The sequence below is a fragment of the Oenanthe melanoleuca genome, chromosome 9 (assembly GCF_029582105.1).
Source record: "Oenanthe melanoleuca isolate GR-GAL-2019-014 chromosome 9, OMel1.0, whole genome shotgun sequence".
In the NCBI taxonomy this organism is placed as follows: domain Eukaryota; kingdom Metazoa; phylum Chordata; class Aves; order Passeriformes; family Muscicapidae; genus Oenanthe; species Oenanthe melanoleuca.
The window spans coordinates 18973068-19261425 of NC_079343.1; the positions used below are offsets into that span (position 1 = coordinate 18973068).

Consider the following 288358-nt stretch of genomic DNA (forward strand, 5'->3'; position numbering starts at 1 on the left):
GGGGACCTCATTGCTCTCCACAACTCCCTGACAAGAAGGTGCAGCCGGGCGGGGCCGGGCTCTGCTCCCAGGGAACAGCCACAGGACGAGGGGACAGTCTCAAGCCATGAGATGTTTAGGTTGGACATTCCTTTCATTAGAAGGAATTTTTTCAAAGAAAGGGATTGAAGGTGGTGGTGGGGCCACCGCCTCTGGAGGTGTTTAAGGAAAGACTGGTCATGGCACTCAATGCTATGGTCTGGTTGACACTGGTCACAGGCTGAACTTTATGATCTCAGAGGTCTTTCCCAACCTAATTGATTCTGTGATCAGTTAAAGTCCCATCTCCCCCTCAGCACGCGGGTGTGGTGTTTCTCTTTGGTTAATAGCAAGGACTGAGTCCACTGAACTTCACAGATCAGTAATGTGGGGGGGAGAAAGTGTAGAATGGGTACTCAAATCCTGTGTGTTCCTCACAAAGCTGCAATCCCACATCCCATAATGATGCTGCCCTCCTCACAGCAGCATGTGGAAGATCAGACAGATCATCGGGGCTGACCGACAGGGGTTTGTCACTCGTGTTGTGGGTCTGTCTGACTATTCCACCCACGTCTGATGCTCCTATTGCAATCAAATTGCCAAACTACAATTACAGCCAGCCAGAGCCCTGGAAAGATATGGAATAGCTGATTTGTGGGATGCTCTGGCCACACCTCTGAGTCTCTCCTGCTCCACTGTCCCTGATGCCAGGGGGACGCCTGAGCAGAAGTCAGAGCCTCAGCACAGCCAGCGTAAGGCAGCCCTGCTCAGCCCTCCAGCACCAAACATGGCACACTTGCACCATCCATCTTCTCAGCACGGGTCTGCCACACCCTCAGCAACACAAAATGACAAATTTCTGCAAAATATTTTACTGAGCACCAAAACTTCTGTGAGTAAAGCAATCTTTAAGCTATTACTATGTTACTGATATACGGCTCAGTATTAAAGACAGCACGTGCTGGAACATACAGTACATACTGTAATGAAACAGCTCACTGCTTACCCTAAATCAGTCTTAAAAAACATGCACATTCCCTGACTCAGGCCTATGATTTTAATAGCTCTGTCCTGGTTGCAAAGTCTGTGTTGTGCTTCCCTGCACTGCAATACATCTGTCTTCGTTTATCCAAAGGACAGATGCCATTCAGCAATGTGTTTACTTTGCATTTAATGAGTGATCACACAGCAAAAATCAACAAGGAATGGGTTTGATTTTGTTGGACCATACTTGAGGAAAATACACTTGTCTCAGAGTCACTGTATCACCATATAAGTAACTTAAGTTTTTATAAAGGGGAGAAACTGGCTCAAGGATAGTTTTCCCTTAAAATATGCTTCTTCCCTTACATATTTCCTAATACAATCTTCAGAACCCTGAGGAGTGATTACTGACAAGATACCATTCCAAAATGAGCACATCATTTCTCATCTTCTGTTTTCAAACAACTCTGGAAAATAACAGGCAGCTAGGAAAGCCCTAGAAAAGTTCAGATGGAATTTGGGTAGTTACATATTATTCAATTATCAGGTTTTGTCCTTCCAGTGCTAAGTAAAACATTTACAATTACATAATTTATCCTTATGACTCATTTGGGAGACGGGGAAGATTCTTCAGTTGCAGGCAGTGAAAATGAAGCACACAGGACAGGGCACTCCACAGGAGAACTCATCCTGCAGGGGTGGCATTGGTGTGGCTGTGGTGGTCCAAGGCAAACAGGAATATCTTACATTGGACCAACCAATACAAACAACAGCAACTACCTCTCCTTATAAAACTCATCTCACCCACTGGGTAGTCAGTTTAGTAATTTATTCCATGCAGTTACAAACTCCTAATGGAATAGAAATCCCCAGTTCTCCTGCTGGCAGTGTTTTGCCACCAGCTTTTATCCATTTCAGCTTCTGATCACTGGTTTCACATGCCAAACCCCACTCTGCAATATCAGAGCTACCCCTGATGGAGCCATTCTTATGCCAGTTCTGCAATATGCTTTGTATTATTTTAGAATTTATATGAGGCGTCAATTTGTTCTGCAGTGAAAGAGAAATCTTGGGACACAGTGCCAGATTAGTTTTTAAAATCAATATCCAGATCAGTTTCTCTAACATTTGAATTATGAGCTACTACAGCCAACACAGCAACTTTGGTTTCTGATAGATTAAATGCTACTGGAGCTTGGATTCCTGCCCGGTGAGTCTGAAACACCTCTGAAGGGAAGGCAGAGGAAAGGAACCTGTTTGGAGATTGTGCTGATTCAGCTGTAACTGAAAATCTCAGCCAGGACAGCTCCAGCAGCACCCTAAACACCCTTTTGATGGAAATTTGTGAAACAACATGTGAGATCAGTCAGTGGGGATGAGGAAGCAATGAGATATTTTCTAAAAAACCTCCCAGTCTCGGCAAGGCTGAGGCCAAAAGGCACAAAGATGGACAGGGACATGTATAATCTAAATGACTAAAAATACCACCAGAGCCTCTGCATGTCTTTTCTTGGTTCCAGAGAAACGCAGGGTTCAGTGTCAGCCTGGTACTTTGCCTGTACCAGAAAGCCCCCACATTTCATTAGTCCATTATCTGATTGCTTCCCAAAACACTTCAGGATACACAAGAAGGTGTGGTGTTTGCTCAGGAGACAAGTCAGAGGAGAAAAAAAACCCAGCCCATAGCTAAGAGACATAGATCCAGAGGGAATCCCCTGCAATGGTGATTGTGTGACTGAATCACACAACCGCTTTGACTGACTTCAGGAAAACAAATTCAGACTTCAGAATTCATTTACCAAAGGGGCAGTCCTCTTCCTTGACACCTCTGCAGTGGCAAGGCTGGTTTCCTTTCAGGGTTGTTTGTGTTACTGTCCTCCCCACAGCTGCACTACGGCCTTTGCTTTATCCTCTTTCTTTGTTAATGTCTGACAGCTCTTCTGCCACTGCAATCTGCAGCTCTGCAGGTGAGATGTGCTAATCTACATCTCTTCTCCCTCACTTTACATCTTTCTTTCCAGATCTAGGAACTAAAATGGCACTTAACCCCTTATTAATCAGTGAGCAATCACACTTCATTTTAGTCAAACCTTTTTGGGGAGCACTAGACTTAAAAGTTCACTTAATTTACTGATTTAATTACTCTGTTAAGAAGGATTACACATATTATCTTTATATTCTATATACATGATGGAAAACATATTCTTCTTCAGATATCCCTTTGTCAGCTCATTCCTAAATATAACAGCAAAGATTTTCCTGCTTTACCTTCAGTCTGCTGGTTTTACTCTCACTGGAGTCTAACATTCACTCCTTTCTTCCAGACCCTAATTTTCTAATATTTAATTCAAATTAAAAATTAAGGAAAAATAATACAAGCACAAACCAAAATAATGACAGATGTCACTGTATTTACTTTTTGAGGTCCAGTAAAATACTTTATCAAGTTACACAGCTAGATCATTGTGCAGCTGCAGGTGACTCACCCTTTCAAGAGAACTGAACAATCACTGCACACTATTTAAACAGAAGAAAAGGGAGTGGGGATATATGGATAGATGCTTTACGTACAGCCTATATATATGCGTGTATTTCTTTCAGATAAAATGATGAAGGATACGCGTGGAACCGCTGAAAGTGTTCATTGTAAAAGAACAGTGGCAGGTATCAAAGGGGCTGAAAAAGCCATTTCATGTGTAGTGCTCCCTTCTAAGATCAGTTTGACGCTGGGATCAGTCGCTGGGTTTCACGTGCTCGCTGTAATTTGCAGGGTATTTCACCGCTGTCTGAGATGACTCGGTGAGGCAAAGCTCATCTCACTCCCGGTGCTTCTGCACGTTCTCTGCTGCTGCAGCCCAGCCCATCCCCAGGCAAGGACGGCACGTGAGGGCTGAGAAAACTCAACAGTGTGTTTTACAAATCCTCCGATTCCTTCTGGAGGGGGAGAGGAGTAAGCAAGCAGAGGAAGGGGAATCTTATTTAAAACCCACACAGAAAAATGTAAGAGTCTGCCTACAAATGCCAGACTCGGGGAAAGAGCCTCGCATCAGCTGTAACTCTGGAAGCACTTTTGCTTGCCTTGTCCAGGGAGCAGGCTCCTTCCTACCATGGGTGTGGGTGTGGAATCGTAATAGACACTTCCATAAAGTGCTGTCTGCTCAAATGTCACGATGTTGGCTTTCTGCCCCATTTTCAGCTGCAGAGAACAGCAGATGGGAGGGGCAGAAACAACGAAGATCCCTTTTTAACTCTCAGTTTGAAAAATCTCCCAGTCCTTTTCAGCCAAGTAGGTCTTCTCCCACCTATTCTGAGCATGGCATTTTCTACATCCTGCTTTGGAAATTACACTTACTTTACCATATACCAAACCTAATCCTAGTCCCCAGAATTTGACACTCTGTGCAGTAGGGAGCAAACAAGAACTAATGTGCTGCAAAGGGAACAGCAAGTGATCACTTTTTGTGAGTTTTCAGTTACTTCCTTCGACAAATGAAAGGTATAACATACATTAAAGTTGTATGCCAGGTATAAAGTGTAATGAGTGGAGACAAAAAAGAAAATGAATAGTCATGAAAGGAGCTTAACAAAGCATTCAGTAACCTGGCATGGATAGTAAAAGCATGGAATTAGGAAGAAAGGAGTATTAAAGAAGTATTATTTTGTTCAGTCTGTGCAGAAATTGTTTGGCCTTTTCATGGAACAAGTTAGCGAGCCAACTGAATAAGCATGATCAGGTACATTAATTACCTTTAGAAATGCTTACAAATATAAGCTATTTTCTCATCACAACAAAACCAAACTGCTTTTCACATTTTTAATGAGATTCTTGCATTCCACTGCTACCTAATCTTAGAAAACCACAGGTGTAATATTTTTTAGTATGTGTATCCACACAGTGCCCCCCACAAACACATTCACATCCAAAATCCTGCTGCACATAACCTCAACACTGTCCCCTTGAGCACAGTTCATGGCAGCTTCCTGCAGGCTGCAGAACACCAAGCTCCCAGGGGCCACACTGGCAAATGCTTCGGTGAAGATCAGTAAAATGAACCAAGAATTTAACTCTGTGAGTTGCAGCTGCTTTACAGTGAAGTTCACAAATTCATTTTTGGAATCTAAGCTAACCCTCGAGTGCAGTGCAGCAAGAAATACTCACTGCAGTCAAGGGCTGCATTCAGAATAATTACAGATGTAGTTCATCTTCCCCTGGACTTTGAGGCTGAGCTTACACCAAGCTGTCAGCAGTGGTACTCAGGCTTGTAGTTTTGAAGTTTTGCCATGTAACTTACAAAACTTTTGGTACCTGAAGAGTTTTATGGTCATGAATCAGGAAATCTGATATGAGAGGCTGGGTTTCCAGGTCAGCAAGGAGACAGAGACCATTTTTAGGAAGCTTTTCAGCATAATGCTGCTGCTGGCTCTTTACCTCCATCAGCATAAGCAGTGCTGCTCTGACCCCAGCCATTCCTGAGGGAAAAGGGATTCAGTTGTGAATTAATGATTTCAGAATGGCACCGTGGAGGAACAAGGTAGAGGAATGATACTGTCTCTGCTGTTATCTGCCACACTTTTATAGGACTGTAAGTAATATAAAGTTATGTAATAACTGTACCCTTAACAAACTGCTGTGCCCTGCTGGTGAACACTTAATCCAAATTAAACTGGGGAGGGAGGGAATAGAGAGAGCATTAAAGTTTAAGGAGAGAGCAGTTCATGCCCTCTGCAGTGCCTGTGCAGATCTGTAGTGTAGCTGTGTCTCAGTAGTTACCAGGATTTGCTACTTGTATATCACACCTGTTAAATGGGCTGAAGAATCCAGAACATTTGGGATTTTTTGCAGGTTGAAGGCTAAGATGTCTGTGGTGGTTTGGATGTGTGCATCAATGATGATGACTCAACATTTAGAACTAATTCAGAAAGGAAAATGAAGAACAGAGGCTTAGTGGGTTTAACTGATAGACATTTTAAGGAGTACATGGAATAAATTCCTGGTTTTATGTGTGTTTTCCTTCAGTAAATAGCACTAAGTAGTTGCACAGTTCTTTTTTGTCAAAAATTTTTAACTGTTCTTCAACTATGAATCTCTTTCTCTGGGAAAGTAAGGCACAGAGTGGTGTAAATAGCTTGCCAAGCAACCAGTGGCAGAGCCAAAATCAGAATTCAGATTGCTTGCCCACCTGTTTCCTTCTATCCTTGCTGCTGAGTAAGTTACCCAACATGTGAGGTTTTCAGATGGAAGAACAAGCGAGCAAACAGAGAAGTGAAATTAAATAGAAGCAGAGTGAAAATGCCCAGTATGAGAGACTAAACAAGCAAACTACAAAAAAGAAATAGTAAAAACATTATAAAATAAAATTAGAGATTACAGTAAGGAAGTAATTTCCATTTTAATGCATGAGAGCTAATGATGTGCTAATGATTTCCCTCATATACAGAGGGCTTTGGTCCAAAACTCTGAATGAAACCATTCATGCTCTTGTGTGTATTTTTTACCAGAAGATATCAGTGCTCCTAACCCAAGATGCTCCTGATTTCTGTTCCTGTTGCCAGCCTGTTTTCACTGCGTGTCATCCCAGTGCTGGGGAAGGCATCAGCCTGACAGCTCCACAGGCTGGAGTTCCCCCTCGCAGTGCAGGGGAGGATGCGAGGCAGGAGGAGCTGCTTCCCCAGAGCCTCGGCTCTGTCCTGCCCCAAAACAGCCCTGGCTTGCCAAGAGTCACTTGGGGACAAGGGCAGTGCTGGCTTTTGTGATGCTCCTGCTGGAACTGGACTGAGGCACAGCTCACATCATCCATCAGGCTGTGCTCCTGGTCACTCCTGGCCTGGGCTGGGCTGCACTGGGCAGCAGGCCATGAACAAAAAGCCTCTGTGAGCCATTCCCAGCTCCTCTGAGCCATTCAAGGCCCTGTAAGGCAGCAAAAGAAGAGGCACTTTTTAAAATGAGGTTTCTCACAAATGACGGAAGCAGTCACCCCCGCACACACCTTATTCACTCACAGCTCTGAACTGGCGTTCCTTCAAGAGCTGGGATGGGCCCAGAGCTGCTGATTCAAAGATGTTTGGAAAAAGAACTCAAGATTGAAAGGTTTTTGTTCCTTCCTGGCTTGTTGCTTCTTTCCTTGGCCTGCTCTGCTTGCCCATGCTGAATGTCAACCAGTAGAGCTGTAGCACCTTTGCAAAGTAGCCTCAAGCATCTTGGTAAATACATGAACAAGCAAGTGGAAAAACACCAAGGCTTCCACTGCTCCAAAGAAGAAAAGGCTGGAGTAGAGTGTAGAGCTGAATGCTGGACAGGGACAAAGGGTCAGGAATTGATAAAGCTGTACATTCTTGTTTAAACTATAGCAGACACAGAGGTGTCTTTTCCAGAAAAGATTTCTAAACTATCCTCATAGTGCATCCACAGCTGATTCTCAGAGACATTTGCATCAAATATCCCTGGAAAAATTCCCATAAGGAAACTGCCAGAATGAGTTGCTAATTGCACATGCAGAGAATCTTACGTCAAAGTGGCTGTGATCAACCCAAAGTATTTCTCAAAAAAGGCAGTTGCATTTTTATTCAAGTCTCTGCCACCTTATAATTGACAGCTATTTGATGTTCTTGGAATGAGTAACAGCTCAGTTTATTACGAATTTCTTAACTCCTGCAGTTAGGACCAGCCTAAGTGAGCAAACAGAGAAAACTGATTTGAATTCAACAAATTCAAGTCTTCCTCTTTGATGGTCTGATGAAACTGGATCATCTTGATCTTTTGTTACTACTGAATAGCTGGGAATAGGTTTCTTTCGCAACCTGTCAGTTTGACAGCTCCATTTAGAACAGGAGCTGTTTTCCTGATGATTTCCATGTGAAGCTCTAAGTGACTGAGCATTTTATCTTTTCATTTTAGGAAGCAAATTTTTTGTATTTACTATGTTTATCAGCATTTTCAAGGTCAATATAACAGGATATTACCTACAATTGTTTAAATTATTAACATAATATTTTGAATCTTAGAAATAAATGCAATGGTTTTAAGATGGCTGGTTAAATTCTGAAGCTCCATTGATTAAAATACTAAATAATTCCATTCATTACATTAAATTCATTGCAGTTTCAAGCCCTTCCCTGTAACAGGGAAGAAGCACTCAGTAGTGCTAATATGGACCCTAGCATTGTCTCCATTGGGATCTTTTAAGGATAAATCATGTTTATCAGCATCTATTACACAGGCAGGGTAGGCTTCTCAGAGCAAGTATGAGGAGAGGTTTGGCTGTTCTTTGGATTTCTTCAAATTTCCTACAAGATCCCACCACAACAGAGAAGTGGAGAGTTGAGCAATAGACCTGGCACAGTAGCTTCATTGATCCCTCAATTACTTCTGCTAAAAGGAAGACAAATACATATAGCAAGAGGAATTTGAGAAGTCAGGCCATGCTGGCTTGTGTGTTCATTGAAGAATTGAGTAGCTAAGGCAGAAATGGTATAATGTCCCTTCATGATTATCTTCAGACTACCCTGATTAGTGGCAAATAGTAGAGAGCTGGAGATCTATACAAATGTCATTAGACCAAGGGCTGTAATGTGATTCAGTGATGTGGCTGCAGTGGCAGCTGGTTCCCTTGACACAGCAAAACAGATGGTGTTTTAGCAGTGTTGGTTCACCACTGTGCTAAAGAGCAAGAATCCAGCAGAATGTGTGTCTGTGAGAGGAGGGAAGTATGAGCTTGGTGCTCATTGGTATCACTGTGTATCAAACTGGTGACTTAAACAGGCTTGGGGAGAGTTCAGGGCCTAAGACAAAACATCCTTCAAAACACTGCACCAGTGCAATGTGGTTTGATCTTCCCAGCATACAAGGTGAAGAATATTTCCTTTTCCCACTGTTCCCCTGCTTTTTTTTTTCTTTCATTCCTGTTCACTTTGCTTCATCTTGGACTCCCACAGGCCAGGCTGTCTCAGGCTTCTCCAAGGGGCACTTGCCAAGGAAGCTCTGCAGCAGCTTCTGCTGCGGTTTTGTTTCAGGGGCTCGCCAGTCCCAGTCCCACTGCTCCAGCTGGCCCTGCCCATGCTCAGATTGCCTTTTCTGGGGATTTTTTGGGCAGCTGTCTTCCCATAAAAGGGCAATTTAAACTCTTCTCTCAAGGGAACTGGCAAGAAATAAACTTTCTTTGGGATAATAAGAGAATGATGTTTGCAACTCCATAAAACTTTTGGGGTTGTTTTTATAATATTAATTTAACCTGGTGGTCTCTGTAATACAGCAGCATCATCTACTCCAAGGCAGCACAACAGGAGAGGCAGAAGAAAGTCTGTAGGAAATTTTCTACCCTTTCTACCCACTCTTTTTCTACCCTTCAGCCAATTAAGAATGACTGAGCCCCTCTCTGATGATTGGCACAGTCTGGATATGCCCAGTCCAGCAACCTCAATGCATTCATAAGCAAATGGATTTTTGCCATTAAATTATAAAGTCTTAGGAATAACTGAATCTTAGTATATCTATTTCCAAACAGCTTCCATCCATAAAAAAACCAAAACTGCAAACAAAAAACCAAACCACACAACACAAAAAGACAGTGAGCATATAGGACAGAAGAAGATTAACTATTTGAAATCTTAGTTGTCAATTTTATATTGGTGAATAGGTTCTTTGAAGATTAACTGCAGATGATCTCTTTTTTAGCATTTTATGCTGTCTGTCATCAATCTATAAAGCACATGAAATATGGTTTTCTGGTTTACAATTTTAATTTAATTCTGTTTGTAAACACTAGGAAACAAATGCACAATGGCATGCTACTGATGAGCAAGGCCCTGAAACAGCTCACTAAACCATATTCCCTCTCACTTCCATCCATCTTCTGAAGGAAATAATGCAGTTACTGTTCATCTTCCTTCATGTTGTTCATACCAGTGGGAGGATGCTCCCTCCTGACATATGACTGGGCAAAACATTACTGTGCATTGGAAACACCCCCTACCACAGTGCTCAGGCACTGTGTCCAGCCAGAGATGGATGGAATGAAAATATTCTGAGATGGGAAAGAGGGGAGATGGTTCATGGGCTTTGGCACTTCCTTGGAGCCTGGGAGAGGTAAATAGTGAATGATGTCACAGATAAGTCTGAACTCCCCTGACAGAGCAGGGAACCAAGTCCTCAGGGCTGAGGGATCTTCTAACCCAGCTATTTTTGTGATCATTCTGTTTTTCTACAGTATTTGTAAATTCACAGGGGAAGGAGGGGGATTATGCACAGAAGACAGTGCTGTGCTTTCTGTTTATTATCCCAGAATAATACCCCAAGCTTCCTCTGAAAGCCTGCAGAGGACATGGGCTAAAAGAAAGTCTCTGAGAGGAAGTGCTGAAAAGTAAATAGGCAGCACAGGCAATGCTGCTGAGACACTCCAAAGTCAGGCAGTGCATCAGAGTTTCGGTCTGTACCCTGAAAGTAAGCCTGGGAGACAGAAATTGCCACATAATTCTTTCTGCGATGTATAATTACATTCTTAACCTCTTTGCCTTTTTTTTTTCCTTTTTTGATAAAGAGGAAATAATTCAGTTCCAGGAATATAAGTGGCTTTAATTCACTTAGATCAAGCCTTTTTTGCCTCTTTCTTTTACTCTCTTTTTTTTTTTTTTTTTTTTTTTTTCTGATTCAGTGCCTGACTCAGAACCATCATTCTTACTGCTTCTGTCAGACTATCCCACATTTCCCAGTGGTCTTTACTACTGCAGTTTGGAAGCACTCTTTGTTCTTATAGTCCCAGTGCCTACCAAGGCTTTTCTTTTCATGTTCTTTGACGTTTATTCCCTAGGAGCCGGATCCTTGTGTCCTTACATGTGAGCCAAATCTCCCAATGAATTTGCAAACATGCAGGATCAGCAACTTAAACAGTTTATTTGTTCTTCAGGGTTTTCTGTGTTTGCAGGAAAAAGGACGCCTATAGGCAAACACTGCATCACCAGGTTTCATCTACACAAAAGGGAAGCTTAGAGAGGAAGGAAGGCACAGCAGTGCGGGGTTAACGATTAAAAAACAAAAACAGCCTTCTCTGGGTTTTTTTCTGAGAGGATGATGGTGACAGATGCACTTACAGGACACTAAACATGTTTCTTGAAATACATCAAAAGACTCCTTCGCTGGGTTTGGCTCAGTGTCAGCTGTAAAAGCTGATTCCAGTGTGTTGTCAGAATAATATAAATCTTTGCTATATTTTTGAGATACCTTTCAGCTTGGATATTATACTACATTTACATTTAGGAACCTGGAATTTCTAATGGCCTGGCACCTCAGGCTGAGAACTGCCTGCTTCCACTTACTTCAGCTTTGGTGTTTGCGTCAGAGAATTCTTGCTGGGCACGTTAGAAAATGTAATGTATTCAGTTTATGTCCTACATATAAGTTGAGATCAGCATCAACAACCAGATCCAATCTGCAGCATTAATTCAAACAAACAGCACTGCTGACAACGTGATTGCTGTGGATAAGGACTCCATCTCACAAACTTATATATTAGAGAATCTTCAAATTTCACTTTAATACAGGTGTTGCTCTTCTGATGTCAGAAATTTTATGGCAAGTAGCCTTGGTGATGAGCCAAGGTTTGACACAATCTAAATATCTAATTTTGTGAAAATCTGTGGTGAGACAGGACCATTAATATTTTATTCTGCAGTAGAACTAAAACCTTTTTTTGCTCTCTGTCTACTGTGCACATAGAGAACAGAGCTATTGCTACAGATCAGTGGATTTTCCAGCCAGAGAGATTATTCTGATCTCTCAGTCTGGCATTTTACAGCAACAATCAACTGCATTCTCTGAGAAGTTTGTGCACCAGATCCCTTAGCTCACCAATATTCATTCGGATTACACGTGTAGTTTTACAGGGACAAACCCTGAGCTGTGCATGTGAATCACGTTTCTCCTCCAGATATTCCAGTGGCCCACACTAATGGACACATGCCTCATTTCCAGTCTGACTCCATCTGGACTCAGCTTCCTGCTCTTGGATCTAAGTACATTCCAGGAATATATTTTGTTGAATTGTTCATCATTTCAATGTGATAGAGTTTGGGACACGTAAAACTGATTAATATGTACTTCCTCAGGTGTTTTATAAATACTTTTACCCTAATTCTGTTGATTATTTAGGTCCACCATTCTTATATTTTCTATAAAAATCAAGTAGATCCATTCACAGACATTTATCCAGTTTTGTTTTCTACACTGCTTCAATTTCAGCTGAGATAATTTCCATATATGGCTGGTCCGTTTGCACACTGAAAAGCAAAGGGCAGGGGTCTGACTGCTCAGCTGAAGTCAGAGGGCACAAGGCTCAGACACTTTTTACCTCTTTCCTGGGAGTGTTTTGTACACCTCTGTATTTATCCTTGAAAACAGAACAAGAGAGTGCCACCACCTATAGAAGTACTAGAAGAAGTATTTTGCCAGCATTCCAACAGAAAATCACTTTCTGGAAAGGCTATTTTACCCTACTGACATTATAATTGGTGTCAAGGCCATCAGGGAAAGCATCAAGCAGACATGAAGTCTGCCACAAGATCTACTGCATGTGCCTTTATCCCTGATGGCATCCCCCAGACCAGAGAGAATCATCTTTTCATGAGAAAATTCAGATAAATCCATGCTAGAACAATGCAATGCTCTGGAACACTGAAACAGCTTGTGAATGTAAAAATCATTCCCCAGTACAAAACCAGGGCGTTGCTGCATTGTCTGCAGGAGATAGCGACGTTCAGCCCTCGGGGGATACAGCAAGGAAAAATGAATGCAGCAGGAAATCTTTCTAAAGAAGAACTTGGCCACATGCTAAGAGCCATATGCACTTTATTTCATAAAAGCTTCCCTGTATTTCTATTTCATAATTATCTTTAAAGATGCTGCTCCTTCAGGTAAGAGTCACCTATGCATATTCCTTTTCCTAAAAAAAATAAAACTCACCAACCCTTGGAATGAGGAAAAATTCTTCAGTTTGTTGTTTTTTTTAAAAATTATATTATATTTTCCCCCTCTGGACACTAACACTGTATATAGAGTTTCTTACATCTTATTTTTTCCTTTTTTTTTTTTGGTGCCTGTTTCACAGATGGGAGAAAATGACTGTATATCAGTTTGCATTCAAAACACTACACTTGCACCTAAAAGAACAGGATATTACACCATTAAAAATAAGATTCAGTATAATAGAAAAATTTTCTGACTGACAGCATAGCACCTTTTGAGTCATAAATTATAATTTTTAAAGGACAAAAGGGACTATCAAAATCACTGTCTGAATTCCTACATAATAGAGACAATGTAATTTTAGACAGTAATTCCTACGTCAGTCCTGCCTTCTGATCTGCAAGAAAAACTTCTACTTTATATGTCACACCCTGCAAGCAGAATAGCCAGGGATTCTTAATCTGTATCCAGAACAATTATCAAACAGATTTACAAAAAATTGATAAGCAATAGGGCAGAATCAAATCCTAGTTCCAAATAAATTTGAATAGAGATGAATCAGAACATGAAAAGAATTACAGGATGGGAGTATCTTTTAGAGACCTCATCTTTTACAGGCTAAGCACAGGGTAAAATCCAACTATTTTATACTTCACAAAGTTCCTGTCATTGGGTCTTGCAAAATGGCAAAACACTGTAATGGATCTTTGCTTGATTAGCACACTCTGACATGCTGCTGCAGCACATCCATCAAGCTCCTCATTCCCCTGGGAAGGCTCCTGCAAGGGGCTGGCACAGACGTGAGTCAGGCTCTGCAGGACCAGCAGACTTGGGGGTTTTGCTGTGCTCTGGCTGCAAACCAGAGAGACCAGGGCCAGGGTGCCAAATTTGGAGGGAGAACAGGTTGTTCTCCCTGCTAAGGGGACAAGTGATAGTTACAAGTGATTTCTGATGGTTTTGAATCACCGTCAAGCTGGTGTGGGCGAGTACAAAGGGGTGACACAAAGATTATACTTTGGCCAAGGGAGCTTCAGGCCCATTTGTAACTTGTAATAAGACTCTCTGATGTTTGTCTGGGAGAGTCACAGCTTCATATTTCTACCCCTGCCTGCCTTTATACAGTGATTTAAGAAGTTTAAAATAGTTAGGAGCAGCTCAGATTAGAAGATCTCCTAAGAGCACTGATAAACCTTGAACAGTTGAACATTTCTGTCCATGGCCTAATTAATATAAAAAAGCCAAAATGAGATTTTCAAAGGCTATGAGACACCCAGTCCTCTGTATTCTTAACTTTCATTTTATATTGCTTTTGTATTTATATGTGCTTTCTTTTAATTCTATCAACTTTAATTTGGAACAGTTCAATACCTGAAACACCTCATTAATACCACAGAAGCATTAAACAGAAGTTTGCATTACAAAACTGGAAGTAAGTTAAAACCTGAAAATGTGACCTCTTAGCTCATAAATCTGTAACCAAGGCCTAAAGGTAGTAACATTTATGCCAAATAGCCAAAAACACAGGATGAGCAGGATACTTTCCTGAACTTGGAGACAGGAGGCACAATCTATGCCCACATGTAGTTTTTACTGTACATTATTTCTTAACCTTGAACACTTCATTTTGCAAAATTGGTATTGTTTTGTGTTTTATCTTTTAAATGAACTGTGCTTATACCAGCAGTAACACCGATGTCACTCTCATGAATCCCATAGTTACATTAAGGACTGCAAAACACAGATCACTCAGATCAGATAACCTAAACAGTGGGAAATAAACATAAAAAGCTCACTTACCATGACAGTTCTGGAATTGCACCAGGGATGAATTTGTCTCTGTGGGCTCTCCCAGCTCACGAACCCTAAAGCATCACCTGTACCGGGGTGATGCCCAATGTTGTTTGCCTTGCATTTAAACAGAAAGCCCCTCAGCTGAGCTCCAGCTCTCTGCCTCCCATCCACTGGTGGTTTAAGCAGACATTTGGTTTTTCTGTTCTGTGTTTGCCTGTAACTATTCTTAGCAGCTAATAACTGCCACCCTCGGGACCATGATGTCAGCACACTCCGCACTTACGGAGCTCTCCCAAGTCAAACCCAGAGCTCAGCACAGTGAGCTGGCTCCTTCGGCAGGGCTAAGGGTCTGACAGCACCACAGCCCAGCTCAAACACACAAACAGGAGGAAGGTCATCTCAATTAAAGAAATCTTTCTCTTGTAAGTAATCTGCAGTCAAGATTTGGAAATGTTTTGCGTTTTTCTGAGGCTGCCAAGTAATTTTCGCAGTACGAATAAAAGCACAGCCTTACTGGCCACCTGCTTGTCAGTGTCACACGAAAAATTTTGTGCATTTTTGGAATTAACACCAGTCCACTATCCACATCACAAAGAAAGCTACTGAACAGGCAACAAATGGCAGCTTTGTTAGCAGAGAGGCTACAGTGATCATGGACACTGAACCTTTCCACTCACCAGTATTTGCTCCCAGTGTATTTAATGATTTATCACCCTAGAAATCTCCATTTGGTTGGGTACATGAGGCATTTCTAATTTCCCTTCAAAAGATGAAGCTCCATTCCCTTGCTCATCCCATAGCTCTTCTTTACACCTCTCACAGTTCAAGTTAATTTTTCTGAGAACAGCTACACCCAATTATAGAACTACTCTAGAGAAGTTAACATTCCTTGTAAGATGGTATCAGTGTTTACTTCAAATTGCCAAAAACATCTCACCTTCCAGGACTGCATTATGTTTTCTACCTCAATTAAATTCCAATGTTTTATCACATTCATCCTTCCACTAATCAGTGCACTAGTCAGTTTCCACCTCTATTACTTCCAGTTCACAAAGCCCCAGGTTACAGGTGAGGTCATATTGAACCCAGAGCATCTGGTTTGTACAGTATGAGACTTATTTATATAATCTCACCTGCAAGCTGGTAAAAAAGTTAGCCTAATCCTTTTTGAACATCTGCTCAGTCTTTCTCAACAATGGCAATGCCTCCCAATGTGTCTTACCCAGGAATTTCACCTCACCACACTGGTAAATGTATTAAATAGAACAGCTCCCAAGACTAACCCCAGAGAAACACTTTCTCAACATTTCATAGCAACATTTCTCCAGCCTTGCCACTTTCTTTGGAATAGAACTTTAGCCAGCTCACAGGTCTTGTGCTCACCACCTTCACTTCCAAATTCAAGAACTACTTCCTAAGGGGTATCAGCTGCTGGATAAGTAGAGGAAGCTCACCCTGGATTATTTTCTCCCAGGTGCAAGAGTGTTCATTTGTCCTAGTTGAACTTTATAAGGAAGGAACAGAGGTTTCAGCTGTGGGGTGAGTGCCCACCACTGTGTGAGACCAGAGCAGTCCCTGGGCTGTGGCCCTACGAGCAGTGCCCTGCTCTGCAAAGTGTCCCCTCCATCCCTGCCCACAGCTTTCCTGGTCACTCGCGCTCCCAGCACAGCTGCTCTGTCCCAAGGCTGCTCTCCAGAGCTGCCAGAGCTCTCTGTTCTTCTTTGGATTTCCCTGGTTCCAGGATTCCCCCTCACACCTGACTCTGCCCAGCCACAGGAGGTGCCCCTGCCACAGCTGCCTCAAGGACTGAGTATTTACACTGTCAACCGGATTGTAAATATTGCACACACTTCCTGGTGACATTATCAGCTGAATTTCATCTCCTCTGTATAAAGGGCCACTTAATAGGAGGAGGAAGTTTCTTCTTACTGCTTTATTTAGGGATGGTGAATGCTGATGCAAGATCTGGTGATGAATGTCAGCCAATGTCAGCTTTCTTGTACCATGAAACATATTATTGTCATTGTTCCCCTGCTTCATTTGGTCTAAAATAGCTTCCTATTACTATTATGTTGCACCAGATCAGGCTTTTTTATGGACATATATAAAGGAGAAAAGCACGTGCTTATATTTTAAATTCCTGGTTGCAGCACTAAGTAAAACATACAGTGAATATCAGGATCAAATCATAGCATCTGTCTGTCAGGATTTGTTGGTATAGAGCTGTCACCCACATGGCTCCTTGTCTGGTATTAAACAAGACAAGTGCAACAGAGAAACATGAGAAGTGTTAATAGTGCTGCAAGTCAGCTGCAAAGAACTTCCAAAGCTAGGCCCTGGATGCAAAATTTTCAGAAATTAAATTGAAAACTGTATATTTAACAATAAATTTTTAAAAATTATTTTTTGAGTTTAAAAAGTATCTGTTTTAATAAAAAGCCAAATTTTACATATCTTCCTTTTCAAGTAAATACTGCTTTCTCATTAAATCAGATATGGCACAAAAACTATCACTCTTGGCTTAGTTATGAACCTTGCTCTGTTTTTCAGAGATGCTATTGAACTAAACAACACAAGTTATGCTTTTACAAGGGGCTTTTATGAATGTTAACCCTGATTAGAGAAATAACCTCCTATATCTAGGTAGGAGGCTCTGACTTGGTTAAAAGTGCAATGCACAGACCTAAGATCAGCTCTGTCCTTCAGACAAATGATTGAGCCTCCACACAAAAGATCTGTGTGTCATATAAAAAGCAGAAAGAGAAGCCTGAGGGGAAAAGGAAGTTTCCCAAGGGAAAAAAATTATCAGTTTGGGTACAACGTTGCCTTAGCAGTGGCCCTGCATGGGCTGTGTTTAACACCACAGCCTTAGGACAGGCACTTTACCCAAGTTTCCCACAAAATCACTGAAGGGTGTCTGGCTCCTCCAGAAGTGCTTCAGAGCAGAAGCCATACTTGTGGACTCCGAATTACTTTCTGAAATAAATCCTCAGTATTTAATCTTTCAATAGTCCAAGAAAAATTGCCTTCCTCATTTAGGAACCTGTGTTAGGCATGCAAGATTACAGAATAGGAATTGCCTTACACATACCTTCCCCTGTGCCTCTGCACCCCATTTCTGTTTCTATCACAAATTTAGCTGAAGCTAAAGTAGCAGGTTTTATCAGAGCAGTAACTGGTTCAACCACACTCTTCCTGCTCTGATACTTCTGGTTGTTTGCATGCCTGATCAGCATCTGAGTCTTTGATCCCCTCTCGAGAGCATGCGCTCTTAAATTTGACTATTTTTAGTTCCTCGTCTGTGACCATCTCTTCCAAGATGAAAGAGCATGGGATGATGATGCCTACGTATGTTTGTGGATTGCTTTCATCCTGATTTGTGGAAATCCTTATACAGGAATAGCACACTGCATTTTTGTAGACACACAGTGACTGTTAGTCTCCTGTACTTCACCTGAATATCAATTTATTTACTTCTTGTAATTTGTCACACTTTGATAAAATCATTTTCTATTTCTGAGAAGACTGCACACTGATTAATAAAAACTCCTGTCTACTGCTTGTCCTTCCTACTGTGATTTGTGGGCATAGAACACATTGATACATTTTCCTCTAACAAGTGACACAGAAGAGTGGCTTAAACTTTTTGAACAGGAAAATTATAATAAAATTCTTATGAAAGAGTCAGTACATTATGCATGTGTTTGACCTTCATTATAAAACATATTGATATCTGTGGATGAAAACTACTAAATAAAAACCAATTATTTTCATTTAGGTCAGAAAAACATCTAAGATCATTGAGTCCAACATTAAACTTACCACAGCCAAGCCCACCACTAGCCCATGTCCTCAGGTGCCACCTCTACACATCTTTTAAATACTCCAGGGGTAGTGACTCATCCATTGCCCTGAGCACCTGTGCCAGGACTTGACAATCCTTTCCATGAAGAAACTCTTCCTAATATCCAGTTTAAACTTCCCCTGGGGCAAATTGAGGCCATTTCCTCTTTTATGATCACTTATTTGGGAGAAGAGACCAACACCCACCTCGCTACAACCTCCTTTTATGTCACTGACTACTTTAGTGCTGCCCTGTGACAAATCAGAGCTATACTTGAAACACCTCATCATCTGTGTGTTACCATATTTCTTCAAAGAAATTTGCTATTTAAGAGTCTGAATGTTTGAAAGTAGAATTACCATTTGCTCTCACACCAGCTTTTTTCCTCTGTACTACAAACTGAATGAAAACAAAGCAGATACAAATGGACAGTTTTATTGTCAAGCTGATTAGATCTTATAAAAGTATTCAGAAATTTGAGTATAACCTGTATTTCTGTAAGACCAAAAATATTGCTCTCAATTCTTTAAAATTTCATCTTTTTCTTGACAACCTCCCTGCTCCTTTTGGATGGTTTTTAGTCTTTTTTTAAACTTCTTTAACAGGCAAACTGAATCCTGCCTCTTGACAGCATACCAACATACCTAAAACAAGAAAGTGTATGTGCTGAATGCTTCTTTTGCTACAAGCTTCAGATCAAGTCTTTGATGAGAAAAACACATTCTCTTTTGAAAGCTGAAACACGTCAGCAAATACTGCTGCAATATATCTGCTTTACTATAAAGAAAAGCCTCTTTAAGAAAGGGCTGTGAATTCACATTCCTTATCCAAACTGTGCGTCACAGTCTGAATTTCCTGGTCTGATAGCACCACTAAAATGCCTCCCAGAGACTAAATTCAGCCTTAATTCAGGTTTGTGTGGCCAGCAGAGAATTAAGGAAACCCCACAGTAGGGTCTAATGGCTCTAACAGCTTCTGTGCTAACTCCCATATTCCCTCCACATAGACTGTAGCCAGGGAAAGGAGCAACAAAAGCTTCAGAGGCAGATGAAAGAATTCCTGTCCAAAGTAGGCAATTCAGAAGAAGTCCAGCCTCTAAATATTTCCTTTTAGCCTCCACTGAACATTAATGATTATAACTCTACATCTAACCTGTTTTACGATGTTCTTTCTACATTACATCACACTACCCAGTGTATAAAAACAATGGAATGAAAGCCTCTAATTTTAGCTGTCATAAGTTAAAGAATAAATGGCAGCAGAAGCTTTCACATATAATTGCAGGATTTTAGGTGACTACGGAAAAAGTTCACTTTTCTGTATGTGCACAAATGCTCAACCCTTCAAGCAAAATTTCAGGAACTGTACGAAGCTGTGTGTGCTCATGAGTTAATGGTGAAGGTGTCACTATGCTCAGAAACAGAGCCAACTTTCCCATGTCACATTCAGCTTATTAATAACCCCATTATTCCTGTCGCAATGGCACATGTCTCTCCACTCCTTGTTATTGTTATGCAACTGGAAGAGCTTTCAGAATCTCTTCTAGCTGAGCTTGAACAGGTAACTATAAAATCCAGCTTGAATTGAGCTTTATGCTGAAATGCTATTGCAATTCACTCGATGAATGCTGAGTGACACAGAGTATGCAATTATGCAAGAAGAGTGTTTGCAACAAGCCATCTTGGAAGTACTTCCATTTGCAAGAGGATTTTTTCATATTCTGAATCTGAATACATTAAAAAGCCTGTAATCACTTAATAGAGTCAAATCTGCAATTCTTAATTCTGAATATCTTCTATAACGAAATGAGCTTCTCAATTCTTGTGATTAACTTGCAAACAAAGCCAAATACAAGAAGCTGGCTCAGAAAAATCAATGCAGGAAATCACTGCCAGATTTCTCATAAATATTTCTGCCTTAGAAACCACTGGAATTTACACTCTCTTTATCACACATTCTATAGGACTATATGCAATTACAGCACTTCCTACACAAAATAATACAGATCTGGGTAAGATCTTGCATAAATGGATATGAAAATTCTATGCAACCTCCTGGAAAATTGCCAAAGTGGCCCTTATGCTTAGAAAACAGTGCATCGATCTCATCTGGTCTCTGTGTTTACACGTGTATGCCAATATTGCCACAAAGCTGCTTTGTTTAAATGTGCATTTTCATGACCTTGAAGCTCAGGATAATGTATTTCTTATTCTATTCAGCATCAGCACACAAGGGTATCTACCATCATTATAAAAAATCTCCAGTCGGAGAAGTAGGAAAAAAAAAAAAGGGACTTGGACTGTTCAGTTTCTAAATTAAGCTACATCTGAAGTTAAAAATAGCACTTCTGACTGAAGATGCTATGCTGCCTGAATTTAAATAGCCTGCTTCTTTCCCTGACAGATAACATTTATTGTGTTCTTTCTAAAAAAAAAAAAAAGAAGCCTTCTATAAGGAGGCTACCTTTATTTTCATGTCCAATTTCATTTCACCTATGACGACAGAATTAAAGAAAGTCAGTGTTCTACCTGGGAATTATATAAATTTTGCCACAGACACATTTCTCCAGTTTTTCTAAAACTATGCATGTTATATATGTGTGACTTTTCCTAGCTCTTCCTGCAGATCTTTCTGGGAAGATCTGTAGTAAGAATATTGTCTGAAATGCAATCAGATTTCTATCACAAGCCCTAAAACTGCTTGTGCCATCTTTCGTTTTCATTTACTTATACACACACACACACACACACACACACAAAAATATGTTTGTATATATACATACATATATATACATACATATACATATATATATATATATATGTTTCATTGCTGTTTCTGGATAAAAAGAAGCATGAAATGCAACTGCACAGAGTATATGTGAAATAGTTTACTCACCACTTTTCCCCAAAGCACTGAATGAAAAGGAGGAGAAGCTGTATCCCTGTTCTCTCCAGGCCTAACACAGAGTCAGCATAAGGATTTCTGTATTATGCATATTCCTACTGCAGTCAGAGGCTGAGAGGTCATAATTAAGCTACACAGGACCTGCTATGTGCTACTCACATAGTGACTCCAACACTGGTTTAGAGCACATGCAGATCAGAAAGGTAAAAATTTTTTCAAACCACCCTGATCCTTCTCACCAGTTTGAGTTAGTCCTTTTTCTCAGAATTTCTGCTGCTCCAATCTGCATAGTTTCAAATTGCAGTCCCTGTATTCATGCTCACCTTTGGGAAACTGTTAATTTTCCTCAATATTCATTCTAAATTGACAGTGCCTTAATTTTGTCATTTTATGAGATTAAAATTAATCAGATTCACTTTTACCTTTTAGGCAAGAAAATAAGAAAGGTGCACTTTTAATGTTCAAAGTGAAACTTGAATCTTGCTGTACTGAGAAAATTCTGCTTTCCCCCTCTTTGTTAAATTGCAGATTTTACATGAGCATTCCCAAAGGAACAGCACAGAGAGACTCAGGAATAAGAAAATGAAAGATGAGATGGATATAAATACTCCTCTTACCCCCGAGCAAGACTTTCACATTAGTCACTTTGTGGACTAAAAGCCTGAAAGATCCCCAAAAGCTTTACAAGCATCAATAATATTTGCACTGATAGAAGCCAGAGGCAATGATGTAAATTCTGCAGTCCCTAATTGAATAAAACAGCCATTGAAGTCAATAGGAATTTCAGTCAATTAAGCTGTAAATATTTCAGGTCCTGAGCTTTTTACATAATGTTTCTGCATGGCATCTAAGAGTATTTCCATCTGTCCAGGGCAATGTCTGCTCAGAAACCTCTGTGAAAGCAGAGAGGGTTGGAGCAGGCACATGAAAATCGGGTGTGGAATGTCAGACACCAACTCCCAGCAGGTTCTGCCAGGGTGCCTGATCATTTATCCTGCTGAAAATATGAGATTCTGTCACTTGAAGGCCTCAAGCAGCAAGGGCAGTTGTAGGGATGGGGGCTGAATTTGGCTCAAATTTTAGGTAAAACAGTAAATGAAATTAAATTCCCATGAAATTTGATGTGTGTGTCCAGAGCCCACTGGAGGAATGTAATTTCTCTGAACAAGTGAAGCCAAGCTGTACTCAGAGCTGTTCATTGCTTACCAGTAAATGGGGAGGTGTGTGGCAGAGTACAGAAAAATTTATATTGCCCTTTGCTGTCACACCCTAACTCTGCTTTATCCCAGCTGACAGAAATGAGAGCCACACGTGCTGCCCCTGAGGAAAGGCAGAGGAAGGAGGGTTTGTGTGAATGGCAAAGGAAGGAGGGTTTGTGTGCAGCCCTGGCACTGAGGATGCTTTAGGATCACTCCTGCTGCTGGAAGACAGGGCCGTGGCTGTCAGAAACCCTTCGCATTGCGCTGTGTCAGGAGCTTCACAAAAGCACACAATAATGCATGTAATGAGTCTCCAGAATCACATTTGTGAGGCCTGCAGAATGTTTCTCTTTCCCAATGTGAATTACTGAGTCATCCTGTTCATGTGAGACAGACTGAATTCTCTTCCCAAAGAGCTCCTTTGAATCACTGTTACCAACAGATAACAGATGTTGCTCTCCAGGAAAGTTTTTCATACAAGCTCTCATAATCATGGGGATTATTTCAGCTTGACCTTGTAACTACAACAGAAAAACAGGATGAACTGGGGGGTCTTGGAGGGCTGTGTGCTGCAGTACTTTGCATATCTAAGTAACTAGGCCTTGAACAACATGGCTACTCAAAACACTGCACAAAGAATCACAGGAACACCCACAGTCTTATAAGGTAAATACTACTAATCCCCATTTTATATAGGGGTAGAAACAAGCCCTGAAGTGTTGAATGGACTTGTCTGGCATCACACAGCAACTATGTAACAATGAAGCAATTAGTGATGTAATGTCCAAAAGCATCTCTCTTTGAAACTTGGAGCCTATGGATGTGCAATGAAACTCAAGTTAAATACTTTGAAAATAGGACTAAAATTATTAATTGGAAGCTTTTAGTAAAGTGCTCTAAAATGCTCATCCATTTATCAACCACTTCTGTTTTAAACCACAAGACACTTTCTCTCTAATTACTTGCTCAAAGTGAACCTCACCACACACTTTAAAAGAGACATTGGAAATGCTGTAACACTTTCCAAATTTCAACCTTTCCTAACTATGCATACTGCTGGTTGAGAAGCAGTAACTTTCCCTCTGCATGCCTTTGTTGTGCTCCTGAATTGCAGCTTTGGATGATAAAGCACATTTTCACCACTCTTTTTTTTCAAAAATGCCAGTAAATGACAGTTTAAAACCAGACATTTATGTTGCAACTATTCTGTGCCTTCTGGGGCCACTTCAACTAAGTTCATGCAATTAAATTATTCTCTATTGCTCTGAATACACATGTACCATGATTTCACACCAGAGTTTTGGAGTTATATCACCAGATCTCAGAAGTAACAGAACTATGTTTACTCATAGTGGACAGTCAGGCCCAGGTAATGAAAGAACAGCCTGGATTCCAAACAGTGATAATAAAATACAAAATCATATGGCTTTGGTTCAATAAAAATGAAGTAGTAGATTTTTCATCTGATGGTCTCATTAACAACTACAGTCACAAATTAAAACTCACAGTATTCCTGTGAGAGATAGATCCAGAGAGATACTGTTCATTAAAAAAACCAACAAACCAACCAACCAAAAAGGTAATCTATGTGAGATCATGGAGAGATGACATCTACCAGATAAAATAATCCATCAGGTCAGGAGAACTGACCTCCAGCAGCAAAAGCCACAGTTCAGGCTGAGCTGTGCAGTGCAGAGATAGCACTAATCCTGTTATCAATAGTGATTTGCTTTGTCATACACTATGTTTAGAAACTATTGTTTACTCGATGATTATTCACCTTCATTTATTTTTTGCCTTCTGTTTCTCAAGGGATGAGGAGTTTGGGCTACTCAATGTTTTTAGACATTCTTGAATTTATCCAGCCTTTATCTCCTCTCCTGGAGAGACTGATCCTTTTGGCTTCTCTTTTGCCATCCTGACATGTTCTCCCTTTCATGAGCATCTCCTTGTTTTTCAGCCTGTGCCATACTTTCCCATCCTGGTCTGAAGCCTGACTTTTTGTGGATCAGTTTGTGCTGTTAATTATTCCTCTCTTCAGGGCCACAGATACCTTGCCCTAATTACTGGCAGTTATACTGTGAACAATTCACAGTGCAGCCTCGTTCCCTTTTCCTCCTTGCAGCTTCCCTCCCTCTGTCCCAGTATCTGGAAGTAAATGCTGTTCTCTGCACAATACAGCTACGGAGCATTTTCAAGTTGGAAAGAGAGATGGTGAAGCAGACAGGGAAAAGGTGGACAGAAAGATAAAGACTGAGGCTTGTTACCCACCATCTTCTCCAGGAAGGTTTACCTCTGAATCTCTCATTTGAAAACCTACATTCCTAACTGCCTGCCTTATCTAAATGTCATCATGTGGTTTCTCTGTCAAAAGACATAACCTAGAATAATACAAAACCATCAGTTTGAGGTTCTGCTTCCCAGATTGCTATAAATAGTGGAATCATATGGAATGCTGATAAACATTAGAAAACAATAAATTTTCTTTGAGCTTACTGATTTTTTTCCTCTACAGTGCAAGCATTTAATATTATTCATATCCTAAACTTCTTAAAAGTGATACCCAGCACAAAGATGTCGAAAAACAGTAACAATTTTTAGAAAGGGGAAACTTTCTGAACAAGCATATTTTCTCAACAGCCTGATGAAAAGATAATTTTCATCTCAGACTTTTAAAATTGTCAATCTGAATTCTCTCTCACATATACACATCCAGACTCACTGCTGCACTCCAGTTGTTTTGATAATGCAAAACTATCATAAACACATCTGAACACAGTAACATCGAAAATTTAGCAATATACCACACTAAATTAAATGCCCCAACATATTTTTCTACTGGGGAAAAGTGTGAGCCAAAATTACACTCTGTATGTATTTGCAGTAAGCAGAAAATAGAGTACAATAAATATGTATGCTTTATTCTGGTTTATATATACTGTGCCCATCAGGACAGGTGAGATTGCCAGGATGTGAAACACATGTGTAGGTGCATAAATATTAAGCAGCAAATAGTAATTCTGATGAGACAGTTACTAATTTGAACTTTGATATACTGGCAATTTTACAGAAAAACAATACAACCACTTCTTCAATTGTCCCTCCCTCCCAAGAAGCAATCACACAAACAAGGAACCAGGCCAGAGTAATTCTAAGGGGGGGGGTAATTTAAAACAACAACAAAACCCAAATGAAACCATCTCAAAGCAACCACTTCAGTGATATCTGTCATAACCCAGATTACACATAAATACTTCATAAAAACTTCTGAGATCACTAGGAACATCTGAATAGATTTTTTTCTGCCTCTTTTCTCATGTATTGTTTAGGTGCCCTTTCATGCAAAAGAAAAAAAATCTGGGCCCATTCTGTGAGGCAATGGCCACCACTAGCTTACACTACTGATCCCAGTGCCAGAAAAAAGGTTTGCAGCCTGAAGACTCAATTTTCTCATTGTCCATAGGTGAGCAAAGAGTCACCTGTGAGCCTGCAAGTGGCTATTCAACAGACAACACTTAAAAATAACAGGAATTCAACATCTTCAGCATCCTATGGGACAGGACTCCTTTCTGGATATTCAGTTCCCAGCTGATGTGGCCTAATGTGTACATACAGCATAATGAGGGGTATTCAGAACTTCCCATTTGCCTGAGAGGCAACCACACCTCATGCTCTGAAATCTGCATTACAACACTCTGTGGGTTTCTTATTTTTAATTAATTCTTACGAAAATATTTTGGGGATGAGTGGATGTATAGGGTGATTGTAGTGCTTAGAGAGGCTGTGGGTTCATAATTACAAAGAGAATAAAATCCTGCCCTCCTGTACATGCAGCACTACTAAGATTTCATTGCTCACATTAGGCAAAACCTCTCTAATTTCAAGGTCAGCAACATGTATAACAACAACAACAACAACAACAAAATAAAGTAATGATGCTCAGTGCTTTGAATAAATCCAGACAGGACAGTTAATAAAACAGAAAAATCCTCACTTACCTCAATAGTTGTAAGCTGTTATTTCATACTCTGTAAACTTTCCCTCCCTGCTAACTAAACAAAAGTTCTGCAATCTGGATGCTAGAATAGCTCTCAAATACATACTGCAGAATACCAAAAAAGAGAGAGCCTATGTTGTCCTTACTAGCAGGCATCTCTCCAGGGATGATTGGTCATTACCCTGGCAACCCTCACAAATGGCAAATGACGTAAAGAGAGTGGGAAAAAAAAGCCACTGAGAGCAGAAAGCACTATATGCATTATAGATAGTTCTGGGAATCCATGCTCACATATGCATTAAATGGCTTCAGAGGAGCACAGGGACCTTCCATTTTGCAGAGCTGCCTGCTGAGGTGAATAAGAAACTTTCTAATTTTTTTCTTAATCAAAATATTGGGAGCATCTCTAAGTATTTAATTGAAGCAAATTGGGGGTAGATTGTTTTAATAATTCAGACACTGGGTTTATTATCTTTTTTTTTTCCAATTCTGTTAAAATTTCCCATTAAAATAGCACTCAGTCATATTCAGACAAGGGTGAATGTATTTTTTTATAATTCCTTTTCACCTTATTTGTTGCTACATAAAGTTACCTATTATTATATTTATTCCCCTTATGTCTCATACCCTCACTTTTCCCTAACAATTAATTTGTACAAATTGTACAAGATTTCCCATGTTTATACCATTAAAAGCATTAGCAGTTTTATTTAGTGTTACTGATAATTATGCCTAAAGAAGATGTAGCTTTAGCCAAACACCAAGGGACAAAATAAAAAGCATTCTCCTATTTTTGCACAGAATGATCACAGTGGATTTGATCATACTATGATCTGTCTGTCACAGAGCAAGATGAATTTAGGTGTGGTTACTTTTCCACATTAGATTCTAAAAAGCACAAGTAAGATAAAAAGGAAATCTGCTTTTGAGATTGTTTAGCATCTGCACCACTCTACAATTCAGTAAAACTGAAGGAATTCTGGGTACAAAACCCAAGGAAAGCATCTTCCACCCCTGCTTGCATGTGTTACCAATTACAGTCCAGGGTCAGGCATCCTTCTCCTTGCTTGTCTTTAGACCTCAGGATTCCTGGATTCCTAAATGCACAAAAAAACAACTTTCCAAGAGCATACTGGAGAGCATTAGCATTCAGATCATTTTATAACCTGAAGGAAAGGGCACAATTCTCTGAAATGAGAACTGAAGAAGCGAGTGAGGTGAGATGGCTGCTCTAAGCACTTAGCTATTATGTAAAAGTTGGATGGAAATGGCTCTACCATGACAACTGAGTTTCCTGTTGAACTGATGAAAACACATGAGATATATTTGAACTCTGCCCCACTCCAAATCTGAATTGAAATGGAAGTAACCAGTAGCTTCCACAAGGATATTTCTGTCCCTGGCTGCCTAAATTCAATTAGTTACAGCTTTATGGAGTAAAGGTTAGCACTCACTGAAATTCAGATTTTTATTATTTTCCAGATCTACTACTGCATTGCAATCAGGTGGAAGGTGTTACACTTGTATCATGACAATTTTCCAAAAAGCCTGAATGAGCCATTAGAAATGACTGAGTTTTACGACCAAAGAAGTAATGAACATCAAGGATATTCCATAATGCTCCATTAGGTGTACTTTATTTATTTGCTGAAGACAACTAAATTTTAATTATTTAAACTCTGGCAATATCATTCTAGCAAATGTTCTGCTGGGTTGTAATTGACAAATATCTTGGTCTGAGCTAACTGAAATCTCAGTATAACATTACCTCTGATATTACATCTTTTTTCCTGACAGGAGGACAAGGATTACTTTGTGTTTAGAAACCACAGAAAGCAAAGTTTAGCCATTTGTGTATGGCCAATTAAAGCTCTATGTTCCCATAAATCTTCTCCCTGATGGCCCAAATCTAAGCTTCCCATTTTTTTTTACAATTACTCTTTGCAGAAATTTAGATCCAACTACAAACTTTCCACTAATCTTCCACTCATTACCAAAACTAAACAAAACCCCTATCTCTGGTGTTCCCAAAGCTGCTTTTGTAAGAACAAATGTGGTCTGTCATGGAAATATCTTGTATGAAATGTTAGTAGATGTAAGACCAGAAGTACTGAAATATACAAACACTTAGTGTGTTTTTGCAACACAGATTTCACAGAGATTTCTGTGTTTTGTGGTCTTTAAAAAACCTTCATATTTTCAGATCATATCCAGACCTGTCAACTTGTCTTTATCTAAGCATGTGAGATTGACTCGTGATTGTTCTGGGCAGCACAACAGGGACAAATCCAGTCAATGAGTGGGGAGATGGGGAAGACACTGGTGCCAAGCTGCAGTCAGGAAACAAAGTTTTTAACAGAGTCTTAGGAAGATGCACAAAGGAAAATAGGGTTGCCAGTCCTTAAAGGACCCTTTCTATACACAGGTATAATTTGCCAACACATTAGCAAATTAAATTAAAAATTCATCAGTATGTTAAAAAAGACTGGAGATGGGACTCACTCAATATGTAAATTATTACTGATTTTAAGTGATTCATCACAGAAAAGGATCAGCTCTCTCCAGTGAGTGGGAATTAAAAGTTTTCAGCATTTTTTTGGCTCAACCATTTAAATGCTTGTGAAATGCATCCTGTTGCAGAATCCATTCACTTAACTATGCCTGCAGTGACCTGGTGTAAAGGACAATCACACCTTCTCCATACTTTCCAATTCTGTCTTTTCTCTTACGTGTGTCTACTCCAATATGGTTTTTAGCTGGAAAAAAATGAGCTCAGGTTGGAGCAGGCCTGAGCCACAAAGTTACTGAAAAAATTCCAACCAGACATATTATCTCTCCAAAAGCCCTTACACTGTCACCTCATGTAAACATCAAAGGAGAGAATGATGATTTTTGTTTCCCAGGCTATGGATATGATTCTGAACAATACCCTGTTGAGTAAGGACAATATATTCTTTTTCCTTCTCTGTCCTTCTGGAGGAAGGACAGACGTGTGCCTCGCCAGATGATGCCAAACCCATTATTAGTGTCCTTGCACTTCTCCATTAGCAATATTGCAGCAAGACCAGCTGATGTCAAGGGTGCTCATGCTGAAAGATAACAACATTCCTTAGGAGGAGAAATTACAGCCTTTCAGCATTCTCTGGCTTTCCCACAATTTAGCTTTTTCTGGGAACATTATCACAGTGAAATTCAGTGAGATAAACTAAGGAATAGAAAGTACTAACTTTCAGAAAATGCAAACATCTGAACAGGAACACAGTGCTGTAAAGCAGTATCCTTTACTACCCCATTTTAATCAAATCCATAGACATGGTCTGCATTTTAACACAGATGCATCCAAACACAGGAATTACTTCTCTGACAGTGTATTTTTCTCAGTTCCTGCATTTGTCATCCAGCACCTTAGCGACCCAGACCTGCCTCTGCTGGCCCTATAAACCCTGTGCCAAAATACTCCTGGGGGTGACAATCACTATAATGGGGAATGCTGGGGCAGGAACACTGGAGCAGGTCTGACCAGAGGGAACAACAAATCCAATCATTCCAACACACGACAGGGGGCAAGGCCACATGTGCAGGTGACACTGGCAGAGTCTTTGCTGACTCACTCTTAGGCTGCTGGTTCAGACTGACCATCAGCTACCCAGCCAACCAAAGCACAGCCCTGAGAGGAGCTGCAGCCTTGGGATGCTCACAGCCTGGATTACAACCCATAGTATGAAGCAGATCTGAGGGGCCCAGGACTGGCTCTCCCTGTGCTGGCACTGGTGAGCCTGAAAGCGCTCGTACACATGTAGACAAACTGTGTCTGCAGCTTTGATTAAGGCAGATCTAAACAAGCCATCAAAAATAAGCAGCTTCTGGGAAATACAGCTTAAAAGGCCTGGCTTCCTCCAGTTGTTTTTCATGTTTAGATTCTTTTGTGTGTCTCAAAAAAGCAAAAATTTCAAAGCTTTTACTAGGATAAAGATACTCATGCAGTCTGTGTTCTACATGGATGATCTGTTGCCAGCTAATATAATACAGCTTATGCTGAAACTTTATCATCTGTGGAAGCAATCAAAAAGGTAGCATGAGCCCAGTTTCCTAAAAACACTGGCTTAAAAATACCCAAGACTTGCTTACATCAGTTCTTCCTACTGTAAGCATTTGCTATCAGTTTTCTATCTCTATTTTTCCAGATTGCTCAAAGAAATCAAGCAATTAATAAATACAATATACCAAGATTTTCATGGAGTGGTGCTCTTACATGCTGTTTATGCCCTGTGAGAAAGAACATTCCCGACCACCCTCCTAGCCAGGATTCTCTAATTCTCATATATAGGAGCAAATAATGAAGACTACCTACACGTGTAAGCTGACATATCAAGACTCAAGGAAAATCCATCATCATCAGATCTGATCAGGGTCTCAACTGTACCACATCTTTTTCTGATTACACTTGGAAACATTTATTCCTCTCCTCTTCACTTGCAAGGAAGATGTCTTGGGCCTGATGCACACAATTTTGCTGTACTGAAATAAAAGACACGGTGTCAGTGTGGTGAGAGAGAAGAATCAGTCTCCAAGAAAACCACACAGTCAGAAGAAAAAGGGATTTCAAATTTGCATGTGATATTAAAGTCAGAATTCTTACATTAGTTATAAAAAATGGCATGAATGTATCTGTTAAAGCAATTTCAAATAATCATCAAACAATAAACATCAGCAAATGCAAAGATCATATATATACCATCCCAATACCTTTTTAAAATGGAGCACAATAATACAGATATGTTCTGATACTGTATTTCAGCAGCTGACACTTTTGAACAGCTGTTGCATGACTGCCCTACAATACAGATCTTATGTGAACAAATATTCAGATAAAGAACTGCAATTTGAAGTTTCTGTCTATAAATTGGTAGTTCTTAATAGAAACAAACCCTTTTCTTATCAGACTTCTTGCTGCAATGCAATTGCATTGCTCTACATGCTCATTTTGGATGACAGAGTACCTACTTGTCACACTAATGACCTGAATGAATTCAAGAAAGAAGCAACAATCACTTTGCAAACATGCCCATCCAGCAAATACACTGTTGCTTTTCCTCACTACTGTTTAATAATTTAGTTTACAACTATATATATATATATTTTTGGTGATACAGTAATACAAAAAATCTAAAACCCCCAAGCCAATACTCTGGTTTTTGAAGCCCAGAAGAAATAATGCTGCTCTCCTACAAGGTGTAGAGCAATGCTGCTCTACAATACAAGGTTTTGTACTCCAAACCTTGCAGCACTATGTGGACTGTCAGTATCTCTGCCCCTGCCTTGCCTGTGCCGTCTCCAGGTGGCAGAGCACACAGGACAGATGTGGCTATACCAAAACCTCCCTTGCACAACAAACATCTCCTGATGCCAAGTGCAAAGAGCTTTCTAAAGTAAATCAGACAGATTCCACCACCAAGATGATGTTCCAAAAAGGTGACACAAAAGGTGTCACTAGGTGAGTAAGAGCAGTGGTGAGCACACCCTTACAGCTCTGCTCCCCACACTGCCTCATTTCACCCACAGAGCCTGCCAGAACAGGCCTTGGGCTCTTTTCTCTCAGGAGGAGGCTCCCTTTGGATTCCTCACCTCCGAACAGAGCCATGGTTCTGAGCTGCACAGCATCAGTTTGCTTCTGAGGCATTTGGAAAATGCATCCCAGAACCTCCAGGAAAGCTGGGAATAGGGATATGAACCTTGCCATGCTGCATCTGGCCAGGAGTAGATCAGTGCTCCATGCTACCTGCTCAGCTCTTACAACCAGATTCCCATGGCACAGTGGGAAGCGCAGGAGATCAATGCCCTCACTAATGGCAGGGCTCAGCTGACACAAAATCTGCTGTTTGTCAGGCTAAGCTGGTTCCCAGCCATAAGGAGCTTTGTTTCTGCAGATGAGAGGTACTGAGCCAGGTCAGGGTTGGCCTAGCTGCCATGCAAATAAGCCCTGCAAGAATCCAAAGCAACTACAGACCAAGCACTAAGCCAGAAACAGTGAGTTCTGCCAGATCTGAGCCAAGTGAGACATATGTGCACAAGAGACTCATTTGAGAAGGGCAATACAGGCACACTTCAGCTCTGGCCAGGGCCAGCTCAGCCCAGAAGACAAATTACCTCAGAACCAGTTCCAGGGAAGTATTGCTGTACATTGCTGATCAAATCTGGCTCTGTGATTCCTTGCTCTGCCTGATCTAAACAATGAAAAGGTCTGGAGGCCTCTAATTTGGTTTCCCAGGAACCATTTACAGTACAGAACTATAAAGTAGCTCTGTTATTACATGGTTTTTCCCCTATTCTCCAGCATATCCTAGTCACTATTATTCCAGTCAGTCAGATGCAATCTCAGCATGCTCTCTGAAATATAGTCAGGCGTCCACTGGTGAGGGAAAGTTGACTGTGTATTAATGGCAAGCACCATCTTCCCTCAGTCATGTTCTACAATAAGAATGAGTCATGGGTCTTTTGCAGACACCAGCTCCAAAAGAAGATTCTGGAACATACAGCCTTAGCACTGACCTGCTGGAGTCACAGAGAGATTGCAGATACATCTCCTACCCTCAGAATTTTCAATTGCCAGACCAAACAGCCTCTACAGTGGTTATCCAGGTTTAAGGTGTGTCTGTCTTTAGTATATTTTTTATGAAACAGAAGTCAGTGCTTGGACTTCAGTATGAGATAAGAACCTAAAAGTCATTGTGCCAATGTTAAGGCTCCTTAGTGAGGCTCATCATTAAATTTCTGCTCTTGCTCATTTTCTGCAGAAGGAGAATGATAGCAGATTAATACTCAGCATCCCTTTGAGGAAGGGAAGTATTTAAATTGACAAAGCACCCAAGTACTTTAGCAAAGAAAGTGGAAAGCTGAGAGGTCATTCAAAGTCCTTGAGTGAATAAGTACTAATGATTATTTCACTTTTTCATCTACAGATGCTTTTCTAGTTCACATTAACATTTAAACATCATCTGAAGATAGGAAAAATAAAACCTTTAACATGCATTTTGCAATCAAGAAACAAGGAGGAACCCAGACATGATGAATAAGCCATTGTCACAGCCAGTCTGCTGGCACTGCACTCTGGGAGACTGGCTGGCAGTTGTATGGCACAGCTCAAAAAGCAAGAGGCCATCAACCACCCCATGGGGAAGTGCAGCTTGTTGAGAAACAAAAAATCATTCTGTTCAGTTTTGGCTTGACATGTACATTACTTTCTACATTGCTTTATGTTACCAAAAAGGTGAATGCACTTGCTTGAAACAATGAAGTCTTAAAAATCTCAAAGCATTAATCAGAAAACTTCTGTTTCTCCAGATTATCACTGATGGAATTAATTTTTGCTTATGAGTTAGCACCGTCATTTGATGTCTTGGTTCATGCCTCACTTTTAAATTATTCTTCTCTTTATTCCTATGGACAATTTATGCCAGTGTCTGGCTCTATAGTTACTATACAGTAAATCAGTACATGATATTCCCATGAAAAGCACATGGTTTGTGCTACACCTGCATCCACAACTCCTGCCAAGATATTATGGCCATTTGTACCAATATGGGGACCTAGATAAAATACAGTTACTATTTCTATCTACCTTGATTTTATATGAAACTAAGCAAAATTATAAAAATACCCCCAAATATTTGGGTTCATTATGGAAAGTGGTAGCAAAATTACAGATTCACCTGCTCTTATGCAGGAGTTCTCTGAAATAATCTGAAACTTGCAACCTGTGAGTCAGGCTGGACTCTGCTGAAAACACATGCCTCAAGTCTGTTTCTCTTGTGCATGGAACAGTGTAGGATTATCCACCTGCTGCAAAGCAGAGCCACTGCAGAACCCTGTCAAACCACAGTGATGATGCTCTGCACACTCTCCGCTGATGTAAATGCCCGGAACAGTACAAGGAAGACAAAAGTAGGACCTAGAGAGTTGTCAGTCTATATTTCCTTCCCCTTACACTCCAGACTTCTTGTGAATTGCATGGGTTTGGCTTTGTTCCTTATGGCTATCAAATCCTGAGGCTTCTAGATACCAACATGATTTCCAAGGCATGTTCTTGTGTGGAAGAAATATTGAAGGAAACTAAAGCAGCAGAATGCTGTGTTGGTTTCTGGCTTGCAGATCAGTCACAAGCAGCTGCTGTGCAGAGAGCAGGATCTGGCTCGAAGTGTCACTTATCACATGAATACAAAGAATCATCACTGCAAAATAAAGTAAAAGAAGGAGCAAAATGAAGAACCTCTGGCATGGTAGCTCCAAATTTTCTGAACTGCTTTTCTCTTCTGCAATTAATTCCTCCTCCTGAAAGAACTCTGCCTTGAGTATTAGTGCCACATACTGGAAATCATGGAAATGTACTGACTTGAAAATATTTCATAACACAAAATGAAGGTGCACTTTATAGTCAAACGTAAATGTAATAAGTAAAATATTCTATTAAGCAGGCTAAATCTAATCACTTGAAGATCCTTGCTACAGTATTACAAAAATGAGCTGCCTATCTTATGCAAACTTTAAAAGAACACACAGCTTCTCACCTCCTCCAAGAAGTCCACCTCACATAAAAATTCAAAAACATGCACACCAGGAACACTTGCCCTTTAAGCCAATTCCCCTGTTCTCCAGTTAAAATTTTAGTCTTCTCTTGTGCTAACTGCTGGATATGCCTGAGGTCTTTCTTTTGTTTTCTTTAATTCCTACAGCTTTAGTTACCCATCTCTGGCTGTTCTGGCTGAACACCAGGTTTGGCTGAGTGCTCTGACACCAAACAAGGCGATGTGCAATCCTAACTAGAAGTTCAGCTGTAAAACTGGCAGCTGAACTGCCCAGCTCTGCAGGCACACCAGCCCTGGGGACCATGGGCTCTGCCCCAAGCGAGAAAGGAACCACATGAGGTGGGGTTGTCAAAACAGGCTTCAAAAGCTTTCTATTCTCAGTAAAAGAGCCCAACAGAGTGGTGACAGCAGCAGTGGAATCACAGAATCAGTTAGGTTGGAAAAGATATCTGAGATCATCGAGTCCAACCTGTGCCTTGTCCTGTTGCTGGCTGCCCAGGAGAGGAGCCTGATCCCACCTGGGCACAGCCTCCTGTCAGGTAGGACATGGGGAGGAGAGGAGCAGCAGCTCCTTCCCACAGGCCCCATGCTCTGGAGTCATCTCACTCCTCATGTGGCAGCAAGTTCACCCTGGCCACCTCTCCCCACTCCAGCAAACCCGGCAGCCTTCCCCATGTCCAGTTCTGGGCCCCTCAGCACAGGACATGGAGCTCCTGGAGCCGGTCCAGCAGAGGGCAAGAGGGTGATTAAAGGCCTGGAGTGGAAAAGCTGAGGGAGCAGAGCCTCTTCAGCCTCGGGGAGAGGTGACCTCAATAATGTCTGCAAGGAGGTGTCAGAGGATGGATCAGGCCCTTCTCGGGCAATAGAACAACGGGCAGAAACTGATGTACAGGAAGTTCCTGTTTCAGCAAGAAAGAACTTTCCTCTGCAATGACCGCTCACTAGAATGGATTGCCTATAGAAGATGTGGAGTCGCCCTTACTGGAAATACCCCAGAACCCTCTGGACGTAATCCTGTGCCACGTGCTCTGGGACGATCCTGCTAGCGCTGGGAATTGCGACCAGAGGATCCACTGTGGTCCTTTCCCTCCTGAACCAATCTGTAATTCCTCTCACAGTCCCCACCTCACCTGCCCCGCTCCCCTCACCGCCCGCGTCCTCTGCCCTCAACCCGTCCCGTCCCCTCACACCGCCCCCCCGCCCCGCAGTCCCCCGCCTGCCCGCCCTCCGCGTCCCGCTCCAGGATTGGCTGTCCGCAGCAAGGCCCCGCCTCCCGCCGGACGCCATTGGCCGGTTCTGCCCGCGCGGCGCTGCCATTGGCGGGCGGGCATCGGAGCTGCGGGTCGGGCCGCGCCGCGGGCGGGGAGCGTGGCCGGGCCGCTTTTGTTGCTGGTTCGGCGGCGAGAGGAGCGGGCGGGGAGCGCGGGGCCCGCGGACACCGGAGCCGGCGGGGAGCGGGGCCGGGCGGCGCGGCGCGGGCACGGCGGACGGCGGGGCCGGGCCCAGCGGCAGCCATGAGCGGCGGCGTGTACGGGGGAGGTGAGTCCGGCGCCGCCCTCCCCTCCCCCGCCCCGCGAGGCGGCGCGTGCGGCCCCGGCGGGCGCTTCCCGCCTCCCTCAGCCCGGCCCGGCGCTGCCGCGGCCCCTCCGCGTCCCGCTCGTGAGGGGGGCTTGGCCGCGGGCCTTGTTTGTGCCCTTCGCGGCCCCGAGGTGCCTCCCCGGGGAGCGCTCGCACCGCGGCCTTGGGCAGGACCCGCGGTGCCGAGGTCCGGGGAAGGTCCCCGCGCTTTGGGAACCGGGTGTAGTTCCCCCGAGCCCCTCCGCGCACCCCCTGTGACCACCGCTCGTTTCCGACACGCTCCCTTTAGGATGTGCACAGATCAGCGGAGATCGGGCCCCTAGGGGTGGGCGTTTCATGCTCTGACCCCTTCCCTCAAACACTCGATGTTTTCAGTCCCACCTTCCTCATCCTCATCACCCCCGGGGACTCTGGGCTCGTCTGCCTTCGTGTGTCTGTTAAATTAGAACTTTTTGAAAGTTTTATCTTGCGATCCGTTTACCTTCTACTACGTTTTCCCTCTTCTGCTAAAGTTCTCTTTCTTACACCAAACGGAGGGATTGCAATGCCCCGTTTAAAGCCTGTCTGCAGTTTTCCAGTAGCTCTCTGGTAGCAGGAGTTCTGAGTAGGGAAGTTTCTCCTTGCTTCGCAAAAGATCCCTTGATTTGCTTGTCTTCCTTTGCCAGTAAAGCAGGCAGTGGGCAGGGAAAGGTCAGGGCTGCAGAAAAGCTTAATAACCATTCTTTATTGACAATCTTTTCAGATGAAGTTGGGGCTCTGGTTTTTGACATTGGCTCGTACACAGTGAGAGCAGGCTATGCAGGCGAGGACTGCCCAAAGGTGAGAGAATCTGTGCCTCGATGGAAATTCAACATGAATTTAGGCCTTAGATCTCCTTTGCGAGTTTCAACCCTTCCTAATACGTTGGGGTTTGTTCTGACTTTGTTGTATAAAGAAACTTCTGAATTTATGAGAAAAACAACTTCCAAAACACTACTAATCCTTATGTACTGCTTGCCTCTTGCCTTGCAGGTTGATTTTCCAACAGCTATTGGTGTGGTGCTAGAAAGGGACAATGGCAGCACTCTGATGGAGATAGATGGTGACAAAGGCAAACAAGGCGGCCCAACTTACTACATAGACACTAATGCCCTGAGAGTTCCAAGGGAGAATATGGAAGCCATTTCACCTTTAAAAAATGGAATGAGTATGGTGCTCTGTCTTTTTCTACCTGATTTTAAAATAGCATTGCCAGGATGCAGGAAGTCATAGTCGTGTTGACAGATGCTGTGTACAGCAACAGGCTGTAAGAACAGATTCCTGGTTTGCAGATTGCATGGAGATGTGCTTGGTTTTCACTGTTAGTGGACTTTCAGCATAATTGTTGAAGTCATGGTGGTTGTGGAGGAAGAGAAGTCTGTAGAGCTGTTAGAGGAGGTGTGTGTCTGCTGAGGACAGTTTTTGACTGAAGAGCTCTATGCAAAAAAAATAAATTGGAAAGCCTTTATGTGTTTATGAAATGAAACAAAATTTAGAAGTAATTAATCTGTTTGTCTCAATGTTGTTACAGTTGAAGATTGGGATAGTTTCCAGGCAATTTTGGATCACACTTACAAGATGCATATTAAATCTGAAGCCAGTTTGCATCCTGTCCTTATGTCTGAAGCACCAGTGAGTAAAAATGTGCATTTTGATAAGTTTTTTTGCTGACTCTGCAAACATTAGTCCTGGATAAGTATGACAATTGCTTGTAGGTGACAAGTGCTAAAACTTAGCTTCAGAAATGACAACTTTAAAATACTTGGACAGGTTCTGGAAAATGTCTAAAAAAAATCTCATTTTTAAATAGTTTGTATGAGTTGTATTAGAAAGTATTTACAATATGCTATTGTTTCTCACTTACTGAAAAGAAGCCAAAAGTTAAAAAAAGAAATTTTACTGCCTAGAATAAAAAGAAAAAGATGTTTGGATGTCTTATATATTAAGTTACACTAAATAAAATTGCATCAAAAATCTTGCTTCATTTAGCCTTGCAAGTGATATTGTGTGACACAGAATAATATTTATAATAGAGAAGTTTTAATTTTTCTGTCTTTGTTTCTGTAAGGCAGCTGAAGTGGAATACAAATTTCTGGGAAAATCTGGACAAAGTTTCTGTAATTTTAAAATACTCAGCATTTGAAGGGCATATCTTGAAGTCAGAGTAGAAAAGGCAGACATGCTATACACAAGTGCCTGTCTTTAATAAAACCTTATGAAAAGGATTTTCTTGAATTTCATTATTTCCTTGTGTTGAATCACAGCTTGTGGAGTGTGGCTGTTGTGCAGTGGCTGTTTGATGTTTGATGGCTCAGTGGGTGTCTAAATAGACATTCCCATTGACATTCTCCTTCTAAACCTTATAAACCTTAGTTTCTTGTATTTGCTTGGAAAAAAATCACATTTTCAGTAATGTGTTGAGTATTTGACATATATCCTGGCTTAATCACAAGTACAGTAGAACTGTAGAAAGATACTTTGGGAACTGGAAAGTCTGGATTTATTTTTCTTCCCACTGGACAAGTTCCTTCATGTATCTTTCCCCTTGTAAAAGGCAGGGTGCTTGTTTTAGAGAGTTCTTTGGGAACCTGACACTGGAAGAGCTGTAGAAGTGTAAAGAAATCTATTGTAACATGAAAGATGTGTAGCACTTCTGTGTGATAGATAAACATTGATGTATTGTAGTATAAATGGAATGAAAAATGTTCTAAAGAAGTAAATTGCTAGAAATCCATTTCTGTAGAATTTTGGTATTATTTGAAACTGTGGCTGCAATTTTTGTAATCACTTCTTTATTGTGTTAGCAATCTATTAGTGTGCAAGCACAGCTTCCTTTTGGTCACTTAACTTGTGGTTTGGATTTATTGTTTTTTAGTGGAATACCAGGGCAAAGCGTGAAAAACTGACAGAACTGATGTTTGAACACTACAACATCCCAGCTTTCTTCTTGTGTAAAACTGCCGTTCTGACAGCGTATCCTTCAAAATGTTTCACTGCTTGGTTTTATTTTCCCCCCCTCCAGGAAATGATGGTAAACTTTTTCCAGACAATTCCAAGTATAACAGCATGCCTAACTTATTTCAAATTGATTTTTTCCATAAATGTCCAGGGAGGAAATAAACAAATTCAGTTTCTGAACTTTAAGGCATTAGAGCTCATTTTTGAAATTCTCTCAATCTGACTCTGTCCTTGGGTTCCAAGTATTTTTTTAATTAGGGTTTTTTTCCATTAAATGCTATGGATAAGAATATTACAGACCTGAAACGTTGGTGTCCACACCATGAAATACAGTCATTAGAGCCTGAAGTTTTCATAGCCTTAAGAAGAATATTTGTAATTACTTTAAACTAATAATATGTTTCCAGCTTTGAGTCTAACGAGTTGGATGTACTTAGAGCTTGCTGCATAGTAATGGCATGAAGTCTCACCCTTGTACATCCAAAGCTTGAGTTAGTTCATAGATGAAAATTAAATATTGCTCTCTATAAGGTTGTGCACTTCACAGAAGGATGGTACACACTGGAAAATGGCAAATCCCTTTGTAGAGGGAAGGAATAATATGTTGGAGTCCTCATTCCTAGTTGTGATCTAATTGCATGGCAGCACTTTTTTTTCTAAAGTGAAAATTGCAATGTTTTCCTTAATCATTTTGACTAGTTTTGCTAATGGGAGATCTACAGGTCTCATCTTGGATAGTGGAGCAACACACACCACTGCTATTCCAGTGCATGATGGATATGTACTTCAGCAAGGTATAAACTTTCATGGATGACAGCACTGCAGTATCAAGGTTGAGTTAGTGTGATTCCTGCTTGTGCAGTTACTGCTTTTACATCTGTGTGCCCCCTTAAAAAGGAAAAAAGCCCTAATAGTGTTCACTGGCAAATAGTTGGGAGAGTCTGTTCATGATTTGGATACTTCGAAGGTTAGTTGTTTAGGTTTTTATTTTGGATCCCCTCTTTGTCTTCTAGGTATTGTAAAATCACCACTTGCAGGAGACTTTATCACTATGCAGTGCCGGGAGCTGTTTCAGGAAATGAACATAGAGATAATTCCTCCATATATGATTGCTTCAAAGGTGGGAAAGAAGCTTTATTTAGTAAGTGTTGTCTTGGGGAGAGGCTTCAGAGTTTACCTGATGACTTTGTACCCTAAAATCTCAGGAGGCAGTTCGTGAGGGGTCACCAGCAAACTGGAAGAGAAAAGAGAAATTGCCCCAGGTCACCAGGTCTTGGCACAACTACATGTGTAATGTAAGTAGATCATTCCTCCTGCTCTCATTTCCCCTGAGTGTTCCATAAATAAGTTTTGTTTGCAAGTATATCAGTGTTTCCTCTTGAAGAATGAGAAAATCTTTGAAAAATTAGTACCAATTCTATAAGTTTTATAAAATTCAAGACTAAAATTCATATAAATTCATGTTATTTTTAACTCTACAGTGTGTCATTCAGGACTTCCAGGCTTCTGTCCTCCAAGTATCAGATTCAACCTATGATGAACAGTATGTTAATTTCTTCTTTCTTGTAAAATCAGTTTCCAGTTGTGCATGTGGTGCTCAGCCTTTTCATTACTGTTGGCTGTTTTTGTTATGGAAGGTTTTATCTAAAAATTGATAATTGATGAAAGTAGGAGTACTGCATATACCGAGGTGATAGTTTTTTGTTTAATATTCCAGGATGAGATCATAATAAATATTATTGAGGGTGTAAGTCTTATGAGTCACAGTATTCCCATTGGGACTGTAGTTTATAACAGGGCTTAGACAACTTGACATCCTGTTTAGAGAGCACTGTAATGTGTTGCTTTCTGTCTAATGCTCCAGGGTGGCAGCACAGATGCCAACAGTTCATTATGAATTCCCCAATGGCTACAACTGTGACTTCGGTGCTGAGCGTCTGAAAATTCCTGAGGGATTGTTTGACCCTTCCAATGTAAAGGTAAAACCACTATGATAGCTGTGGCTCTGCATGATTAGGCTATCACATGACTTTCTTTTGTATAACATTTTTAATTTAGTGATTTGGATGTATTTGCACTGTGGGGTTTTCCTGGGGGTAAAATTTGCCTGTCTTGAATTAAGGCTGGGGAAGGGAAGGATAAAATGTTCAAATTGGGTGCTGATGAGCTGACTGGAAAAACAGAGATATTTTTGTTCATTCCCTAACAAAGTGCTTAGCTCTATCTCCAGTAATACTTGTAAAATTCAACTCATTCAAGGCTTTTCTATGCCTTGCTCTCTTGAAGCAATGATGTGTAGATTCCTGATTTTCCTTGCAGGGTTTATCTGGTAACACAATGTTGGGTGTGAGCCACGTTGTCACAACAAGCGTTGGAATGTGTGATATAGATATCAGGCCGGTAAGTGTTAGTCAGCCAGGCAGTATTTTAAGGCATAGATATTTTTGTGCTGATACGTGTTTTTGGGACTAGAACAGCAACAGTGAAAAAATTTTCTAGGATTTCCTAGAATATTGATAAATATGTTAGATAATTCTGTAAGTATTATGCATTTGTATATAGGGATATGTACCATCAGTGTTTATCTTACAAAATGCTAAATCAGGACCTTTTACTTAGTATTTCTACCCATATTTAAAGATCTGATGTACAGATTTTGTGGCTGGCACTGCATAATTTGGATTGGACTGGCTTCAGATAAGCATTTATATTCGTAACTTTGAGTGTTATCTTAGGATTTTTAGGCATCATTATGTTTAAAGCATACATGGAATTTATAAAGAGTAGAAAGAAGAGAAGAGGTTCTAAAGAAAAACATTATTTTTGAAATTAATGTGCCATTATTTTTAAAATAAATGGGCTGTCTTTCTCAGTTGTCAATTTGATACAGATAGCATGAAATTTCTTTCAAATTTTTTTTCTCTTAACCACAGTGTGAGGAGGGCTTAGTGGGCTGAGCCCCCTGGTGTGTGTTCACCAATTGCTGCAATAGTGGTATAGAAAGGTGCTGCAGTTTTCTGCAGTGCTGTGGGCTTTTCTTTTGAGGTTGCATTCTGCTGTAAAAACCCAACAATTTGGATACAGGGGAGATCTGCAGCTTGAGGGTTCTCCATAGCAGAAATTGTTAGTGGAATTATATAGAACATATGGCTTCTGTCTTCCTTTTATAGTTTAATATTAAGCTGCCTTGCAATATTTTTAAGTGATTAAATAATTAATTGAATTGGGAGAGGTAATACTGTTGGCATCAAATGATGTATTATTGCTGTTGACTATACATACTTGTGCCACCCCTCTATTGTGAGAAAGAGCTGTTTTCAGAATGATTTTTGAGGTAAAGCTCTGGTTTTTTTTCTCTCTTTTTAGGGTCTCTATGGCAGTGTGATTGTAGCAGGAGGAAACACTTTAATACAGAGTTTCACAGACAGATTGAACAGGGAGCTGTCTCAGAAAACCCCACCGGTAAAGCAACTCTTTCCATTAGTGCATTGAGTATTTAACATTTTGCTTTTCTGCCATATAAGTACAGAAGGATATTGTGTGTACTGTGCTTTCACTTTTGTAGGAACCTGACAGCTGAATAGATTTCTGCAGGGTTAAGAAACCTCCCTCTCTAACAAAAAGAAAGAATTCTTGAAGAGTTTTATACAGAATAAATTCCAATATTCCTTGAGTATTTTACAGCTCCACTCTTGCTTTCAGATTGTGATCCTAAATTCTGTAATTGTCCCCAAGCCAGTATTTCTCTTGATGGTCTCTCTTTTGAAGTGTTGCTGACTAACTTGAGGTACATTCTGCCTGAGGTCACTTAATTGTGGAAATTGTTTTTCCTTGATTCTACAGACAACCTAAATCACCAGGTTTTGCCTATGAATAACATATTTTTAATCACTTGATGTCGAAGGAAGTATTGATACCTTGCATCTGAGAGTAGATGCAGATTATATTTCTTGAATTTTAGTATTTAAGCAAAAATGTGACAACTCTGAAATGATGAATGTTAGGAGAAACTGAGAAATGTATTTACTGCTTATAATAGCTGAGGAGGAGCCCATTGAAATTCAAAGATTTTATTGCTATAAGGCATTTTGAAAGCAAAAGGAATGAATGGGTACAAAAAAGACTAGATGACTTAAGTCTAGCAACATAAGAAATTTTAGTCCCAGTGCAGTGTTGGAGATGACACTACTCACTGTGGTAATACTGTTCTCCACCTGCCCCATTCCTTGCCTTAACCATTTGCTGTTGGGAGACAAGGCAAAAACCACACTTCCTGCTCCTGTGGTTGTTTTGAATTGTAAATGCAGGCAGATGAGCAGTATTGCAGATGTACTAAAATGGACCTTTTTCAAGCTGCATATTGATATAGACACGAGGTTCCTTGTGCTGCTTGTCCCTAATGGTCACCAGTTTAGAGTTTGTGTGACGTTTGGTTTTGGCTCCTTTTCTGTGCAGAGCATGCGCCTGAAGTTGATAGCTAACAACACCACTGTGGAGCGGAGGTTCAGCTCGTGGATCGGGGGCTCCATTTTGGCTTCTTTGGTTAGTAAACTTGTGCTACTGTGCTGAACAGCACTGCCACCCAGAAATATGATTCCCCAGAAGTGTGCATTGCAGAGTCTGTTCTACATAATCATAATCTTGGCTATGCTCACTGTAAGGGGAAGAGAATCTGTTTTAGAAAGAGGTGTGAGCATTTCCAGTGACAGCATATCCTGCCATGTTATCCTATTTTTAATGGCAAGGTGCAACCTTGAAATACATGCACTTTCTCTAGACTCTGTCTAGTAGACCATGAAAATAGCAAACCTGTTTCTGCATCATATTCCTGAGGTTAATTCTACAAGTTACTGAGCACTGAAATGGTTTGTGGGGGTTAATTCATCATCATGGCAAAGGGAGACTGGAATCAGCATTTGGTGCTGCACTTCCTGTCTTGAGTTTAATCCCTAAGCAATAGACCTCAATGAAGAGACAGCTGAGCAGGTCAAGTCCTAATACTTCATTTAATGTAAGGACTTCCTTGTCTCCCCTCCTAGTAAAAGCTAATCATGTTTCAATTAACCATAATTTGTGTTCTGATATTTTTTCATTGTGTGTTGCTTTTGTTTCTTTATTTTTGTAGGGTACTTTCCAGCAGATGTGGATTTCTAAACAAGAATATGAAGAAGGAGGGAAACAGTGTGTAGAAAGAAAATGCCCTTAGACCTCTTTACTGTGAAAACTGCTGCCTGCTCGGTGCTCCTTCTGTTTTATAGCTTTAGCATACTCAGGAATGGGATGGACTCTTTTTTGTAGAAGGTTTATATTGGGTTTTTTGCATAATTCAAGCTCCATTTTAACAAACTTTAGACATTTTGAGATACCTAATTGGTACTATAATAGAAAAAGGATGTTTACGTCCCTTGTAAAGCAATAATTCATGTAACAAGCATTTTATAATTTTGTATAAATGTCTATTTTCTCTAGTATCTTTTCCTGGGAACAGCTTTACAGGTTAGCTAATAGATAGAGGCATAACCTTGCAAAAGCCTGTGCTTATTTATTAATTATTTCTTGTCTAATTTCTTGTCTACTTTCACATACTAGTCTTCCTTGCTGGTACTTTGGCCTTAAATTGCTCTTATTTTTCTCTTAAAATAATAAAATTTGGTCTTTTATATCTGAGCAAGCTTGTGAGTACTTGCAGAGAAAGTTACTCTGCTGTTTTAAAAGTTGAAAGTCTGTATTCAGTGATCTATTTTAGTGTAAACTTTTACTGTCTCACAGAAGTGTTACATTCCATGGAGTGAATGTTATATTAAGCACTGGTTTGCTAATTTTTTTAATACGGAGCAGTTTCATTTCAGTAAGCAAGCAATGCTTTCCACCTGATATCTAAGAATGTATTTAATGCCTTTGTGATGTTGGTGAGAAGCAAAACCTGTTGGAATCAGGGAAATTGAGACAAAGAATTGCCTCTCCAAGACTGGGAGCAGAGTCAGAAGCTCTCGGTGTGTGGCTTGACCCTGCTGCAGGGAGCTGTAAGTGCTGTGTGCTCATGGCTGGTGTGGCTCCCCCTGTGCCTCCCAGTGGGGTCTGTAAGTGCCTGTGTTTGCAGGGGGAAGGTGCACTCAGGGTCACAGGGATAGGGATGACTTTTTTTTTTTTCAGCAGGAATTGGCTGTCAAGATGCAGCTTGATGTTGCTTTTAAGCTTAATTTACAATGGTGTGATGGTCTGTTTTGGGACACAATGAAGTTTTGCTCCTTATCTCAAAAGCTGTGGAAAACCAAATAGCGTTTAACTGATCTAAAAAAAAATATACAGTACTGCTACATTTTTGTATCCTAAAAGATCTTGTGGGTAAATAATTATGAGGCCTCTATTTGAAAAGTTTCACATTACCTCCAAATAATAAAGTAATTTATCAAACCAATTCGCTTTTGTCTTATCATGAGAATCTTGAGTTGCTCTTTAGACAAAGTTGCTTGATCAGATTTTCAAAGCTATTGACAAACCATGTTTCTCTTGCAAAATGAAGCAAACTGCAAAGCTATACCAAGTGTGCCAAGTCACCAGGTCTTTTCATTGTGGAAGAAAAGGACTCAGTCCAGTTTCCACTCAAGTGGAACATAACTGAACTGCTACCTCACTGTACTGCAGTGGGTGATGTTTTTAAGCTTTCCTTCTGTGACATGCATTTCATTATGCTGAATCAGCTTCTGTTTCTCTTTAAAGAATTGCAGTACAGTAGTAATATCTGTTAATATTCCGGCAGCATGGGGAGCAAAACACTGCTGGAAGTTTTCTCAGCACTGTAAAGATTCTGAGTTTAAACACTGGGAATTTTGTGTGAGGCAGAGGAGGAAGTGAAGGTCCAAATGATGGAGATACTCACAGAAAACAGTACTGGTTCCCTTGCAGTGTTTGACCAGATTGTACTGCTGAGCAGATTGGTATTTCTGACTTTAATCTAGATTTCTAGAACACCACATGTAGAGGTTAAAAGCTTTCATGAAGTGAAAGGTGAAGGTGTTTCCATCAGCTGAGAGCAATAGCCTACTTCAATTTCATAGAAGACTACTGCAGTCTTCTTTCAAACATTTGCACTCTGCAAAAAAACATTGTTCAAGTGTTTGAATTTGTAATAGAAATCAAGGTAGGACAACCGTATTAGAAGTTCCTATGCTGAGTATTTCATACTTTCTAAGAAGCCAGACTAAAAGCAGTGGAAAAATTTCCTCATAGCAGACCAAAGAGCCCATTTACCAGTGCATTGATGCAGAAAGTAAATATACCTTGAGTAGCTTACTTGTAAGTCAGGGAAAATATTCAGAAAAATAGAAAAACAGCAGGAAAAATATGATCAGGGAAAAGGCTCATATGTAAGCTTCAGATGGTTCCATGTTTAAACCAGGTAAATACTGTAAACTTGTTATTATCAGCTGGCACGCTGTGGCTGCTTTTCACTGTTCCTAATGCATGTCTCACTCTTGTTACAGCTGGCTAGCAAAATATTTAGTCCTGGAAACGTGAGAAATTATATAATTAGAGTTAGGCACCCAAGCTGCTTTTTAATTCCAGATCACAAGTTTAATTAAAGTCAAATGTGGTATTAAAAACAAACAAAAACAAAAGATGGAGACTCTGGAATGCTCAGTGGAGTTGTTTGTGGTTCCAGAACATGATTCATGTTCCACAGACCTTGCAGTGTTCGTCCTGCATGTTACTGGCTCTGGGATTTCACAGCAACGTCAGGGAACTTCCTTTCCAAGACCTTCTGCTTTGTCCTCTCCAGGCTTTGCTGCCTTGCCCTTTTCCTTAAGGATTTTTCAAGTCTGAGTCTGAAACAGAGAAGTTGGTGTGGTTCATTTCCAGACAGTTTGTGACCACTCTAATGAGCTCGCCCCCCCAATCAGATAGAGGCTCTCAGTGACTAACAACTTCAGTGTTCATTTGCTTTTGATAAGTAAAAAAGCCTGCAATGTACTGTTTTTACTCTGCTTCTGAATTCTACAGAACTTCAGCCTCTAGGAGGATTTTTGATAGTCTGTATTTGAAATTACTTTCACAGTGCCACTGCATAACCACATACCTTAGTAACTAAGGTGGGAGCAGAAAAAAAGAAACACAGCAAGCTGTAATTTTAGAAAGCCTAATTTTCAGTTTAGTAGCTGAGAAACAAAAGATTACAGCTATTTTTTCCTTTTAAAGTGGAATGAGGACACAAACAGAAAATAATTTTCAATGTCAATCTTTTTACCTGATGAAGTGATTCACAAGAGGTAGGTAGTAGAATCTCTTCTTTTTGTGTTTTTTGTTCAAGTGCCATGGTATTGGCCATTCCTTGTAACTGTACCTGTTGGAGACAGATAAAAATGGTTACAGAATGTCGTTAATTCTAGGATTTTACCAATTTCTCTTTGTTTCAAGTACAGTGATAAGTGATCTGGGAGATGGCAGAATTTGTATGTGAGTATTTATTTTCCAGCTCTCACTGGCTTGGTTTGTAACTGTGTTCTGTACAGTCTGTGCATCCTTCCTTGATTAGATAAGGATTTTCTGGGAGAGAGACATACCACAAGAAAAATGCACACATTAAAAAAGGAGATTTTCCATACCAGAAGGTGCGTCCCAAGAAGTCATGTCTCCACTCGCCAGGGACTGGCTTTTCATGGCCTGTCTGTAAAAGCCTCAAAGCAATTTCTCTCTCTCTGACAACCAAGTCTATATTTTTCATAGACGTTTCTACCTGGAAATGGTAAAAGTTTCAGGATTCACCAACAAAAACAATGCTGAAAATTTAAAAGCTCTCAAAGACTTAAGACAAAATGTAAAGGGCTGATCATGAGTTTGATCATGAATTCTCTATCAGCAGGCCCTGTGTACTAGAGCAGTAAAGAATGGGTGCTTCACAAACCTAATTTGAGAGCAGGACAGATATGAACTGACAGTCTGATATCTGATTAAAGACCAGCTGGGTAATACATAAAGCCAGGAATAGGAAGCTCTGAGGCAGGGGTCAGAAGGAAGCTGGAGAAGCAAACAGAAGATCTGCATATGGTTTATAGTGGCTGTTGGTTACTTTAGTTTTCACTGGAGTCTGGTCACAGCCTCAGTAATGCCCACTGGACAATGAGAAAGCTGCCTTGACCAAATTATGTCTTGAGCAGTTATTGCATACACTAAAATCAGGGAAATAATTTTTTAAAAAAGGTCTTTAACCAGTACAAACACTTGATCTTTCAGCAATCTTAGCTAAGAGTTTTATTTTTATGTAGTATGAAAAAGTTACCTTTTCTAAGCGTTCTGGACTTGGCATGGGCTTGCGCTGTCGTTTGGATTCTTGCTCTAACGTTAAGAGCATGTTCTTTTCTTTCAGTAAGACATACCTAGAGCAGAAAGCACAGTAATTCAAAAATAACTTCAGGATAGTTAAGCAGTTATTCACTTACTACCTGTAATCCCAAATCCTGCTGGCTTCCTATAAAGAAACAGGTGAATGAGGGAGACAGGTTTACTTAGTCTGGAGTAAAGAGGGCTTAGGAGAGAAGGATTTAACACTTTCTTCCACTACCTGGACAGAGGCAGATTCTTATATGTACGCAGGAAAAAGACAAGACAGAGCAAAGAAACAAGCTCTTTCACAGTAATGACTAAGTTCAGCCTGAAGTGGCAATGCAACCTCCAGCATAAGAAACGTCAAAAATCAGAATAAATGCAGACCTGAGCACCCTGATAGTGCCCATCCCACCAGAAGGCACTGACAAGTAAGTCTGTCCAACTCAAACAACCTCCAGAGGTTTGTACCAAACCTAAGCCCTCTGAACAAGACACAAGTGTCCCACAGCCACCTGCAATGCAGCTCCTGTGCTCTGAGCATGGGCAGGACAGGGGCTGCTCCAAGCCCAAAGCTGGCTGGAGCCTGCAGAGCTCTGTGCCAGACTAAGGTTACTGGATCATAAGTTCACCAGCAACATTTCATTAAAAAGTGCAGAGCTGCTCTGAAAGAAGAGAAGCTTCTTCACTAAAACTTACTTACCAAAGTTTGTGCAAGTCTTCACTACTCTTGCCCCTTAGCTGCTTTATATTCCATGAATCCCCTGTAAAAGATAAAAAAACACTATGTAATGGAACAAAGTTCTCTTATTCTGGAAAAAACCAAAGAGCTTCTACTAGGCTCAGTTGACACAACAGTATAAAGACCACTTTTAAAATACCACTGCTTGGACAGCCATCCTTCAAGATACTCAGCTTCTACTTTTAAAACACAATACAGAAAGGCAATTACACACAGTGTAATTGTTTGTGTTTGTAAAAGGTTGGGTATACAGAAAGCTGTTAGATTAATCTTTACACTGAACTAGTTTTCTTCCATAATACTTATATTTCATCAAAGCACATCTCTTCTGTGATACACTCTCACTTCAAAGCAAAGCAGAGGATTTACAGCATTTTGCTGCACAAACTGCTATTTGCTTCCATAAACACTGAATATACACAGTAAAAATTAACACACAAATACACACAAGTGGATGTATGTACATATACACAGAAAAATAAGTTTTATGTAGCTATGAATGCTCCCTATGATGTAAAAAAACAAATCCAGGTCAGATTTCTGCTCAAAGATCACTATCAGAAATGCTAACTATAACTCACCAGACTTTACACTTTTTTCCCCCCAGTTTCCTGGATCATCAAAAAACTCCTCCAGACCTCTCTGAGATACAGTTGTGTGCAGAAACTTCACCTGATGGAGGGTCTCAATTTTTGGTAGGTTCTTGTGGTACAGATTCAGTGCCGTCCTGCATAGAAATTAGAAAGAAAACTATGTGTGGTAAGAAAAATAATATTCTGCTAAATGAGAATGCTTGTTTCATTCACAAACACACAGGTCCTACAGATGGACCATGGCCTGGGGGGGAAAAGCAGGGGTTTCATCGTAACAAAAATGTCATCTTGGTGTTTTTTCCTCCCCCTCATCTCATCTATTTATCAATATTCTATACTTAGAGATAATAGCAAGTAAAGGATTAAATTTGAGCTATGCTGTACAAGAATACAGAATCACATTATTTTTAGCATTGGAAAGGATCTTTGGAGATCACCCCTGCCAAGCAGGGTCACCTGGAGAAGGTGCCGCAGGAACGCATCCAGGTGGGTTTGGGGGGTCCAGGAGAATGCACGGCCTCTCCCGTGGCCTGGGGCAAAAGCTGTGGGCACAAACCCACCCGCGCTGGAAGCACCAGCACAGTGACCGCAGGATTCTGCAGGCGCAGGGAACCGCTCCGGGCTGCCCTTGCACGATGCCCGCAGCACCTGCAGCCCTCAGGCTGGCGGAGCCGGGACACACGGACACCGGGACGCACGGACACGCGCCTCCCGCCAAAGGCTCTCCTTCCTCCCGGGAACCGCGCCCGCCCCTCCGTGCCTGAGCCCGAGTTCCCCCGGCGCAGTGCGTACCCGGGCGGTCCCGGCCGAGCCCGCGGCAGCCGCAGCGCGGCCATGAGGCTCCGGCCCAGCGCGGCCATGGCCGCGGCCGCCGCCATGGCCCCGCGCCCTCCACAGCGCCGGGGGCACGGGGCGGGACCTGCCCTTTTCCAAGATGGCGCCTGCCCGGCCTCACCCAGCGCTCTACCGTAGTACATGGAGCACAGGAAAGGCTCTGCCCTTTTCCAAGATGGCGCCCCCGTGGCTTCACCTCCATGCCGTCCCTTTGCATTGGGGGCACTGGGAAGACTTTGCCCTTTCCCAAGATGGCGGCCGCCGGCTTCACCCCGCGGCGGGAAGCGGCGCCGCCGGCCCCGCCCCGTGCCAGTCCCAGCCATGGCGGCCATGAGCCGGGTGCTGCGGGCGGCCGCGGCCTGGGCGGCGCGGCGGGCGGGCGGCGCCGGGACCACCGCGATCACCGGCCCCACCGGGATCACCGGGATCGCCCCCCGCCTCCCCGGCACCCTCGGTACGGCCGCGGCGGGGGGGAGCGGCGCGGCGGGGGCGGCGGGGACGAGGTGACCTTGCGGAGCGGGGCAGCGGTGCCCTCCCGGAGGCCGCGGGAGGGCCGGGGGCTCATGCAGCGTTGTGTCCCCGTTCCTGTGAAAAACTACCGGCTTTGGGTAAAAAGTGGTTGGAAACTGGCGGGAGGTCGACCCTCCTGGCGTTCTAATTGTCCATTTACCTGGCCCTGTATGGTGACATTCACTCATTCACGTGTTGGTGCTTACAGGTAGACATAGATCTCTGTCTGTAGTTAGAAGAAAAATAGGTTCATGCTAACAAAGTAGGAAATTACTTCAGGCGAACTGCAGAAAACTCGGCCGCTGTTGTACACTCTTCTGTTTTTTCCTACCCTACGGATGTTCGACCTTGTCCTGGCAATAAGCGCCAATGAGGTACAAATCCATAATACTCTGGTTCAATTTTCAGTTCCTGTACGACACAGTGGTGACCATGGGAAGCGAATGTTTATCATCAAGGCGACAAGTTTTTATGATTATCGATTTCTGAGCTTGTTGGTGAGTTAAAAATCAAATATATTGCATTCAGTGTAACACATCACTTGCAAATAGTGTAAGAATGTCTAAAATACAATTTCCTCTGTTGTTTATGCATTAGCATCTAAAATGTGGCTGGCACTATTTACAAATTAACAAGAATTTCAGGTCCTCTTTAAGAATTTTTTGGTCATATGCTGTCAAATCAGGGCCAGATGAAGTTCAAAGACTGGCTATATAGCAAAGGTTGTGAGAGATGTTTAAATTACTGCTGTAGCAGCATTCTTAAATTACACGTCTGTGTTCATATATGCATGACCCACAAATGCTTTTTACTCCATCCTCCTTTTTGAAACTTAACAGTTACTCTTCTGCAGGGTTTGCCTTCACTTACCTCTACCACTAACAGCAGAGATGAGATTTAGGAAGCCTGACCTGAATTTGACCCCTCCAGAGTCAGGTTTTGGATAAATCCTATTATAAGGAGCAACAGCCAATTTGATACAACTCATTTCATGTGATCAGGACTGCTTTATCTGCCTTCCACATCTACAGAGCCCACAGCATTGGTGTCGGATTATTGCTTTGCTGTCAGTGCCTCATTGCAGCTAAGTGCTGGAGCCAGTCATGCCAAGATGCCAAGGCAGATTTCAGGAAGGTGTTTGCTGCTGCACATTCTGACCTCGCTGGGAACTGACCTGAACAGGCTCATGGGCTGACACAGGATCACTTTTGTGTGTTCTGTTAATTAATTCATTAATTAACTCATTGCAATCAGCAGTGTTTATATACACCATTCCTTTCCAACTTAGGAATGCAAATCTAAGAGTTATTGGCTGTTCCACTATTTTCAGACATTTTCAGATCTCATGTAAATTTTGTCAGGGTTCTGAGTTTCTCACACTGACTGTTCTTATTCCCCCTACAGAGGTTCTATCTATTCCTGACAGGAATACCAGTGGCTGTGATTTTAACATATATCAATGTCTTTATTGGTGAGTGTTCTGTCAGGGTTAAGCAATGTACAGTCAGAGTTATTAAATGGGAATTAAGCATGCTGGATAGAGAAAAAGGACTCTTCTAAGGCTCTCTCTTTGGAAGACCATGGAACAGGCCTAACAAATACAGTGATATTGTATTATTACATAGAAAATGTTCCCAGTATATTTACTTTAGTTCTTGCTTTCTTAAAAAAAGTTTCTCACATTTAGAAAAAAATACATTCCTTCTTTTGGCAGTTTTTCAAACATCAGTGAAGTTTAGTAACTTGCTTTAACAAGACTGCAACTCTGGCTTTTTAGCTAGCAAAGATAAAATTGCCAAAATATTGCCAAAATTCTGCTTGGCAATACATGTGTTAAATCTATTGCTGTAATGATACATAATTAATTTAATAGAGAAATCAGTAAAAGTCCCTGCTTTCAGCACCTATACTTTAAAGGGCATTTCTGTGGACTTGATCCAAGTTGTTTCTTCTGTATAGCTGCTAATTTTACCCTTTTGGTGTGTCACCTAAAATATGTGAATAGATACTTGTAGTCTGATGTGTCTGCAAAAATTGCAAGTTCAATTTTTCTGAATAGAGCTCACACTGAGCTCTATTATTCCACTGTGTGGAATAATGGTCTTTTCCTTACCTGAAAGGCAGAATATAAGGTAGCTTTGGAAAATAATCACAGAGTTAAATATTCCTCCCCTCCTTTCCTTTTTAGGTGAAGCTGAACTTGCAGAGATTCCTGAAGGTTATGTTCCAGAGCACTGGGAATACTACAAAGTGAGTGTAACATGTAAAAGGGTGGGGGTGTTATGAACAGCCTTTCTCTTGATGATACTATTGGGAATAAAATGTATGGAGTATGGTGATGTCTGTCAGTGTAGTGAAACTCAAATAGTGCAGTTCTGATTTTGGTAAACTTTTTTGTGGCTTTATGTAACATGTAAAAGGCTGTAGGAAATCTGTTTATTGACACAAGCAGATGTTAATGCACTATATGCAGTAAACTGCTGAATTCTTACTGTATACCAAGAATTTTTCTATAATGTTCCTAAATAGTAAGAAAAGTCCTCTGTATTTATAGCATGCAGGTTTTGGGTTTTTTTTCTACAATGTCTTCAGAAACTGGAGTTTTAAGTGACATTTCTTTATTTTGTGTTGTTTGCCAGTATTGTTTTAAAGTCCAATATCACACACACTTTTGGATCTAGAATTGAAGACTTTTATAGTCACAAACTCAAGGTTGTATGGTTTCAATTTAATTGTATTTTCTTAAAATTAGTCAGTGGCTTCTTGCTGCAAGCCCTGTTTTGTTTCTGATAGGAAGTAATTGAATTCAGCAATATTACTGTAACTGTTTCAACTCATTTAGACTTTTGTTCCTAGTGAAATGCCCCCTATGTGGAAGCAAAATTTGAAAATGTTGCTGATTGCAGTAAGGTTTGGAGTACACTTCTGTGATTACTGTGGCAGTTTAAGGAACTTAACTTTAACAGAAAGAAAATAAATTATATCTTCTGTTAAATTTTAATTTTGCTACAGAACAGTCATCTGCAGGTTATCTTGGCATTAAGAATTGAAAAGAAATATGACTTCTTAGGGTTCTGATCTCACAATTAGTTGTGCATGTTTGTAACTTTACTGTCATGATCTGAATGGCAGCATTCATGGTGTGTTTTCAGGACTGTGGATATACAAAGTGATTCAGTTATGATGCCATTTCTACTTGGAAGTTGCACAAATAATGCTCAAATAATGCTGTTTGGTTTTCCAGCACCCCATAAGCCGCTGGCTAGCTCGTTACGTACTTGACCCCCCTGAGAAGAACTATGAGAAGGACATGGCCCTGATTGCTGTGGAAGCCAAGAAATCTGAACTGAGGTATGTTCTGTAGTTGGGGGGTTAAAATCCTGATCCATACTGTAGCTGACTCTTTGATTTTGCATGACATACTGAGCTGGATGCTGACATAAAGTGCTTTCATGCATCCCCTGAGTGCTGCCTGCACTGGCTGCTGCCAGATTGGGTCACAGTATCTGTTGTCACTGCCCTGTCAGGATTCAGATTACCAGAACAATCCAAGGGCAGAGGGTCTTCAAAACACTTGGTATTTATAAAGGTGGAGCTCTGTTGTCCTGAGTCAGCAAATGGAGCTCTTTTTGCCCCTGCTAATGCTCACAGCTTAGAGAAGAGCCTGTGATAAAACTGTCAGTATTTTTGTTACTCCTTTGTGGAATGACTTGCTGAAAAAAAAATGCAAAATAGAAAAATTTAATAGCTCATGTCTTAGTTGAGTCCTTCATATTTTGGTCCTGCCTATGTTTCAGCAGTATTTATAAACCACTGATGCTAAAGTCATTGCTTTGTCAGTAATGCTCAACATCAACAAACTTCATGTTGAGGGTGTCTGTTACTTTTTTTTTAGGTTGCTGGAGTTGGAGGCACGCAGACTGATGAGACACCGGGGAGATGGACCTTGGTACCATTATGAAACACCTGACAAAAATCTTGTTGACAATTCTATGAAATCCACACCTGACAATTAAACAATTTTTGGGCAGTGTGCAAGGTCTTAAATGCATACTGACAAATTATGACTGTGCTGTGGAACAGACATCTTGCTGTTTGCTGATGGAAATGAATAAAGTGTTTGTGTTGATTCCAGTATCTTGGAAGAAACTGTGTGGCAGTTAAGCTCATGCAGCTATTAAAGATGTTAATCAGTGAAAATGCTTTATGTCAATTGCCAACAGTCACTCATTTGTGTCACAACATATGTGTGTGAAACAAGTTGGTAATATTAGTTTTCATTTTGCAATTTCTAATATTTATAGTTTTAAGAGAAAGATACAAGAGACTGAGGATTTTTTCTTTATCAGTGCTTTGTGTCAGGTAATTGGTGGGAGATGAACTAAGTAAGAAAAGTACTTCCCACATACCTGCTATGCATTTTTGCAACTGTTCAGCTGTTCTTCTGCACCACTTTTAGCAACTCTTTAGGGAACACGAAGAATTCTCTCATCACCTGGCAGGTTTTTGCCACTAGAGGGATGTGTTTCCTCAGGTTCCTCAGGCCATGGTACTCTTCCTTTAAAATTTCTGGAGTGATGGAAAGTGCCTCTTACAGTTATGACTCTAAATTATCTGTCCATATTCAAAATCCTCACTTTTTAATGGAAATAAGCCCAAACCCTTTACTAAACCCATATAATTTAGTGATTTGAAACTGAAAACTTTTTTTTTTTTTTTAACAGTAGGCAACACTCCATGGACTATTTTAAGCAAAAACTGCCTTGCTTGCTGTTTCCTGGCCACTACCAAACATTAGAAAGATATTGATTTTCTATCAGTGCTTTGCTTGTCCTTTTTCTTAGAATCAATCTTTCAAGTTAGATGGCTCATATGTCTTATTATGGCTCTCATTGTTTATAAATGCTGAGTTATTCATAAGAGAAGACATTAAAAAAGCACTAAGTCTCCTCAGGTAAAAGAAATCTGTCTGACCCTGTATTAGTGTTTTTTATCCAGCATCTAATGATGCTCACAAGTCTGATGTAATGTCTGTTTTTCAGTAAGTCTAAAACCACTCCATGGACATTACATTCTGCCCTCAGTGTTTCACATTGTTCCCAACACTTGATTTTTCAGTAGTAAAAATTGTTGAGAACAGACTATGCTACTCTGCTCACCCTCACAGCCTGGTCATAGCTGGGTACAAACATTTTTCAATTCTGTTTTTGAGATTTTCCTAGAACCACCTTTAGAAACTTCTAATTTTGAGGTAAAAGGTGGTTCTAGCAGAGGTCACATCACCTCCTTGGAGGTGGTCAGTGAATCCTTGGGTATATTGTGGATGATGGGTGAAAGGCAATTCATCTGCTCTATGCATCTTAATTGGTCATTTCTTTAATGCTGTTGGTGCCAGGTGTATGTAGTAGTTATTTGATACTGCTTGAAAAGAATAGCAGCATTTTTTTCCTGCAAAGTTTACTCTTATTTCTCCTTCCTCTAAAATTATTCTTTCAAAGTGAAGAGCAGAGAGAGAAACACAGCAAAGGCCAAAAAAGGGGCATTTTAAAGTAAAGAAGATATGAAATTGGGGGTTGGCTCCTGGCACTGCCACAGGCTTCTGGGGCATCCCAGGCTGGGTATTCCTGCCCTGTATCCACCCACACTGACGGCTCCTCTTGAGAGGTGGGGACATCCCACCCATCAGCAACAGAGCCACGTGAGACACCTGTCCTGCAGCGCTGGGCAATGGGGCTGAGAATGGAAACACAGAGATTTTTTACTGTGTGTACTTCAGACATATATTATACATATACATATAAAGTGATATAGATATATATACATATATATACATGTACTTACATACATATACACACACACACACACATATATATACACACATACATACATATATCTATACACAAAAATGTATATCTATATGTCTATATCTAATATCTATATCTATATATCTATATAATCTATATCTATATCTATGTACATACACACACATATATGTATATATATATATATATGTAGTCTTTAAAAGCTTAAGAATAAATAACAGAGCGTATGAAGGAGTATTACCGGTCAGGGGGAGACCTGCCCCGGGCTGCCGGGGGCACCAAGAGCGCAGTGTCCGCTCTCCCCCGCCGGGCACGGAGGGCTCGGGTGAAACGCGGGGCTCGGCGGGAATCCCGCCCCGCCGCCCGGCCCCTCGCCCGCCCCCGCCGGGACCCCCGAGTGCCGCCGCCGCAGCTGGTGCCGCTGCCGCTGCCATTGGATTAAAAATAGCATCTTCCCTCCCCCTGCCCTCCCTCGGGCCCGGCTCCCGCCGCCGCCCTGCCCCGGGCCCGGCTGCCCGCCGCCTCCATCGCCCGCGCAGAGCGGCTCGGCAGGGAGGGCGGGCGGCCGGGAGCGAGCGAGGGCGGGCGAGCAGGGAGGGAAGGAGGATGCAGCGGGCCGCGCTCTTCCGCGGCGGCGATGCGCAGATGGCCGCCGGGGACCTGGGCGAGCTGCTCGTCCCCTACATGCCCACGATCCGGGTGCCCAAGTCAGGGGACCGGGTCTACAAGACGGAGTGTGCCTTCTCCTACGACTCGCCCGTGAGTGCAGCGAACCCACCCCCGGCTGCCTCCGCGCCCCCGCCCGCCGCGGCCCCTTCCCCTCCCGCCGCAGCCCGCACGCTGCGGGCCGCGGGCTCCCCTCAGGCTGCGGATCCCCCTGCCCGCCTCCACCTGCCGCGGCCCTGCCCTGCCGCTCGCCCCGCTCCCCTCACACCGCTGCGGCTCCTTCCTGCGCTCGCTTGTTTGTTTTCCTCCTTCGAGGCGCTCTGAAGTGGTTGCTTGGACACAGGGATTTTGTGGTTTTGGGGGAACTTCCCTGCTTGCTCTGGTTGTCGGGGTCTGTGTGCCGCGCTCGGAGCCCTGCTTTCACGCCGAGGTAGTAAAAACGGGGCAGTAATGGCCTTCTCCTTGGTATATTTCGGCGAGAAGATGTCAATTACTTGCTTTCCGACTGCCTCGTGCTCATTCTATTCAAAATCTTTAGAGAAGGCTTCCAAGGTAAAGGCTTATCCTGAAAATTAGCGTGAAAGTTCCTCTGAAACAATTTCTAACCCAGGGTTACATCACTGAACTTCAATGAACTTGTAGTATTTCCCCACGAGCTTGGTTCGTTTTCTGTTAGGTGAGTGTTTCACGTGCAGTAAACTTTCTGTGGTGTTATTTCTATGGTGTCTTACAAAACATCCATCAGCTCCACAGATTGCATGTGTTCCACGGCAGATTTGGGGCCTGACTCAATCACTGCTAATCCTGGAAGCCTTCGTAAATGGGCAGTGCTTAGTAAGAAACAGGTGCTTAGAAATTAGATTTTTTCAAAAGAGGTTGAAATTTTTATTAGAAGTTACTTCTCTGCAGGAAACTGAGGTTTCCCAAAGGTAACTGAGCACTACATGCTGACATTAGTCAGTGGCAGCAATCTAAGGAAGCTCATTACATTACAGAATATTCATTGAAAGATACATTTCAGACACGCTTTTGGAATCCTTTATCCCCTTCTACTTGATAATTCCCCCTCTCTTCGATAATTCCTTTTAATGCAGAAAATCAGAGTCTGGTTTTAAAGGTGACTCAGCTGCCTGGTGTTCGTCATGTCTTGTTGAACAGAGGTTATTTTTACCCACACTCTTCAGATCTCAAGTGTCACCCAGCAGCCCTGACTGTACTGGGAGCTGGGCTGATTAGAGCTGCCAAATCGGACTCCACCACACAGGCGATAATTGCATTATACACTTAAGAAGGTTTTGGCGGGGGAAAATCAATATACCACATTCTTTCCTTCAGATTTCTGCTTGAGTGAACACATGGTTGATGTTTTTAGTAACACTTTCAGGCTTCTTTGATATTATGGTTTATAAAAAGTTTCTGCTAACAAGTAGGGAGGAATATAAAATACTGCTGCGGATTTAAAAACAATCAATCACCACCCCCTGCAACAAGCCTCAACTAAACACAGCAAAAGCTGTATTTAGCTAAACAATATGCTTGAACAAAACATAAAACATTGGAGCCAAACTTAATAGACATTATGGATAAAAGTAGGAAAAGGAGTGGGAAGAAGCATATATGATACTTTTTTTTTTTAGCTAAATTTTTTTTCATCCTTTTGACATTGTGGGGAAGAGATTTCAGATTTAGGAAAGTGTTGCTCTCCAATGTTAAAACTTCTTGTTTAAATTGTGTTACAGGCATTCTGTGGGCAAAAGGCTTGGCTGAACTTATGCAGTACCACTGAAAATAAAAGCAGTCTCAGTTTCTATTGTTTCCCACAGCTTTTCAACCCATACCACTCCTCTGCTTAGCTGGGTGAAAAATTTGCTTCAGATTTTATTTTAAATTCCTGTATAATCTAATAGATCCTTGGATATTGTTTGTAGGATGGAGATTCTAAGGTGCATGTGTAATGTGTGCTGTCTAGGGTGAAACACTGTCATTTACAAATGGAAAATATCAAAGGTGTGGGTTTTTTTCGTCCAGAAGGAAAGTGAAAGGATACAGACAGGTTATTTCTTGGCTAAAGGGAGATGTTTATGTTTTGTAGTAAGTCGATTTTGTGACTTATTTTCTTAGGTTATCGATGTATTACGTAAGTGAGCCTCTTCCTGTTGAGGTACCTGCCTCTTTTTGAAAAAAGATACACTGTTGGCCCTGTTATAATGTTCAAGAATTAAAACACACTCTTGGTTTTGTTAGCCATGCTAAAATTCCAGATTGCTTTTTTTGCTGGAGGAGGTTTTATTCTTTTGTAAGAATATTTCTCAGTATTTCCTCACATCTTCTCATTTTGCCATTTTAAAATATGCTCCTTGCTACAGTTTAACTTCAGCATATCATGTCATATCTGCTCATGCAGCAGCTCTACAGTCAAGTGTCTTTAGCTATATTAATTATATATTAATCCTTTTCCTGTAAGAATGTGCTGTGATCTTTAAAATACACTGATGGTTATCAGACCTGCGAGTGCTAGGGTACAGAGTAATGTTATTATTTTAGAGAAAGATGCTGCAGCAAATTTGCAAGGACAATCAGAGTGGAATGGTCAAAATCAGAGCTTTTCCTGTCAGGGGGTGCCAAAGAAATTGAGGTGCTGGGAGTGAGTAGCTCCCTCTTGTACTTCCAGCTGTGCAAAGCTGAACGTGGCAGTGAGACATGGCTTTTGCAGCCCCGCTTGTCCCTCTGTCAATTGTGTCATCTTGTCTGGGTTGGGTAGTGCATGTTCCAGTGGGTATAGGCAGCTTCACTGATTGTTCTTAAAACTTCCTTGGATGAAGATCTGAGAACAATGTCACCTTTGTGCTACTGTGAGAGTCATTAGCTGAGACTTCAGAAGTGAGAGCTAGAAGTACAATTGGCTGTTTAGTGTATTTTTTCCATATGGATTAACTGTATCATGGTGATCTTGTCAGAAAGATGGGATTGTGAGAAATATAAACAGATGAGAAATTCATGTCCTTAGATTTGGGCCTACTTCCAACAAAACATACTAGAGTTGGTGTCTGGAAAGTTGGCAAGAACAGGAGGCAAATTTCTTTGCATTTAGGAGACCTAGTGACACTTTTTAGTTTGCTTGGCTCATAGGATGAGAAAATATGCCGTTTATGATTTACATTTGGTTTACTTTTTCAAGATTTTGTTTAGGTCTTTTAGAAAAACTGTGTTTCTCTGACGAGGGCTCCTACTCCAGTTAGCCATTCCTTTGTGCAGGAATTGAGGAAGGAAGGCAGGCTGCCTACAAAACACAAGCCTGGCCTAGTGTTGAGTATTTCTTCCTCCAAGGTCTGACCCAGCAACTATGGAAGCCAACCACTTCCCTGCAACTTGGCTGACAAAGTCCTGCACCTCTCATTATTCAGATCTGAGGTCATGTCCTACCTCCTCGTGACTTTTTCCACATCTCCAACACTGTGCTGTAGGTTTCTTCTCTCCTATTTTGTCCACTGGGACTTTTTTGTGTTCAGTAGAATGCAGAAGATATGAAGATTGTGTTAAATAATCTTTTGTTGTACTATTATTTGTTTAGAAGGATAAACTCAGCTTTGGAAATTCCACCTTGTAATGTTATCCTGGTCTCAAAAACCTCTGATCATTTCTCACAGAACTGTAGATTTATACAATGTGCTGAGTTGGAAGAGACCCATATGGATGGATCATTGGGTTCAGCTCCTGGCCCTGCACAGGACACCCCAACAACCCCACCGTGTGCCTGAGAGTGTTGTTCAAACACTTCTTCAGCTCTGTCAGGCTTGGGCCTGTGACCACTTCCCTGGGGAGCTGTCCCAGTGTCCAACCACCCTCTGGGTGAAAAACCTTTCCCTAATATCCAACCTAAACCTCCCCTGACACAGCTCCATGCCATTCTCTCAGGTCATGAGAGTGACACATCTGGAGGAGAGACAACAGCTGGAAAGGGGATATAAAACTGGAGTGTAAAAAGGGCTTTTATGTGAGCTGTGGATGCTGCACATGGATGTGCTCTGAAACCATCCCTGTGAAGGGCATTGGTGACAACCCCAGCACAGCTCATGAGCCCAACACAGTGACAGGACCAGGCAGGCTGGCTCTGGAGAGTGTAGGACTGTGTTTGTTTGAGCAGCTGGAAGTTTGGCTTTGCTCTGCTGGAAAACCTCGCTGCTGACAACAGCTTCCTTTGAGAATCTTGCTGACCTCATTTTTGTGGCTTGGGAACTCTGTAATGGTTATGTTGGGACAATTCCCAAAGTCTGAGCTGAGCTGAGCTGATGATCTGCTGTTTGTTGTGCAGTTGAGACTGAAATCCTTGAGAGTCTAGAGTGTGTAATGGATATTGGTGATTGTGTTGCATAAAACATTCTAGACCTCCTGTCTGGTGGTTCCTTTGGTCAATATTCCTTGAGGAAAATCAGAAAGTCACTGAGGCCCGTGTCTGTGAAGGGTAGACTTGGATCTTGTTTCTACTCATGGAGTGAGAGCAGCAGAGAAGAAACAAGAGGACTGAATGCACCAAGACAAAGGGTATACTCCAGATGCAAAATGCCCTCCAGTTAGTGAGGCAGTAAACTGCCTGGTGGTGGGTGGTCACCTGGGAAGTCAGAGCAGTGTGGTACCCTTGCTTGACAGGGACATGCCCAAGCTGTCATATGGGCAGGTGTTTTGCTGGCTAGAAGTGCACCAGGACACTCAACTAGTTCACATCAGTTAACTCACAGATCTTCTGAAGTTGGAGAATGGTAACATCAGCAGAAGATGTGCCTGCAATGGTTGACACCTGAGAAATAAGATTGGTGCTTGGGAAAACAACTAGTGTGCAGGAGCACTCTGCATTTCCTTGGGGTTGATTTAAATTTGGATCTTACTAGCCTTTTCCTCCTTATGTGTCACTGACCATCCTGTTTTCCAGAGTGGTGATGGACTGGAATATTTTGAGTAACAGAAAGACCTGAATTCTGAGGTACCCAGAGTGTCAGAGGATAAACACAGAGATGCAGATAAATGGACAATGCTGGAGCTCCATCTCAACTCTTCTCCCCAGCTTTTCTGTTCTGGAAGCACAGCACTGTTTTTGTGAGCAGCAGAGCTGTACAGCCAGAGCTCTGCACAAAGCAGACTCCCCACATCTGAGGTGCTGTGGAAGCAGTGCAGGTGACTCTGCTGGGCTGCAGTACTGGGCTGGAGCTTGGCAAAGCCCTGGTGGATCTCAGAGACCTCTGCCAGCAGCTCACACAGTCTGCACCTGGATTAACTGACCCCAAACAGTGGTGATGGATGGGTGGAAGTTCTCTGTTCCTGGTTGCAGGTTAGCAGGACTCCTGACCCAGCATTAGTTTTGCCATTGTATTTGCTCACTAACTGTGAAACCTTGATCCTGCCTGTGTGTGTGACTTGTCCAAGACACTGCTTTGGAATTCATGTGCTGCTCTGGAGTCCACCTGTGATTTATAGGTGGGAGTGAGCAGTCAGTCCACCTCTTGGAGTGGAGGTTTGGTTTTGGTTTAGTGGCTCACTGGCCCACACAGCTTTTTTTCCCCCAGGAAATGTTCTAAGTGCTGTACTGGATTGGCCTTGTTTATGTGCCCATTTAGGAGCTACAGCAGAGGTTCCAGGAATCTTTGTTAAGCAATTGTGAATTAATTTGCTTGTAGGGAAATATCCAGTGCTATATAGTGCTTTTGTAAAGGAAGAGCAGGGGAAGGATTTTTTGCACTTCAAGTTAACAGTGGAATTCCTCTAATTCTTTTTTTCTTTCCTTTAGTCACCATTACTTTCTTGTCACCTTTGGGTGACAGAGTGCACTTGTCTAGAAGGCAGACTTACACACTGTTCATAGCCCATGTTTCTGTTGACTGTGACTAGATATATTCTTGGCCTTAGCACACATTCTTCATGTTGGGTCCCCCACACAACCCCAGAAGTAACTACATTTACTGAGCTGAAAACTTAAAAATGAACTTTTTGTTTGCTGGAGCCATCTCTATGTCCTGTTGTTCACCTGGTTGTCTGTGGTTTGCTGTGTTTTTTTCTGCTTGTTTCAGTGTAGGTAGTACTGGTACATGACAGAAAGACAGACTTTCTTTTTGTTCCTCATTGCTAATTATTATGTGTTGTTGAGATGAATATTAAGAGCCAAAACATCTATTGTTCTTTTTAAGCCTGTTTTGAAATAAAAGATGTCATTTAGTTAGACTATTGTTGGATTCAAGTGCAATGTGTGTATATTAGGGATGGTCCTGTAACTTTTCCAAATATAGTAAAGATTGGATTATAGTTATACAGCAAGACTCTTGTGACCACAGCCAGATTAATTAATGGTGATTCCTGATGAATAGACACCTGTAGCAGCTCTGTGTGGGCATGGATTTTGTAGGGAAACACTCTCATGGAAACCGTGACAGAATGCACAAAGACAGTGACCCCATGTCATAACTGGTATATTTTATTTTCTATATGACAGGATGGATGAGCTTCTCATTCTTCATGTTTGGGCGTGGAGACTCAAGTGCCATTTTACTCTCTTCTGTGAATCTGTTTTAGCAAATTTTGCCATTGTTCCAGCGAATCTAAGGCAAACACCTCTGCTTGAGACACTGTCCGTGGGTCTGCAACTGTGCCATGTTAGGAATCACCACAGCCCTTGTGTCTGTGCACAGTCACTGTTGTCTGAGCTGCCTCAGGAGCTGGGATTGCTGAACCCTGGATTTCCCTGAGGGATCTAAATGGTTCGTGAGGGTTGGTAATGGGATGGAGGTCATTAGTTCAGATGCTGATCAGGTTAGTGAAAGCTGTTGGTGTCTGGTGCCATGAGCAGTGTGGAATGGGGGGTGATCTCTCTGTCCTCATGTCCTGGTGCTTGTGTTTGCCAGACATCTCACCCACCAGCTCCTTGCTGCAACTGTGCATTTTACCTCTCTTTCCCTGTGGATTCTCTGCCTCTTTCCTTCCTCCAAACATGAATTGGTGACTAAATAAGTAAGAGAAGCTTTTATTTCTTTTTTTAATATCTCTCTCCTTGGTCTGGACTGTGTGTTTCTCTCTCTGAATTAAGCACCTAGCATACAATTATCACTTTAGCAGCAAAGAACAGGCAGAAATACAGTGAGGAGCAATCCCTTTTCCTTCTGCTTAGAAGGTGAGAAGGCTGATCTGCTCTTGGGCAGTGATGGAGCCTGAGCATGTGCAAGCTTCAGCCCCAGCAGTGTCTTTAGATTGGAGTGATAAGGGAAAACAATGTTTATACATTACTTTATCCTAAACTTCACACTACATGTCTGCTGCATCCTCAAACAAGTGTGAGGGGGAAAAATACCCAGCTAAAGTTCCTGGTTTTGTCTGTCAGGACGAGTTTTGCATTTCTGGTATAGAATAGTGTCTCCAATACTTTAGATAAGCTGCTTTCCTCTAGCATAAACTTTCACACATATCTAAAATGAATGTCAAATACAAAGATTTACATGCCACATACAATGTAAAATTTCATTCCTTCAAGAACTGTTTGTGTGCTCAGTGAGGTTAAATTAACCAGCATAAAGTTTGTCTTAGATCACAGTCAAGTGTTTTTTGAGCACCAAACAGGGGTCTAATTTTTTACTCAGCTGTCTCCAAAGGTGTCTTTTTCACACTCTGTTTTAGTGTGACCTTTTGGACTTTTGAACAGTGTGTCCACTTCTTTCCAAGCTGTGGGAGAGAACACTCTGCATGTGTTCTCTTGGAGAAACAACTGTTTTGTTAGTAACCACAACCAACTTACTCAGACTCTACATTTAGCTCCTATACTGGAAGTGTCAGGTTGTTGTCATAGGCTGCCTCAGAAATGGTTCAGTGGTCTCTTGGATTCCCTCCAGAAAAAGAGAGAATGATCTCCAAGAAAACAAAACTTTAAACAAAGTTCCTGAGACCGTAGAGTGACAACACTGTGTATTTTTATTTAGACTGGATACCTCTAGGATCCTCTTGTGGAGGACACATCCATGACTTTCTCACAGAAAGAGGCAACACAGAAGGATTTGGAATGTAGGATAAAGGAGCAGGCAGCATGTATGTAGCTAATATGACTTGTTTCTGGAGATAGTGATCCTTACTTTCATATATATAATTATAATTTACTTCTGAGGTGCCTATGAATGAGTGTAGTTCATGTTCTTTGGGGAATTCAACACAAGGTGTTCTGTGCTATCCAATAGCACAAACATGCTCACAATAGAAGGAAGGTCACAGAGCTTCTGAAAGGCTCAATCTTTGTTATGCACCACCTACTCAAAACAATACATATTAGAGGGCTTGGAAGAATTGATCCAACACCAAGGAGCAGATGACTGAAAGTCCTCCTGGCAGTGTGATGTAGGAGAGATCTTAGAGTGGTGCTAAAATTGAACAAGACCCTGCTAACAGCCAGCATCAACAGTTTAGGGAGAGCAAAAAGTGATGCCAGGTTATGTTACTGAAATGTCAGCATTTGTGATCAGCACCAGGAGTATATATCTTTATATTCCCTTTGCAATGCCCTTGTCTCCAGGTTCTGGAGTTGAATGAACGGTGAGGGTCCGTAGATACTGAAGGATGCACACAAAACACTTGCCAAGTTTTTGTTAGCCGGTTTTAAGGGCTGTAAGGTCACTTCAGATCTTCTTTTTCTCCAACAAGATTGTGATCTATTGTAGAAGTTGTGGCAGAGTCCCTAGACCATCAGCTCTGCTGTGCTTCTGGTTTGGAATGATGCTTTTGCAATCAAGTGCCCACAAGAAATTCTGCTATTTCAAATAAATTCTCATGCTTATTTCTATGCTTTACAAATTTTTGTGCCTATGAACCTTTGTGTGTTGAGCACTCAAGTGGAATTTTTCAAGACTTAACTTCTAGACTTCCAATTTTGACACTTGCTAATATGTAGTTGCAAGGTAACTAATTTCAAAGAGTTTCTATAGACTGTGGGATGATGTCTTATGATATGTGATATGATGGGGAAGTTTCTTAGAGGACTGATAGTGTAAACACCATAAGATGCTATGAGAGCCATACTTTAAGTGCATGCCTGATAACAGAAAGAGTCTGCAATTCTTGGGGGTTTTTTCTGTGTGCTTAGTCCTTCCTGTCCTGTTCAGTTCCTTCCGTGCTGTAACTGTTTGTGTCATTGCTTGTAGGATTCAGAAGGAGGTCTCTATGTGTGCATGAACACGTTTCTGGGATTTGGAAGGGAGCACATCGAGAGGCATTACCGGAAAACAGGACAGTGTGTCTACCTGCACCTGAAACGACACGTGATAGAGGTGAGACTTGTGGCTGCCCAAAGAACTACCCCAGCAGTTCTGTGTCTCTTGTGCCCATTTGGGTAATGCATTTCAGACACAGAACCAGTCCTGAGTGACTGAAATGCACACATTCACATTTGGAGCTGGATTATCAAATCCAGGTGCTTGGATCCCAACCAGTCCTATAGCTTCAGTTCTGAGATGAATCAAAAGCCCTCACAAGTCAGACCTTAAAGGCAGCTCCTTCCTGACTTTCACTGATGTTTTTCAGTTCTCACTTCTGTGTATCACATACATATTGTCTGCATGTTATGTGCATACTGCACAAAGCTAAATACTTGTCTGAAATCTGCCTTTCAAGTGTACAGTTGCTGAGTTTGGCTCAGATTTGGCTGGAAGCTGCTGAGATCTATTTTTTATATGAGGTTCCATCTCAGGACTACTTCTCATCCTGAGATTCCTGTATAGTTAAACCCTGACCTGGCCTGAGATCTTAAGCATAGCTTAAATTGATGCTGGATTCTAGAGTCACACTCTGCCCGTCATTTAACCTTTCCCCACACATTGGTGCACATAAAACCTCATGTTCACTGCTCTTCCATACCATCACTACAATCAGCAGTCACTTATAACCTGTGCTTTATAGCCTCTCTTTGTTTGTGCTTTGTCTGGCATCTTTGAAAGACTCTTAATTACTTTTGACTTGAGCTGTATGGAAAGCACTGGGTTTGCTTATAGCTTACTCTCCCATAAGCTCTGTCTTTATTGACAAGTTAGAAGCCTTAAAATAGCTGCTTGGAGTGGGTTAGAATCCTTGTTTCTCCTTCTACAGCAATGCTTCCCCTGGGTAATGTAGGCCTTGAGTTATGTAAAGTGCCCTGACCACTTACCTTATTTTCAGTAGAGGAGTGTTCATATTTTATCAGAATTACAGTAAGGTGGATTACATGTCTTCCAGGATAAGATGATAAATTTTGTTTGTTATACTTCAGAATTGTCTTTCCTTCTAAGGGCAATACCAGCATTTTCCTTCTGTTAACTGAGGTTTTGCATAGTCTACTCTGGTTCTAGCAGTGGTTCTTCTAACTGAATTAAACACCTGGAAGATGCTACCTAGAGACAGGTGGGCAGAAATCCTGTCAGCTTTCCTTGTATATGACTTTCTTCCATTAAGGCAGACTGGGGTTAAAAGGAGAGAAATTCCTTTTCTGATAAAGATTAGCCTGAAGAACTCCAAAATGGAGGAACAAAAATTCCAACTGTTGTTTGGTGTTGCAAACCCCTTTGATTAAGAAGTTCAGTGGTTCCTGTTTTTCTCTGGATGACTCATGATGTAGCAGAGGGGCTGGCTCTGTGCTGGAAGGTGGCAACGCTCTGCTTCTCTGGGTCATGTGGCAGGAAACAGGGTTTGACTACACAGTGCAGGTGAATATTGCATCATCTACTAGGGCTCATAGCCAGGATTCCTCATATATTAGCTGTGGATTTCTTTTTTGTGCCATGACTGTTTACTTCTGAAGTGCTATCCATGCTTTCCTTTGAGCAATGTGAAACATCAAGTGTTTTATGAAGTGTCTGGCACATGCTCCATTGTGGTTTTGGTTTTGGAAGCCAAGCTTTTAATGGTGTAGGATACAGTAAAGCCAAAGGCATTGGATATGCTATCTTAAGATTCTTACAGTGAGGCTGCTATTCCTGCCCGCGGTTCCCTTGGCATCATCCTTGCAGAATGCACTGCATTGCTGCAGAAATCCAGGTTGCTTCCCAAGATGTTTGGAATAAATGTCAGTTGTGTATCTTGTCACAATTCAATTAGAAAATAAGGGTCACATCTTCAGCCTGCTGGCTGAAGCAGAGCTGAAGCATCTCCCTGTGGCAGCTCAGCACCAGAGGATCTGCTGAATCATCAGAGATGGGCACAAGTGCAAGTTATGCAGCACCCTCTGGTAAAATTCATAGCTAAATAAAGGAAATTGATCTTTATTTTTCCTTTTCCACAGAGTTACATTCTTCAGAATTTTTAAATCAGCCTCCTTCCTGTAGTGTATGACTTTTATACATCTGCCTGGGTGCTGTTCACTTCCAGGCAGAGCTTTAGCTTGGTGCTGTAGTGATACCTCAGCCCTGTTGGAAACACTGGGCAGAGAAGCACAAAGAATTCCTACAGGGATAGGTTTCTGGATGGCATCCAGGGATGATGGTGTTATAAAAAGTGAGAGACAGCAGAACAAGCTGCACTGTCTCCTTGTCCATGGAGCATCACAAGTGGAATTTAATGCCACTGCTGATGCCTCCTGTCACTCCCATTTGTTGGGTGTGTCATGTCTGTTAGAAACAAAAATGTTTCTAACATTTGTGAATGTGAGAATGTTTTCAGTGATTTCTGACAAGGTAAAAAAAGACTGTCAAGTTGTGGGTGTTTCAGGAATATTGAGCATCTTCAGTTCTGATGTATTTGCAAAAATCAATTGCCAGCCTGAGATAGAATTCACATAAGGTGTTTATATTTTTCTCCTTGAAATCTCTAGTCTTAATGACTTTCACAATTGATGTCACATTGGTGACATCAGAATTCTATTGGAACTTCCTAGTATTAGAAAAAACATTTTTTTTTTTTCTGGAAATATAGTCCTTGGAGATAGTGTTATTTATTCATAATGTATTTGCAATTGGGTTATGTTGTTTCTTGCTACTGCTTTTTAAAAAAAAGATTTAAAATACATTTAAAATAGATTCCTGGCTACTTCCTTCCCACTTGTTAAATTCCAGTAGCATTAAAGAAAGAAATGTTCTACATGTTATTTTCAGTTCGTTGAGGAATTTTTATTTTTATTTTTATTTTTATTTTTATTTTTATTTTTATTTTTATTTTTATTTTTATTTTTATTTTTATTTTTATTTTTATTTTTATTTTTATTTTTATTTTTATTTTTATTTTTATTGTAAGTGCTGGAGTTGCAACCCTGACTTTTCCCAAGGGCTTTTCTCCGTGGATAATGGATTCTGGTCTTAAAGGCAGCCAAGGGGTGTTTGTCAGCATCTGCTCTTTCTAAGAATGGAAAATTTTCCTATGATGTATAAGACCTCACTGATGATTACAGCAGTTTGCTTAGGCCAAAGCTTTATTTACATGGTGAAGGGAACCACCCAAAATATGTGACCCTTTTGCCTGCGAAGGGGCAGAGGGGAACATGAACTTTCCCTGTAAGCTGACAGGTTCTTGGCTGGTTTCTCTCCACCTGTTGTATCCCAATATTATTATTAAAAAAAAAAAAAATGTTGCCTAACAACCTTGCCAGTTACACTAACATTACACACTACATCATGCATCATGTTGGCACCAAATAGCCACAGAGGCTTTTTTGATTTAATTAGATGTAATGGTGCCATTTAATAAACAGCTTGAGTAAGTGCATTGACTTTGACATTTCCTCAGTTAGTCGTGTTTTCCCTTACAGTCTGAGGTATTCTAGATTGGAAAAGTAGTGAAACCTAAACTCATTTAGAAGTTACTGGTTTCTGCTATGGTCCTTAAATTAAAACATACAATAAAATGCCTCTGTAAACAATAGCTTGGGTGTTGTCAAGTTTCCTGCATTCTTTCTAATATTTGGAAAACACATGGTGTTAATTTGGATTAATGGATACAGGTGTAGATCCTGATGGAAAGGGCATTTTTTTCTGGATAGAGGAAAATGCACAAAACTAACAGAACAAAGCAAAGTGGTCCTACTGGAATAGTTATGAAGGGTTGAATCCTTTGTGCATATAATAGCCTTTTTTTCTCTCTAATTCAGCTTTTAGTCATGAAGAAATACTGTTGGGGATCTAGTGGAGAGAGTTTTGAGAGGTGCTGGGTGTCTGTGTCATGGTGACAGAGCAGCTGAGCCCCATAGTGGCTGTGGGACACCCTCTGGTCAATTGCTAGCAAGCCAAGAGGGAGGGACTCAGGTGGAGGCTCCCTCTCTCCATGGGGGTGGGCAGGGATGAGCCCCAGTGTCAGAGGTGAACAAGGAGCATTCACATTCTTGCTCATCAAGCACTCTGATTTGATAGGAGGGGTTAATGCAGATTTACTGTTGTCTCACTTGATGAATTTTTAATTGTTTCTTTCTCTCTTTCCAGAAGGTACCAGGAGCATCTGGTGGAGCTTTACCAAAAAGGAGGAATGCTAAGCTATTTTTAGGTATTGTGAGCAGCTGCTTTCACACAGTCCTTTTCTGACCCTGTCTGTGTGTGGACTTGGGTTCTGCCCACCATTGTGTCTGGCTTTGGGGCTCCTTTTGGGTTTTCTTTTCCTGCTGTTTGTTTTGGTTTGCTTTTTAACTTTCAGTTATAGATTTTAAAGTTTTTCCAGGCAAATAAGTAATTCTTAATCATTTTGGTGTATATTGAGAGATGCGTGTATATATACATGAAACATTTTAATGTAAAGTAGATCTTCGACTCCTCTGAAACAGCCTAAGCTTTGAAAGGCACTTTTTTACTAATTCTGTCCATTATCTCTCTGTAATTTCCACAAAGCACTCTTTTATTAGAATGTTTAGATATACTAGGGCCTCAGGTGGCTCTGTTCTGCTCAGCAGCTGGTCATACGAAGGGCTGTTACCATTTTAAAGTAGTTACACAGGTAAATGTTCTTCAGTGATGTTGTGGTCTCTCCTGTAATGAATGCAACTGCACATAGATCATAAGCATCTCTAATTCTGTTATGTCCACAGTTCTATTCCCTTGCTTCATGGAAAGCAGTTTTCTTACCATGCCCATATCATCCAAAATCCATTTATTCAGATTACCCAGAAAACCTGAGGGACTCATAAATATGGATGAGGAGAATGTGATGAAAAGCCTGTAATCTCTCTTCTCCCACAGCTTGTGGTATTTCTCCAATTCATCTATTATTTATTGTCTCTGTATTAATAGTGAATAGTGAATTTTTCTTCAGGTAACAAAAAGGTGAAATATTTTCTTTACAATTGCCAGCTCTTATGACTAAAGAGAAACAATAGAATGACCTTCTGTTGGAATTCCTTTGATCTGTGTAATGTATCCCTAAGATTGCAGGTTGTGATTGATTAAATTGTTGTAAGTCTTGCAAGGAGGGCTGAGAAAGAAAAAAGACTAAATTTAAGTCATATAAAAGTTAAACTTGTAGGAGGAGACTGATCACAGATACTGCTCTAAATGCCATTTACTGCCAGTTTACATTGAAAATCATGGTTGTCACTGGATGCTTATAAAATAGTTGATTCAGAAACAAAGCTGGCTGCAGTGCAGCTGTGCTTGTACAGCATTAGCAATGTGAGTGTAAATACAAAGTACAAGAGCACATTCGAATTTTGTTCTTGCTGGTCTTCTGCATACACCTGAAGGCTCCTGTCACTGAGGTGTGCCAGCATGCAGGGTGCTGGCAGAGTGTCTCTGATGTGCCACGTTGAAATGCTCAAATTCCACCCTTGTGCACGAGTGTTTTGTTCCCTCTGAGTAGGTCTTGAGCAGCAGTTCCAAGGGAACTCCTGTGGGCAGTGCAGTTTCACTGGGGTGAGTTTAGGACATGGATCTATCACCATTTAATCCAGCACTTCTGGAATCTAGTGCTCTTTTGAAAATGTGTCTCATCTGGTCTATTGTTCTACTACAGTCTTCATTGCAGCCCCTGCTGGCTGGGAGTAAACTGCTATCAAGTCCGCTTTGTTCCTGGGAGTAGTACTTCTATGCTTCCAAATGCTTTGTGTCCACTTCTTTGGATCAGCAGGTGTTACTGGTTTTGGCCATGCTTAAAGCAGAGAATAAAGAATTATTCCTGTCCTTGTTCATAGCTGAGGAAATGAAAGCACAGAGAGGTAGCTGATTTGATAATTTTGCATGTGATAGCAACAAAGGTGGTTAGCAAAATCTTGTGTCTTATCTCTTAATCCAACATATTTTTCATTGGTTCAGAACTGCTGATCTCATCTAAACAGGTTTTAATTCTGTCTTCCTTGTTGTGACCTTGGGCACCTATCACAGAATGGCTGGGGTTGGAAGGGACCTCTGGAGATCATTCAGTCCAATCTCCTGCTATAGCAGGTTCATATATTACAGGCTGCACATGATCCTATCCAGGCATATTTTTAATATCTCCAGAGAAGGATACTCCACAAGTGCTCCTGGCAGCCTGTTCCAGTGCTCTGTCACCCTCAAAGAAAGGAAGCTTTTCCTCATACTTAGATGTAACTTTCTGTGTTTCCGTTTGTGCCTGCTGTGCCTTTTCCTGTGACTGGCCACTGCAGGATAGAATCTGGCCCCATCCTCTTGACACCTACCCTTAAGATATTTGTGTGCATTGATAAGATCCCCTCTCAATCTCTTTTCCAGGCTGAACAGGCCCAGCTCATCCCCATAAGAGAGATGCTTCAGTTCCCTAATTATCTTTGTAGCCTTCAGTGGACTCTCTCCATCAGTTCCTTGTCTTTCTTGGACTGGGGAGCCCAGAAGTGTATGCAATACTCCAGGTGCAGCCCCACCAGGGCAGAGTAGAGGAGGAGGATGATCTCCCTTGATCTGCTGGCCACACTATTCTTAATGCCCCCAGGACACCACTGGCCTTCTTAGAGGACACAGGGGCACATTGCTGGCTCATGGTTAATTTATCCTGGCTGATACAGCCCAGGTGTGTGACCTGCCAGGTAGGGCTTGCAGACAAACCCAGACAAGGATCAGTGGCTGTCTCCAGCATCCCTGTGTTTCTCTGTGTCCATCAATAATTCCCTGAAGGCCCAGAGATTTAAGCTTTGTGTACAAAGTCAATCCAGTTTAGGCATTTGTTACATCGCTTGTTATAATCCTCTTTGATGTAAAACTATTAAAGATACTAAACCCTTTTCAATCTCCTTAGTGTTAGGAAAACATCTTGCAGATGCTCACTGATTACTTTCTAGCACTGCTGCTGTCTAGTAAATGCAATAGAAACATGAGCTGCTTAAGCCACTCAACTGCAATATTTATCTTTCACTAAACATGGAAAGATTCACAGCAAAGTATGTGTGCATGTGCACATGTGCATCAGGTTCTGGGCGCGTTTTGGTTTGGTTTTCTTTGGAGAAGGATGGATGGTGTTGGCTATGAGTGTTCTGTGTACTCAGGAAGCATAATAGCATTGTTTATTGAAATGTATGAACTACCTTTAATCTGGCTGGTTTAGTGTTGCTAGACAGTGTGGACATGACAACTTCAGCTCAGGGTGTGCAATGTTTCAGGGAATTTGGGGTGATATTTAAAGCAGACTGTCTGTCTTATTCAGTGCCTTATGTGTGAATAAGAAAAACTCAGTTAGTGGGGTGTGCTGTGATCATCCTTATGAGCTTCTGGTCAAAAGGGGTAGCAGAATTAGGGAGAAGATGCTTGTGCTGAAGGGTTTGGAGGTCCTGTTTTTACCATAGTTACTAGCAGAGTCCCCCTGAACATGTTATCCCAAGAGTTATCAGCAGAGTCTGTCAGAATGTTCTAATTATGAAGAGTTAATGTGATGTAAGTGGTCTGGAAAGAGATTGAAATCTGAAGAAACAGAGTGCTGGTTGATTTAAAATTACCTAAGAGATTAAATCTAAGAGTGATTTTTAAGGTGTTACTGAGTAACTAAACAGCAGATGAAGTAGTTGAAAGATGCAAAGAGCGCAAGAGAGGTGCATGGACTGTGCATGCACAGGGATGTGGTCCAAGTTACCTGTTCCTGCTCAGAGAGGTGGTTCTGAGAGAGGGATGGGGTGAATGTTTCTCTGAAATGTCAGCTCAGTTGTCAGCAGCAGTGGGAGATTTAAGTGGAACACCAGTAAAGCAACACTTTATATTTTGCTCTCTGTCATTTTGCTTTATAAATAGGAAACTAACCTCTCTTTTGAGTAGCAAAACTGCATCTACACACAGTATCTCCCCCTATTCCTTTCTTCAAAACCAACCCTTCACCCCCAGCAAACAAAACACCTCAGGCAGATATTTGAGCTCTGCATTGAGGGAGGAATCACCCCATTTTTGCCTGGTTCTGGTGCCCTCTTCCTGAGCATCTGTTGATCCATGCCAGAGCCTGGACTCTTGGCTATACAGAGCTGGCAGAGTGAGTGTAATAAAACTTGTCCCTAGACAGATGTCCTGTCTCATACTGGTTACCAGAGCATCATCTGCCAGTGCAGCAAGCTGTGGCAGCTCTGTTTTGAGCAAAGTCAGGGCTAACTCAGACCATCAGTTAAAAGTGTTTTAAAGTCCTCAGATGAGCAACTCTGTCAGCAGATCTGTGGCTGCTGCTGAGAAAAGTATCTGTGACACACAGGAGATCTTGGAAAGGAAAACTTCCACTTGGAGAGTCTGGAAGAACTTGTAAACTTGCTGAGCTTTTCCTGGATGTCACCTCCCTGCTGATGACAGTGGATGGATTCATGGCTACTGTTTTAAGTGTAAAGACCACTCCTAAAAGGGGCTGTACTGTATTTGACCACAGCCTCACTTTCTTCTCCCAGTCTCGTAGGAGCAGAGCCCTGTTTGCAGTAAGGATGTTTTTGTTTGGAAAGCTTCTGAAGAGGGCTTTTAACCATGAGTGCTTAAAGTTTATATTTATGTGAGTAAGCAGAAATAGAGTATCTGTATCTATGAATGAAAAGTTGTCATGTAGGAGAATTGAAGCACTTCCTGACAATATATTTGCAATTTAGCCCAGTAAAACAGTGCATATTCCCCAGCAGCAGCAGTAGAACTGATTAGCTGTTGCTTTAGCTTTGCCATGTATACTTGAATTGAGTATAGGATGGTGAGCAGACACCTTACACTAATAGAGTCTTAATAGTTTGCTGGTTTGGGTAGAACTCTGAAAATTAGACTAGGTTAATGCAGGCTAATGCTGCTGTCAAAACAGTTCTGAATTTGAATTTTCTTGGTTTAGTTTTGCTTCCTTAACATGTGACTGTGCCAGAACTGCAAGGGATGAGGTCTTACCTACCAATAGGAACAACATAAAAATGCTTTGGAGATGTAGCAAGCAATTTGAATGTTCTTTTACTAGTATGAATCAGCCAAATGATCCTTATAGGAAGTTTTGCTTTTAATTTTTCTGCAAAGGAAAATGTTGTGACTGGAAAGTAATTTTTTAAAAAAATAATTCTGTTGTTTTATAATTCATCTGATGAAGTTAGTATTTTGTATGTTCCTGAAAACAAATTAACTGAGTAGCTTATAGTTTTCAAAGTGCTGCTGCTGCAATTCACTATTATTTAGAGGCTTCAGGAAGAAATAATTTGATTTAACGACCCAGGTCTCCACTTCCAAGTCAATGCAAATTTGTCCACTGCTTTCAGCGAGAGCAGGATCAAGCCCAGATTCCTGAGATGTCTTTCTAGGGTTTCAAAATTAGTTGTAGACTTGCTAGTCAACATCCTCATTCAATTTTCATGTTTGTATTCCCTTTCACACACACAGACACGTCCATATGTGCAGGAAATCCTGTTTGGGGGTCCTGTCTGGAGTCTTTTATGTCCCTATTATTAGTGCAGTCAGTTGGTAACTTGTCTAAATCTGATCTGGACACATCCACTCCTTCTCTTCCCCTCTGCTGGGTTGGTTTCATTACAGTAGTGTCTCTCCCAGCTGCTGTTTTCAGTCAGTCCAGCAGCAGTGCAATCTCACCCTCACTCAGTGAGGTGCAGTAAATTTACTCTACTGACCACTCTCCCAAAATAACAGTGCCAGTTGAGCCTCTGCTTTGAGGTGTCTGCTGCTTTGCTCTGCCTGGCCTCCCAACACAGCACTTACAACCTGTGGATTCTGTTTTGGTGGCTGAGCTGAGGCTCTCAGGAAGCACCAGAAAGGTGTTGTTACTCCACTGGAAGGGAAACAATGTCTTTTAGAGGTTGACCATCAAGCTGTCACTCCTTGGAAGGATTACAAACTGGCTGGTTGTCTTGTGGCTCACTCTCAGAACTGAGTAAAGCTGTTTTTTTTTTTTTTTTGCCTTCTACTCACAGTGCATCTTGGAAGAACATCCTTGGTCAAAAAACAACTTTGAATGAAGTATAGTGCTTGAAGGTTCACACTTTTTGGTGTCTTTAGTGGTACAGTAATTTTTAATAAAATAAGCTCCTTTTGTATGTAGATTTCACCCTTCTCCTCTTTCCTGTAGTTACTTTTAGTCCTCCCCAAAATTCTGCACTAGAAACTACCTGCAGACTACACATGATGCCCTGCAGCTTCAAGGTCAGATTCTGTCCACATCTAGTGTGGGCTCCATTGCCTTCTAAAGTCAAGTCATCTGGTTTTATTAATTTCTCTCCTCATTATTTCTCAGCCTTGCTGGCCCTTGCACAGGCACAGAAAATAAAATGCAGATACAATTTCTACTAAACTTAATAGCTATGTCTCTCAGTACACACAAGCCAAGGTTTAAAAATATGGGTGGTGGTCTGGGTGTTTTCAGCTGATATCATTGAGGGGCTCCTCTGAGTGTCCCTAGAAGGGATTAGTTATATGGTCACCTACTCTGTATGGAGGGATTTCAGTCTGTGACCTTAGAAGTGCATTCCACTCTTATGTACTGGGCCTGGACCCTGAGAAACTGTCTTCAGAGTGATAAAGCAGTGCCTTTTAATTCCAGTCAGAGGGAGTAGGTGTTGGGTGGAAGTGTACCAGTTTTAGGTGGTCACCTTCAAAAAGGAAATTTTAAATCCTTGTGGTGTTTCCCAGGGAATTTTAAATCCTTGTGGTGTTTCCCAGGACTGTTATGAAGCATCCTTCTTGTTGTGCATCCTTCTTTTAAATAACAGGTGGGATGCTGCCATATTGGTGTGTCAGACAGAAAAAGTCCCATGCTGATGGGGCACTCTTTTCTGCTTTTCTGCTGATATGAATGGCATGAAGCCTGAGGAGGTAAGAAGGAAATTCCCTTCCCTGCCCATTGCACACAGGAACTGGTGCTCCTAAGCCTGTGAAGTCCTTAGATGACAGCAGTTTATTACTAATAGGATACTCTGTCTTTCATCCCTGGATCACTGGTTCAGATGCAGGTCAGGCCAGCAGCACTAAAGTGTCTACAGTTTGCCTGCTGTCTGGCTTGGGAGGTGAGCTGCAGTGTGTGTCTGAATTTTGAACACAGATAGCCATGTCATTGCTATTTCTCTGAGGAGGTTGCAGGTGTTAAGTTGATGTCCATAGCACAGGGCAGTGAAGATCAGCAGGTCTCACACATGTCCCCAGCTCCTGGTGCTGCTGTGAGCTGGTGCCAGGTTCCCTCTGGTGGCTGAGGGACTGTGTGACCACAGGCCTGCAAGAGCTTTCACTGACTCCAAACCTGCCTGTGCATGCACTGAGCTTTCATCCTCTCTGAGGAACCTCTCTCCTGTTTAGGAGGTGGTCAGTACTTTTGGTTTTTTTCTGCTGGCCCCCATCATATTTCTGGCATTAGGTGAAAATTCCCTGTGTTGCCATATGCACCATCAGCTTGGAGATACTCAGTTTCCTTGATCCATAGAGCAGAAGAGTTGTTTAAAACTGCATCTGTGGAGATTCATTCCTGTATCAAACACAGGACTGTAATACAAACTGAGAAAGAAGCCTGGAGTCAAGTGAGGGATCATTATGAAAATTATGTGATTTGGGGAATTAGCAATTAATTAATATCTCTAAAAATATCATGCTTTCAGTATCAGAAAATGTTCTTGCTTTTGTGTCTGTGTTGAGCTGATGAGAAAGGGATTTTTTTGGTTGCTGGTGAGAGAAGGTTCATGTTGCTGGAAGTTACTGACAGTGGGTGTTGTCACCTCAGGGCTGCCTGGTGCAGCAGGTTAGCCAAGAGTTGATGTTCCTCTCAAGAGCTGTTCTCTCCAGGTCAGGTTAAAATATATTTTGATACTTGTTTTATCATTTGGGTTGCTCAGTCTGTTACTTCTCACTGGGTAAATAGAGAGCTCAGTTTTCTGAATCTGGCTTCTGTCATCCTCACCTCTCTCCCAAACATGCATTGGAGATTTTAGGCATTCTCAGGGTGCAGTGGTTGCTGCCAATGCTCGTTTAGGATCAAGTGACTCATTAAAAATCTGCTCGACCTAGGGGGGAAATTAAGAGCCAACTTTGGCTACTGCTAACACATCTCTTTTTTTTGGTTGAACCTTATTCTGTCGGTGACTGGTACATCAGAACACAGTGGATCCTACAGGTCCAGATGGGAGAAGAATCCAGAAAATCCCGTTGTTGCCTGGGCAGTTCTTGCACTTGAAACTTGTAAAATTTCTGACATGTGCATGTTTGGTCTTACCTTTTTCATTTGTCCTAGGAAGAAGAAACAAGATTTTAACTCAGTCTTGTCACTATGTGATAATTAATTAGTAATGACACTTTTTCATGGAGCTAGAGATACAAACACTAGCTATTTAATTTCCAGTATACCCTCTTGCTTCTCTCTGGGTCCACATATTTCTGAGCAAACATTTTAGCTGATGTTGCTTGGTTAAGGCTCATAATTAAGAAAAGAAGGAATTCATACACTGGAAGAAAAATGTACACAAACACTGTGGAAGGCTTGACCTTCAAAGGAAAGCTTTAGTAGCTAACGAGTGCTTTTTAAACAGAGAAAGATCCACTCTGGTTAAAGAGTGGAGTTAGCAAGAGAGGGATATTGTTGATGTTACTGTAGTTGCTATAGCTATTTGAGACTGTGGATGAGACACAGGAATACTTCCAGCCATGGACATCTTTATGGGAGGAAAGGCCACAGGTTCAAGATGGATGGGAGCCACAGCACGTTTCAGCCAGGTCTGTGATCTGGAAAATATGGGGTGCTCTTTTTATTTGTCTTCTGCAATTTGGGCATGTGCAGTGTGACCTGATCTCCATGCTTTATAGCATTTCAAGATTCTGAGTAAAAGCCACAGACTACTGCATCCTGGTTTTGTCCAAAAGGAGCAGAATTTTGTTTGCTGCTTTGCAGAATGTGATCTCTGCAACAGTGCACTGCTTGCAGAGAGGCCAAACCAACTGTGTCTGTGATTGGGGATGGCACTAAGTGGAGATTTTGGTCCTCAGAACATTCTCTAGCATGATGGTGAGATTTCAGTTTAGATCAGGTTTTCACAAATACTTCTAGCCAGAGAAACCACCAGCTGATGCCAGACAAGCAATGTTTATAGTGGTACCCCTGTCACAGTGGTGGAACCTTGGTCTCCTAACATTCCTCATCTTGTTTTCCAGATCTGGAGATAAGCAGTGATCTCAACAGCGATGACTTTGAGTATGAGGATGAAGCAAAACTTGTTATCTTTCCTGATCACTATGAAATCTCATTACCCAACATAGAAGAGCTACCAGCACTGGTCAGTGAGTGTATGGAACTGGTCATAGGAATTGTCTTCTGTTTCTGTTTTTATCAAGATGGTGTCTTGTTTTCTTATGTGCAGTCCTTGTTTGGACATCAAGATCATTCTTTACCAGGTGTAATAGAGTGTCAGTCATTTTTAAAAGTGATCTTTGTTTCTTGTATTTCCTTCTATCTCCTGTATTCCTTTCCTTATTATGGTGCCAGCTTGTCCTAGGAAAGCTCACATAGTGCACATGCTTACTCTCCTGCTAAAATAATGACGACAGTCTAAAAGATTAGATGCATATTTGAGTATATAAATAGTCACACTGATAAGCAGTTCTGTATGTGGTTAGCAATAGGCTGAATGCCAGGTTCTGTCCAGTCACTGAGTCCTGTAAGGCTTTGACTGACATCCATTTGTCTTGCAGGTGACGATAGCTTGTGATGCACTCCTCAGTGCAAAATCACCCTACAGGAAGCAGGAATCTGACTCCTGGGAAGAAGAGCTGCAGGCATCTAAACATGCTAAAACACTTGTACAGTTAGACAATGGTGTTAGAATTCCCCCCAGGTGAGGGCAATAAGGTTTGTTCATTGTAGGCTCTCTAATGCAGTGCAGGGTAACTGAAGTAAGGGCAGGAGTTCAGCCCACGATTCCCTGGTGTGACTGTGGGCTGGGTGTGTGGGTTGGTTTGACCTGTCAGAATGGGAAGCACAGAAAATAGAAATATGGCTCCTGCCTTACACGTTCCTGCTGTTTGTCCTGCTTTGTCTCACAGTGGGTGGAAGTGCTCCAAGTGTGACCTGCGGGAGAACCTGTGGCTGAACCTGACCGACGGCTCTGTGCTCTGTGGGAAGTGGTTCTTCGATGGCAGTGGGGGCAATGGGCACGCCATGGAGCACTACAAGGAGACAGGTTATCCCCTGGCAGTGAAGCTGGGAACCATCACTCCTGATGGAGCAGGTCAGCCACGGGGCATGTTCTGAGATGAGGTACCTTCTGTGTGTGACTGGCAGAGTGTATCTATTACCAGCTGGGTTTGTGCTTCTAGTACAAGTGTTTGAGAGCGTGAAAGGAAACTCTGTGAGAATGTTGATCAGGGTTGAGAGGAATGAAACACACTCCATTCTGAGAAAGCCCATACCTGTTTTATTTTATATTTTCTATAAATATTTTTGGAGTGTTTGCATAATACTAGGCTTATAACATTAGAATGATATTAGTCCGAAATAACAGATTCTGGAGAAATAGTATTTTTTAGTTCTGCTACATTTCCTAAGACAAATGGTTCAACTTTCTGTAACAAAGAAACAACAGGGTAATGAGCTTTTTAAATTTAAAAGTCTGTTTGTACCAGCATGCATGGGTTGTTTAATCATAGTAGAAACTCCTCTCTTTTCCTTGTTGAACAAAATGTTGCTAAAACAGTCTAATGAGCACTCATCTTCATGGGGCTGCTGTGATGCTCATTTGTAAAATGTGTGATGATCTTGAGAAGGGAAAAAAGCTGTAGCTGTATCCTTGTTTGCATATTCTCCAAGTGTGATGTTCTGTGGTGTTGCTGCTGAGGGGATTATAGTGTGTGAAGATTAGATGGAATAAAAACATGAGAATCTGAAAAAGTCATTAGCAAAGAGGTCTTTTTGTTGCAGCTGCAAGTAAAGTAAAAATGGAGCATATAGAATCATTATATTGTGGCTTTAGTGGTTGTGACTAAGAGATGAAAAATTGCTGTTTAGAGCAGCCCCTTTTTTAACAAGCATCAGTTGAGAGCTTTTCTAAGTCCTATTCAGTGTTGAGGAAAGGCAACTGTAGTCAGATTCAACCAGCTGTGCCACAGAAACACTGAGCAAAAAACATTTTTTTCTCTCCCAGATGGAATGTTATTTCCTTACATAAGCCCGGTCTTAGATGATTTCTATCCAAATCTCTCAGTTATTGAAGGTGTTTAGGATTTGCCCACCTGTAGGTTTCAACTGCATCTACAAAACAAACAGGATATTCTCTACTAGTTTTTTTTAAATATTTTTTTTCTTTTCTTTCCCATCTTTAGCAGCAATACTTGTTTCCTTATGGCTTCTGTCCTTGTGCCTCCCACTGATCAGCTGCATCCTCTCTTATGTGGCCTTTGGGATAACAAAGGACAGGCTGTCATCCTTCCCTCTGAAAGAGAGGCACCAGCTGTTCTCCACAGACCTTTGTTCTTATGGATGATGTTTACTTGGTTTCCCTATAGAAAAGTATTCCCTCCCCCAGTCTTCCTTGTTCCTTTTCAGTAATTATTCTGTCTCTGATCTATATTTCTGTGGTACTTATAACCCCTTGATGGGGCTGGGTGATAGATGAGCATCAGGAAAGGCTCTGTGGCTGATGGTGACACAAAATCTGTCTGTTTTCTGCTTTCATGGGTTAAAGGTGAAGAGGTGATGGTACAGGAGTAATAATTTATTCCTTCTTTCACACCAGTAGGAAGGACAAGAGTCAGTATTCCACTGACACTCACCCTATGTGTACACAGAGGAGAGCTCTTTGTCTTGCCCTGAGATATCTGTGCTGTGTGCACTATAAGAGGTTTCTGAGGCATTAGCCCCATTTTGTGGCATCCTATCAGCAGGCACATCTGGGGTCAGGGCAGAAATTGAACCAAGCTTCTCTTCCACTTTATACCTTGGACAGGATGCACCACGGAGTCAGAAAAGTTGTTTGCCTCAGTAGGCTGAGCACTGGGCAGACTGTGCTACCTGCTGCCTCTCTTGACAGTGCCACTAGATTTTATTTCCAGTCACTGGAATGCTTGTTTGGAATAGATTGAGGCATGGAATTGGGCACAGGCAGTGGGAAACTCCTTGTGATTGGTGCTTGAAGGAGTTGCTTTGTGGATGCTAATCTTAGCAGTTGTAAGATACTTTTGGGGGGATCCTGAGCCACTTACTTCTTTAGGGACAGTGTTACCATTACCTGCTACTTTCTAAGTGGGAAGGAGAGATGTCTGCACAGCCAGAACAGGTGTATATCTTGAGCTGTGGAAGAAAACAAAGTCAAGTAGCATGACATTTTTATTTTCTTAAAATAATATGAATCATAGTGACTATTATCAGGAAAAGGTTTTCTGCCCAGGGGATGATTTGGCACTGGAAAAATATCCCCAGGGAAGTGGTCACAGCACCAAGCCTGAGTTCAAAATGTCTTTGGGCAACACTCTCAGGCTCATGGTGGGATTCTTTGTGTGTCCTGCTCAGGGCCAGGAGTTGGACTGGATCTTACTGATGTGTCCCTTGATTTTTTTCTCTGTTTAATAATATGTATGACTACACAGCAGATTTGTGTTCGACAGCTCTTATCTTCTGTCTTTGATTTTTGGAAACAAATGAATTCTGTTTTTCTCCCATGAACTTAAGCTTCACAGCAGGAAGTACTGAAGTATGGCATGAGCTGGGTTTGAGCAGAACACTAGTCTTGTGTTTCATTTCTGCTGCTCTGGCCCAGTATCCTGGATGATTTGCTCTCTGCAGTTGTCAGAGCAGAGGGAAAACAACATCAAAAGCTTCCACACTGAAAGCAGTCACCCAAGCTCAGTTGCTGTGTAATCTCACTCCATCAGGTGTTTGAACTTCTCGGGATCTTCTGGCTGTGCTATGACCTCACCAGAATACTATGGGAATGCTGTGATGCCATGTGTGTGGATGAGCAGTCATGTCTTCTGGGTGCATTTGCTACCACACAGTGGAATTCCAGCAGATGGGCAGCTACAGCCACACACATGCCAGAAAGGTCACGGGCACCAATCTTCATGGGCATCTGATGGCAGATCAGCAGCTGGCAGCACAGCTCAAAGCACAGATCCCTGCTCAGAGAGGTTTTCCACAGGGCTGGTCAATGCTGAAAGTTTGAGTCAACGTTAAGTGTGTGAGTTCTTGGCTAACCTTCAGTCTATCATTTCAGTGTGGGTTTGGTACTAGCAGACCTGAGGGAGAATGCCCTTTGTTAAAGCTGAGTCAGAGCCAGGGTCTGCAGCTGCCAGGAGGGGCTGGGGTAAGGATCTTCCAGAAGTGATACTTGTGCTGTGAACAGCCTTTATCTGTGCTTCTGCTATCTCCTCCTGAGGTTGTTTCTCTTCCTTTCTCCTGGCTAAGCTTTCTCTGTCAGTCTGGGTCTGGTCTTATGGAGCAAGGTCACTGTGAGAAACTGCTGGGATGAAGGAAGCAGGGACATGGCACAGGGGTTCTGGGTTTTGGCATGAGGAGACACCAAAGCAGTCATTGACTACAAAGGTGGAGACTTGATCAGAGAAAAGATGGAAGGCCTGTTCAAGTGCTACAAATGCATATCTTATCACTTCTAGCCTTCTATGATGCCTGCAGCTTTATTGTTATTTGTTGAAGTAGGTGAAACCTCCTTTGAATTCAGTGTCATTATAGGACTTGCTAGGTATACTCTAAAAATAATGTTTTTACTCTCAATTTTTTTGTCCTTCTTTTGAGTTTATTAAACTTGGTTTCGTATTGAAAATACCATCATTAGACGTACTGCTTCCCTTCACAGTCTGAACTTTGCCCTGCCAGAATGTTTATGGGCTTTTACTTAAGGGTATAAAGGCCTATCTTAGAGAACTGAAATATAAATCTCCCATACAATAAAGCAAGACACCTCACTCAGAGAATGAGCCTTTCTCCCTAACCACGAGGTTAGATTAATCTTGGAAGTCCTATTCAGTGGTGCGTAATGTAAAAAACCCCTCTTTATTCTAATAAAGAATTTCTCTGCTCTTCCTGCATCTGTGTGAAAAGGGCAAAAGTAGATTTCTTAAACTGTACTAAAGATTAAAATATTCTTGTAAATAGTGAGTTGGTGTGATATACTCACAGCTTTACTGAGTCTGTATCTAGTAACTCTGCAAAAATTCATAATCTCTTGTTGGCATGTTCAAGATGTGGGCTGGCTACATATCTGAGAACTTTGCATGACCTGTTCCTTGTTTTCCCTACAAATTTCTTATTTTGGGGAGAGGAAATACTATGATCCCTATAAATGTTTTTAGGTTTTAATACCGTGGAGGCATATAATTTCTTTTGAGGAGAGTGCTTGAGGTGATTGTGTTAAGATATTTACTGAGCTATGTGGGTGTCTGTGCACTTCTCTGCTGGACAGAACCAAACTTGGAGAACATGAACAGGGCATTTTGTATAGGCAGCCCTGTGCTGAGAATGCAGTGTTTGTAAACAAAGAGCAAGGATAACATTTGATACTGGGGCTCACTGGTTTCTCTCTGCTTTTGCAGATGTCTATTCCTTTGATGAAGAGGAGCCGGTTTTAGATCCACATATAGCAAAACATTTGGCACACTTTGGAATTGATATGCTGCAGATGCAAGTGGTAGGAAATCCATCTTTTATTTAGCTTCTTTTCGCTTGGGGGTGGGAGAGAAATGGGAGAAGAAAGACACCTGTAGCTTATTTGTGATTCCTTCAGACTGTTGTGACAGTATTCTGTTTTGTAAAGTTCAGCCAGCTAATTTAGGGGTTATTGTCTGAGTTCTGAGTAAATCATTGCTCTCAAATCCAGAAGTTGCCTTCTGAAAAGATGGTCTTTAGTTTACATTTTTCACTTTTCCTGTGTGATGCACCCTTTGTCTTCAAGATGTGGAACCTCATTCATTTAGACAAGAATGTCTGGAATATTAAATTACAAGTGAAGGAAAGCCTATTGCATGTGTAAACAGATACAATTCATAAGCAAAAAGAAGCTAAGCAATGGATAAGATAAATGTGGCTGAAAGTTCTTTGTGTAAATTTTAGTTTAGGTTTTGTCAATAAATACATTAGAAAATGAGAAAAATTAATTCTCTCAAGTCTAGAAAACAGCATAGTCGAAGGTGTGGCATGCGAGAAAGGGACTGGGGGAAAAAGGATTCTCTGTGTGTGTCTGTATTAGTAAAGAAGTACTTTTAGTAACTTATTTCTTACTGGATGCTGATTCCAGTTCTCTTCAAATGATGTAAGAAATCAGAATAGAATATCCTTATAAAGGCAGGCATGGTTTTTGTGGTTGTGTTGGTGTTTGGTTTGGTTTGCTGTTTTTTGGGTTTATTTTTTTAACCCAAGCAGATAATGTAGTGTGATTACCTGGAGAACATGAAAATGTTAAAAAGGAACAAACCTGCTACTGATTAAGTGTATTTCATTGTCCAAGTGATGAGAAAATGATAATAATTGAAATTATAGATAAGAGTTAGATTGTGTTTTCAGAAGTCTTCATAATAGTAATAATATTTTTGGTATACTAATGTCCTTGCCAGAATCACAAATAAAAAGTTTCTTCAGATCATTCTGGAAAGCCTGTTTTACTCAGAAACCTTGAAAACCTAGTCTTAAGTTTGCAAAGGTTTCACCTCTGGTCTTTGGTGTGTACAATTCTTTGAGAAGTGGCAGAGTAGTGCCAGCAGTAAATGACACTGTAGTGACCTGCACCTACAGGCTGAAGGCTGAGTGTAAAGGGGAGAAACTTTAGTGTCACAAATTATTGGCTTTTACCATTTGAAAGAAGGGAAGAGTTCTTGGATCTGCAGCTTTTCATGTGACTTGTTTGTTATGAGCAGCTTCTACAGCAGCAGCTATTCCTGGCCATTACAAACCTGAAAAAATGCAGTGTTTGATGCTGAGGCTTGAGGTCACAGGCCTGAGAGAAGTGAAGCTCCCAGCTGGGACTGAGGTCATGACTGGGAGCACTCAAAGAGCCAGTGGCTGTGCTAAAGAGCTAAAGGTGTATTGGAGGAACAAATTGCTGCCTTTCTGACCCTCATCTTCCCCTACATGCAGGATTTACTTCCCCTTGCCCAATGATTTGGCTCCTCATTTCTTGGAGTATACCTCACAAAATTGGTGGTGATGGTGGCAGCATCATAATTATGGCAGAAGTTAAAGAGACTAAGATGAAAATCTTGTTGCTTTCAGACAGAGAATGGGCTGAGAGATAACGACATAAAGCCAAGAGTCTCAGAATGGGAAGTGATTCAGGAAGCTGGTGTGAAGCTCAAGCCCATGTATGGCCCAGGATACACTGGCATGAAGAACCTGGGAAATAGCTGCTACCTCAATGCTGTCATGCAAGCCATTTTCAGCATCCCAGAGTTCCAGCGAGCGTAAGTAGCTCCAAACTACTCCTTGTCACTAGCTGCTGCTTTCATCAATTCATGTTATTTCTAAGAAAAATGTTATTTTAATTTTTTATCTAATCTGCAAAGGTCTCTTTCAGTCATTTCAGTGGCTGCTTGGAGAATTTAGTGATTATTTTGGTCTGTTCTGGAAACACAAAATCCAATCTGTCCTCAAAATAAAAACTTACTGTCTGAACTTCAGTGCTGGGAAATCATATGCCACCTTGTAAATTTGATGCCTCTTTGGTTTTCATGTTAGAAATTACATTCTGGAGAAGAAGAGAGAGAAAACTTGTGTTTATTTTCTTTGTTAGCCATATGGAGTACAGTCTGTAGATTCATTAAGTGCCAGCTTTTCTGCCTCCACTTTCGAAAAATATCAAAATGGACTTTATTAAGGAAGATAATTTTCCACAGCATGGTCCTGGGAGTTACCTGGAGGTAACCTGAAGTGTCATCAAAATAGTGGAGGTCTTTGATGAGAGAGGGACCTGCACCATGGCCATACCTAGCCAGCCTGTTGTTTCCTGTGCTTAAGGGCAGCAATACTCAGAGTGCTGCTGAACGCTTCACTTTCCAACAGGCTGGCTAGAACAATATTTCCTTCAGTATTATCAGAATTGCTTCTCTTGTGAAACTCAATAGAAATGTTCTTTTTACATATTTGGATCCTGATATAAACTTAAATTTACTTGCTAACATTGATTGGGTGTAGAAGGTAAACTGGTTCTGAACTCAGCTCTGAGGTTTTGACCAACAGCATCCTGCAGCTTTTGCAAGATTAAGGAATAGAATGTAAATTCCAGATGAACAACACAGCCATATTCTTTATAGCTAGAAGCTTCAAGTAAAACCTCAATGTCCATTTCTTAATTTTTTACTATTATTTTTGCATGACAGAAGCACTCATTGGGGTCGATTGAATCATTAAGCTGCAATATTTGAATGTTTCTTCTTTGTTCCTGCTGCCCAGGTATGTGGGAAACCTTCCACGAATATTTGACTACTCCCCTCTTGATCCAACACAAGATTTCAACACTCAGATGTAAGTGACATTTCTCAGTTATTTACTTGGTCAGGTTACATAGAATCTAAATGGCTTAATGGCAAAGCAAAAGACCATGTTTCCATGAGCTCAGAAGTGAGATATGGCACAGGGAGAATGAGAAGATTTGACCACTTAGTTGCAGATAATGGTGGTTCATCAAGGAGTTAAAAGCAGTAAACTTCTTTTTTTGTTGCTTGAAATAAGTCTTCTTTTCTGTTTTTCTCACATTTGTTTCCACTTTCTTCCTTACAGGGCTAAACTGGGGCACGGCCTCCTTTCAGGCCAATATTCTAAGCCACCCATGAAATCTGAGCTCATTGAGCAAGTGATGAAAGAAGAACACAAGGTATTTGCCTGAGTCTGTACAGCCTGGTAACTAGGTAAAAGTGATATCCTGAGAAAAGGGAACAGGTGCTGGGCATTGGGGATCCAGCGTGGACGGGATGCTTAGCAAGGTGGAATGTGCAGATTACTAAGTCAGGGATAAATTAGTCAGGCACTATTTGTGCAGTGCATCAAAGCAAGCACTGGTTCTGCTGATAAAGAGCTCTGAAGCTCCAGTGATGACTGCAAATGTTCACAGAGCTTGCAAACAATGTTTATCTTCTCTGAGGAACGACAGCAATGTTATGCAGAGAGTCCTGGAAGCAAACTTCTAAACTCTTTTTAAATTTTTAAAGAATGAAGAATTGTTTCCAGGAAGTGTCTGACAATACTCCACTTGATTTCAGGAGAAGCTGTCTAGGTAATGCTAGATTAGGTGGTGCTGGAGGCTTTCATGGAGATGGAGGGGCCATGCAAAGCCACAGGAGGAGTAATGCACGCTTCTGCCACAGAGGGATGGTGATTGCCATGGAAATAGATATTTGCCTCTACCTTCATCTGTCAATTATTGACATAGGAATTTCTCCTGACATCAGAATGCCAATAAGATTTGGACAGACAGAGCTTCTGGTACAGAGTAGTTTGCAGGATCTGGAAATCATGTGTCCCCCAAGTAACTGCTTTGCACAGTGGCAATTCACTGTTTTGGAACAGCAAGTGAATCCTGCTTGTTCCCATTAAATAAAGTTCAGGACTAATCAGCACTCCACTGGGACAAAGGAATAGTGGGACAGATTACAGACAATGCCATACATTAAATTATGTGTACTGACTGACCTGCTTTCCTAAATACACACAGGATGTGACTGGAAAGTACTATGCTGGAAGCTCAGGGATCTGAATCCTTGGAATAAAACTACACCTCCATGTTTAGCTCAACTGCCACTATTAGATGAGATATTGAGAAGTCTTTAATGACAGTATAAAACTCTGTCAGGCTGTAGTAGGAATCTACTGACATTTAAAGTACTTGTGTTCATTAGTTCAGTTTAATAAAGCTGAAGTTACATGCACGAATTTGCTTCCTTTTCAAGCAATTCATAGCATATATTAGGACTTGAAAGAGCTTTTACAGCTTTTGTTGCTTGTTGTATTGATGATTTATTTACAGAAAAAGTCAGGTGTAGGTATTTTCTCTATTCCTTCACTCTTGGAATACAAATCTATGATTTTTTCAGGTTGAGGATGCTTTTTTGTTGTTGTTGTTTGTGTAGCATTTTAGGCCTTAAATGTTTTAAAGTGCTTCTGCTTTGTGTCTATAATAACAATTATTCATTTTACTTTTATTCCTTTACTTTTTTTTCCCCTTCTACATGCAAAGTTCTCAATCTTTCTGAGCCTTTGGAATTCATCCAAAGTTTTAGGGAGTGTTGCCTGTAAAAGCATTCATATGAGATCTGCAGTGGTCCAGCACACTCTATATTTAGCTAAACTGTTTTGCAACTGTTGATGGGGAAAGTATGCCAGGTATTCTGTAAATATTCATGGTGCTGTGGAGTTGAAATTTTTCAACACAGAAGTTTAGCCTGGAAATGGCAGCATTTTTCTTGGGCGCACTTTAGGATTAAAAAGAAGTTGAATGCCTAAAGGGTCATCAGCGAGGGCTTGATTTTCTGCTTAGAGCTTTAACATTTCTTCTGATTTGTTGTTGATTTTTCCCCCCCTTTTATTCTGCTTGAGGTGACATTGCAAGGTTCAATCCTTTTTTTGCACACTGTCACACATGGTTTGTTTCTATTCTTCCTGCTCAAGTGGCTGAGTACAAAGTATATAGGTGGAAACAAGGCTTTATTCCAAACTCACTGCATTATACAGCAGGGCAAGTGTGCCATGTTTTTGCTTCTGGCATAGGAAGAAGCCTGGGATGCTGTAATGTGAGCTGCTTTATGCACTTCTCTCCCCAGCCCTGGTTTTGATGGAAGGCAGTGGAGGATACTGATGAACACATAACGTAGGATGCAGAAATCCCTGGAACATCTCTGTCCAAGCAATACTGAGACTCTGTCTCTTGATGGGAGCCTTTAAGGATCATGTTAGCCTGATGTGGTTGGTTGTGTACTGCCAAAAATTGAAAAAGCTTTTAAAAATGAGAATCTGCTTCTGATTGCAGTGGGTCAAAGAATAGTGCACCCTGGTAAAACAAAGAAAAATATTTACTCTTCTAGCATGTATTTTATATGGCCTCCATTTCATGCTGCTTTTTCTATTTTTATATTCATATGACATTGCAAGTGTAGTAAGGAATGAGATTGGCTGAGGTTTTAACAGCCTCTTAGAGCTCCTAAAGTTTATACTTTTGCTTGGATTGTCCAAAAAATTATTTGGTTTCATGGATGGTGAGGGTAAATCTGAGAAACAGATTCTGACCCTTTCAAAAATGTTATTTAAAAGGCATAATAGCTAGTGTTGTCTTGAGGATCTGGAATGGCTAGAGAGGTTCTTAGAGTGGTATAAAGGATTAGAAAGTCAAAACCAGGACTATCTTGGAAGGCAGAGATTTTCTAATTTAGGGCAGTTTCCTCCTGACGTAACTGAATGGCTAAAGCAGTAAGTTACGATTTTTCAACATAACCAACACCTGCAAATTGCAAATTCATGTCTGCTCTTAACAGCCCACCTGGGACTGCATGCTGCACACATTAGTTGTTCTCTGCTTGATTCTGCACAGGTCTCTTGAAAGGTTTTTGTCCTGAGGAAAGCTGCCAGCTGATATACCAAAGTGCTTCAGTGCTCTGGCACAGGGTTCTGAAAGCAATATCAAATGTTATATAACCATGTAGGCTCTCAGACTTTCTGAAAACTACCAACTTTTAAAAACCTCCAGTAATCTCTTTAAAATGCAATTGCCAAAAGACAGGTAGAGTGAGTGCTGTAGGAACTAAGCCATAAAACATATTATAACCCACCCCCCACCAAAAATCCTGTTTCAGGACCCTTCCCGTTTTTATTAAAATGGAAAAATAGGTGAAATAGAAACTATCATTCATCCAGTGCCAGAAATGGGCCATAGATAGATTTAGTGGAGTAACTTTGAGATACTTGGTCCATGATTGAACAAAAATCACTTTAAAAAAGGTTTTTCTCTCTTTTATTTAGCCTCAACACAATGGAATATCTCCTCGAATGTTCAAGGCTTTTATAAGTAAAGGCCACCCAGAATTTTCATCTAACAGACAACAGGACGCACAAGAATTTTTCCTACATCTTATAAATCTAGTAGAGGTGAGAAAATCTTAATTGCTGCTTCTTTTTCTGGTTATATTAGACTAAATAAAACGTATTTTGTTGTAGAAACATTTGCTTCCTTAATTCTTCTTCTTCTTTACTTCAGACTCTTGCATGACCATGAACAGGGCCAGTCATGCTGCTAACAAATATAAAGAGGTCAAGCATCATTGTACAGGCAATAAGATTCATAAACATATGTGACCTTTTAAATTGCTGTTCCTGTTTATCATATTGAAGTGTGTCATGGAATATTAATGAATCGGGTATTGTGATTATTATTGTTATTGTTTCAAATTCATATAATTGTTGGGAGCAAATTAATTACCCTGTCCAGCTGTTTTACAAACCCCAGCTGTATGTTATTGAATCATGGGAGGAAGGATTCCCCTGCTGAAAGCAGAGTGGCTGTTTGTCAGTTGAATATTTCTGAATAAAGCTTTAGTTCCACCAAGCTCCAGCTCAGTGCTGTGTGTGAAGGAATCATAGTGTGAATTTTAATGCTATTTTTCTGAAAAGGAATTTACAAATACATGCAGTTTTGATGTAAAGCATTTCTTGTTTACCCTTCCTCCCTCGTTTTCCCATTTTCCCCAAGAATTGAGGCTATTTATTCATGTGTTCAGTCTCCAGATGAAGTTACTCACATTTGTATGCATAATGTTCCACATCCCTAAATGCATGTACTGATTATAGGGTGGTTAGAAGAGACTTTTCTGTTTCTTGCCTGATAACAGACATTAACATGAGCAACAAAGAGGAGGTATATTATTTGCATGACATTCCCATCTGGATAATGAGCTACAAGTTGCTTGTTCTGTTTCAGTACATATTCAGAGTGGTCAGAGCAATTCTATTTGCTGAGAGGATGCTCCATGTTATTTATCTGAGCTTTCTGTCTACTGTCACTTGCCAGCTTCCTACCTTCTGTCCTTGACTCAGTCAGGTTCTGGGGTGCATACCCTGCAAGTTCCTGTGTGTAGAAAGATGCTGCTGTGAGTGCAGCAATTTTGGTCTTCAGTGGTTTTCTCTGTAGCTGCTAGAGCTCTGTACGCAATCCATTGTGAGCTGTGCTGCCAGATCAGTGTCTTTGTGCTTGCCTGAAAACAACCAGCAGCCTTTGGGTTTTCTGGTGATTTTAATGATGGCCACAGAAGTGATTTGGTGTAATATTCCTTTTAGAGGAACCCTGTGGGTTCAGAAAACCCCAGTGATGTGTTCCGGTTCCTGGTGGAGGAGCGCACGCAGTGCTGCCAGTCCAGGAAGGTGCGCTACACGGAGAGGGTGGACTACATCATGCAGCTACCTGTGGCCATGGAGGCAGCAACAAACAAAGGTAAAGGAGCAAACTGCTCTGCTTGACCCAGGCATGTGCCACTTTGTGCCCAGAGATCCCCACCAACACTGAATTTCCCTTGTCCTGGACAGTGAAACAGTTTGCGGAAACTTCTTTATTATAAAAAAGGAACTGAACATACTAATGAATATCTTTTAAAAACACACACTCACAAAGAAACCCCAAACCAAAACAACCAAAAACCCAAATCTGCTTTCTGTTCTTTAGCAGCAGATTATAAGATCTAATATGGCATAGAGAATAGGGATGGGTATAAGGTAATTTGTCATCTATAAATCTAAAATACACAATTTGGATGTTCTGGGCTTCAGGGGAGGAGGGAAGGAGGATGAAGTGTTGGATGTTGATTTAATAAGTAGGAGTGTTTTTTCCCTTGCCTGTGAAAAGCACCCTTGCTTTTAAAGGAGAAAATGGACAAGGAGGCTTGAAGACCTGGGAGCAGGAGAGAGGCACTGACAGGTTGTGGTTGCACCTGCAGTCAGTGGTGAAGAGCCTTGCAAAATAACATAATAAATGTATTTTTTGAGGTAGAAGTGAAGGGGACATCACAGGAACATGAAGTGAGATGTGCCTCTGATTTCCTACATAATCTGAACATTTAAAATATTTTAAAACCAGAGAATTCTATTTTGATTGTTTGATGAGGTCCTCTGAAATACCATAAAGGCAGAGTGTTCTATGTACTTTTTACCTAGCCTATAACTTCTTGCACTGGACAAGAAGTTTAAGAGAACTTTGCGTTCTTTGTTCATCAGTTTCAGTGATGACTCCGTTGCTTATAAAAGAACATGTTATTTCCAGGTGATGACTCAGGAGACAGATTAGTTTGTAAATTTACCATATGGCACTGCTCAGCTTGCCAGTGTCAAGACTTTTTCTAGATCATACATAATCCTGGCCTATCTAAGAAATCAGATGACACAGATAGACAGCAATAACTTTCCAACTCAGATTGAACTCTGATAAAGTGGGTGTGTGGCATTACTGTTCACACAGGATTTTGGCTGTCGTGGCAGAGTTTTCATTGCCTTGTGTCTTGGTATTTCCAGTTCTGTGTTGTCACCATGAACAGAAACCTTAGAGATGTGGCTGTAAGTGTAGCTCCTGACCCCAATGCAGACAAAAAGATTTGATATCTAGTTAAAAACATGTAAAAGTTTTATTGCTAAGTAGATTTTTGCATTTCTAAAACTTGCAGAAATAAGCCTGATGAGGAACACATAGCTATGACAATGTTCATTAGCTTCTAGTGTTGTGTGTATTTCTCAGATGAATTAATTGCCTATGAATTGAAGAGGAGAGAAGCAGAAGCTGCAAGGAGACCTCTGCCAGAGCTGGTCCGTGCCAAGATCCCATTTAGAGCATGTCTGCAGGCCTTTTCTGAACCAAGCAATGTAGAGGATTTCTGGAGCAGTGCCCTTCAAGCAAAATCTGCAGGAGTTAAGTAAGTGTGTGTCTGGCTGCCTGTTAAAAACTGTGCTCTGTGCTTATCTTGCTGCCTGGACATGGTGTAGAGAGAAACAAAAACAAGCACAGTGAGCTCTGGCATCACATTAGTGTAGGGGCTCATCAATGTGATGTGCAGATCAAGCCTTGCAAGAGTTGTAATGATGAACTGAGCAGGAAATTAATTGTTCTCAATGGTCAGACTCCAAGAGGTGATACAGTCTGGTTGTTGAGAGCTTGAACTTTAAATGCTTGTAGGGTTGGATCCTTTGTATCAACACGTGGTAGCTCATCTCTGTGTGAGGACCTGAGATCTGTGCTGCTGAGGATTCTGTTGTCTAATGTCAATGATTTATGTTTCTTGTCCTTCCCAGGACTTCCCGTTTTGCTTCCTTTCCTGAGTACTTAGTGGTGCAGATAAAGAAATTCACCTTTGGCCTTGACTGGATACCCAAAAAGCTTGGTATGTGCTTGTTTTACTTACCTTTCTATCTGAGATAATTAATAAGATGTGCACACTATAGTGAGGACCTGACTCAAGTCTTAAGTTTGTACTGTGAAGATCCTAATTGAATCTTCTTCCCTTTTAAAACAAATTTAACCAATCCATCAGGTCTGTGCAGTAAAAACACAGTTTCATGTAATCTGAGCTAGTTAAATTGTTCTTTGAAGTTCCAAATTTCTCGAAAAACTCTTTTCAGAAGGAAAATCCTGGATGTTCCTGTATCTTGAGTACCAGAGTCCCCTCTCTGAAGGGGTAGGTTGCACCACAAGGTTGTTTTGCTGGCTACAGAAGCTTAGCCCAGTTCTCTGCTTTTGTAGATGTTTCTATAGACATGCCAGATTTCCTGGATATCAGTCACCTTCGGGCCAGGGGGCTCCAGCCAGGAGAAGAGGAGCTCCCAGACATTGCTCCTCCCATTGTCATTCCTGATGACCCAAAAGGTATTTACTGACATATTCTCTCCTGTATTCCCCTTTCCTTCTAGCACACAGGGATTCTCTTTAATCTTCACTGTTTGGAACTATGAACAAGAACCCAGCTCTGTACTTCTGTGATTAAAGACTGTTACAACACCCCACAGCCTTTATTCCTTCCTACTGGACAACCCTAGTTCTTCCAGCTTTTCTGTTTTGGGGATTTATTATAGAATCACAGTGTTTTGGGTTGGAAGGAATCTTAAAGATCATCAAGTTCCAGGTCCCTTGCCATGGGTTGAGAGACCTTTCTCTAGAAGGTTTGATAATTGTTGCTGTCCTTGACTCTCTCCAGAGAACCTTCAATGCATGTCCATGGGATAAAGTCATGTGACTTTATCCTTGTCATCCATCCTTGGAGTAATATCACTGTGCACTTCCCAGGTCCAGCACAGAAAACAATACTTAATACACAAAGGACTACAGTTTAAGAGAACAGCTTTCCAGGCATAGACTAAGACTCTAAATTTTATTCATTTTTAAAACACAAGAATTGTTAGACCCTAGCAGCTGTGCCTGCATGCACAGTCCTCTTCTCTGGATGTACGTGGGCTGCACAGCCCACTAAAAAAAGCTCTGTCTCAAGGAGGAGATGGCAAACAGCTGACTATAATGTTTGTGGAGCAGAAGGAGGAGTGATTAAAATGCTGTGCTGGTTTTTTTTTTTTTCCTTAAATACTGTTTCTTTTATGGTAAAGTTCAGAAACAAGAATATTAAATATCCTTCTCCTTTATTCCCTGGGTTTCCCTGGAGAATAAAATAGTTTATGGCAAGTAAAATCATGTTTTTATGGTGTGACCTTAGACCCAGGTGATTGCACTTTCCCCCACATGACTGAAGTTTGAGTGCCTCAGTATTTAACACAAAACAGTAATACAGCTGCTCTCATGACATGAGTGCCCCTCTTTGCTTGGATATTTATAATAATATTTATAATAATATTTGCTCTATGTATGTGAAAGAAAGCTAGTACCTGGAATTGTGTGCAGAGCAAGAATATGACAAAATTCAATTCTCTGAAGGTTTTAATTCCATCCCTTATCTATGTAAGTTCCTCACAAAGGCCTGTACCTTCTTATCCTCTTGCTGAATGGACTGACCTAGTTTTAGTGTAAATACATGGATGATGGTACTTTATTTTTAAGATTCTTGCTTAGCCCAGCTTTATTTCCTATTGGTTTATAGTATCAGTTACTCTTTGCTCTGAACTGAGTTAGAGAAATAGCCCTGCTCTAATTCATGGCAAAAACATCAGGTAAGAAAGGATGAAACTTCCCTGTCTCCATGAGGTCAAATATTTCTGTGTGTTTAAAAATATGGAATTGTTTTACCCATATGGATCTACTTAGCCTTCATATAAGTCCTTTTCCTTGTTTTTTCCCCCATTGTTGATTTTTCAGATCACATGGCGAACCATTTCGTGGAGTGTACGTATCTCATTTTAATACTGCTTAAAAAATTATGGTTTTGCTCAGCTTCTCTCTCCTCATAGAGATGCATGGAGCCTTTCCCTGCATGCTTCCAAATAAAAGCTTGTTCAGTGTTTACTTCATGTGTGCAGGACTCTCTTAGAGAGTTAGTATAGCCAGAATATGAGCTGCTCCTCTGCCTGCTGCTCCTCAGGAGGATCTTGTAATTCTGGGGGTCACAGCCACTTGATCCTGGCTCCCTCTGCACTCTGATCTCACATAAAGCTATCTGACCTTGTCATCCAGAGACTGCCAGATCTAGCAGCTGTTATTTCTCTAACCTGCAAGACCCTGCCTTTGAGAGGTGCTTGGTTTTGGCTGCCATCTCTAGCTGAGCTCAGCACCTGACTTCCTCACCCCTTGAAATCCAGTGCTGAGGTATTTTAAAATAAATAAAGTCCTATGGGAATTCATCAAGATTTAATGATCTGTATGGGGATCTGTGTCCCTACTGAGACCAAAGATTATCAGTAAGTCCATAACAACTACTGTAATGCTTTGTACAAGGCTGTTTTCTGCTGGCTGTGTGTTCATTGAAGTACTAAATCAGATCCAAGCAATATATACTGTAATATATGGCACCGTGAGTAACAATAAGAAATATTATACAACAGATGAAATTAGACTTTTATATTTTAGAAGGTCCTTTCTTGTAGCCCTAGATATTGATGAGTCCTCAGTTATGCAGCTGGCAGAGATGGGCTTTCCTTTGGAAGCATGTCGGAAAGCTGTGTACTATACAGGCAACCTGGGTGCTGAAGTTGCTTTCAACTGGATCATTGCACACATGGAAGAGCCAGGTCAGTGACTTGAGGGTGTAAGTTAAACTCAGTTCCTGGTTGTGGATTTTGGCAGTCAGTAGAAATTTTATGATGTGTGACAGAGAAACAACGGTCCCCCTTCCCCACTTGGGAAACCTGGAGGTGTGAGTGAATTTTCCTAAGCTGCTCCTGGGATGTGCAGATCTTGACCATTATGTGGTATCCTCTGCCTAGAAGAAGACAACAAACTAAGCTACACCAGAAGTCCTGTCCTCACCACTGGTGTGGGCCAGCTCTGTTTCCACCCTTTGGCTAGGTCCGTGCTGCTAAGGGGGAAGCTGACTTGTGACCAAGTGTAAGTACAAAGAATCCTGTGGTCTGAATGCTTTTCTTCCATATCAGCCTTCTCTAGCTCAGGCTGGAGCATTCATGCCATACTTGGGCTGTCTAGTAATGGATAGGGCTGCTAGATGTTCTCCACTTCCTGTGTTTCATCCATGCAAAGTTTGGACTCATGATTCAGCACTGAGTGCATCTGAGTACTCCCTTGCCAGGAAACTCCAGATTTGGTTGAGTTCACGCTTCACCATTAGCTTTTGTGTTGCTTGTGTAAATGGGGAATAAGTTTCACTTGGGCTTAGCAGACATTTTCAGATATGGAATCAGTTCATTTTACATCTATGCACTGGATTGTCTATTATCCTGATGCCATCATTGCTTCCATACCAATCTTTGCTGCTTTCCTGCAGTTGTTTCACTTCTGCAATGTGCCAGATTATTCCAGTCTGCTCAGTATGAGCATGTGCACCTAGATAGATATTTTGTAATGTGCACATTCACTTTGTTGTTTTTGAGGCTTTCCACACATCTAAGTCTGAATTTAGTTGCCAGTGAAATGAACTTAAATTGATTTCAGGACTGCTTTTGAGGTCCTGTGTGTTGTTTGTTTGTGTTTGTTGTTGACTTTCCAGTTAAGTGAGGCAGAAGAAGGAACTGATGAATGTTTGTTTTGTTCCAGACTTCGCTGAGCCATTGGTCACACCTGCATTTGGAGAAGTTGCTTCCAGTGGGGCAGCTGCTTTAGGAGCTGTAGGGCTAGATAACCAGCCTCCTGAAGAGATGGTTGCAATTATCATTTCCATGGGATTCCAAAGGAATCTGGCGATTCAGGCGCTGAAGGCAGCAGTGAGTTAATGGGGTATTGGTGGCACTGGGGTTTGGTTTCATGTTCTGTGCTTTGTGCATGTGTGTGCTCAGATGCCTTTGAAACGTGTACAGAAATCTAGTTAGTGGATGATGAGCCTGGAACTATCCTGGCAAAGTGTGGGATGCCTGACTTCTCTGGAGTGGGGAAGGGATTTGTGTGTTTCACTGGAATGGTAAAGTGTGGAAGGCAGTGAGGAAAGCTTACCTGTTGAAAAATAATCTGGATGCCTGCAGACTGTGTGTCTGCAAGATAAGAACCTGGGGGTCTTAGTTGTGGGATTATTTCTTTTCCATATGTCAAGCTTTTGCAGAGTGCTTGCTGAATACTATTTTCCAGGGAGATAATGGTATCTTACAATTTTTAAGTGCTATAAACATGATCCTTACTCTGCTCAAAGGCTGATGAGTGGCACTGTGATGTTGGAGAGTGTATTAAAGGCTGCTCTTTTGATTTATTGACTGGCAGAACAATAACTTGGAGCGTGCACTGGACTGGATCTTCAGCCACCCTGACCCTGAGGAAGAAAGTGACCCTGCTTTGGACATGATGGATATGGAGAACAATGCTAATGCCAATATCCTTGCAGACACAGGGTCTGAGGGACCCAGGATCAAAGATGGCCCTGGAAGTAAGTTCTGCTTCACTTAGACCTGGCTGTCATTTTGTTGTGTCACACCCACGCTGTTCATAGAGCTCCTTCCTGTTCTGAAAGTAGTTATTGTGGGTTTTTTTGGGCATGATCCAGACAATTTACTTCAGTCTTGTTTCTGGGGCTGAATCCAGCTCAGTGGGCTGCTGAGTTCTGTGGGCTGTGTTTGCTCAGAAAACTCTCTCCTTGTGCTCACTGAATAGCCCGAGCCCAAAGTTTCTTGCTACCAGAGCACACAAGTCTCTCCTGGCCTAGGTTTACTTTTTGTTCTGTTGCTGTAAGATAAAAAGTCAAAGAAAAGCTAGAATGCTTAAACCTTCAGAGGCTGAGCATCCTAAAGACAACACTGCTGTTACAGACCACCTGAGTTTCTGTCCTCCTGTGGTCTGCTGGGCCATTTGATAATCCCTTCAACCAAGTTCCTTATTCACAATACCACAGGTATAGTTGCACCTGCATGTTTTGTTGTCTTTTGGTTGAGATTCTCTGTCATACTGCTGCTAAATAAACCACAAGATGGGGCTAATGTACTGCAGGCAAAGTTGAGAAGAACCTCCTGGAGATGTCACTGCACTGGAGTACAAAAGCTCAGTGGCTGTGCTAAGGATGTCACAGAAAGTTTTTTGAAGGGTCTTTAGGGACCAGTTATAATACCTGTAGTATGTTTTAAACTTCTACCTCTGGTCTTGAAAGTAAAGATCTTTGGAAAAAAACAAAAACAGACAATTTGATTTTTGTGTCTGTGGTTGCATATTAATTTTATAAATATCAATCTTAAGTCTTTTGGAGGCATGGGAAACAATGATTATCATTAGGTTAAAAAAAAAAATCCCAAACTTGGAATAATTATTTTTTGTGGTACTTAGCCTTTATAGACTGAGACCCTTTTCTGAGTGCCTGAAATCCTGATAACCGATTCTGTAAAATGGCTCCAGAAAGCCCTCTCCAGCAAAATCCAGGTCCATGTCTTTATGTAATATCCTGAAAGAGGGTACCCTTTTACTTTTAGTGGTAATTCAGGTGAATAGTGTGAATGGGTGGGAATCAAGAATCAGTGCAGAGTTCTCCAGAGACTTTAAGCATAAAAATTGTCCTTTTGTTAAAGGAGGAGCTTTCTTTCCTGTCCTTTCTTCTATGGGCTGCTGAAATACAAACTTCTGTGTTTTTGTATTTATAGGAGATCTATGATCACATGTACAGATATATCTAGTTTGTGTGCAGAATGAACTCCTTGTATGGCATTTTCTATGGGACTCTTGTCAGCTGGGAATGAATCTGCTGGTTTTTTTCCTAGTAGGGGCTGTGATCACAACCCTGCAGTATATGCACAGGTCTCTGTGGGTTTGACTTGGATTGGTCTGATGTTTGACAGTGAATCTGAGCCACTAGTTAAGTTTGGAACATGCTGCAGTGTTAACAGAAACTGAGTTTAGGGATGCAGAGTCTGAGTTGGGACTGCTTAGCTGCTTCTCCAGTATTAGAAATAACATTTTCCCTGGGGTCATGTTGCAGTGGTAGCAGTGAAAGGCTTAGGGTGCCACTTATTTTTCTTTAAACAGGGTATGAGCTGTTTGGGTTCATCAGCCACATGGGAACATCCACGATGAGTGGCCACTACGTTTGTCACCTCAGAAAGGAAGGAAGGTGAGTGCAGCTGGGGGAGACACTTGGGATGAGCAAATGTTTGATTTGAAGCATCTGTGCAGAGCAGGGCATGCTCATGGCAGACAACATGGGCTGTTATCATCTGTAGGTTTCTCAACAAAAAAATGAAATTTATCACAGAGTCAGTTCTGATCCCACTGAAGTCTTTAGGGAAATGTACCTTTGGCTCTCCTGTGCTTGCCATTCCAAATCTCTATTCATTTTGGGGCATTGGTTCTGCATCTGGCTTAGTTTATCTGAGTTCCTCCCAACTTCCTTTTGTTGCCCATCAATAGAAACCCATGTAACTATGGGCTGATACTGGTGTGGTGCTGGTTTTGGCTGTGGTTTTGATATGCTCCCATTATTTGACATTGGGAATCCCTGATTTCCCTTCATTTGAGCTGTAACTACACATGCCTCTGCACATCCCTCCTCCTTTTCAATTCCTGACTTTGCCAGCTGGTTCTGCTGTTTCTCTGATCCTTTGTTCCCGTTGCAATGCCTACTTTTAGATTTTAAATTCTTTGAGGCTTGGGTCTGAGAAGTCCCTGATAAACCTGTGGTGATTTTTATACTCATGCAATGTCATCAATCTTGTTTTCCTTTCAGATGGGTTATCTACAACGACCTTAGAGTCTGTGCCTCAGAACGACCTCCCAAAGACCTGGGCTACATTTATTTTTACCACAGGATACCAAGTTAGGCCTCTAATCTACCACCTGGCCTTAAGAAGCCATAAGCCTTTTTAACCTGCCCAAAAAAAGCATACAATAAAAATGTAAAACCAACAAAAGACCCCTTAACCCTTGGACTGCCAAAAAGCAAAGGAAAACGTGGGGTGTTTATAGTGTATTTATAAACAATCATTTGATGCCGCCTTAAGTGTTAGACGGAAGATTTTATTAGGTGCTGTATAGGACATTGTTTTAAATTTATACACCTTACAGGCCATGTGGATTTCTGGTGGAGTTTGCAGCTAGTGTGTGGAGAATATGGAAGCTTCAGTGTTGAGCAAAAACAGTTCAGCCCAGCTCCTGCCTGCCCTGTCTGTGCATCCTTTGAAGACCACAAACAAATATTTATGTCTTTGGTGACTGGGAGCCCGAGTTTTCATGCAGAATCCAGATCATGTAGAGAAATCATTTGAAGGGAGGGGGTTTGTCGCTGTTCTTCAATGCAGAATGTTTTATTTCAGATATTTCAGTGCAGTGAGAAAAGTCAGCTGAAGTTAAGTAATTCAGTGGTACAGTATCTTGATTTGACTTTTCCAGGCATAAGCCTGAGACTAATGGAGACAGGAGCAATCTCCTGTCAGCGCCCTCTACATTTTTTACCAAAGAGAAATTTTATTTTAGCAGACATAGGTTTCTTCATCTTCACTTGAATGTTCATCTTGTAAGTTCTACCAACAGTTTCAGGATTACAGATGGCTAAACACAGAAGACTTTCTGACTGCAAAATTAAATGCACACCCTGAGGAGAGGCAAGGCTGTATTTAAATTTTGTTTTCTTATGGAGGAGGGGAAGAAGGGTCTAATGTCCCATTATATTTATGTCAGGGAAATTTGTATCTAGACTACTCATATTCCATCTGAAACCAATCCACTGACAGAGTATTCGCAGTGCAATCCTGCTTTCTGCTAAAGATTGCTTAAATATTGACTTTCATTGAGTGGGGGAAATTGCTTAGCAAGTTTTCTGATTTATTGATTTACCCCTCTCTTCCTCCCTTAAAAAAAAACCAAAACAACAAGAACCAACAAGAACAAAAACCAAACAATAAAACCCCCCTTGAATTGATATTTTTGCTTTCTTTAAACTTACCAATGCTTTCTTTAAACTTACCAATGCATCTGATCTCTTCAAGGGATACCTTCTAAAAGGGGTTTGATATCTCTGGCAGGGATGATGGGGTGGGTAGGCAGGGGCTGGCCTTTCCTGTCCTTGTGATTTTTTTTTTTGTTTCGGTGTGTGCTATTTAAGTGTTTTTCACAGGTAAGAATACATACGTGGGTTTAAAAATTATGTTTGAAAACACTCATTCTAGAAAAATTACAATGGTGAGTGCAAAACCTTTAATGATTCCAAAATAAAGAAGAAACCCAACGGTTCACAATGTTGGACACTGCTTAGAGACTGGAGTTGCCTTGTACAATGTTAGCAACCCCTCAAAATAAATTGCAGCAGTCAAATTTTTTTTTTTTTTTTTTTTCAGTGTGCAAGAGACCCAGAGAGGTGTTGTTACATTTTCTCTGCAGTTACTGCCTGCAAGTTTTAATAGCAAAATTCAGGCAGCTACACATTACGGAAGAGAACCCAAATTAAACATCTGGTTATGAGAAGGGCATTTTAGTTTTTGCAGCATCTGGGGAAAAGTAATTCTTCAGCTGGTCATAAAGCCTTGCAGAGAGCCAAAAAAACACTGTTGGTATTTTAATCAGGTTTTTATCTTAAAAGATTGTGAGAGAAATTCCAGTGCAATAGTTCTGTAGAGTGTAAAGGTATCTAATTGCTGGGAAAGCTGCTTGCACTTAGAGCTCTTGTGGACACATTAGTGCAGTGTCCTGGCACATTAATGAGTGGCCCCTGTGAGATTCACCTGCCTTGTGCATATTGAGCCACCAGTTCTGGATGAAATAAAAGCTGCCAGTAATTTCTCTCCTTCTTCCAGATTTTGGATATTTGAAGGCTTTACCAGAAAGTGACAGGTTTGAAAATGGGATCAGCAAATTATGCAGTGATACATCTTCTATTTAAAGTGAAAGAGTAAAACTTCTGTATATCTGTGTGTTTTTTCATTCTGGCAGTAGAAGAAGGAGAAAAGGCCTTTTTTCCCACCCTTTCTTTAAGTTTTATTTTTTTAAATTCTCATGTATATTCCAAGGAAGTCCAACGCAACAGCTTCCCTCTTGCCTCATGAACTTAAAGGGCTCTTTAGAAACTACCAAGATCTAGTGGCTGCTGCCTTTTTATTTAGAAATGTGGAGTAAATAAAAAGAGAGGGCTCTTGGCTGGCTGTGGTAAGTGAATTGGAGCAGCTCAGATCCTGAAGTTCTTCTCAGTTCGTAATTTTCATCTTTTACCTGCCCAAACCAAAGTTAGTCAGGAGTGAGGGAGCATTTTAGGGGAAAGGATTGCAGGTTTTCTAAAATAAAACAGTTAAAAATATGTTAGAAGTTCTTCAGTCAGGTGCTTGAGGAATTACTTTATTCTTTCCCAAAACAGTGGCCTCCCTTCTTTTTTCAAGGGATGATTCAGTTGTCTCGCTTTTGTGATGGGTTTTGTGTGAAGAGCATCATGACCCTGGAGGAGCAGAATATAAACTCCTGACTCCTCAGCCTAAAGGGGGAGAGGAGTTTTGTTGGGTTTGGGGTTTTTTTAAACTCCAGCACTGCAGAAGCCCAACTCAAACAGGCTGTACTGAAGAGATGACTGATCTGCCAGGCTGTGCCTGCTGCAATCTGATTGTGCTAAAGCAGGGGCACAGCCTGGGCTCTGCCTGTCTGGGTGCTGGAGGAGCTGCTGGGGGCTCTGTGAGTTGGGAGCTTCTTGACAAAAAAGAATGGAGAAAGAAAAATCACTGTGAGCTGTTTGAGACAATCTGACCCAAGAATCATGGCAAGCCAGGACCTGGCAGTAAATAATGCTCTTGTTCCTCAGACTTATTTTTACATTTTTGTATGGCACATTTAGGTTAGGAGATAGAAAGGAAGAAAAACTCAGTAACTTTTCCTTGATTTCCTCTTCTCCTCTCATTCCTAGCAGCATGCTGGATCCAGTAATCTCCTCATTCTAAGTCACAATCTCCAGTCTCCAAAACACATGTAGACACAATTTAATCTTCCTAGCTAAAATATAATTAGGATAAAAATTAATTTATTCAGAGCTGTGGTTTTAAAACAAGTGTAGATATTTCTGAACTCCAATTACTTGTAACTCTACTGGGTTCAGTGCCATTACCTCTGACTGACTTAGGTGTAAGTGAAACCAACATTAGCCCAGGTCTTTGATTCAGGCAGCCTCCACCAGGTCCCAACACACATTCAGAATGTGGATGCATCCAGAGCTCATTTGATTTCTTTAGAAACCTCTCCAACTGATTCCTTTTGTTCTCCATCCTGGCATTTTTTACCCTCTTTGCTGTTTTCATGCATTGGAAGTCTATGCAAAATATGTAACTGGACATTTTATTGTTTTCCCTGTCGCCCTTCCTATCTTAATGGCTGAGACTGGTGTCTGATTTCTGCTCACTCTTCAGTGGTTTTACTGTTGTATCCTGGAAGTGTCTGTCCTGGTTTACTTTGCACCATTAAGAGTTGTTTGCTTGAAGCACTGTTAAATTTCTGGAGAGTATTTGTCTGAGATGAGAAAGGCTGTGAATGACATTGTTGCAACTGTTTTAAATTAAAAAGAAATATTCTCACATCTGGTGACTGTGTAGATTCTTGCTTCTTTATTCCTGCCTGAACTGAAGAGGAACAGACAGGATGTGTTTTGATGCTGCCTCTCACTCTTTATGGTCACATTTGGAGTTTTACTTAAAAAAACTTGTGCACAGGAAACAGACATGTTTGTGAGAGTCTTGATTTCTTGTGACTCCTGGCATTTCTGTGGATTTAAAAAAAAATCAAAAGTAAAATCCCCAAGCCCTCATAGCAAAAAATAGAAAACAGGTTTTGAGTTATATTGGTTTGTTTGTTTGTTTTTAACTTCTAAGCCTGTTGATGTTCTTTGATCACTAGAGTTGGCAATGTTTGTGTGGAATAGTAATGTCATTTTACCCCACATTTCTGCTTTATCATGGTCTTCAATTTTTCATACTCAGAAATTTCCTCTGCTGCTCAGTAAAGGAGACATCTGTTTTCCTCACATGTAAGGACTTCACATAGAAATGTGACTTTTGGGACTCTGCTAGATGCAGTAAGCTAAAAAGAAAACTGAGGGGTGACAACTTTTATAGGATCACAGGACAAGCAGCTGGAGGAGAGGTGAGAGGCAAATTTGCTGGGCTCAGTGACACTTCTTGACATAGAAGTAGAGGACATGAGAAATGATGAGTGGTAAGGAATGTAGAGATGGTTCAGCTTCTGAAGTCTAAACTGAATTATCTGTTTTAGTTTCTCTTCTATCACAGATGTCCTTTGTGACCATGGCAACTCAAGCCATGCTGTTCACACCACTTGTGACAACTGGAAAAGGTGGGAGAGTGGCTCCCTGTACAAGCTTAAGAGCTCTGTTCAGAATTTCCAGGAATTTCCTGTATAAGATTTGTGCCTTCTAGCTTTTGCAGACTGTTTGTGGGAGGCAGGATTGGATCAGTGACAAATTACCACCCTCTGCTCCCCCTCACTGAAGTGGGAAGCAGCACCTTTGTGTCCCTCAGGTGTACTGCAAGCTTAACCTGAATAAGGGCAGCACTGACAGCCATGGTGGGAAAAATGCTATAAAATTATTGAGAACAGTTACTGCATGACTGGCAGCTGTTTGGAGTGGGAGATTATGTTTTCAGATCTCTTTACCAGTGATTTTTGAGCAGTTTTCTATGTGGATTTGGTACTGATGCATTTCTCCCACTGTGTTCCTGTGTCAGTGCTGTCTTCCTGGTCTGGGTTCCCTATGGAGCACATAACCAAAGGATTTTCCTGCTGCTGCTTTGTCAGTGCATTTGAGCAAAAAGAACTGAACTAGCCTTAACATCTCCCAGCAAAACACATCAGTGTCAAGAGCCCACACTCAATTTTGTCCTAACCTAAGGGTTAGTGTGATTTTAGTGTCTGCTCCCTTTGTTTCTCGGTGGAAGGTTCTGGTTAAAGGAAGGTTAAAGCCATAGGTTTTGGCCAGTTGTTTTTTCTGACAGAGCTTTACTTCTACAGGCAAAACATGGCTGTGTCTTCTGTTTGTTTGGGAGCAGCCCACATGTCCATGGAGAGAGTCCTGCTTTTCCCATAGCCCTGTGCTGTCACTGTCACAGCCCCTTGCTGGCTGTCAGCTTTTCTGTCCACGGCAGCTCAGGATAAAAATTCCCTGATGTCTGTGCTTATGTTGGTGTCTCACAGCAAAAGCAGAGTAGGAATGACATCATCCTTGTCAGCATTTTCACCTCATCCCATGAAAGACAACTGAAAAATGCTGAGAGCCCGTTCCTATGGTGGTGTATGGGAAATTGCTTGACCAGTGATTTCAGTCACTGCATGTCGGCTTTGCTTTTCACAAAGGTTGGTTTGTGATTTTGTTACTTCTGTTTTAATTTTTGCATGGTCTTCAGGAAAAATTCTTACCTGCTTTTTCCCCATTTTCCTCATATGGGCTGTGTGTGCAGAACCCTTTGGGGCAGCTTCAGCTGGTATAAATTCCAGTTGTAATTGATCAACTTGTCGAAATAAAAATCAATTCTAAAAATAACTCTGCCTCAGAGAAACAATGAATTTAGGAAAAATGAGAACAAAAGCATCTTCTGGAGTTGATTTTTAGGTAGAGAAGCATGTTCACATGGTAAAAAATAGGATAGAAGACTTCATTGAAAAAATCCTTTCAGTTGGAGACTTTGATTCCTCCTTTCAGTTTAAATAATTGAAGTCAAGACCCTTTTCAGGTCGAAAAGAGATTTTGAAATATTTGAAGCCACAGACAAAGTTTATTTTTAAAACATATTTAAAAATTGCACAGTTATAAATACAGGTAAATAAATACAATTTAATATGTGGAAAAGAACCCAAGGAAGGCATGCTTCCATTACAGTACAAAAATACTACATTAAGTGTGGTGCTCTGCAAATAGTCATCTATGACCTTAATAAATTTAACACATCCAGTATTTTGAGGAAATAGATTATTTTAAACAGCAGTGCAGGGAAACACCAAATTAAAGCATCAGTAAACTATGGGTCTGTGTTTAATATTATACACAGCTGATAATGCACTAAGCATACAGAGGCAGAGTTACCTGGAGTAAGAAACTGACCTTTTACCCCGTATGTTCTTACATTCAGATTCTGATCTGGGTCAATATGAGCCTTTGTAAGGGAATGTAAACATTCAGGTGTCGGGCTGGGCTCCCACCTTGCCAAGCCCTGCCCCTGCACTTCCCCACGGCCACCAGGAGTTCAGGAGCACTGGAGGTGTGTGCAGCAGCAGGGCTCTTCACCTGGCCCAGGTGAAAGGATCTGCCAACCCTGTAATCACTTCTTTCCTCTATGTTGGCTTAAAAATAAAGCCAAAAGAACTGATGCAAGATTGCAAAGGTTTTCAAACAGTTTACAGCATATAGAAGAAGCCACACAGAATGCCTCTCAAAACTATATAGTTCTATTTTACTCTAGGTAGGTTATACTCTGATATATAAAATATATTTATAAATTTTTTTTTTATTTTTCTGAATTTACAATAGCTTACTGATATTAAAAAGGCTGTTTAAATTAAAGTTTAGCCAATGTTGATGGCATTCTGTAAATGTAGAAGGGGAAAAGAGATCAAAGCACATCAAGTCTTGACCATGCAAGCTTACTCAATGGGCTGTCACATTGCAAGCATTTGTAAAGTTACAGCATATTTTAGGAAAATTTAGATTCCTTCTGTTTCTTTACCTTGCCTGATGCCTGTTACTTTGTGGGCTGAGGCTCTGAAACTTCCCATGGATTCTCTGACACGCCTGGTTTTCATTTTACCTACGTTTGTTCAGTGTCAGTGATGTCTTCATGCATAGCACTCCTGTTCTCTGATTTACCTACCAGTCCAAAAATCAGTAGAACCATAATGAAGGAATCTGATTCTAGCCTAGGTAAGGTTTGAATAGTAGATAATACTGTATTGCATATCCACCATTTTTTTTTTCACAACGTGCAGTGCATTTGGTCTTACCATTTTTGTGAATACTTGGTATATTATTAACATTTATTACATAAATTCACTGTACAGACTGCTAAGCTGACAACACTGGTGACCAGAAATCACATTTTTTCAACTGTGCAGGTAATTCATGCGAAAATAATGAATAATGTCTTGTTTTGCAGATGCATGTTTGGGCAAAAGAGACCTACAACCAATTTATGCTTTGCTCCATTTCTCACTGGCTCCAACAGACAATGATTTAGGCCTCGGGCTCTGGCTGTGCCAGAAAGGACAGCAGTTGTTATTTCTGCCATGAGGCCCTTGCTCTGGGATACCTGGCTGTTCTGTGGTTCAGACTAGAGATGAGAATGTGAAAATCCAAACAACCCAGCTTCACTGAGAAAGCTGTGCAGATTTAGCTTGTTTGTTCTTGAGAGGGTACTAAAACATGTCTGCAAAAGCTGTTATACAGATGTCTGTTATTAATCAAGCACTTGGAGCAAACATGAAACCCACAACACAAGGTGAATTCTAAGGATGGGATTTTAAAAGGACTCTGCATTTGGTCTAGCCTGTTCCAGATAATATGAACAACTCAAATTTGAGTCTGGCAGATGCAAAGGAGTTGTAAAATGTTCCACAGATGATACTAATCAATAGTTTAAGAATACCCTATGTGTGAGCCTTCTGCATGCATTCTCTAAACACATGCTCAGGTAGTTGCTGCATGCTCAGGGTTAATATTGCATAGTGGTTACTGGTTAATGTAGTTGCATGCAATATTGTCATATGAGGTTTTGAGTCATTTGAAACACCCCCTCAATATTTTTACAGGTGCTGTGATTTATCAGATCATAAGAAAATGCCAGTAGATACAGATATGTTTATGTGTGTGCCTAAAAGTCAAATCAGTTCTTCAAGCTGACATAAACCAGTCTGTGGCCACAAGGCTCCTGTGGTCATTCCAGTTTAAAGAGGTCAGACAGAAATGAGCCTTTTGCCTTCATGGTAAAGCCTCACTCCCTAAACTGGGATTCCAGTGCCTGTTCAGCACGTGCAGTGGTACCAGAGCCATCCCTCTCCTGGAAATACCTGCATGTGAACTGGTCATGCAAAGTGCTAGGCACTCTTGTGAGACTCCAGGCTTACAGGGCTCAGCATCTTGATGGATCAGGCTTCTAGGTCATAACTATTCCTAAAGCTTTGCAGAAGACATGGAGAGTCCCAAGCTGGGGCTAAAAAATGTTTTTTTTCTTTAAATTGCGTGAAATATAAAAAAAATGATTCAAAAACTTGGAATCAATTACCTGGCAGTGATAAATCACCTCTGGAAAAAGAGAGGAGTAACAAGAAACAGAGGTGGGACATGGTGATACACCATTACAGCTCTCTGGGCCTCACCTCATAGGTGCTCTACTGCATCCTGAAATGTCTGAGTCTCTCCTCTGCTGAAATCAGTAGTCTGTATGTGAAATTGCTTTCCTAGACCTGAGCAACTTTGTGTTTGTGTTACCTGCCACCCCAGAGAGATGTGACCTCACCCCTGCACCCCTGCAGCATGAGGCAGTGATACTCTCCTGCTCCCAGGTGGTACAAGGAATGCTGCTTCCCATCTTCCTTCCCTGCACACCTGGGCAAGTCAGGGATGGCAGGAGACTTTGGCTTGGTCGAGCTTCCAGAGAGTGCTGAGAACAGGACCCAGATTTGCTGTCTCTCACTCTCAGGCTCAATCTGCTTCTGTTCAGCACCCGCCTTATTTATCCCACCTCATGCTTGGTTAGAAGCACAAGTAGATGAATTTTCTGTTCAGGTTGTTAATATGCTGCAGCCTTCTCACATGTTTCCTCTTGCTGCTTCAGGCAAATATACAAACTTGTCCTGGATATTTAAGGAATGCCAAGAGGAGGTCAGCTCAAAGCTGTATCTAATCCTGTCTGCTGCACTGACAGTGCTTGGCAGAGGGGGCTAAAGGAGGATGATAAAGCTCAGGAACCTAAGGAAGTGCCCAGAAGTCCTAAGAATTGCTGGGCCTGACCTGTTAGAGTGAGTGAGCTCAGTCTCCAGCCACTCTCCCACACTGGCCAGTCCAGAGCTGTGTGAGATGTGCCACTGTCCCCTGTCACCTGCCCTGCTTTAGCCTTTCCCAGTGCCTCTGTTAGTGGCACAAGGCTGACTGGCCACAGGCTACTTACAACAGGAGAGGACAGCTGGGATAATCTCCAAGGCTGTGCACCTCTTGGAACAGGCTTTGTAGCCCATGTCCTGTACAGCAGAGCTGAGATGGGCTGGGGCTGAGCCTCCCCTGGGAAGGCAGAGCTCAGCCCTGGTGAATTCTCTCAAGGTTATGCACACAGCTCATGCCAGTCCCATGGGTGTGGACATAGATCAGCACATAAACGAAGTTTTGAGCAGTGCATCCCAGGATAAATCAGCTACCTCTTTAGTCTGTTCTTTTTGGAGAGGTTTGGACTTGCATAAGGTTTTCCTAATGATTTCTGTGTTACTCATCCACAGGCTGGAGGAGATGTTTAGTGAACTGCCATGAGAATCAAATACCCCTTGTCATTCTGACTCTGAGAAGTACTTTTTTTTTTTTTTTTTGTTAATTTCAAAGATACAAAAATAAAGTCCCTGAACAGCTAATTCCTCTGGGTAAGCACTGGTTATCCTACACAACAGCACAAAGGATATTCTAGAAGAACTTGTGTGATGGCAGGGCATCAAGCAAAATCTAAGCACATATGCCTTTGCTTTACAGCCTCTTCTCAAAGCTGCCTCCCTTCTCTCTTATCACTTCCCAGATTCAATTGCACTGCACCTTCTGCTCTGCCTTATCAATAAAGAGCTGTCATCACACATCACTGTCAAAGCAAAAGAGCAAACTGTTGTCAGCAGATATGCATACAGCAGCCCACTTAGCTACAGTGACATTCCCAGGCTGGCCCATCCTTAGAGAAAGCTGCAGGAATCAGTTATGAAACACCTGATAGATAAACAGGAATATATGTGTAAACAATGAATTAATAAAGCACTCTTAAAAAATTTCTGTAGCTGTTTTGGCATCTCTATTCAGTGGGAGAAAGTGAGGAGTGTAAGCCTTTTATTTTTCTAATGACAATTATTTTTATTTAACAACCTATATATGGTGATTAGATGCAGTGATTACACTGTCTTGCATGGAATTTTCCTTTAAGTGGTGGCTCAAAATAACAGACAGCTGCAAGAAACTTTAGGTTTGTACTGGTGAAACTGTCCAACTCCCACAGAGCATCTTTCTCTGTGATCTGTGCAGTTGGATTTCTTTTTTTATCCCTCTGAGCTGGATTTTTCTTCTAATGTTGTTTATGGGAAATGTGATATTTGCCCCACTTTAATATATTCCAGTATCTGCTCTGCACATTGAATTCCTGACCACAGATCAACACATCTAATTAAAACTCCTTATCTTTCACTATTCAAGAAAAATATTTAAAATATCAGAAACTGAAAATCACCTCCTAAAAATTTCTCTTCCTTCTTTGATTGACGCATTCACCCTGAGCTAAATGTGTTTGGTTGTAGCTGAATCAATCCATTCATCAGGGACTGGTTCTGCCCCAACCCTGCTCCCCATTCATCCAGCCAGGGAAAATGAAGACAGTGTGTTTATATACACGTTTCTAAGCAGCTACCCATAGTGTTGTTATCTAAGGATCTTCTCTGTTATCATTTTCTCTGGAGGTCGTGGAGACTTTGCTGCTGTTTGCCATAACAGCAGGATCAAGCCTTGGTCTCAATCCTACAAGCAATTTATAGACCAGTTTCTTTAGGGAAAGTTTTCCCTTGAGCATGGTCTGCAGGCAGCAACTCCTACAAATATTTTTCTTCATTTGCAATGAAATCTGTAGCTCGTTATGTTCTGAAATGACATCATTTGCATACAACATGTGTGTGCATGCACATGCATGTATATGTGTAGTACCTGATGGATGCATATAATAATCTTTCTAGTTAATGCAGTTTATACTGTATTTGCATTTTTAAACATATGAATATTGAAAACCCTCTCATTACATTTCAGGAAATTACATTTGGTCCTCTCTGCCAACAAGGCCATCCTGTACATTCCATTGTTGATGACTGAAATAAAAGCATAGCACTATTTTACAAAAAGAGAGATTAAAGTGCATAAGTACACAGAAAGGTGCAGACCCTGCCACAAGCTCCTTCAGACTGTCCCAGATCAAGGACAGCTGGTTTGAACAGTAACAATTCCAGTGCAAATTGCCTCTTCTGCTGGCAACACTTGGCTTCAACAAATGTACCTGGCCTCATCCCATAGCCCTCCATGGACTGTGGTCTCTTGACATTGCACAACGAGCCTGCACAACTGGGCCCAAATTAATCCAGGTACCTTTGGAAGCAAAAAATTGATTGCCAGCTAATAAATATATTAAAAACAAAACACATCCTTTTTACATGCATCTATTTTCAGAGCTGTGTTAAAAATGGACCTTGAGAAGATTTTCCATCAAAGAAACCAAAGGATAAGGAATCCCCACTGTGGGGCAAAGTGGTATCAGCATAGTGCAATGAGCTACTAAGCAGATTCCTTGGATGCACTGCTTGCCATTCTAATGTGCAATAACTTGCAATAACCATTATCTAGGTTTCTTCTTAAGATACTTTTCTTTTTACAGCGGTATGTATATAGAGAGATATAGCTTGCATGGGATGAAAATTCTTCAGAAATTGCTATTTCATCTAGTTCAGGGCTTTGTCCGATTAGCCACAGCTCATTTCAACCCTTTGAGTTTGAATTTATTCACACTATTTTTGTGCTTTTGAACTTTTCCTTTATGAATAATGTCTGAAGGAATTCCCCTACTGATCTACAGTTATGATCTTTTGGAAAATGTGGTCATTTGGGAATGAGTAATAAAAAAAGTTCTCTGTTTCCTATTACACTTTAATCAATTTTTGAATCCTTTTTATTACGGCTCTAGATTAAAAGCTCTTAAGAGAATGTCTAGATCACCCACGTTGGCAGCTTGAAATAGTTCTGGCTGGTCCATCATAGACAGAGCAATCCGAAGTGCTGCCCAAATATTGCCTGATAGAGCAGGGTGGGGAACCTGCTGTTGATTTCTGCTTTTTCTTTGCAAACTGAGAGCAGTGAGGAAATTGCTGACAGCCTCTCTGTAGGGAAAAGAAAAAAAAAGAAACAAGCAACATAATTTGCTTAACAACTACAGGCAAACTTTCTGAAGTTCCATGCCAGGCTTAAATAGATGATTTTACAATTTAGTTCATCAGCCCCTTTGTGTTGTTCTTGCTGGATTTTCATCAAGCAGGAGGGTGTGGCTGGGGGTAACACAAAACTCAGTTCACCCAAACATTTGAGGGTTCTGTCTTCGTTGCAGGAAAACTCCCCTTCATCTTCCCTGATAGCTAATCTGACAGTTGGGACCCTGGAATATCACCTTCATTCCTGAAGGATGTTTTTGATGGCATGAACTACTCAAAGCAGTTTAACTTGAATTTCCCTTTTAAAGACAGGCTCTTACATTTTCTTTTACAAAAGCTCTTAAGAGCAGAACCATTTTAAGTGCAAGAACAATCCCACTGATTATGAGAGTACTTGCACTTAGAGCTACAAAAATGCTTTTTAGTCCATTGTAAAAAGTTATGATCACATTTCACAATAGCTGAGATTATATAGCAATATTCTGATTATTTTTTTCTTAGATACCTCCAGCTTGAAAATGTATCTTCGCTTGGCAGTTGTGATGCCTGACTTTTTGTTCACACATTTTTCATGCTCACCTGTATGCCCCTAGGTTGATGCAGCTTATCCCCAGGTTGTATCTGGACCTGATGAAGCCAGGCTGTATTTCCAAAGCTCGTGTGTAAGCCTCCACAGCCTCTTCACTGCGATCCCCGTTGGCCAAGGTCGCCCCAAGGCGGTTCCATAACGTGTAGTCCTGGTGAGAAAAGGAGTTTTCTACTGCAGGTGTCAAAAACCAGACATAATCTCCCATCTTTGCTTGCAAAGGAAAGGAGACTGCTGAAAATAATAGTATTGTATCTTAATTGATAAGGAATGTGAGGTTCTAATCAAAGGCAACTTTGTATATCTAATACCATTAATCAGCACACAGGTAGGAATTGGACATGCATAAATCTGCTTCTAAACAGGGATGTCTTGTAATTAACATTTCTATTCTGGGTCTTAAAATTTTAATGGCAGAAGTGACATGTCATTAATAATAGCCTGATCCAGACAGGGAAAAAGAATTGGCCCGTAAAGCTAAATTTTTAAAAATGTGAAAGTATAAAATGTACCTCTGGTCGAACAGTTAAAGCAGCACTAAATGCATCTATTGCTCTGTTGAATTCTCCATTCAGGTGAAAAAGGACCCCAAGTCCTGTCTGCAGATCAGGGTCTATCATATCACCATTCTGGTGAGCAGCCTCCAGGTACAAATCCTTTACTTCTTCAAGTAATGAGCTAGACAAAGGAGAAAAGTAACTTAAAGATCCATCATACAGTTATTTACCAATATTTCAATGTTGATTGCATAGCCTGAAATGAAAGTATTTGTAGTGGATTTATCAGGAGTGTTACATTCCTCAAATTTGTAAATGAGCTTCTTCATCGTGGCAAAAGTTTACTTCAGGGTGATGTTGTAAACTTTGAAAATAAAATAATAAAATAAAATAAAATAAAATAAAATAAAATAAAATAAAATAAAATAAAATAAAATAAAATAAAATAAAATAAAATAAAATAAAATAAAATAAAATAAAACTTCTTGAAATAAAAAAGTTAATCTATGAAATGAGGTCGAAGGACAGCCGTGAACTCAAGTGGAATGACATGAAGGTTTATTGAAACTATTCAAATTAGATGAGTTTCTTAGACATAAACCAGTTCTTTAGTGGCAAAAATAATATTTTTAAGAGGAATAGGTAAGGGACCTGCCAAGATCCTTGAAGAAAGATGCCAAAACATGACTTCTGTGCCCACTGGAGCTTCTTAAATCCTTTGCACTAACAGCACCAGATGTCAGCAGGATGAAGCCAAAGTAGAATAACACACTTAGCAATTAAGCAGAACTTGCATATTTTATTTTTGCTCATATGAAATTATCTTGTCAACCAGGACTTGTAAGTGATGAGGGTAAAACATAAGGCCTGTCTTCAAAATGACAAGCAGTGAGATAGCTTGAGTGGTTTGGTTCTCTAAATCATGTTTATGCCTTTAATGACTTTATTATGCATCTCACAGTCCAGAGGTACTTGTTTATTGTCCTCATGCAATCACGATGAAGGGCTGCCAAAGCATGACTTTTATGTCATTTAAGAAAGCTGAAGGTAAATCAAATGGCTTCCAGGGATGGTGTAAAATATAAAGCCTTTAGTCATTAAATTAAATGTTCTTTGTTGGTTTCCCTCTCCTGCTATTAGAGACATGTTCTTCCATCATAGGGAGCAGGCTGGACTTCTACAGAACAAGGGGACACATCAGCTCTAGGGATATCATTAGTATTTCCACCAAGAGGGTTTCCACTGCATTTACCTTTCATCTGCTGTCTTAGACATCCTCCTGGTAAGTGCTGGGGACCCTTTTTTGCTTCTCACTATATACTTGTATTTTGGATTTTGCTTTATCCAGTTTCTCAGGGATTGATAGGCTTCCTGTTGATGGCCAGTGTTGGTGTAACTCACAGCCAGGGCCATCAGAGCTTTCAAGTTGTTTGGCTGCAGTTCCAAGCACCTAGGCAGAAAATAAAAAATATCTGCAGCCAAGCATAATGCTTGAATTGTCCAAAATAATCCATGTGAAGAAAATCACAATCATCACTGTTGCTCTTTTGAAAGCTGGGGATGAGCAAGCTCCTACATCAGGCAGCCCCTTGTATTTCTATCCAGGTAAACTAATAAGGGACATATAAATAAGTTTGAGTATCATTAGGTGAAATAACTTCATGGTTATCAGTACTGATGTAATTGAATATTGCTTCAAATGGAGACATAAAATCCCATTACAGAAAGATAATAACAACAATAATGCTGATATTTTTGAGCTCACATTTTATGTACAAGAATTCTGTGATCTTCACTACTCCACCAACCTAAAAATGTTGGCAACTTAGCATTCAGCAACTGAAAGGAGCTCACTCCAATTAAGAAAACCTCTTAATTAAAGGACAGACTACAGAAAATATACCAAGTGGCTGGAATGTAAAAATGCACTTCATTTGCCTCATGCCTAACTCATATTTATTAGGCCATGTAACTTCTCTTTTGCACATGTACTTAAATTGTACCAAATGCATTCCATAAAATACTGCACTTAGTAATAAAACAGAAATATTAATCATTAGTTATCCCTCTGAAGTCACTGGGAGTTTCTATATCTGTGTCAATGCTCTACTCTGTAAAATAAATCACATTCCAAGATAGGAATGACATTAAACATCCCCAGGTCTCCATAACCCAACACCCATCAGACCCCAGATTTCAGACTGGTCTCCCTCTACCTTTGGAGGGCCACGATGGCTGCCTGCTCATTTTCATTTTCTGCCTGTGTTATACCCAGGAACTGCCAGGCCTGCAAAAATAATAATTTACTTTGTTAAATACATCCAACTGCAAACAGAGTTACAACCAATATCCCTGTTAAACACAGGGGTGAGGAAAAGCAGCAGATATGTCCAGCACTAACCACAGATTTCTCTCCAGTGTGCACACCAACAGTCCCAATAAATGCACTTCTGAATATCTTCGGGCTTAATAAACATTTACAGTCAATGAATGCATGGGTATTCTGTCAGCTTATAATAGCATGCTAATTTCTTAAATTTGAATTACTGTGCATTTTAAATTTTGCTACAATTTTATGGAAAATAGAGAAGAATAATTATTTGATTGTGTATTATATATGTTAGGGGTTTATAAGGAGCTTGGGATTCTCTGCTTTTTTGAAGTAAGCTGTTTAATTTAATGTAGCAGTAGATTTAAAGAGCCCTAGATACAGTATAAATATTTTTAACATTTCACACAAAACAGACTTTAAATATAAACTAGTTGAAAACAGAAACATTGAAGAAATTTATATAACTTTAAAAAATTTTTCAACAGTCTTGTTAAATCAAAAATATTCATCTTTTTGAATAGCAGTGTTTACAAGATAGTTTGAAATCATCATGATACAAAGGGACTGTTTGAAATATTTCAAACAACAATATTTCAAAACCAGTTTCTCATCCTATGAAGAACTCATTGATATCTATTTAAAAGCACACACTAATTCCTAACCCTTAGAATCCAATGTTTCAGTCAATGATGACTGGAAGGTTTGAGCCCAGAAATCATTCCATCACTCCATGCAGAAGGGAGCTCCCTTCTCCTTTGCCAGGAGAAGGCACAGCAGTGAATACCTCGGCATCGTTGGGCTCCTGGAGAATTGCAGCCTCCAGGTACAAGATTGTAACAGGCAGGTCACCTTCTTTCATTTTCTTCAGTCCTTCCTCAAAAGCACCAGGCCAGTCTTTGAAGGGATTGTCGGTGTGGAAATAATAACCCTGGAGAAGAGAGATAATGGACCCGCGATGAATGACAACTTGCAGGGAATGACGAGTCTAAAAAAATGCAATGACTCACCATTTTCCTACTGGGTGTAAACAACCTTTGTTATGTGGAAATGGCACCCACGGAATTCAATGACAAAAAGTGTGAAAAGTCACATCACCGGGCATTTATGTTTCTGCTCTCTTTATTTTGACTCTAGCTCTGAAGTTCTACTGACAGGTGCTTATGCTGGGCTCTCCATCAAAGATAATGTCAACAACTCAGTGCCTCAGTAGGAGCAGAGCTGAACTTCTGAGCCCAGGACATCCAAGGTCATGGTAAAGAACACACACCAAGCAGCTGAACTCCCTGCAGTGCTCATAACATCCTGACTGCTCAGTTAAAATCCTGAAATCTTCAATTAACCTTCCTGATACAGAGCAGTGCAGCAAGCCCCTGAGTTTATGTTAGTATGCCTTTATGTTTTGCCTTTTTCTCTTCTCACTGCAGTGCAAAGGGTGTGTGGTAATATCAGCTACATAACAGAAATCAAAATAAAATATTGAATGGAAGGAAGGAAGAAAAGAGCTGAAATGTCCACAATTTCTATCCTCAACAGTGTTTGAATGCTGAGCATAGAAATTATGGAGATTCAGCCCAGATATTTTTATTTGTTGCTTTTCCTTAAGTGCCTGTCTTCAAAAGTGCCCGTAAATCCAGCAATTGCTTTGTGATCCTTTCAGCTGAATTTAGGCTATGTGCAAATCTAAACATATTCTCACTTGTGGCAAGGTTCTTCCAAATCTGCCCCACCCACAGACAATTAAAGAGGTTGAGCTCTTTGGGGTAAAATTAACTTCCATGTCCAAAGAGTTTCCCTAGGTTTCCTGGAAGAGCTGAGGCTCATCTCAAATTTGCTCAGGGGGATGTACAGCAATAAAAATCTTGATGTTACCTTCTCAATGGTTGAGATGGTTACTTGCCCTGGTGCTTCCTGGTTGTCTGAAATCCAGTTTCTGCGAGCCATTTCTTCCCATTCTGCTTGCATTTTATCCCAAAACTCTGTGTCAGACTAGAAGAAAAGGAGGAAAAGAGAAAAGGAAAAACAGAACTTTAAAATAAAGGTGTTTTTTTTTTTTTTTTAAACTTTTGAATTTCTTTCTACCAGTGTTCTGAGTGTCAGTTTTGCTGAGCAGTATTAGTTCTATTAATAATCACATGGACTGAAATTCTACAGCTCCTGTTTGGAATTCCATATAATTAAATTTCATCTCTTTTATTGGAATGCATTTTGTCAACAGAAAACAGAAAACTCTTTATCTCAGAGGCAGCGTATGTCCTGTTTGAAGCAGGATTTGCAGCAGCTTACACTGCATCTTATTGATGCTAACAGCAAATTGTTACATAAAATTTGAAGGCAATTAATGCTCCAAGTCCCTGGACAAAGAAAATAAAGGAAAAAAAGAAAGAAAAATCAACTAAATATATATGCAAAAGAATAATAGATAAAACATTCTGAAAGAGAGCAAGCATTGCTTACTTTGGTATATTCAGCATAATTTCCAGCTATGAGAAAGAAATGCCAAAGCTTAGACAGAGGGTGTTTGAATAAGGGATGTAATACAAACTGAAGAAATCTCAATACTGCATTATATACTCTGTTGGTGAGAGGAATCTACAAGAGATTATAAAATCATCCAGCAAAATTAATATTCAGCTCAAAGAGGAGGGAAAAATGCACATACAAGGGAAAGAGAAATTATGAAAAACAGATGAGATTTAGGACGACGAATGAGATTAGCAACGACCAGAAGGAGGGAACAACTGTGGCTACTAGAAAATGATGCCAAGAAATAGAAACAGAATTAGAGAAGGGGAGAATCCAAATTAAGGTGCTACTTTTTCAGCCTCCACACATTACTCATGGGTCTCCAAAAAGGAGATCCATAGCAGAATATTTGCAGAGTCCTAAAACCTTTCCAAATATCTCCAGTTCCTACAAGGAAGTGGCCAGTGTTTCAGTGAACTGACATCACTGGGGGCACAGTTTTTCACCCTATTTATGTCAAAGACAACAGCACAAATAAATCTATTGAGATTTAGACAGAACCATTTGAGAACAAGGTGCTAATCAAAATTAATTGAAGGTTTTATGAACTGGTCTGGATAGTTTTGTGTGAATCTTTGTTACAAGGCTGACGACTTTGGTACAGCTGCACAGCCAGGCATGATTGGAAAAATAGAGCTTAGACTGTGATTGCATGGCTTGCTGCAATCCTCCTAGGTGCTGGGGAAAAGGAAAGCATCCTGTCTTCCACTCAGGAAGAAATTCAGGATTGTCTGAATTCAGTCTTCAATACAGGATTGTCTGAGTCATGCAATTACTGGATCTGTGAAGGAATCTGCTATGTTCCTCTGTGGTAAAGGAAATAAATTGGGAATCATTCACTCTTGAAGAGGAGGTTTCACTCCAGGTAATGGAAGTGAACTGCCCCTGACCACTCTGTTACACCACTTCAGAATTCGCTCTCATTCCAGACTTGAAGAAAATAAATTCATATAAAGAGTTGTGAGATTGTATTGAAATATCCATTTAGGAGTTGAAAAGACTGGGATAATGAATCAGATCACTCCCTCTTTAACTCTTATCAACCATGACCAGAGGCAATTGAATCCCTAAAAAGATCCTGTTCAACAGATGCCTCCATCAACCACTTCTCATTCAGCACAAATCTGCAATGCCCTGGAATAAAAAATATGTGATCATGTTTTAACTAGCAGTAATTTTGAGATTCAGCATGAGGTAAAAAAAATGGAAATTTCCCTTTTCTTCAGATTAAAATTAATAAAACTACTGAAAACTATTTATTAATGGCCTTATTTAGCCAGATTAATTTATAGAAATAATTATATATATATACGATATTTCTATTAGAATTTTTGCTTGCATTTTTGCACAAAAATTCCTTATGAATCAATGGTATGGAAATATCAAATAGTATTTCTGCAGATAGTAAGCAAACATATAAGTGGATTTAGGTATTAAATTCAAATTCTGCTGTTTAATGATATATTTATAGTTCTTGCAGAAGTTCACTGTGTTTACACTGCACATAAAAAGCCAGTGAATTACTGTGCAGCCACACTGATTTCCATCTACAGTGTCAAAGGAGGAGGGAAAATGCAATGAGGACAAGACCAGCTTTGCTGTAACTTCTCTCAGCTCATCCTACACTGCTTGGACACAGGACCAGCAGTCATTTTGCAATGATAAGGAAAGATTTGCTGGTTTGGGCCAGGCTGCAGCATTCTGAGGACATTCAGCAGGAGGGGCTCTGAAACTGCTACAGCTGCTCTGAGCACCTGGGCCAGGCACTGACCAATGTCAACTGCAGAGCAGCTCAGTGTCCTGGAGGAAGAGAATTGTAAATATCACACACATTTCAATATTGTAAATATTGCAGCCTTTGCTGAAGACCTAAGTCTATTTCAGCTGCCATTAGCAGCAATTTTTTTTCATTGACTTCAGTGGCAGGAGGGTTAAATTAATATTGAGCCTTTCTAAAACCTTGGCTTTGGATCAAGGCTCCTAGATCTAATTTTAGCTCTATTTGCTACACCACCAGCGACAATTAACCTCATTTCAATGTTTTTGCCACCTTAAGGTTGGTGAAATACTTTGCACCAACCAAAAGTTTTCAGACCAGTTGAACACATTTAACACATTCTCAGATCAGCTGCAGTTAAGAGGAATGACAACCAGGAAAAATGTTCGTACCATCTGACTGCTTCCAAGCAGAAAATTCTGCATTTTGTCAAAGAGGCTATTTTTACTCTCAGTATTTAAAAATATGTTGAATCAGTTAAACAAACGAGAGGCATAATATTTCCAGGCTCTTTATTCTTGTGATCCAATGAAAGGGGGCAGGGGATATATTTATAAATTTACCTGTTGTCAAACTTCCAGAATTTTGCATGTCCTCTATTGCCAAAAATTAATTTGCAATATTCCTAATTGACCAATGCATAAGAAAGGTTCTGTCATTGTTCTCTGAATTACTGCATTACCATACTCTTTGATATGAAAGACACAGTAAGTTAAATTGTGTGCTTAACTAGGTAAGATTTCCTTAGCTGATATCTTCTTGAAACAAAATCTGCAAATTTTGCTAAGGTTTAGACATAAAAATCTTTATCAAGTCAAAGATTCCCACTGTGTTTTGCAAGAGTATCAAATAAAATGCATGTGAATGACTCAAGTTCCTAGTTTCTAATTTATAATATGGTTTGGCCAGTTTTAGGCCCATCCAAAGAAATATCTAAATAGTGAGACAGGAATATTGGAGGAACAGAAAGGATTCCAATCAGTACTCATGGGAACTACAAAACCAATGGTCCTGGAATATGTTTTCCTAGGCTAGAACAAATTAATCCCATCTTTTTCCTCCTATTGTCACATAATTTAGCTGTAATGTGCTCTGATGCTTCAAAGCAGTACATTATACAGCAGATGGTTCATGTGACATTGTGTTGTAAATAAAATGATGCTGGGAAGGACAGCTCAAAATTTCTTATGCATAAGCTCACAAAACAGTGTGGCATCTGCAGTTTAATCAGAGAAAAGTGGAATAAGAAAATAACAGCTTTTTTTTTCCATCTCTGAGTCTTCTCAGATGGAAGTTTTTGCACCTTCTTGCTTTTATTTTTATTTATTCTAACTCATCACCAGTAGGATGGTGGTTGATAAAACAATTACCTTAATGGAATAGAAGTACAGAATGGATCTGAATCCCCATCAAGTTCCTATGGAACTTGGAAATTATGGAGACAAAGACTCATGGGACAAAAAATCAAATCCAATTTCAAGGATAATATAAAAGGTAGCGAGGTCTGCAAGCACCCAAACGCTGCAAGGGGATCTGGACCCTCTCTAGTAAAAAAGCTATTTTACTCACCACTGTATTCCTAAAAGATTCCCCAATGGCATAGACATCTTTAAACCTTCTTAAGAAAGAATTACCTCACAAATCTTCATTAATCTCAAAGTTTGACATCTTAAAACCATTCCCAAAGCTCTGAAGTGAATACTGGGTGGAGAATAAAGTTTGGTGTCTTCATTTACTGAACTGTTAATTAATTCCTTTCAAACTAGGCCACAAAGAACCTGAGATTTACTTCCTTTTCTTGATCAGTTTTCTGGCTAATCTTTTCACTTGGAGCTTTCCCAATTGAAGAATATTACAGAAACATCCAAAGCCTAAAAAATGAATTTTTGACCTGTATCTGTTCTCTGCTTAAGAAAGCACTAATCTTTCAGAGATGGGTTCCAATTTATTTCAATCACTCCAGCTTTCTTACCACTTCATTTTAGCTAGGATGAAAATTCAGCTCTTTTCATATGCAAATGGAAACAACTGCTCTATAAGGTCTTGAAGAATCCTTTCCTTTACATTTTAAGTACCTGGCCCAAGGTTCTATTTTAAGCAGAAAGAATAACTTTAAGGCTGCCAGCTACAGCTGGGGAAACATTTAATTTGATTCTTTTTAATAGCTATTTTTGAGACTACTTTAAAGAATTTTAACAACCTGTCTTTGTTGCCTCAGAATGACCTCTTAGTCTGCAAGGTAGTTTTTTTAAAAAAAATTTTAACAATACATTCTCTTCCTTACTTTACTCTGCAAAGACGTTCAATAATGTCTTGTAATCTGTTGTTGGACTCAACTCATTTTTCTTCCTGCTGAGTGTCTGGAAACTCCCAATCACACAAGTTCCTGGCAATTGCAGGAGTACTGACATCATTTGCTTAACCACTCGTACAGAGATGTTCAGCATCAGATTCCCTGTGCTGCCTTCACAGGTCACAGCACAGCACGTCCCACCCCGAGGATCAGCCTCAGTGCAAGCAGGAACATCTAAAGCATCTTAAGCAGTGGCAATTTGAAAGCAAGTTCCCTCCTTTCCTGCCAGGAGTGAATGTGTACGATGTGGGACATCAAAAACCTCTCCTGTGCCTCACCAGCAGATGTTGATGAAGAATTTATTTGATCTGGAAAGAAAAAATGCCTTCTGTGCTTAGTTTATGAAAGAGCTAATTTACTGATTGTGTCCATTTCAGCCTTGTATGCTGAGACCAGATTTTTTTGTGTATTCAATAAAATCCTAAGAAACCATATTAGGAACTCTGAATCTTGCCATAGCATATCATGATCAGCTTAATTAATTCAAAAAGAAATTCTCTTTTTAGTTAGAAGCCAGTATCAGATTTAGGTATAGTTTCCTTTCTCATCAGCCAATATTAAGCTAGAATAGTTCAATTGTCAACACTGGAATTAGAATGGTATGAAACTTGAATTAGAAGAGTATTAAAATACATGACTAAAATTTAAATCTAAACTCAAACATCCCTAAAGTGTTCTAGATGGTTTGAAGACTAATGAGCCTACAGTCCATGCTAAAAATAACCAGTTGTGAGGAACTGGTTTCACAGCTTCATCTTCTGTACCCTAAGAACTCATTTCAGAGGCTGTTACATAATTTAGCCTGAAATTCTGTCCTTGCTGGAATGGAGCTGTCTTGGCTCTTTGTGGCAATGGGATATTGAAGGGTTGCCCATGGAACCCCTGAGAAGATAATGATGCTCCAGGCCAATACTTACATTTAATTTTTTGTTGAGTTCTGCTAAAAACCTGTATTCAACTTTGTGTCTAGGCAGGATCAGTTTGGACTAGTGGTATAGGATAACACTCAAGAGATGTTTTAGATGTTGGAAATGTAGAAGTTAGTGAAAAAACCCCAGAAATACAAATCAGAACTATCCAAATACATTTATCTTCTCAACCCAAACAGATTCACCAGGAAACAAGAATACTCCTGTGTTTAGCATTCTGCCACTAGTTGTAAAAATGTGAAAATGGTGCATGGTTGGTGCTTATGTACAGCTCTGCTTTACACCAGGTAATTGTGCTGCTCAGTGATTGTGAGCTCTGGTTTCACAGTGGAGACTTGGGCTTAAAGAGCTTATGGCACATAGTTGCCATGTTTCCCTCCCTTTACCTGCAGTTTGGAATTAGCTACATTTTTGGGCATTTACCCATTTGCTCTAGCATTAAAAATCCAGCTTAAAAACTTGGTTCTCTCTAATGTTTTTTTTATTTCTAAGGGTTTTGGATTTCCTTTTTTTAAAGAGACAAGCTGCTGTTTTAACTTAATAGCTGCATGAATTGCTCTGCATGAATCTTTTCTCTGCTTTAAATAACCCAGTTCCAACTTTCTCCTCTTCTTGTGCTGCAAGATTGAAATCTGTAGAACATAAGCTGAAAATGAAAACAGTAAATGAAATAATACCTCAACAGCTGCCTTTGCTCTTTCAAATTCCTCCTCCAAGGAGTGATTTCTGGAGAGAAGGGGTGTTCCCCAACGCTGCTCCTTACTTGACCGTGCCTAAAAAGTAAAAGAATAAATCAGAAAGGGATGATAGACTCTGTCACACTTCTGAGTTGTTTCCTTAATTGTCTAGAGCCCCAAATGGCCTTTTTCTTGGGGAAAACTGCTTGTTTCCCTGCATGAATTCCTCTGAATTCTCTTACACTGTAGCAGAGACCACTTCTCATGGGAAGCAGAGTAATTTATCTTTTCCAGATTTTATTTTCACTCAAAATGTGTGAAAGATAAAGAGACATCCAAGAAAAGGAAATGCAAGGGTTGGACTGCAAAAAGCTATAGCTGACTATTTTGTATAAGACTTTTGCCTTCCTTGTTCCTTCTGCATTGTGACTGTGGAAATGCATTCCACTGACTATGATCCAGGAAAAACCACTTTTTTTTTCCCTGCACATTTTGTGGTTTTCTTTCAGGTTTTTTTTGGGATCACATTGGAGAGCCAGGTTTGCCCTGGATTCCACTGGAAGGGCAAATCCTTTTTACAATCAGCATCTCTCTTATGTACCATAAAATTGGTCAATCCCATTGGAATCACATAATAACTTTTTCCCTGTTCTTTTTCTAAAAACAATGGGTTTTTTTGTTTTGTTTTTTGCTTTTTTTTTTTTTTTTTTTTTTCAAAAAGCACTATACCAAACTAAACCATATTTAAGGATGGCAGAAAAAGCACAAAGTGGCCTAATCTTGCTAAACAAAGCTCTGACTGCTAATCCTTTCCCTAGTGTTTGTCAAGAGGTTAAACTCATTAGCCACTTGTGTGCCTGTTCTTCCAATTGCATTAATTTCCCTGATTATATTTCTGATGACTGTACTTGTAATATTCAATTTCTGTGAACCACACTGCTAAAAGGCTAATTTTGATCACATCAGACTCATTGAGCTGTCTCTACAAATGCTGGAATGGGCACTGCTGGGATGGAATCTCTGACAGGTTTCTGAGCTCTTATATATGTCATGTGTAATGTATGGTCAAACACATTCCTCTGGTTGTACACACATGGCTTTTTCCTAGAAAGATGACATTCATTTGTCAAATGAGCCCTAGGTTTTCTGTTTTGTTCCTGAGGCTTTGGTGTCTCAGTTAGAGAGTGGTGAGTGAAATGCACATTGAGTGGATGAAACACATAAGGTAAGAAAACAACAATACAACACAATTTCTGTGAGCAGCACGTGGTGGTGGTGGGCACTGTGTCTGTTCCCCTGTGCTGGCCTCTGGACTTTGCTCTGACAGGAAACTCAGAGAGTGAAGGAATGTCTACACTGAGGATCTATTTCTGCTTTCACATCTTGTGCCTCTAGTCCATGTTTGAAAAATGATGTTTTCCTTTGGTGAGGCCAGGAAGAGATTTCAGGTTGTCATTGAAAACAAACCAAAACCCAGCCCTATAGATAAAGCAGCTCTTTTACTGATTATTAGAATTTAGGGCAGAAGTGATAACTGGTTCAGATCCTTCTGTGTATCACATGATGGCATTTGTCACTCAACACCCATGGAACCAAAATTACATTCTTCAGAGAGTGAACTCAGGTTGTCTGGAATAAATGTCTTTGAGGAAGCTGCTTGAGTTTAATTTAAAGTTATCAAGAGACTTATGATCTCCTGTCTCTCACTAATTATGTTTGTTTCTACACACTCCTCTTTTCCCCAGAACTGTACAGGGAACACTCATAGTGCTGTAAGTAGAGCCTACATTCTTGCTCTGAAATGTGTGATTTTCCAAGGGACTGTATTGCAATATGTATTTATACAGATGCTTTGATCAGCAGCTCCTTTAACACATCCCTTATTTTCAGTTTTTTTATTCCACTGTTGCATCATATGGAAATTTTCTGAGGAATTGGCTTGCATGTTTATTTTCAGATCAATAAAACAGAAGATTGTTTCTCTTTGGAATCTCAGAACAATCTCTATGTGATTGCAATTCCTAGTAAATAACTACTGCTCCTAAGACCTCAGGTTGGCCAGTTTTAATCTGTTTAACAACTGCTTTATTCACACTGGGTGGTGCAAATTTTACAATCAGAATATGACATATTAATTCAAAACTCTTGTAGACTATCACAAATCAACATTTATCAACTTGACCTGTAATCTGATCAAAGAATTAAATTTGTTTTTCTTGACACAGGACTCTGTTGATAGGCTCTAATTATGTTCCTGGCCTTTTCATTATTTATGAGCTGGCTCCTGCAAACTGTTTGATTACTTCTGCTTTTTACCCATTTGTTTCCAGTGACTGCTGTTCCTTAGGTCAAGGACAATCCTGTAAATGAGGATGTTCAGACTGAGCTGTTCTGCAAAAGGGCAGAGTGAGCTTTTAGGGGCAGCACAGAGGTGAGGGGGAAGAGGACAAGAAGCACAGAGGTTCCCTCCCCTGCCACATGACAGAGTATGGGCTCTGTCCCCACATCATCCCCACAGAAACAGAATTTCTCCTCCATTAAATGAACAGCAGGAGGGGAAAAAAGATCATTAACAAAAGCAACATAAGCTGCAATTGCAAAGGACAATGCAGAGTCCTGCTGTGGGTTGTGACACCCAGAAATGAAAAGCCCCAGGAAAACCCCAGACTTGCTGCTTTTTGCTAGTCCATGAGGATGGGAATGGGTGCCAGGACTGGAGAACTGCACAGCTGCAGCAGGGGATGGGGTGGGAGCCTGCAGCTGTGTCCAAGGCTGGACACTGCATACTATGGTGAGAATATATTTGGTATTCTCACCTCTCTATAACGGAGGTGCTGTAGCTGATCATGGCTTCTATGTTCAGGGACAAAACCTTCCATTCCAACTCATTTGCACACACTTTCCTGCACTTGTATTCTCTTTATGTGCTGCTGGACCTTAACCTGGTGAGAGGCTTATATTACAGTATTGACTTTTGATCAAGTCTTCAAATGATGAGCTAAATCTGTCCCTTGAAACTCTTCACTTCCTTAGAGTAAGTGGCACATCCAAAGAAAGTTAGGGCCATTAGTCTTTCTGGAGTTATTTGGGAGAAGTGGGGAATTAATTTCACATTCTAAATATTGTTGCATTCAACTGGAGATTTCTAAGTTTTACAAGATTTGCACTATACCTTTGTCGAAGAGCATTTACATATTAGAATTAGGTACAGATTTTTAGCATGTTAGGGGTTTTGTATACTTTGTGTGAGCAATTAAATATTTAAAATATCCAGGAAAATATATAAAGAGTTAAAATATGAGCACACTCTAAGCATAGACAATGGAACATATTATCTCCCTCTGCAGTTTATAATTTTAAGATTAAAAATAAACCTTCAAAATCCCTCCCCACCTCCCCCAAACACTCTAGGATATCTCAGTACAAATAAAAGCATAACAAGGAACTTTTCAGAATGGCAGATAAAAGAAAGAACAAGGCTACTCTGGGTCAATGCAGTTTGAGTCAATAATCTGTAAAATATGATATGAGTAAATGCTGAGAAGCAAGACAGCCACATCCAGTGACAGCCACCAGTGACCACTGCCCATTACAAACTTCAAACACATTTCTCCCTTCTTAGTTCAAAGTTTGTCTTTGGATTTTGTATTGGCACAAGTGCTGGTAAACAAAGGATTTTGTTAAGAAGATTGCATAATTTTCATGAAAATATGACCTAGTTACTTAGCATTTCACTTTGAGGAGCTAAATCTAACGTGTCAAAGATGAGTGATGAGGTGATTGGGAAACTGCTGATGGAAAACTGCAGCAAGTTTGACAAGATGAAATCTTTAGGGTATGGCAGGATGTGTTGCATTTGGAAAGGTTACCCTTAAATGAGATAGACAAGACCTATAGAGGACAAAGTATGGAAAACATATGCTTTGATAAAAGCCCTAACGTGATTTCTTTTGCAAACAGATTAAGAGCTCGGTCAAGACAGATGAGCCTGTGAGTTGGGAGCTGACAACTCTGACAGTCCAAGTACGAGCAGGATGAAGCAGGCAGTGAACAAAACCACATTTCTGAGTAACCTACCTAGAATCAGAACACATTCTCACTTCATTTTCTCTGCATTAATAATTGCCAGTTTAACATTTTGTTGTTCAAATGTACACAAGTTTGAAACAAGCAGGTAAGGACAAACCAAAACAAAACATGAAATGGACCAAGACAACAGATAAAAAATTTAGTCCCTGCTTTTTTTTCAAGTTGGCTTATTCAACTTCACGGTTTTTTATTTTGAAGTATCAGTCACTTTACAAAACGTTATGGAGCCTCAACTGACTGAACTTAAACTAAGTGAAAAATGTGGATTTTTGGTTCTGCAGTGGAAGATAAAAAGGAAATAGATCATATAAAGTAGAGATACACTGCATTTGTAATTGCTTTTACAGAAAGCAACAGCATTTGAATCCTGTGACTGTCTACCTGACTTACACAAAACTTGGTTGAGCACAAATGTCCTGGAATTTAGATCTGTTGGGCTGAGGAACAGCTTCCTAAAAGAAGGTCAGAGGTGCTTCAATATGAGCTGGACAAAGCACATGAGAACACACCATCCATTTCAAGTGGATGGCTCAGTGTAATAGATCTTTTCCATTGCTAAGATGTACAAATCTATTGTAGAGAAAGGAAAGATATCATTCATTACAGCTAGTGTGAGGTTTCCAGAGGGAAAAACCCCCTGTTTGCAATGTAGAGATCGCAGGGAAGTAAAGGACACTTTTTTTCCTAAGAAAAACCCAAAAATGGATCTGATAACTGTTCTATTTCTATTCTCTGAAAAAAAAAAAAAAAAAAAAAAAAAAAAAAAAAAAAAAAAAAAAAAAAAGTTGTATAATCTCAGGGTGCACATTTGGCAAGTAGTGTCTCATTTTTCCATTTTCAAATGATGCTATTATTTTTCATTAATTTCCAGATTTTCTATCTGACAGAAAGTTTTTTAAGTCCAGGCCTAAAAATAGCTGTGGAAGGTGAGAAAATTATTTTCAACTAAAAGCTAATCCACCAGAAAACTCTCTTTTCTCCCTTTCAGTGGCAATGGCTGAAATCTTCCAGTTAAAAAGCAAGAAGCAGCAAAGAAGGTGTGTGAACAACCTGCTCTATTGGAATGCATATATAAATATTTGTACCTGTATGTGCAGACATACATGCAACCCTCAGTAATCATTTCCAACAAGACCTGTCCAAGACACAATACAACAGTGGAATTGGGCAAATCTACAAACCTTTAGCCCAGAGCCCTCGGTATTAGAGTTCCTTTTCCAGCAGGAAAAAGTCCTGTGACCACACTGCTCCCCCACCTGTGGAGATAAACTGCTAATGAACATTGCTGTAATGATTGCTTCCTGCTTTCCTTAGCAATTTCCCAATTCTGGGGATTCCTGCCTGACCAAGAGACCTAAAGGACAGATATTTAACATGGGTAGGGAACCACTAGAAGTCTGAATTTCAGAACTGGAGGAAGGGAAAAAAGATGGGGCTGTAAGCTGTAGTTTGAAGCTTTCCCTCTGTACAGGAAGGTCACAGTTCACTGCAGTATTAAACTCTGAAAGTTTCAGATGCTGACAGTTAATATCAGAACCTATTCATTTCAGAGGTGTGTGCAGATATTTTTCCTGATGATCCTGAAAATATCCCTTGAATAATTCTCCCAGAATGCCAATGGCTAGCCAGTGGGAAGTTCCTCCTTGTCTTTTTGTTGTTAATGAATCTACCAAATCCTCTTACCTGTATTGCAGGTGCAAGTTCTAATTCTGATGCTGAATCAGAGTCCAAGGCACTCTTGACATTAGTGAGCTCAGACTGTGATCTGTTTTCTGTGGACCTAGAAATAATACATTTACACACTCAGCACCAGGACACTCTGCTCTATGTCTTTAAAGCACACAATGATGAATCAGGTTATTTCTAAACTGAATTGTTTAACTTGAAGTTATCAAAAGTGCCTGGTCCCTTCTTTGTGTTCTCACTCTTGTATTTCATAGACAGGGAAACTGGGGCTAGAAAAAGACCCAAGACTGTGCCTCAGTAGGTGTCTAAAAATCAATCACCACAATAAAGGATTTCACTGTATGTCTCTGTAGAATTCTCACCTCCATTTATTAAATATTTGCTACTTTCCACACGATTAAAAATTGCTGGTGAAATAGCATTTTATAGTAAACTTGCTTATGATACATTGTCCAAAATATGTGCTGGAACATATTTAATGTCATCATAACATATTTAATAATATAATTTATTATCAAGCAAGTGTTTCTGTGAATTAAGAAAGCTGGGCTGGAAATATTTTTTTTAAGGAAAGGAAAAAGTTGTACCATAAAATCTCTTTTGATGGAGCTCTGGATGATGATGATGTTCTCTCTGCAGAAGGGTGAACCTTGCTACTCCTGTCTCCATGAAAACTGACATCATCCCATTTCTCTATCTGTGTCTGAATATCAACTGAAAAATAAAGAATAGAAAAATATGAATCCTTTAAAGAAACTACTTCTGACAATTTTATCTCCTCTTTTAAATGTGTGTTATGGAGAAAATAATGCCACCAAAGCCTGTATTTTAATAAAGGTCCAACATACAGAAATATCATGCACCTTTCTAGATTATAGGATGTGAAAATATTTGGAAATCCACAACATTTTTCTAAATCTGTTAGCATTCATGGTCAGAATGTCACTGTAACTCTTGACTTAAAATCAGTGATTTTTATGGTGATTTGTATGTAATTTAGACAAATTGTAAAAATGAAGCTTCTTTTAGAGACTAACATGTAAAAATGACTATGTAGGCAACTGATATTATTCAGTTGTGTCAGACTCACTTTGCAAAGAGCAGATGTTCAGCTCCTGTTTGAAGATAAAGGTCTCTAAAAGGATTTCTGTGCTGATGAATGGAAAATTTGCTGCCTTGGTATAAATTACATTTACCTTGCAAATTTCTCAGTTGCACTGCAAGTAATTTAGTTTGGATGGAACTAAATCAAATTCACCTTTTCCAAAGCTTGTCAATTGATCAGGCTTGGCAGGATATTGAGTTGTTTTGGGGATTTTTTTTTTCAGTCTGTATAAATATATCTCTCTTGTCAAGAATGGATTTTTTTTTTCTCTAGTATGAATAGATAAAGCAGTATTTACAAATATAAATGTATGTTTCTGACACCTGCAGTTCTGAAAAGGACATCAGTATAGGCTGCCTGTCATTTGTGTCCTTTACCAATTTCTCATCACACTTCCACAGATTTTTCTACCATCTACACACCCTGACTACATCCCTTTTTCCAAAGAAATTTCAAAACTTTATTAGCACACTTAGTGACAATTTAATAGGTATAATAGCAAAGGCAAAATGTAAAACTTGTTCACAGTGTTTAAGGTTTAAAGTGCCTCAAGTAGTTTATAATGGGTAGCAAAGGTTGCACTGCTGAAATGAGGTGCAGCAAAAATTCTGGTGTTGCTCATTATTTTGTGATAGTAGCCAGGAGAAACTTGTGCTAAGCAGGGCTATGGAGCACTGATAAAATAGCTGCACTCTTACCTAAATCTAGAGAAGACTTGTCTGCAACTCTGACAGCCTGGACTTTCTGCTCAGAATCCACACTGATCAGGTCAGGATTCTCTGTCTTCTTTCTGTGGGTTGAAGCTTTTAAGCCTTCACTCCTTGAAGGATTCTCTGATTTCTTTGCTTTATTTTGGGTTTGTAAGACAGGTTCACTAAGATCCAAGAGATCCAGACCTGCTGATAATACTTAGAGACAAAACATTAAAATTCAATGTTGTTTTAATTCAAATAGCTCACTTCTTAGGTGTTGTTTTAATTAGGGAAAAAATTATGTGTTTGCATTTGGCCAGAGTGGGTATGTATTTCCTAGCTAAAGATGTTGATTAGTATATTAAAATATGCTGGGAATTTCAAGTGCTTAACTGAATGCAGTTTAGTGGATTTGCAAAAAAGGCTTTTCCTCTGAAAATCTTAAAGACTTGAGGTCTTATGGCTGGGTCCTTCACAGATTCTCCTCTGTTGTGAGGGCTCCCTGTTCAATTGAGCTTGTAGATAAGATTTGGTTTAATCTCATGATTTGTTAAGTCCTGGTAACAGCTGCTTAGGGCAGTGCTGTTGGGAATCCATTTGGGAATAGCTGGAGCAGGCAGGTCCCAGGGTGGAGCTGGGTCATAAAGGAATGAAGATGTTTATTAATGCTTTATTAATGTTTATTAATGCTTTCTACTGTTGTTGGTGTTTGCCCTCTGGGCCATAAATACTGATTCTAAAGTCTAATGCAATTTCTATTAAGGACTGTATCAGTATGAAAGGAATATTCAATTTCAGCTCTTCTTTTCAAATTTGCCTAAAAGAGTAACATTCACAATTCTTTAGCATGTAAAAGGTAGAAAAAGGCCTTAGCATCATGTTACAGGGCAGGTGTTTTTGACAAATCAATTTGCATTACCTCTTGCAGTGCTATATCTGTGTTCTTGGAAATCACTGAATTTCTTCAACCTTCACAGAATTATTATTAATATTAAATAAATCTAATTAACACCCCACCCCAATCTGATAGATATTCAAGGAAGGTGTAAAATTTACAGGTACATTTTAAAACAAGACCACTCTTAGATAATCTGAAATAGTTCTATTCATCCCTGAAATATCTTCAGCTATATTTTCTAAAGGGAAAAAATATTACTTACACTTGTTATCTAATTCAGTATTTCAGCTTTTGTTACTAGAACTTGCATGCTGCTTTAGACCTATATTAATTAGATGTCAAGATAATCACTCAGTTGCCAATTATTCATTTAATAATTTATAAATTTTAACTCAATGGCTTCTAACAAGCCAAATCCTTTAATGAGACAGCAGGACACTCCAGCAGTGCTATGCTGATATTATTGTCTCAGCTGATCTGCTCAACAGCATCGATTACCTTTGCCCAAATACTGAGTAGGAGAGGGCTAATTTCTAAAAATACTTCCAAAGGACAATATACCTCAAATAGAATTCAGTATCATTCAAAAGGTTTTCAGGATTCTCTCTCAGTTTCTATTACCTTCTCTACTGCCTCATTGCAACACAAAGGAAGAAAGAAATAGATGAGATCCTTTCACTAATGAAGTGTCTGAACTCAGCCTGGGTGAAGTATTTTGATACCTCTCCTCTTTTACTCTCTAGCATCTCATCCAAGATTTCACTTTAAAAATCTTTCTAGAGTAAGAAATGTGCTTGATTAAAACCAGACTAAATGTGGATTTCCCCATAGTTTAAATTTTTGTAAAACCAAATACAGAGAGTTGATTCAAACTCATATGTACACCATGTGAGACTTAAACAAATTGCATTAATTTCATCCCCAAACATCTGCTAGGACTGGTTTGATTTGGATCACATCAGATTCCCCCTAAAATGTAATAAACAAAGTTTGTCTCCTGAAAATCAGGCAATTATAGTTTAATGCCAGCTTGTGATTTTGTGCACACAGTAACAAACCAAGAAAGAAATCACTTGACAAAAAAATGCTGTAATTAAGCTAAAACTAAAACTATTTTTCTGTAGTGAGGGATAGTAAAGAATGTTGTTTACCTGCAGTGTTCGATGTTACAGGCCTTGCAACAGCTTCTGGCTTAGTTTCACAGAGAAAGTCATCAATGGAGGGGCTCAGGAGGGGTCTGCTCTCCTGCTGCTCATTCACCAGCTAGCAACAAAGAACCCCAGGTCACAGAGTGTTCTTGGGATGCAGATTTTACAGAAATAAAACATTTTCTCACAATCTCATGTGCTTTATTTTTAATTGTGAGAGTAAGATATTGCAATTAGACGATGCACAAATAGCACTGGGATTAAAATAAAAAAAGGTATAGTTACCCTTTCGGGGCAAAATTATATTCAAACAAATATTATATTAACAAATCACACAAAAAATAAAGCAGCAAGATGATTTTTCCTTAGCAGCTATTGCACACTATTGCTTATAGGGCTAAAGTTCCAGGGCCTGATGCAGCTCCCTTCAAATCCATGGTGAAATTGCCCTTCTCTGTCTCCAGGAGGCTAAGCAGGGCTTTGCTTTTTTTTGGAAGTGGCCTTTTTTCCCTCCCACAGGTAACATGATTCCCCACAGGACTTCTACAATAACATTTCATCTTGCAAATAAGCATTAGCCCATTAAACAATAACCTGCAGAGACAAGAAACACTTCTCTGTCATACAGTGACATGTGAATGGCAGTGGATGGAGCCTGGGGAGTGTGTGAACTTTCTGCATGAGTTCTGACTTCATAAAACACCTTTTTATTTATGAGCAGTTTTCCATTTTCAATTGGATGAATGCACTGGTGTTCTGCTACCTGACAGAAATCTCAGAAATTCTCTGACAGAAATTATGGGCTATTTAATGTATTAGGAATTTAAAAGATAAAACTGTACAAGTCTCAGAAATAAAAGTCTCCTCTTTGTCATCTATCTCTGATTAGAGGATCATGACATAAGCTGAGCTCGAAGGATGTCTGATGGTGTTCCCTACACTTATTTTTATCCTAGAATCTTAATTTCTTGATCTGAAAAAAATGTTTTTCCACTGTCGCTTTTGTCTGGAGCTCTCTCAGTTTTATTTTATCCTCTCTATCATCTTCTCAACCTTCTAACTCTTTTTCCATTGTTGAATTTTCAAAATTTTCTCTCAGTTATGTTTGAATTTTTAAATTTAGGATACTAAGATGGACTGAAACTAGCCAAAAAGGGTATTTACTCATCCTCATATATGTTAAGTACTGGCCCTGAGCTACTCCAGCAGCAGGATAATCGCTAAAGTTATTACAGCAAACCAGATTAGATTCACTGCTGTTCAGTACTTGATTTCTGTACTGCAAAACTGCAGCAAAACACTGGAGCTATTCAAATAACAAGCCCACTATTTTGATAGATCAAAGATCTAAGCTGATATCCAGCACTGACTTGCTGTGTGTGTGCACAAGTGCATCTGCCCAGGACCTCAGAGACTGGCACTGAAACACCGATTTCCATGAGCACCATGGAAGACAGATGAGTGATTGCCTGCCCAGCTGAGTGCAGCCCAAAGTGCAAATGTGGGATCTGAATTTAGAAACCTGGCAGTGATGCTGTCCCAAACTCCAGATGTATATGTGCTAAACCCAGACTGCAGCTGCACCTCCCCAGGGAATAAATCGTGGGGGGCTTGACTCTGGATTGCCTGAACAGGTTGCTGTCTCATTCAATGCACAGAAGGCACCTGCTTAACTTGGTGAATCTCAACACTTGATTGGAAACTGCATTTATAGCCACTACACATCTTTGTTTTCCATTATCCCCAGATCTACAAATTTACCTAGTTATGATATTTAGGACTTGAGCAGACCTAACTTGGTGACAGTCCTTACGACTATTTTGAAAAACGTGTGGATACCTTAAGAGTTGAGTCTTTTCCAAACTACCTTTAATATTTTAAAATTTTATCTTGATATCAGCAAAAGTTGCTTGTATATATATTTCTTTTTGCATTTACACAGCAAGAAGAAAAGTCCTAGACCATTTGGAGAGGGACAGGAGGGAAGAAGGAGGCTCTGTGGGAATAATTTTAAATATTAAAACTTCATTGGAAATACTCTGTTTCTGTATCTATAAGACTGTCAGTAGGGTACATTATCACATAAGATTCAGATGCTTATCAAGTTTGCCATTACATTCATGGAAATTTTCTTTAATAGGAAAGACTGGGGGAAGGATGAAATGAAGAAAGATTATGTGAACCAAAGTATCCAAGATCACTCATTGCAGAATGAATAGAACAGAAAATCTGAAGACCAACTGGAAAGGCAGTTTATTGTACAAACCTGCTGCAGAGGTCAGAGGATAAACTCTGGGAAGAGCAGAAATAATGTTAAGAATCAGTCATGGAGGGGAAGGAGACTTAATAAAGACTTAATAAAGATCTGAATTTTACCAAGGTCTAACTGAAGTATGAGGCCTGATAACTTTTTTCCTTTTCAAAGATGGTTATCATGTCCTTAGAATTTTCTTTACTGTGTTCATTAGATTTATTACATTTTAAAGGAAGACTAAAAGAGTTTGACTTGCTTAGGCTAATAAAATGAAGACTGAGTAGGAATGTATTATATAGGAATTCTTCATGTACACTCTCCATTTGGAGAGTGGTCAGATGACACTAGAGGAGCAAAGTTATTTCAGCTATAGAGAAATGTTGCCCCAATAACAGAGTTCTAAACTGGGCATGAGAACATCTGGTCTGGGAATTAAAAGAACTCAACTATCATAGCAGTGAACTGCATGAACAGTAGTTTTTTCTTACTGTAGGGGAAAAAAAATGCCCATCTATTTAAAATGGCTTCTGCCAAGCCCTCTACATCACTTTTCTGATGTTTCTGATGTGGCTGTGACACAGAGAATCCCTCCTATCCTGTGTCCTATGCTCCCATGGTTTAGGACTAGAAGCTGTAGGAATGTCTTATTCAGAAGTTCATTCCTGTGAAAAATAATCTGCTTTTAACTCAAACATTTTTGTCAAAACAGATTGCAAAAACATGACCATATCTAGTAATTCTCAATAAACACAAACTACCTATGTATAGCAATAGAAAATATTAGAAAAACACTATTTTGACATGAAGTAGACATTCAATGATGAACTAAGACTTAACAAGTTAGAGTGCAACGAGATGATATTTTTTCTGTAGAGAAGTGGGCTGTGGGGTAGGTTTCTGACATTACTTGTAAAAAATGCCACTTGTTAAGCCCTTGGTCTCACACTTGGAATTTCATTTTGCTGCCTCATATACTGTACCAAATTTATCCCTTGCTTAATACTGCTCAAGTTATTAGAGTTATATCAGGCATGAATTTAGGGTAGTACATAAAAGATTTATGAGATGAAAACTATGATCTATATTAAACCAATAATTTATGGTTCTCAAGCACCTTTCAGGTTGAAAATCACAGAATGCATTAAAACATTCATGAATCAAGGCTGACACCACTGCAGAGGTGAGGAGAAATATCTCTGTGTTGCAGATGAGGGAAGCAAAGTGAAATTAGGGAAGTCACCCAGCATCCCTGGGTGCTGGCAGAGCAGCACTGGGGGCAGCAGCCAGGGGCTGATCCTGCATGGGATTTATGTGCCCAGTATCTGTACACACACCAAGTGGTGCAGACTCAGCCTGGAAAAATGGGAGGAATCTCAGGACTAATTTAGCCAAGGGTGCCATAAATTCTCATAATGTCCCTAGGAACTTAAATTGTCTCTATAAGATTCACTTTAATTAAAGCAGAAGCCCACACACTCCTTTAATTGCGGGATATGTGAAATCTGTGGAGGCTGATATTCCCTACTACCAGCTCATCTGAAGACACTCATCCATAGTAGAAGATACTCCTAAATTCAAATGAGTCTTCTGGGAGCAGCAGAGCAGAAAAAAAAGTGGTTTTCTTACCCCAGTACTGCTACTGTAATTTTTTATTCCAAAAAAGCTTGTAACTGGGGCTTTTGGGTGCTTTGGGAGAGATACTGGGAGAGCCAAAAGTGTCTGATACCAGCTCCACTCCTTCAAAATATGCAAAGCAAGGATCATTTAGCAGCAACTAAGGTATGGTCCTTCCATCCCATTTTATATCCTCTCTTACTGCATTCCTGGTCTTGGTCTGTTTGCAGTGCACAAAGCACGCTGGTTTGTTTCTTTTTAAAAAACTTTACTAGGGCATAACATAATGTTAGTCTTTAAGATAAATTATTTAGACTCTAAATTGGGAGGGTTTCCAGTCAGGCATGGGCAGCTAATTAGCACCTATGTTTTGGGCACAGAGTGAACTAGTTCTCTTAAATTAAGTGCCTAAATTCCCTCCATGTTCAATAGGGAGAGAGAAATGCCTAGAAAAGCAACTCCAGAGGGAAATCGTGCCTGCCCGATTTAGGTTGTCCCTCAGGAGGCTCTCAAAGGCACCTAGCTTTCCCCCTGGCTATATATGGGATTTATTTTAGAAGGGCTGGCTCAAAAGGCATCTAAAATTTAGACGTAATTTGCTACTGAAGTGAGTTGGGTTGAATTTTGGATTGGATCCATTTTGTTGCCTAAGCCTGAATTACTCATGGCACTAATTTAGGAAACCCCAAACTACTACTGGGTAATCCCCTGTACAGTTCAGCAGCAAAGCTGCTCCTGGACACTGAGAATTTTTCCAGTGCTGCCCACTCAGTGTGGTGAGAGGATGGTTGGGCTGCACCAGTGACATGAGGTGCTCCAGGAGGAGTGGAAATGAACGTGTGCTCATGAGCGTGGGAGAAGGCAGGAAACATTCAACTCAGATTTTCTACTGGAAAAAGATTATGTTTGAACTTTGCTCTGAGAAACTTGTCTGCTCCTTGGGTGACACTAGAAAAACAGGTAAAAGAGTCAGATCAATTCCAGCAGCTTGTAAGTGTTGTGCTTAGGCAGAGACACCAGCTAATTTCAGTCACTAATTATTTTTACCATACACAGCAAAGGTTTCCTGACAGGTCCTCTGCACACACCTGGCACCTCATGACCTTTGGTGACACTCACTGGGATAAGAGGAAACAAAGAAATTGATTTCTACTACCAGGCTCTTTCTAAATACTGATAAATGGGAACTCCAACTAAGAAGGTAGGTTATTGTTTTCTCCAGCATAACTGAAAGCATTGGCCTGACAGTTGTGTCTGTGGATCATTCATGGCAGTATAAGAACTGGAAGACCTCCTTTCCTGGTTGGAGTGAGGTGTTTGGAGAGGGAGCTCCTGACAAAATCGGTTGTCTCGTGACAAAAGTTAAATTGCATGAATTTTGGTTTTCTTCTTTTGTCACTTTCCTGGTATGTTTATAAAGATTTCACAATCAAAATTACTGTTTCACACACTTTATTTACTCTTGTGTAATGTGTGATTACTTGGCTTTTTGCCCCTTCCTTGTGCCAGTAATACACTAATTTTCTCTGGCACTCTACTATGAATGTATGTCCCAATGAAGCTGATATTTGGTTTTGACCAGAAGAGAGAATGGATTCACTTGGCACATGGTATAACTGACTTCTGCCTCACGTGAATTGTGGGAAGCTCTAAAACTGAGATGAGCTCACTGCACCCCCTTTCAATGAGCCCTCTAGTGTTGCTGCCTCTCTGAAGACCTGCCCTGCTCACCATTGATAACCACTGCTCTCCTGCTGGGTAGTGGCCTGAAGAATCAGAGCTGACAATTCCTTACCTGTAATCACACAAGCTAAGTCACCCCCAGGACTTCCCACAAACAGCTGTCAGGGTCTGTGTGAAGTCAGAGAAGCTGTGGGAGGATTGTTGTAGATACTGCATTGGGCATTTGAATTCATGTGCCAGCTGTGCTGTTTAGAACCTTTGCTTATGTTGCATCTCCATAAACTCTTGTGTCACACCAGCATCATGCTTGTGTTTCTACTGCTGACCTGGACAAGTTATGGTGTGTTGTTCCAAGCTAAAATTAAACATCTCACAGCTCAGTATCTCCTTCCCTCTGTTCAACCTTGTCTGGCAAAAGGAGTTTTAACAAGGGAGTTGTGTCTGGCTCCTGCATTTTGGCCTGGCTCCAGCTAAGCACTTAAACATGCTCTGCAAAACTCAAGGTTAAGCACGTGCTTAACTGTCCTGCTGGACCAGAGCCACAGGGTAAGAGGAGGAAAGTTACTCTTGTCATATTTTATCTGTGACTGACAGGTAGTTTGGCCTTTACACATACAGAAATGTGATTTATTGTAAATCTGCCTGTTGCATTCATGCCTGTGTGCTCCATGAACTTCTTTAAGTAAAAGGAAGCTGTTATCAAAAATTGAGTGCCTCTCCCTCCTGGGTGTTAGAAAATTTTAATGATCATTTGGCCATGAGTTTCCTTTGTGATGTTGCCTGGTGACTTCTGTTTTAGCCTCTCCCCGGTCCCATATTATTATCTAGGCTGAAGATCTACAGCAGTGATCAAAGACAACATTTTGTCATCACTGTAGATAATTTGGGATCCATACTATATTTTTCATATGGGCTTTAATTTCTTGAAAATCACATGGATACTTTCTTGTCCTCTCTGTGGATTTTTCTTCTCAAAGTTCTGCAGCATATCTAGAGATAGGCTGTGGGTTTGGATGTGTTACTGTGTCTGCTCATAGGACCCAAATCACAAGTTCTTGTCACATGGGCTTTCCCTGTCAGGTCTGGTTGCTTTGGGATGTTTTCAGCAGATTGGAGAGCTTCAAACTCATCAGCTGTTTGTGAACTGCAATTCAGTAGAACAGACTCACTGAAAAAACAGTAAGTTTAGTGATCTAGAACTGTAGCACATGGTGTGCAACTCTTTAAAAGGACAGTATATTCATACTTGGAGTATTCATGAATGAAGAGCCAAGAAGTCCTTAAGGAATAACAAGGGATGTATGAAACAGTATGGTTAATTTTTTTACTTTATTAAAAATATTACATTATCAATTCCCATGGTAATTTCAAATTAAAATTGTAATTTTGTGAAAAATGTATTTAATTTAGTTGACAGAGATATCTATATAACTTTAGGAAAGCAGCCAATTTATGACTTTTAAGCTTATTGTCAAGGCAATTTTATTGTACTCATGAGAATATTTCTACTGAAATTATGCATATGGCCCTGAAAGCAATAAATGTTGAGCAATATTTAACTTAGAGGTAAAGAATCAGTTAATATTTGTACTACTAAGCATGCATTTATTCATTTTTGTGTTTCTTTTTTTTGCTCTTCATGTATTTACACTGCCCTAATAATGGATGAAGAAGAGTTATCAGTAGGACTTAGGATGTGTCCCCAGATAAACTACTCAAAGCTTTGATAATAAAACAGATTTGAGCCATATAGAACATACTGCTAATGAATTTATCATGAATCCTTTAAAAAGACTCAAAAAAATTGGATCTCAAGCACAGTTATCCTATGATCAGTGAAGAAATTGCCACTGTTCTCAGAAGGCAGATGTACAATGAATTCTTGCACTCCAGACTTTGATAATGACAATAATTAAAACTGGCATGATTTTTGCCTTTTTTACCTGAAGGTATTTCATTTAGTTAAAATGGAGTGACTGCTGGTGTAAAAGAGAAGGGAAGCTAATTACATCCACTGGAACATCCCACCATTCTGTTCAAACCTTATTCAGAAAACATTTATGGAGTGGGCTGGAAGTCAGTGCAAGCCTAATGCTAAGAAGCTTAGAATGAACATGATTGATTCAAATGGGACTGTTAAGTTTATATGGAAAACTGTGATTATGTAATCAAATTCATGTAGTGAGCCCTTGATACACACATCAGAAAATCTACTAACAATATTGGGAGCTGAATATTAGCTATCTTTAATCTGTTTCCTCTATAAAATTGAATGGAAGCATTCAAAAATCTCCTGTTGGAGATTAAAAAAACCCCAAACAACCCACCAAAACCCACAAAAAGGCCCCAGAACAAAACAAATATAAAAAAAGCCTAACACAGCAAGCGAGAAAAGAAAACTAAACATAAGCAAAAACATACCACCATTACCAAAATAAGTATGTACATACACACATACAAACATACATAAAAGCAAATGAAAACCAAAACACCAAAACAGTGGAACTTAGGCAGTGGAAATGTTTGAGTATTTTATTCACAAGCCCTTAAGCAAATATAAATGTGCTTAGATCAACTAAGTATTGGCATGCAAATGAAGTTCACTTAAAAAATAATAGTTCCTACTCTGAATACTAACTAATACCTTCTAGACATAAAAAAAGCCTTAAGCATCTGGTGGAGTTAATTGGGGTGTAGTAATGAAACTTCTCTTTTTCTGACATGTGCTGTAGCCTGCATTTTTCACAGGGGAGGATGGATTTCAGCATGGTTCTTATGATGTAATTCCAGCTTTTAAAATTTCGTATTTCCAATTCAAATCCTAAACCCTGAAGTGTTCTGTGGGTTAACTTTTTAAATTATAAGTGCTCGAGACCAAAACTGTGCTCTGAGCAATGTCCATGTGGGTCCCATAAATTCTAAGTAGGTAAGCTCCTGTATTTTTCAGTTACTAGCAGAAGTGAGGAACAGCTTTCAAGATATACTTTGCAATTCTTTTTCCTATTGGTGAATAGGACTATCATTTCTCTTCTGTATAATTCCAGAGTATATTTGCCACAGGAATGTCATGGATGAGGATACCCTCTTGAAGGTTTTCTGTCTCTGTTGTCTTTTTAGGGATCCTACCATGAGCAACTTTCCAACCTGTGTACTCTGATAAGGAACCTAAATTAGGTGTGATGGATTTGGGACAAATAACTCCTGTGACACTGTGAGATTTCTTTTGTTTTTGCTGCAAAGCGTTTAAGCATGAACATTTTACTGCTCAATAAAGCAGTTAATCATATTTTAAAGTATAAGTCTGGGTCGAAGTACGTGATTGAATCAGATCCTTTGAAGTTCACTGACCTGTAGCAAATTGGGAATTTCATAGCTGACTGCACAATTCAACTTTGACTTTGGGGCATATTTAGGTTTAAATTTCTCATTAGAAAGTAATTCTGAAGCAAGATTTTTTTCTCCTGACAAATGCAAAGAAGCTGTGAAAAGGTCAAGCAAGAATTTTATTTAGCAATTAAAACCAAATGTATGCATGATTTTTCTCATTTATTTCTCTGCTTCAGGTAGAAATAATTGGTTCATAGCTTAATATCGAGATAATCTTTGAACCTTCAGCAGGCTTTCTTACACTTTTTCTAGGTTCTATTCATGTGAAAAAAATACCTCTTTTTCATTTGTCCCAGTCTATTAGGAATTATCTTTTAAAAGATAACGGGAGACAGCAACATGGATAGAGTTATATTCTATAAAATCCCATTAGAACTGAAAGATCATTCTCTTGATGCTTAAAGTATTAAATTTGGCAACTACTGAATCCTTTTTCACACCAGTGAGTGTGAAGAAAGTGACTTTTATGGAAGGTAATTGAGACAGGAAGACAGGATTACAAAAAATAGATTCTGAAAGGTCCATTGAATTATCAGGAATACCCCTCTGCTCACTGTAGTACACTCATTACTGCTGGAATGGTGACTGAGATTCCCAGTTGCCATATACTGCCACAGGAGTCTGCAGTACTTTTTAGGTTCATGTTATTTGAGGATTTGCCTCCAGTTTTGATGATATAAAACCATATCTGATGGTATAAAATAATTGAGAATTTGAAACGTAATTTAAATTTAATTTGCAGTATTTATTAAAAAAATAGGTGTCATATTTTAAAAGCTCCTGGAAGATTTAATATTTTAAAATGTTTTGCTTGGAGCATTACAAGAAAATGGGGCTATTTATCTGTCTTGTTCTGTGCTGGATAAGTTTTTACCATTTTCCAGAGGAAGAGAGCAGAGACATACTTTAAACTACAAATTCAGGGGCCTGTGTACATTATCACTATCAAAAAGCAGGTTTAGACACTTCTTTATGTATGAGATTTCAATTATGCTTCCTGTGGAGTCTATCTCCATAGTCAGACATAATTAACCCTCCATTCATCAAGGATTTTGGAAAGTGGGGATTTTACTTTTTTTTTTTTCTCTTAGAAAAGCCAGTGCTCTCTGTTTGGGCTTCATCCTTGCATTTCAGTTGCAGATTTTTTGCTTAGGTAGCTGCAAGGTTGGAGCAGCACAGCTACTTAGTGCATTAAATGATCCCTAAGATGTGGACCTGCCCACACTGGGTTTGGTGAGAACTTTGGAAAGACCAGGCTTTACTCTCCTGACCCATCTGGCTTGGGAAGTTTGCAGTCAGTTTGGAACTTGTTTCACCCCGTGAGCAGCAGCCACATCCATCTGTTTCATCATGTAAAGAGCAGAGACAGACACTGGGATGGGGATGGCTGACACAGCAGAGCGTTTTCCTGCGTGGATGGTGGGGATGAGGGGTTCATGGACACACTGCAGTGACAGCATCTCAAACCAACACTTCAGCCAGACAATTAGGGGACAAATGACATATGCAACGTGGTCACACAACTGCACAACACACATACATGATGCAGAGATGGCTATGGAAAATACTCACTTTTTCACTTGATTCTGCTTCCTTTTGGCTTCTGCACCCCTTTGGTGCATAGCAGGGAAGTAGGTATTTGTGTTTAGTGGAAGAAATTACACTGACTAACAGACACAAGCATTTTACTTATAAATTTATCATAGACTATTGCTGAGGAGACTGACAGACAGCCACTACAAATGGTGTGTTAGACATTTAATGAACCCAGGCTGAACTCCTGGCCCTGTTGAAGCCAATGGAAGGTTTGCATGTCAATTTTTTTTTGAGTGCAGTGAAGGTTTAGAAGGTACGTCACTTTATGTGGGTTTCTAATTGTTTGTTAAACACTTCGTGGAAAATTAAGTGATGATGCCTTAAACAGAGCATCTTTTTCCTCAATACAATTTCTTCATAGACATTGGAATTCACCATTGTGATAATTCTGATTTATAACACCATGAACAAAACCTGGTGTTCAACAGGGGCTGAGGAGGAGGTGCCAGACCTGGTTTCCAAATTAGTAGATGGTATTTCTAGAATGTGTATTAGTGCAGCACATCTGTGACGCCCTGCTGGAGAAGTACCTGCTGGTGTGTGTGTATCTGAGAACTGTCTGAAGTACAGTAGCTGTTATCCTAAATCGTGAGAGGAATAAAACAGGACTGTGGATTTCATTTAACGCTCTCACATAAAAACAGCTTCCAGCAATTTCCATTTCTGATGAGCTGGAATTATTTGTGAGCAGTAAGTATCGGCAGTAAACTAAATGCCCTTGCCTGGGGAACAAATTCATGCACGTGAGCAACGTGAGGGAATAAAATTCACTCTCGTACAAGAGTGCTGTGATTTACAGTAGTGTTCAGTCACTGTCTTTAAGAAACTAATGGAACCACCAAATGCTTGGTGGCTACTCCAAGGTACGTGTAAAGTTCAGTGTGGGGACATATGCCCTTCCTTTGACTGAAGGTGTAGAAATGAAAGCAATGAGGTGTGCAAAATCACATATTCTGATCCAGGCCAGGAGCAGAACCCCAGTTAGAGCTTAGGAATGGGATATGAGATATTGGAAATGACACTACTGTGAACTGGTTGTTTCTTATTTTACATATGCACCGAATGGGAACATTTTATACATGAATTGCAAATGAGTATTTTTGGCATGACAATTGATGGCATGGATAAGAACCGAGATTTTAAACTAGAGTTAAACAACTTTTTGGCAACTGAACTGGGGGGAAAATGCATTTTTGTTCATATTCTCACATCGAAACATCTAAACCCCCAATATTCACCCCAGGCTATTTCCCCCCTCAGGGAAGCAGTGGGGCCGGGGACTCGCGCAGCGCCCGCGGCCCCCTCAGAGCCCCGCGCTCTGCCCACCTGGGATGCCACAGTGAGGAGGGGCTTTTCTTCTGCAGACTCCTCCCTCGGAATCTCCTTCATCACCATGGCCACAGCCTTATCGGCCGCCCTAGCGCCTTTGCCCTACAACAGCGAAACCAACAATGGCGCCAGGTCAGCAGCGGGCTCCGACGGCCTCCGCGCCCGCGCTCCCTCCCGGCCCGGCGGACGCAGGCCGCGCCTGCCTGGAAGCGAAGCTCGGTTGGAAGCAGAACACGCACCACTGTTCAGAAATCGTAATAAGAGTAGTAATGTAACAAATGGTCCGTCAACCCCGTGGTTAAGGAGGCTGTGGGGTCTAGCCGTGGTCTGGTGGCTCGTTAGAGTTGCCCCAATGAAGCCAACAGGAATCCGGTGCTTTCCCGCTGGGCCAAGGCCTGCTGGAAGTTCCCCCGTGCCAACCTTCTGCAGGATAGGATCCCCAGAGCAATAAGGGTTGGAGGATCAGCCCCTTGATTTAATTTTAGTTTTCCAAAAGCTTATACCCAAAATAACTCTTCATGGGTTTTTGGTTGTTTTTCTTTTTCCTTAAGAATAGCATCAAGAGAGTTTTCCTAAAGCACAGTTCCTTGTTGTTCACTGAGGCAAACTCTCCCTGAAATTTGAATGTATAATCTGGACCCACAGAGTTTATAGCTCTAGTAACATTTTAAAATGCAATTTACATCAAATAAACAGTCTGGGTTTTTGCTAACAGAACATACGGAGCCAAATTCTGCCATCGTAGGCATTGCTACAGCTCTCCCCAAAATTATCATTGTTGTAGAACTTACTGTAAGGTTTTTGTTTTCACTTCACTTTTCTTAAAATTCTCTTAATATGTTCTAAACATTCTGGAAAAAATTAAGATATTTTGACATTATTTAATATATATTAGCCAAACAAAATTGCACCAACATTATGTGCCATGCTGTTTGATGTCATTCTTTTTGTTTAATGAGAGTCTTTATAATCTTGAATTCGCATGGGTTTCTGTATCTTGATCTTTGGTCTTATTTTGATCTCTGCCTCTTGCAAGTGACAGAGAAAGTTGGAGCTTACACATAAAGCATCACAGCAGAGCTGCATAATGCCAGTGACCCTGGGCAGGTCCTTATTATTATACTTTAAAAGCTCCCATTGATTTCCATGCAAGGCTGTGCAAAGACTGCAGGATCTGGCTCCATAAAAGAGATATTTTACACTGGACTTAAATATATTTAAATCCTTAAAAGTCTATTAACAGAAGGGGTTCTTTGCTATGACATCATATACAATAATTATCTTCACTAGCAATGTATCCTGTGTCAAGTAAACCCCCACTATTGCTTATACCAAACTACAGATTGTTTCAGGAACATTTCATTAATTGCAGGTAAAACCATTACGTACTATTGCAGGTTCTAAACAGATTTTATTAGTGGTCAGGTCAATATTAGATTAGCTTGCTTGTGCAACACATCACAGATACCCTACAGAGAGTTCTTTGCATGCTGCAAGAAATTCTCAGAGCGGAAGTGTCATAAATGATAAGCATGCTGGACTTGTGATGCCTTTGATATCCAAAGAACTGCAAAGTCATTGTAAAATTAAATACATTAAATTCAATGAGAATTGCGTTGGTAAGCAATTCATTTAATTGGTAAGCATATCAAAGGTTCTGGGCCAATTACGTGTTTGTTCATGATTCATATGACATATTCCAGGTCTATGAAGCTTGTTTCCAGTATGACACATGAGCTATCATTAGCTAGCACTAATAGCATGCTATTGGTCTCTATAAAATGTAGTCCTTTTGTGCTGAGTGCTAGAACAAAATTGTTTATCAGCTAGGAAGGATGCATTGGAAAGCATGCAGTGCTTTTTATTTCTTGCAGAGTAAAAACCCACCAAAGCAAAGGTCAGGTCACTTTTTTGAAGACAGAGCCACTTTTTCTTCAAGGTTTCACCTACTGCCTGAAAAGAGTCATGATACTCGTATTAGTGCCTGCTGTTCATCCTCCACACATGTAACTGCAAAGCCCTGGGCGTGGCTGACACCAAATATAAAATCTGTCTCACCAGTTTAAAGTGGCCATGCTACAATGGAGAAAAGCAACCCAAAGGATACCTCTGTGCTATTTTTAATGAGCAGACTTAGTTTATTTGCTAGGCAAAGCAAGTAGTTTGATGCTAACTTTAAAAAAAAGTTAGATCTTTAGCTTTCCTAAAAGAAAAACACACTTTCCTGTATGTAAGTCAGGTTGACATTTCTGATTGCTCAGCCTATGGTATGTGAAACATTTTGAAACTAGAAGTTGGTAGCAATTTGCTGTATACCAAAGAGAAAGCCAATGGAGTGGAATAGCTTAAGCTGTCTGATTCTGCTGGAGAGGTACACAGGGGAGAAATTCACTGGAAAATGCAGCTTTTTATTCTGTTGACTAGAGATTAATATTGTTGTCCCATGTAAGGCAGGTAACCTTGAACACTTTAGTCTCCCTTCCATGTAGTGACCACTGTGTAGCCAATTCTTGCCTATGGAGCCGTAACGAAGAATTGGAGAGAAATAAAACTGTTTTTAATGTGGTCAGGATAACCTTGTTACTGTTGTCAACTGCAGCTGAAATTAAAATCTCCAGCACATTTATTACAATAACTGTTGAAGAATTATTATTTTTTAAGGTGTTTATATGGCCTCCTTCAATATTAAGTGTTGTTTCTCAGCAAGTCAGAGTGCTATATAAATTTATCTGGTACAGCAGTTTATTGCTCAAACCCTCTAATTCTGTAACAGTTAATCTTATACGTGCCAGGCAAAAAACAGTTTTTTGCTAGTGGAGGTTTGCAAGGTAAGTTATTTTTTCCTGTAAACTACAGTTTAACAATTTAGTAAGTAAAAGAAATCATTCCTTATTGGCTTGCAATATAGAAATGGAAACAATTGTGATGTAGAACATGACAACCCATGTCAAAATCATGACAAATGTGGATTGATGAAGGAAAAAATGTATTATTTGTTTTAATGGAACATATTGATGAAGAAAAATGAGAAATATGTCAGTATTGTATTATTTGATACATTTAAAAAGTGCAACAGTTCTTTTAGATAGTATCTCCAAAGCAAAATAAGGAGTAGGGTTCAGAGTATTCCCCTGATGCTAAATATTTATAATAGTATCGGATTCAAAACTTAGTAACACTTTCCCTAAATTTATCCTTTGGGATCAGATAATGGGTAGTAATAGACATTTCCATAGGAGTACACTGATTCAGCAGGATTTTGTAAGAAAATACTTTTTTCTGCTGCTATTTCTGAACAGTTCCAAATTCAATTTTGTACAAGTCACACTATTTAGATGTGGTGCTTAGTAATGAGTATTTAATTAAATTACTGTAAGAGCACATTAATGTAAATTTCTAGTGCAGCATAAAGTTGAATTTTTAAAAAAATTTAATAAGTGATGCATATAGCTTTGCAACTATGATAAAGCTTTAGGTGCTTGGGACCTAATGATCACCTTCAGGTCCTGATGGCTGATCAGAATGAACACATGGTCACACTTGAAACATTACTATTTAGTGCAATACTCTATAATTCTGTAATTATTTTCTTCATTACAGTGATTTGCAAATTTGTTCTTGCATATGAAAAGCCAACAGCCAGTGCTTTGTAAATGTTTAACATTTTAACAACAGTATTTAAACTATAATGATTAATTGCAGAAATTCTTTGTTGTCATCTAATAAATAGGATTTTATCTAAAACCATTTCATAATTATAAGTTTGCTTTTTACAAATATTTAAGATACTTGAGTCCCTAATTCACTTTTCAGGAATATTTATAGTATCTGTTCTTGTGAAAAAGTGAGCAGGAAGAAATTGAGTAATCACATTTTTCTTTATTTTTTTTTTTTTTTTTTTTGAGTATGTATACATGAAGAAAGCATTCCTTCTTTACACAAACCTGGGCTGTTCCATTTATTTTCCAAAGATCCTACCAAGTTGTTTCATCTTTAATTGGCACACTACAATGCATCTCTGTTCACAGAAATCTTCTCAACATAGGCATGTTTCAATTCAAGCTTAAGTAAAACAGAAGTTTTGGGACAGCTTTTCATATGAAGGAATTTGAATTAAATAAAAAAAATTATCTTGCAGACAGTGCTGGTACAGGTATGACAGGATTTCTGGTTTCATGAGCATCTGCCTTTCTAGCTGAGGAGAAACAGAATAACATCTCACTGCATTTATAAATGAATAAAAATTATGGCCAGATATCCTGATCTTTCCCACTGGGTATTGAATTGAAGAGTTTGAAAACAAAATAAAAACAAAACCCACCAGCTCAGGACTTCTTGAAGTACTGGTCTGCACTTTAAATACCCTTTAATGGTTTAGGAGGGCCTTTGTAAAGCAAACTCTATGAAAGATGCATTAGTGAAAACTTTAAGTTTTAGGAGCTGTGTCCTCCTGTGCTGGGAGAAAGAGCAGGGAGAGCTGCTGAATGTGTTGAATTCGGGAGGCTTGGCTGCTCTCCAGATCCCCCAGCAGCTGATGGATTAGAGTACCAGCTAAGCAGCCTATTCCAAATGGCTTTATGCTCCACAAATCTTCCTGTTTCGTTCAACTTAAAAATAAAAATGAAGGGAAAAACTTGGCTTTATTTTTTAAAATTATGCAGCAGTAAGATTTTTATCTCTCAAAATGAGTACACAGAGCTCTGCAATGGTACTATGGGAGTTTCAGTGTCCACAATACAACTGTGAGCTCTTGATTTACATAGGATGTGTTTATGGCTCCAAATTTTTCCCTTCTCAGGCTCTTATGTTCATGTTTTCTGCATATGTGTTTCTTCTTATCTATACTTTTCTACTTTTTTCTAATCGTGCTATATCTTGCATTTTATATATAATTAAAAATAATGAGGAAACATATAGTGAGGCAGTTTTATGGACCAATATGAGATTGATATTTAAACAGAGAATTCTGTTTCATCAAAGCTCCTGGTAGTTTTTTATTATGAGCCTAATAAAATCAGATACATCTCTAAGAAAAATGGGAACACAAATCCTTTAGGCAGTGCCTGGTTGATCATGGTGAGGAAACGTGAACAAGCTCTCAGTCCTGAACTGGAGGCAGAATTGTCAGGGTAGACCATATTTCAGAACCTGAACTACTGTTTTGTTTTTGCATCATTTGGAACCTCTTATAAGATCTGTGTAAGTGATTATCCAAACTCTTTTGACTTGTGACCTTCAGTAGTTCATTTTTACAAGATTGTGATGAGACGAGAGTTGGCTACTGACAGGGATGCAGTTATAGGAAGACTTGCCCAAGAAGTAATTTACAGTTAAGCAGCTAAATCCATATTGGCTGAGTTCAAGTGTTCTACTCCTCTTTCATCCCTTTCACTACCTTTTCATTCTTATGTTGCTCAAATAACAGATTTCAGTGTTAAAACAGGAAGACTTTACTGCATTCAAGAAAAATGGCAAAGAAAGGGACAAAAGCTGATAAAAGGCAATCAGCATAAATACTCACATTCACCCTCACTGTGCTGTGTCTTATAGCCATTTAAATGTCGATAGGGTGGTTAAACTGCATTCCAGTTTGAGAAGCATTTGCATTGAAATGGCACTGTAAGGTTTTCTGTTTATTGACTCTCAGTAAATGTAGTATCACGTGTGCTCCCTTGAGAAGCTGTCTCAGTCTGAAGCCTATAGATTTATTCCTAAAGCTGAGTGGGACAGCTTCCAAAGCATCTCTGCTGGAAGCTCTGCAAGACCCATTTTGCTCTCAAGAGCTTGTGCAAAGTTGCTGTACTTAACATATCTGAACACAAACTATAACTGGAAATTAATTAACAATTCTGTCAAATCTAACTCATTCTCTACAAGCTAGTATGATTCCTGCTGGCTAGGAGGAAGAGGAGGATGTGAAATAAGGTTTTTTTCTCTCTTAAATCAAAGAGTTTTGTTTGGAGTATAATAGGGAGAGCACAGTTTGAGATAACAACAAGATAACAACGCTGTAATGTTGGAACAATAATGGTAATTTAACTGAAAATAGAAAATCCAGCCAGGAATATAGAGCAGGGTTGGTAAGAAGAAGGAGGTCTGGGACAGAACTAACTGCTTAGAGGTTGTTTAAGGATCCTTTAATGAAAGAGTTATATAATGTATCTCCTTGTGATAGAAGGCTAGGATGAGATATTTTGCAGTCTTTTCTTTCTTTGCAATTGTCATCTTTTAATAAGACCATTGTGAATATGTAGAAACTATTTTTTAACACTTATTTGATTGACTTCTTAATAATTTGGAATTGCATTACCAAAGGGATAAGTCCTTTGACTGAACAATGGTTTATGACTTCAAAAATCTTAGGGAATAGCTGCAGGATTTCTTTCATCTCCGTTTAGTCTGTGTCAAGGAACTTTCTGAAATCATTTGGTTTAGCAACCAGCAATTTCAAATTTGTTTGGCAGCCTTCAGCAGAGAATTAATACTGAAGTATTTTCTCTCCCATAATTTGAGTTCCTTTATGTTGACTTCAGTATCATGGTCTCCAATCATAACATACACATAGCAACAGAATTACTTCTTATTATTTGCTGTATTGCCCTGATGTGCTGAATCAGAATAAGAGATTCCTCCGGTACCAGTTCAAGTGAAATTCCAGGAGATCAGTTCACTTTCAAAATTAACAATGGAGCCTAAAGTGCTGCCTGTTGTTTAAATGTTTACTGCACACATGATGTTTAAATGATGGATTTTGCTCCCTCATTTCCTCCCAGCACATGATGTATTGCTCTTTGAAGTGGTGGGGGTTCCTCACCTCCTGCTACACAATTTTTATGGTTTGGCTTCATGAAACATTTAGAGAACTCAGACTAACTCTGCAGTCTATTTAGGAAAAGCAATGAAATAAATGGTATTTTATGGGGGAAAATCAGTGGCTTGTCAGTGAGCACAAATGCAGGACAGTCTTTGTAGGAAATGCAGAATATAAAACATTGTTCTGAGTTAACTGGAACAGGCAAGCTGTTACAAGGCAGCTGTTTCTGAGCCTGTGTTTTAGAAAGTCTTTTATAGGTGTAGCAATAGGGTAACCCTCAGTGGAATCAACAGCTGCTCTTATTTAACCTGAGATAATGGTTTGAGCTACAAAGCTCAAGATGAGCATTTAACTCCTTGCATGCTTGTCACAAATGTTTATAGATGTTAGGAATCTTGCTTTTGACAGTTTTGCTTAGATCTGCTTTTGTATTATCTTTGCCTTTTAATTCTGTCACTATGAGAGAGGTTTATGTACTCCCAGTTGTGCTGTCCTAAGAGTCAAAACACTAATTTATTGTTATTCATACAGTAAAGGTAGTGTTGACTAGAGCAAAATATGGAGTAAATAATGGCATAGCTTAAAAGTCCTGTTCATTTAAAGAAAAAACCCAGGCAAATTCTGCTGTTTCCAGAAGCTGTTGTGCCTTAACTGTAGTATCTTGATATCACTAAAGTTTCTCAATAATAAAATTCACCTGGATGTGGCAACATGGAAGTATTTTTGCCTCAAATAAAAGGTGATATTCAAGTATCTTGAAGCATTCTGCCTTCAATTTCAGAGAAAAAAGTGAAAAACTCCTGTCTGGGATGAGGTCAGTCTGTGGGCTGGTTTTATCTTTTATTCCATCTTCACTTGGGACAAATGAAAAATGTATGATAATATTTTATGTGTAAAAGACAACTGGAAATATGACTGTGTCTGTAATATGATGCAAGTTATTTTTAAAAGAAAGTTATGCAGGTTTTGATGTTTAAATAGTATAATCTGTGCTCTGCCAGCCTGGAAAATAGAATAAATATGTATTTTTTCCAATGTTTGCAGGCTTTGTTGTTCTTGTTCCAGATATCATTATTAAATCTTACACATTACAGTTGTACACCAGTGTAGCCAGACAAGGAATTAGGTCCCATTAACTCCATATTTCTATTAGTGTAGATTTTTTCTAGATTGAGCAGAGACTCATCAGATGTTAAGAATGAGAAAATGGAATAAAGTAAAGGAATAAACACAATTTAAAAGATAAAGGAATCTCTGACAGAGCCAGAAAAAAAACATCTGAATGCATAATAATCTGACCATATCCTACAGATACAATTCTGTGAAAGTTTTAAGATCATTTGCAAGTCCTGAAACTGTGGTTTTCTGTACAGAAAGGAGCTGGTACTCCTCTAAACAATATAACACAAATGTTTATCAAAACTGTTGGAGGAACATAACAGTTGCCTGTTATTTCCTCTTGTTTTACATTACCAGATTGAGAGTCCAAATTGCTTATTTTCATAATCCAAGTTTTACTCCTTTTTTGAAATCCCTAAGGAAGGTATTGTTTAGCAAAGGTGGAATTATGTTGAATGAGGGTGACTGTTCAGATGACCTGTTATTTCGGAATCAGATACAATTCTGCATTCGGTTTTGAAAAATGAGATATGTATTTAAATAAATGAATTGGTATATGTCTCTTACTTGGTACCTAATCTTGGAACCATTTAAAAATTGTATTAGTTCTTAAATTACTTATTTTGATTTTTCTGGTTTTGTTTATGAAGGATGACAGCTTGGGCACTGAAGACAATTTGTAATGCATTGTCACCACTATTAACTCTTATTGAAGATTAGGATGAAAATCTCAGGATTTGAGTTCTATAAATATGGGTAAACATTATGTGATCAAAATTCATGTCCTCAGTTTAGTGTTTTCATATGATTCTTTCTTTGTTTGTGAATAACCATACAAGATTTAATTCTGTTTAGTATTTTTGTTTTCCTTTGGCTTGCTTGTTAAACACCTTGCTCAAAGGCTATTAAAAACAATGAAAGTTTTTAGAAACATGAAATGCTAAAATATATTTAATCCCACCATAACAATATATGTGATTCTACTGTGTAAAAGGATAGAAAGATGATGAGGCAGAGAATTAATGGAACACCAAGGTAACAAAGGGTAGCTGGAAGTTTGTGATTTGGTTTGTTTTGTAGCAGATTGATGTTACTTTCTCATCATCTGTGATTAGATCTGTACATATTAAATAAGGAAAACATATCATACTGGATAGCAGATTTAAAAACAACAGATCAGGATAGTTTATGATTGAAAAATACTTTTAAGACTTATTTTCTTGACCTATATATGTTCTCTCCATGGTTCTAAATGCTGCCAGGAAAAATTTAGCCCTTTCTGTAAAACAAACATTTGATTCCCACCATAATATAAACTCTTGATACCCTTGAATTTATTATGTAATTTTTTTTTTTTTTTTGCCACAACCTTAAGATTTGAATCCTTTCTACAGTGAATGGTGTCAAAGTAGAACTCTTTTAGCACTTTGGTCATAAAGGGTCTTTATGTTGTATCCTTGACCCAAAATTCATTCTGAGCCACTTGTGCTGCGTGTTCTTTGCAACAAAGGGCTCAGAATCTGAGTGTACTTACCTCCAGAATAAAACCCTTTTCTTTAACCTGTATAGTAGAGCATATTTACCCCCTTATTTTTATTCCCTGAAAAGAGTAAACTGTCTCTTATCAGACAATGGCAATAGTAGGTGAGGAATTGGAATAACTGTGGCTGCAAAATAACTTCATGTCCCTGACCTAGACATGGCCTCTGCATGCACTTTTAGCTTTGGAATGATCTCATCTGAAGTACCAAAGTATGTTAATGCTGCAAAAGCAGCATTAACAGCATCATATAAAAGCAGCATTAGCAGCATCATATAAACCCATTTAGAGAGGATTATGCTACTGTCCCTTCATTTACACAGTTTGGAAACCTTCAGGGAGAAATTCTTAAAATTGAGGTATTATGACTGTGCTCTTAAAAGATGTTCCTAATTCTCTGACGTGTACTGTTAGTGCGGAGAATAGACTTTTCTACTCTAATATTGCAAATACATTTTAATTGCAAACATGAAAATGAAAAACGAGTAGGTGCATTAGTAGATAATTACTTCAAGACCTAATCATAAGTTCAGCTGCCCTGGACAATTAAAGGTTCTTTCTAAGCAAAGAAGTTAGAAGGGATCTTAAAGGCCATCTAGCTCCACTTCCCTGCCATGGGCAGGGCCACCTTCTACTAGACCAAGTTGCTCAGAGTCCCATCTGGCTTGGCCATCTATCTTTACTGTTTAATATAGGTTTTTTAGCATAATGGGTCACATCTGCTACATTTGTACAAATCTGCTGTTTTGTGTATATCTGCAAGCATTCTATACTCTTTTTTGGTGGATTTAATGCCATTTTCATATCAATGACAGTAATTAGCACCTGGGCTGTTCTACAAGGAGCTGAAAGCAATATCTCTATTTCTGATAGCCAGCACATCACTGATATTGGATATTCTCTGTACTGTTCTGCTTGAATAAACATTCACCCTTTCCTATAGAATTTTTTTTACCTATTTTATTTATTTCTGCATACTTACATAGTAAAAAGCATCTATTAAAGAAAAAAAAAATGTACTTATTCACTCACTGTATACACACTTTTAAAATGTGTGCTTTAAGAGTGTATAATGTTTAAAAAGTGCAGTGTTTTGTGTTCCACTTGTGCTTAGGTTGGCAGGGAAGCAGGAAAGCAAGTTCTCTGTTTTTGTTTCTGTAATTCAACAGTATCACAAAATTCAGTTGCTAACTATCAGTTTGAGGATGTCTGCAGTGTAATTAAAAAGGTGGTGAGTCCACACTTTTTACAGCAGCTTAATTTGGCTGGTAGTGTAGCAGTTCTATTTAATAAAATCTCTGTGGGTATCTACAGCATGATATCTGTGACCAAGTAGTAAAAGCAGCTGGTAACAGCAAATGGCTTTTATGGAGAAATTCTTAATTATCAAAACATCTTAATTAAGATTTCATATGCAAAAATTTGCTAAATCATCAGTTATATTTTCCAAGAAGCTTCCAGTGTGATTACTTTCTTGGGATTTCAATGATGCTACTTGTATTTCAAAACTGGCTTCTGGCAGATACAAACCCCCTTGGAGGTACAGTTGCTCCAGTTATTGGATTGTGTCTCTTCAGCTGGGATGTCAAACCTAGCACCAGTCTGTCCTGTTTGGTTAAGGCTAAACTAAATCTCCCCTGCACCCCAGGGCACAGTAACCTAACACTGTGGAGGTTAAGTGACCTGACAATAGCATGACAGCTATTGTCAGAAATATTTCTCCTCAGAGGTTCCATTAAAAAAATAAATCTCTCTCAATTGTGCAGTGCAGTCCTATATTCTGCTGGTGTCTCCTTCCACAAGATCACATTCATTACCACAGACTGTTCTTGAACTTCAAAATCAATCTTGCTCAAGTGAAGGAGCAGGGATGAGTTAACTTCTGATGGCTTGCAGGAAGCCTCAATAAATGTGCTTTTAATCAGAGAATTAGCAGGCTCATAGCTGAGGGAAAGGGGTGCAGCAGAGCACTCATGCCTCATTGCAGCAATGACTAGCTTAGGATGTGGCTGACGAACACCTGGAGAGGGGTTGGGTGTTTCTGGTACCCAGGGGTGGGTGAGGTAGGTGCTAGCCTGGGTGTAGAGAATAAATTGTGGAGTTTCAAACATGTATTTGTATCAAACATGTTTCTTGATCTCTCTCTCTTTCTCTCTCTCTCTATATATATATAAGTATATATATCTTTGCTTTCTACTCACTAAGGAGAGTAACTGAGCCAGCACAGGGAAAGAAAGGTTGGTTTGCTGTTGTAGTGCTGCAGTAATTCACTATCCTCTCTGTTTTTGTATTTAGGAACAGAGAGTGGCCTTAAAAAACTTCTCTAATGACGGTGCTATGACTGACTGAGATCAGCCTATCAGTCAGCACTCTGGATTTTGTATTCACTGAAACACTCTGCTGCTTCATTTTGCTCTGAAAATCTTGTAAATAAGGAAGTATCCCAACTTCACTCTTTTCCATTAAGCGTGAGACACTTCATATTAATGAAACCCCAGTGAAATGATATGAAAGATGGCATTGTCAACCCAGATCATTAAAAATTACTTGAATAACTACACAGGCATATGCTTAGACTGGCAAGGACTGGAAGATTTTTTTCAGCTCAGATAACATGAGCATAATTGAGGAATAAAAGAAGCTGCCGCAGATGGTGATAGCAGTGAGAGGCCCAGGGACATGTGCTTCAACTCCAAGTTTGCTACAGGGGAGTTCCTGAGGTAGGATAGCACACCAGAGCTATTGGCAGAATCTCAGGCTCCCAGAAACTTGCTTATTAGCTAATTGGAGCTGCATATTCATAGAGTGAATTGAATCCATCCTTCCTATGGGGAGGGGCTCATGAGTTGAAAAGTGAAGTGACAAATCCGTGTCTGTCCCAAGAGATCCGTGCCAGAAAGCATCAGGCAAAGATGAGGGAATGAGGACACCCAAGAGTGAGGCAACCTGTGGTACTGGCACTGTATAGGCACTGCCTGGTTAGGGGGAGCAAGAATTACCTATAATTTGTGCCAATTGCCCAGTAGGATCGGAAAATACCAGAGCTTCCCTGGAAGGGAGGGAGGGTGTCACCTGGGTCACAAGGTGGCTGTGTTTGAAACCCTGCCAAGCTGTGGTTGGTCTAAAAGCTGAACTAAGAGTGTCCACAGCAAGACCAGGATTTCTTTTTTGCCCTCCTGTTCACATTTTAACATGAAGTGCCTATGGAGTCATAAACCAAAAAAAAATCGTGCAGCTGACTCCTGGTCAGTGAAGTGGAAAGGATAGCTTAGAGCAGTTTTCACACACTACTTCCTGAATTGCACTGTCCACTCCTCAGCTACACTTGAGTTTTTACACACATTTGCCTTATTTCATTAATAAAATAAGTTTTTTGGTCAGTAGCAGTGCCAATGTTGGAGAGAGTTTGGCTACAGTAGACTGAGAACTTTCATCTTAGTACATGAAAGACCATCTCTTTTCAAATGTTACTGTGTTATCCTGAAATAGTTGGGAAAAAACCCTCTCTTTTTCATGTTCGTGTTCCCTGAATGGTAGAGGAATAACTCCTCATATACCTGCTGAGACTGCTTCTATTTTCTCCAAAAGGTTTTTTTTTTGTGTTGGTGTTTTTGTTAAATGCTAAATTTTTATTTCTCTATTATCTGTGACAATACAGTTTAACTGTGTATTATTGTCATATACAGGCTTTAAATATTTTTTTTTTGATTCTGTAAATGTCCTTGCATTACCAAAGCTGTGAGATTTTAGAAACTCTCTTAAAAATTTCCTTGCAAATGTAAAAGTATGCACGTTCCACACACAAAGATAGCTGGAAATCAACTGTTAATTAAAACAAGGCATTGTCTTCTGTGCAAATGTCAGCTCTTTGAGAGTAAATGCAGACAAGAGACAGACACAATGAATGTCTCAAGTGCTTGCATTCTGTGGCTAAATTTGAAATTTCAGTCTGAATTTTCCTGGTTTATTTATGATTATTTATTTATGAAAGGCTCTGTGCATGATTGGTTTTCTGTGCACAAGAGAAGGATCAAGAACAAAAGATGGTCTTTTGTTTGTCTTGTAGCTGCCTAATTTAGAGCTCCTATTACTGAGCATGACTTGTTTATGACTATATCAAGTTACCCATTTAACTCTAATGAGGAGTATTACAGATATCACCAGATCAGCAAATTATAAATGACATTTTAAATTGTTAAAAATACTGTGAGAGCCACAGGAACTAGGACTTTCTTCCCAAGGTTTTTTTGTACCGTTGAGAAAGTGGCTTTAAATTTCTGGGCTGTGTGATACCATGTGATACAGTAATTCTTAGTAATTCCTAGCTTTTGAGGTTATGATATGCCTTGTGCTCACCTTAGCTGATCTCATATATGAAAGATAGAAAAAGTCTTTCTTTGTCTTGTACATCACTTGTATCTTGCAGGGAGTCTCCTCTGAGACACACACACACACACACATATATATATATATATTTGTGGAATTTGTATTATTCTGCTTGTGAAGTGCTCTAGTGCTGCTTTTGAGTCAGAGGAGCATCTTTGCTGACTCTGACCTTTCAGCTTGGAGAAAACCAAGCTCAGATGGAGACATTGATTTGCTCCCTCCACCTTCCTCATGAGATTCATCCCCAAAAACCATTCTGCTGTTCACATCAACGTGTCAGCACTCCACTTCTCCTCTGGGAGTAGATGGTGCTGAATACTCCCATGGGCAGGGATTTCAGCAGCCTGGAGAAAGGGTCTCAACTGATCTGGAGGGGAGTGTTTTATTTTGGGAAACTGCTACCTTTCTCCTGGGCTCACACTTCAGGGCAGATGTGATGATGTGCTGAGAGCATTTCATGAATTTTCAGTTTACCTCTCCCTTCAGTGTCCTTTAGGATTCTCTGCTGGATGTCCTTTTTTTTTTTTTTTCTGCTACTTTTCTACTCTTTATAGTGCAGCCCAAGACAGCAGAGCACCTGCTATCACAGTAGTGTTCTGTTGAATGTAGTAGTTGAACTCCAGATAATCACTTGCTGTCTGCTTCAAGTATGATTTCTATAAATCCTCCTAGGGAATAATCTATAAAAATAGCAATGAATGCTAGTTTTTGATCCTTAATTTTACTTTGCAATAAACCTATCGACACTAGAGATTAATCCTCTGAGAATTACATGTTCAGTGAGTCAGAAATGCTGTTGCAGAACTAAAATTAGATATTTGTGTTTCACTTTGTGACCACCAGTATGCTTGTCCTGATATGTATTGCCCTCTATTCTGTTTCCCATACAGAATGTCATACCTAGAAACAATAGGTAAAAACTCTTTGTATAGAGGGATGGGAAATATTCTCTATGGAAACTGCTGAGTTGGAGTTACACTGAGGACCAAAACATCTCAGCTGTGGCCTTTTAGGGACACAAATCCTGTTGCAGTAGCTATTGAACAGTGTTCACATGTTTTTATATTGATTTAATATCATTATTTAGAAAAATATATGGGAATGCTCTGGAATAATGATTACCTTACAAGATGTTCTGAATAAAGAAGGGTTGAAATACAGATTTATCAGGAGAACTGCTGGAACTTCTGCCCATTTGGCACCAGCACCAGTGTAAATGCTATAACAATACCCTTGTAAATATTCCTATCCAGACTGCATCTGCCTGATCTGGCTTGTGAGTCTCTGGCTCATTGTCTGACTGGAAGATCACAATGAAAAAAACTGTTTCATTGACCCAGAACTAAAGTGACTATTGATGCAATGCAGAATTATGAAAGTAGTTTGCTTTGAATCAAATGGGATGTTTTACTAAGCCCAAGTTATCCTGTTACAGAGGTGATGGAAAAATATATAGCTCAGAAAGAAATCAGTAACTGAACATTTAGAACTGATATCTCAGAATATTTTCCACAGAAGACTGTCACCAAAAGCTGGAGATGTTATAAACCTGCTATATTTTTCCTGAAAAATTTACATACATCAAATGTTTATTGAAATTATATGCAACTAAGTCATGCTAAACAAGCTCTCTCAGTAAAAAGAAGTAAGGACATTTAAAACCAACTTATACATATTCAACCAAAAGGACTTCCTTGGTTTGTTGGCTTTTTTTTTTAACAATGCTGCTTCAGTGTTTGCTGCATAAGATGCATCTTTCTTCATTTGGCATGCTGCTTCTATGGATGAATTCCAAACAAAAAACTTGTATCTCCTTTCTCAATTGTTCATTTTGTAAAAATGACCTAATGTTGGCAGCAAGTGGAACAAAACCATCAGGACTACAGGGGTGTAAAGCAATTTCTGGGTTTTATGGCAATGTTCAGAGCTCAACAGGAAATCTTTGCAATGCAGTTCTCATCTCTATAGTAGAACAGAACAACATTTGAGTGCTTGATGTTTTTCTCCCTGGGGTCCTGATGGGAGGGTGGATGTGTGGAAACACATCTATAAAGGACTATTAACTTCTTGAAAGTTGTTCAGAATTGTGAAGGCCAGAGCCAACACAGCAACATACTGGCTAAGAGGATTCCAGTGTGAAAGACAAATTGAAAGAAATCAGGGAATGTGGCACAAAGAAAAATGAATAAGCACAGCTGTCCCTCATCACTTTAAAGAGAAAATACTTTTGCATAGTCTTTCATTTTTCAAACTATTTTTTCAGCTATTAATGTGAAATCAAAGATTAGACTGTCTTTTTTGCAGTAGCTGTCTCTGTAGTCTTCTACTTTCACGTATAAAATGATTGAAATAGGAGCGAAGAACCACAAGCGTCATAGAGATGTTTGGTCTCATCTAGGATGCTGGGAAATTATCATTTAAAATAAGCTATAGAAAAATAGTAATGTTTTTGCTCAGAGAAATCCAGAACTTTAGTTGTTCTCTAGCAGTTCAGTTATCAACTAGCAATTATCAAAATGGCTCGAAGCCAGTCTAAAATACTACAGATTCTCCTGTTGTGAGGTTTTATACAGCTGCCTATCTGCAGCTGGTAATGCTGTATTCTCAGCCCCTGAGAACATGAATATGGTGTGTTCTGTAAGTATTTCCTAAGTCTGAGTAATGCAATTACAAAACCAGAAACTATACCCTGGATTGTAGTTGTAGTTACATAAGACTCTCGTATATAGAGAAAAGCTTGTCTATGGTATAACAGCCTATTTTGATGTGTGTAAGGACTAAATTTCATACATTTAAACCCTAAATAAAAGTCTCTGTCTGTAGTTCGGGATGGGCCAGCCCTGTTAAATGCCCTCAGAGCATCAACCTGCAGGTGTTTAGACAGCATTGTGGCTTGACACTGTAAGATATTAAACACTCCCAATCCCATCACCTCCTCCAGCTATAAGGGGTGCTCAATAAGTCCCCTAAGCAGGAATTACATTTAGCAAAATAAAATGAATTTCCTTCTTTTGTCTTAATTGGCTGAGTTCCATGCATTCAGAATCCGTTAAAAATAAACATCAAAAAGCAGCCTAAAGTTTGTAGTCAGTCAGCACAAACCCATTTGTGACTGTAATTTCCAACTTCAGGCTTTGCTTGGTTCCCAGCAGTAAATGAAGCTCGTAATTGTACTGTGAATGATGGGGAAATACAGTAATGAAACATCTGGAATATTTAGGACTGGGAGAGCCTGGAGGTAGCCCCAGTCAGTGTGAACAGCTGCAGCAAACCAGAGCTCCTGGGTGGTAAATACTCCTTATCAGTTCTTTGTACAGGTATAAACAAAAAAAAAAAAAAAGAGTTGTTGATCAAGTTCATAATCCTATTATCAGTTTCACCACATCTCTGTGTTCCAAATACCATCAGGGGTTATGTATACTCACAGAGAAGCCCTTGTCTCCTGCTTTCAGGAGAACAGAGACAGCTGTTGTGAAAACTGCCGACGTCAGACAGAGGAAGAGAGAACAGAGATAATGGAAAATGTCAGAAGAAAAGAGAAGGAGAAGACTGATGAGATTTGTCAGCCCTCATGAAATATGTCATGTCAAAGGTGTTGCACATGATGAAGTGAGATAACAAGCACACACACCACACACTGGAAGTTTCTCTGCTTATATACTCACATATCTGCAACATGATTTTACTATTTCTTAAGCATTTTTCATAGAATGGTTGGGATTGGAAGGGATCTTAAGGACTAACTGCAACCCTCCTGCCATGAGCCAGCATGCCACTCACTAGCTCAGCTTACCTGGGGTCTCATCCTTCAACAAGTCTGGCCTTCAACACTTGCAAAGATGGGACACCCACAGCTGCTCTGGGCAGTTGGTGCCTCACCACCCTCCGAGCAAAGAATTTCCTGCACTCCCAAGTCCTTCTCTGCAGGGCTGTTCTCAGTGTTTCTGATTAAAGGCTTAGAGGGAAAAACCCAGTTTTCCCATGGAATTTGTCAGTCTAAACTTTCCAAACTTTCCTAAACTTTTTCTGCCACAGAACTTGTAACATAGGTAGGTCGAAAGGCATTGGCAGCAATCAAGAACCTGCAAGTGAAGGTCAGCAAATGTAGCTGTGTTGTAAGGAACTCGTCATGGCACTTTTATTTACACTTAGAGGTAATGACTAAAACCTGTGGATTTCAGAAGAATTCTACTCAAGTTAGGGCAGTCTCACAGCAGCTGTGAGATTGAAATACCAGCACAGCACCTTGCTCCAACTTAGCACCTCACATTTGCAACTTGTCCTATGTGCTTACTTTGAGGGAGGGTGAAATAGAGCTTGCTGGCTTTGGACTTATTCTGTGTGTAGTTACATCTGCCACTGTTTCCTGGTGAAATCTGTTTTGTAACAATGTATTTTAAAGAAATAATAATTCTATTAAAGTGGGCAGGTAATGGGCATATGCTTCTGCAATTTCCATTTTGTCTCCTAGTCCATGTGTTGCAATTTTTAGTCTTTCTTATGTTATTTTAATTGTATTTTTATACTTTCAGGGAGGTAAATCTCCTATGTTTGGCAGTCTTATGAGACATATACAAGTATATGGAGTCATGCTCCATCAAGACCTTGTCACAAAGGAGAAGGGATGGTGTTTGTTCACAACCATCCAAGAATTATAATGGTTAAAATGCCTTTGCAAATTCTCCTATCAGTTCATTCTCAATAGAAACTTTTCTGTGATTTGCTGAAGCTCAACAACATCCAGTTTCTGGATTACAAATGAACCTGAACTTCCATTTTGAGAAGGTTCAAATTGGTAGTAAACTCCAGAGCTGTACAGCACAAATATGGCCTGCAGTTATCCTATAGCTCTGCATCTCCATGCACTGCACGTGGTGAGAAAATATTGTCTCCAGCTGCTGCCTGCAAAAGACTTTCTATTCTGAGGCATAACATTTCTCTGTAGGGATACATTAGCTGAATTTATATATATAGCCTGTCAGAAGTCATAATCTAGAGAATTAAGCTTTTAAACATTTGTGAACTACCTTGTATAATGAACTTCTTATCCTGTTTAAATTATTGAGAAGACTTAGTGAAGTGAGACACTTAATTTTTGTAGAGTGAAATCTTTTTAAAAGACCAGATAGAGAGAAAATTCAGCATCTGCAGAAACATGAATATCAGAGTTTCAAAGCTTCTAACTATTTCAGGACTGTGTTTCAACAACACGCACACATTTGCAATAAATCACATTATCCATCATGCTTTCCTAAATGTACACAAGGATGTAAATAGGTAGGGAAGCTTCAACTGAAAAGTTCCATTATTTGCAAAATTTTGCAGGATTCATGCTTCCATGTTATTTTACCCATTGCACATGTAAATATCAAATAGAGACAAGTTGCACAGGGCAACCTCTCTTCTTGAGACTAAAGCTCTACCTCATAGTCAAGCTTAGCAGTAAAAATTCCAATAAAAACTGGAATTGAATTATTAATCTCTAGAGTTCTAAATCAGCCTTAAAAGTAGTCTGGGTAGGTTTAGTCTCTGCAAACCTCCTCTTACAGTAGATTTCCAGCTCTCAGCGTGCAGTCTGGCAGCAGTAAGTGCACTGTGGCTGGGAGCAGCTGTTCATGATGGCATCCAGCAGCTGAAAAAAACCCCACTGAGAATGCCAAAACCTAAAGTTCTAAAATCTATTCTAGAAAAGTTCCCTCCATGCCCCTTCCCCAAAAGGACAATTTAGTCACAAAAATACAAGTTAATTTTGGATGAAAAATGCATAAATTAAAATGTAGAGTTTCCTGCTTGTCTTGGGGTTGGTTTCCCCATCTCCTCCCCCTTTTTTCTCCTATCTACATCTTTGCACTTTCTGAAACTAATCAGATGCCTTGGCACACCAGACTGTGTGGCTCCTCAGCCTTACATATGTTATAGATTCAGGATCCTGTCTCTGAAAGGCTGGGATGTGATGGGATATCTCCAGTGAGTCTGCCACACCTGGAAGACCAGGTGCATCCTTCCTCCTAATTCTCTCTTGGCAAGTTTTCAATATGCCTTTCTTGGAGCTGGTAGCACTCAGGTGTCAGATATATCTTTGTCAAGAAAGTGTACTTGTACTTTTGTTGCAGGTCTTTTAGACCAGTTTGGAGTACTTGTGATTCTATATCCTCCTCTTGGAAAATGTAGGTGGACTTTGACATTCTTACAGAAGCCAGAGTTGTTGATGGATGGATTGAAGCCAGAGATTCTCGTGGGTGTATGCAGCCCCTGTGTCCATGAGTGACACTGAAAGACAACTGAGTGCTGTCCCCAAGTCACCCTGGCTCTGTTACCACAAGAGGAGCAGAAATTATTTATTTTTACTGTCCTCTGGTCTAAACCCACTTTATGTAACTCTTACCTGCCTGTTAATGCTGGTTATCAGGAATTGTGGTCAGTGGAGATAAGGGGCACCACAGCATGGGGAATTGAGTCCTTGGAAGAACTACTTATAAGACTATTGGCTCCCCTAACTTCCTCAAGAGCTTTCTCCAAAGGAGTTACTAAATCTGCTTTGCCATAAGGAGCACTTTGGCTCCCAGATGCATGTAAAGAGTTTTATCCTTTCCAAAGTGTTGTGCTTGGTGTGGATCCACAGAATACACAGCTGAAGAGGTGGCCCAGAGAGATCTGTCAGGGTGCAGCTTTCCCCTGGGCTCCCTTTGAGTGTTTATAACCAATATTGCTGCTGGTGTCAAAGTTGTGGTTTGTAGGCACAAAAATTTCCTGTGGTTAATTCAAGTGCTGTACTCTGATCTCTCTTTTGAGTCTGGTTTAATTTATTTGCACTGGAAGTAATGGATGACCTTTACCAGATCTGTACCTGACTATGCCTGGCATTGGATCTTTGCATTTTGCTTATTGGTTTCATATCATTTAATTAAAAATGTGTCAGGATATGTTCTTAGCTATTGCAAAATTGTCACAGTAAATGATGATGGATCTATGGATTTTTAAAAATCATCTTGTCCATTTCTTTTTATTTTGACTTGGCTGTATTTCTGTCATAAAAATAATTTTTAAATGGTATTTTTTTAATAGAGCACTAATGAAATCTGCAGGCAGCATCAGAAAGCCCGTTGATCTCTTGTCAGTGAGTCCCACAATACTGGCTGATTATAATTTTCTTTTTATGTCAGAGAACGTATTTCAGTAGAAGCACTCCAAACTTAAACTAACTTGAGAGTTTTAATTAAATGTCATTTGCATTTGGCTGCTGCTGTCTGTGTGGGGAAGAGTAGGATGACACAGCTTCTTGGTTCCTTTAGCTGCTTAGTTCATTTAGTGCTGTGGTGTTGCTGAATGAAGTTTCCTTTTTGCCTACTGTAGGAAGAAAGACAAAACAAAATGCTTGTTCTTTTATTGTCACTGTTCATTCCTGCTGTCAGTGGGATACGTGGGACTTGCACCACGTGAGAGGCAGGAAATCATTCATATTTAGGAAGAATATTGTTAATACTTACTCAGGAGCCTCAATGCATTTCCCAGGTAAAGCCTATAATTAGATCAGTCACCAGATATCAACAATAAAAAGGTTGTCAATGCTTTTTTGCACTTGTTATGAGTTCAATTAATTTCTATGTCCAATAAGGGACATTATTATATGTGACTCTGTATAAGATTATCTCCTGCAGATTTATAGATTCTTTGTATGACATATAACTTCTTTGGTGGGGCTAAAGGGCTTGCACCAGGTGACCTCCAGAGGCCTTTCCAAACTAAATTATTCTATGATTGTATTCCCTTATCTCAAATTTAATCTTTTTTTTCCTTTGAAGTGATGAACTTTTAATAGTAGGCTCAGGGTGAAGGAGCACAGCCACCCATGGTGAGAGTCATTCAGTACCTGGGTGAGAACTGAGGGACAGTGTTTACCAAGTGTTTATCATGTTGTCTGAGGTTCCTGTTCCGCAGATGACATCTGGCAAATTACTTTCTTCCAAATAGTGGGAGTATTTAATCTCCAGTGTGTCATATAAAGTACCTACTGTGTGATAATCCTGGAGACACTTGCTGCAGCACACTGGGTCCTGACTCAAGGAAAAGCAGCTGTGAAGGGATGTGAATGAGCTGGGAATTTGAAAACACTCAAAGTGATAGAGTGAATAATTACTTGACTGAAAGGGAAGGGTATGAAGCCCCATTGCTGTGACTGAACTCGAATGCACAAACCGAGCCCGTTCAGCTCAGGAAGGTGCCAGTCCCAGCAGGATGAGGGGGTTTCCTCTCTTCTGGCTCACCCTCCTGCCCTGGTCAGGGCCCTTTGAGTCCAGAGCAGGCAGGGGTCCCCCAGGAGCAGCCCCCAGGAATGCTCTAATTGCACTGCTGCACCAGCTCCTCTTCCCATCTCTGTCACTTTGATTAATTTCTGCAAGGATGTTCACCAGCCTCAAGCTGATGATTGAAGATTAGCCTGGGTCAAAGAAACCAAAGTCTCTGATACATTTCAAGATTGATGGAGAGGAGCAGTCCTCTGGTGCAGAGAATACAGTGGCTCATTAAGGCATTTCCAGGGGAAAGGGATGTTGCATTCTGTGTTTGTTATACAAGGCAATGATTTTTAAAATTACAAACTGTTTGTTTCATTATGAAGAGAAAATGACTCTGTTTAATATTTGCTTTCCACTGATAATCTCATTAAAAGAGGGATATTACCCTCTAAAGGGTAAAACATGTCAGAATAATGAGGAATGTGCTGAACAGACAATGGGAGCTTATTCCTGGCAAGTTGCTAACTGGTGGAAATGTAAATGCCTGACCTTTAGATTTCTGTTGGGAGGTTTGAATGTGTCTTTGTTTTGAAAAGTGAAATTATTACATGATTCTTGATGGAATTGATGAACTATAATGACTGTGGAGACAAGAGCATGAAATCTGTGAAAAAAAGGTGAAAATTAGGCCACTGAAGAAATACATTTGGTTTTTATGTTTTGTCAGAAGACTATAAACAAGAAATAATCATAAATGGCATTGGTCCCTTTCCAATAATTTCATTTTACTGATCTTTCAAAAGCTATGTTAAAGTTTCAGTTGTTATCCACCCATTAGAAACATTTAAAAGTGCAGGTAAACTCTGAATTCTTCCTCTGAAATAACTGAACCCTACAGAATTGCTAACTGTGTTCAGGAGGATGATTCTACTAAAGAATATTGTCTCCTAGGAGATAATGATCATTTTCATGCTTCTAGAAAATTCTCAGTACTTTACAGAATCACTGAACTAAGAAATTAATTTCTGTTGCTTGTTTGAGAACAATAATGAGTCTCCAGACTCACTGTTCTCAAGTAGTCCTTTGAGTACTGATGTCTATATCAATTTGATCTTTTCACATGTAAAATTCTAACAAGAGAAACAGCCACATGCTACCAGTTCTTGATTTTCACCTCTGCCTGTGTTGTAATTGATTTAGACCGTAAATTCTTCATGTTGGTACACATCATTTGGTGTAAGTTATCATGAAATACTGTAACAGATCCATGCTCACCAAATTTTCTTGCTGTTACAAGAATCCACTCAGTTCCTGTGTACCTGGAGCAGCCAGGCTTTGTCTCTTCTCCTAAATATCATGTTCTTTCCACTCATATTAACAGTGAAATAGGCACTGGCTCCTATTTGCATCCTAGCTTGAAATCCATGATGAGGCATAACATAAAACTAACAGAATCTCAATGTGTGGCTGCAAATTTTGGATAATCTTAATGACTTAGTAGTGTGTCACTCACATAACCATTGAGGTAAAACAAATCTTCAAATAAAGAAAGCATGCCTAAAAGGTTAACAGCTTGGAGTGTAAACCTTTTCTGTGAGTATTTAATATAAAAAATGAATCATAAACTACTTTATAAATGCTGCTAGAGATGGGTTGGATATTCAGTCTGTCCTTCTTGAGAAGTCACCTGTGGCCAGCTCTTCATTTCAATTCCAGACCTTTTATTCAGAATCACTGAATGGGTTCTCATATAAACATATTTCAGGCTACTGAAGAACTACAAATGTGATTTCAATATTCAGCTCCTGTGTGATTTGTAACTTTCAGGATGTGGTGTTGGCTCTCTCTGTTTTGTGGTTGGATGAATGCAGTTCTAGCAAAGCCTCAAGAAATATTATCAGAGCTATAAACATTTTTAAAAAGCTGATAGAGGAAGGCTGGCTGAGTAAGGGATCTTTACATATTCCATTCTGGGTTTCCTGAGCTGAACTTTGCCAGAGGCATTGTTACAAGGAGAAAATATCCTGTATAATATTTAATGTGGTGCAATTCAAAGCATATGCATTTCTGTGTCAGGACTTAAGCCTCAGGCATTGAGGACATTTCTTCAAGCCCTTCTGTTAAATCCATTAAGCATTAGCCTCTGCAGTGCTCTGCTAATCATCACCAAGTTTTGTAAGCTAAAGGTGATAAACATGAAGGAGGAAAGAGTTTGCCAAGCAAATAAATTTAACCCTGTGGGCATAACTCACATTATCACAGATACTGATACTGTTCTGGAATTGTGCTGTCTGTGCTCAGACACTGTGGGTATGAATATTACTTTGGTTTGTCTTGGGACAAAATATACCAAGTAGGGAAATGATATTTAATAGGATCAGATATGGTTGATGATGTTGCCAAAAGCTAACAGAAAGAGATTTGCTAGGATGTACTTGGTGACATTTATAATTTACTGTGAGATAATTCTTCTTGCCGGTGTATACTATTAATCTCTCCTTGAATTTATCTCCTTAGAAAGTTTATAAAACAATTTGTTTACTGATTTGATTAATGCAATTTTCTACTGAGCTTTCAAATTTTTTCTTTCTTAAATTGGTGAAGTACTTAAAGGGTGAGTAGGGCTCAGGCTTGGTGCAACTGTTTGCATATGAACACATGGACTCTTTTAATTAAAAAAGACCTTTTTTTTTTTTTTTTAATTTCCAAGGAGGGTTTTTTTTTCCCCCCTCATTATAGCATTTTTGAATATTTGCTGCTGTCCAAGCTGTAGAAGACTGAAATTTGACTGAAATGGAATATTTTGGACATATGATCTTTCTTTGAAAGCTTTCAGGGTTGCTATTGTACACACAGCGAGCTTGTGCAGAATTCTTCTGAAATGAGTTATATTGTAAATCAGATATAGATTTTTTTAAGAAACTTACAAGAAAATAATACATATTTCTTTAATTATTCCTTTATTTTTCCTACCAAAGGTACTGAACTTTCATAAACTCATTGCTGTATTAAATACTGAAATTTAGCAGTCTCTGAAATGTGATTTAGGTCCAGGATTGCATTACAATACGAGTGTTACTAGATGGATTGGCATTCAAACAATTTCTAGCAATTTACTAGAAAACTTCTTCATCTTATTCTTTCAAAGCTTTAACTCAGAGAAGCTTTTAGGTTGCAAATGCCTTAAAATTTTGAGAATTTTGAGAAAAATGTGTGAGCAGGTCTTTCTGTTGGTTTAAATAAAAGTGTTGATTGACTCCATGTGCAGATTTTAGGGGTGTGTTTCCATTTGCATGTGCAATGTCAAAAGCATTCATGCTTTGGTGGGCAAAATGAGATGCAGGTAACCCCACAAAACCAGGCTGCACCATCCCCTTCAAGATAACAAAGTTATTTGCAGATGCATCATGAAGCAATGCATTGTTTATTACCTTCTGCTTTTATAGACCTTTTTATGTTCTTCCTGTTTTTCTGCTGAGAAAATGATGTTATTCCAAGACCTGCCATCTTCCTGAAGACTACTCAGCCAATATTATATGACTTGAAATAGAACTGGAAACTAATAGTGTTGCCCAAGCTGCAGAAAGCATTTGCTGAGAAATTTATTAGTGACAGTGAATACAGTGACACTGTATTCAAAGATAAACCTCTGGAAACCTTCACTACAGAAGACCTGAATGGTTCTGCTTCAGAAATGGAGCCACCAAGCAAATGAGCAAATAAGATTGTTAGAGAAGGCATAGACTTAAAACTGCTCAGTAAGTATGATTTATTGCAGTACTTTGTTTCTCAGATTTGAATGATATTTTTAATTTTGTGTGTTTTATGTAATACCACTCACACATTTTTGTTTGATAGATCAGGATAAACTCTTGTGAGATTTTTATTGCTTCTAAAGATGTTTTATGAGTGAGGTTATTCTTGTGATCACCTCACTGCAGTGTGTGAATGCTTCACAAATATTTATCTTTGCATTCCCTTACCAGATCTGCTGGCCTTGACAAGGACAGCATTAACCCTGCCTGTTTCAGCATATGAATGCTGGCACTGGAAGTCATCCTACCTGGGCATTGAAAATCACACAGACTGAATTTGAATGCTCTGGCCTGCACTATCTAACACCTCTGAAATCCAGTGCTGCCTGTTCAAACACAGATTCTAAATTCACAGCATAGCCAAGAGGCAGAGACACCCTGCACAAAGACATTAAGACAAATATTTAAGTCTTTGGCAGCCTGGAATGACTCAGTGAGTAGTTGCATTTTTGGAGCATCTGAGTTGACCAAAGTTGTCAGAATCCTTGGCATTATTTAGTGCGTTGCAAAACATTTTACCTTATGTTGCATCTTCCATCCCTATTTAATATATTTTAATGTTGTTTTTTATTTTTGTGCCCTTGGTAGATGTGTGCTTCATCTTGGGCATTTGGGAAAGAAAGAATCCTTGACTGTTACTACCTGGAATTCACTGGCAACATCTTGCAATTTATACCCCTTGTATTTCCTTACTAACAGGTGAATGCAAAAAATAAAGGGGATCTTTTCATACCTTGGGCATTGACATTTCTGGTGGAGGAGCAAATATAGAGTATCCTAGAACTGGCAGATCTGGAGGCTTTGACTGTCTTTGAACTTATAAATAGTTATGGAAAGCATTTCATTATCATACTTTAGTGTCTAGAAACAGTGAAGAAACAAGTTCCTATAGAAGTACTTTCTTCCTTGCAAGTGCAAAATGAAATTCTTTTATGCTGTGACTGAGCATATCCCAAATAACTTTAAGCTACTGATTGATTTTCTCTTGCTTCCTGTAGGGTCTTTGGTTTAATAAAGAGTTTAAGCAGTGCAATGCAGAGTGACTGATTTTTGCCTGTGATTAATCTCATATATGGCAGCTGAGGGATACTTCTGGCTTTTTCCCCCATATTTTTTTTCCACAAAAACCTTTCATTTATTCATAGCTGTCTCATAAATGACTACACAGATGACTAGATGCTGTTTCTAATATTCCTTCTTGCACAGTGTGGCCAATAAATCCACTGGTAATAGCAGGGAGCTTCCTTTATGGCTGTTTCTAAAATAATTCGATCGACAGCTGTTCCTCCACCTAGTGACACCTATAGACAATATTCCATTTGAAGTGCACACCTTCAGTGCCATCCACAAGGATCTGAAGAGACAGGGCAGTGCATGCCCTGTTCTGCAGGTACAGGCTGAGGGACAGAGGGATTGATTTTCTAAGGGTCAGGTAAGTGCATGGCAAAGCAGGGCTTTTGAATATTTTTCTTCAGCTCATGAGCTCACTTTCTAAATGATGAATTGTTCTTGCTCTCCTTGGTGTGAAGTGGGGCACTGTTTTCACTTGCAGATGTGTGTGTGTTTGGAGTTGGAACCTTTGCAGACAGAATTTAGGCTTAGCAACTCTGATACTGCTTTTGTTAAATGCATTTCTAAGCCTCTCTAGATATCAGCCACTGATTTTCCTTCATTGTGAATTTTCCTTCTCTGAGCTACAGGTAGAAAACCACTGGTGTGGACTGAGAAGTAAAGGTCACATTTTTGTCTCTGTTTGATATTTTACTACTGCTGCCTGGGTGGCTTTGTAGTCACTTGGACATTCTGGATCATTGCCCCTGGCTCATGTGTTCCATTGCAATAAACAGTTACTTAAACCCTTTACAACCCTTATGGTAAAATTTAATTCCTTTATAGTTTTTTTTATCCAAATATGACCACTACTGCATGGCAAGAAATGAGATGAGGTCTTCTCCAGTAAATTGGCTATCTTTGAGAGTAATTTTGTGCCATGTGATCAGAAACCACACTGCTTCCTGTACCTTCACACTTACTCATCTTTGCAGAATCAACCCACTGAAAACTGACAGTAGAATTTTGGGTAGTTTTAATTAGAAAAAACTATCTTAGGATCTACTAAGATTGCATAATCTGGAGGTGTGCAACAGTTGCCTGTCTTGCACACAAGAATTCCCACCCAGTTCACCTCTTTAAAGTCTGTCCCTCGCTTACTTGTCTTTTGTACTCTCTGAGGTCTTGTTTGGGCTGAGCTTCCTATCTGGAACCAAATGAACTCAGCACCAAGCAAGTGGAAAGCCAAGCAAATGTCTCCTGCTTTTCTGCTCACCTTCCTCTGATTGCTCCCTCTGCCACTCTCCTACTCCAGGCTGCAGCAGACTTGTGAACCAGACATGAGGGAGAAGGGCAGAGCTGGAGAAAATCAGCAGCAAGGAAACGTCCAAAGATAAAGTACAAACATAATTTCAATCAAACCTAGCCTGTCTACTTCTTGTAACAAGAATGGATATATAATCTGCATAACCTTCATGTATCTTCAGTCATTTTCCCACAACTTAATTCTGAGAGGAATGATGTTTAAATCAATGTGATTAGGTTCAGCTCCTGGCTTTGTGACAATCTTTTTATGAAACTTTGCCCAGATTTTTATTGTTCCCATTTATCACCACTAAATGGACAATGGTAGCTATTTGCTCATTTAAAAAGTAAGAGCAAAAATTTCAGAAGTGGCAGACTTTTTGGCAGTAGAATTTTCATTTAAAACACAATTCCAATTAGATTTTTCCCAACCGTTTGGTTACCAAAAGATGCAGATAAGGGGAGTTTGATATTTTTAAAGTTATTTACAAAGATTAGGCTGCTGATCCTAAAGAAAGCTGGGAAGATAGTTGTTTGGTCATTCTGTGAATACTGCAAAGCCTCACCTTTAGGCACTTAATGAAGTGGGAATAAGGCTCAGACAAAATAAATTGCTTGAGCTGTAGGAAAACACTCCATGTCTGCTCATCTACCCCAGGGATCAATACTGGATAAACACTGTTAAACATCTCCATTAATGGCCTGCTTGATGGGCCACAGCGAGCCCAGGAGGGCTGCAGACACTAAATTGGGAGTGGCTGGGTCACCAAATGGTTGTACTGCTGTTTAAAGGGATCTCAAGAGGCTGCTGAGCTCCACCAAGCAAAGTCCTGGAGCTGGTGAGAAATAACCCCCTGCACCAGTACTGACCATGGGTGTCTGGCTAGAAAGCAGCTTGGCAGAAAAGGGTCTGGGGGTTCCTGGTGGGCACCAAATTGAGTCCAGAAAAGGGCAGTCAAGATGATGAAGAGAACTGGAGAATGTTAAATATGAGGGATGCCAGGTTGCCTAGAGAGGCTGTGGACTCTCCATCCTTGGAGATATTCGAAATCCCAATGGACACCATCCTTGGCAACTTGCTATAGTTAACTCTCGTCCTAGCAGAGACCTGCATAATCTCTAGAGGTTGCTCCAACATCAACACTTACATGATCCTGTGGAACTGATGAAGAATGGCTGAAGTACCTGGGTTTGTTTTTTTTCTATTTGGTGCAGTCTAGGAGAGTGAATCCTTGCAGTCTGGTGCATTAACTTACTCATGACAATTTTGTGTGTCTAACCTCACAGTGTCCTTAATTGTACAGTTAATTTTGACAAATTTATGTAAAGTCTTTGATGTGAGAATGTGTTTTTGATTTGTGGGGAATATGGCTCTGAGCCCTCCCTGAAGTGTTCATTGACACTTCCTCACGAACTGTCAGATCTTATTGTGATGAGCAGGTCCAAATCTTCATGTACTCTCACATTTATTTTGAAAGTATGTGTGTTAGCTTTGAAAAGTTTAAGCTCCTATTTTTTTCTGTACAGTGTTAGCATATTTGTGTGTGAACAGTGGTAGACATGCAGAGCTCAATGTGTAAGTGTGACCTCTGGGGTGCTCTGCTTTGGCAGGATGCTTCTCCCTGTTGGAATACTTAATCCAGCTATGTTTGCAAAGCCAGCTGACAGGCTTGGATGGAAGGTGAAACAAAGGTGCAAAGTATTACAGCTATATGATATTTACTCTCAGGCTAAAGGGCTCTGAGCAGGAGAACCCAAGGGATCTTTTTTTATGACAAAAGTAACATTTCATTCCAGGGTTTTTGCTAAGCTTACACATCTCATATCTGAGCACTTTGCAGGCCTTGCTGGTATAATTGCATCTGCAGGTGATAAAAAGAAACAACTTTTCCTGCTGAGAATATCACTAACAGATGCTGAATTCACAGTAGATTACAATACACTGAGCTTTTGCAGTTTTTACCAAAGAGGACATGAAATTGTTGAGATTACACACTATTGTGTTGGAGAAGTGTTTTATCTAACCACCTTGTGAAGGGAACTTACTAACACCTAATATGAAGTTTCAGAGTTATACACCAAGCAGCAGAGAATCTGAAAATTATAAAAGGTAAAACCCTAGGCATCATTAGCATAGCAAGAATGCATATTTTCCACAGTTGTGGAGTTTATTTGCCTAAGCCAGTTGAAATATATACCTACTGAAATATATCCACCCTGCTAAAAGAAAATTATATATAATACACAAAACTTTCTTATTTACATTAATTTTCAGCCAAATGATTGTTTATGTGAATTCTCCTAATGCATATAGAGCAAAGTTTGGTCATGCAGGATTTTCCATGAGGATTTAACTTGGAGGAGTTGAAACTCAGAGAATAGTTTGGCCACAAAAGAGAAAACTTTGTCCTTCCAATCCTAATTAAAGCTGTCTGTTGATGTCAGATTCAAATGCAGCTCTTTCAATTCACATTAAGGCTAGTTATTGATTTTAGCACAATGAGAGAGAAGAACAGCAAGGGCAGTATTAAAGGAGATGTCTGCTGCACACGTCCATGTGTCTGGTCAGGACTTGAACAGTATCAGGGCTGGAAACTTTGGATCTTGGTACCATGTGAGGGGCAGAAAAGCACAGATGGAAGCTGAAAGTCAGTGGGTGATTATGATGAAACGCCAGCAGCCAAAAAATGTTTAAAGAAGAATGTCCAAAAGCCACACTAATTTATCTGTGCTCAGCCTGTACTAATAGAAACTGTTCTGCATATTACATAAAAATCTCAACATTCATGTTTCCTGTCATGCAATAAATCTGATACAGCTTTAATTGCATTTATTGGCATTCCTTTCCCCTTCAACAAGGGGTCCCTTGCTTTATGTACCCATCACAAAAAAGAGATGAGGACTTAAAAGACTGTTCTAGATCAAAGCCCAATATAAATTAACTTGCTCTAAGACATCACCAATCACCTGCTTCTGCTTCTTGCAGGTTTCATTAAGAAGCAGATCCCTCTTTGGAATGCAGATTTGGTAACAGCTAATTAGTTTATATAGCTAATCTTTTACACAGTCTTTCAGGTTAGGAAGATAAACTAAACAGGATGAATAGAAAAAAACATCTATAGTTTGCTGATAATAATGAATCCCTAGACATTTCCCCAATGTATATTTAATGTACATTGAAATATCTTTCAAAGCCAAATACTGTTGGAACAGCTGAGAGAAGCTGCAGAAAAGCCTTGAACTGGAATTCACATCTGACTTCTTTGGACTTAAGCACAGAAGGGCTGCTTACTGTAAGATGATTTTCAGTGCTGGAATTGGGGGCTAGGGAAGATCAGTGGGCAAGAATGATCCAGGAAATTCTAGGGAGGGAAGAAGTAACCTGATTTTCTGTCCTATTGTGTCACGGCAAGAAAGAATACAGCATTCACCTCTGTGAAGGCAATTTTCAGCTGAGTGAGGTGTGGATATGGAAAAGTCCATTTACAGTGAAAAAGATCAGAAGAGATTTTTTTCAGCTTGCTGTTACTGAGATTTATGTGGCATCACTATCAAAATATTTATTCCATTGGTAACTCTCTCTTCAGTAACTAAATTTAAAGGTACTTCCACTCTTGGCTTTAAAAGAAACTAAGTTCTGTTTTTTCAGTGTGCTTTATTTGTAGTTCCAAGTGAAGTAAAATCAAATCAGCTTAAACATGGCTCTTTTTTTTTAAACATATGACCAAACAAATAAATAATTCCTCTTTGTATGTGCTTAAGGACTCTAGGGGTATATTTGTGGTTCCCTTTGCACACACAAGTATTTTCAAACTGGGAAGTTTTATACTTTCAGCCTACTTGCAGGTCGGTATCTTCTGAAAATTTGCTCTCTGAAATGAACATTGCAGGTTTAGATTCAGTGTTGTCCTAATCTTGTACTGAAAGTCAAGAATTTCTGAATTCTTTAGGAATACAAACTAACTAATTAAAAATAATGAGATAGTAAAAATAAAACTGTCAATTATTCTGCTTGCTTTGTGACTTGTTAAGTCTACATTTTAAAGTTCCTCTCCACGACCAAGAAAAGCTAAACACATTTTTGCAGAATCAAAAGACGTGCTACTATAGAGCCTGGCTGTTTTAAAAAGAACAGAATGAGACCAAAAAGCAAATTGGTGGAAATGAAAAAGGATGCAATAGCATGAAAAATGAAATTTATGGAAGAAAGCTCCTTTGTGTGCTACACAGTTGTGGATGGAAGTCAGCTGGCATTCACTGTATGTGGATATTTTGTTTATTAAGCCAGGAGCACGTGTACAGGAAGGGAACAACTGATGCAGATGAGGAAGTGGCAGTTTTGTTGTGTGTAAAAATGTGCATTCAATTTGTGCTTTATTGAATGCTGTCAGTAGATGGCTTGGTGAATGGCAAAGCATCTGTCTTTTTTAACATAATTAAATTCTCACTGATTTGCATCTCAGATTTGTTCTCTTGATAATAAGCTGTTCTGCGGATGTGACATCATCCATTGAAACTGCTTGGAACATCACTCAATTATTAATATATTATCACTAAATTGACAGTGAATGGTTTTCCAAGTCATAAAGTGAAGGACCAGATTATTTCACAATAAAAGTGATGTAAAATAGCTAATTACTTGGACTTAATTGCCTAAATGATTTTGTTCTGCACTTTGTGTGTTAAACACTGATAAATGAGGGCAATTAATACAGTACTAAGGTGCAGAGTGTGCAACTTACAGCACATAGAGCTAAGAGAAGTTATTTCTTCTCCTTGGTACAGTTGTTTTTGACAGTCAGTCTCAGGCACGAGGGCCCACCTGTTTGCATTTCAGCCAAGATTCCAATAATAAATAAGTAAGCATGATTTTTTTTGTGTCTGTACTGGTCCATGTGTGTTGGACGTGTAGGACATCTGTAAGTTGTTTGTGCTGCAAAGCTCATGAGTGCTTCTGAGATCTTCCTTGTTTCATGGCTTTACAGCAAGATAGTCCATATCCCTTAAACTTTTCACAGTCTCCAAAAGAGATTGGTTATTTTTCAAATTTATTAATTATAAATTATATATTGTATATATGTCCTCTTCTATGCATTGCCTTTCTTGTGCTGTGACAATTTCCTTTAGGTGGGCAGATTTTAGATAGAAAATTTCTACTCTAGTCATGTAAGTTCTAATTTGAATTTCTCTAAGCAAATGCTGTCTTGTCTAAAGAGATTCTAAATGAGGTAAAGGCTCTTTGTTGGTTTCAGAGGGTTTGGGGTTTTTTGGTGGAGAAATGAGGTCCTACACTAAAATAAATTATTTTGCAGTTTCTCAATTACCTAGGTTTTACTTCTGGATGTTTCCATCTTGATTGGTCTCATTCTGCATCTGTAAAATTAACAAATAAATATTGTGTTTCTTTTGTCTGCTTGGTTTAATCTAGGAGGCCTTTGGGGAGCATATATTGTTCATACAAGATTCTTCTATTTCACCCAGGAGTGCCATGGTTAGAATAATCATCCTGTACTCCATTCTTTCCATTTTCCAAAATTATTTAATCTTCCTCACTCCATCAGAGTGCTCACTCACCATACTGTTGGATACCCTGGTATTGTGGAAGCCATTCTTACCACTTTTTTATTGAAGCAACTCTAATTTGTATGGAATAATGTTTTTCAGTGGACTGTAGAAAGCCCTGTTTGTGAATATACAGGAAACCTAGTGGGAGAAAAACTAAAAAGAAAATACCTTGTGTTTCAGACCCTTGATTTACTGAACACTTCATTTTTATTTTCAAATAATCAGCAAAAGAAAGACTAAAACTCAGGTGTTTTTCTTTCCAGTGTGACTACTTTGGCCGCTGGGTTATATCCAAGTTTGCTTTTATCCCTCTTCTGACTGGTGCTATGAATATTTAATCAAGCCATGCACAGTGGAGCAGATTCGGCAGGAAGAATGAAAATTCCATTAATACAGCAGATTGTCCTACATCTGCTGGCCTGGGGACACCTTGAAGGTGGCAGATGTTGTGGATTCCACAGACACCCTCGGGAAGAGGGTTCCTCAGTTCTGGAGTGCTGCTCCTCTGCTTTCTGCTTTTGTCTTTTTTTGGGAGGGGGGCTTGGGCCACCTCAGTTTAACAGCAACATGTTGGGTATTGGATTCCCAGGAAGGGGGTCTGGAGAAATCTTTCCTCTATCTCAGTAATAAGCCAAACCTGCCTTTTCTGAACAGTGGATTTCCTGAACAGCTCCAGCTCCAGCCCTGAATGACTGTCAGTGGTGATTTCAGGCATTCACCTCAGGTGCCTGGGACACAGCTTGAGCTGAGGATTTCAGGACACAGTGCAACACTTCTGTGTTAGGTGAGGCCATGTTCAGCACCACTGTGCCTCTGTGCTTCTCCTGCCCTGACCAGGTGCCTCACGGAAAGATTAGAATCCTAATGAGCAAGGGTTTCCCAAAGATTTCATCTCTTTCCTCTTTTTTTTTCAGCTTAAAGCATTGTTTTATCCACAACAATTTTCAGAATATTCACAACAACAAAATAAAATGCTTGCTGAGATGATCAAAATCACTACCAATAGTACATGGAGCAAACAAGCTGTGCTTTTAATGATGCCATTTGAAAAGCACATGTCAAAACACAAATGAAAAGGCTCACTAAAGATCACACCAGCTAGGGTAGCAGAGCACAGTAGTGTTGGATGAAAGGCTGCAAATAAAGAGCTCTGGCTTCTGTCTTCCTTGTTAGCAGCACTGCACGTGACCCTCTGCAGTACTTGAGCTGCACAGCCACAGAAACACTTGCAGGTACAGTAAAGAACTATTTTAGTCCTGTTTTACAGAGGAGATAATTCCAAGCAAAGAGAAGTAAAAGTACAAAAGCAGAGGACATACAGAAATATCCTTTGTTTCTTTTAGTTCAGAGGCAAACTCTAAACCCATACCATTGATCCCACTACAGGCATGACAACAAGAGAAGAGCTGGGATGTGTGGCCATGCCCAGTGTGGCCATGCCCATTTCTGGGTTTTATCTGAGCTAAGTGAACCTGTCTCTGCTCCCATCCAGCTGCAATGTTCTTTCTCCTTAGAAGCCTCTAGAGGCACTTGAGATGCACTGCTTTCTCCCCCAGTGTTTCAGGCAGTGTCTCATTGCAAGGTGATAAATAACTCGCCTGCGGTTTCTGCAGCTCGCTAATACCAGAGACAGAAATAAAACCTGCCAGAATTTTTGTCCCTATTCATTTTCAACTTAATGAATATTGAATGGAAATATTTTCTGTTAATGAACTTTGTTGGAAGCTGAAGCCTGGACAGGATGGAAAGAAAATACAGAACAGTGTCACCCTCTGTACACAGTGACACATTCTTCCCATGTAGTCCTAAAATTGTCAGCTTTGATGCTCCTTTGGATCCTTTCTTTCACCTGCATCATGTTCTTTTTCTGCAGCCTTGTGTGCTAAGGATGATCTTTCTGAGACAGGTTGCAAAGATTCTTGCCTTTCTCAGCCTAAATGCCACTGCCATGGTCCTGCTTTCAGGAAGGAGTTTTCTAGCAGCAGAGTCAGAAAGAGTGAGAAGACAGCAAAGTCTTGTGCTGGATGAAGATGAATAAAAACATTGTGCTGGTGCAATAATCAGTGCTGCACTTGATTTGCTTGCTGTAGTTTGTCTAATAAATACCTGGTTCTTCAGACTCTCACATGTAGTTAGATGTAAATTAATTAGGATAATTTTGACTGACACTGATGTGTTGTTTTTCTGCTGACTTATAAAAAGTTGTTTAATTTTGCTTAGATGTTCAGTTATGTTTTGCTGTGGAAAATCTAATTGTCAGCTATTAGTGGCACTGCCAGGAACCACCATGGAGGCTGGTCTCCACTTATTAATGGGATTGCTATCTGGTGTTTTCCCTACTCTCATCATTTTTCTCTCCTCTCATCAATTTATATGTCTTTCTTTACACCTCTTAGCTTTCAGGCAATCTGCCTTTATCCCTCTCCTGACCTTTCCCTACTGGCCTCAGCAGTTTCTCTCTATTCTTGCTTGGCTCTTTCTCCTTCTCCTCATTTTAAGTGCAGGTTCTCTGTCACTCTTTGATCTCTGCACTATATTCACTGCACTTTATTTCTCAGCCTGGCACAGTCACACCAGCAATCCTTTCCTGGGCATCTCCCCCATGCTGCTCCCACAGTCTTTTTCTAACAGGATCAGTGAGAGGAGCAAGACCCTGCAAGGCAATGGCATTTCACAGGTTACTTTATGTGTTTGGTAAAAACACATACTGGCAACAGAACCTTTGCTGCTGTATGGAAACTTTAGACTAACTATTGCTTTTGTAAGAGTTACCACTCACAGCAACAGCCACAGCCAGCTCTTTGAGGAGAGGAGCATGGGTTGGAACAAATCTTGTGCTTTTCCCCCCAAAATCTTGACCAAGGCATTTCATTTGGCCTTACATGGAAGTTTGAAATGTCAAAATTAAAAAAAACTTTCAAAATGCCCCTCTTCTTAGTAATTTCCACACTTCTATCAATGTAGTTGGTATCAATGTTGTAAGATTAAACAGAACTTGCCTGTATTGAGTTAGATTTTGCTGAAGAAAGCAGCTTGTACCCAAAAGCATACTTGCTTTTTTCAAGCTGTATCAGCTAATCTAATAAAAGATACCATTTTCACAAAACTCTCTTTGCTTATGCCCATTCCTCATATCCTCCTAAATCAATAAATAAAGTTAAGGGTATCTAAAAATAAACCAGGCTTGTTTTGTGGCAGGTTCCCAGGCACACCATGCAAAATACCTTAAGAATCTGGCTATACATCTGCTCAGCACTATTTCATCTGGGAAACAACTGCTAGGAAGAAAACCAAGGCAGAGACAAGGACCTGATTTTTTTTTTCCCAGGATGTAACTTTTCTCGCTTTGCATTAAAAGACTTATTTATGTACAGACAGTGAATCCTAGAGCCATGTAAGATGCTGTAGTAAATTGTTTACTGATTCCTTCCCTAAGAGCATAGCTGTTTAGAGCAGTACAATTTCACACACCACCTGATACTGCAGACGTATTTCATTCTTGTATGCTTGATTTGTACTGAACATTTCAGTATTGCTGTAAATAAATGAAATACATGGCTGGTAAAGAGATTACAAGCACGTTTCTTCAGTTAAGCTGGAGGCTTTCAAGCAAATATCTCTTAATGATGTGTTGACTAATCCACAGCCCTGCAGTTAGTAAGGCACGATTCCCTTGAACTTCAGACATTGTAATGAAAATATTCATACTTGTATCTAACCTTTGACTCCTCATCTGAACATTTGGGATTCTGTGATGTGGTTACAACCTTACAAGTGCTTATTCTGTAATTATTTGCATGGAAAAGAAATCACGAATTCATGATATTTTACTCTTTTTTTTTCCTCTCTCCCTTCTTCAGCTTCTTAAGTGGAACCTTATAAGGGAATGTCAGACATTTTAATAAGTCCTTGAAATGGTTCATCCCCAACTGCTGATTTAGTGACCATTATTTGAAATCAAAGTACTTCTAGGTTTCTACAATAAACACGAGCCAATGTGGTACTGGAGATGCTCTTAATCACCAGGAGATGCAAAGTGCTTCAGAGACCTGAAATTTCTTTGGGTCATTTACTGACTGCCTGTGGAGTGAGAGAAATGCCCACCAAATGCTACTGACAGATACTTGGCAGAATATATCTTAGAAGACATTCTTTTATTGAGTCTCCCTAATATGCATTGCCCTGCTCCAGAGATGTTGATTGAGATAAACAGATGGAGTATTGTCCTTACATGTAGTGTTTAGGGGTCTAAAATTTTTACTTTTTCTTCACTAGTTGGTACTTAAAACTCATAATTAGAGTTATGATTTGAGTGCAATGAGTCAGGATTTAAACCAAGGATCGAGGACTTTTTCATATTGCACTGACTGATGGAGGCACTTGGTTACTATGAATTAAAAGAGAAATCTCCCTTTACCCTCAAAAAAGATACTCAAGCACTGTTTCCCCTAACAATATTTCAGCTAAAAGACGAAGAACCTTTAACAAAGCACTCTACTTCTTGAAGTTGCTTGTGCTTTTTTTCTTTTGCACATGTTCTGAGATAATCAAACCCCTCTGAGAAGAATAATCTTATGTCTTTAATCTTGCCTTTGTGAAAAGTAGGCAACCTGAAGGGAAAACAACATTCCTTTACTGGTGTCAGAACCAATCATTTACATTAGTGTTTGAATATTGGTCTGCATTTTCACTTTTCTCCACCAGCATTCAGACTTCTGTGAAGTAGAATGAGCTCAGTTGGGGAAAACATAAGTTTAGAGAGTATTAGCTGAACCTTTTCTTCTTTTAAATCTACCTCAGTGTAGAGTAGGAGGAGAAACTTTTCCCTAAAATAAGAGAAAAAGAATATTTACATTGATATTGCAATTAAAATTACAGCTCTCTCTCAATTTCTCTGTGAGAAGCTCTCTTGTACCCTCTGGAAAATGTTTCCCTACATATAAAATATTAAACTGATGCAAATCAAGCTTACACTGCATTATATGAAGCAAGCATTTGATAACTCCTCTGTGAGAGCTTTCAGTGCTATTGCCCTCAGATTGTGCTTAATTTTAATATGAAGGATGGCAAAGGGCTGTCGTGGGTTTTACCCAGTGTCTTCAGAATCTAGGACATTACAATAAAAGAAAGTGTATAATCTGTTTTCTATGTTACTAATAAGCCAAGTGAATCAACAGATGTTGAGAATTTTGACTGATTTGGGTCTGACTTACACCCAGCAGCTGGACTGAGGTCGCTGCACTTTACCTGTTTTTTGTGGTTCCTGCCAGACAAAGCAAAAATCTCTAATTGCCTGTTTTACCCTGGCATGTGGCCTGGAAACCTGTTGTGCTGCAAAATAAAATACAGGCACAGTTTGTGGAGGGGAAAGCCCAAACTATCAGTGCTCATACTCCAGTTTCCTCTCTGCCCCCTGCTCTGTGGATCCAGCAAGCACAAGGCAAGGATGAAAAAGAAGGGTCATGGACAGCCATGGCCAGGAGCAGACCCTGTGTGAATCACCAGCTCTCACTTCTCCCATTAGCAGCAGTGATCAGTGGTCAGGTATCAGCATCCTATTAATTCACCTTCTGTCCTGCTCCCTCCTCTTGCACTCATGAAGCAACTCACCAGCCCTTGCACATTCTAAATATGATGTTCCCATTTAACCAGCAAGGCATATGGGGTTCTTTGAATAAACACTGTTAGGTGCTTGTATGCACTTACAAGGCAATAATCTGACTGCAGTTATTATCCAATTAAACTGACAGAACATGACAGGAATAATAATATCAGGGTAATAACTCCAAGGGAGAAGGTGTTAGTTAAACACTGTCTATATCACAAATATTTTTAAAACTCCAAGATTTAAGGAGATTTTAATTTTATGTTTATTTTAGGAATTAGTTGGTACGGTAAGGTGTCAGATACCACTGAGTTCACAAACACAGATGAAGCTCTGTAATCAAAATTATGCAAAATGGGTCCTGATCAAAGTGAATTTTTTTACTTTTATCTTTTTTTTGCTTTTTCAAAAGTGAGTTTTGATCAAAAACAAATGATAAATAACACAGATTCTGATCCACTCCTATGGCATGAGCTGATACTAATTATGGCATTTGTGACATTTATGTAAGAGTGGAGCTCACAGTTGTGTAAGGGCCAGGCATCTGAGATTTTTTTAATTGCTGTGCCAAGCAGGCCAATTTGAAAGGCAATTGGGTTTGTACTGGGCTTCAAATTTAGAAATTGTGCTGGACAGAGAAACTAATTGAGAAACCACAGCTAGGTGACTGCTTGACTGTGTTTGTTAAGGAGATTGGGAAGAATGTAAAGGGAAAGGACTTCCCTCTGATTTCCCTGGTCCCCTGTAACACAGCACATCTGTCCATAGGCTCTTGATCAGTGGAAAAATCCTGAGCTTAGCTGGAGCTCCCACCTGCTTCACACGCTCTGTCTGTGCCCTGCTCCCAAAATGAAATTCCAAATTCTTCTGAACTACACAGATTAATCTGGTTTTAGGACTGTACAACTATTATTGTCCTTGTGTTGAACTCTCCCTCCTCAGGACCTCAAGACCATCACTGGCTCTGAATCCTAGGATTTTGAGCACTATATGCCAGTCTAGACAGTAACAAGAGTGCTGAAGGCTTCCCAAAATACCACTCATGGAGCTCTCAAAAGCAGCCATGCACTGAAGCTGAACTCATGAACAAAGAAGATGCAAGTGTTCCTTTATATATTTAGGACTTCTCTCATGCTCTCAGATGAGTTGCCTGTGAATAGATTGTCTCTGATACATGGTCCAGTAAAATGTCTTGAAGAATTTGCACAAATATTAAATAAGCAGCTCAATGATATGTAGTAAATGACTATTTGAGAGAACAAAGCCTCAACATGATGGATTTTCTGGCTTGCAGGGACAGACCTGATGTCATGATCTATGCTAGAGTAGTTACATTACTTCATGCTGCTGGCACTGAGACATCCCAAGCACTTCCATCAGTAGGGAAGGCAGGAACATCTTTGAGAGTAGTAATGTTCCCTACAATATTAAATTAGATTGGATCCCTTGGACAGCTGTTTCTGCTGTTTGTCTGTTTGTTTTTAGGAGACAACTGGGTAGATGTTAGGATTATCTAATTATTAAGAGTGAGATCCTGTCTTGCAAGGAGGTAATCTTAAAAAAGTCTTGTTGTTGGTTACAGGAGCTGGTACAGAAAGCAGAAGCTGATGCTGACTAATAGCAATAAGTGTCTTTACTTGACTGGTATAACTTAAGCAGATATTTTAAGACATACAAACACTATATGCATGGACTGTTACAGACACACTTTTTGTAAACATTCCTGTCTTTAAATCTCCAATGTTCATATAGTGTCAGTGTTTTCCAGATGAATGTTATGTAGGGTATAAACCCTGCCTATGTCCTAGTCTGAGGAAAAGGTATGTCAAATAAATTCTTAGTGGCAAATCTGCAACAAGCACTAGACTACCTCTAATATTTTCCAGACAGCATCACTTATTTTTTTGACAAAAGAAACTGCTGAGAATGGCTAAGACAGCAAAACATATATATCACCCAGAGACATCAGCACAGTCTACCTGCCCTCTGCTGACTGCTTGTTTTCACATAATTCTGCATAGTTTTGCATAATGGGCATGCTATAATTTCTATGACTACATTTTCAATTTAGACATTTTAAAGCAAATTAACTTCTCTCTCTCAGTTATGAAAAGCTTCTTCCAAAGTTTTCATTACCAAGAAACTAGTGTTAAGTTATACAATTAGGAATAGATAATGAGACAAAGCAGGTAACAATGCTAAAACCACCCCAGCCACGTGCATTTGAAGTGGATGATGCATCCTATTTATCTGGGAATGCATTGAGGAATGCAGACTTGTCTGTCCCTTGCTTCTGTGAAGATTGCTTGGCTTTCTCAAAGGTCTGTTCTGGAAACAGTCTGGGGCCCAGCTGAGGAACTGGAGTCTCATTCTTTGGTTTGTGCCACTGCCACTGGAAGTGGTCACTGTCCTCTGCCACCCTCATCCTGCCTGGGAATTGCTGGAAGGCTGCAAGCTAACAGAGGGTGAAAGCCTGTCAGGGACCATAATGGCAGCCTAACAGGGATTATTACAGTCCAGTGTCCAGGGCCTTTCCCTGACCTTTTATCAGCAGAAATAAAACCCATAGGGTAACAGCATTTAGCTTAATTTCTCAGCTTTTTGCTTAGGATTACTGACTGTTTTTATCCATGTATGAGTTATTATTTTAAAAATAGGCTAGGTTTTGAAAAATGAAGCTTGAAAGCTCTTTGAGGTTACTTTAATATAATGCTTCCTAAGAGGTGCAAAAACGCTGCATGTTATGCTGCTTTCTGTGCTCACAGCTCAGGATTGGTGTTTTTGAGCCACTTTTAAAGTAGACAGACAACAGGTTTCAGAAAGATTTATGGTACAGTTTACTGGAGCATCAGAATGAGGAGGCAGCAGTGTTAAGATTTGCAATGGAAAATGTAACTTGTACATTTCATGAAATTGCTGACCACAAACTGGTTTGTGTTCCAAAAGCATGAATTTGTCAGATAGTTTCCTCATGGGGGACTGCTGGAGTTTTCTATAGAACAGCCTCATTCACATATGTCATGGGCTTTCTGAAATTGCAAATGCCATGTTTCCTTCAGGCACTGGCTTTTGGAAGAGGGAAGGAGCTGACTGAAGAAAAAAGGCATTAGAGTGGGATTCTGGATTCAGCAGATGTTTGCACAACCCAGCAACAGGCACTTCACTGATGCAATATGGGGAATATTCTGCATTTGCTCTCACAGGGAGCTGCTGATTTCCAAGGCACCTAGAGAGCTCATTTAGGTACTGAAATTTAGGTATTCAAGTTCTAATGTGTTTTACCTGACAGTCTGCTGTAAAACAGAAAAGTGACTTCCTTCTGTAGCTTTTACCATTTACAAGATGGAGATAAAACTACTGACCTGATTTCCAATGACATTCTGGAAATAAGTTAGAATTGTTTAGGACACTGTACTGATAAAGCCTCACAGGTGTAGGAAAGGCAGCAGGTACAACACTTGTCTCTGCAGCACCTCAGTGACCCTGGGGATTGCACACCAGCCTCTACCCACACCCTTCTGCCACTCACTCCTTACTCCTGTCAGCATTTTTAGGCAGAACTCTTCAACCCCTGCCACACCTGCCCTTCTCTGCTCATGTATGAATGACAAGCTGTGTGTATTTAGTGAGAATTTATCAATTTTTTCTAAGTCATTATGGTGATATTGGTAAAAATGGAAGAATTAAAGGCATCAAAACCTCCTATCCATAACATACCCACAGACCAACAAAACCAGTGAGAGCTTTCTTTTCCTGATCCAAGGACCTGAGTCCCAAAAGAACTTGGAGGAGACCACAGGGTAGAGTATAGAGGCCATCTGTCTACAATTCTATCAGCCATGGTGGAATTTTGCAATAATTTTCCTATTAGGTACAATGTAGCTTGCAGTTCCCCATGTATTTTTCAAAAGACACTAACTCTTAGGTGATTGTAGTTTTCCTTGCAGGTATGTGTGGAACACAAACAAGCCTTTGCAGTTCCCTGGTGAGTGCCTGCAAACCTGGGAGTAATGGAGTTAAAGGCATTCCCTCTGCAGCTTTCTCAAGCTAATGTCTCACCCCAACTTTCATTTTGTTTTTCTCTCTCAGTATCTCTCTGCTCACTACAGCCAGCCAGAAAAACAGGCTGAAGCTCACTAAGATGAAGTAGCTGGGTCACACTGCAGAAAGTGCTGATGTGAGTTATTTCTTAACAGGTTGAGCTGCTATTTTCCCACATATCCCTCTGGATGTGCTGAAACAATAGATTTTTTTTTAGTCCAGCTTGGACTAAAGCTATGGATGTACAGAATAATTTTTAATGGTACAGGATTTAGTATTTCCTGTCTTATGCCTTAAAAACTAAATAAGTTGCTATATTGTAGTAGCTAATAATTCCCATTTCGAGATATTATTTCAGATTATATCAAAGGATCTAAGAGAAGAACTTGACAGGCATCAGTGACTTTAACCACATGATTGATCTCTCTCAGATGAGCTGGTACAGTCCCTAAGGTGTTTTTATAAAGAGAGGAACTAAGGCACAGAGAACTTCAGAAAATGGGGGACTGTATTTACATACACTGTGAACCTTGTGACCAGTGAGACTCAACTCTTCAAACACCTTGGCATCCCAATAAAAGATCTCTGGTATATGCCAAGCTGACAACACACCAATAAAGATTGATATGAAATGTTGATTTACTGTTGGTTTGCTAACTCTGTGGTCTGTACAGGGTAACTTCCAGTATGACACTGAAATTTTGTGCTCAAGACACAGGGGTTAATAAGAAAATACTGAAGTCCATACACAGAGAAGGATTTTTAGAATTGTTTTGGAGATGACATTCTGGCATTTGCTGGTAGTTTTGGATTGATATAATAGATATTTTTAAATTTTATTTATATATGATATGTATAAATAGGTACATATATAAATAAAGGCTTGCTTTTCCAAAATGCACTTAGAATTTTAGCCTTAGTGATTACCTCTAGTGAAGATACAGCTATTGATTTTCTGGGGACGAGTATTCTTATTATGTAGAGGTTACAGTCCTACAAATTTTCATAACAACACAAAATATTTTTCCATTATAGGTCTGGTAGGAAGGGAGAATGGAAATTTTTTTGCTGTCTCTTTCTGTGACCTTCCAAACAATTCTGTTTAATCCTGCATTTATCTGCCTGAAGCATTAGTCATACAGGTTGCCTATTTAGAAAAGTTCTTTACTTCTTCTATATACAAATGATCTAAACTTCATGTGAAAACAGATTTTCATTGATTTCTCTAGTTCATTCTTAAGTCTACCATTGGAGATTAGTCACAAAGTTAAAGCTACATTTTCCAAGTAACTATGGCTGTAGAGCTATGTTCAAAAGTACTCAGGTTGGAAAAGGCTCCTTACACAAATAGCTTTATTTCCCACAAGGCTCACATTATCTTCCCAGTTCTACACGAAAACTTTATTCTTTAAATACACTTCATATTTTAGATAAAGCGAGAAGTCTTTCAAGACACTTGCACTTCAGATTGCTGTACTGATAAGATACACAGGGATTTATTTTAAGAAGTTTCAGAAGGGTGCAGCCTCTGCAGTGTGAACTGCAGCAGTTGTGGCCTTGCCCACTCATTGCCATGACTCGATGCCAGATTGATGCCAACGAGCAGAAAGTTCCCCCAGCTGCAGACTGGCAAAGAGAGTTTGCTGCTCAAATGAAAAATTGTTTGTCTTCCTTCTGGCATCTGCCCATTCTAATTTTTCCTTAGTGCTTAGAGCACAGTATATACAGGATCCACAGCTTCAAGAGAAAAGATAAAAAGGTCGTGTCTCATGGCAGGGTCTTCAAGCCATTTTGTTGGAGCCATTGGAAATTTGTTATTTCTTTCCACTGTGCAGTCACTGATTGATGTATAGGTGAGTCCCAGGCACTGAATTATCTCCAGCTCACAGACACTCCACACAGAAAGCACTTTAGACTCTATTTTTTGTGGGAGGTGATGGAGTGAAAGTGGAGTATGAGTATTTAAAAGAACATGTACTATTGCTCAGGAAAGTGATTTTTTAAAAAGAATATCTGTGTTTTGTTACTCACACACAGGCAGGAGCAGTTAGCTCTGAGTTACACAGGACAGCCTGGCAGAATCCAACAAATCTGACATACTGGGAATCACAAATACCTCACAGGCTGTCTGCGTTATTAACATTTCCCATTCAGTTTCTGTGAAAACTCCTCAGTATAACCTGGTATGCTGAGCTGTCAAAATGTTATTTAAATAACACTGATTGATAGCATGTAGGAGACAGGCCTCCCTTAAGCAAAACACCTGGCACTCAGTAGCTATTGATAAAGCTTTTATTTTATCATCTAGCCATTCCATTTCCAGTATTTTTAAACTGTCATTTCACCCTTAATTGTAACAAAGTAAGCTTTACAGGGAGATTATCTTTCCCTGGGAATTTCCAGGTAAGGACTGACACTGTTCTCCATGTGGAATTGTTCCTGTAACCCCCAGCTGGAGCTGGTCACAGGGCAGGACACAGAGTGACCTACACTGTGCCCAGTGGGACTCTCAGGGAACAGCTGTGCTGCCAAAGCAAAGGGTCAAGAATTGTGGAGCTCCTCCATCAGCTTCCAACAAAGGCTCAACAGGCACAGAAGGAACATTTCTGCCGAGTACTTTGGGGATCCAGGTGAATCTTAAATCAGCTAAAGTGACATTAAAGCCACATCCTAAAGGATCCAGCCTGCCCTGTCAGTGAACTGGCCAGAATTCTTGTCTGGGGTTCACTGCTGGCATTCCCAGCTGAGGGGATCCGAGTGGATTTGCTCACACAGTGAGCAGAATGATGTGCCTTGATTAAGGCTCATTTGAATAGCTTTGTTTTGTGTAAATACAGCTGCAAGGGAAAGGTGCAGGCACACAATCTGTGTGAATTATTAAGTATCAACTTTTGCTGCTGGATAAATACAAATAAAGTACTTGAGAGAAAAACAAAGTTGTTGGTCAAAATGTTAGAAATTCAAGGTAAGGCAAGGCTAAGTCAGGCTGACAGCATCCAGGCAGAGATTCATTGCACTAAGGTCTGCTGAGTCTGTTCCAAATAAAACAAGTAGGCTTTGCTTCATAAACAAGTGGATTCATCTATTGAGTCCCTGAAGAGGAATTTTTTTTTGCTTTTGTATTGTCATGAAGACATAATAAAAACATCCCTTAAGTCCTAATCCAGCATTAAAAATGTATGGTAGATGTATTTCAGTTTGAATTGAGGATACTGAATAATTTCTGTGAAAGGAAGTAAATATCATACTGTCTGAAATATATAAGCTTCTGAAATTTGTATTTCCTAGCTGATTAGTCCAGATAAATATTCAAGCATTTAGCAATGTACTTTTCAGGCAAGGTCACTCTATTTCTGTTTTATGTGTTCACAAAACATTTCCCAATCAGTGCACTTCATTTTGGTATTAGTTTCACAGAAATTATTACTATTTATGCCAAGAAATGAGAAGGGAATTAACCAAAGAAATTGGTGTCTTCATGGAGTTAACAGGATAGAAATGAATCCAGAGAACACAACTGGAAAGCATGAAATATTGTTTTAAGTGCTGGGAGTATTGGCTTGGTTATAAACCAAGCAGGGGTGGTGGGTGATATTGTATGCAATTTCCACTGACTTGTGCTATTTTGACCTGTGTTTATCATTACCTTGATTTACCAGCACAGTGCAATTTTCTCTTTCAGCCTCCCTCTGGTCTTTTCTTGGCTTCTAACATTCTCCTGCAGAGAGGATTCTCTCCAGCTGTAGTCTATTCAGTGTCTTTAAATATTGATTATTCTTCTTCCCAAATCAGGACACATGCTAACCTATTTCTTTCACTGACAAGTACAAACTTCCTTGTCTTTTGCTTCCATTCTTAGTGTGGGTAGAAATGGTTCTTCCATGTTTTGCAACTGGTTGAATAACCTTATTACCATTCCATGTATAAGAGAGAGGAGTTTCTTAACTGTAGCCTTGTCCACATCACTGTTAGTGAGAATTGTTTCCAGGCTTAGAGGCTGTCACTCCCTGTTGTGTTAATTGGGCTGTAAAAAACTCTCATTGCCAGGAACTTTCTGGGAAAATGCTAAAATAGATGGATGGTCAAACTACCTCAGAGGAGGTAAGACTACATTTAATAGAGATACACACTCCTGATACATGTGAATAGATTTTAAATTTTCTCTGCACAGAAGCTCTCCTGTTACATGACCCAGCTGTTTCCTAAGAGTTGATCAGAATTCCCTCCCACAAGACCAGAGGTGAAATCCTGGTTCCTTCAGAGGCAATGGACACTTTTACACTGTAAGATCACTTTGTGCCACGTACAGCAAGAGGCTGCTGATGCCTTGAGGGTTTTTCCTCCAGCTCCTGCAGCTGCCACTTTTGTCCAGTGTAAGTGAACTGGAAAACTGAGTTGGGAACAAGAAGCCACTTCTGACTGATTCTTTCGTGTGCTTATTTACACAGCTCCTGAGTTAGCTGCATGCTTCATGGCTATAAATGTAATTTCAAGGCTTTTCATTACAATACAGCTTACCTGAGAATTCTAAAAATATTATCTGCTTTATTATATTACTCTAAGGTACTTTCTAATGTATTTTGTGTGTGAATGAATGAAATATTTTGTTGATGCTAAGAATACTTTGAACAGTCTGGAGAATCACTCCAGGAATATCTTGAGCAAGTGATAGTAGATTCCCCATCACTTAAATCTTTAATCTTAAAATAAATGCTTTTCCAGAGTATGTGCTGTTCCCATTCAAATGATGATCTTGAAGATCAATTGTGTCAAGTGTGTGAAGTTCATCAGCCTATGTCATGTTACAGTTCATATGAAAGGTCGATAAATCCTTCCAGCCTCAAAATCAGCCAAGGTGTTAGAACACAATTTTTTTTTTTTTTTTTGTAACTTCAAGTGTGGTCCAAATATCAAAAACATGTGCTAGTTTTGCTGTTAGTTGTGCACCTCAGTGTATGCTTGTTTATACTCTTTTCATTGGTACAATATTGTAGTTCAATGGGAGCTTCTGCCTAGTTTTGTCTCCAGCTGCCCACTGTACATTTGTATATAGGTGAAAACTTAAACTAGTAAGCATTTCTCAATGATCAGCTTCATTTTTAATTTTTCCAGGAGGCTGAGGTTCTAGAGTAGCTAATACATCTCCATTTCCCTTACAGCTGTTGTTAAATTGGATTAGAATTTAATTTGGAACTCTTTTGTGTTTTCTCCTTTCTCCTTTGGGACTAACCATATGGAAAATCATAAAATAAAATACCTTGCTTGCAGCAATAACTTTCAATAAAAAGGAAAGTATTGAAGCAACTCTACTAAGTGACTAGAATTGTTCAAATGAATTAAAAATGATATCTAAATGAAATTTTAGAAGAGGCTGTCTAGACCTACTGAAAAAGAACATGTTAAGTGAAGCTCTGCATCTCAGCAGAGTAGAGCAGAGTACCACTCTAATCAAAGAACAGTTAATTAATTCATTCAATGTGACAAATGATTGACTAGAAAATAAAACCCTCCATGAGGATGAATGGTATGAAAAGAAAAACACTAAGCAAGAATCTCCTTTTTTATTTTTTTTTTGGTAACAAGCAGAAATTTGCAGTGAAAGAAACTCAGGTTTGCTCTAGAGAATAAACCACAAGTAAACAGGAAGTGGTGGCTGAGGGCTGGTTTATGGCACCCTTACTCCAAGAAAAATCTTACTCCATTAGCAGCACCATTAAATCCAGCAGTGCTACTCGTACAAAAAGCTCATTTTCATTCTTTTAAGTTATCACAATCTGACGCTACAGGAATACAGTTTGTAGGACAGAGATGAAATGTTTTTCCATCGCTGCTCATCTGCACATTCATAATACATCAGAATTTCTTTTTTTTTTAAGCTCTGTATCTATTCTTGGCTATGAGGTTTTGATACAGAATTCACACAACATCCTGCATCCCTGATGTTTTGTTCCTACCGCTCCCCACCTGGATCTGTCTGCATGTTCCATTTCGTTATGCACATCTAAGCACCGACGTGGTCAAAAGGTTAATACGTTGCAGGGGAGGAGGAAAGGGTTCCCAAAAGGTTAGGAGCCTCCCTAAGGACTTCACAGCAGCCATGATACCTACATTCCTTTTAGATGGTAATATCTGGCACCACACTCGCATGCTTAAATTATTATATGTGCAATTTATATTCTCCTACTTTGCTCTCAAAGCCTCGCTGTTCTGAAGCAAGCTACTGCTCGGTGACAGGAGATCCAGATCTCGCTGCTCAGCCTCTGAGTGTTTGGAAATGACCCTTTTTTTTCAAAGGTGAGAAAACATTCTGATTCCTGCACCTTCCAGTCTCTCCTGCAAGCCGCCCGTCTCTGACTCCCTTTCGCATTTATTCTCTTCACCACAAAATACAAAATCCTCTTAGCAATTTTTTCCCCCCCAAACTTACCTTGCAGTATTTTGGTAGCATATTAGCTTGCACTGGACTTTCTCCCCTGGAGCCTGGCATCAGAGTCCAAATGAGGTCATTAATCTAAAAGAGTGGAGTGGTCTCATGCTAGCCCTGGTTCCGGAGGGCGCCGCGCTCGGTCCCGTTCCAGGAGCTCTGCCAGGAGAGCCAGGCTGGGGCTCCTCAGCAGGACTGCTAATGGTCAGGAGTGCACAGCTTGAGCACTGCTGTGTCAGTAGCAGGAAGCTTTTACTGTGCCTGGGTTCCTGTCAGTGCTACTAATTCAATCACTTACATATGCAATAAATTCACATGAAAAATTAACAAACACCTAGCCAGCAGCAGTGCCCTCTGCTCATTCCTTTTTTCCTAAAAAAGCAATGTAGCTTTCTCTTAAAATGATTGGATTTAATGGTTTCTTTGTTTCAGCATTTTATGAAAAAAAATTCCTTTATTCCTAAATAGCTTCTCAATATTAATCCATAACATTATTTTATTTAGCTTTTACTACTAATATCTTCCATCAGGTTCTCTTCTAATTACATCTGTATTTTCCCTTGAACTAAAAGGGACTGTGCAGATGTCAGGGTGGGATATAGCTCAGGAGCTTGCAGTGATCTATTCCATTGAAGATTAATTTGATTTGATTCTATTTTCCAACTCTAAGATCCACTACAGACAATTTTTGGTATCATTAGTAGTAATAGATCCAAATGCACCACAGCCTAATGAGGAAAAAAGAACTTAGGACTCCTTTCTCCTCTTGAACAAGAATCCCTAGGGAACTGAGGTCCAAGTATCACATCTTTCCTTATTACCTTTTTTGAGAGATTGTTGATGCTCCCTGTAGAACTGGGATTCTACAAGCAGTAGCCTACAGCTCACACAGTCTAATGACAAAGAACTGTGTTCAGAACTGAGAACAACTTACAGCAAAAACTGTGGTCTTTAATAGCAGGTTTTGTTGAAACTGTCATTCCTAACACAGCTTGAGAAAAGAGGGTGAAGTGAATGTACACAACATCTGCCCACGGGACAGGCTGAGATTTATACCAGCTGTTAAAGCAGCTGGTGACCACAGTGATAATCAGAATGCCTTTGGCATATTCCTTCCCCCATAGAAGTGCTCCAGCACCTGGGTCATGTGTGTCAACTGCCTGGCCCCTCTCACAGCTGCTTTTTGACACTTTAATAAACTGAAAATCCCATGGGCAAGGATGTGTCCTAAGTAACAGAAAGGAATTAATCTTAAATTCCAGTGTCTGCTAAAGTGTTTCCTCTGAATGTAGTTATGGAGATTAAAGTATCTTAATTCTCTAGAAAATGCCTTTTTGAGGCCTTTAACTCTTTCATAATCATCATCTTTGAAGTTTCCAGTTGATATGTGTGCTAATTATTATGCTAAGAGCCCTTCCATGCTGCAAATGTGCTCTGTTGTTTCTGACAGTCTTCCCTTTTGTGGCCTTTTTCTTAGAGTTATTCAAACTGGTCCTACTGCTTTGCATGAATTCTGCTTCAAACCTTTTCACAACTCTGTATCTTGAAAAGCCACTTTGAATATTTAGATCAGTACAGCAGCTGGTTTTTTTTTTTTTTTTTTTTTTTTGCAATTGCTCAATCCAGTCTTTTTCTTGTCCTCTTATAATGATCATATTTTGTGTTATTAGACTTAGAAAGTCACCCTGAAACCAAATCACCTTATTTTAGAAAAAATGCTAGGGGTAATGAATTTTGATTTTTTCTGCATTATATATGAAAAATGAAGAAACCAGAATAATCTCCCACTGTAAGCAACAGCAAATGCAGCAAGGTCAGCTTGTTCCTGAAGACTCTGCTGGTGTGGCCCAGTGCAGCAAACTGATTTGTGGAAATCAGGAGTGGTCTCACAGTGCTTTTCCATTGAATCTATTTCTTTTGTTATGGATTTGGAGTACCCAACAGTTATGAAGAAAAGCATTGAATGAATTGCATTACAGTCGATTAGCCAGACAGAGATGGGATTAGACTGGGACACAGTGGTGCAAGAAGAATTTCTTGTAGTTTCACAGAACCAATGGATAAAATCACAGGGGGATCCTGTGCTATCTGCTAAAACATGAGTTCCACCAGCTCCACTCCTGAATCTCTGACCCCTCTCTCAGCTGCTGAGCTGGCTCAGAATGGGATTTTCCTCCTCAGCCCCTGTGGCTGGGGGTCAGTTGTGCCATCCTGCCTCCCTCCCCAGTGCCCTGCTGCTACTGGGCAGGACACAGCTCCTCTGCTGCTTCCAGTTTTCCTTACCCACTCAGAGCTCCCTGTTATTGTGACACTCATCTGCTCCTCTTCCCTCCCATTAATTACTGTTCTGTCCATGTCCTATCAGCAATATCCCAGAAGGAAGAGTTAAATTGGCCAGGTTTCCATGTTTTGAAGGAAGCCCTCTTGAATTTGGGATTGCATCACTGGCATGTATTTTCCAATTCCCACACTAACTCAATTATATGGAGGGCACTGAATCATGTACCATGCAGTTACACTCCAATTTCTAAATGAAATGTGGCAAAAAGTTTGGATTCAAACAGAAGAGTTATTTTTAAGAAGACTTTTCATTTTTATAAGAATAAAACAGTGCCTTAGCAATTAAAAACAAAAGCTCTCTCCATAACTGGATGGTGCCTTTTAACATCCATGCTGCCATGGTTCCCTGCCAGTACTAAGTATTAACAAGAAAGTGACACAGGACAGAAATCTGTAATAGATTTCCTCTGGAAACTATGCTTCCCATATTTCAGAAATTACTTTGCTGTCAATAAACACAAATTCTAGGGACTGCACAAAACTAAAGCTGCAGAGAAACAAATGGTAACCAGATACACCAAATGACTGCTTCTCCTCTTAGATAATAAACATAAATCAGCAGAATTAAATGTAATGCCTGTAATATATTTATTTTTTCCTTTATGAAAATGATTTGAGGACAAACAAATCACAAGTGCAGTTGAATTCTTAAGCAGTGATTCTATTCCTCTTCAAGAAGTGTCAGCTATAAAGAATAATAAAAAAAAAAAGCCAGGAGAAATTTAGAAACAAAACTATCTTTGACAGTTTGACAGTAGCTTAGATTATTTTGTAAAGTATTTGCAGTTCTTTGATTTATGTGTATTTAAGTATCAGCTGAAGTAGGAATGATAGTCCAGACATCATCTGTATGATTTCAAAATACAACATACACCAGAATGTGTTACATAAGCTTTTTACCTGTAGATGAGTGTAAATGTTTCTACTTGCAGACTGCTGTCCAAAAGAATGTGCAGTTGATAGCAGCTACTTTCTTGTCTGAAATGCTAGATGAGATTTTAGTTTTTACAACTGTTGTTTTAGCAAGAAAGACTAGAAATCAAAGACAGCCTGTTGGCAGTGATATATTGAAAGCACCATGCAGAACATCATAGCTGAAAAATGTTGACTTGTTTATTGTGTATTAGTGTAAGCCAAGAATTCTATCTCCTTGTAAACAGAGCTGTAAAAAATTCACTAAAAACCTTATTAATCCTGTGTTTTGTATTTTCACATATGGGAACAGTTTGTACATAGGTTTCAGCCACTTGCTGAATTCAGGTCTGATATTTTGTTCTCTCTAGCCTGTGTTCATCATATCTAGTTGGCCACATCAGTAACATTTACTCTCTAATTCTGCAAATGACACACAGGATGGAACTCAAGCATGTTTGTGTACATAAAGGAATAGTAAATACTTGCTTGTAAATTCACATTAAATTGCCTTGCTTGGTCTGTATGTGTAGAACCTGAATATACAGTTTTGATGTATGTGATGATTAATGAGTCTGAGTTAATTATCTGGAGTTTATTCCAATTTTTATTTCTGGTATTTTTCAGTGACTACTTGAAAAAAAGGCAGTGAAATTTACTTTGAACTTGACATCTATAAAACAGTTTGGAAATAAACATTCATTTTTTTTTTTTGCATAATGGCAGGAAAAGAATACTTATTCCCCTACTCAGTACATTTAGTGATATGCTTTTGCATATCTTTGTCTGGTCAATAACCAGTGATCTCACTTATTTGGAAACTATTTTGCTGGTGCAAGTCTTGAAATTCTAAGATCTGAGTAGCAGTGATGCTCAGTACACTACAGCACAGAACTGACAAGGACCAAGAGCTGCAAGGCTGTAATGGTAATATCAGATTGTGATGGAGTGTTCAGGGACATCTGTCTCCCTGATACATTGTGGGATGCAAATCACAGATATGAGATGGGACAGGAACTCCAGAAATCAGATCCTGAGGTACTTTTATGAGCCTGAATCAATCCAGAAATAATTTTCTGACTCAGTGTAGGGATGGAGCACTGACTCTAAGATGTGGCTTTGTGATCCCTTCCAAAAGAACAGTCCAAAGTCAGTTCAGTAGATTTTCCTGACTAGGTCTGCAAAACAGAAAATGGACTTCTTTTATTTAAGACCATATGCTCTAATTAATAACCAATGCATTTGTTTCTGGAGCTCAGGAGAGAAAAGTGAGCTAGTGGTAGTACTGAAAAAGAGCTTAGTCAACATCAGGGAAAAGATCCCTGCTGGTCTGATGGGTTTTAGTTTATATCCTCATGCACACAAAATTTGGCTATTATTGAAATAGATTTAAGCTTCCTGTTACACAACGTTGACACAGCTGGTGGTTTCCAGCCCTCAGTGCCCACTTGCAGGAACATGAATATGAGATGGTGAAAGGCTTCAATGTCTCTAACAGGAACCATTGAGTTTAGCTGCACGGGGGAAATACATTTCCTCTGATTGCAAAGGTTTTAGATGAAGCAAAAACATGAGTTCAGCTGAGTGGGAGACTTGATAAGAAAGCTGGCAGAGAGAATATTCAAACTTTAGAGCTCAGCTCTACTCAAAATGATGTTTTGGCCTTGGCAAAGTGGCACTAATTTGTCACTGCCTGTGTGGGTCTCAGCAGGTTACTCAAGCTGTGAAGACAGTCAAGCCCTCCACAGCTGTAACAGGAAGACTTCTGACTTCTTGAAGTTGAGTATTTTGGTCCTTCTGAACAAGAGTCAGGGTGTCTCTGCTGAAGCCACAGAAATCTGAGAAGGCACTTTCTGGATGACTTCTGAAGAAGACTTCAAAGGGGCAACTGAGAGGGGACCTCGTCCATTTGTATGAAATATCTAAAGGGAGAGGGTCAAGAGCATGGACCAGACTTTTCTTGGTGGTGCTGAACAATAAAACAATAAAAAGGAGGCAATGGGCAGAAACTGATGCCAACCTGAACCATTCTGTGATTCTGTTAAGATAAGGAAGATGCTGTTCCTGGGTTATTGAGGTCCAGTCTTCTGATCTCACAGGCAGCATGTCATACCAAATCTCTCAGAAACTGACTGTGTTTCATCCTAAAAGTAATTAGTTTTTTTTCTTTCAGTATTCCAGTTGGAAGGGTACTGGAAGTCTTGATTGCTCTAATGATCAGAAACTTTCTTCTAATTTCCAACTTAAATTTATTCACAGCTGGTTAATATCCATTTGTTTCTGTGCCAGTTTTGTTCTTAGCTAATTTAGTTTTTTCCATATCTGGTGTTTATCTCCCTGATGCATTTACATGCTGTGATTATGGTCCTGCTGAGCTGTCATTCTGCTCAATAAAATAAGCCAAAATCTTTTGGTCTCTTCTTGTAGGATAGACTTTCCCTTCTCCTTGATCATCCTTCTTTGGACCTGTTTCCATTCCTCTCTTCTGTACAAGATTCTCAACTCAAAAACTGCTACTGGCATTGTCAACTGGCACTGATTTTTTCCTGACTCTTCTGGAAAAAAACTCTTCTAAAACTAGATCTGCATCTGTCTTTTTTATGGATGTATTTTATCGACAACTTACAGTCATTATGTATGTGCAAGTTGTTCTTCTCAGTAATTTCTAACTGATAGTCCATGGCTTAGGGTAGGCTTTTGTTATTGATGATCAGCACTATACTGTAGTGTTAAATGAAATTGTATTTTTATTGTTGAAGTACAGAAAGGTCCCTCTGCGACTGAAGCTCAGCAGTACTGAATGTTTCCCAATATTGACAATGTTTTCCAGCACTGAGTAATCAACAAATGCAGTCACCATCTTCCTGTTTCTGGCACCTTTATGGATGAAACATCACAAACAACCACTTACAGCAGAGATACATAAAAACCTTCCCTATTAAACTTTTCTCAGTCTAACAGTCCTTCCTTTAGTGCTCTATTTTTCATTTCCCCATGAATGAGTTTCCTGCCTTCTTTACAGATTTACTACCGTTCTTTACTTTCTCCAGCTTCAATAATAATTTCTTTCGTAACACCATAACAAATGCCAACCAAAGATCATATAGATCAAGTCAGTTGTACCTCCCTTGCCTAAAACCCCAGTTATGAAAACAGAAAATCCTGCCTGGTTAGTCTGACATTATGTTTTCTTGATAAATTCAAATAGCATTTTTTCTTTTTTTTCATTTGTCTAGGTTTGTTTAGTTTTCCTTGAAGTCTGTTCCCTAAAACCTTGAAGACTACAGATATCCATATGGGTATCTGGGCTGTTAGTTATCTTACCATTTTTCTCACCTTATCTTAAATCTGGTATATTTTCTGTTGTTTTATTCACATTTGTAACTAGATTATAACATATTTTCTACCAAGTCTCCAATTTAATATAATACATTTAATATAACACATTTACTATAATACATTTGTAATAGCTGAGGAATTCATACCCTCTTAAACATTTTGGTTTTGCACCATAAATTAGGTTATCCATAACACAGATGCCACTTTGAGTATGTTTTTTTTGTCTTCCCCCTTTTTAACTTTATTTTACCAAAAAACTTCCAATGATTATTTTAATATACTTTAATATATTTCTAAGATCTAAATAAGCTTTAATTAGGCAACTTGTAGTTTTTCCTTCTGCCTATGAGAAACTATTTCCATTCCCTGTGTGTTCTCCATACTCTGTGTTAAGGCATAACCTCAACAATTTAACAAATGAAAATATTAGTTGTGAAGCTCCTTAAAAATTTTTGCTCATTTTCTTTGGGTCCAGGTTCTTAATATGACCAACACCTTTGGTTTTCTGTCTTTCCTGAACAGCATGTAATCTTTTTTTTGAGTGCTACACAGATTATTGTCCTTTCCCTATTTCCATCTAGTATCTAGCTGTCTTCTAATAATTATGATTTCTTTTGTTTGCACAGGTTCAGGCAATCCTTGCATCCCTTGCTGTACAGAACTTGCCACGTTGTGTACATTACCTGGATTGGGTAGAGTGGTAGTATCAACTGTTCAGAACAAAACCAGCACTGACTTACTTCCTAGTTTCCATACTTTTGTATTTTTTTCTCTGTTTGACATAATAATTTTCCCCCCTTTCTTTTATCTAACGTTCTTTCTCATGTCCTTTCTCAAAGCCTTCTTAAAATTGTCCTGGGTCTTAAAAAGAGTGTTAGACAACAAATAGAAAAAGATGAAAGATGTCATCTACATCTCAAGCCTGCAACTAGAAAATAATATTCCCTGTTAAGCTTCCATAAATGACAGCAGAAACAACCTGTCACTTTGATGAGACACATGTCAAGCTGTATTTTTTATTTCATTAATAATTTCTGTCACATTTCTGCCATTACTCCTATGACAATAGTGTCCAAGGCCATATTGAGGACTAAGGCCATCTTCTACATAGCATAAATAATACAAATATATTCTTTTGTTTAAAATATGATTTTTTTTCAGATTTTAAGAGGTTCTGACAGATTACTAACATATCAAAATGTGATGTTTACTCTCATTTTTACATAATACTCAGAAATACTCAAAAAGCTTCAATTTATTATAGTCTTTGTTTATTCCTACATTAATATTAGTAAAATTTATCACAGGAAATTCTGTGAAGTTAAACTCTATTATCTGAGTGTCCTGATAGGCAGTGGAGAAGTAGAGGAAGAAAACTTAATGCTTACCATGCCAACCTATAGAAGTTGGGTACAAAATGTTTTTTTGAGTGGAACTGCAGTAATGCTGATACATGACTAATTGTGCAAACTTTGGGGAAATCATATTAAGGCTAACACTAAACTTTGGGTTGTGGTTGTACTTCTGGGCATGGCTAAACTGATGAGACATGGATTTTTTTTTTCCATTGCATATAATGAGTTTCACTTACTTGATATTTTAGAATTTTCTTTATTTATATGCAAATAAACCACTGGAAGTAAAACTCATGTACCAATGACTCAGAACTTCAAAAGCCTGACAGCAATGAGCAATGAAATATTAGACTGTTTATAATAATTCTAACCTGGCAGAAAAATTTGCTGAATTTGGCCTTTATGATCCTTAGGCATTTTATTAGAAATATTACTGGACAATGATGAAAATCCATAGCTACAGAAAGTCACCTCCTAGTTTAAATGCCATGACACTGGTCTGGAAGACAAGTGTTTCTCTCAGTTTTGCAGCATCACCTATTTCTGAAACAGACTGTGCAAAATTATATTCTGTGATACAAACAACTAGTATGTACTTTGTGTGCTGGGTAGATTAATTCTAAGTACTATTTCAATGCTTTTATCTTTTTCATTTTCAGTATTTGCAAAAGGAGTAGCAAATTAGCTGGATAGATGATTTTAAATGGACCTGATTTGTACATCAACGCCCTTTTTTTAAAGCTTGCTTAGAAACAAGATTATAAATTACAAAATATTCTAAAGCCAAGTTATGAGACTGCATTTCTTAAAGATTAAATTTATGTATGGATTATTTTTTCCATCCTTTCATGCCACTTGTTCTATTTGGACAGTTCATCCTGATACAGCTGGTGGACTTTATCCCAACTTTTTATCCCCCTCCTTTGCATAGTAAATTGTGACAATAGTGGTAGATTAAAAAAAATAAAGTACAGCATGGTTCTGGAGTAAACAGTACCTCTTTGGTGAAGGTTATATACTGGGTTAAGACTAACATTTATATTAATATATGACAGGGACTATACTAGAAACTTGTTTTTCTATGTTGGGAATGAATTTAATTCCAGAGTAGAGGGTGGATCCTTAGTTAGTAAAACTTCTTCCTAATTTACACCCAGTAAAAATACAGTGTGAGCCAAGAATTTCTGAGCCTTTGCAAGATTTTCTGCTAGGCTCGTGTAAAACTGCTCAACAGCTTCAAGGAACACTTCTCTCTACCAGCATTGCAAATGCTCACAATTTTTACAGTTTCGGTCTGTGCCTTCTCCAAATGCAATTTATCATCTACTTTCTTTGAATGAACTTCATTCTATGAAAGGGAGCTCATTAGTTTTACCTTTTTTCAATTCACAAGCAGTTCATAATCCTCTGTTCAAAACTTGGTAGAGCTGCTACTGAAATACTGGAAAATATCAAGGCAAAATGGAAAACATAAAGACTGCCTTAGTATTGTGAGTACTTTTAGAAAAGAGTTTCAATAATAAAATATTAACAGTTTATCATAATGTAATTTTATGTAGGCAAGAAGTTATGATTCATAGACACCTCTAGAGATCAGACAGGATTCCAGCCATGTGCCCAGATTTTTAAAATTTTGTAGCTTACAGCTATTAGGTTTATGTTGGTATTAACAGCTGAGCAGAGATTCAATTTAGCATTGAATTCAATTTTATATTGTGCATACTCTTTGTGGGCCATTTTATTAATGTAAAAATGCACATTACTTTTTGTTTTTTTAAACTCATAACTGTTTAATAGCTTGGGGTTTATTTATTTTAGGTAGCAGTGTAACCAACACTATTATAGTATTTTTAATAGGTTTCCAAGTAAACCAAAATGGGATTTGCTCTTGCAGTTAATATTGAGACTGTTTTGCTTCCCTTTCCTCAGTGAGTTAGCTGTGTCTTAAATGTTGAGAAATCAGTGCAAAAATGCCTTTTATTAAATATTTAGCAATGTTTTTCAGGTCCACTAAAACATGTGAAGCCCTTGAGGTTCCATCTTGCAAGAATTTTCATGCACACATACTAATTTTTATTTAGATCCACTACAATCATAGAGGTGTGTGTTTGACAATTGAAATAATAATGGAATGTCAATGATTAATGTGGATCATTTAATGTAAATAGGAAATGCCAATGGTACAATGTTAAATATCACAACACAAGAATTAAGGGCATGAAGCTGATTGCCTATGCAATTAACAGTTTAGGAGACAAACTATCTGATCTGGAATTTGGCCAAGGCATCATGATTAACAAGGCTGTTCCTGCAAAAAAGTTCCAGAGGGTCTCTGATAGCCTCCCTGTGTGGTCAAGATTTCTGCTTTGTCTATATTAAGCCATCTCAAAACATAACACTGCCATATATAAAATCCCATGCCAACATTTGGCAAAGCAGTTCTTCTGTTCAAGCATTTGTGCTGGGGAAGGCTGACTAAATACAGCATCAGGGCAAACAGTTTTGAAAGAATTTATTTTGAATTTCATAGGAAGCCAAATGCTGTGCAAATCCCATTCTGTGCCTGAAATTTGCCCCCTGTTCATTTATAGAACTTTCTTAAAAGTCAACAGGAAGACTGGTATCAGGTCTATAATATACTGTAAAAACTTTAAAACATCTTATAGTTGGCTGTTAAATGACAGCAATTTTAGAGCAGTGATTGGGGGTTGAACTCAGCTTATGTTCTGCTTCCATTTGGTCTGCTACTGTTTTGTTGAAGATGGAAAGCAGCACACACAGGATTGCACACATTATCCAAAGAGACAAATACTCTCTTTAACCTCTACAGTTTAGCATTTGGACTTGGCTCTTATCTGTGAATCCCAGGGTGTTCTGTATCCATCAGGTTCCATCCTGTCAGAGCCTACATCTATTGAATTAAAGAGGACTCCTTACATAACTGAGGCTGTACATTTGTGGACAAACAACCCGTGCATCTCTTCTGAAGTTCTCTTTCTCATGCAGAAGCCTGGCCCTGGGGGCCCAGGAGGGGCAGCTGGTGCCTCAGGACCCATGGCAGTCCCTGCTCTGCTCCATGTGCTCAGTAAACACAGAGAAATTAAATGCTTAAGCTCATCAGGATAGTGAAACAGCTTTAAAAGAGTTCCTGTGGCACTGCACTTCTCTGCATCCTAGTGCTGGCTCTGGGGAAGGCCACCTCACTCTCTCCTGGTGTTTTACCTGGAAGCATGTGGTGCACAAGTGATCACAAAAGCAAATCCTACAGAAAGGCACCTGGAAATGTGAAGGCAGGACATACCTTCCTTTTAGATGTTTTAAACTGCCCTTGGAATTCCAGCTTAGGACATCTTTAGTATTTCTGGGTTGTGAGGCTTCACTTAGAAACCAGAAAAAATAAAATCTAAACCTAGGTCTTTGGAATAAACAAAGTGATTTTCTGGCTTTTGAGAAAATAAACCAAAACCCAACAAACCTAGTCTGTACTATAAACAAAAAATTAAGAAGAGATACACTCATTACAGCCTGATGTGGTAAAGTACTTGTGGTGCTGGACTTCAGCAGAGCTTAAATGCAAAGTATATTTAATCTACACTTGCAAAATTTGCTGAGCTTAGACAGAAATTCCCCACTGAAGCTGATAATGATTGATGCCTCTCCAATATAGGTAAATTCAAATCTCTGTAATTATGCTTATTACCTTGTTATGGTTGTTAAGGTTCTGCCCTTTTAGAAGTATTCCGAGAATTAGCTGAGATACAGCAGGTTATTAGTGAAACATGGGCTCTGCAAACATCTTTTAAAATAAGTGGACTATGGAATTAATTTTGCACATTTTCCTTTTATATCTGAGAACAGAACAGCAGGAAAAAGGGAAATGACTGCTGGAATTCTAAATCAGATCCTACACTGAATCCTGATGACTTCAGAAGAGCTATTGCTTTAAAGAGTGTAGGATCAAGCATTATATATTGGCCCATTCTTTCACATTTGGATGTACCCAGGTAGTGCAGTTTACCCAGTTAAACACCTCACCTTCTCTTCAAGAAGTTTAAGTTCTATTATGGGCTCAGTGCTTTAAAAATGAGATTATTTTTGCTTAGGAGTCCAGGGTGCTGACTAATGTGCCTTACTTAATCCACCCAAATTGTTTATGGTTCACCTTAGTTTAGATTAACAGGTAATTTCAAGCAGTTCTTCCTAAATTAGTAAAAATTTTAGAAGAAGTCTTGGATAGTAAGGAAGGACCTTTAATGCTTAAAATGTATCGACATTTTTCTTAGCATGAGGTTTGATAATGTATTTGTATGGTAACTTAGCCTATGTTCCAACATGGTTTAATCAACATTACAGTAGATCATTTCACTGCAAAGAAACTAGATTTTTATTGTCTTTGCCTGACTCACTTAAAGGCTCTAATTAAGGATACACTAAACATGAAAATCTCTCCTAAGGCTTTCAGCTTAGTAGATGTTGTCTGAAGCTCATTAATGCTTCCTGTTAGGACAAAAATATATTCAAAAGTTTGGATGATGAACTGAGGTGGGCTTTTGTTTTTTAAAAATTACAAGCGTACTCAACAGGAATAGGACTTTCACTTCAGCCAGCCTTTAAAAAGAATTTGGTTAGAATTTAATTATATTTGAGCTAGAAAAATAAAAGTATTTTGAAAGAAAAAAATTAAAGTACACCAGTCACAACATATTTGCCTGTTTTTGACCTTATTTCTATTGCAAGTTTGATTTCAATCTTTAAATTACTCAGAAAATTTACAATGCTGTGAGACACCTCAATATTCCACTAGATTTCCTTTTATAAAGTGCTGCAGGTCTGTTGAAATCTTGCAAGAGGTAACTCACAACAAAGAACTTCTGCTTTCTTAAAGATGTAAATACGTATCTGGCAATATCCCATTCACTAGCATTATTTATAGGACTGGTTTTGTGTCTTAACCTTATAATCAGAAATAAATGGTAATATAGACGCTCCCTCCATTGATTCCATCTCTTATTAAAACCTGTTTGCTCTCCTATTACAAGCAGTTTTATGACACATTATTTATCACTGCTGTGACCAGATAACACCAACATGAAAGAGTAACGGGTGTCATTCAGATCTGGAAGGCAGTGCTGAATCAGAATCCTCTCCTAAATAATCTGTACCGTGCACAACCCCTCTCTGGCACTGCCTGCTGTCCCCAGTGACCATCCCATGGCACCCCATGGTACTGAAATCTGTGCAGAGCCACAAACACGAGTGGTCAGCTCGCACCTCCTGAGGCTGCAGCTCCCCTCTCAACAGCCTCAGTGCTAACAACCTCACTCAAGGCTGGTGCCACTCTGTGTGATAAAAGCATTTGATCCTTCCTGGCAGTGAACACCCAGCCAGACTGGGTCCAAAGCAAAGGAATGAATCTGGGAGATCAGTGTAAACCTTTACTCCACTTTGATACTTCCTCCTTCAAAATAGATTTGGCTTTCCAAGGAAGAGCCATGTGAAGGAGAGTGGGAGTCAAGGTTAAAGCCATCAGGTCCAAGGGAGCAGAATGTTTTTATCAGGGAGGAGTGAATTCTGCCAATGTAGATCAGTAGATCATGAGACAAGATTCCTGCCTAAAATCTTGAAGTCTCTTCGCCATGTGTTTGAATTCATTCTACAAAGTCATTCCGTGTCTTAGCAAAATCAATCCTCATCCCGTGTCGGGAGGGAAGAATAGAAATCCATCACCTTTAAACACAACACACTGAGCAAATCGACAGTTTGAGTGTGGTGTGAAATCTTTGCAAATTTTGCAAAGCAAGTGCTCTGTCTTTTCCCTTACTGTTTGCCCTTCACTTGACATACAGGAAGAGATGCATCAAGAGGATGGCAGGAGACATGTGTCACTTAAAGCATGCCGCAACAATGTTTGCCCTGGAATACTCCCGTGAATCTGTTTGTACAAGCAGGCATCGCACATAGAGAAATACACAGAGAACTTCACCTAGTTACAAAGTTGACAGAACCGCTGTGCCATCCTCCCCCCCCGAGCAGCGCCAGCCCCAGGCACGCCGCTCCATCTGCCCCTGAGCCGGAGCGCCACGGCCACACCGCACCAGGTCACTTGTTGCACAGTGCCAGGGTGGCATCGCCCCTCCGCTCAACCCACGGGAACTTCCCGGAGCCGCGCTGGAGCGGAGCCCGTGCGAGCCCCCCGAGCGCCCGTACCTGCATGTGTCCCTGGTACATCCTGCCGGGCTGGGGCTGCTCCGCTGCCCCGCAGGCGGGCAGCTCCGCTGGGCGCTGCGCTGGGGGCACTTCTCCCGGCCGCTCGGCTACGAGAAAGAAAAATAACAAAAAAGGAAAAAAAAAAAAAAAAAAAGGAAAAATAATAAAAAAAAAGCCTAACCCTGAAGGAGCTATTTTTGGCTAAAGCTCCGTCTGTCCTGGCAGCTCCTGTACTGTTTCAGCACCCCGGAGCTGTCTGCCGCCCTCCTCTCGCCTCGCCGCCTGCTCCCCCTGCGAGGCGGTGCGGGGCTCCCCGGCAGCCGCCGCTCGGGGTGCGGGGCAGGCGGGCGGCCGCGGGCAGGGCTGCGGGCGGCCGGGCGGGGAGAGCCGCGGGGCGGAGCGGGGCCGCCGCTGCTGCCGGGCCTCGCCCGCCCGCCCGCGCCGCGCCTCGTCCCGCTGCAGCCGCCCCGGCCTGGCGGCCCCGGCCCCGGCCGCCCTCCCCCGCCTCCCGCCGGCAGCCCCGGCCTCCTTCCCGCCCCCCTTCCCTCCTCCTCCTTCCTTCTCTCCTCCCTTCTTCCCTCCCTCCCTCCCTCCACAGGGGGAGCGCGCAGCATCCAGGGAACGCGCGGAGCCCCGCGGCCGCCGGGCGGAGCCCGCTGGGGTCCCGCAGGAGCCCGGCCCCACCGCCCCGCGAGCGGCGGCTCCGCTGCAGACATTAAAAAAAAGAAAAAAAAACAAAAAGCCCTACTAATCATAGCAGCAAAAATCGGAACGTCCCGGAGCCAGGACTGGGCGGAAGGTGGATGCGGCGCACGGAGCTCCGCGGGTCCGAGGGGAGCGCGGCGCAGCGAGCGGAGCGCAGGGAGCGGCTCCGGCGCGGGCGCGTCCCGGGAGCGATCCCTGCCCGCGGAGCGCCGCGATTAACCGGGTCTGGGCAAAAGGATCGCGCCGGGCCCTACCTTGTGCTCTGCGTATGGAGAGCGAACGTGATGTGATGTGTTGTGATTCCCAGAAAATATCAGGAGACTTGTTCTGGCTTGGTGGTATCGCTTAGTAGCGTTTTTCAGCGCTTGCCAAAGATGCTGCTATATAGGCAAAAATCTGGCACCGGCCCGTTTGTGCTAAATTCTGACCTTGTAAACTGGCACAACAGGCCTGGCTAAATCCTGCAGGAGACACCTGCATCATCTTGGATCCAGCTTCTTTCTCTACTTCGCCACCTCAAACCTGAAACTCCCAATCTGCTAAAAGGAGAAGCTGCTTTAATTTTATCGTAAATTTCTGTCCTACCCAGTGTGTCTATATTCAGTAGCACAGAAAACCTCCAGCACCTGGAATTTGCTAGATTGTGTAATTTCTTGGCTCTGAGCTCTCAAGTTTCACTATTAAACTACACAAAACTTTATGATGCTTTTCATAGACCAGAGCAACCCAACCTTAAGCATGTACTAGAGCAATGCAAAATAGATTTCTTATTCCTGAAACCAGCACATTTGTATCATCACAGCTCTCATTTCAGCTGACTAAAAAAGCCTTTTTGAAGTGTTCCCATTCAGCTAAAAAAATGGGTTTTAGCAGAACATGAATTCGTAAAGTCTTCAGTGATGGCATAAGCAAAATCTATACAATTATTTTTTTCACTTAGGCTTAAGAGCTTTATCTTTTAGATAGATAGCAAAAGTGACAGTTCTCTTACATCCAGTGAATAAGTATCCAGCTCACTGAGATTTTCAGAGCAGCCAAAGAGTTTAGCCATGTATTGGTGATAAAACGAAATAAGAAATGAATACTTTTTTGTCTAAATCCCTTAAGCCGCTTTGAAAACCTCAATTAAGAGCTGATGAGCTTAAAATACGTCTTTGGGATTGTCCATACATGTTAGACATCTCTTACTGTAAAACTTTACAAAGGGTGACTGCACTGAGATAGGTGAAAATATCAGATTTGAATTATCATGGTTTCACTTAAAATAATATGGAGAACAGATTTTTCAGATGTAAATATTTGTATCTGTCTTTGTGCTCAATTCATAAGTATAGATCTAGGTGAAAAAAACCAAGTCCTATTTAAACTTGTAGCCCTGGTGTCTTTGCTGTTTGTTGAGATTTATTAGACTCTTTAGCTTTTAGTAATCTTGAAGGTGCAATTTTTCACTCTGGCTACAGTAGATCCAAGTGTCCATTCCCTTGTCAGTGTGCAGGTTTTCTATAGTAGCTGAATGTTTCTAAGGCACTTGAAAATATATTTTTCTTACTGTTTTTTTTTTATTGTTATTGTTGTTTTAAGTCTTAGGCTCTTCTTGTGTTTTTCTCAGGGGGAAAACGGGGGGAAATTTGTCAATGCCAGTGTGTAGCAGTATTGCCTTTTTCTAACTCTTAAGTATATGCATCGTGATTTAAATATTTCCTACAGGGTATGAAAATCACACTTATAGTGGAAGACTTGTTAATTTAGCAATGGTTATTTATGTTATTTGTGAGTGAGGGACAAACATTGGTAGAATTTGTCAAGATCCAAATGCTAGAGATTAATAGTGAAGTGTTTTTCCTAATGCATCTGAAGCAGGTGCATTCGTTGCACAATTTGTTGATGCAGTGGCAAATTGATGTCACATTTTGGCAGGATTTGAGTGATCCAGTAAAGCCAGATAGATCCAGCTTTTGCCTTTTTCCTTAGCAGGGGCTAAATCACTTGGCACTGGCCAGGGAGAAAGCTGGCAGAGCATCAGTGCAGAGCAGGGATGGAGGGAGACGTGGGCAGGGACACAGGGGCTGCCAGGGGGTTCTTTTTGAGGAGCTGTTCTTCAAATTCAGCCCAAGGCACACTCACAAGTGCTCTGCTTTCACAGGTTTAAATTCTGCCTTTGCTCTTGCTCTTCACAAGAGGCTTCAGTAAGATTGTTTGTCTCTCCATCTAGTGCTAATGTGGAATCAATGGATGATCTTTGTTGCTCAGTTATGCTGCAATTTAAAAAAGGCAGTGCTGGGTGGCACAGAAAGCATTAATGTGTAATTCTGTTCAATACATATAAAGGCAAGTTCTTTACAGCTTAGAAACAGGTGAGTGCCAGGATCCATGATCTTCTCTGGCTCTGCTCTGTTGATGAATGTGAAAATCTGTTTTGTTGCAGGGCATAGATAACCACATAACATTCACTTGCTTAAAATGCTTTGAAAACACTTTTCTTTTCTGGTCCCTGTTTGTCTGTCTGTGTGGCTGCATTAATATTTGAACCAGTGAAGTCTGTGTGCTATGATCCCTCTAAACTTTATTTTCATTATGGCAAAAATGGAAAAAATCATGGTAGAAAATATGAAAATCATAATGTTTGCTAAGAAAAAGAAAAGTCACCATATGGCCCAACAGATTTTAATTAATATTAAATTGCCAGGGGAAATTTTGAAGGAAGTAAAATAAAAGTCCTTTATTTTACAAATAAATGCTCAGATTTTGGTTTTGAATATTTTGCTGGGTCAATTGGGACGATTGGGATACCTGAATGCAGTAATGGGAGTGCAGGGACATTCTCAGAAATAGAGAGCAGAAGGTGATTTTGGAGAAGCTGGCAGCTACCTGGTTACTGTCAAAACCCTGACACTTACTCCTGGGAGGTGGTAGAGATTTTATACCTTACTGATACTTGTGTCATCCTGTAAACTTTAAAAAATACTCTTAAATCTCTAGACTGTGAAACTGCACAAGACCTTTCATATAGATTCCAAGTTGAGAACACTTATTCTAAAATTATTTACACAGTGACTGGAATGGCAGGGTCTGTGATTTCCATGCCAAGAAACCACATGGCAAGAGCAAGTCATGATTTTTGTTAGGAAAATCTTGCACTGATAAACAGGCCTGCACACTTCATGTAGAAAAGTGAAAATATCCTCGATGTGATGTGTGCAATGAAGTGTCCAATGGGAGAGTTTTAAATGCAAATTGAGGGGGATGAGTTGCAGCACTGGGGACTTGGAGGGGTCACTTTGGGAACTTGTGCTCTGAATGCCCAGCAGGTTGCTGTACCCATCACTCAAAGATGCTGCTCAGATCTCTTTGAATCTCTCGTGTTTCTCATGTGTGACAACAGATTGTGTTGCCAGCATCCAACAGTAGCACATGTTTGGTCATAAAGACCCAGATTAGCTGCTCTGTTCAATAATAGATTAATGTTCTGATGCATATACTTTGTATAAAACATCAGTCCATTAACTCATGTAGCCATGGAGATAAGTAATTAGCGTACATGGAAATTCTTTGGGTTCATTTATGCCTAGTGCCTATATTTTATTAAGAAATATATCTTTACAAACATTATCATTAATAAATATTTTTGTTAATGCTATTTTCTGTTAACTGAGAAAAATTGGCCTAATTTGTGAAAACATGGAGCTGATTAAAAATTTACTGAAAATAACCCAGCTTATTCTTAGACTCAAATGAGGTTGCAAAAAACTGTCAAAATTAATATATTAATAGTGTTAAACTTTATCAATAACATGCAATTAGGATTTGTAATATTGTTAGTTGTGACAGATTCTAATTACACTTTATGCTTTGTTTTCTAGTGGCAGTTATAAGGTATGAAAGGTACAACCACACATTAGTGAAAGTGCTAATTATATTATGTGCATTTACATGTTCCTTTCCTATGCTAATGTGTTTATATATGTTTAGGGAATACATATAAATAAGGTTTTTGAGATTCTTTGCGTGCTTTAATGAATAATAAATTTGAACAAGACACAATCCAAGATTAATTTTAAAAAGCTAATAGTTTTTCTAATGATGCATATACAATGTTTAATTAAAAATACTTAATGTAGAAACCACCAGCCACAGTAACAAATGGCAATTAGATTGTAAACAGTGGGAGTAGAATACTAACAGTATAATTCTTCATTATGTTGGGGTCACACCAGTTTTATTCACCTGTAGCTCTGTATCTGTTAGCAAATACCAGCCTAGAACTTGTCAGCAGAATGAAGAATAATATCACGTTATTACAGATTGTAACCAGCATAATTACAACCTCCCAGTGCCGTTTCAGTTGGAGTTCCTGCTGTTGTGGCCCTGTTTCTGTGTGGCACGTCCCTTGTTGCCCAGTTTGGTGCAGGGTCAGTGCTGGGAGTGGCGCTGGGGGAGCTGCCCAGCTCTGTCCTGGCCAGCACTGGTAGCACGTGCTGGAGCAAGGTGACTACTTCACAGGATCACAGAATATTTCTGCTTGGAAGGGACTCCTGGAGGCCATCCAGTCCAACCCCCTGCCTAGGCATGGTCACCTGGAGCTGGTGACACAGGAACATGTCCAGGTGGCTTTGGGATGTCTCTAGAGAGGGACCCTTGGTGCCCGCCCTGTGCAGCCCATCCCAGTGCTCTGCACCCTCCATGCAAAGTTCTTCCTCTTGTGAAGGTGGAAGTTCTTGTGGTTTAGTTTATACTTACTCTGTGCTCTCCTGCCCATATCTGAAACAAGTGCTGTGGAGAAATTGTGACTCCTTGGGGAGGGTGAGCCCTGGGTGGGTTTGCACCGAGCTCACCTTTCCCACTTGCAGTGAGCTGGTGCTGCAATGTGCAGCCACTGAGAGAGGACACAAGCCATGGCCATAGAATAACACATCATCCACATGGAATCATCAAACCATAAGAACAGGAAATTGCCTCCCAGTGGGTCTGTCCTGCCTTTACCCCGCTGTGTTTCTCAGCACCATAGTTAGTTTGTCCTCAGTCAGCTCCTAGCACGGGAGCTTTTCTTTGTTTGCAGAGCAGCTGGTTTGGATGTGTAGTGATGCTGTTCTCCACACAAAAATGCCTCATCCTCATACAGACAGGATCATCTGGCAGGGTAGACAGAGAGGAGAAAGCATGAGGCTGTTCCCTTTCATAAAACAATAACAGTGTAATAAGGAGCCATAACAATGCAATACAACAAAAGCATGTCTTTCCACTCTCACCAGGCACCTGATTGCAGACCCAAGAAAGCTGCATGCCATTGCTCTTAGGTTTTCCTGAATTTGGAACCTGCTGTGTCTGCTGAACTCCACACAAACCTTTCACTGACTCCTTTGCATGGAGAGGGGCCTCATCTTGTAACCCAACCATTCCTTGTTTATGAAGTAGGAGAAGGTTTAATGGAAGATTTAGAACCTCCAGGGATACACTGGTCCTGCAGGTGCTGTGATTGCAGTTTAGCACAAATGTATTTGAGTTAATTCTGCAGCCCCTACTAGAAGTCTTAAAATGTGGAAAGACCACAACCCCATAGATGATCAGCTCCAGTTCTTAACTATCTTAACTGCTTTTCTGTTTGTTGTACTTAACAAACCTTCAGAAATTGCTGCATTCAGCAGAGCATCCATTTAGAGCAACTCCACATGGTTACTGACATAAGGGACTTCCTGGCAGCAAAAGGTTTAATGTTGCCATATAAATTCAGGGTAGGCAGCATGAAATAGATATGAGAGTACTTTGTTCCTCAGATCCTGTTCAATATAAAAGAAAGAAATATTTTTATTGAACTAGGAATAGTGTTACTCACTGGAGAGGTACTGCAACGCAGAGGAGTTACAAAAACCCAAATACTTGGGTAAAGAATTGTCTTTAAACTACAGATCTCAAGGTATTTTGGGAGTAAGTGCTGTTATCAGCATTTTGTGCAAGCAGAGAAAGAGATTGGGAAATTCCATCACTAACAGAGGAGGTTGTTAAACAGCTCAAAAAGTTGAGACATTTTATGATGAGCAGTTCCAGAAACATTCATCAGGGAGTATTCAAGGAACTGCTTAAGAATGTCTCTGGACTGTTAATGTTGGTTTTTATTAATTGGTACAGCACTGGGAAGGCAAATACTGTGCCAGAATTTTAAATGGGATGGCTTCATAATTACAGGCCTTTCAGCCTGGTGCCAATCTCTGGCAAAATAATGGAAGACTGATATGGGATATTATTAGCAAAATAATCAAGAATAATGTAATATATGGCAGTACTTATTGGTTTATGGAAAATATATCTTGTTGGACTAGCTCAATAACTTTCTTTTGATATATGAGGTTTGGTTGATGAATGTTTTGGTGCTGATGTAATGGACTTTCTTGGGGCATTTGTCATGGTACCACACAACCTTTGATTAAGGAATGAGAATAATGCAAATTCAACTGGGCAACATATTAAAAAGACCTAAAACTGCTTATCAGGTAGTCTTAATATGCAAAGTGGGAATTATTATCTAATAGGCTCCCTTAGGGATTGTTGGGTCATGCTCTGTTTCCCATTTCTTTTAAAGACAGGGAAATTATTTAAAAAATAATTAATGGCAAATTTATGTAGATGGAATAAATTTTGGGACTTTGGAAATAAATTTAGTGTATGAAGTGATTAATAAATCATTTACACTTCAGTAAACCCAAAGGTAAACCTATGTCTTTAAAGGGTAAGGAATTGGACTTTGATGATCTTTATGGATCCTTTCCAACTCAGGCTATTTTATGGATCTACAATTGTAAATTATATTTACAGAATGAATGACTGACCTGAGAAATAATGACTGAAAGATATGTGGGGGATGATGATAGATAATTGGGGGAATGTAGGTTTTTACTGTCACACCAAAGGCCTAAAGAGAACCTTTCAGCAGAAATGATGGAGCTATCCTGTGTCAGTAGTGATGTGATGTGATGTGATAACTTCACCAACAGCTGAGTCCATGTGGAGATACAGATTCATGTGTCAGAAAGGAATAAAGAGTTGGTGAAGGCTTAGAGAATGATTAATGGACTGGACAGCAAGATACTCAAGGACTTGAACCTATTTAGTTGAAGCAGAGGTAATTTGTCCCAGCCTGTGTCTATATAAGGCACAGAATATGAGGCTGGAAAACTTCTACATAGCAGTTATGAGGAATAAAATGGTGTTAAGTTAAAAATTAGGCAAAGGTAGACCCTAGGTGCATATTTCTGTAGTAATGGTAATAAACCATTGAAATTATTTTTAAAGGATCATTGTGGGTCCTCTGCCTGGAGTTTCTTAAATCAAGATTCCTTGTTTTTGTTTTTGTTTTTTTTTTCTGGAAAATATATTCTGCTTCAAGTAGGAATTGATTTAGACTGAACCTGTAGCTGTGTTATGGGAACACTGTGTTGTGTTACTGACCATTGTGTTATTGACCATTGTCAGATCATTGATCTGTTTTTATAATTTCTAAACTGATTTACTGAGACTACCCAGTGGGACACTGACAGGGTGGTTGGTACCTGTTCCTACTGGTTCCATGCTCAGTGTGGGAGGTTAAAGGGAGCTCTTTCCCCATCTGTGCACCTGGCCCAGGAGCAGCTCTCAGGCTGTGCTTTGAGCTGGGTGAGTGCAGCAGAGTGGAAACCTCACCCATGCCAAGCTGAACCTGTCTGGGGCCCCTGGACAGATGATGTCACTCTGGGAAGGCTCTTCTTGGAAGCCAGGGCTGATGTCCCACATACACCCCATATCAGATGAAGAATGTGCTTTCCTCAGTTCCCTTGGAGCCATCAAAGCTTTTTTCATTACAATTTTTGGCTTTCCTCTGCTGCACTGGCTCCCAAGTCATTACTTTCCTCTGCTGAGCAGGAAGTTTGTGTTTCAGATGCTCCTTTTTCATTATGCATGTGCAATTTCAACTCCTAACAATATTTTTATTAATGATGGGTCTTTCTATGTATATATTTTTTTTTATTTTTTTTATTTTTTTTTAGTTTTTTGTTTAGTTGTTTGCCTGTTTGTTTTTTTACTGAAATATCTGTGTTGGTTGAACAGTTCCTATCACACAGATCAAGAATTGTGTGCTGAAAGACAGAAAGCTGTACTGCCTAAAAGGGAAGATATAAAGAAAGATTCATCTGAGACCTGTTCTTGTGGGATCCTGAATGTGTGTCTGTCCCACCAGCTCAGAAATTCCTCATGTCCTTGCTCAGATGCTTGGATATGAGAGGTCCTCTGAAATGTTTCAGTCCAGCTGGGCCTGTTCTGGAGTGATTCAGTGTCACCCCTGAAGTCATTTGGAATTCTTTATGTTTGATGTGGTGTCGTGTGGAGAGGCAGCACAAGGATCTCTGTATTTTACAGCAGTTCAGAGTGAGGGAGGCAGCCACGCAGAGCAGTGTGTGCATCACCTCAGTGATAAGAGAACAGATCCCCATTATCTGATTCCAGCCCAGGCTGGTGTGAGGGAGCTGCCAAGGGAAAAGCTGCTGGGTCACCAGTTATGCTAATACACCAGCTTCAGTTCATCTTTTCTTCTGCTGCTACAAAAATGGCAAGACAGGATTAATAGCAAGGAAGTAACTTTTAAATAGCAGGAGTTTGTAAATGTCAGACTCAGAGTGTCAGACTAGTCTGCCTCAAACAAATTCTGCTGCATTTTTCTTTTTGGTTTTTCTGTCATTCACAAATAACCTGTGTTTCAGGCTCATTTTTTAAATGGTTCTAGGTGTATTCATAGCAGAGATATTAATTTTGACTACAGAAAGGAAGAAAAGTAATCTTTTTTTTCAGCTGCTAACAAAATAATATATTAACATATTGGGATGTGTAGATGGCAGGAGACAAAATTTGACTGTAGTTCAAAGAGAGAATGAAAACTCATTGTGGATTTTAAAGTAGTCTAAAGAACATACATCAGCAGCAGTCAGGTCTAACAGGCTGAGATAGGGTGAGAATAAACATTTGCATCTTACACTTATGTGAGAAATATCTCTGTAAAACAACTGATTAAAGTGCATCACTGGGCTCTGAAGTCTGTCTTTTGAAAAACTGATTCTTTGAAAGCTGTCTTCTAGTTTGTCAGTGTAGGGGAAACGGGTTTTATTTTAGGAATTCTTTCATGTCTATATGACAATATAAGACACCAGAAGTATTTTTACTTTGGCTTTGGGCCAGTTTGTCTACCTGTCCCAGTTGTGAAGAACAGAATAAAAACCTCACTGGACTAAGAGGTTATTTTCAAAGCAAGTGTGACTGATATAATAACACAAGACTCAGAGAAAGAGATGAGATTTGCACTTACAGATCTCTTGGTGCTTTTGTAAATCTAATCCCAAAAAATAAGCCCTTCTCATTGCAACCAGCTATGGAGGAGAGATTCTGCACAGCAGTGCAACTGAATAAAGCATAAAAGTAAAGCTTTATGGGACAGCTGCTACATATTTTGATTGTTCACTTTTTGTTTATTTAAAGTGAATATTTGATTCTCAGTAAGGATGAATTTTCATAATTTTCAAAAAGAAGCAGTTCCTCACTTTGTCAGGGATGTTACCTGGTCATGTAAACTGAGGGCTTAGATCAGGGATTTATCTAAACTTTCCTAGCACTGCTTCTCTTTAAACTTGTCACTAGCACAGCCTCCCTCCTGCTGCTTCCTCAGTTGTAATCTGGGGCAGAGGAGTGTGCATGTCATTAGCTGCACACGTCCCAGGGCCAGCAGAGAGTTATAAACTCTGATAAAAATCTGTTACTGACAGCTCATCCTAATGGAGGATTTTAGATTCAGAAAGTAGCATGAGCAGCTGTGATCAGAAAGAATAAACCAACAATTACTAACAGATACAAACCCACCGAGCTATGACTATAAATACAAACAAATCATTGTGTTGTGCTTGCTTGCACTGTGACAGACAACCTTTCACCACAACAATACATCCACAGCCATAAAAGCTGGAAAATCCTGGAGCAGATCCTCAGCAGGGATAAATTGTCACAGCTCCATGACAACAGCATTGTGATAATTTATACCTGACAAAGGCCTGCTCTTTACAGAACAACTCCACCTCTTTTGGAGTGTAATTTATCTTTTTGCAGAGAGGTATTTACCTTCCCTGGTGTAGGCTTAGCAAGTAAATCCTGCATGAGGGGTTGGAAGGCAAATAGGTCTTGTGCTGCTTTGCTGCATCAGAGTATTTCACCTGCTGTGTTATTGAATTGTTCAGAGGAATGATTTGGCCTCCAAAGAATTCCTAATAGGAAAGGATTGCTAACTAATGTGAGAATCAGCTGGTGTCCCTTGAGATGCTATAATTAATATACAGCAGATGTTGAAACTTTTCTTCAGAAGGTCCTAGCGATTAAGATATCATGTGTAGTAGGCATATGCATTTGCTTAGATACAAGGGAGATAATAGGCATTTTGTGAGATCCCTGTTCCATGAGAAAAGGGGGAAGATGCAGTGTGTGCTGGGAGATTTGTTTAGACAAGCTCATGGCAGAAGAATTAACTTGGGAAGTGTCTGGCTGATTAAGAGCAAAAACATTGCTGAGGAGTGGAAGCTTGAGGGCATGTAGAGAATTTGTACTTTGGCAAAAGAACTACTTGATAGGTCCAAGGAGGAGACAACAGCCTAATTTTTTTAATGCATTCCCCTTTACTCACTTTATTTGTATTACTGCATATCATCCTGCTCTGCTCTGTAACCAAATGAATAAATGGAGGGAACTTGGAGAAAAGTTTGGGTCTTGTCTTTCTCTGCTTTGGAAGCTCTCAAATCCCTTGTCCTTCTCTGAAGTATGGAGTGATTTAATCTGAATTTTTGCTCTCTTTTCTGTATTACTGCTTGTCTTCTAGTTCCTTTTGCTAAAGATACCTTGAGTGTATCTCCTCCTTGTGACAGGGAGTTCCTTTCTGATGTGCTAAAAATCCTTCCAGCAGCTGATTCTGGAATACTGATGTTCCAGTCTCAGTGCCTCTTCATAAATCAGATTAAGGAAATTGCTGCTTAAGCACTGCTCATGCAAACTTTGGTTGAGAAATGAAGTGGTGTTTCTGTTAAGGATTCAGAAAATGCATTTAGACTGTGTAATATTGAAGTCTTTGCTCCACCGATGGATAAAGAGACTTTAATGTGTTCAATTAAAGCTTCACAATTCTTCTCGTGGTAACAGATTGTTCTATCACCCCACCAGAGCTGTGAAGTGAGTTAATGGTGATCAAAATATCTGCTGTACCTGCATCTCAGTTTTCTTACATTCCTGGCATGTTGGGTCTGCTGTCTTGCTTAAATTCCAGCTAAAAAATGTTTTCTGCCCACCTCGTTCTCTTGTCCATATTTTAGCTTTATTCACTGTATTAGCATGCTACAAAAATTCACATTTTCAAGTGGTTTTGCTATAAGGTGCCACAATGTCCTGCTGGGGTGACCAAGCCAAGCTGACACTGAGATACATATGGTCTTTTTGGAGAAAAATAGGGAGAATCTAATACAGTAATGTGGTAATCTAAGTCAGTGATGAGGTTTATGTTGTGCTGTGCAGCTGAACAACTGATTCAAAGATATCCTGAGACTCACAACCAGATGCTTCAGAAAGATCAATTCTTTCTCTAGAAAGAAGAGCACAAATACATCATATCTGAGGATAAATGTGGGAGGTTGGGAAATTTCCTTTCCCTCTTACTAGTAACACTTGCATGTTTTATAAACTTGAAACTTCCTTTGTCAGAGGACCTTGATGTGACTTTAAATTTAATTCAAGGAAAGCTGGCACATCTGAAAGCCCCTCTAGTTTTGGCAGCTACTTTCCTCAGTCTGAGAAAAAAAGCCAGCTCTGTTTCTCATCCTAGATGATCGTGGCTGTGACAGCATTTACCACTGGTTTGTCTGTTCTGATGTTGAGTACTTGAAGTACTTTTCCACATCACAAAATTTACAAAATTTGAGCTTATTGAAAACCTGAAGTGCTCAAACAAAGAATAAGATAGTTTAGAAATCTGGTAAAGGATTTAACTTCTGTTGTCACAGGATGAACTGTTCATGAGCCAATGGAAAAAGAAGGGTAAAAAGTCAGTTCTGCAGTTCATGCAATTCTTCATCTTGTTCATCAGGGACTCTAACGAGATGTCTCTGGCACTCAGACATGGATGGAATGAACAAGTCTGAAGAGCCACAAGTTATATTTATAGACCTATCCTTCACATAAGGCAGATATCCAGTGTGTGCTGGTGAGTTACACTGAAAAGAACAAAGAAATTTGATGTGATGCTCTCCATGCAGCTTTGGGTCGTGGTCACTTTTCAAGTCCTTTATCAATTTAGATTTCAGCTGTAAGGACAAATGAGCCTCTTGACTCATGTTGGTACCAAACTGTGATGGAAACATCAGCTCTGCTGTGCTGAAAGAATGGAAATCATGGAAAGGAAATGGTTTAGGGCTTTATGGTAACAATAAGGGCTGTGCTGTCTTGGGCTTATTCACCAGCAGTGGGCTGGGATGAGTTCTGTGAAGTTTTCTGCTGGTTGTTCTGTGATGTAACATTCCAGAACATTCCACATCCTTTTGATCATAAATCCTGAGCTTTTCTGGGCAGACCCCTGGAACATTTGCTGTTTTGTGAAGACTGAGGAACACATGGTCCTTTGTAAATAATAAATGATAAAAATAAAGAATGAGTAACTATGCTGTGAAAAGAGAGCAGCAAATGCATTGAGAAATATCAGCTGCAGGACCAGGATTACCTAATGAGCTGTAATTCATTATTTGTCATCTAACTTTAGAGTTTTGTCCCCTAAAATTAACTACTTAATTGCTAAATGAAGGGCTTCTACAAAATTTGTTTTTAAAAAAATTAAAATATGCAACTTTAGGTAGGATTTGTCAAAAACTAGAAACAATTAGAAAGAGGATAATGAGAAAAATATAAAATGTGATAAAATACAGTTTCAACAAAAGAATAAAGTTTAAATTCTGTCTACTTGCAGCTTATCAGTAAAATTAATGAATTTTTGTGGGATGTAGAATGGTCTGATAATCTTCTGAATAATACTGAATATCTCTGTCATAGGACATGCATTTAATTAAAGTTTTTCCACAGAGTAAAAAGATTATTTTAGCTGTTAGAGTTTGCCAAGCGTGGCATAGGGATGAGAATAGAATATGTTTTATCAATATGTATTTTATAAATATGATTTTAAATTTTGGTTTTTAATTAAGAGATTAACTTTATAAAGTGTTTTCTGGTAGGTCAGACTTATGTGAAGCAGAATCATGAGAAATTTGTACATGTTAAGGATAAATTCCAGTCAAAGTCATACAATTCAGGAATTGTAGTGTTTAAAATTTTCTCTCTAAAGTAAAACTATTTTTGTGTTTGAGGATTTTAATTTTTTTTGTTTCTTCATATAGGGCAGAGTTCTCTGTAGAACTGGCATCTTTTATTGCAACTTCAAAATCAAATTCAGAGACTCCTGTCCTGTAAATATTTTATATAACCTAAGGACAGAACTGATCCTGCCCATGAATACCAAATACACTACTTACTTCTTTCTGAAGTCACATTAACCATTTTTCTTTCCCATGATGGTGTGTAATGTATATTTTCAGGATCATATTATAATAATATCATGATAAAAAATATTGATTTCTTAGACAATCTCTTTAGTGTAATAAATCTAGCTTGCTTTTCCAAGTCCAGCTCTGAGTTCCAGCCTCTGAGTGATCCCAGGAGGCACAGAGACACTGCTGTGATAGACTTTCCTGTGTCACCTCAGTGTCTCCAGTGTTTATTTCCCTGCATTTTAGAAAAATAGCACAGGAACTCAGTGTGAACAGGGCTTCCTGCTCTATCAGTAACACCCAATCTATTTTATCTCAAGTGAGCTCCACATGCATCCTTATATTATTGTTTTCTGCACCAGAAAGAAAATTTAGTTTTTATTATTCTGCTCCATCCTATTGGTACTTTATATATTTAACTTCACAGTCTGGTTACATCTGAGTAGCATGTGTAGCAAGATATCATCTCTGGCTGTAAATCTATCTATCTATCTATCTATCTATCTATCTATCTATCTATCTATCTACTATCTATCATGAAAAGATGAGAGAATGGGTAAAGAAGAGAGTGAATGGCATTGGAAATAATTATATCTTTTTGTGACAAACTTCAGCACATTATTTGTAGGCAAATCTATCCCATTAAATCTTGCCAGAGGGATGTGTCAGCAGAATTTCCTGTAATTGATACCCCACAAAGTGATCCATACTGCAGGTGGCCCATAGCACCTGATTGTTTTGAAGGCAGGGAACAGTGCAGTCATGCTCTTTTTCCTGTAGAAGTTCCCTGTGCAAATTTTGGATCAACAACTTTAAGAATATTACCAGCAAATTCACTATATTTGTATGCTCACAAGACTAATGGGAGAGAACTGCTTTGTTCCATGAAAAGGACTTCCAGGTAATGGCTTTACTCACAGTGACAGGCAGCTGTGATGATCCAGAAATAATTCTCAGGACTGTATTTTTTTTGGTTTTTTAAACAATTAGCTGGAGTCTGCAAAATTCCTTACTGAGAGATGGAACCAGAAAAAGCAGAGTTGACTGATGGAGCAATGTGTCAGAAGTGGTATAGAGGTCATCTACCCATAGAGAACTAGAAAATGGTGTTTGTTCCACATTCCTTTAACAGCACAGCATTTTAAAGTAGAGTATTTTTCCACCAGGCTATATTTAATATTCCAGAGCATGACTTTTTCTTCTGAGTTTGAAACGTCTGACTGTGGGAGATATTTAGATATTTCACTGTCTCCCACCTGAAGCTGGGAGCACTGAGAATGTGCAAAGCCCTTGGCAGCTGCTGCCATCTGACAGGAGGGTGCTTGACTCGAGTGTGTGCTGGGCAGTGTCAGGGATGAGCAGTGCCAGACAGTGAAATGGGTCTGCAGAGTGATGGGGCTGATTTTCAGTCCAGTCCTTGCCTACAGCTGCTTCTTCTATTTTATTTTAACCATGTGCCATGGAGCCAGGGTACAGCTCTTCTCACTGTTGGGATAACTGGCAGGTGAGACACTAAAAATTTCAATAGAAGGTTGCCTTGGACTGTAGGAAAATTTCAAGGATCTGTTTTGGATGTGCTGGATTTTAGAAAGCTTAATGAACAGGAATCTCTATGACAGCTGTTTCAGTCATAGACAGGCTTGCTCTTTACACCTTACAGCCCCAGAGCTGTACCCAAAATAGTTATTTGCATGTTCCAGGCAGGAAACACATTTGAGTGTGGTGATGAGGTGAAGGGCTGTGTTTCTTGTCTGTTTCTCTGATTTTCTGCTGCAAAGGGATGAGTCCTGGTATGCACATGGCTCTAGCAGTGTCCCAGTCCCCAGCTTGGTGATAATTAGTGGTAATTCCCATGCTAGGGAAATGAGTAATAAAAAACAGGCTGAAAAAGGCAAACGAAATAAAAATTTTATCTTTGGGGCAGTTCTAGCCAAAAGACCAAAAAATTAAATATGTGGGAGCTTATTAGGGAGCTAACTTGTATTACTCTCTTTCTTACAGTCAGGGACACAGAAATCAGGTATGAACTAGATGTTAAATTAATGAAGGTTAAAGCCAACAGTTTTAGCTGATCTAATTTTCCATTGCATAATACAGAAAAATCTCTCTTTTGGGGGTTTCTTTTGAAGGTGAGCAAGGGAAGTGGAATGAAATGTGTCCCTGAGGTTTCTGAAATATCAAACCTTGAAGGCTTCATATACATTCCTCTAAGATGTACAGTGGTATAGAGGCTCTTCTAATAGCAAATACCAGAAGATGTGAATGAAAAGTACAAGTTTTGTTAATTAACTAAAAGTTAAACAATAGTTCAAGCCAAAACAAAGACTAAAATTGCTGAAGAGTGAATGCAATTAATGTGAAGATCCCACTCTGTGATATGACAAATACAAAACCAAATCTAAGACCTGTTATTTCATGAAAATAGAACAATGAGAGATGAAAGAGTTCAACCATGAAAGCCAGGAAATAGAATTAGAGATGAACCAGAGTGAAAAACTAGAAGGAAACACAATAGAACATAAATGAAAAATTATAATAAGCAAACATAGTCAATAGTATAATGGTTTTGAACTAAACAAAATCTGGAAGGAGACAGTCTGGAAATTGCAGTAGGTTTCATAGTCCTTTTCTCTGTGAAGGATGTGACTAATACAGTAACAAAGATGTTACTTGAAATTATTAAGATTCTAAGGGCAAGTCTGTTTTCCAATCTGCCTCAGTGTTTACTTGTTTTTGCAGAAGCAGAAATTCCAAGCAGTACAAATTCCAGCCAGCCTGTGCCATGAGCAGGAGACTCGAGTGAGTGCAAGTGTTGCTGGTACCATTGCTACCCCAGCACTGGGGCTCTGAAAATGCTGAGATGCTTTGGCAAAGGGGCCAAGGAACATTTCTGGGGCTAATTATGGAGTAACTCAATCAAGGCAAGCCCTCTCCTAGTCAGCTCTGTTAGACCAAGGCCCTGCAGTATATGGTTTTATAGAATTATCTTTTCAAGCCAAGAGGTATGAGACATCAGACAACCTGTTTAACACATGCTATAAAACCTCATTTAATAATTCCTGTATGCTGCCTACCATGATATAAGTATAAACATACACGATTAAAGCCTGAAAATAGTTCTTTGAAAATAACAGGAGGAGGAAGAAGCCAACTGCACTCCTTGATTCACAGGATTGCTCTGAGCCATCAGTCTGCTGCATCCATGGAACAAAATAACCAACAAAGTGTGTCAGGCAAGAAATCTCCAGTAGAACTGTGACAGAAATGTCATTTTATAAGGCATTAGAGAGATTTGATTTGGAAAATCGAGAACAATTCTTATCAGTCAGGTTAAAAAAAAAAAATGACTTGCAGGCAATATAGACATCTTTGTTTTCAAAAGGAGGGCAAAATAATTGAGCTGCCAAGATGAAGATAAGTGTTGCCATGGTTATAACTGAAGCTGCTCTGGACTATTCTTCATCTTGGGGTTGCAGCATTAAAGCACCATGAAAGAACTGTCCTCTACTAAGCTCAGCATCATCACCAGCCAAGCCAGAAAACACCATATACAGAGATGTGAGCTACATACAAATACACTTTGCTAGAATCTTTTGAGTTATAGTGGATATCTACATCACTGGCTGTAATTCCTGTTCCCTTCTAAACCTCTGATTTACTTTCAACCACTTATTTGATCTAATCAGTTCTTAAATAAATGCAATTTGCTTCATTATTTTTTCATGCAACTGAATATGCACAAAACAGGTTCACACACAGACCAGAATATTAGGAGACTTGGCATTGGCTGGACTTTAAAACTGTTCAATACTCACTATCTCCTTTTTGTGACAAAAAAAACGTGGTATGAGGTTTGAAGACTTCAAAAGACTTTATATTTTTCTGAACACAGACAAAATTTGAAAATCTGCTGCAAATCTCTTAAACTTTCCAGTTCTTAGTTTCCTTGTCACTTTAATGGAGTTACAATTTATGACAAATTTTCTGGCTCCAGTGGGTCTTCACTTATACTCAGAATTAAACAAGTTCTGAACAAGACTCAATGATTAATGTTTCAAAAAAAAGAAATAATTGCCAAGTATTATTAATTTAATTCCTCTACAGTATTTATGGACATTTTTCATAATTCTGAATCAGAATCTCTTTTCATATAGAAAAGCTTTGCAGGAGACAGAGGTAATGACATACTGCACACAAATACCTTCTTAATGTATGCAAATGATTGTGTTTTAGAAATTACACACAGCCACTGCAATCTTACAAACCCCTGCAAATTAAAATGAAAGAAAATTACTTTAAAACAGCCTTGTTCATTGAGCATTTATCTTTCTACTAGAGAAAAATACAAAGTAAAAAGAAACTCAGAAAAGCCAGAGGCATGAGCAGAACTTCTTATCACAACAAATGATCCAACTACTTAGGAGATGCTAGTTCTGAAAATCAATTAATAATGACAATATATTTTAAGAAGATTGCAACACTTAATATTAAGTTTTCTTATCCTCCAAAGGACCAAATCCTGGCTGTTGGTAAAATCACTGAGTTCTGCTAATGCCTCTAATGAGAGCACGAGCAAACCTCAAGAACCTGATTTGGAAGTGTATGAGCTTTCCTGAGCAGTACCCTGAACAAGTTCAAATTCATTGCATCACACCATGGAATAAAAATCTGTGCTTGCCTTTGTCTCTTTGCGTCTGTGCATGCATGAGAAGGAGTGTTCAGGTCTGTGAAATATATTATGTTTTCTGTGCAAAAAGCTGACATTTTGAACAGAGAGGGGAACTGGCTCAGCAATCAGTTAAGCTCTCATTTGACATCCCATAGCTTTTTGTCAGTTTTAGCAAACAAAAGTGCCACTGTTTATTTTACACAAAATTATAATTTGTGGAAACTTTGCTTTTGGTGTGGTATATCTGATTTTATGGGAGGAGGATGTGTGTCTGGATTCTGTGCCTGTGAATTCTCTGTTTATGCATGGATAATAGAATCTGAAATTATACCAAATTCAAAGAATTAACTTTATATAGTTGTATACATATGGGACAATAGACTACTTGCTTTATTTTCAGAAGGCTCTTTGAGAACTTTGAGAATTAATTGGAAGAAAGCTTTTCCAGTGAAGACAGCATTGCTTGAAGCCATGAAGGAATCACAGAGATACTTCTTGGTGAAAACTCTATTTCATCTTCCTGATGTTATATAAGCAAGATCTATTTTAGAAAGGCTACAATCTTTTAATATGCAGTACAACATATGAAAATACAGAATGATTGGAGAGGGATCACTATTTTGTAAACAAGTTGTGAGTATCATTACAGCCTTTGCAGAAATTAAAAGGTTATATTGCTCTACAGAGTTTTAGGGAGGATGTTACATAACTGCTTAGTGCTTTTGCTCTGTTTGTCAGTCTGTGTATCTCTTTTGCTGCAACTGCACAGAACTGATTGGAATATGAAGTGATTTTTTTATGCTTTCACTCTTTTATAGATATGAGAGAGTCTCTGTGGATGGGTGCACAGTGCTGTTCAGGGGTCTGGATAAAATATTGCTCCTGGCTTAAGGACTATGAAATGGGTATGGATGTATTTAATTGGTTGCTTTGCATGCATAAAAATGCAAGTCAGAAATTTCTCTGGTTTATGCATCATTCTTTGTCCTCAGAGAGGCTTTTTATGATTTGTAAATTCCTCCTGAGGACTGCCCCACATGCATTTCTTAACCACATACCCTGAAGCAAAGAGAGGTGCCCAAGAAAGGATGGGAATCTTGAGAAATGCTGAACAGCTCCAAGCTTTCCAGGAACTCTTTTCCTACATGGGGAAATCCTGCAGAATATTAGGATTGTTTTCTTTCAGCAGAACAGCACCCACACCCTGTTGTGCATTTTTGAAGCTGGGTATTAGGGTATCTTGGTGGGGCTGAGCTGCTGCAGCCAGGGGATGTGTGAGGAGCACAGTGTCACTAAAAGCAGGCTGCATTACAGTCTGACTGGTGACCCAGTGCACACAATAACTGTTTGCCATGTACAATATGCTTGTTTCTGGAAGCTTAGTAGCCAGTGGAAATCAGAGATCAGAAACTGTCATTTTGAAAAAGCAGAGAGTAATTGAAATCTACCTGGGGCTGGTTCACCTGAGGACTGTGTGCTTGCACTCCTCCAGCAGCCCAATTCCCAGTGCACCAGGCAGAAATGCCACATTGCTGCTCGTGTCAGGGGGAATTATGTCTGCAGCAAGGAGAAGTCAGTGCTACAAACACAGATTTTCAGTGTGGGCGTCTGGGTTTTGGTGCTTTAAAACCTGATTTTGTATCCATGGGCAAAGTTAAAATTTGTTCTGCATGAGTTTCAAATGCAAGGAATATCTGGAAGCCAAGGCATCCTAGGAAGAGCCAGGAAATTGCAGCTCCATCCTGGCTCTGGCACTGATTTGCTGCTGTGTGACTTTAGAGAAGACATCCAGTGTGAGACCCAAGTGAGTGCATTCACCTGAGTCAGTGATCCTCACTCCCAGTACACACTGAACTAGTACAGACACTGAGTTAGGGCATAATTCATTTCTCCATAAAGCAGGTATCTGAATCCTACTGATTCCTCACAGAAGTAAAAGGGTGCTTTGGCATTAGGCTAAAGGTGTTTAAAGCTATTTGAGAAAATCACATCTCAGCTCATACAAAGTATATTCATATTCACACGACATGTATGATCAGTGAAGAGCTGCTTGGTTAAATCAAAGGATTTTTCAAAAGGAAAAAGAACACCACATTCTTGATTTTCCAGTGCTTGGCTGGCACTGTAGCATATTTCTGTAATAAAAATGACTAACATTGCAGAAATAGTGATTTTTTAATTTTTTTTTTTTAATTCAGAGACAATCATTGGACACTTATATTCTTTATCACCAAGGGCACTAAGTAGTCAATTTTATTAATGCACAATAGATGCAACCTGCCACCAAATTGGAATAGTTACATTTTGCACTCATTTTGTCCAGCTAAATAAAATTTATGGGAACACATAATCATGGATCAGATGTTTACATTATTGAATAAGGACAGATTATGAAAACTATTTCCAAACTGATTAACAAAGGAGTGCAACACAATGAGTAATATTTTATGAGTGTCTGTGGTTTCAGAATGCAATTCTCAAATTCCTGGCATCCCTAATTGTTCTGGGGAAAATTGCCTAAAAAATTAGGAACTATAAGTCAAGGCTCCAGTCTTCCAAAGATTCATCTGATTGCATGTCTTGTATTGGTGAAATCCACAGTGGCACAGCTTGTCTCATAAGGTTTGTATAACGAAAATAAGAAAAGTTTCCACAACCTAATCATTTTCCAAATTTATAGGGACTTTACCAATTGTGTGGCATATGAATATTCAGGGCTTTCCCCCAATGTGTCAGAATATGCTATGAATAATTTATAGCTGTAGATTGAAGTCTTGTCCTTTCAGCTTTGGAAATGTATGCATCAACACAGACATCTCCATTTCCTGCTATTGAAACTCTATCCTAAATATTCTTTGTTCTAAATTGCCAGCCTTGCTGAGGAGGCCCAGGACACCAACATATACATGCACTTGGTGATGCTATAATTGTGGTTGTCAAAAGGAAATTTAATGCCTCATGTAAATGGTTATCTGCAAAACCAGAATCCTTCCTATGCTTGGTCTCTTCAGCAGAGAGTAGCAAAGATGTTATTTATCCAACACACAGAAACTGGGCTCTAAAGCACATTAAGCAATGTGGCAAATATAGTTGCTTTCTAGATGAAGTTTCAACATTTGATGCTCTCCCATCAGAAATTGAATGTTTTATTAAATTCCTTTCTTTAGTTCTAGAAACATGTTTCTGTTTCTTACATAGAAATTCCTGCCTCAAGACAGTATTTAAGTGGGAAGTGTTTGTCTGTGTGGAAATAGATTGGTGCCATGCTTTACAATTGAGCTTTAATTGTAATAGGCAACTGTGAGAGTAAGATTCTACTAAGGTTCTCCTGAGAATAGTCCTGGCCTTTTCTGTTGCTCCTAGAGAATTATGTGGGTTGCACCATACTTTACTCTGCATTTAATACTGGAGTTAATGAAGTTTCCTTTCAAAAGAATTTGTCATAGACTTGTTTACAAGGAAAAATAGTTTTTAGGAGAGAATTAGAATGATGACCCAGGGGTTTTCTTCCTTAAATAAATGTAACATAAGCATTGTTACAATAAATTCAAGTATGCATAAAGTACCTGAGCATCTGTGTACTATTTTCTTTTCTGGTTAGCCCTTCAACCTGCCTTTCCAGTTGCAATATTGTATTTAATAGGTTTATTTTCAATTCATACAGAAACCTAGTAGGCATTACTGGGATCACTGCAGCCTGAGCAGGTTCTCTTGCTTCCCTGTCCTTCTCCATCCCACTGGCAGCTCTGATGGAGAACCAGGAGGGGCAGGGTAGATGTGCCTCAGCCACGTCTTGGCTTGTGCTGAAGAACAGAGGAAGTTGCTGGAGAAGGGAGATTCATAATCTTGGAGGTTTTGGAACAATTTTACCAGAACTGAGAAAGGAGAACAAGGCTTGTGTGGGAAAACTCTGACACATCCAATTTGAGATGTCTGGAGGATCACAGCTTCCTTTGGATTTACCCATGGAATCTGAAGATTGGCTTAGTGTTTTCTGCTACGTGCATGTTCCATTTTTATCTTTCTGCTCTCTGCTTAGGAAATTTTTTTATACTATATACTCCCTCTTCTCACTGTTTCTCCTCAGGTTTGGAGTTTTTCTGTTTTCAAGTGCTAAATAAGGACAAAACTGCTGCAGTATAATTTGTATTTGTGAAACTGCTGCTGTATGAGGGGCTCAGTGATCTGCACAAGGATAAGAGTTAGATCAAGAGGAAGAAATCTCTGTTTAATCTCTGACCTAAGAAAATTATTCCAGTCTAACTTGTATATTAGCTGATCTGAAGCCCTAGGAAAATATAAAGGAAATATAATATAAATAGGAAATCTGTACTTAATGAATTTAGTCATTATGGCTTCCAAATTGATTATTGACCCTGCAGTTGAGATTGACTGTAGTTCAGTTGCTAGAATAACATACATCTGATGAAGAAAGAAAACTGAAATAAAAAACTTTGAGACTTGAGAAAACCTGCAGATTCATTTTCTTGATATTGGTACATAAAAATACCTTTCTGTGCTACCTTAAGGTGATTGTGAGGTAGGTGTTACCTATTTACTGGAGTGAGGAGAGAAAAAAGAAATACTACATGTCTAAGTGCTCACTTTCCTTCTATTTCATGCTTCAAATAGGATAATTTCTGTCCAAAATTCTGTATAAACAAGAGGCCTCATCCAATCAGAGCAGGTCTCCCTGTGTGAGATTTTCTGTAGGCTGCAGATCAGTTTGCCAGTTCTCAGCTGGGTGTTTTTGAGCAGGATCAGAAGTGCCATCTTGTGCAGCCCATGACATTTGCAGTGCCTGTGCCTGTGTGGTTTGGGCTGTGGGAGGTTCCCTGTTGGCAGCAGGAACAGCCAGCAGGGCTGGGAGCATCTGCAGGAGGGTGGGCAAGGCTGGTGAGCAACAGCCTGCTCCAAGTCAGCTCATCCCAACAGGGAAAGATGATGCTCTGAGTCAGACTCAAACCACAGGAGGCACTGCCTCCCCGCAGGACCCTTCCCTACCAGCCCTCTTAGATGATGCTCAAATACAGAAATTCTGCCCTCAGACTGCCTCTCTTTCCAAAAAGGGATGTGCTTCTTTGATACCTTATCTGATACCAAATCTCATATTCTAGTCTCTGTAGTTTACAAAGAAATCACATTTTAAGACAAAGTTTTTCCTTAAGTCTTTGTAATATTGACAGCGTCTGAATAAAAGTGACAGAATTTCTAAATCAGTTATGCAACTGCCAGATTTTAGTTGCAAATTCAAGTACCTTAGAGATACTGACTTTTTATGATACAATTGTATTTATGCTTTCAATAGAGAGTAGGTGCTCTTTGTGCTCTGAACCTCAGCCAGGACCCAGTCAATTCTGTTATGAAGAAGGATATTTTTTGCTTCTTAAGGCATCAAAGATATTTCTGATGTGATGGATCACTATAGCAGAATGGTTTCTCAATCTCTTTTCTTTAACTGCTGCAAGACACATCTAAGAGAGAGAGAGGGCAGGGCAAGAAGAAAACTTTAAAAGTGGATGAAATTAGACTTCAAACTTCAACAAGAGTGTGACCAGCCCAAAATCTGTTGAATGACATACATGGGTGCAGAGACCTGCAACTGGAACAGGTCAATTTTCATTTCAATATGTGACAAATTACTTTAGTTGGGGTGATAGCCCCAGAAACATCAGTCCCTTCAAGTTGCTATACCAACAGGTTTCTTTGCATTAGTCCAATATGATCCAAAATGGACAGACCTCAAGTATTTTATTTCTGTCATATGGAAAGAATGTTTTTTTCCTTTATGTCTGCCACAATCATATATCTCACTAAAAGCCTCTAGATTAATCAGCACCCCATGAGTAACATTTACCTCTTGTTGAACATTGGCACAACTGAATGGAGTTTTCCAATGTTCTGAGGTGTAGCTGGAAGCAGGAGTTGTCCATTGGAGTGCTTGGTCCTCCATGATTGTCTTTGTAGGGCAGGAAAGAAAGTCAAAATGGTGAAATGAAGATGAACAAATCTGTCTGTCAAATAAATGGCACATGCTACCTGTGCTTGGGTACCAGTCTCTAAGCTCTCATCCTCTTTGCTACTGATCTCTAAATTTATGATAGTTTGACAGATGGAAAGGTCACTGTGCAGGTTTTATTTTAGATGTTCATGCCATGGTAGCTCTTCTGCCAAGTTTAATAAGTTGCATTAAGGAATTTGCCAGAAAGAACAAATCTGTTTTATTTATAATTATCTGAGTTCTAATTATTTCTCCTAAATGGGCAGTCAGATAATAATGTGTAAACAGAAAGTAAGCACAGAACTGCAATTACTACTCAGTGGATATTTTCCCCCAAGCTGTATAATACTTTCAGGCTTTACCGTGGTACAGAGCAAAACCACTCAAATTGGGAAGACCACAAACCTGTCCAAATTTTAAATCATCCATTTTCCCCTGTCATGAAAAGAAATGAAGGGTTCCTTTTCCACACTAATTTACCTCAAGCACTTTGTGTCATGGGAAATGGATCACCAGTGCACCAGTGGGACTAATAACTCAGGTTAATAACAATAACTCAGGTGAAAATGCCCCTGAGTTTTATCTTCAGCTCTTGGTAGGTTTAATAGACCCAAGCACAAGCAAAACATAATAAATATCAGAAAAGAGATTTCTGGTTAAAGAAGGCTGACTGAAACACCTCATGTAGTTAGTGAAGTTTTGCAAAAAGTATTGCAGTGGAAAATTGATGAACACCTGAAAAACTGATTTCAGCTGTAATTGATTCCTCCTGAATCCTGGCCTCAGTGGTTACAGGTGCGGCAGACCGTGCTGCCAGCACTGAGATGTCTTTGTGGGCCGCCCATGCTAGAAATGAGCAAAGCTGTCTGTTTTTTCTGGATTTCACACGAATGGAATGTAAAGTTTGTCACTTTGCAGTAGATTTTAGTGGTAGGAGATTAAATGAAAAGAGTTAAAAGCATCCTTGATGGGGCTGCCCAATAAAATCGTGGGTGGACACAGCAGAGGTACCTCGGACAGCGCCTCTTTCTCTTCCCGTGTGCGAGGGGCGAGGGAGGCAGCAGCGATCGGAGGGGATCCAAGGCTGCACAGCGCCAGCCAAATCAGGAGGATCACTGGGGGATCAAACGAAGGCTGCTCATTGTGGGAACTGTGTGAGAGCCACTGTCTGTACCTGAGCCTCAGGTAGAAACATTCCCACAGAGGGAGCTGAGAAACGCTTTTTATTGTTCACCAGCTCTCAGGTGCTTCAGAGCAACCCCCATGCGCAGACTCACCCACCAGACTTCTAAAGGCCTTTCCAGTGCAGTGAAATTTCCATTAGGGAGGTTCTTGAAGCTAACCTTCTTTTAGTTCTGAAACTGAGAAAAAGTGACAGCTGCATGCATTTAAATTCCTGTTGTAAGGGGTGGAAAGTTTGCAAATGGTAAAACCCTTTTAATTTCAATACATTTATACTGTAATAATGACATAAATAAGCTTCTTCAAAGGATTTAGGGCAGGTAGTTGGAAAAAATTCTGTCATCTACCTTTGATGAGAGCTTCAAGGCAAATAATAAATGAGCAGATGAAGCTTTCTGTGGAAAGTCATGTTTTCAAACATGTCCAAATAACTTCTTCAGTTCCTGATAGCAGTGTGCTAAAAGCAAAAGCAAATCATTAAAAATAGAGAAGGTACTTCCACATTAATAGGTCTGGCTACCCTAAAATTTCTCTTGAGAGTTGCCAGTGGATAAATTAATGGTTCCATTTCCAGTGAATTATTATCAGACTTGTTCCCCAAGTAGTGAAAATAGAAAAACAAAACAAAACAAAACAAAACAAAAGCCAGAAGAATGTAATTCCTTGTCTTTCTTTCCTTCTTTTTTTCTTTCCTTCTTTCCTTCTTTCCCTCTCTCCCTCTTTCCCTCTCTCTCTCTCTCTTTCTCTCTCTTTCTTTCTTTACTTCTCTGTCACCAGGTGAGTTTGCAAATTAAATTTAATGATTGAATGGTTAGAGGCACAGAGAAACACAGCTAGCAAATGTAAGGAAGTGAGGGAAAATAAATATGCTGAATTTGATGAAGCCATGACTCTACACAAAAATTTCAGTAGGATTTGAAAGAAATCTTGAGATATACATGAAAGAGGTCTGATATGGCTTGAGTTACAGAGAGGAGAAACAACCCTATTGTCAATAACAGCCAGATTTTGGGGATGAATTAAGATAAGCTATCTCTACAGGGTAATGCAGAGTACTGTGCTGCAGTGATTCAAGCTGTGCTGTACAATATTTACTGTAGCTTTACACAGACTCTCAGACATCCAAATAATAACAGTCAGAGGTTATCCATGCCCAGGGAAAGCTTTAAAACTATTCTTATTTCCTCCCTGAGAGGCAGCCCAGTTTTAATTCCTGAAACCTAAAGAAGGATTCAGGGAAGACCAGGCCAAAGAAATTTTTCAGTAGGGGATATTTAATCACTGGCTGTAGAACTCTAACATTTCACTTCTCAGAGGCATTTAATAAAAACAAACAACCTAGTTAAGAACATAGGAGATGTATTTATAAGAGTTGAAAGGAAGTCATGGTTTGAGCCATTGCTGCTTTTTTAATGTATCACATCCAGTTCAGCAGCACATGAACTAATTACTCTTGTAATGATGTGAAAATGAACAGGAAGTTAATTATGGACAGTTAGTCAGATTCAAAAGGGTCAGAACAGGAAAATGCCCCCATGAAAATACAAATCCATTTAGGTTGAAAAATCAGCCAAGACAATGAAATTGTTCTTGAGACAATGCTGTATTTTAAGAACTTTAGAAACTTGATTACAAAGGAGGTACCTCAATATGTAAAATCAGGTATGTGACTAAGTATCTTCCTGATTCAGATCATGTAGAAATACAGTGAAGAAATAGAATCAAAATATTTTGATTTCATCTGGTAGAGCAAGTGAACTTAGTCATGTGAAGTGTGCTGATATAAAGTGAAAGGTTTTCAGAAGAGGAGTGTTCCAAAGGGTAATAATTGCTGCCATTACAAAATTTAATACTGAACCCTGTATTTGTATTCCAGAAATCTTTCATTGGAGGGAAGGGATGGGGCTGTTTTATAGAAGACTAAAACCAAGCTTTTGATTTGAGCTGATTGTGAGAGAGACTGTGAGAGAAAATTTTTCCTGCATGACTTTTTAGCTCTGTCTCCAGTCAACAGCTATTATTTTCATGCCTTGGAAATTGTTCTTATTAAATATAATAGAAAACGTTCTTACCTTAGTTCTGCCTCTGTGATTTCAGATTTTCTCCTGCTGGATTCACAGGGGTAAATTAGAACTGTATTTGTAACAGTATATTTTAAATCTGTATTCATACAGTTGAAATGCTGAGTAAAATCCTTGCTCAATTAAAACTACAGAGACTTTTGCCAGTACTTTTAATTAATTCAGGATCCTGTCCCCTGTTATTTCTGTAGAACTGCACAGAATATCCAGATGATCCAAGTTCCTTTTCATTGTGGAACTGAAACCCAAAAACTTCATCCATTTCAGAACTATGGAAATGTGTTCTCCCTACTAAAGCATGATTTCCCATTCTATGGATGGATGTTTTAATACACAGTTCTTTGTTTCATACCATGATTGAGATGGGTTTATTTGCAGTTTGGGTTCACAGGGGGTTGCTCTGGGCCCCTGAACATCCCTTTGAATGACTGCATCCATCAGCAGAAAAGCTAGAGATTCCTGGAAGAAACATTTAGGAGAAAGATTAACCAGTGAAAAGGAGTTTTGTTATTTTTCCCCCTTTTATGAACCTTCATTTCACACCTTTTATAAACAAGGCATTTAGACTCAGATATTGCTGAAAAATTACAATCTACTCCTTAAAATTCTAAATGTCAATTAATTCAATTTAGTTAAAACACTGATTTATGTTCTGAAAATGAGTAATTTTCCATTTAGCTACAGAATACTTCACTTTCCACTTCAAAGAAAAGAAATAATTCACAGTAAATATTATCTTCCCTTTACATTTTTTAACTCATAGCACATCTTGAATACAAGCACTGTGAAGTCATTTAATCCATTTTCTAAACGAGGTCTATCTTGCAGACATATCTGCACAATGTACATCATAAAAATATTAAACCAGTGAAAGATTATACAGTATATAAAATACAGTAGCCTTTTTATGGCTGACTGTGAATCTGCAATCAGCCAAAGCATCATTAGCTATCTCAAAGTCTTGGACAAGCAGCTGATGAAAAGCTGAAAAAAGGAATGAAATGTGAAGAATTATTTGATTATCTTGTATCAGCTGTGATAGATTATTTTCCTGTAGAGCTTAAAATTTAGGGGGGAAAAAATCCTGTATCAGATCTCTGAAACAGTGTTTTCCTTGATCCTTTGACATTTTTTCTTGTAATTAGTAAGAGAAGGGCAACCAAACCCCCAGATTTTTAATTTTAATTTGTAGTCCAGTCATACCTTTCCTTCTTCTATCTCTAAATATTTTTTCACTCTCTTATGTTGTTGTTTTGGGGATTTGGTTTTGGCTTTTTTTTTGTCTCTGGTATGATTTTATTCTCCTCTTGTTTGTTTATTTAAATTCCTGCTAAAGGCAGGTCATACTATTTAGCACCACTCAGTACTAACCCAGCCTCCTCAGGTCCTGATTATTGCAGTCTCAGATGTTGTGCAGGAGGGATTGAAATTATTACTGCATTATAGAGGGGTGGATCATCTTCATCAGTTGCTTTTCCTTTTCCAGAGCTTTCTCTGATCTTTTTTCTTTGGGACATGAGAGCATCCCATTCTGTGGATTTCTTTCCACACCCCTGTTGACTTGAGGGATGCTGTCCTTGCTCATGGGATGCAAATCCATCTGTTTAGTCTGGGAATACAGCACTTAACCAGGCACCCCTTTGTTTCTACTTGTTTGGGTTTCTCTGTGCTGTGGTTTACTGGTACTTGTGCAAAAGTTCTGATCACTGATTTGTTAATGGAGAAATAGTCAGAGAGCTTGTGCTCTGCTATTTTGCAAGAGTGACCTACAAATATCAAAGAACCATAGAAGAGCTTGAGCTGGAAAGGACCCATAATGATAATTTATCACAAGGATATATTGTTGTTGGTTTATTGCCTGTGTGTGCTTTCTTAACAATGCACTTATTGTATGACTTCAAAATGTATTGAACATTCTCAATAGAAGATTAAACATTATGAATATAAATCACTAGATGGATTTAAAACAATAGACATATTTCTTTACTTATTTGAATTCTACCCAGGCAATTAATGTCTAAAAACCATTCAGAGTCTTATTTAACATGAACTTTGGGAGGCTGGCTCAGCCCTCACAAGCTGCTCATTTGGAGAACCTCTCAGTGCTGGATTTCCTGCTCACTGGCCCAGCAGGGAGGTGAGATGTGCACTCAGGATCTCTCACTGCATCTGGACACAGACTTTGCAAGGCAGGACACAAAGAAAACTGACTGAGCTTGAACCTGCTGTACACAGGAACCACAGCACCCTCTTCACTGTCTGTTTTCCTTTCTATTCTAAATCATCTTGGAGTTTGATTTGCATGCTGATGACTAACTTAGCTGAAAAGTTCATTAACTTATAAGAACAGAAAATCACACCAGATTGTTTAACTCAATTAATCAGAAGTAACTCTCACAACAGATTGAAGAGTATTAGAACAAAAAAGAGTATCCTCCCTGCGTGTATCTCTCCTGCAGTGCAGCATGCAGATGGTCATCTTTATATCTCAATTCTTCAACTCTCAGAGAGTCCAAAATGAAGACCCAGGCTTTGCAGTCTCTCTGATCAGAGCATGGCAGCTGCCAAGGTGGAGTCTAGGGTTACAGCAGCTGTTCCAAGCCCTGAAGGAGGGAGCTAAGGAGTGAGAACCATCTTCAGTGCTGTGCTCTGGAACTCACAGCATTTGAAAAAACTGTTGTTTTATACAACAACTAAAGTTTTCTTCGTTTTTGAAACAATGGATTTCACCCAGCTGAATTCTTGTGGATTTCTATTACTGTCTTCCTTCCTCCTCCCTTTTTCCTGCTGAAAATTTGTTCCAAAGAGCTGCATGGCATAGCTGGGTATTTTCCTTTTCTTTCAGATTTGCACTAAAAGCTCATCAGCATTTATAAAAGTTCTCTCTTTGTTTAGTGGTGGGCAGGTATCAATGACCTTCATTCAGTAACTGTGGCCCCTGAATCCTGGTGGATTTTTTTCGCATTCCAGGATGAGGAAGACAAGAACTGAATGTTCTCACCAGACAGGTGAAGGCACTGTGTGCACTGGGAGCTCTTCTGTGCCTAGGTCAGCTGCTCTGAGGGTATTCCACAAAAGGGAGAGGGACACAGAGCAGGGAAAATCCTTGTGCTATTTAGCTATGACACTTCACACACACCAGTGAAATCCTGTTTTCCTCTGCCTGGCATTTGTGGCAGCAGCTCTGAATGATAGTTCCTACAGTTTGAGGCAGAAACATTTTGCTGGGGAAATAGATGCTGTAATCTCTGTTTAAATTTAGTATTATGGCTGTGTGCCCTTGGCTGCTCCTCTGGCAGCCACTGAGGCTTAGCTGATTGATTTCTCAACTGGTGAGCAGGAGTCTGTAGGGAAGACATTGATTTCTGTAAAGCTGGTCATATTATGTCCTAGGATAATAAGCAGCCTAATTCAGGTTTTCAGAGGTATTTATGAATGAAGCTGGGCTCTATGTCACCACAGCCCCCTGCTATCAGTTGTCTTGTACAGAAGGCAAATTTCTCCCTTCCATTTTTCTCTTCAGTATCTTGGAAAAACAGGCATTGTTATCTGGATTCAGGGAGAATTTTTACTCTTAGTTTAGCTTTCCATGCAGCCCCTCCTTTTTTCTTGTTCCCTGCCCCTCCCCTCCTTGTTCCCTCCCTGCTGTTGGTGTGCCTGGATGTGCAGGAGTGTGTGTAAACGAGAGGGCACGACAGCGATGACAGATAATGAAGTAATTGCTGTCCTTCCCCTTCCCTCCCTTTTGTCCCCTCTTCACCAAACATTTTCTAACAAAGCATTAACATGTGACAATGTACATTTATTCTCTCATCCTGCCTGTTCAGTGAAGCCTTTGGGGTGTGTTTAATTTTCTGGTTTTGGTGCACAGATTTTCTTGTATTCTGTATATTACTGCTCCAGAAGGCAGCACTGAGAAATTCATGATTTCTCTGAGCAAGGGGAGCAGGGTTGATCAGTGCCCTGACATTGATACCCTTTGTTTTAAAGGGAGACCTCCTTGTGTACATTAAAATAATTCTCTTTTAGTACAATATCAGACTCAGCTTCTTTTTTATAATGTCTGTCTGGAATCAGTGACCAGAGTGCAGAAGAAATGGAAAAACGATGGAATGAAGTTCCATTCCAAGGGATGGAATGAAGCATTTCCTTTGAATTTTTCACAGTGGACTACTTTCAAAAGAAAGCAAATGCAAGGGAAATACAGCTGCAGATGATGACAAAGGAATCAGATTTGTTTAAACACAGCTGGAAACAATGCTGGAGATGAAGACAGTGCTTTGAAATAATTTTTATGGTCAGTAGCTGCGTAAGAACTTTCCAAATAAATTTGATTTTCTCTCAGGCTGAAATACTTTTGGGAACATTTGCAATATGTCTGGAGACTGATGCAATTGTTAATAATACTCTTGCCTTCTGCTTCTTGTTTTACAAATATATATATAAATATAAATATATATATATATTTATAAAGCATGTTGTTCTCACAGTAGTCTGATAAAATAAAGAGTATCCCCTTATCATCAGAGTTTCTTTTCTAACCAATCATATAAAATTTGCCTCTCTGGATTGATTTTTTTTTTTCATGGCTCTTCATAGGCCTGATCTTATGATAACTATAAACAAGTAACTCAAGTCTACTCTCTTTATAAGGAAACAGAAGGGAGAGAAACCCATTGTCTTACCTGGGCTGAAATTTTCTTTTGGTCAACCAAAATATTTTTTTTTCCTTTTCTATGAAGTCTTGGTGGAAAAAAGGTTCAAATTTTGATAAGTTTTAATTTTATTGCAACTGCTGGCTGTGAAGAATTTCATGAAACTTTGTAGCTGACTGGGAAATACAGCAAAAGATAAGGTAGAGTTGTACATTTTATTTTAAATCTCAAAACATTTTAATTCCAAGTAAGTTTATGTGCTAGGAACATAAGCAGTCCTCACTACATACCTGGGTTGGAAGTATCTCATACCCCACTGTGCTGTGTTTGTGTGAGGACTCCCAGGACTCAGTTACTGATTTTTTAGTTTTTTTTGGTTTTGTGTTAGGGAATGGATCAGGAGTGGATGCTGCCCAAGCAAATGGAGAAGGGTCAGTGTGTCTGTGGACATTTCTGTACCACAACTAAGGTGATTATTCCTCACTGGCTGATCCTAATGAGGAAGAGTAAAATGCTGTTAAGGCTTTGAGTAAATCTCCTTGTAGAATAAAACTCTGATGTGCCACTTGCATGGCAGTGGCAGGGATGTAGTTTGATGAACTGGTGATGGGTTGGAATCTATAGATTCCTGATTTCTAGTGCCACCTGTGACACCAGGAAGAAATATAATCTCGGACAGGTATATTATTTTCTTCATCTCAATCTCCCAGTTTGCAAGTGATAAAGTTTTCTTATTTCCCCTAATGGAGCAGAGGGAAATAAATTGAGTGAAGAGGAGGAACGAAGCCCTTTTGCTTATTCTGAAATGTATTACAGATGAGACCAGGCAGCAATGTTTTATCTGGAAGGCTTTTATTCCTTGCTACCTCAGGGACAATTGAGCTTTAACACATGCATAGCTGATCTTGACAGCATGTCTCTTTATCTATTAAGTATCATTTACACTGCAGGCTGGCTGAGAACTTTATTCAGGGGAGTGCAATTTCATTGCCAGAGCATTGATCAAAAGGATTTTCTTTTAATGCAAACAGACAAGGTACAGACTATATATGAATGTAAAATGGAGTCTAGAACACTGAAGGACTTCTTTCCTATTAGAAGATAAATTTGTTTCATTAATGAAGTGGTGAAGGATGTTTGAATCCTACTTTACAACTTCCATCAAGGCAGTGCAGTAACACCTCAATGTGTATGGAACCTGCCTGTGGCAGTGAATCATTAAAAAATCATAAGCATTTGACACTGAATTATTTGACTGCAGTGACAAGTCATTAAACCCCAGTCCTGCAAATTATTGCTTGATTTTTTTTTCCTCCTAAAGATGTATGCTGAGCCTTAGAGGGAAAAGATGCTTTTTGTTCCTGGTACTGGAGTTGGCTTTAGGGTGAGCTGGGCTTGGCTCCTGTTTCTGCCACAAACTATGGCAGAATTTAGATAAAAACATCTAAACACCCCCTCTTTACTCTTAAATGAGATCTGCATGGCTTTCTCCCCTCTTCTCTATTTGGGGTAAGTGACTGTTATGTGCTCATGACTGTCATGAAAATGTGAAAACTTTGTTCAGTGTCTGGCACAAAAGGGTCCCAGGTTTGGGGGTGCTACAGGCACAACAATGAAAACAGTGGAGCAATAGTAACTAAATGGAAATTTTCATTATTTGCCCCATGAATTTTCATAAAAATAAGAAAACACTATTTTGTCTGAGAAAGTTCTTTGTAATCAGATGTAATTACCTGCAAGGACTAATTAACTCATGCTTTCTTGAACAATAAAATCTAAACTGCTTTTTCTGCTCTTCAGAGTGAGAACATATCAGTGCTTTATTACTCATTATTTAGGAGAACATATCTTAGAGTACAGACTGTGGTCTATATTGCTGCTGTAGTCATGAGCTTGTTAATCAGCTTGCTAATTTGTTTTTATAAAAATATTAGTTTGCTTTGCTGCTAAACTTCCTTTCTTACTTAGTATAATTGTAGTAGGAAATATTGCCAGCTTGTGCTATTCATTAGGAAAAATTACTTCTATTCAGTGTAGTCCAGGGTGATACTTTCACAAGGCTTGTTTTCATGTTAAAATTATGTTAAAATTTGTGTTTTAAATGTGCTTGATAGTCTTCCCAATTGCAGATGCACGGACACCTCAGAGCCCTTGACCTCTCCTGATCTCCTCCCAGGCAGGGATAACCAGCCAAGGGATCACTGTGCAAACAGAGCTGTCCTGCCTCCAGGGCTTCCACAGACCAGTTCAGAGCTGCCTCCCATCCCAGGGTGGGGGCACACCTTTGGGAAACCAGCACAGAATCCTTCCATGTCATTTAACAAAGTGGTAACTGGGTAACTGCCTTTCTTCATTCCTTGATGCTGATTCTCTGTCTTGCCACTGATATTAAATCAATATTTTTTCATACTTAATTATTATTTCAATGAATGTAATTTATAAGTCAATGCCAACTTTTTCTGTTTTCCAGACATCTTCCAAATAGCTGAGGGATGTTCCCTTCACACATGTCTTCCTGGAATCCAGGAAAGAGAAATTAGCTTTTCTATCTGAACTCTCATCTCACTTCTTTTGATGTTTTTGTTATGCTGGGAAATCAAGTCCTGGAGTCAGAACACCTCATTTATCTTACAAAATTAGATTGGTATGGGCACAACCCAGTGAAGAACATCTGTAGCTACACACAATATGCTATTACTGAATCAACCAAATGAGAGGGCTCCACATGGTATTTAATTTGAGAGATGCCTGTAGTACAGTAGTATTAAAGAAAAAGTATGTGATAATTTTGAGTACATGATGTACTTAACTCTTTTGCTGTAGCAACTGTAAAGCCTAAACAAGAGAAATTATTTTGTGGTTAGAGAGCTTCTTGTATTTGTGTTACCTCTGCACATCTAAGAATTTATTCCTTTGGAACATTGGAATCTATTTTAAGAATTAAATTATTTTATTTGGAGCTGGTTCAAGACCTCCACAAAGGCCCAGTGGTAGAACTGTTTTGTATCACTTCCTTCTGAAGTACAGATGATCTCACTTGAGGTGCAAGAAATTTTCTCTGTCTTCCTTTTGCCTGGTAAGACATAAAGCAGGGGAGAGGAACATGGACTGATGGTGATTATTTAAACCTTTGCAGCAGTCTGTCAGTGTTAGGACTTTCAGAGAGTAATTTCTGAAGGGTATCATCAGAGAATGCTGTTCAATATTTCATGGTCAGGAAAATAATCTGAAACCCAGGAGACTCAGGCACTTGCACTGTTTAAAGTCCTTGGACTTCTGTGACTGCTTTCAGAGGCAATTTAGGGACAGCCTATTATTGTATTAAAGGAATACACAAAGGCTTCAAGTTTTTTGGGACACAATAGCCAGTTTAAAGAAACATGGAATGAAGAGAAGAAGGAAATATGAAGAGTCCTTTATTAATCACATGGTGACTGTGTGGCTGTCTCACATAACTTTGTGACCAGGAATACTTCAGTGAAGGTGAAAAATATCTGGTGTCATTAAAAATTACTGGAGGTAAATGGGGAAGATAGAGAAATGCTTTTAATTATGCTCATATTAAAGTATAGTAAAATTAAATGGACTGGGTTGAACTTTGGTGACAGTTTCTGGCAAAAGAACTGAAGCAAGTTTATAAAAATAGAGGTCAAGGAGCTCTGGTTACATCTTATGCAAGAGTGAATAGAAAAATATGAACCTGTGACCTACTAAACCATGTGCATTAGGTAATATATATCTATATCTGGTAGCTTAATCAGTGGCTTGGAAAAGATATATGGCATTTTTGTAAAATCAGTTTAAAGTGCACCTGGAATTGAAACTAAGCAGTAAAGTACAGAACAAGAAGGGATAATAATGATTTTAACTATGCTACTGAAAGTTCACTGTGATTTTTGGGATCTAGACCATAAAATGACTGAAAATAGGTACCATATTCTTTCAGCTTCAGACATCAGTAGCTACTGAGCCCTCCCTAGGCAAAGAATGTTGTCAGGAATCTGTGATTAAAATCAATTACTGCTAGGCAGCTTACCATCTGGAGGAGGGAAAGCCTTTCATTCTCTTAACTTGTGCATCTCATTTTTGAGTTGTGAAAAACTCAGGCAATCCACTGTGTCCAGTAACTCAGCTGCTTCTGTCCTGCTCTGTTTTCAAAGTTATTTTCAAAGATACCTAGTCAAAGCTCTTATTCTCATATTTTTCTTAAGTGTCATTAAATTTTCTTTACTTTGGTAGCCAGTTCCTTCTGCAATTAAAAAAAAAAAACTCTGATGAAGAATAAACAAGCTTGCATTGATAATTTTCCAAAATCTGTGACTTAAAAGCCTGCTGCATTGTATTTTCTCTAGATTGATCAGTTCAGTGTTTCATATTTAGAAGGTTCAATTCAGATAGAAGTGGAAAGGACATCCAGAATGTGTAAACCAGAATTGTATCACACATTTATGTCATCTTGATGAATTGCTTTGAAATAGTCCCCAATATGATTCCCACAAAATTTATTTCCAGAAGTTTTTTTTCTTTTAAATGTCACTATCTTCTCCAGACTGGGGAGATAACTGAATCATACCTGTTATTTATGGTCAATTTTCTCTTCTTGACTTCTTTCTGAATTAAATTCAGACAAACTAAATTAGCTTTTGGGATTTCAGGTGTTCATAACTCTTGTTGACCATGATGCTTGTTAATTGCATCATAAGTTACATAGATTTTCTGAAATTGGAGAGCAACACTTCCTGGCAGCTGAGTAAGTAGGTTGATAAATCCCTATCTGTTTATAGAAATGCTGCATTTAAGTAGTAATCCCAAATCCAGTTCTCTAGCAGGCTTTTTGTGTTAGAATTTCCTTGTGAATGATCAGAAGGTGATAGCTGGTCTCAGATGTTGTGACTGCTAGTGATGTGTAAAGTATTTTGTGTGGCACAGATTGATTTTTAGTTGACATGGAACTATGAGCTGAATATCCAACCCTTTGTTTTCAGCATTTAAAGTTGAATCTCTCTGTATATTTTCTAGTTCCTACCACTTGCATGTCTATGGGGGCTGAAACCTTGGCATCAGTGCCAATAGACCTTTTTCCCAGAAGGATGGGAGTGGAGTAGTTCACTTGTACTCTCATGGCTTTGTAAAAGCAATGTCTCAACTGTCTGTGGGATGAAATCCTCAGGGATTTGTTTTTCTCCTTAAAAGCACCTGGGGTCTTGGATAGAAAGGCTGTGCCTGAAGTTTGGCTTCAAGTCCATCTGTACTGATGTTTGAATCCCTGTGATAGTGAAGATGAAGATGGATTGTCACCCATTTGCCAGGCAGTGTCCTGGAGCTTGGAGCTTGCTGACAGCAATTTTATTTATTGAGGCAGGTGAGAACAAGCAGGGCTGTGATCAGAGTAGGAGGGGATGTCTCAAATGAACAGGGAAAGTGCTCTGGGTGTGAGAGCTGGACCAGCCACGAGCCTTCCCCCTTCCCTCTGTGTAAGGGCTGAGGAGCAGCAGGGAGCCCCATTCCTCTGCTGTGGGGGGGCTGCTTCAGCCTCATAAATGTTTAAATACCAGCTTGCTGTTCCCCTGCAAGAGGTGGGCAAGCAAGCATTGAAAAAACTGAGTTATTTTTCCTCATGCTATTTTCCATCCCCCTTTGTGGATTTATTTGCTGATATTTCTGTACTTGCTTCTCTGAGCAAAAAAGAAAAGGAGAGCAAGCTGCCAGGGCAACAGCCAAAATTGCTATCCACTAAAAGTAGGGAATGACTGAGAAAGGTAATGAGAGCATATTTTGATTCCTTATTTTCTTAGCCCATATTGCATTAACCTGTTCACATTCATCTATGTTTACCTGTTAGTAAAAGGACTGAAGTGTTAATCAGAGCAACTTTATGGACAGTACTATCAGTTGAGAGTTTGCACAGCCAGCTGTGCTGAAAGTGCAGAGATTGCCTTGCAGCAATTGTGCATGAAAAATATTTCCCGTTTTTGTTACCAAGAGCAAACAAGCTTTGATGAGCTAATGGTGTGAGATGAACTAGTCTGAGTTATCAGCACCTCTCAAGAAAAAGGCAGATCCTGATAGCACTATAGTTTAATAAAGATACTTTCTTTCCACTGTGAAAATTAATTCCCTCTAGTTTTATAATTTTATTGTGCATTTCTTACCAGCTGAAAGAATATCAGTGTTCTGCCAAATTCAGCTTTAGCAAGGCCATCACTTCCAAACCTGTTATATCATATATTAATAAATAAGAGATGTGTAGATTGGATGAATGCACTATTTTTAAACCTCAGCTAACTTTTCAATTAAAAAATTTAATCTTCAGGATGCGCAAACAGCTATCTTTGTAAAAATATAGATATGAAAAACATGGGTTTAATATTTTAAAATTCCTATATATTTTCTTGAGCAGTTGCATGTCCTTTGTGGTCATAAAGGATCTTCTTTATGAAATAAAAAGGAGCTTTCTTTCTGCCAGCAAAAGATATTTTCATTGTAAAAGACAGTAGTGAAATAAAAGGAAAGAAAAAGAAAACAAGATGAGCGTAGGGAGATATTGGCACTGTTTTAGTCAATACATCAGCTATTTGTGGCTGTTAATCAGATGTATTTACTTCATTGATCAAATGGCACATTCCCACTTTGTGTGTGTGTGTATGATGGTAATGATGCTGCAGCTGCAGGTGAATGAGTTGGGCTCTAGTCCAAATCTGTAGTGTGGAGCATGAGAAAATCCACATGGATTATTGATACTTCATTTGAGCTTGCAGTGTAGGGGATTAGGTTTTAGTTTGTATGTTGATGTTAAATTAATTTAGCCTCTGAGATACCATAAATATGCCACACCTTGAGGATGGCAATGGTCTGGTGAAAGATCTTTGCTCAGCATTAATTTGCAGTGAATTTGAGGCAATAAAGCTGAACATTGCAGTTTGTGTGACACATTCCAGGCATGGAGCACTGCCACACAAAGGTGTCCAAGCCATCAAGTCCAATTCTATCTGCCCAAGCAGCTGTGTTGCCACCAGACCTGATCTGGCTTGCACCATCCAATGCAGGAGTTCCTGTCACAGACTTTCCATTTGGGGGTTCTCTCCATGCACCTCCTCTTGCAGCATCTTTCACAAATGAGCAGGATTCTCACATAATTTGATTTTGTGGTTGGCATTTTCATCAGAGTAGCAAGGCTAACAGGCCTCTATTAGATATATGAAGCATTAAATCACCCAGTGTGGCCCAGAGAAGCCCCATACATTTCTATAGGTTCTCAAATGACTGTTTGTCACCTTTTTAGCTGCATCAGCTCCAGCAGGATGCCCAAGCAAGGTGAAGTGTCAGCTTAGAGATGGAGTGTTGGCTTGGTAACTTAATTTTAAAAGATAGATATTTTTTTTAAGCTTTCCTTACAAAAGAAAATGGGGATGTTAGTTTAATTTTCTACTTTTCTGGGAGCTTGGGGCTATAGTGGGTGACTTCTATGTTTAAACTGCCCCAGTCAGCAAAGTCGCAGGTTCCTCCAATTTTAAACTGGTCAATTATCAGTTCCCCCAAGCAAGAAATACTCTACACCCAGCAAATCTGTCTGACCTGATTAGGAAAGCTGGAGTGAAGGCATTCAGCCTCTCTTTACCTGGGGCTAGGTGCTTCTAAAAATTCTGCTTAAAACATCTTTTACTTCAACTTGCCTATTTTGCCTGTTCTGATCAAAGACTGCCACCCTCTCCCTTCTGCCTCCTCACAGGAAGTGCACATGAAGTCTGCACTGAGTATGCCAAAATTTTTGTCAGAAATTCTCTCATGAAGGTTTTTCACGCCTCTCTGTTTGTAGGGTAGGTTTTGGTGTGGTTTTTTTCATTGCTATGTATAGAATTTAGAGCCCCAATTTTGCACTGATTCTGTGCAGAAGTAAAGCAGTGCCCATTTGCAGCCCCAGTAATTCTAAAGGGTGGGATGGGATGCCAGGGGAAGGCTGGGTGAAAGGGGTTTGAGTTAGTCACAGCCTTGAGATCATATACAAAATATACAGGCTCCAAATAACCTAAATACTATATTAGAAGATAATAAACCAGATATTAATTCTGTAAACAGGGAGAGATTAAATATCCTGGGTGAGACAGATTTAATAATGAGTTTGAAAATGAATCAGACTCCCTGACCCCTGTCCTTGCAGTCTTGCTCTGAAGGTCAAAACCTGTCAGCAGCAGCAGTTAAAATCTGTGTTGGAGCATCTTTGAGCATTCCAGAGCAGATCCCACCTCCTGCCCACCACTTCAGGGGGGCACAGACCCTTCCTCAGCTGCTTTTGGGCTCTGTGGGATTTAATCAGGTGGATGGATCATATCTGGCTGCTGATTCTGGAGAGTTTCCTGGACACATTAACTTATCTTTTGCTCATGGAGGATGCTGAAAAACATTATGAATCATGAAGATGACAAGCACCTCTGTTTTTCAATTAATTGTAAATCTCCTAGAATTTATCAATCTTAGTTTAGAAACATGTTCTAGGTGTAGCCTAACATGCTGCTGGGCAGCTCTCCTTTAAATTAGTTAAAATCTTTACTAATGGCAGGAAAGTACTGCATGTTTGTGTTGAGTAGATGCTATTTGGATAATATTTTTTCCTGATGTTTGGCTTAAATTTATTGGGTGAATATGCACCATTAAAGTGTCAAACCTCTTTGTTTTGACACTTAAATCACTTTTGCACTACCTTAATGAATAACTGGTAATACTTTAGTCATCAGACAACTCCAAGAAAACTGATGCTGAGTTTCCACATATGTAAATAACATAAATTGACTCTTGGGTTTTTTTAAGACAAATGAAAAGCAAACAGTTGAAACAAAATTAAACTGCCATTCAGCCTGCATGCTCAAGGAATTTCTAGTGGTTGCAGTTAATGTGAATGTACTTTTTTTTTGGTTCAATCATTATTTTTAATAGTGAAGCCTATCTAATCATTAGCTGGATCATGAAGTCAATTCCTTTCATGTATTTAGTAGCTCATCTTGCCTAAATTGTTTCAGTTCCTCAGAGATAGTTTTTGAATATGCATGACATATTTCAGCATAATAACTAGGAAGTCATTTTATGTTGCATCTCATTAGGAAAATAAGCATCAAAACAGGTTTCCCTTCCCTTGGAGGAAGCTCTTCAATTAGCTCCAGAGAACAATTCACCTTCAGCTCCCTCACACATGTTAATAAATACCTATTCCAGAATATTTGATCTTAACTACTGGATCACTTTAATTTCATATAACTTACTTTTCCTCATCAAGGACCAAGTTCTAAGTTGGGTAAAAACCAAAGTCTGAATCAAATAATTTGTTCTGTGCTTTTGCATAATGTTTTTGGGATGGACTCCTCATCTCCTGCTTTCAGTATCATGGAGTAAGGCTGCTGAGAGCATCTGGCTGCTTGCTCCTTCCCACAAATTCAGGATATAGAGATATAATATGTACAGTGGAGACCTCTCAATTCAGTGCTGCTCCTCCAACTCTTGTAAAAGAGAGTGCAGAACTTGCTCCACAATTGTTTTATGTACCACATCAATAGATGGCCTATAAAATCAATTGTACTTATGTGGCTCCAAAATATGAGTAATGTTTTAAACAAGTAAATCCTTGCACCCCAACTGGGATAACATCATTTCCTGCTGCAGCAGAACACAGAAAACCCTGAAATGTGGTTTGTGGTACCACACAAGAGTTTAGGGCAAAATGTAACTCAACTGTGTGTTCAGAACTAGAGGGAAAGGCTATGGAGGTAGTTTGTGGTGCTGTAATCAGGACATAGTTACTTTTTCTTTTGAGATCTTAGGCCTATAGTCCCATGAGTAAATGACCATTATAACTTCTGGCTCTTTTTTGTTGTTGTTCCATTGGGGTTTTTTTATGTTTTCCCAGGTGGTTGTATTTCAATGTGGATAGAAATTCTCAGTAGAATCTCTGGGCCCAGGGGGTGTGAAAGAGAATTCCCAGGAATATTCCAATTTCCCAGGAATAATGAAAGAGAAGCTTGAATATCTATCTCCTAGAGCCCAGCTCTTGTGCTCTAGTCTGTCTTTGAAGCACCCTCAGTAAATACTGATTTTCTATGAGGTTTATTCTGCATTTTTGTCATGGGGGCCATGAGTTTGAAGAAATCTGAGGATTTTTGTGGTACTCCCACTGCTTACTTCGAGGCAGATCAATTTGCATTTTAGAAACAAAATATGTGTCAGATTGCTGGACTGGAAGACAAATACTTGTTCTTTCACTCCAACCTGAAACAGGCATGAAGCAATCTTGAAGATACAGGAATCTGTTTTTTTTAATAGTTATATATGACACAGTTTCCCTTCATTTGCACTCATGTCATTTATTGGAAATGTTTATACTGAAAACAAAGCCTTCCTGCAAAAAGCATCTGATGGAAACACAAGATTTGCTGCTGTGTCTGCAGGACACTCATTCAGGGGAAAAGGAGGATTGTATGTCTGGCTTAAAATTCTGACCTGACTTACAGTAAAAACTGCATATTTATAACTTGCAGCTCTAAATACACCACATGAACATTTTTACAGGATTTTGTACACATTTTGTGAAGAATAGATGTGGAATTCACTGAGCCTTATGTACTGTGGGTTGTAAGGAAAAGTCAGGAAAATACAGGATGCTGTAGGAAAAAGATGTGTGATGTAAATGGAAACAAATTGCATCTCAGTGGGACATGGCCTGGACAGAGCAATCATTCTACTCCACAAGTAATTTCCATTTCTCTAGGGAGCTGCTTCACAATTAATGTTCTTTGTTTATGGTACACTTAAGTCTTCAAGAAAAAAAATAAAATATAGAAGCAGACATGTCCTTCCTCAAGTCTCTCAGCGTGCAGGCCAGCAATTATTCTTATATAACTTGTATTGTGTGTAGAATAAAGCTCCCATGCAGTGCTGAACACTGAAGGGCTGCTAATGCATTCACAGCACAAGTTAGGAGAAAATAATTCTGTTGAGTGGGGCTATGAAAAAAATCCCTTTGACTCTCCAGCCCATCTGTACTGATGAGTGGGCTTGAGGCTTGAGGTTTGATGCTGTCATGTTTGCAGAAAGTGTAGATGGAACAGGAAGGAGCTCTTCTCTCCATCCCTCCACCCCTGCACTCCTTGGGGAAAAGCTCAGGTGCTGTGCTGGGGGGCTGGGAGAGCTCCTCTGAAGGTTTGGATCAATTCTCATCAATTTATGAGTAAACCTGTAGGAACTGTTTCACTTCCAGCCTTTTTGGACCAAGCATCACAGTTTGATTCCTGGTCCCTTCTTTATTCAAACCCTAGGAGTGTTGCATAGCTCTGAGCTTAGCTCCTGTGAAGACATTTCTGTGATGCTACTCATGCTTCAAATTCATAATCTGTGACTGCACAGTGAGCTCACATATGCTGAATGGATCCAGTTACAAGCTAGAAATATTTTCTCAGTGCTTGTTTAAAATTTTAATTTTGATTAAAACTCCATAGTTTCAAGGAGCAGTTGTCACTTTCACACAAATTCATTTAAGGACTGTCTGACCCAGCTGCAGAACACTTGACATTGTGAAGTTTCTGTTACTAGAGCAAGTTAAGCTCACCACCAATAAGATTGTCTGTAATCTAAAAAAGAACTGATTTTAATGAATAAAAGATTCTAAGCCAAAATTTTACCAAAACACTTCCTCATAATAGGAGAAAATTTGGATACCAGACAGGCAGAAATGTTTGGTATGTGTAGGTTAAGGTTACTTGATCATAATTCAGTGAAATGCCCCAAATATTGATTTCACTTACATCCCTCCCAGCAAGCAGGACTTCAGTTTTATGCAAACAACAAGGAGAAAATGGGCAATTTCTGAACTGGAATTTGAACTCTCCAGGTGCCAGGTTTAAGCTGGCCAGGCTCTGTCTCATCTGTCTCCCATGGAACAGATTCATTTTAACTGATCCATAGCATCCACAGCTCTAGTGCTGGCCTGGCTCCTGACTCCAAGGATTTAAATGCTCAGAGCTCTCTATCTCTCCTGTTATTTGGTGGTTTCATTCTAACCTTGGGCTTCTGCAGTCCAGGGGTTTCCTGGCCAAGCCACATTTTGCTTGTTTGAAAAAGTGGCTGGTGTACATAGAAAATATCAAATGCCTACTAAAAAAAACTAAATTCACTGTTTGTGGGGGAACGATTCACACTTTAAACAAATCTCATAATTTTTTAAGGCCTGACTCACATTTTTAATGCCAGTGCTGGCAATAATGCTGTTTTTCTCCATATGGTTCCTTTTGAAAGGAAAAAAAAACTAACACTACCCAGTGGGACACTTATCTTGAAATTCAAATAGCAATGGTAGATATGCAAAAGAAAGAAAATGAAAACCGGGAGAATGCAAAAATCAAAACATCCCAGGACAGATATTTAAAGCTGGATTATATCTTGTCTTCTCAGGGATGTTCAATAAAATTAAACCAAATTAATTTGGATTTGAAATGTATTAGTGCAACCATAATAAATCGTTTTACATCCACACAGTCAGAATTTAAACGGCCTCAATTTGCTTTAATGTAATTCACTTTGAAATGAGTGAATCCAAGTTATACCATCTCTATTTCTGAAGGAAAATCCATCCTCTTAGCAGAGCTGATCTGTGCAATTTGCCTTAAATTGACACCTTTTTGGTTTATTCATCTTCTTTTCCTGAGTGTCCTTGACATATCTGGGAGTTAACAAAGGGATGAATAGTGCCAGATTGGGGAAGATTCTTCCTTCATTATGCTTACCTCTAAATTTTGCAGACTCTTATTACACTCTGTGGAACACGTTGTCTTCCTTCCCTGATGAAGTCAGTGAAAACTCAGCTGTAAGTGGTCAGAATGAGATGCTCTGAGATGATGATACAAGGCTGGTGAGGAATAGAAGATGCTGTCCATTTTTTTAAATACTTGCACTAACTACTGTCTTCTTCAGTTTTAAGTAGCACACATTTCATATCACTCATATTATTTTCAAAATCAGTACCTAGCCTTTTGGTGACACAGGTCTTTGAAAGAGGACTTGGATTTTTATAAAATTTTGTTACAAGGAAGCAGTTTTTGAGCATCTCTGATGGCTTTGAACATCATGAAAATGATGTAGATCTTACTAGAATCTCACCCACCTTTAAACTCCACTGTAGGGGACAGTAGATTTGGAGAAACTGTAGAAATCTAAATTTTATAAGCTTTATAACAAAAGTAGATCCATCTATGTGTGTAATCAGACAACAAGGTAGATTAATCTAATTGTGATCCCTCTGGTAACATAAGAGACATTTCAAACCAGATGATTTTCACAGCAAAACATTTTCTATCTTCCTTAGCATGTAACTGGAAAGGAAAAAGCTACATAGAACCTTCAAATCTGGTTGTGGAGGAGTCTGAAGCTTAATACAGATAAATCCTTGGAATACAAGCCTTCCCATCCTTAGTGACAAGACAGATTTTCTTAAAGCTGCATTCCCATTGGCCACATATCACACCTAGAAGTGTGACAGGATCAAAAGTGTGACTTGATCCCCATTGGATATTACTTAGGCAAAATGTATTATATTTAGAAAGCAACTGATATCACTTATGCACCTTTTGAAATGATTCTTTGTGTATTTTCAGTGTAAGCTGTGTTTTGGACTAGCAGTTCTCACGATGTGTTCCTTTGCTCTCATTCACCAGGGAGAATATATGGAACACTTGAGCAGCTCCCAACAAGCCCAGATGAATAGCTGTGAGCTATCTATATTTTCGTGGGAGTGGGGTTGGGGTTATGGCATTTTCACTAGTGATTAAATGTCTTCCAAACCTATTCACGCTGCAGAGCTATAAATTATGGATTTTTCACATTAATGAAAAGAGCCCTTGGAGCCCTCTGGAGTGCACAGTTCTATTTTTACATTTCACTATCGGAGAATGAGGGAAGATAGGCCAATGTGTTTCTTTTTTTAAAATGGCAGGAACAGAAATTTGGCCTGTTCTGGCCATAATTCAAGTGCCAGCATCGTTACCCATTGTGGGGGACACACTCAGAGTTTGTATTTGTTACATCATTTCATCAAGGGGATTTTTGTCACTCACTTTGATCTCACTAGCAGACCTGCCCTAAAAAAACCCCGTACACAGGAAATCTGAAACTGCTCCACTATGAAAATTATGTGGTACACAGTCTTAGAATGGGGTTATAATTTGGAAATCAACTTGAAAGTTCCCAAGAAATGGTGCTTTAGCTTATGTTGTATGTTGCTGTTCTTCTGTATTGTTATCTGTATCTTGGTTTTTGTGAGTGCAGAAAGGGAGGAAGGTTTAATTCCCTGTGTTTGCCTTTCCAAGGAAGGTTCTGTCATCCTCTGGATGTCCTGAGGAAAAAACTGTTTTCATTAAAGCAGAATGGAAAAGACCTTGCCATTCCTAAGGTGACAATGATGAAAAATAAAGAGCAAAAGCCCCAAATCACAAGTCATCTCTACTGATCACCTGAAAATCAAAAGGGAGCATAGAATTTCATCTTCACATTATCTATCTGTAAAAGCATGTGTAGCTGTATTTGCACAAATAGTGTTCTCTCATCGAGAACTAATAAAAGTGAAAATAATGGATCCCAGAAGTAATTTATTCTTTTAGCTTCATTCTTTTTCTTTAGCTTATTCCTTTTTTTTTTTTATTTTTTTATTTTTTTATTTTTTTATTTTTTTATTTTTTTTTTAATGAATACCAAAGCTAGGTCTGCACGGAAGTAAGAGCCATGAGACAGCTCTGACTTCCAGCAACTGACATTTTGGATAAACAGTGTGAGAGGTCACCAAGTTTCATCTCTCTGTGAACAGGAAGAAACTCTTTTGAAACTGGGATCCTGAAAGGGTTTGCTAATTTGCAGCTTCCTTGAGAAGACAGTAAGGTCTCTGAGTGAAAGTCCCTTGTGCTCCTGTAGGATCAGACATGGAATCTTCCAGACATCTCAGCATGAGGCTCCTGCTCAGAATCCAATATTCAGTTGGTGTTGGACAGGTTATCCTAAAATGGTTTCAGGCACGTAGAAATGAGTCAGGAGTGAAAAACAGGAATAAGTAATTGCATGCAGGAGAGTGGCAGCCTTGAAGCCTTTGGGGATTGTTTAAAACATGCTGATTTCTTCACTTTCCCTTGTTTTCTGGCTTTGGCGAGAAGATTTTAAAATGAGAAAGGAAAAAAAAAAAAAACAAAAACAAAGCAACAGCAACAAATAAATAAAATAAAATAAATGCAATAAATAAAAATCCATGGAGGGAAATCAAGACATTAAGGTTGCCAAAAGCTAGCCCAGGACTATCATAGACATCCTCAGCAAGTGGCCAAGTCACATCTCTTGGAAATAACAGAGGTCTGGCTCTCTGGAGAAATCATTCTGTTAATCACCAATACAAGGCAGTTTCAGAAAGTGAAGAGATTAATTTATAGATTTAATACATTGTCTATAGTACCTTAAATCAGCCCTAAGCAAGAACAGACAGAATGGAGGACCAGAGCTGCTCCAAAGCAGTTTTCATCTTGATAAAGCTCATCATAGTTGCTTAAAAAATTACTCATCTTTGATGTTCTACAATGCCATAATTTGGGTAGGTGATAGACTGAACTGCAAACAGTGTTTTTGATAACTGCTAAATCTAAATTGCTATTTTAATCAACTGTAACACTTAGATTGTCAGCTGATAAAAAATGTGTGCAGAAGACACATTGCTGGTGCAAGTGAAGTGGTATTTAAAATCAATATAAACTGAGCAAAATTATGTTCCTCTTTGCTTTTCTTCTTAGGTTTCTATGGAAACCTTCTTGTAGGTGATCTGAAAAAAAGAAATGTTAAAATAGAACAATAAATTGTGTAATTTATACATGCAAAATAAATATCCTCCCTGCATTTTTTATGGTGGTGAAAAGTGATTTTATCATTTAATATCCTCCTTTGACAACCAAATTAACTATGACCCAGTCTCCTTAGGGTTTACTTTTCTGCATTTGGCTAACATGCTTGAGAAAGGAAAAACAGACATTTTTTATGCTGAGTATCTATTATTTATCTGTCCTTTACTAAACTATCTTGATTTTTTTAAAACAGCAACCTGCACAACTTTTGCCATGGAAAGATGTCTAAAAAGTTATTTTGAAACTACAGCTCTGTCAACCTCTTCATGAACATGGTGCTCCTTCAGAGTTTTAGCCAGGAGAATATAAAATGAAAACCTATATTGACACATCACTATAAATAAACAGTAATAGCAAGGGGTTAGGATATGTTGTGTACATGTATTTTCTTAATGATTCACCATTATGTAGGATGACTTTTCACTTATCCTAAAACAGCTACATATACCAGGGATGGCTACTTTGATATCCAGCACTGTTCTACTACATTTAGTGGGTACCTTCATATTTTGGTGTGTAATTTTGTTTGTGTTCTCTTCGCTCTGGTCCCTGCCTTTGCAGGCTGGCTGTTAAATCTGTTGAAAACACAGTCTAGTCTCCTCTGCAGGTATGCAGCCATGAACAGTATCACTGTGAGGAAATTTGGGGTGGCTGCTGATCCCTGCAGTGGGTTTAACCCCGTGGTGGAAATGAGCTTTTCCAAGGAAGGCACTGCACACTCCCTGTGTTCACAGCTCCTGCTTGGCTTCTCCTCCTCACAGCTTTGGAAAACCTCTCCTGGGCTCTGCTAATAGGGCTCTCTATTCACTGGGAGATTGTATTCCTGGTCTCTTGTGTTCTCTCCTGTCTGGGCCCATTAATAAACCTCTGTAAATCGGGGCAAGTTTTAAATCTCACACTGGTGGCTGTGTGTGCATGTTCTCAGGCTCTTCTTGGAAGCCCAGTACAGAAAGTAATAGGGAGGTTCAGTGTACAGCAGCAATTCATAGAGTTTTTTATTTTTGCAAAGGTAAGAAACTTTGTTAAATTGTTGAGCCCATCTGATGAATCTCCCTGCTGAGTATTTGGTGGTATCTACCATTTCTTTCCATGAGAACTACAATAAAAGATGACAGATGAAGCTGGATGCCATTAATCAAATTGATTGCTCACCAAAACCTGTATTTTTAGTTTAATTAAAGTTAGGATTTATTTTAATTCCTGATAATAGAAAAGGAAGATTATTTTCTGGAGAATAACTGAATCGTTTTATTCTGCTATTTTCAAAATAGAATATTTCAGCTTTTTTCTAGTCCTTTTATTTGAAGATTAGGTTGCCCTTCTCTTTCAGGAAAAGCTGCTTTTAGAGCTCATGAGACATTTAACGTGCAGAGCTGTAAGAGGGTGCACCCCCTGTTTTAACCCTTCATGCACTCTGCCCTGCCACAGCACAATAGCACTGCCAGGGAGGGCAGAGGGAGATGCATCCAGAGCAGCCCAGGCTCAATTTTCTCAGCCAGTTACACACCTCTGTGTGCAGACATCCTCCTGCCAAATCTGCCTCTGACCCCCCTGCTCCCTTCCCTGTTGCCTCCATCCATTCTGTGAGACAGATGAAACCCTGGTGCTGAGCTGGCTGCAGAGGGGGAATGCAGTAGCTGCATGCCCCAAACTCTGCAGTCCTCTTTCCTTTATTTCCTTTGTCTCTGTTACAATCTCCTCACCTTCCCTAGTTAAAAGTGAATCTTCTTGTTTCATCACTGTCTGCTCCATCACTATCTTCATCACTATCTTGCTTCATACACTATCTTCCTTTAAAAAAAAAGAAACTTGTCAGTGCTCTCTATTCTTACATAATCTCGTGGTTAATTTTTTCTCATGGAAAAGCACTAAAATGGAGCTTTCCAATGTGCTGCCCCTGGCTGTGCTCAAGGCTGAGGCCAGTTTGAATTTGTGTTATTGCAGCACTGGACAGGTAAACAGAATCAAGCTGCTTACTTTCCATTTGCAAAAAGCTAATCCCTCAGAGCTGGTGACAGCAGAGACAAAAGCTTGAATGCTGTGTTTGCAAAACTCTCTGAGAGTGCCACAGGCCTTTGTCAGTGAGTGCCAGAGGGGCTGAGGCAGAAATTGGTCTCAGAAATCATTGCTAATCATTTCCACAAACCGTTTCTAAATGCAAACAATGTAAACCTGTCACTGAACAATGTGCTTTACTGGTACCTAGAGCAGCAGGATATTTTGGAATTTGGGTAAAGAAAGGATCAGCCTTCTCTCAGCAGCTGTGGAGGAATTGTCCCTTGTCCCTCTGCTGCCCACTCCACGGGTGCCAGCTCCTGCAGCTCCCTCCTTGACTGAGCAGGGATTCAGCCTCCCTGACCTCCCAGCTGGGCTGAGGATTGGCAGGCACTGGCACTGGGAATGCTGAGTTCCCTATGAGAGCCCAGGGGGTGTGGAGTTAAATGGTTTGTATGATATTTCTGACACCCTAAGCATGAAAAAGCAGAGGTCTGCAGGAAGGTTTAGGTGAGTCTGCTATGGAAAGGTTTCTTTTGCTCCTGGTGGAACGGCCAGAACACACACGGTGATGTCCTGCCCATGGATGCCTGTGCATATCTACATCTATTCAGGAACTTGAGATTCTAAGACTGATAGGTTTGGATGCTCAAAAATAGGTTTTGATACTCAGAAGCGTAGTCTAAAATAACTGCAGCAGAAGTGAGTACTTTAGGAATATTTTGAAGAAGCTGGAGGAAGCTGGAGGAAGCAGAGATCCTGTCTGGACACAGGAAGTGAAGAACAAGGGGGTAAAGGACAAGCACCCCAAAAATGCTCTCTGAAGGAGCAAGGCAGTGGCTGAGGGACCTGCTGCTTGCACAGAGCCTGGAGTGAGGGTGAGTCAGGGCAGGACAGCTCTCCCTCCTGAGAGCAGCATTTCTGTCTGCCCAGCCCAGGCCACAGAAACACCTGAAAGGCTCCAAGTGCTGCATTTCCCCAACTGCTTTGAGCTGGAAGGGGTGTGCACAATCCCTCCATCAGCACCACCTCTCTGATGCTCCCTAAACTAGAATAATTTATCTCATCTCCACCCTATGATGTCATTTTCTCTCTGCTGTGATGCTTATGTCAAAGTTGTCCAGGGTAATGGACTTCACCTCACCATGGCTCTTCCATTTGTACTTCTGATGGGGATTATTGCTCTATCTTGAAGATTCCCCTTTTCAATTTTCATGTAATTTTTTAATCATCATATAATCTAGTTGGAAGATAGCCTAAGGAATTTGTGCAGATACCAGCTAATCACATTGGAACTCCAAATGAGTGATAAATGCACTAAATGCAGAAAAGCTACCAAATATACAAGGCTTAGCCAACTTAGGATGCACTGACAGTGAGTAATGGAAGCTGTTTGGAAATCCAGTGAGTGCATTTATTAGTGGTTTTGAAATGCTTGCCTTTTCAAAATGATTAAAAAAGTTCATCATAAAGATTATTCAGTTGCTACTTGGAAGCTAATGGCTAAAATTCTTAGCCAAAGGTTGTTTTTTTTTCTTGGGTGTCTTTCTGTACCCAGGTCTCAAGTGCAGGGATGATTTTCTACAAAAGGCCTCCCTTGCACTGTTCAGAGAGTGGAAAAAAATCTTGAAGGTGTGCAAACTTCTTCTGAGTTCCACATCCATAGCCTGTCTGCCTGTAGGGTTATGAGGAGCAGAATACCTGGTCAGCATGGAAGAGCACAGGGTTTAAATTTAATGTAGTTTGTGTGTTTCCAGTTGAAAATGTGAATTTTTAAGATGGGTCAGAAGTTGAATGAAGAATTTTTGGAGCAGAAGCACAGTAGGAGATGTGTTTTAATAGGGTACCCTGGAAAGAGAATGAAATTCTAGATTATCTCCTCTTTAGTGGCATTCAGGGCAGACTTGCTCCTGGGATATCACTTATCAGAGCCATGGCAATAGATCTCTGTAGAGAGATGGCAGGGATAGCTTTATTCACTTCAAAAAGGGGTTTGCAGTGGAAGAAACATCACAGCCAGTTGCATAATATCTTTATACTAATTTGTTTGACTTATATGAGTACAAATAAATTATATTTAAATTATATCCAAAATAAATTTATATAATATTTTATAAATATATATTTATATTTAAAATGAATTATGATTTTTAAAAAGAGAGACCTACACACTTTCAAGTTTCACCACAAATACATAAATAATGAGAGGCAAATGTTCAAATGTAGCCACAAACAGCAGTGATATCACAAACCCTCTGAATCCAGTATCCAGCTCTAAATGAGTCTCCATTAGAGAGAATCTCCAAAAGGTGGATTCCTCTGCTAGACCCAAGGCACAAATAATCATTACAAGAATTGTGAGAAATGTTAAGCACTGACATAACACTTCCATCTCCACAGCACTGAGCAATCAATGAATTGTTGGCTCTTCAAACAGCCCTGCAAGATAAACCCTTGCTGTGCTCTGCCCCAGGGAAATTCTGCAAATGTCATGTGATGCCCTTTCAGGCAAACCAGTCTGTGCTGTGGAATGATTTCTGAGGCATGATAAAAGTCAGGTCTGGCAGTGTCTATACATAAAGATAACTTCCTCCAAGGGCAGCACTATCAATCCATGCTCCCAGTACCACAAGCACTGACTTTTTATTGTGTGCATGTCCTCTCGTATCTTTTCTCCTTAAAGGTCTGTGCTTTCTGAGAACCTTTGAACACGAGCAATAACTACACTGATAGTATTCTGCATAAAGAAATAACCTAAGTTATTTCTTTATGCAGAATAATAGCTTCTGCATAAAGAAATAACTTAGGAGTACTACTCTCATACTTGTGCCATGTTAGTAAAATTTATTCTAAATTAAATGAAAATTCTGAAACTGCAACCATAAATATGAATGGGATGGTTAATCCACTTTTTCCAATGCTGCTTATATTTCTTATGTTATATTTTCATAAATATTCTAAGAAATTATTTCTCCAATAGAAGCAGCAAGTATAAAACAAATATTGAAAGAGACTCTGAAGAATGTAACTTTTAAATTGATGAAATTGATAAACATCTAGTTTAGAATTTTATTAATGAGAATACAAACATCTATTTTGTATGACTGGAACTTCCAATCAATACACATCAGACTTTGAATATTAAAGATCTCACGAAAAAATTGCAGTTGCAAATCAAGAATTGTAGCTCTATTTTAGTTGTAGACTCTATCCATGAGAAGATTGCTAAAAAAGTCATTGTAATGCATGGAAATGTGGATACACAGTTGCAAAAATTAATTGAAAATAGTCACTTGTGTGCTTATCCACACGGGGCTGAACTGAGTTCCAGTGGGGCCACTGCTGCAGTTGTTTTTGACAGTGAAAGGGACTGTGGAATGCAACTGAAGTGACATAAAACCAGAGACATGAAAGCAGTGGTGATTTTTTCCCATGCCCATTTTTTTTTCCTAGGTTTTTTGACCAGCTGCAAAAATATTGTTGGCTGTACATGCAGTGCAGAGCACCCAAACCCAGAGAGACAAATATTGTCTGTGTGAATTCTGCCTGGTTTCATTCCCTTTGTCCCATTTTCAAGTCTACTGCTCCTTGACACTAACTAACCAATATTTGATTGTCTGACACTAGGACATTGCAATATGTCTAAAACTTGCATTTTGCCCCATGCATCAAGCAAGCCAAGCAATAGTAAAGTCAGAGAAATAAGCACTTAGCTGTGAATTATCTGTGGCTTCCTCATAAAAATTCTGGTCATAGCCAGTGGAATTATTAAAAATCATATTGAGCAGAGCTGAAAAGAGTTTCTCAGTCTACTATAAAAATCACAGAAATATATTTTTACTCATTTTAAAAATAGTGGGAATATTGCAGCATGACATGACTGACTCCTCTTTTAGCACAAAAAGGCAGTAATGGAAGATTGCAGTGTTACTCTGACATGCCAGCTATCTCATTTCCTGCACAGTCCAAAGCTGGGTTTGAAAATAATTAGAATGAATACAGAGCCAAGATTTTAAGTGCTAAGTAGTACACCATTTTAAATTCAAGTATCTTGCAGTACAGGGAAAGACAGCAGCATGTAGAGATTGAAGAAATTCCTTCTCCTGTGTTTAGTCAGAACAGTTTGAAATCAATAATATCAAAGAGATTATTAATTTTAATTGCCCATTTTTCATACTTTGCAATGTGTCTAAATGATCAATTCTCTTGCTCAACATTTCTCTTTGCCACAAGAAGAAACAGCCAAGCAAAGCTGGTCATTCTTCCATTGTCACACTTTTCCTCATTTTTCTTTCCATTGGATTACTTTTCCTTCTGAATAGGAAGTCTAGGTAATTCATTGCTGCTTCCAAAGTCAATTAAAATAAAAAGTTTAGCTTTGGCAGGACTGCAAACACTGCTTTCCATGAGGGAAGTCATGGAGGACCATCTTTAGATGATGCCCTAGTGGGTGTGCTTTGAAATCAGCTTCCTTTAAATGGAGAAGGATCCAGCTCGTGCGAGCTCAGCTGCTGCAATGTGCAGTGCTGCCAACATCAGATGTTGCAAATATCTGCCAGCCAGTTGGAAACCCCCAAAATGGTGTAAGGATTACAAGATGTAAAAATAACACAGCTTTGAGGGTTTGGCCTTCTCTGTTTGGAGCTTTGGGCTGTTCAGTGAGATCATAAAAACCTGGCAGCAGTGAACACGGTGCTGGGAGAGGAGGGGGGAGTTTTTCCACCTAAGTTTTCAAGCTTTCCTTGTGGATGGAACTTCAGCCAAAATTGAATAAAAGCAGAAGCTAGAAAATACCTGATATACAATTAAAGACATGGCACATAATTTTTCACTTGGTGAGGTTTTACCTTTAAGGACATCTGCTTTGAACAAATAGGACAGCTTGGCTTGTACTCTGGCTGCCCCTTGAGGCAGTGTGGGCACTGTCTGTGAACTGAAGTGGATGCTAAAATTCCCAATTTCAACAGACTAATTCAGCTGTTGAAGTATGTGGTGAGGTAAGATGTTTGCCAGCTTAATTTTGGCACATACACTTGGGATTCAAACAGGCCACGGTGCCTTGGCCAAGGCTGGCCCAGGTCAGTGGCCACAGCTACACTTGGGCAGCACATTCTGCCTCTGTGCAAGCTCTGACACTGCTCCAGCCCTGCAATGCAGCTCCTTTCATCCTGGCCAGGCAGCTCTCTGAGCAGGCTGGGGGAGAGAAGGGGTCTGTGCTCACACAAACTGAGGGACACAAAGAGATGAGAATGCTGAGTGAGAAGGAGAAAGCCCAAAGGACTGAGACAGATGTGCCATTCAGAGCTCAGAAGGGAATCTCTGCCCCTTGAGTTATCTTTGGTATTTCAGACTTGGGATGCTGTGTCTGGGTGCCATCCAGCTTTTAGCTTTATTATCCACCAAGGCACAAAAGCAAAAACCAAGAAGTGGTGGAAGAAAGAGTGTCTGAAAAACACCTCATTCGCTATTGCTTACCTTTCCCAGTTTCTCTTTGTAACCTATTTTCAAACAAAGGCACAATGTTTTCTGTGCCCCATAAGGGAATAAGGAATACTAAAGAGCTGAAAATAGAGGAGGATGGTTTTCAGGTTTTGCAAATAAAAACCATTGTGTGTGTTTTTGGTGAGAGTCATTGGGCTGAATTCTTTGTTGTTCATTCATACTTGGCCAAGCAGAGGGCATTCACTGAACATGCCTTCAGAAATAAGATGTGTACTAGGTACCTATTTATCTTCACTGCATGCCAAACTGCCTTCTGTCTGTGCCACAGGTTGTTTTATTCTGTGAACAATAAGTCCTAAGTGAGCCAGTAAGCTAATAAATAAGTTATGACCATGTAGATGGCAGTTTCTGATTTTCTGTAACTTGCTCTGCACCACAGATTTTTTTACAGTGGCTACTTTTATAAATTCTTAAAACTCAGTCTCTTTCCAGGATCACACAGAGACAAGAATCTGCACTTTTGGCTTGGGTCTGCCAATGGTGATGGGAAGGTCAGGACTTCTGCTCTAGAGTGTGAAATATCTGCTGCAGTCTTTAATGGGACACATGAAAAGCACTTTTGCCTCAGTTCTCAGTTCAGCTTAGTGCTGAGATTGCTGCTCAATAACTTCCTTCCTATCTGTGCATCCTTACTGCCTTTCCAGAGTCACCACCCTTCCTTCTCTCCCATTCCCTCCCCTGAGTTCACAGACAATGGAGTTTTTTGGAGTCAGGGGACCATCAATTCAAACTTCCAGATTAAGGGACAAATTTTAATAATGGCCTGGAGGTATTAAGAACCACTAATGCATTAAATGTTGGAAGATAGCAGGAGCAGGAAAATGCTTGATTCAGAGATAAAGTGACCTAATACTAATTACATCTGTTCAGCAATCCAAAATCATGTCACGAATTGGAAAGGACCTCTCCCAATTAGTAAAGAGTTCATTAAAAAAAACTAAAAGCTAGCAGGAGGTAGAAAGAGCTTGAACCACACATATATTTTAACTGGACTTGAAAAGAGAAATGTTCTTATATCTTAAGGTGTTTGCTGATTCTAAAATCTTCTGTGTCTAATTCTGAACAACTGAGATAAGTATTAGAATCACAGAATATCCTGAGTTGGAAGGGACCCACAAGGATCAGAGTCCAGCTCTGCACAAGACACTCCAACAATCCCACATGTGCCTGAGAGCTGTGTCCAAATTCACACAGGCTTGAGTCTGTGACCACTTCCCTGGGAGCCTATTCCAGTGCCCAACCACTCTCTGTATGAAGAACCTGCTCCTGATCTATTGACAGTTGCAAGAATTAGGAACCTGTCTGCTTTTCTTTATCCATTTTCTGTTCCTGCTTAGGGATACCTTTCTTTCTTGAGGAAGGGCTACTTCCTTTGCATGATAATGAAAAAAGTTGTTCAAGGCTCACAAGCGTACCATGTCTTAAGAAAACTGAATGGAAATGCCAATTATTGTTTCTAATAGAAATTATTTTCCAAAATTCTGTCCAAACCATGAATAAAAAGACAGAATGGGCCTGGGAAGTTTAGATGTCTATTACAGAAAAAATATTTACAAGCACTGTCTGTAAACAACAAGTATTTTGTGAATCCCCTCATGAGAAGCTCTCCCTTTGGAAATTTCATCCTGTCTAGCTGCTGAGAAAGCTTACACAAGGAGGGCTCAAGGGTTTGCAGAAATGTTTAGCTTATGAATCTTTATATAACTCTCCCCTCCTGTGTTTCTGACAAGTGTCTTTTTTGTACTGTCCACTGAGAAACTTTAGTCACCTTTAACACCAAGAAACTGCACCCACAGTGAGCCAGCCCATGCTCCAGAGATTAGAGAGAGCTGGATTTTGTAATGTCAATACCTGGATGTTTTCATGGATTCCCAAAGAGTTTGTGGTCTCTGATTTTCTCTGCAGCATTTGCACATGCAGGGTGAGTTCACAGGGCTAACAAATAAGGCAGACATAAAACTGCATACACTTTCTGTGCACAGGAACAACCACAAAATGTGCTGGCATGACAGGAGTCAGTGTGTGTATCCACAGCAGGCTTCAGTGTTGGGATCCTGAGTGCTACCATAGCACAAATCAGTGGAAGTTATTGTGCTTAACTAAGGGGTCATAAAATATTACTCTGATTTAAAAAGACATGTTGCAGCTACATGGTAATATATGGTGTAATTCTGCAGCCCTTCTCTGGCCAGACTCAGACATGAATTCCAAGCTTTTAAGCATCCCTAGTTTTCTAGGGCAAGCAGTGGAAACAGCAAGTTCTCAGCCTTCTGCAAACTGGGGTCCAGGAGTTTGGCTATAAATGTAGCCTGAATAGTGATTTTAAAATCTCCCCATTTCACTGTTATCTTGCAGAGTTCAGCAACCTTACCTGATATGAAAACATTAACTGGCACATCTGTGGCCCTGTAGATAAACTCATATCAGCTTCTGGAATGCACTTGCTCTGTTTAACTCTTACTGCTGTTTTCTATAATGGGACACCTCAAAAAATACCCAGATAATCTTGTTACGTTTTCTGATGTGCAGGGTCATCTTACAGATAGTCTCTAACTATTAATATTTCTGCATGTGTTTTGTATTTTGGAGCCTTTCAAATTGCAGCTTTTGATCTCAGTAATATTCATCTTTACATGTTTCTAAATGTATAATGTATGTGAAAGTGTGGCTGTCAGCTGGGCTGTTAAGTATATTTCTTGCTATTATGTCAAAATCAAATATAGAAAGGTTATGTATCTCCACCAGTATCTAAGGAGAAAATGGAGCTCTGGGACTTCCATGCCTTGCTTTCATATTGGAGCTTCTGTCTAAAGGTCCTTGTACAAACATTCTGCTCCTGGTGCTGGTGATATTAAAAAGCACCAGCTTGATGTCGAGACATAATAATCCTCCAAATACAGGTATTTCATTTTTTGATTGCACTTGCACAGAAATCAGAGATCAAAATAATAAATTTTGATCAAGCAACATTTTGCCTTCCAACATGACTGTTCCCAAATTAAATTAATTCAATTTTGGGCGAATCAATTCATGCTTAGCCTGTGGAGCTCTGTTGAGCTCAGATTCTCAAAAATCAGCTGGAAAGGATGAAGGTTGAGTAATTATTTTTACGATTGGCTGCCCATTCAATTTCTGTTTCTCTAATGGGATTGTTCAGTGAGTATTCCACCAAAAGCACGGAAATTGGTTCAGCTAATTCCCCTCTGCAAAAAAAGATGAAAACCATAACATTGTATTTAGCTGCTTGCTGCTTATACAGGTTCTGCCTAAACTCTTTTACTGCATTTTAATCTGTGTCACTTTCTTGAGATAGTTCTGACAGAGGAAGCTCAGCTCTGACTCCATTGAGCCACATTTGCTGCAGCAAAACACCTACACACATCCTCAGTCCTGTTGCCTTTGGTGAATAAGCTTGAAGCTAAAGATAAACTCAAAGCTCAAAGCTCTCCTTGCCTTTGACATTAAGGGGGACAGTTATTAACTTGTTGCACACTGTTATTACTTCATTGATCTGCAGTGAGTAGCAAGGATTTATAGCAAGTGGGGATCTGGATAGTTACCATGGGGAAAGGCAGGATGTATTTAGCCAGAATAAAAAACCTGCCAAGGATCTCTGGCAATCTATAATATTGCATTAACTAAAAAAAAACCAACCAAACCAAACGACAACAAAAAACCCAAAAACAGAGGTTAAAAAACCCTCAAAACAACAACAAAAAACCCCACTGAGCAGGCAAGTTCAGAGCAGATCTACGTAGGGTATATAGGGCAATAAACAAGGGTTGCCTGAATAAAAACCTTCTCTCAAATACTGGCCTGAGAGGGAAAAATTGTTGAAATTAACTGCTTGAAGTAGAGGGGAAGTTAATGAAATGGCTCTGGGATGAGGAGGGGTGTGCAGGGATGAAGCTGGACACAAGCAACTCCTCTCATAGAATCAAATTATCTTCATTGCTGCCTGACTCCCCACCTGGGACCTGCTGCCCATGGAAACATAGCACTGCTCCCCATTTCCAACACAGATTAATGTTATTTTAGTTCCTTTATTAGTAGGAAGAATGCTATGGAGCAGATTTATAAAGATCCAGAAGTGCTTAAATCCTGTTGTTAACCAAATGCCTTTGAAAGCCAGCTATTGTGTTCTAACCATTTAATTTCTCTGATTATAACTTGAAATAAGTTACTCCCTACTTAAAATAACCAGTCAAGTCATGAATAGGAAAAGTATTTCCTTACGGAATTTTAAGGCCTCTTTAATTATAGGCTCTCACTGGCTTTTGAATGTAGGATCTGTGGAGAGTTCAGCACATTTTAAGATAAAGCTCCTGAACAAAAGGAGGAACAAAGCATGTCCTGTCAGAAAAACAAATAAATCTTAATTTTAAAATACAAGTCCTGGCTCAACCTTTATGTCACTCCAACTCCACAGACCAAATTCTGCTGTGATTGGAGTAGATGGATCTCTTGCACATCAGGGAAGAGGTGAAATAGAGAGAATGCTTGTGATCCATGAAGAACAAATCACAGCCTGCAAACTCCAGAGCGTGTCACAGTCTACAGAAATTATGAGACTCCTTGGGAAATGAAGAGTTATCTCCATGAAAAGTTAGGCCTGGGAGGACTCTGCTATTCCCTGTGGTTTATCATTCCTTTGTGACTTTAGAGATGGGGTTTTGCCAGCCACAGATATTTTTTCATATTGGGAAGGTTTGCAGTGCCTGGGCTGTGTGTTCTTTGCAAGAAAATACAAGAAAGAGCAAGTGCTAGAGCTGCTGTTTCCTTAATTACCCGCTACATCCAGTTAGACTAAATCCTTTAAAAATAGAATTAATTTTATTTAAGTTATCACAATAGCTTTATTTAATCTAGAGCACATATGAGCAAAGCTTATTTAAAAGCTGACCAATCTTTTTATTTATTCATTGTTCTTCAGTTACTTTTTAATTTGGGTGGAAAAACACTTGAAATTTTTTCTTCAACTGGATAAATCCATATTCATCTTTATCTTGGTTTTCCCATTGCTTTTGAGGGCAGTAGTGAATTTCAACTGTGTCAGCATTTGGCTATGAGTGAATTGTAGAAAATTATTTTAATTGATTTTTTTATGTTTTGGATAATATGTTAACAGGAAACCACTGAATTTTGCTTATCCACATAAACGAACAAAACTCATGGGGACGTGTAATGTTAAATCAGATGTTTAACATTTAGGCTCAAATCTATCTAATAACTTCTAAATCTAAATCTAAATTTGTGCAGATGCACATGCAGATTTCCACTGCAGGGATGGCCTATTAGAATATTTTAGGACACTTCTCTATCAAATCTGACTTCTCAGACCCAAATTTCAATTTAAATCAGAAATCAGTCCATAGAAGTCAGTGGAATTACACAGTTGCAAAATTCCTCTCACCCCTGAAACCTTACACGAATGAAGGGCAGAAGGAAATCCTGGACTCCAGGTTCCCTTTCCATGCCCTGAATGGGGAACCTGCTGGGTCTCTGGTGTGGATCACCTGCTTTGGACATGCAGCAATTTAGTTCATTGTCCCCAGTCCTTGTGGCTCTCAGGAGATGGTGCAGAATCACAGCAGAGTGGAGTTTGGCCACTGCCCACGTCACTGCAGGCTGTTCAGTGCTCTGCACACAGAGCAGGGGTCCCTGTGCTGATAATTCATCAAATCAATCCCTCTTCTCATGGCCCTAGTCCTGTTAAGTGTCATTAGTGTAAGGAGGGTTCAGCACTTTGAGCTGCAGGCTTCACTTGTGATCTCTGCTAGAATCACACACGGTGTAAATACTACAGGAAAACTCAAGGAAAAATAAATTCTCTGCTGGAAAGGAACATTTAAAAGCTATTAATTTAGAGAATCACCAGGGAGGGAAAGATCAGCTTCACTGGAAATGGAAGATATAAAAGATAAACTCTTTCCATCACTGCAGTTCAGCAGCACACAGGACTTGAAGGCAGATGCTGTGTGATTTATTATTTTTCTGTGTGGATAGTACATATATGTTCTTTTTAATATGCTATAACTTTGCAAAACACATTTGGACCTTCCCTTTTTTTTTTTCTATTTTACCTTCTATATAAATTACTTTTCTGTGCATTTAATGTTTAAGATATTAAAAAAACTTTCTGCCAGTTAAAGACAGGTTTTATGAAATACCCCTTGTCTCTATTGTGAATATTGTGAAAACAGCTGTTGGATGAATGCTAAATAGGGAATGTCAATCATATCATAAGAAAATAATAAATTTATTATTGAAGCATAATGTAACTGCTCAGAAGCACTGGCTCTGCTTCTTGTGTTGTCACTTTTGCTTTAAAACTCTTGGTAAAGTTTCAGGGTATCTGTACTTGATTTGTATCCCATTTGGGATTTATCTGCTTAAACTATTTATCAGGGTAAAGACTTTTTCTCTGGCTTTCTGTGTATTTTTTTTGTGCTTTAAAAATCTAATCTAAATTTGGGATCCAAGCACTGCTGTGGTTCAGTATTAGTGACAGATAACAGTAGCAATATCAGGATGGAAAAAGGCAGTTCCTCTGGCATTTGGCATTTAATGTAATGTCAATATGCTGAAAGAATTTAGGAAAGTAGTCTGAATCATGCTGCTGTCATTCCTGAAATTTCTGTGCCAACACAAATTGAGAGTGGCATGCATGGCTAGTGTTTGGATTAAGAACTTCAAGTAAAATTGAGTAAATTTTGCTAGAGCCTGCATTAGACTTATGACCTTCATAGGCATAATATCAGCTCTTGGTAGAAATTGTTCAATCAATGGTAAGGGCAGAGTCTGAAGGATTTACAGTGATGACATTTGACATGACTAAAATATTTTATCAGTGGTCTCTGCAAGAATGCCTTTAAGCACCACTGTCATAAAGCTGATTGCCATGTGAAAAGAGCAAGGCAGCAGGATGCAAAAATGCTCAATTCTTCCCTATATTACAGCTTTTACAATCCTGGGGTCAGAGTGAATTGCAGCTTTGGAGTTGACTAAGAAAATTACATCCTGAGTCAATGCAGGAAGAATTTTTCTTTCCTAGTCTAGACCTGGAGAGTTTATCATCAGCAGAGACACCAAGAAACTTTCAGTAAGGTTACAGGCAAAGGATTCTGAAATCTCAGGAAGATTAATATGCCTCCCTTAAACTCCCTCAAAGGACTGTTTAACTTAAAGTCAATAATATTCCATAAAATTTGTTGCAAGAATAGTCAAAGCTGGTCCCTTGTGCAGTAAGACTGTTTCCTGAATTCCCTTGGCAGCTTCGCTTGGATCATCTGCTCCTTTGTGGGATCTCACCCACAGCTCTGTGTTTCCCTGATGGCTGCAGTGACTGCAGACCCTGTACAGCTGCATCCTGGAGGGATGTGTCTTCCTGGAAATGGGAGGATTCACACAGAAACCAGAAATCCCACAAAGCAGCATCACAAAGCCTAAATTTCTGAATTTGTAGTCCAGAACCAAGGGACTCTGAAATGTGCCTATTCCCAGGCTAAACACAGTGCAAAGGCAGTGCTGGCATCACCAGCTCCTTTTGGGAAGATGGGGCTTTGCAAGAAACCCCCCAGAAAAATTTTTGGGAAGCACAGCAGCTTCCAGTAGGATGTCTCCTTTGATGAACTGGTATTTTTTCAACAAAAGATAATTAAAACAGTTTTATCATCCCTAATACAGAGCTGGTCCTGATTTTTCACTGCAGAAGACTGCACATAGTTAGGGCTTTTCACATGTTGAGAAAAAGCACTAAAACCCAGTATTTACATCCTATGTTATTCAGTCATTTGCTCTTGAGAAAAATCTCCAAAATAAATCCCATAAAGTTTAATTTTCAAATTTTAAATTCATGGGTTTGCTCCCTTCTGCACTGCAAGTTTGAAATCTCTCTGCAAGGCTGCATTTACTCTTGGGTTGCAAGGCAGTTGCTAAATGGAATCACAGCTGTTAGAGATGGTGACATCCTACAGAGCCACCCAGTTCAAACCCTCTGATGGGTTATAATTAAAATGTAAAAGAAGCAGCTTTTTTACTTAAGGATCCTCCTGATTCAAATGCTGACAAGTTTGCAGGACTGGTGGCATAGGATTTTGAATTCCCTGAAATAGTTTCACCCTAGAGGGAACAGTGTCACTTCTGCTAATGATAGAAAATGGGGTTGGCCATGAAGTCTGGCATGATTTATGGTGGAGTGCAGCACATTATGAAGTTCTTTAGCCTTTAATTCCACCAAGACTTACAGTCTCTACAACAAGAATTCTCTAAAATTAATGAATTTAGAAGCTGGATAAGGGTGAAAAGGATGTACAAATTATTTTTTAATGACTTAGTTAAAATGTTTGTTTTAACATCCCCAAGGGACCTTGCTTTTCAGAATTAAAGTTCCTCATGGAGAAACCAGCTATGGAAAGAGACTGGATAAATGATAAGAAATTATTTGTTACATTCCTAACAGAGCAATGAAGCCTTAGAGAAACATGTTTAACCTTCTCTTACCTTGCAGAAGGAATACAATTTGAACTTCATCTAAATGAACTTAAAATCTGTTAGCTGATGCTTGAATTATTGCACATTGAATTGTCATTTATGTATATAAGATATAACTGTAAAAGTCTTCCAATTATATTCCCTTTGCAGCTCTAGGGATCAGTTTATAAAAATTTGAAAATAAAACTCATTGAGATAGATGACTCTTTCCAGTTCCATTCTGCCATTCCAGGGACTAAACTTACCCAAATCCTGGCAAGTCTGGGAAATTCTTGTTAGTAAATGAGCTTTCAAGGTGGGAGAGTGACAAAGTGGCAGCACATTATTGGCTGCATTCTGCCTGCTGTCCTTGGACTGTGATCTGGGAAATGCCCTCAGCTATTCCTTTTCTGCAAGAATATCCCTTTGGGGCTGTGCCAGCCCATGATGCACCAGAGCAGCCTCTATTAGATGGCTCTGTGCCATGAAACCAAGCCAATCTCCAGCTGAAGACCAAAGAGAGTGCAGAGGATTTAAGGTCACTTTACCTTACCCAAAGCTGTGCCTGCTGAGGGCAGCTTGGAGCACAGAGTTGCTACAGAAACCTGGTGACAGCACCTGTGAATGTGTGCTTGTTATGGGACTGAAAATACCATTTGGACACAGTCATTTACATGGGAAGAGGTAACTGTGCTGATGGGTTGTTGCTGTTCATCCCTGTTGGGAGAATCCACTGAAATGGATTCAGAAAAGGAAGGGTCAAAAGGAAAAATAAGAGTTTGAGGGGGGACACTTTTTTCTTTTTTAGGTTTTTTTTAATGCATGTTTTCTCTTCAGTGATTGACGCTGAAATAGTTGAAGAATTGAAAAGTGAGTAAGAGGTTTAGACAGGAAAAGAAAGGCAGAGCAGAACATCCAGGCCACGAGCAGGGGGAAGCTGTGCAGAGGTGCCCTGTGACAGCTCAGGGAACATGAGATGTCAGAGCAGCAAGGCTTGGGCTGGGATTTTTAAGCCCATCTGTTTTGCACAAGCAATGCTCATCTGACCCAATTTGTTATTCTGTTATTTCACTGCAGTGAAGTCCATCTGAAGGTGACTTTACCACAGCCTAAAGCAGAGTGGAGCACAGAGGATGCTGCTCTGTGGTGGGTGAAGCACAGAGCCAGGAGAGACCACTGCCCAAAACACACACCTCTGCCACCATGTCACCTGTCCTTCACACCTGGACCCATCTCCACTAAATTCTGACCTCTGCAGTAACAGCTGATCTGGGAACCAGGGAATGCACCAATTTGGTCAGCACCAAACAGACCTGCCTTGGATTAAATATTTACCAAAGTGTTTGCAGACAAAGGGACTGGAAGAGCTGTCTGCTCCATCTCCTGCTGTTTGCACAGTAAATAACCCAGGCATGCAGCTGTCCCCTACATACACAGGTGCTCTCAATGCAGGAAAGTATAAAACTTGGTTTTCTGCCTGCTTGGGTGGCCTTCTAAGACACAGACAAGTGAACTGAGTGAGGAAATATTTAGTTATCTAAGGAAACCTCCATCCCTCGTTGCTCACATCACATTCAGAGAGTCAGTTTTTCCACACAACACTTGGTTTTGGAGGAGGAAAGTAATTTCTGGATGCTCAAATACTTTGGTAGCCTAAACATTTAAGTCATCATGTAGAAAAATTTATGTAATTGCCAGGTTGTATGGAAAGAAATACATGGCTTGTGAGTCCCATTGTATTTCCTTTTTAAACTGAAAGCACACCAGGATGAACAGGAAAAACTCCTTGGTTTTGCTCATGGCCCCAGTCCCACAAGCTCAAACAGTGCAGCCTTTTCTCACAGTGGCTCTCTGCCAAGCTGATGGGCTACTGCCACAGCAAGCAGTGAAGCAGAAACAGCAGAACCCCTCAGATAACTTACTCAGCACTTGAACTGCTCTTTAAAAACATATCCTCAATCCTCAAGTACATAGCAAGCTCAGACAAATCTGTCCACAGCCAAAATTTTGTCTTGAAACCACTATTTGGACTAAGCTGAGGGTGGCATTAGAAGGTGCTAAATATTTATTTGGGGATTCTGATGATGCTGAGCATTTTTTTTCTTGTGGAAGCTCCTATCCCAATGACCATAAAAGAAGAACAGGACTTGGATGGAGCAGATGGTTCAGCAGATGGTGACTTGCTCCTTTTTTAACCAAGCTTTTGTGTAAATGGAGTGTGGCATGGATCTCTGTTTGCTTTTTGACTTTGACAGTGTGTATGTGTGCTTTTGGTCTTTATTAAGTATTTAGTTATGAAGCCATGTATCATGATGATGGTATGGATTTTATTGTCTTTTTAAAGACTTAGGAAGTTCTTGAAAATGTGGTTTTTTCACTGATTTATGACACTAACACTGTCTTTGCCAAAGAGGTATTTTGGTTCTGATTTTTAATTAAATAACTACAATCCTTGACTGTGGGACTAGACAAAGCAAGATTTTATAACAGTCTTGAATTTTAAATTTTTTTTCTTGTTTTAGTTCTTCACCATTTGGCTTAACTTTCCTCACTGCCTAGAGCATTCAGTTGCAATGAACCTGAAAGAAGCAACTGAAGAAGGGTGAGGTTCACTCTGCAAACAGTTCTCTCAAGCTGTCAAAAGTTCTTCAGTCCTCAGCACCCACTTACCATTCCTGTGCTGGAGGTAACAGCCCCCTCAAACATGCCAGCAGCACTGCTTGTGTGTGTGCCCCCAAACCATTTTATTCAAAAATTAGATGGGCTAGTGAAAAAAACGCACTGTTGAACCATTTCAACTAATGTGCCTTTTTTAGATTGATAAAGGTTAAGGAAAAGTCATCTAAGCAGCCTGAGCATCAGCAGATCTGAGGCAACATAATTTCTACCACAGGGAATCTGAGGATTTGTCATGAGGATTAGACTGAGAGTGGCAGGATATTGCACTGGCACAGCTGGAACAAAAGAGCATGTCCTTTTACTGCCTAGAGTGCTTAAACCAACACAAGGGTCTTCTGTCTTCTTAAAATTCATATTCCTGCCACTGACCTTTTAATTTACTCCTAATTTCATGTTATTTCTTAAGGCCACATAGGGGTCTTCTAGGATCCAGCTTTGTAAGTTAATGCACTTGAAGGTGGTTTTGCTGTCACTCACTTCATGTAAATGTTTCTATCTTTTAACATGAGGTGTTTGCTCTTTTGCTCATTATTGTCCCAGGTAAGAGATTGTGGAGGCAGAGTGGTGTTTCTGCTGCCAGAGCTCACAGGTTCTGCAGTCTGTTTTAAACTACACTGAAATATATTTTGGGTTCCAAGACAAAAGGCAAGCTACTTGCAGAATTGTCCAGCTTCACTTTGTCTCCTGCTTGAAGTGCTTCTAAGCTGAATATAATGAAGATCTATTCTAAGAATTCCTAAGGGATCTCTTTACACAGGATCTGGAACTGATCCATGGGTTTCAACACTTCAACCAATGCACCGTCTAATATTGATTTCCTTCAGAAGTCAAAGCAATTTGTTTTTCTTCCCTGGAGACTTTGGGTTTCTACCTTTGGCTGCAGTCCTTGAATTAATATGGAAATTGAGAACATCACTTAGGACTAGTCCCACATGCAGGCACAACATGCAGCCTCATGGAGCCAGGCATTCATTGGGCACTCAGAGGATTCCTTGGTCTCCTCTGGCAGCTGGACAACTCACACAGCTTTTTCCTCATTCTGCTCTGAGCTCTTATCAGAGGAGCAGAACACTAAGTGACTTATTTCTGATCTCCTTTTTTCTTCCCACTTTCTTTTGATCACTCTTTCTCATGTCACTGGAGAAAAGGCCAGCACAGTTCTCTGGAAATTTTCTTAGACTGGTGAAGTAAAAAGGAGCTGATTACAAGCCAGAAGGCAGCTCCATGGAAAGCAGCCATCTCTCCCATCATTAATTCATAGTCACCCACAGGTGACTGTCTAGCAAGCCAAAAGTTTCAGATTTACAGCTAAAGCCTAATGCATTTCTGCTAATCAGCATTCCCAAGCTCTCAGCCAGTGTGAGCAGTGCCTGTGTGAGGCTTCCTTCCATCCCTGGCAGTCTCCAGGCAGAGGGTCTCTCACCTGCTTTATACCACACAGACCTGGAGGTGAAATACTGGGGAATCAGATGTCCCAGGAGGGTGTCCCATGCTGGAATTCCTGGTGTGAGCCTCAGTATGAGAGGCCTGAGGAGCTTGTGCTGTGCACATGGGGATTTAACAGAGCACAGGGACACAGCACACGAGAGCAGGGCAGCAGTGCAGGGCAGCAGAGTCATCCTTCTAAATGACACGTGGTCTTGGGAATTTGTCTCAATGCCAAAAGAGCTGAAACAATTCCTCTGGGACACAAAGACAAAAGGGCAGGCAGGATGTAACCTGTTAGGATCATATCCAGCCTCATTTGAAGGGTAAGGCTCTTGGTGGTGTTAAATGACAATCTGTTCTGAATTTATCCTGCCCATATGTCATCAGTAACAACCTACAAAATGCACCTCTCATTTTAGATCCAAGTTTGCATCTGTTCCAAGCAAAACATGTGCCATCTCCCTGTATATTCCTAGCAAGTCTATATCAGACAACACAGGAGTAAGTTGAAACAGGAAAAATTCCTTTTGGTATTATGGGAAAATTAATCACAAGTTGCTGTCATTTTGACCTGGCTTTGCATGAATATAAAATCTCAGAGGAGAAAACATCTCAAATTATTTCCTAATGGTTCCATGACATGTGCAGGGTTATTGTAGCTCAGGTACTGTCCCTTAGCAGAAACATTCTGATGCTTCAGCTGTGATTTGCTCATCTGTGTCTGGTTGCTGCATCACACAGGTAAAGAGCATCTTTAAAATAAGGATCCAAGCTGTGAGCAATCTATCCCTGGATACTGAGATGCCAATAGCTGATAAGGTTTATGAGGGGTTATGGCTTCAAAGGAATTGATTTATAATTGTTTTCTATTTTTAAATACATAGCTGGACATCCAGTATGATCTACAGAAGCATCTGACAGGCTCTCATGCTTAATTTGCATGGACTAAAACCAATGTTTAGGTGCTTCTATAAACCTCCCTGACTGTTTGTCTTGATCTCTAGGCAAGTAAATGCTTTGGAAAGCTGAAGCAAAAACTTTAAGGCTTGATTTTCAAAATCTCACATCTCATTTGACATCAATGGCCAGAAATTTAAAATGCTCTTTTCTCACCATCCTGAACTCTTGCAAATTCTGCTCATTTGCTGTCATAATTTGATATATACCTTTTCATGAATTTTTAACTTGTAATCTGAAAGAAGTCAAGCCATATTGCATAGAAATCTTCAATCTCAGAAAATAAACATTCTAACACTGGTATTTACAATTAAATGAGGATTTTTTACAGTTACAGTGATGCAGAAAAAAAAACAATCTAAAGTGAAATTCTGCTCTAAAAAAACCTTGTTGGTGCTTTGTTTGTTTAGCCTACTAATTTTCTATATAAAACACAGTCACTTTACATTCAAAACTATCTTTTATGAAGAGAAAAGACAGGGGAAAAATATCAAACACCTTTTCATATGTTATTGTCAAGAACAAAACTTCTGAAGACTGTTCTCTTCAGACTTCTAGACCAATGCCACCCTATGCCTTTTGGGAAACTCCCAAAGGGAGAAAATGAAAATATAATTATTCTTCTGTTGTAAAAAGTAGTAATATAAACAAATTTTCATCCTTGTAGATGCATCAGTTCCAGGAGGAATGGGAGAGCAAAAGTTTACTTGCAGCATCTAAGTGAGCAGCAATGTCAGACTGCATCCTTGTTGAACAAGAAGTGCCACGAGAGCTCATCAGAACAAGCCTTTCTTAAAGGGTTTAAATAACTGTGTTTTATTCAATATTCAGAAGAGATTTGAATTTCCAAATATTTTTCTAAGGGATCTTTCTGCTGAGGTGGCACTGAAATTCCAAGTTGCAGAACCGAGGAAGTGTTTTAAGATCCAATTACAATGAAAAAAGAAAGCAAATTATGTCCTACAGAAATGCTGACACCAGCACAAGCCCAGACACATTCCCAAGTGCTGCCTTTGTTAATAATGTTCTTTTTTACACTTTTGTGGTATGAGGTCATGCATGACGAATTTTTTTGCTGGCATGAATATTAATATATTTTAGAATTCCTTCTCTTTCCCCATCATCCCTTCTTCCTGTTAGCATGTCAATATGAATCCAAATTAGGCCAAAATTATTTTGATGGCAAAACCTGAGCTGTGTCATAATTTAAATGATATTGCTGAACTGTGCTGCACTTTGAAACATTCTGCCAGCTTACTGAGAGTGGCTGAAATGTGCTGCACCAATTCATCCATCTGCTTCCCAAGCACAAGTCTCCCCAGCAGGAGAGATGGAGAGAGTTCCTCCTTGTTTCACAAGGCTATAGTTAGGGCTGCAAGCTCCTATTTTTGGACACTTCAGCGACTACTGTGAGAGTTTGTGTGATAAGGAAGGGAAAATTCACATCTTCCCAAATTAGCAGCCTCTATGCACCCATTTTCCTGCTCTTTGTCCCATTTTGCACAAGCCCAGATGCCCCTGAGAGGATACAGAGGGTGAGAGCTGCATGGGCCAGGGTGAAGTGCTGTAGCATCTAAAGAGCTTCAGGATGTCCAAGAGCATCAGGGTTATAGTTTATTTTGTCTGCTTTGCCAGAATTTCACTGATTCTCTGATGTTTCTGTAAAACTAGGATCAATACCTTAAAATCAGACAACACAGTCAGAAATATTTTTGGGACAACTTCATAATTCAATAGAAAGTAAGGAAATACTCAGGAAGTTTAAAAATCCCTATTTTCATATACTCAAACTCCAAGTTTAAATTCTAAAATCACAGCAATTCGATTTCATTTTAATGAGATTCCAGGATATTTTAAAAATCAGTAAGAACCTAGAAATGGCTTCTTATTACATTATAAGCTCATATTAATGGGACTTGATCCAGTATAATATTTCCTAATTCAAAATAACCCAAATGCAATTTAAGCTCAATTATACATGAAAATGACTCAAGTAATGTAGATTTTAAAATTTTTCAATAAATTATGTATAAAATTGAGCCATTTCACCACGTCATTGTCAGAAATGGCACATGTCAAGGACACCTCATTAAGAAAATTGTGGATGAATATAGAAAACACAAAGTATAATTAATTCTGACTGGTTTTAGACTCACATTTTTTCTGCCTGATTAAAATGTAACTGAAATAAATTTAAAATAAGGGGAAAAAAAATGCCCAGCAGCCTGAAACCTCTTCCTAAGCTTTGTGCACTTCCTGAAGTTTTCTTCCTGAAGTTGTGTTGACTTCAAATAGATCAGAGCTGTAAATTTTCCAGCAGATAAATGGGTATTTTTGTAAAGTTCTGAGTAGGAAAAGGTGGAGAATATAGTCTATCTGGTAGAGCACAAACACTTGGGGGATGGCCAGGCAGGAGTAATGATGTGCTGAAAGGAGCAGTGTCAGGCTGCTCTGACTGCAGAGCCTCCTGCAGCAGACCAGGGGTGCTCCCAGCCCAGCTCACACACTCCAGGACCCAGCCCAGCCTCCTGCAGTCAGATTTAACTCTTGCTAATTCACAATCAACACCAGGACACCTCTTTTAATAGATGGGCCCTATTCCCTAAAAAAGGAAGCTCTCCCTTCCTTCCTTCCTTATCAAGCAGGAGCAGTCCCAGGGGTTTGTTGGTGCTCACTCTACACCTGAGAGGAGGAAAGAGCTTTGTGGCAGAAACAAAACCACCTGCAGTGAGGACGAGCTGCAGCCTAATTAAACTTAACTGTCCCCAAGTGCTTTCTTGAGAATAGTTGCTCAAAATTACCTAAACTAATCCAGATTCTTAAAACCCCCTGAGGTTATGTTTTCCTCTCATTTATTAGGATTCTACCTTTCTAATTCCCATGATTCTGATAATGTTGCCTTTGATTTATGCAGAGGAACCTGCAAGCAAAATCTGGCCACTCAGCATTAAGGCTGAAATGCTCATCTTCAGCCAACTCTCAGCCTAAGGAATGTTTTCATCTCTTGCCCACTAACACAATCACAGAGCTCTCCATCTGATAGCACAAGGAAATTGCAAGCTAAACTCTCTATTAGAAGTTTTTGAGAATAATCAGAGTTAGGCAGTGAAAACAGAAGTTCCCACTGACTGCTACAGTAGATTCAAAGACCCAGAAAGAAAATGAAAAAGCTTTCTTGTTAATGAGAAAATATAATTGTCTATTTATATAATTCCCTTTTTATTCTAGAGAACCTCATCAGTTTGGGCTTGACCTTCTCTTTCTCCCTATTTATTCACCAGTTCCATATTTTCTGTGCAATGTCTCACAACTAAGGAGACTGCAAAAGCAGAATTAGGCCCTTTCTAAGTGAGTATAAATCTAACTATAAATGAGTAATAATCTAGCACATAAAAAGCCTTTAAGAGGGCAAAGGATCACTGCAGTGTTGTATAATGACTATCATAGCTGAGTTCAGGACAAGAGGAGGAGATCCCAAATGGAAAAGGGAGAATTTGGGGGCACAGATAAAATGAAATAAGAAAAATGTGATTTGGCTGTGCTGACATTTCAATATCTGCACGTTATAAGAGCTCACTGGAAATGCTCAGGAAGAAGTTGTTTCCTTTGGAAAATGCTGATAATGCCAGCATCAGAACCTTTGGCTGGACTGTGTTCTACGGCCCTGCCCTCCCCAAAAAAAGAGACCAGGCAGGGAGGGAGCCCTGCCACATCCTGCACTGCCCAGACCACAGCTCACCCTTTGCCCAGCTGTGGTTTTTCCCTGAATTTCAGGCATGGAGCAAAGATCCATTCTGCATGCCAGAATACTGAATTATCCATGCCTCCCTTTTTCAAGCCACTGTTAAAAAACCATTTTAGGTACTCACATCCCCCATCTCACATCATCATCACATCATCCTGTGCCATGTAGGAGCATCCACATGATTCCCCACCCTGCCCCACGTGCTCCAAGGAGTTCTGTGCTCTTGGGGACAAACAGAATTGGCCTGACACTGAAAGGCTTCTGGCCTGGAGAGTTTCACACCAAAATGCTGCTTCTCAGTTATTGAAAAGTTCAAGGGAATTTTCTCCCAATTTACTAATAATAATATTAATGTTTACCTTCACAGAAAATGTTGAAATTCATATTTCCATTAAGAATTTGTTGTTTGCTTGTTTATTTTTTTGTTTAAAAAGAATAAATTAGTGTTTTCTGCCAGAATTATTTCTTTGGTCTAATACCACAAAATTGAACTTGTTTTTCTAACAATCAAGTCTTCAGACTTTTAGTCTTTCCAGAAATTCAGAGGCCTTGACCACGTGTGTGTTTTATTAAGTTTCAGGAGCTGATTATGGGTTTTATGAAGCCTGATTGATGCATATACTTGGCCCTTGCCCTCATTTCATTAGTATTCCATTCATTTTCACATGGTTTTAATAAGCATATCATTTATGGCCCTATTTTTATCACAGAATTGCACTGGTATAATTTAATAATGAGTTTCATCTAAGATGGTTAAACCATTGCAGAAAAACTCAGGCTTCTTTTAGTTCAGTTTGAGTGGTTAATTTTGTTTCATTTTATTTGAAATTGTTAAAAGTATTTTAATCTAGTTGACAACAAGCTACTCTTCTCAGTAAATAATATGGTATTAAATCTTTTGCTTTGCTGTAATTACACTGGTAGGGAATCTGTTTATCTTATATGAATGCTGCTTTCTCATATAATTATCCTTTGTACTCCAAAATTGTAAAGAAACTTATAGATTCTCTTTCTTCTGATGATCTATTTGAGAACACTTGGCAAAAGAAAATAAAACAGCTGTAAAAAAAATCTATTTTACCTGCTTGATTGTCAATTTTCTGTTTAGGTGAACCTGAGCAGTCATATAAAGGATGGTTTTTTCCATTTCAAACATATAGGACAGTGGCCTTCCTAAGAAGTACAAGATGTATTCCTAAGCTCAGTATTCTGCCCTTGAAGTGTGGGTTTATGCAAAGAGATAACACTTCTGCTCACAAAAGCAAAGCCTGGTGCCATCTGCATTTACAATCACTCTCCAGCCTTTGCTGAGGACTTCTGGTGCACTTTTCCTTGTGCTCTTACAGCCTCAGAGTTTGGCAATTGGGAGCATAAAGGAGAAGGCAAAGTGGAAGCAGTTGTGATCCTAACAGGTTTATGGACACCCCTGAACCCATTCAGTTTGCTCAAACAGAATGAACACTTTGTAGGAAAAAATGGAGATGAGAGACAGAAAGAGGATAAACACAGACTTATGCATCCAACAAACTAGAGGATATTATTTTCCTATTTCTCAGCTGAATAGAGATGAACACCACTAAATTCAGTTTCTGCTTAGTGGGATTCTCTGTGTACTTTGATCAAAACCACAGGAAACCACTAAAAAGAATACAACTCTTTCCCAGCACCTCCTGTTATTTTGACCAGCTTTGATCTCTGAGGCAGCTGTTACTTGAAAACTTTAAGAAATAGATGTAGTTAATAGCAAGTGAGCCAAAACTGTGAAACTCTGAGGATGTAAGTCAAAATTTTTTATTAAAATAGACTAACTTTATCTCTTCAAGACCAACACTAATATTTACCAGTTTTATGTAACATACCCAGCACATTAGGTTCTACCTAGTTCAGGAGGATAAATTTCTGTGGCAATGCCAGATGCTCATTTTGGGAACCTCAACTTCATTTTCAGGTTATGAATTGACCTGAACATCAGTAATTTCTTTTAGAAATTCTTTAACACATCCAGGTGATGCAAAGGTTTTGGAATCTGCTCTTTTCACTGATTTTTCTGACCCACAGGAGGGTTTTAGGCAAGTGATTTCACATCTGTGCACCTTAATTTCCTCATCTAGATATTGAGGATAATCATACTTATGTATATTGCTTTGAGACCTAATGATTGCAAGTGCTGTACAAAGACAGTACCATTTATATAAGTAATATTTTCATTTCTATACAATACCTCTGCCTTGTTAAAAGAGTTTGGTTTTATTTCAAAGTTATAAGAGACTTAAATGGAACAGGGCAGTTTGTGGACATATAAGGCTCACATTTTTGTTATGCA

General features: G+C 39.7%; 5 protein-coding genes across 8 annotated transcripts; 3 read left to right on the plus strand and 2 right to left on the minus strand.

Annotated features, from left to right (window-relative positions):
- The first annotated feature begins 36628 nt into the window (after window positions 1-36628).
- Window positions 36629-46244, plus strand: ACTL6A (actin like 6A). The gene is made up of 14 exons (XM_056498927.1): window positions 36629-36811; window positions 37593-37669; window positions 37862-38036; window positions 38400-38500; window positions 39744-39841; window positions 40526-40620; window positions 40840-40946; window positions 41032-41121; window positions 41308-41369; window positions 41691-41805; window positions 42146-42226; window positions 43193-43288; window positions 44282-44368; window positions 44952-46244. The coding sequence occupies exons 1-14, from the start codon at window positions 36787-36789 to the stop codon at window positions 45030-45032; spliced, it is 1290 nt and encodes a 429-aa protein (XP_056354902.1). The 5' UTR covers window positions 36629-36786; the 3' UTR covers window positions 45033-46244.
- A 1132-nt stretch (window positions 46245-47376) lies between these two features.
- On the minus strand, window positions 47377-51386 carry MRPL47 (mitochondrial ribosomal protein L47). 2 transcript variants are annotated; one of them, XM_056498928.1, is made up of 7 exons: window positions 51275-51386; window positions 50471-50616; window positions 49851-49911; window positions 49104-49200; window positions 48430-48560; window positions 48072-48167; window positions 47377-47652 (listed from the first exon to the last, which is right to left on the minus strand). In XM_056498928.1, the coding sequence occupies exons 1-7, from the start codon at window positions 51358-51360 to the stop codon at window positions 47535-47537; spliced, it is 735 nt and encodes a 244-aa protein (XP_056354903.1). In that variant the 5' UTR covers window positions 51361-51386; the 3' UTR covers window positions 47377-47534. The 2 variants fall into 2 exon arrangements, with proteins under 2 accessions (XP_056354903.1, XP_056354904.1); XM_056498929.1 differs by lacking the exon at window positions 51275-51386 and adding an exon at window positions 50939-51264.
- A 226-nt stretch (window positions 51387-51612) lies between these two features.
- On the plus strand, window positions 51613-55963 carry NDUFB5 (NADH:ubiquinone oxidoreductase subunit B5). The gene is made up of 6 exons (XM_056499174.1): window positions 51613-51770; window positions 52235-52323; window positions 53231-53297; window positions 54015-54076; window positions 55071-55177; window positions 55722-55963. Exons 1-6 carry the CDS (start codon window positions 51638-51640, stop codon window positions 55840-55842), a joined length of 579 nt encoding a protein of 192 aa, XP_056355149.1. The 5' UTR covers window positions 51613-51637; the 3' UTR covers window positions 55843-55963.
- A 2111-nt stretch (window positions 55964-58074) lies between these two features.
- On the plus strand, window positions 58075-106651 carry USP13 (ubiquitin specific peptidase 13). Of its 2 annotated transcripts, XR_008841186.1 has the most exons (22): window positions 58075-58407; window positions 67476-67601; window positions 71709-71769; window positions 80787-80908; window positions 81324-81466; window positions 81675-81859; window positions 86175-86269; window positions 87847-88034; window positions 89023-89094; window positions 89350-89443; window positions 92578-92703; window positions 93889-94042; window positions 95333-95507; window positions 95884-95972; window positions 96332-96454; window positions 97889-97915; window positions 98614-98757; window positions 99737-99903; window positions 100391-100553; window positions 102134-102218; window positions 102831-104435; window positions 104609-106651. XR_008841186.1 is itself a non-coding variant. In XM_056498764.1 (21 exons), exons 1-21 carry the CDS (start codon window positions 58255-58257, stop codon window positions 102922-102924), a joined length of 2586 nt encoding a protein of 861 aa, XP_056354739.1. In that variant the 5' UTR covers window positions 58075-58254; the 3' UTR covers window positions 102925-106651. The 2 variants fall into 2 exon arrangements, 1 of the variants encoding a protein (XP_056354739.1); XM_056498764.1 differs by having other exon boundaries at window positions 102831-106651.
- Window positions 106652-108844: 2193 nt separating this feature from the next.
- Window positions 108845-213344, minus strand: PEX5L (peroxisomal biogenesis factor 5 like). Of its 2 annotated transcripts, XM_056498765.1 has the most exons (17): window positions 213228-213344; window positions 212480-212586; window positions 148426-148530; window positions 147076-147114; window positions 136569-136680; window positions 134526-134735; window positions 133310-133436; window positions 132720-132816; window positions 132218-132292; window positions 126948-127043; window positions 120558-120674; window positions 119473-119616; window positions 118573-118643; window positions 117609-117806; window positions 116372-116537; window positions 115853-116010; window positions 108845-115225 (listed from the first exon to the last, which is right to left on the minus strand). In XM_056498765.1, the coding sequence occupies exons 1-17, from the start codon at window positions 213232-213234 to the stop codon at window positions 115021-115023; spliced, it is 2034 nt and encodes a 677-aa protein (XP_056354740.1). In that variant the 5' UTR covers window positions 213235-213344; the 3' UTR covers window positions 108845-115020. The 2 variants fall into 2 exon arrangements, with proteins under 2 accessions (XP_056354740.1, XP_056354741.1); XM_056498766.1 differs by lacking the exons at window positions 134526-134735; window positions 213228-213344 and having other exon boundaries at window positions 212480-212872.
- Between the last annotated feature and the right edge of the window lie 75014 nt (window positions 213345-288358).

Excerpts from the sequence above, each read along its gene's own strand:
- ACTL6A (XM_056498927.1), top strand. The coding sequence starts at position 36,787 with ATGAGCGGCGGCGTGTACGGGGGAG. Across the intron at positions 36,812-37,592 it reads CGGCGGCGTGTACGGGGGAG|ATGAAGTTGGGGCTCTGGTT; the intron begins GTGAGTCCGGCG and ends CAATCTTTTCAG. Across the intron at positions 38,037-38,399 it reads ACCTTTAAAAAATGGAATGA|TTGAAGATTGGGATAGTTTC; the intron begins GTATGGTGCTCT and ends ATGTTGTTACAG.
- MRPL47 (XM_056498928.1), bottom strand. The coding sequence starts at position 51,360 with ATGGCGGCGGCCGCGGCCATGGCCGCGCTGGGCCGGAGCCTCATGGCC. Across the intron at positions 49,912-50,470 it reads GGAAAAAAGTGTAAAGTCTG|GGGATTCATGGAATATAAAG; the intron begins GTGAGTTATAGT and ends TATCTTTTACAG. Across the intron at positions 49,201-49,850 it reads GAAGACTTGCACAAACTTTG|GTATGTCTTACTGAAAGAAA; the intron begins GTAAGTAAGTTT and ends TTTCTGCTCTAG.
- NDUFB5 (XM_056499174.1), top strand. The coding sequence starts at position 51,638 with ATGGCGGCCATGAGCCGGGTGCTGCGGGCGGCCGCGGCCTGGGCGGCG. Across the intron at positions 52,324-53,230 it reads ATCGATTTCTGAGCTTGTTG|AGGTTCTATCTATTCCTGAC; the intron begins GTGAGTTAAAAA and ends TTCCCCCTACAG. Across the intron at positions 54,077-55,070 it reads AGCACTGGGAATACTACAAA|CACCCCATAAGCCGCTGGCT; the intron begins GTGAGTGTAACA and ends TTGGTTTTCCAG.
- USP13 (XM_056498764.1), top strand. The coding sequence starts at position 58,255 with ATGCAGCGGGCCGCGCTCTTCCGCGGCGGCGATGCGCAGATGGCCGCC. Across the intron at positions 58,408-67,475 it reads CCTTCTCCTACGACTCGCCC|GATTCAGAAGGAGGTCTCTA; the intron begins GTGAGTGCAGCG and ends CATTGCTTGTAG. Across the intron at positions 99,904-100,390 it reads TTCAGGCGCTGAAGGCAGCA|AACAATAACTTGGAGCGTGC; the intron begins GTGAGTTAATGG and ends ATTGACTGGCAG.
- PEX5L (XM_056498765.1), bottom strand. Across the intron at positions 133,437-134,525 it reads CAAGTCTTCTCTAGATTTAG|TTGATATTCAGACACAGATA; the intron begins GTAAGAGTGCAG and ends TTTATTTTTCAG. Across the intron at positions 116,011-116,371 it reads CTTTAACTGTTCGACCAGAG|GACTACACGTTATGGAACCG; the intron begins GTACATTTTATA and ends TTTTCTCACCAG.